The 288,358-nt window shown below is 39.4% G+C and overlaps 10 protein-coding genes and 1 long non-coding RNA gene across 30 annotated transcripts; 7 read left to right on the top strand and 4 right to left on the bottom strand.

Moving 5' to 3' along the window:
- The first annotated feature begins 9,161 nt into the window (after nt 1–9,161).
- Nucleotides 9,162–106,324, top strand: LOC124139326 (tyrosine-protein kinase Abl-like). 6 transcript variants are annotated; one of them, XM_046506322.2, is made up of 13 exons: nt 9,162–9,483; nt 44,461–44,502; nt 90,561–90,731; nt 92,995–93,296; nt 94,894–95,089; nt 95,441–95,517; nt 95,891–95,975; nt 96,929–97,106; nt 97,688–97,872; nt 99,138–99,290; nt 99,818–99,907; nt 100,687–100,806; nt 101,392–106,324. In XM_046506322.2, the coding sequence occupies exons 1-13, from the start codon at nt 9,378–9,380 to the stop codon at nt 103,662–103,664; spliced, it is 3,978 nt and encodes a 1,325-aa protein (XP_046362278.1). In that variant the 5' UTR covers nt 9,162–9,377; the 3' UTR covers nt 103,665–106,324. The 6 variants fall into 6 exon arrangements, with proteins under 6 accessions (XP_046362278.1, XP_046362277.1, XP_046362279.1 ...); XM_046506321.2 differs by having other exon boundaries at nt 44,461–44,526; XM_046506325.2 differs by lacking the exon at nt 9,162–9,483 and adding an exon at nt 35,913–35,946.
- An 8,100-nt stretch (nt 106,325–114,424) lies between these two features.
- Nucleotides 114,425–127,920, top strand: LOC124139329 (palmitoyltransferase ZDHHC12-A-like). 3 transcript variants are annotated; one of them, XM_046506331.2, is made up of 5 exons: nt 114,425–114,576; nt 120,311–120,444; nt 121,887–122,000; nt 124,106–124,272; nt 125,569–127,920. In XM_046506331.2, exons 2-5 carry the CDS (start codon nt 120,373–120,375, stop codon nt 125,897–125,899), a joined length of 684 nt encoding a protein of 227 aa, XP_046362287.1. In that variant the 5' UTR covers nt 114,425–114,576; nt 120,311–120,372; the 3' UTR covers nt 125,900–127,920. The 3 variants fall into 3 exon arrangements, with proteins under 3 accessions (XP_046362287.1, XP_046362286.1, XP_046362285.1); XM_046506330.2 differs by lacking the exon at nt 114,425–114,576 and adding an exon at nt 117,646–118,044 and having other exon boundaries at nt 121,890–122,000; XM_046506329.2 differs by lacking the exon at nt 114,425–114,576 and adding an exon at nt 117,646–118,044.
- Nucleotides 127,921–139,583: 11,663 nt separating this feature from the next.
- On the bottom strand, nt 139,584–153,347 carry LOC124139328. The gene is made up of 9 exons (XM_046506328.2): nt 153,204–153,347; nt 151,648–151,717; nt 150,328–150,429; nt 149,292–149,405; nt 147,683–147,724; nt 145,338–145,471; nt 143,942–144,002; nt 141,992–142,176; nt 139,584–141,015 (listed from the first exon to the last, which is right to left on the bottom strand). Exons 1-9 carry the CDS (start codon nt 153,267–153,269, stop codon nt 140,890–140,892), a joined length of 900 nt encoding a protein of 299 aa, XP_046362284.1. The 5' UTR covers nt 153,270–153,347; the 3' UTR covers nt 139,584–140,889.
- Nucleotides 153,348–153,576: 229 nt separating this feature from the next.
- On the top strand, nt 153,577–159,389 carry LOC124139330 (calcium load-activated calcium channel-like). The gene is made up of 7 exons (XM_046506332.2): nt 153,577–153,682; nt 154,573–154,650; nt 154,905–154,964; nt 155,957–156,003; nt 157,061–157,128; nt 157,884–158,028; nt 158,802–159,389. Exons 1-7 carry the CDS (start codon nt 153,622–153,624, stop codon nt 158,892–158,894), a joined length of 552 nt encoding a protein of 183 aa, XP_046362288.1. The 5' UTR covers nt 153,577–153,621; the 3' UTR covers nt 158,895–159,389.
- Nucleotides 159,390–162,809: 3,420 nt separating this feature from the next.
- Nucleotides 162,810–165,131, bottom strand: LOC124139331 (40S ribosomal protein S5). The gene is made up of 4 exons (XM_046506334.2): nt 164,976–165,131; nt 164,579–164,788; nt 163,500–163,727; nt 162,810–162,933 (listed from the first exon to the last, which is right to left on the bottom strand). Exons 1-4 carry the CDS (start codon nt 165,108–165,110, stop codon nt 162,865–162,867), a joined length of 642 nt encoding a protein of 213 aa, XP_046362290.1. The 5' UTR covers nt 165,111–165,131; the 3' UTR covers nt 162,810–162,864.
- An 11,152-nt stretch (nt 165,132–176,283) lies between these two features.
- LOC124139332 (glycoprotein-N-acetylgalactosamine 3-beta-galactosyltransferase 1-like) lies at nt 176,284–185,459 on the bottom strand. 5 transcript variants are annotated; one of them, XM_048389314.1, is made up of 4 exons: nt 185,407–185,459; nt 179,936–180,105; nt 177,727–178,376; nt 176,284–177,079 (listed from the first exon to the last, which is right to left on the bottom strand). In XM_048389314.1, the coding sequence occupies exons 2-4, from the start codon at nt 180,072–180,074 to the stop codon at nt 176,954–176,956; spliced, it is 915 nt and encodes a 304-aa protein (XP_048245271.1). In that variant the 5' UTR covers nt 180,075–180,105; nt 185,407–185,459; the 3' UTR covers nt 176,284–176,953. The 5 variants fall into 5 exon arrangements, with proteins under 5 accessions (XP_048245271.1, XP_046362292.2, XP_046362293.2 ...); XM_046506336.2 differs by lacking the exon at nt 185,407–185,459 and adding an exon at nt 182,632–182,974; XM_046506337.2 differs by lacking the exon at nt 185,407–185,459 and adding an exon at nt 181,164–181,213.
- A 2,220-nt stretch (nt 185,460–187,679) lies between these two features.
- Nucleotides 187,680–196,939, bottom strand: LOC124139334 (glycoprotein-N-acetylgalactosamine 3-beta-galactosyltransferase 1-like). 2 transcript variants are annotated; one of them, XM_046506339.2, is made up of 4 exons: nt 196,644–196,939; nt 190,506–190,687; nt 189,465–190,114; nt 187,680–188,975 (listed from the first exon to the last, which is right to left on the bottom strand). In XM_046506339.2, the coding sequence occupies exons 2-4, from the start codon at nt 190,660–190,662 to the stop codon at nt 188,850–188,852; spliced, it is 933 nt and encodes a 310-aa protein (XP_046362295.2). In that variant the 5' UTR covers nt 190,663–190,687; nt 196,644–196,939; the 3' UTR covers nt 187,680–188,849. The 2 variants fall into 2 exon arrangements, with proteins under 2 accessions (XP_046362295.2, XP_048245273.1); XM_048389316.1 differs by having other exon boundaries at nt 196,860–196,928.
- A 1,717-nt stretch (nt 196,940–198,656) lies between these two features.
- On the top strand, nt 198,657–254,701 carry LOC124142831. Of its 7 annotated transcripts, none has more exons than XM_048389182.1 (2): nt 198,657–198,761; nt 253,435–254,701. In XM_048389182.1, the coding sequence occupies exons 1-2, from the start codon at nt 198,726–198,728 to the stop codon at nt 254,308–254,310; spliced, it is 912 nt and encodes a 303-aa protein (XP_048245139.1). In that variant the 5' UTR covers nt 198,657–198,725; the 3' UTR covers nt 254,311–254,701. The 7 variants fall into 7 exon arrangements, with proteins under 7 accessions (XP_048245139.1, XP_046367479.2, XP_046367477.2 ...); XM_046511523.2 differs by lacking the exon at nt 198,657–198,761 and adding an exon at nt 243,938–244,185; XM_046511521.2 differs by lacking the exon at nt 198,657–198,761 and adding an exon at nt 245,386–245,633.
- On the top strand, nt 240,482–271,385 carry LOC124142833. Of its 2 annotated transcripts, none has more exons than XM_046511530.2 (2): nt 240,482–240,829; nt 270,122–271,385. In XM_046511530.2, the coding sequence occupies exon 2, from the start codon at nt 270,128–270,130 to the stop codon at nt 270,992–270,994; it is 867 nt and encodes a 288-aa protein (XP_046367486.1). In that variant the 5' UTR covers nt 240,482–240,829; nt 270,122–270,127; the 3' UTR covers nt 270,995–271,385. The 2 variants fall into 2 exon arrangements, with proteins under 2 accessions (XP_046367486.1, XP_046367485.1); XM_046511529.2 differs by lacking the exon at nt 240,482–240,829 and adding an exon at nt 259,852–260,177.
- Nucleotides 271,386–276,813: 5,428 nt separating this feature from the next.
- On the top strand, nt 276,814–279,432 carry LOC125376928. Its single transcript, XR_007219389.1, has 2 exons — nt 276,814–276,872; nt 279,199–279,432. It is a non-coding gene; the product is annotated as an uncharacterized LOC125376928 (long non-coding RNA).
- A 3,923-nt stretch (nt 279,433–283,355) lies between these two features.
- Nucleotides 283,356–284,230, top strand: LOC124142878. The gene has a single exon (XM_048389450.1). It carries the CDS (start codon nt 283,371–283,373, stop codon nt 284,112–284,114), a length of 744 nt encoding a protein of 247 aa, XP_048245407.1. The 5' UTR covers nt 283,356–283,370; the 3' UTR covers nt 284,115–284,230.
- The last annotated feature ends 4,128 nt before the right edge of the window (nt 284,231–288,358 follow it).

Genomic DNA, 288,358 nt, shown 5'->3' with positions numbered 1-288,358 from the left:
TGTAGATACTAATACCGTTATCAAACACATCTCTAACGGTGTTTGTATCTACATTGAAGCGTCGCAGTCATTGAAATAAAGAAGTTGTATATCCATAGATTTATGTCCCTTGTTCATCACACCAATTTCTAAATACCATATAAAGAAGTTATATGGCCAGAGTTCTTTTCAAATATATTGCAATTTGTTTTATGAGCTTGAATTGCTAATAGTTGATTGAATTTTGTTCGTGATGGATACATGTAATAGAAACTGTTGGATATACAATTGTCTATTTTCCATATACAATTGTCAAACTAAAAGGAAATGGTATTCGCCTTCAATTGCATTATGATTACTTTTATTGCATTTGAGAATATCAGTTCTGATTTCTTTATTACAATGAAACTGTTGAATATTCAGCTTATGACACCGACATAGGAATTTACGTAATATGCGGATGGGATTTGGACATAACTCCAAAATATACAAAGAACGAGTGTGATAAGGGTTATGCATAATTAAGGAAATGAGGAAATCATTATGAAAGTTATCAGCTGTGTTCATACATTTTGTTAATTTCATACAAATTGCATGTTTGGGGCTTAAAATTATCTCGTTAAAATCAGATCTTTCCTCCGATCATACGATATCGCGCCACGCGAAGAGAGGCACACCGTATGAAAATATTATCTGATGTGATTGAAATTGGGACATAAATCCATATTTGTGAAAAAGATTTTTCAGGAAGTGTTTATTCGTATTTAATCATAAAAAAAGTTTTTGACTCAAGTAATAGTGGTTGATGAAAACACTACAATCATATTCTAAATCTTCGGTCACGTAATTACCCTGTACGTTTGAAATATCACCTTTTTAACCCAGATTATAGAATAATGATGTACCAAACTGGATAATTGAGTGGAGTTGTTTCAGGTGATAACATATACTTAATGTAAAATTATGACAACAATCTAAGTCAGTCGTTTTGTCATATACAGTAAACTTCGGTTATAGCGAACTCAAAGGGACCACAAGTTCTAGTTCGCTATAACCGTAATTCGTTATAAGCATATATACAGCAAATGGCAGGGACCTAAAAACCAGTTCGTTATATCCGCCAGTTCGTTATAAGCGCGTTCGTTATAACCGTAGTTTACTGTAACTATATTCAGTTAACGCGACTATGAAATTAAACGAATTCGACAACCACTTGTCGATAACGTGTCATCACAAAATACACCCCCCCCCCCCCCCTTCCCAAAAGCTGAATATACTTGCACGTTTGCCACTTTTAGAACTCAATGCAGTAAGACACTGAAAACGCTGACGTCGACACAAACCCCATGTACCGGATCCCCTCACTGACACAAGGCCCTTGATTATCCACACTTGACGTGTCGATGATATACTGCATACACTCACGCCCTCGCTTGCCCTTTGTCCTGCGGGTATGTAATGGTCGTATGTTGTTACACTATCACAGTGGTGTCTTTGTGACTGGGCATGTACTAATTTGCATATCACGATCATGAACCATGAAGACTTTTAGCGCACCAAGGGCCCTAGGAATATATGAAACATGTTAACCTTTTTAACATATCACCACTAGCTGTGTCCTAGTACACGTAGTTTTGACCTGTCGGCCGTTTACCTGAATAGTGTAGCTGTACTACTTCCACGGATCACTGCGAATTGTTTGGGCGAATATAGAACTTGAACCTGGTTCGAATCCCATAAAAAATCACCGATTACATTGTTGTTTTTATACATTGTCACTGTAACCATTTTACCAGGAAGTATTACGACTACAGCGTTGCGATTGTTTGGCGTTTAACGCCGCACTCAGCAGTATTCATCTATAAGACGGCGGTCTGTAAATATTCGAGTATAGAGAGATAATCCAGTGATTGACATTATGAGCATTGATCTACGCAATTGGGATACGATGACATACATCAACGAAATCAGCGAGCCCGACCACCCGATCCCGTTAGTCGCCTTTTACGGCAAGCCTTGCTGAAGACCTATTCTCTCCCCGGATCTTTACGAGTTCAGTGAGTGAGTGAGTGAGTTGGGTTTAACGACGCTTTTTACAGTATTCCAGTTATATCACGGCGTGTCAGCTTAATGTGGGAGGAAAGCCCGAAGTGATGCACGTCTCAGAGGTTTATCACTTCGGTGAAACCCACGAGCACGGGTATGGTGCTGACAAAACTAGAAATATAATCGGGGCGAACCAGGATTCGAACCCACAATCATAGGTTTCTGGCGTGCCCAAGGGACGCGACTCTGCACAGCGAAACGCGGCGCCTTAGACGACTGGGCCACCCGTGCCCCCCTTTACGAGTTCAGAGTTACGAGCGAACGGTGTTACCACTAACCTACCCTACCGCCCAGAATAGAAACCATAAGATGATGATCTCATACTATTCTTTCAGCATTCTTTGTTTCTTTGTTTTTCTTGCTCGTCATACCGAAGGCCCGGGTTCGAATCTCCACATAGGAACATTCCATGAAGCCCATTTCTGTTGTCTCTCGATGTGATACTGCTGAAATATGGCTAAAGTGGCATAAAAACGTACTCACTCATTCACTCACTCTACAGGATCCGTTTTATTGAAAATGGTGATGAAATGAACGTCATTATTGCTGCCACAAGCGCAGCGCTATACTATAGAATACACTCATGTGGTTTGTCTGATCCATGTTCGATCACCTGACATAGTGCGTTATTATCCTTCATTAAGTCAATTTGTTCCTGTTGTCAGCGTTAACTCCCAGTACACCGAACGCGAAGTATTTACGGCCAGACGATGATATCTTGTGTGGGACTTCTCATCAACAGGTCTAAATCACGCAACACGGAAATATTACAACCAAATCCAATCTTGAAGATCTTAGATAGCTTCAATAGAGGCACTGATTGCTGGGATCCTCTCATCTCGATTGTCCGGGCTTCGAAGAGTGTGCTAGAAACTTACAAAGGCATGATCCCAAGAGTCCAGGCCCAACAAGCCACTATACACGCGATCCTCTATACCAACAATTGCATATTTGGGACACCTCTAGTACTATACGGCTGCAATTAATCATTAATACTATTTATACTTGTGACCAGTCTGGCGGCCTATTTAAAACCAGTCATCTGTAGGCTTAACATCGATCTAGGTTGGAGTCGACCGAACAGGCTTACTCCCGAAGCCATAGGTTCCATCTTTACTAGCCCGGATGTAGACCGGAAGCTGCCACGCTCCGCGCGCCGGGATGCATCGACGAGGCCACGATCTGGCAGAGGGCAATGGCTTTAGTGCTGTGTTGAGCGCTCAACGATAAAATGATCTCAAAATCACCACACAGTGTAGAGTTAGGAACTACCATTATCCATTGAGCGAGAGAACCTGCTTATCAAATTAGGGTTTTTTCCTCGCACCACGCGACCTAAAATAGTTTCGCACTTCATTCAAAACCACTCAACTCTTAAATAATCCTCGCTTACGGTTCTTCAACTTCAGCAAGAGACCACGTGACTGGTGACAGGGTCTAAGGGCAGCGCAACCTGCACGCAAGCTCTTTCTTTCTCGTTGATCTTGTCAGGAAGTGTACAGAAAACCTATATAGACGCCCTCATCTTACCGCCACCAATGTCTATCATTTGGCGTTTCAAACGTTTGGCACAATAAGTACACGCGAAGATAAAATCTCTCAAAATCTCAAATAGATTACCTGTTTTCCTGTGGCTGTGAAATCCTTTCAAATAATGCAGTTGCACAAAGAAGAAGAAGAATCACCTGTACGATTCATGAATCATGTATTCATATTTCACAAAGTATACAGTGCCGTGAATATACGATACAGCGTGCATTTGTAAGTACGGTATATACACTAGGCCAATAAGAGGTTTAAATCGGGGAATGAGTGCAAGTGTGAATTGGATTTTGTTATAAAGGCAAGCTGTTGAACTACAAATACAGATTATAGCGGGGTGGTCGGTGGTACGATCTCCGGCCGCATCAATCATATACCAAAATATTCTAAAAGATTGTACATGTTGTTATCCTTGGCTTGGTATCTCGATGGGCTAGCACTATAACTAGATCAATCTCTCTCTCTCTCTCTCTCTCTCTCTCTCTCTCTCTCTCTCTCTCTCTCTCTCTCTCTCTCTCTCTCTGGATGCTCATGATGTCAATCACTGGATTGTCTAACTCGATTATTTACTGCTGTCATATAGCTGGAATAGTGTTGAGTGCAATAACAAACGAAACAAAACAAAATAAATCAATAACGTCCCCTGATTTGATTTTATGAGTTAGGTTGAACTCATGCATGTACCATGTATGCAGTCATGCATATATCATTCATGCATCGCGTGTCATCTGTATGTGCAGGGAAAGTCCAAAGTAATACAAGCAGGTCATCGACCTTTACCAATTTATGAAAACCACGAGCACGGACAATGCTGCCATGGTCCACATTTATACAGGGAGAATCTAGGATTCGAACATTTCCGCGCCGTATGTACATATAACACGCTGAAACTGATACCTGGAACATTATTCGTATATATTACCGTGTATTAAATATGCTGAAATTTACACCCATAAAACATGCACACGTGACCCATGATGATTCGGGTTACACCTAGCTTTCAGCAGCTCATGCTTGTGATAGACGACTAACGGCGGGATCGGGTGATCAGGCTCGATGAGTTGGTTGATGCGTGTTATCGTATCCCAATTGCGTAGATAGATGTTCATGATGTCAATCACTGGATTGTCTGGTCCAGGCTCTATTATTTACAGACCGATGTCATATAGCTGGACCATTGCTGACTGTGGCGTAAAACAACAACGCAAACAACATGCACAAGTAACATGCACAAGTGACAACTGGATCTAAGTTAGGGACCGTATACTCCAATCGTTGTCCATTTTCCGCTTTTCGGACATTGAAGCTACATAGAATTTAAAAACTGAGTTTGTAAGCAATCATTTATTTAAGGAGTTATCGTGATTGAGACTACAAATATATAATAGTATGCACCTATTTCATTCGAGAGATTTAGCCGTTAATATCCACAGAAATATACAAAAGACAGTAATTACTAATCTCTATCACTATAGAAACGAGTTTGTTGTCGGGTGTCTGTTTGCGTTTATTTCGGGATGTCATGCCTTGTGTCCATTTCTCAACATGCATCTCTGATCAGGTAAGATGCTTGCTTTAGATCTGATGGGCACCGTCATCCGAATACACACGTGAAAGGTGGGAATAAACGCTGACCAGTGTGTTTCTTGTGCTTAGTCTTTGTCAGATTATCCAAGGGCTCCTAGAGGTGTAACCACTAATAATTACATCGGTAGCAACACAAGTGTAACACAAGTGACTGTTGCACAGTGTATCAGGCGAAGTGTTATACATTGTTGACTGCAACAATGGCGTAACAAAAGTGACTGTTGTACAGTATCATGCGAAGTGTTATACATTGTTGACAGCATAAAGGGCGTAGCACAAGTGACTGTTGCACAGTGTATCGGGCGTAGTGTTGTTCATTGTTGACTGCAACAAGGGTGTAACACAAGTGACTGTTGCACAGTGTATCGGGCGAAGTGTTATACATAGTTTACAGCAACAAGGGCGTAACACAAGTGACTGTTGTACAGTGTATCTGGTGAAGTGTTGTACATTGTTGACGGCAACATAACACAAGTGACTGTTGCACAGTGTATCAGGCGAAATGTTGTATATTGTTGACTGCAACAAGGGTGTAGCACAAGTGACTGTTGCACAGTGTATCGGGCGAAGTGTTATACATTGTTGACCGCAACAAGAATGTAACGCAAGTGACTGTTGCAGCGTGTATCAGATGAAGTGTTTTACATTGTTGACTACAACAAGGGCGTAACACAAGTGACTGTTGTACAGTGTATCAGGTGAAGTGTTAAACATTGTTGACTGCAACAAGGGTGTTACACAAGTGACTGTTGTACAGTGTATCAGGCGAAGTGTTATACATAGTTTACTGCAACAAGGGCGTAACACAAGTGACTTTTGTACAGTGTATCAGGCGAAGTGCTGTACATTGTTAACAGCAACAAGGACGTAACACAAGTGACTGCTGTACAGGGTATCAGGAGAAGTGTTGTACATTGTTAACAGCACCAAGAATGTAACGCAAATCACTGTTGCAACATGTATCAGGTGAAGTGTTATACATAGTTTACTGCAACAAGGGCGTAACACAAGTGACTGTTGCACAGTGTATCAGGCGAAGTGTCGTTCATTGTTGACTGCAATAAGGGTGTAACACAAGTGACTGTTGTACAGTGTATCAGGCGAAGTGTTATACATTGTTGACTGCAACAAGGGTTTAACACAAGTGACTGTTGCACAGTGTATCAGATGAAGTGTTATACATTGTTGACTGCAACAAGGCCGTAACACAAGTGACTGTTGCACGGTGTGTCAGGCGAAGTGTTATACATGACATTGTTGACTGCAATAAGGTAGTCACACAAGTGACTGTTGAACAGTGTATCAGGTGAAGTGTTATACATTGTTGACTGCAACAAGGGTTTAACACAAGTGACTGTTGCACAGTGTATCAGATGAAGTGTTATACATTGTTGACTGCAACAAGGCCGTAACACAAGTGACTGTTGCACGGTGTGTCAGGCGAAGTGTTATACATGACATTGTTGACTGCAATAAGGTAGTCACACAAGTGACTGTTGCGCAGTGTATCAGGTGAAGTGTTGTACATTGTTGACTGCAACAAGGGTTTAACACAAGTGACTGTTGTACAGTGTATCAGATGAAGTGTTATACATTGTTGACTGCAATAAGGGTGTCACACAAGTGACTGTTGAACAGTGTATCAGGTGAAGTGTTATACATTGTTGACTGCAATAAGGGTGTCACACAAGTGACTGTTGCGAAGTGTATCAGGTGAAGTGTTGTACATTGTTGACTGCAACAAGGGCGTAACACAAGTGACTGTTGCACAGTGTATCAGGCGAAGTGTTATACATTGTTGACTGCAATAAGGTAGTCACACAAGTGACTGTTGAACAGTGTATCAGGTGAAGTGTTATACATTGTTGACTGCAACAAGGGCGTAACACAAGTGACTGTTGCACAGTGTATCAGGCGAAGTGTTATACATTGTTGACTGCAATAAGGTAGTCACACAAGTGACTGTTGTACAGTGTATCAGATGAAGTGTTATACGTTGTTGACTGCAATAAGGGTGTCACACAAGTGACTGTTGCGACGTGTATCAGGTGAAGTGTTGTACATTGTTGACAGTACCACAATTAACTGTTGGACACGTTGCAGTGAGTGAGTATGGTTTTACGCCGGTTTAAGCAATATTCCAGCAACGTCACGGCGGGGGACACCAGAAATGGGCTTCACACATTGTACCCATGTCGGGAATCGAACCCGGGTCTTCGGCGTGACGAGCGAACGCTTTTACCACAAGGCTAACCGACCGCCCCTGCACACGTTGCAGATTGGTTGCCTGGGAAATAAAGGTTATCTGTTTACGCATCATATATGTACTGAACTTGAGCCTTGTAAGAAATACAAAACGCTTTTGATATTTACAATTAACATAAACGTTTACTTTGCGAAATATAATTTTACGGCCTCAGATGTGTCAAATGGTATATCATGTATATATCGATCAGTCAGTTTCGACATTGGTCAAGATCGACGTCAGCCCGTCATCCACACAATCTGACATTCGAACACAGTCTCCCGTGGATATTTTCTTTTTCAGATGTCACAACTGGGGTGTTTCCTCAAAAGGCATCAGGTGATCGTCCGCTTGCAGCTGGCTGTGTTGATGTTTCAAACACATATTTCCACCCGCTACTTCCATACCTCGTAAGTACCTTCTGCCGACCAATATCAGTTGAAATAAAACAATTATGTGTTGTAATAGGGGTGTTTCCATATGACCGCTATGAAACGAGTCTGAAAGAATGTACCTGCTTTTTAGTATTGTGTTAGATATGCAAAACGGAGACCCTGTTGGGATTCCTTGGTCAGACAAGGTCCCCAGCGACATATATGCCTGAGGTACAAGGCATTAAAATAGATCCAGTGGTCAGGCTTCTTAAAGTGAGCTTGGTTGATTAAGAATAATCGATCGCCCGATACGTTATTCATAATATCAACCACTGGTATGTCGGATCCAGACTCGAATATTTACAGGCGATTGAGGCCATCGTCATATATAACGAGACTATTGCTGACTACAGTAAAAAAAAATACAGCCTACACATGAACTAGGTTGGATAAAAAATCAGGGAAGGGATCAGAAAAGGTATTTAATTCCCGAAATAAAGTCATGTGTAAGGTTTCCTATAGGTTCACCATAAAATCACTAGGGTCGACGTGGGATTGGGATGAGAATGGAAAAGTGATCGAAATGGAATTGTTTGAAAAGATTGAGTGACTTTGCTTAACGTCAATTTTGAACAGTATCAAGGCGTGCCGGTTTAATGTGGGAGGAAAGCCCGGAGTAATGCGGGTCTTAGACGTTTACCACTCTGGGGAACCTACGAGCACGGGTAGAGTGCTGAGAAACGGGTAGGGTGCCAGAAACATAATCGGAGCAATCCGAGATTCGAGCACACAATCATAGCACAGCAAATTGCGGTGCCTCAGACGACCGGGCAACCCGTGCTCCCGTTGATAAGACAGACTTTCAGGGATATGTAAAGACAGGGTTACCCATATCTGCAATAAATTGTCAAATTTCAAGAATTGACCATGGAACATTTTTCTCCTCAACAAAACAATGTCGATCATTATATGTTAATAAGGTAGACAAAGTATTTTTAAATATATAGTTATGATTACAAAATTAATGATAACTGAAAATTGGAGCTTTTGTGACAATGAAAGTTCACCGATAAACAGTTTATTCCCTTCCCTGGTTTTATTGTTCGATTCCAGTTTGACAGAAAATGGTCCACTCGTCTTCCTCGTAAAAAATGTTATGAAAGCTATTTACATATTAATTATAGACATAAATGCTAAAAAGAAGCGTGGAATATGTTGCTAAGTTCTACAATGTTGAGGTTACCAAAATTGAAACTATTCTTGTCTGCGACGTTTCGCTGTGACAAGGGAGGTCAAAGTTCAGCTAGTGCCTGTCGGCCTCGCTTTCGTGTTCTAATTCGTCAAGATGGCGGCGACCGAATAAGGGAGGAAGTAAAGAGATATTCGCTGAAATTGTAGCACTATTACACTCAACCATGTGGATTGGAGTATACTGTATACATTGATTCGGGTTGAAATACATGGAGATGGTGTCAAATATGGATTAATGCCTGCTTCTGTGCCGCAAGGGCTTAATCTAGGAGCCTCGTCTGCTCTCGCCAATAATGGGAGCTCAGCAGGGGAAGGAACCTCGGGTCAGTTCCGGGAAAACTAAAGCTAAGACAAAAGAACCAAGGGTTTCGTCGGGAAATATTTTTGCTGAACATAATGGTAAGCTTAACTGTCATAGAACTTGATATTTTAGCCATTTACGATGCGAAATTATTTGCACAGGTCTGAGATTTTGCAACGTAAACACGGCCGCACGTTGTGTTGTCTAGCCATGCAGGCCTATGAGTAATGTGACAGGGATGATATGTTTTATCAGTGATTTCTCACCAGGAGAGAGATTTCATCTTCTTTTGATGCATTGCTTGTATATTTATTTTCTATGTTTGAATGCCTGTTTACTTGACACTCATAAGCTTTCATAAGTGACCTGTGTTGCAAAACATCAAATGTCATGTTACGGTTGTCAATGTCATTGTCTGAATGTCAGTTTGTCATACTCAGCTAGACATGGATCAGCCTAATCATCACAGACTGTCATAAGGTTAGAGAGGTGGTGCATTTCTCGGTTACACTGACGAAATGCATCCAATATAAAAAAAACCCCATTAAATTACCTATCATCTAATAGCATGCATGATCAGTGGTCTCATAAAATGTTGCTGAAAATACACCAATTCTCAGCTGGCATGTCTACAGGCCTAGTTGTGTATTTAATATATGTTTGAAGTCTCATCATTGATAAACATGGATTTATAATGTAGTAAGGTAGTGTGGTATAAAACCATTAAAACATTTTTATCAAAATATTTCAATGGACTGTTTTGTTTGAATTTCATTCATTTATGGAAATGTGTTCCTGTTGTTGAGAATTGGTGCTGTCATATGCAGCTGGTGTACTTATTGTTTGAACATGCTTAAATGTTTGTCTCTTAATGCGTGGCATAAGTCACACTGAATGTTACACATTGCAACATCTACTGACAGTGGAAGCTGGAAGCAATTATGGTAATGCAAGGCATTTCATCTTGCCAATCCTATAACTTGATATTGACATCAAGAAGGCCAATTATGACTAATGTCTGTTATGTATGTTAAAATGCAGCGTTAGAAAATGGCACTGATCCTGTAGTCCTTGCCAAACTGCCCAATAGTTAAGGTATCATAAGAACTAGTAGAAATTTGGCAGTTTTAATGGTTTTGCTATATGTTATCATTATAAGGACTAGTGGACTAAATATGTTAGTTTCTACCCCTGAAATGAATCACAGGATGTACGGTTCTTAAGCATCATTCGACACAGCCAGTAGCCTGCTAATCAACAACTACAGGGATAGTCAAGATGGATCATATCTAATTAGTAGTAGTAATACAGTTAGCAAATGTAGGGGAAAATGCTGCTTTGTGTTGCTTCAAAAATATTTGAATCTAGATTTTGTTTGTTGTTTAACACTGTACTAGGCAGTATTCTAGCTATATGACAGTGGTCTGTAAATAATCAAATATGGACCAGACAATCCAGTGATTGACATCATGAGCATCGTCTACAAAATTGGGATACAATCACCTGCATCAATCTAGTCAGTGAGCCAGACCACCAACTTCCGTTAGTCGATAACTATGAAGTATAAAGTATCATATTCTTGTGACATTAGACAAACTGACTTGAGCTAGTACCACTTGGCATCCCTGACTATGCTTATGCCTCAATATTTTGTCATTGATAGATATGTCTTTGTAGTAGTATACAAAGTGTATGTTAAATCAAAGTTGAATTTCAGAGACAAGTCTCCTTCCACGGCTGTTCAAAAGATAAAGTAACATGGCAAATAATGGGCCAGAAATTATTCTTTACTACTGATGCATTTATCAGGGTTAGAACAAAACTCAAAAGCTTTACTAACCCAGGTAAAGATGAAATGCCCTCGGAATGTTAAAACAATGGGGAAATTGGGTAATTTGACTAGCCTGCAGAAAATTGTACTGGCCCTAGGCTAGCAGGCTAGTGTGAAGTTCTAACCCAGAATAGGGAAAGCATTCACCTCTATAATAAATATTTTTTGTTTGTTTCAAGCTATATGACTGGTCTGTAAATAATAGAGTATGGACCAGACAATCCAGTAATTAATATCATGAACATCGATTCACACAATTGGGATGGATGACATGCATCAACCAATCCAGCGAGCTTGACCATCCCGATCCCGTTAGTCGCCTCTTACGACAAGCATAGTCGCCTTTTACGGCAAGCTTGGGTTGCTGAAGACTTATTCTACCCTGGATCTTCATGGGTTATTGTAAATAGTAAAAGTAACAAAGAATGTTTCCACCAATGAAGGTTGTGCTTCCCTCAAGCATGGTTAGCATTATCATGATTATGTAACATGTCGTAATATGTTAAATAATTCCCCTTTTGTGTGATATTTCATGCCATTTGTTGATGATGATTTATTGCAGATTAACTTACATTGCATTGTTAGAACAATCATACATGACAGTTTGAGTTGTACAGTGATTACAAAATCATACCAGCAAAGATCCTATTTGACAATACTGCCGGTAAACATGGTAAAGACACGACCATTAGTCAGTCATTCTGAGACGAGTGAACATTTACAGTGACTTGTTGTTTTCTCCCCAAATCTAGTTATGTTACATCATGTACATAAGCTACTAGTCTGAAATGATCTGCAGCCTAGATAGATATGACCAGCCGTATTTATCCCTTGGTATTGCATATTTTTCAGAGCTATAAAGTATCAGGGCACATGTTACTGTACCAGCGTTCATTGTAATGTCTACAAACTGCATGACTTCCCCCCCCACTTTAGCAGACATATTTCGACTGAACTACTGTTCAAAGCAGTGTTAATCTCAATTACTTACAAATTACACCCAGACAGAATGTGTTATCAAGTGATTGATATTCAGAGGGTTTGGGGGTTCCTTGAGCAATGTTGAGGTTTGCTGAGACCCTAAATCTTTCATTTTTAACATAATGGTTGCCACAAGGACCTTGTGAACTTCATTCTTTCGAACAGTGTATTATGTATTATGTTATAGTTACAGCTTTGTTCAGACTTTTTATGATTTTAACAATATGCTGTTAATTAAGTTTTGTCGTTAAAACATGACAGTAATTGAATAGGACTCTGGTTAAATCTTTATGAAAATATTCAATTGATGGTATGCATCATGCAAATTGTGCTCAGTATTTGTGTACAAAATTACAATCCTTTTGATTAAATAGAGAATATGAACAGGTTAGTTGAAAAGATATGTAGCTTGTTCTGGTTGTCAGTGTCAAGATGGTGTCAGAGGCGGTGGGGTAGCCTAGTGGTTAAGACTTTCGCTCGTCACGCCCAGGTTTGATTCCCTGCATGGGTACAATGTGTGAAGCCCATTTCTGGTGTTCCCCACCTTGATATTGCTGGGATATTGCTACTCACCCAAGATAGTTTCACCATCAATTCGAAAGGTACTTGGTTGTTGTTGTTTGTTGTGTTGTTTAATGCCACATGCAGCAATAGTCCAGCTATATGACGGCGGTCTGTAAATAATCGAGTCTGGACAAGACAGTTCAGTGATTGATGATATGAGCATCGATCTACGCAATTGGGATACAATGACATGCATCAACCAAGTCAGCGAGCCTGACCATCCCAATTCCATTAGTCGCCTCTTACGACAAGCATAGTCGCCTTTAACGGCAAGCATGGGTTGCTGAAAACCTCTTCTACCCTGGATCTTCAAGGTGCTTGGTAATACCAGTGTGATGCTAGTTAGCTGCAATATAAAATATTATGTGCATGGCAGTATTTGTTTAAGCACACTGACTGTTGTGCTTTATTTATTTCTCTGATTGTATTCCCCTTGTATTGAAAAGTGCAGATGCATAAAAGAGGCCAGTTCACAGAGGCGAAATCTTCGTCATGTTTGTCAAAGTCATTCAGTCTTCTATGTGTTAATTAACAAGGCATGTTTGAAATTACACAGTAATATACCAAATGTCATTGCTACAATGCCTTAATGTACAAATGCAAAACCTTGGCCAATACAGTCTTCAATGCTGTCTATTGTTAAGGTGTAGTTGTTTGAATTTGGATATGTACCAAAGAAAATATTGATTAAATTCAAGTCATTACCAAGCTAACGTGATGAGAGAATTCAAAGAAAATAACAAGCTCATCAGAAACTGATTTAGTTTCAGATATTTGGATTTGTCTCCTTGGAAAATTACTGTGGGAGCCAATGGACTCAAAATTATTCCAACTCTTAGGTTTAGATAATGGGGCATTTTAGAAAGGGTCCAAGCAGAAATGGGAAGCAGCCATTGTACTGACACAAGTTTCACTTTAATATTGCTGAATCAGCATTACCAGGTCAGGACATGATGCAGAGAAGGGTATGTTTGTTGTAAGATCATGTTGATTCCGAATAGGGAGTGAGTGAGTGAGTTAGAAATGTATATCTCATGATGACGTAGCAGCAATATTGCAGCCATGTAGCGATAGAAACATGTTATGGGTTATTTAAAACATGTAATTGTATGCTGAATAGAGATTATATGCTTGAAAGAAATGACTTCGAACCATTGCATATGGTTATGGAATGATCATCCTCATTTGTGATCTGATCCTCATCAAACAGTTTATTTGCCAGATCCATCATTCACTACTCTCACAAGTACAGCAAAGGGGGCCACTCACAGCATGTCTCCCCATGCTGTGATTATGACTTGTGTTCTATAAATACACACAGTGCAGGCTAAATACTGAGGATGCATGCTCATGATGCTGTCTCCTTAGACAGAGAGATCTATTGATGGAAATCAGCGAATAATGCCATTTGGCAGGCAGTGATTCAGAGGTGGTGATTCGTAACAGTAGAAGTGACGTTTTATCTTGAATTTAAGCCTGTAATTATTGGTAGTCAAGCTGCATGGTTTATGAAGTGGAACATACACTCTGGATGCTATCATCTGAAAAGTATTATGGGCATTTTATCAGACTTTTCAGGTAATAAAATAAACTAGATCTTGCCTGGTCTCTGACAGGGTGACTTTGTAATATCATGGCCTTGTTACATAACCTCAGAGTGTGCAAGGTTAGCCTGGTTAATGCATTTTTCAGAGAATATTGAAATTTTTTTAGGACTTGTTGTATTCCCCTCAGTTTTTGTTTGTTGTTTAATGCCGCAGTCAGCACTTTTCACATTTTATCAGTAATATGATAATATGATTGGATTGATCAGTAATATTATACTTATAGTGGCCTGTAGATAATAGTGTCTGAGCCAGACAAATAAGTCAGTAGTGTACAATGACCAGCAATTAACCGACTTAAGCCAAGTCACTGAGCCTGACCACATGATCCATTTACTGGATTTAGTCGCCTCTTACGACAATCAATGTTTGACCACAAACTCGCCAGGGGTGTTTTCCTCTTAGCATGTGTCAGTATAGTCCAAGTATACCTAATACATTGGATTTAACCATTTTTGACTGGCCCAACTGATCTCTTGACATGATTCTCAGTAGATTGTGTGATCATATCGGGACTATTAGCAGAGCTTACTGAACAAGATGATGTTTCACAAGAATGATTAAGGACTCAGGACTCAAAAGTTTCTTTTTAGTTCTAAGGAGGCATTGGTTCCAGTCATTTTGTTTCGGGTCGACAATATGAAACTTAAAGAGCTAGCTGAAAATTTAAGGCGCCAAAGTTCAAGATTATAGTCAGTAAAAATGTCTAATACTGTTAAAGCATGTCTAAGTCTCAGAACCACATAAGTCATGACTGAAGCCAGTGGAGGTTCAATGGACTGTTTGTTCAATATATGACTAAATGGTCAAAATATTGCAAGTATTTACTTGATCATATTTCATTTTACTTGCACTCATATCAGTTTAACCGCTGTCATTTTCTTAACGGAACAATCAGTACATCTGTTGTTCCAACTGTTGAGATAATTTTGTTTTTTTACAGGTGGAGTTTCAGTGAGAATGTTGATTGTACTTTCACGTACAACAGTTTGTTAGTGAAAATAGATAAATGCTTAGCCAGGACATTTTCATGCACGAGGGAAGTGATGTAGTGCGCATGCGAAATAACACCAACTTTCAGTAAGCTACAAACAACAGACCTTGACTGACAATAGGCATAACTGTAATGCATTCACACTTAAAGAAGTTCAAAGGTAATCTGAGAGCTACTATAATTTCAAACTTGAGGGGTATTCTGTTAATGACCATTATCATCTACATGGTCTAAACTTTAGACTTGTATACTTTTTAGGTGATACCTGTATGTTGTAAGCTAGTAAACATTAACAGGGTTTTACTGGTCACAAAATATTGCATCCTATATACATACACTAACAGACTGAATAGACACAAATAATTCACATTGCGCGCCTTGGAGGATGAGAACACATTTGGCTGTTTGAATCAATAAAAGAAATCGCATTGTAGACTGCATATTACGTAAACTGACATTTCTATTTTGGTAAGAAATACTCATAAGTTGTAGTGGCATTGAGTGTCACTGGTTGATTTTTCTACACTGTAACACTGAAATCTCCACATATTATTGATAGGCTAAAGGCTTCTGATCATGTGGAATGTAATAATTAATAAAGTTTGCCACATGTTGACAGCCTGGGACCCCCATGTTCATACCTTGGACCCCAAAATGTATCACTGAGAGTCTCCTGCACTAGAAAATAGAGGCCCAGGTAGATATCTGCCTAAGATTCTGTTTCATGGTTAATCTAGGTGCATGCTTTTAGCGTGGGCATGTAGGCATGTGCAGCTGTGTTTCTTCATGTCAGTTTCTATGGACATCATGTACATAGACCATTGACTTTGAGGCAAGTTAACCTTTGAACTTAGTTGTCAGTTTGGGTTATGTCATTTTGGTATATATTGTAGTGTTATTTGAGATACTTTAGCTTACATCATCCTAATGGCGTATCATACACACACTGAGCGTCATTGATACCCCTGCTGATAGGATTACAGGCCTTGTTATTAGGCACCTCTGATGTCTGGGGGGTGGGGAGGGGGGAGTAGGAGCTGTGCTGTACTAATTAGTGACCGGTCAGAATAGGCCATTGTGGAACAGCTAATTAGTTTGTTAAGTAAACAATGGTAAACTAATCAAGTTCTGTTTGTTAATTAGTGTTTGTTATTAAAGACAAATGTCATAGACAGGTTAAATCCTAATTTTTTTGTCTGCCTTGAGCATGTTGAACAGAGGTGTTTGTTTTTTGAGTTATTCCTGCACTTAACATTCTGTTGGATTATGATAAGGAAATCTCTGCAGTTGGATTCTAAATCTGGTTATCCAGGCTTTGCAAGCTTTGTAATGATATATTTGTAATAGTCAGAAGACAGTAGGCCTAGTTCTCTGCACATGCTGTATTGGCACTCGTCCCATATGGGATGCACATGTGTTATTATACTTTCAAATAGTTTGAACCTAAGTGGGCGGATACTCTTCGTTACACTTCATGCAACAAGCATAATTATTTTACTCTTTTTTTTACCGTCACCGAATGTAAAATCTAGAAACTTTGGGATATATTGTTGGTACATCCAAGAATCGAGACATAATTCCAGAATTATTTATAATACCACTAGGCATTAGTCCAAATTGAGGTCTTGTCATCATGTTTAGTACATGTTAGTGTTAACCTGTTGTATTGTATTAGCTGAGTTTATTTTACAAAACTCGAACTTCAGACTAGTGGCTAAAGTCACAGACTGCATTATGTATGGAAAATAATCAGTTTTCTTTATAAGAGTGAAAAGGAATACACTTTATCAAACAGGATTACCAATGTTGGACACAAGTTTTTCTGAACATGCTAAAACAATTTTTTCTTCATTTTGGCTCAAAATGTGCAAATGGGGTTGGGACACTCAGAAGATTTGGGAACAGGCTGCAATGTATGTATGACCCAGATGGTTGTGTCATTGATGCCTAAGGCATTGATCTTTGTGCATGCTATTAGTCACTATTTTGTCTTGTTTAGATTTGATAATATCCAGGCTTCAGTATTAAATATGTAAAGGTGTTGACGTTGTCTGCATCTTGCAACAGCATTTGTTCGCTCGCCTGTCCATCCAAACCCAGATCAACAATGCAAGGGTTCAGAAATACCCATTTTCTACAATAACGGGATCCTCAGTGAATCTCATTTCACCATTTTGAACATTGAGAAAAAACAACATGCATCCTCAGTTATCTGTAGTATGTCTACCTTGGGCCCATCGCCACTGAGTCCGGTTTGAATGACACAACACGTCCAGTCATTATACATTGTTCTTTCAAAAATCACAACTCAAATACAACTGGGAATGCAGGGTTAGAAATTGGAACTAGTCCTATAGTCCTTGCCAAACTGCCCAATAGTAACGGTATCCCAAGGACTAGTAGAATTTTGACATTTTTAAAGGTTTTGCTATATGCTATCATTATAAGGACTGGTGGACTGAAACTGTTAGTTTCTACCACTGGAATGTCTGGTAAGGACATTCCTCCACCTGTCTTATAGTAGTTATACTTTAGGTAGCATATTTTCAAGCTGTTGTATATATGTACATATGCTGAATTTTGTGCATTGAGCATGTCCCTCAGAGATGTGGATTTTGCCCTATGGCCCTATGCCCCTATTGAGATGGTCATGTCACTTTTGAAGTGAAGCTATGGTGGCAAGTGGGTCCAGGGTAGTTATAATAGAATGGAGATATAATACCCTGGATAATCGAAGATGCGCATCGTTATCAGAAATGTGGAAACGGAAAAATTGTTTATTCAATTTCTCATCATATGGAGTTTTTCAAAACATGTCACCTAATAATACATTATTATTGCTTATTCAGTTGCTATGCAAAAGACTTAAATAATTTAGATTCAACTGACAACCCTGTTACTTCAGTCGGTAAAACAGGATCAATAGTCATCATATTTCTGTGTCAGGGCTTGGGTTGCCCAGTTTATTTTGTGTTTGTTCACTGTGCAGAGTTACATCCCTTAGCAATGGCAGGATCTGATGAATATGGGTTTGAATACAAGATTTTACTTTTCCCGTGCTTGTTGGCTTCACCAAAGAGGTAAACATCTTCCACCTGCCCCTCTTGGGGCTTTCCTTCGAGCTTCTAGCAGACTTTTGCCATAATATTACGGAAGTACAGTTTAAAGCAGCCCTTATCCCAACTCACCAACTCACTTACCTTTATAACTCCTGCTTCTATGATGTGCATTCTATGGTTGATTGTAAATTTCTTAGTCCAGCATCAGCAGGTTTTGCTGTACGATCTTTACATGTTCATGTAATGAAAAGAGTGAGAGAAAATGTTGTGGTAGCGCATCAGCTGTTTGGCAGCCAGGAATATTGCAGAGAGCAGCGTGTGACTGCTTACTTTCATCTCATGAACTGTTTAACCATTGTGTCATTGCCTGATTATTGCTGACTTGAGTGTTTTGCCTCTTTGCTCATTCCAAGCACATGATTCTCCTGTCATTGATATGTCATTGATCCAGTGTAATATACCTTTGCCTGTGGCTAGTATAAGGGATAGTGGAATATTGGATGCCAGTAGCCTAGTTTCCAAGTAATCCTGTTTACCAGTAATGACTTAGCTAATGAATCTTAGCAGTAATGAAATGCAGTTATTTCTAATTAACCTCACCATTCAGTGAGGATTAGTTCTCACTACCAAGAACTGAAAACTGACGTGACCTTTTTACACTAATCCAAAAACTTAATTATCTGCTAGTTCATGTTTTGCTGGGACACTAAGTGTTTCTGACCATTCTGAGGTTAGCTATTTTAGAATCTGGGGTAGAAGAGGCCTTCAGCAACCTATGCCTGCTGTAAAAGACGACTATGTTTGTTGCAAGAGGCGACTAACAGGATCGGTTGGTCAGGCTCGCTGACTTTGTTGATGCATGTCATCCATCGTATACCAATTGCGTGGATTGATGCTCATGATGTCTGGTCCAAACTTGATTATTTAGTTAGCGCCATCATATAGCTGGAATATGCTGAGTGTGGCGTTAAACAGCCATCAACCAACAAACTATTTTAAGAAACTTAAGATTTGTCATTTGGAGATGGAGTATGGCATAGTCACGAATGATCCTGACCGGCAAAGTTTGGAACATAAATATTGTTGTTATGTCACAGAAAAGATATTGTTAACATAAGAAAGGCCTGTTTTTAATTCAGCTATGATGCATCCTTTTATGGCCAGACTTCCAAGGAGGGAAAATGAATTATTTATAACTGAAATAATAATAACCTGTAGGCATAACTAAAAATATATGAGAGAAAAACGAGAAATTTACGCTCTTATTGTACCGAAACATTGCTTCAAGACAGTGACTTTTAAAATAAGTGGATCCTTGTCATAGCCATAATGTTAAAAGTTAAGGATTTAGAGGGTCTTAATTCCAATACATGCACTATAGGGGCAAACCTCTTGGGCCCCTAATGTTGAACATTCAATCATGTCAATATTAAAGTGGTGACTGCATACATAATTTGGTAGATAGTTTGTATGTCCAAATAACTGTTTCTGTTGTGTAAGATAACACTTACAGTCTGCACGGTCAGTAAAAAACAGTGTTTGTAATAAAGGAGGGTCCTTGAGGTTTGTTGCTATTGTATTTAAATGTAGGAGACCCCCCTAAATCTTCAGTTGTTAGCAAGAGTGTCATGACAAGGACCCTTTGCTTTTCATGCTTAATTTCAAACACTGAATAAATGTTATGTTTTGTCTGATAAATGAAAAATGATATCCCCCTGGATTGTTGAAATTATGTTTGTGACATAGGAACTCTATTTTTAAAATAGCCTGTAACATTACGATTTCTTTTGTTGGCAGTGTTTGGTATTTATCTTCATGTGAGTCTTTGTTGTGTCCTTAACATTGAGAACAACTGATTCTAAGTTAGGGTCGGTTGGGTAATCAGAGCCACATCACAGTTTTAGGCCTTTTTCGGAAGGTATACTGATATGCTATAATTTACAGATCAGGAAATATGCTACTCAAGAACAGTGTGTAGGGATTTACCTGGATCTATCTATTGTCAGGTTTGGGGACTCTCAGTGTTAATGTTTTGAGGTCCAAGGCATAAACATGGGTTCCGAGGCTGGTGACATGTGGCTCGTTTCACTTGATTTGAAAAAAACTTTGGTCTCTTATAGCCGCGTTAGGAATTGGCACTAGTCCTGTAGTCCTTGCCAAACAGCCCAATAGTTACGGTATCATAAGGACTAGTAGAAATTTGCCATTTTTAAGGGTTTTGCTATATGTTATCATTATAAGGACTAGTGAACTGAAAATTTTCGTTTCTACCGTTGTAGATGGTGATTTCATTGTTAGATTGAAGAAATCAAGCACTGACTCTTACCCCTTTGAGTGTATTTCTGAATAGAAATTACCTGAATGGTATTGCCTAAATAGAACTATCAGTAATATGTAACAAGCTATCCACAAACATTATCAAATTAATGATTCAAACAACCATACCTATTTGCATCCTGAACAAATCGCAATGTAAAATATTTCTGTCAATTTCCAATTTGTAAGTGTGTGAGATGCAATATTTTGCGTTTGGTAAAAGCCTGAATGTGATTGTCTAGCTCATGAATATGATATTCAAGTAGTTTCAAGGTGAAAACGTCTTCTGTTTGCACTAATAAACTGAGAGGTCACTTGGGCTAGTAGACTTAAATGTTTTGGAACAGTCTGTCCCAATGAATAGAATGAACAACTCAAGGTCACACCTAAAGCTTTTCTTCTTTGTATGGTTGATCGGTGAAAGTGACATGAAAAAATGGACGTCACCTAACAATTAATAAAACCCATTAGATCATTTATGTTAGCAATGCTTTAAACATGTTAAATGTCGGGTGAATATAGAACATGTTCCTAATTTAACCTCCAATAAAGTACCATAGATCGAAGAAGCATTTGACAATCAAAATAATTGTTAGCCAGGAATGATTTTATTTCATGAAAATGTTGCTTTCATGTGGAGTAATGTACAAAGCCTGAGTAGGACTTCCTTAACTTGGTGTTCTCCTCCTGTCATTATTGATGGTTCATCATGGGTGTGACTGTCACTTAACCCTTGACCTCATTAGCTTTAGGATATAGAAATAGGTCACGTTTCTATGCTTGTGATCTTGTGCTAGTCATGCTTATATGTGTACATACAAAGAGTTTACAGTGGTCTCCCAATCATGCAAAAAAAAAGGAAACTTTGATTTACTTTCATCATGTTTTTCATGTTCATAATGATGGTAGGAAGTCCCTAAAACCTTTGTTTAGAGTCATGTATGTTTATTAACACTAGCTGTCTTCATAATCTTATTTTTTGTCAAGGATAAAACTGCAATATGTTTTGCAATTATGGACATGTGATATGTTTTCAGTCATTATATATTCTCATAGCTGACTCTTTTTAAATTGGAAAATAGGTTCTTTTTGACATCTTGAACAAGGTAACAGTAGATTAGATACTGTTTTAAGATCCACACAAAGAGTGATTCTGTGTAGTTTGCACCACTTTTGTATAGAAACTCTCCTTCCTAAACATTAATGTTGGCAGTGTGTGTATATTATTGAATGGAATTACTGACATGACAAGTTACCCAAGGTTCGTCATTTTGTAAAGGTGTTCATCTGGATGATTTAACTGAGAATGGTATGGTGCAGATAGACAGGACTTTATTATACCCCCAACCTTTTAGGTCGGGGGTATATAGTTATACCAAGGTTCCGTCTGTCCATCCGTCCGAAAACTTTGTCCGCGCGATTTCTCTTAAACTATTCAGTGGATTCATCTCAAACTTAGTACATATAATCTGTGTCATATGGAGGGGTGCAGTCAAAAGAAAAAACTTGTTTTTATTCATTTTCCATTTTTTTATGAATTTTTTAAACCCTAACCCTATCAATTATTTACTTTGAAACTACTGACACACTAGGCGGGTCGGGGGTATTAGTGAGCCACGCTCACTTTTGCCCTTGTTGCAGTTGTGATGTTTTGAAGAGAAAAGGCCCAAAGATTTTGTTGTTGTTGTTTACCACCGCACTCAGCAGTATTCCAGCTGTATGATGATGGTCTGTAAATAATGGACCAAACAATCTAGTGATTTGGATATGATAACATGCATTAACCAAGTCAGCGAGCCTGTCCACCTGAAGTTTATGAGACTCAAGGAGGTCATTTTCACCTAAAATTATGTTTATTGATGTAAAAACAGTAAAATATCGGATAAAGCAGTCTACAGAGACTGAGATTGAAGACTGAAGTCCAAGTCTGGTAAAATTCCGTTCCGTCAAGTAAGTTTAACTAATGATAGTGTTTGCAATTAAGCATGCATGTGAAGGGGTGCTTGTCATAACCCTAATGTTAAATGTCAAGCATTTGGGGGGGTGGGGGCCCAGATACAAATACTACTGGAGCAAAGATCAGGGAGCCAGTACTAGTTTTTATTTAAACACTGCCATGAGATAACACTAAATGGACTGAAAATAGTACCAGGATCCATGTACAAGCCAGTAGCCACAAACGTTATTTGGCACAGACTGTTTTCTGATTATCTGATTGATAGGAATGACATAGACATGTACAGGTATATGTGTTTATCATATAATGGGTTGGTTTCTCGGCAGGATAGAGCCAACGGATAAAAACGATATACGTTGGGGTCATATGCGGATAGAGATGCAAATATCAAAGGTCAAGTAGGGACTACTTTCAGTGTTTATAAACAAACATGGCGTCGCCCTTGTCATTCGGCAATCGAGTCAGAATTAACCATCAGGAATCTGGATAAACTACAGAGATGATTGCTATCATTATCAAAAGAACAGTCTAATATATTTAAAATCAGTGTCTAACTGTGACGTCGCTAAGGCATTTTATAAGTTTTAGCAACTTTGGAGATACATAAATTTCGAAACAATTTTGCGAGGGCACTAGGCCTAGCCAAGCAGGATCAGTAGCCATATCTGTGCTTGTAGACCTCTGGGGCTTGAAACCTTCGCCACAAATTAAAATAGTTGGATTTGGCCGAAATATGTTTGAATTGTTACCTTGTTACGTTTTGTTGCTGTGTGTACATCTGATTGCACTTCTTAACGTTTTGACAGGACAGGCCGACTGTCAACAGTGTCTGAATGTGGCCATGACGTCTCATAGACTAGGGTTAGAGTAGCTTCCCTTTGACAAAGGGCAGTTACGCTAGCGGACAGACTGATGGATTGCCGTGAAATGCAAGAAAAAACAATTGTTGTTTTGCGTATATGTTGCTTCGCCACTGTATAAGAAACAGATTTTAGTTGGAACTATATTGGCTACTGTCACTGTCCGACTGACACATCACTTACCCTGTGACGTAATAAATATTAATGCGCGCATTCCAGGAAAACTCGCAATGTTAAGGTAATGTTTGTGAGAGAGGGAAAGCGATTTTCAAGCACAGAATTAAAGAATGACATTATATGATAAAGAGGTTATCACGCATGTGTGTTTGGGGATGGTAAATATCCTGTATTTGGAATAAACACTATGTATTTAGCTCACCAAGGCTATCTTAATACAATGTTTATTCCTAATACAGGATATTTACCATCCCCAAACACACTCGCGTGATAACCTCTATATGTGTGTAATATCTATATTTATGTATGAGCTGCAAAGCAAGGGTGTGTGAAATGCATGTTTGATGGTGTGATGATGGAGACAGGTGTGGCTCACATGATTATAGCATGGCCTGAGGGCTGCTTGGGAAAGGGAAAGTGATCGGGAACTGTTGACTGGGATAGTGGCAGAGCTATTACCAACCTGGATCTCAACAGGAGCTAATGCGTTTACAGTATCTATGGGGAGGAGTGAGTACATGGCTTTCGTTTTAACCATGGCAGGCATCGTCTATTGTTTGGCAGAGATGGATTACTTTTATGATTGTTTTTACTTCAAGATTTGTGTGTTAACTGTTAATGATATTGGCTTGATTGAATTGTTTGGGTTTATATATTTTGTTAAAACCAAGTGTCATCTATCTTGTAAGTTGTGTATGTTATGCTTTCATGGTTGTATATGTGACCATTTGGCACTTGTTTTGTGTAACCTTGGCGAATGTGTTGGATATGGCAGTTGCATATAGGAATTTGTTGATGATCCAGTCATGGCTCCTACTGGAAATATGGCATGTAGGAATCAAATATCTGTGGAGAAGTCAGATATACCCTTTCTGATCATCCATTGATACAGGAGAAATTAACTTGCAGCTTATATGTTCAATTCTTACAAGTGATTGTATTAAGACTACCTTTTACCAAAAAACATGTTTTTATGACAATTACTCCAACACTGATGAAAATAACTGTTGAAATGCCAAACCTTTGTTTTATGAGAAAGAGTTTGAAAGGAAGGCCCAAACTTTCTTTGTTGATATCTGTGACCTCATGTCATAGCAACATGACAATGTGACAGCAATGAACTCTTACCCCTTTTACTGTTCGTACCCAGGAAGACTTTACATTCAACTACTAGTCTACTACTACTACTTTCTATTACTGTCCAGTTTTGACTGTGATTTATGCAAGGTTTGTGATATGTATTGTACTGCGACTTTTCTGTTCCTGATATTTATCGTATTGCAACTTCACTAACTTGATATGTATCATATTGCGACTACTATCTTGAAAAGTATCGTGTTGCGATTTTACTATCTTGATATGTATGATATTGTGACTTTACTATCTTGATATGTATGATATTGAAACTTTACTATCTTGATATGTATTATATTATGACTACTATCTTGATATGTATGATATTGAGACTTTACTATCTTGATATGTATCATATTCTGACTTTACTATCTTGATAAGTATCGTATTGCGACTACTATCTTGGTAAGTATCGTATTGTGACTACTATCTTGATATGTATCGTGTTGCAACTTCACTTTTTTGATATGTATTATATTGAGATTTCATTGATACAGCCTACATTGTGAATACTTCTGGAATAAGAGCTGCAGGCGTACTGGAATGTTAAGCTAGACCTATGAATGCATGCTCCATGCCTCGAGCTATATGTCATTATACTATCATAAGACACAAACCATCCATGTATACATTATATATGACCATCCCCATGATCCCTGTGTGTTTCTATGGGAATCAACCCATTGGCAGTTTCCAAGGGTTATTATATAAAGTGCTTAGTAATGAGCAATATTACATCAGGCTACTTAATAATCAACAACATTGACAATATTACATGTGACAACTTAATTATGAACAAGATTGACAATATTACACTTGACTGCTTTATCATGTTTATTATGTACAAGACGGACAAAGTTACATGTGATCTTGAGTTACTTACCAGGTCAGGCACATTTTGGTTAAAAGCAAAGTGATGATTTATTCTCAATTCAAAATGAATATACAATGGAACAGTATGATACACAGTGTGATTCTGGGTGGTTCAGTCATGTCATTGTGGTTAGGAAGTTCACCTTGTACATCTTGTTGAAATTTTGATGTTATATCATAATGTAGTTACCATGGTGTGCTGGCCGTGAAGACAGACCTTGGGAAGGATTCTTCATCAGCGACCCATGCTTGTCATAAGCAAGTGTCTATGGTTGAGGTGCCTATGCTTGTTGTAAGAGGCTACTGATAGGGTCTTATCTCTGATAGGGTCTAACCTGGTTGATTCATTTCATCATATCCCATTTGCGTAGATCAATGCTCATGATGTCAGTCACTGGATTGTCTGGTCCACACTAGATTATTCACAGACCATCATGTAGCTGGAATATTGCTGAGTGCGGCATTAAACATCAACTTTCCTGTAATTAGTGTAAACATTTCAAAGGGGTGTGATGTGTATGGCATGTTGGGTTGATGACAAACACATTGTGCAGATATTCTTGATTCTTCTAATAGAACTGAAATTGGAAATAAAAATAAAATGACATTTGACAATTTCTTTTGTTTTTGTCTCTGTTTTACAATTAGGTGTCATTCCAGGAATATGTAAGTGAAATAATTAATAGCTGTTTTGAGGACAATCCTGCTACCATTTACGAACTGGTGACTCCTGAAACAACTTTAACATTCAAAATCTGATCTGCACAATGTTTGATGTACTCCTACCCTTGACCTCGCTACAGTGTTGCTATTTTGGTGTGTTTACATAGTTAAAACTTCTTATTTTTTATTAATTTAAAAACTAACATTCAACAACCTACATAGATAATAAGATTAATGGGCCAAATATGTTGTTAACCAACTAATAAGAATGATTATCCACTACATTCTTTATTCTAATCATGCTCATAATACGACTGACAGATTTGCAGGGATCCTGAAAATCCATGGTATTATTGTGATCATGACATTAATTATGACCGTGGTGATGTTTCAATTCCAGATGTTAAACTTGAGCATGTTTAGTCTTTAACATCGATAGCTTTGACTCATACGGTACCTAACCTTTTAAGATGATGTGTCATGGAAAACAGAAAAATTAGGCAAATAAACTTGTATCTTTAGAAATTACATGCAAACATTTATTAACACAGCTCTTTAGTGGGCTTCAGCATTGTTTAGCCTCCATTTTGAAGTGTGAATCAAGTACAAAGGAATTCAAGTTGTTAACTTCACAGGCTAAATAATGACAGTTCTTATGTTTATCACAGCTCTGTTGAAAATGTTGTTACAAAAAGATTTAGGTCAGTAGACTTAACATATCTCAGCAAAAATGGTATTATATATCAAAGTATTAGAACCTAGACTATTCTCAAGTGTGGTGGATAGAGTAGACTAACATTTAGTCTCTGAAATCTTATATTACACAATATCCTTCTTGACTCCAAAAATAAAAACAAATTCCCTATGCTGGAATAGAGCTAGCTTGAGCTGGCTAGACTTGCTTTTGTATGCATTTCTAGATTATTATTTTTTCATAAAATAAATATATTCCACGGTCATGGTGCAGGACTATGGATAGAGTTGCAACTCTCCTTAGCCTTATGTCATGCAGTGTTCAAAATTAAGGGGCTCTGGTGTCCTTGTTTGCTCCTCTAGTGTTTGAATGCAGCGCCCCCCTTAACCTTCAACCTTTAACATTGAGCTTATGACAAGGACCTCAAGACTTGGATGCTTAATTTTGAACACTGAAGTCTGTGACTTTCACCTCTAGTAAGTCAAAACCCAAGTCTAGTAAAATTTTGTTTGATCTCCTAACCTCAGAATTATTAAACCAGAAATACAGGTCATTAACCTAGTAGTATGTAATAATTTTTAGCAAACGTATCATCATGTATCGATACAGATATCATGTATCGTAAGGTCGTTTAGGATACACTGATGTATGGTTTCACCCTAAAAAATAAACAAAAGCTCTGCTTCTGGCCCGAGAATATCCTGTTCTTGTGTGCATGCTCATGCGGATACTTGCAGGTGCTGACAGATGTCTTTCAGTTGACTGACAGTGGGACATGTGGTCCATGTAGCTATGCTCCTCCCATCCAGGGGTTGGATGTGTACTGTGACATCTGTGTATGTTAGTGTTTGAGTCCTGTGATCTCTGATTACCTGACCCTGCAGGTCAACACATGTTGTTCACACAAATTGCTGCAGGGGAAGAGCACATCCCACCCCTCATCAGCTGTGGATGAGACCCTTGCAGAACATTTTTAGCTTTCATAACTTATATTGGATTATTTGTTGATGGGATATTGCACACTTCTGCACCCATGTCACTGCTTCTATGCATATATAAGTGCTTACCACAAATCATCAATTTTAACAAACTTGACTTCTTCACATAAGGGGTAGCCTAGTGGTTGAAATCTCATGCGGAAGATGCACATGATGCAGGTTCAATTCCCCAGTGAGTACAATGTGTGCAGACCATATTGGCAACCCCCATGACATTGCTGAAATATTGTGAAAAGCGTTGTAAAACCATACTCACTCACTCTTCACATATAATCTGTCATAAGCATAAGTGATTAATTTGACAGAAACTTGACCCATGATAAAGATGAGTTGACTAGGGCAAATCCTTGTACAGTACAAAATTGAATTGGTGTGGCCATAGATGACTATTAAGTCAGCGACTTGGTTGATGCATGTCATTGTATCCCAATTGTGTGGATGATGTCAATCACTGGATTGTCTGGGCCAGACTCAATTATTTACAGACTGCCTTCACATACATGTAGCTGGAATATTGCCGAGTGTGGCGTTAAACAACAAACAACAACAACAACCAAGCAAACAAACAAGATGACTATTAAGGGCATTTTTTTTACCATTTAGGTAGCTTTCAAAATTACAGGGTGAGAAGAGGGCGGTCCTTGAAGTTTACTATTATAATAGTTGAATCTATGTACCCCTAAAGTTTGAACTTTTAACATAATAGTTGTGTCTAATGACACCTTGGATAACAATTGATCATTCTTATTTGTCATTGATGTATTGACATCGGGCCTTATACAATGGCAATTCATTGATTGGTGGGATCAATGGAAACACCGTAGTTGGCAGGGATAGCAGTATGCACAATGTACAGTCTTCAAGGAATATTCATACAAACAGCACAAAATATTGTTCATCTTTTATTTTTGTAATGTGATCTGTGTCAGTTTGATTGTGTGGAAGCAATTTGAATGATAGGGATATGAAATATTAATCTATACTCAATGGAAAAGTATGAACAAAAATGTACATTTGGCACTGTAGAACATAGCACCAAAGAATATTCTCATTGTATGAACAAGCCAATTTATAAAGAATTATTATTTTTTTATGATCATGAATGTCATCAGGTCATGAAACAATTCAGTGTATGAGCCTCACAAGCCAAATTGACCACTTGAACATCCCTCAGTACACCTGGGTACATCCCTTGTGGAAAATAAACAGAAGAACTACCAGACTTTCTGTGAATGAACGATCATAAATCTTCTTTACATTCCAGTCTTACATCTAACCTGAGAATCGATTAAGGGATTTGTGTTTTGGCACGGTCATTCCATTGTGAAATAGTCCAACACAAGGGGCCTGAGGGAGAATCTAGGGGGCTGTGCAAATAAACACAAGCACCTGCTACATGGTCAGTGAGCCATGTTCATAGGCAGCACAGGTCAAGACTATATTATGGTCAGTCACTTGGTAAACCTTGTGCAATTTAGACTTTGATTTGATGCCTGTGACAGAATGACCATGAGAAATAATGTTTTTCTTTTCTCAGATTGTGAGATTCTTATACCTTAATCTGATGCATGCTAATGGGTACCGGTACTTCCCAGTATTGGCCTGTGGGAAAGGCCATTGTAAATCCCTGTTGGTAATAGGGTGTAACTCCTGAGAGTTTGCAGGGCTTTGGTCTTGACCCACACTGTAGCACATGTATAATTCGACGAGTGGAACTTGGAACATCATAAATGGCCTTATTCTTTTTATCGTTAATGATGAAGGGATTGGCAATATGTGTACACAAGGTTTTGCCAGACAACGGTTTGAGGATCTATACCGAAACATTGCTATTACAGTATAATAAAGAAGTTATTATCCATAAATTTCTTCTTAGAAATGTCTTACAAACTAAAAAAAGTGGGTGTACACATGTCTGTTTAATGTCTCATCGTTCATTGAAAGTGTAGGGTTTAATTGATCTGTTGAATTAAGTTCTATACATAAATTGTTTCCTAAAAAAATACTTGCTATTCAAAGTATTGATTGTTTTACAATACAACAGTAGCAGAGAACTCTTTCAGAAGGATGAATCATCTTGTCTTTATGGAGATAGACAGGTATGAAGTACAGAGATAGGTTTAATTTCAAAGGATTCTCTTGATTTCTTATCTGTCTCCGTGTTTTATTTTTGCTATTTGATTGCCTAGGTCATACAGATACTCCAAGGTCATAACATGATATTTTGTATCTGTACTTTGTATTTTTATCCTGAGTTTTTATGTATTTGTTTATTTATCGTTTATAGAATATTGTTTCTACATGGAACGTTTGCGCATTAGATGTTTTGTGTCTAATTGGATCATACAACAGTTGTAACTGTAAGACTTATGACTGACAATATTGTCATTTAAGTATTGCATCTGTTCCATAATGGAATGTTTTCTGCAATCAATATCATCTTATCTTATCTCATCTTAAAGCTCATTTGTGGCTGTAAATTGATGTATTATGTTGACAATTTGTTTACAGGGGTATTGTAACACAATAGCGGCTAGTTTTAAGGTAATCAAATGTCATGGGTTAAACTCAGTGATGTATCTGATTTCAAGGTCATCAAACCATCTTAAACTTGGGAGCCTGCAGTGAACCCTGCTTGATGCACAAGTGATGGCAAGCACATGCTGGGGTTCAGTGAACTGTGTCTGTGTAGGACACTGGTCAGCCTAGTTCTGCTGTTAGCCATATGCTGTGATGGCCACCGCATTATACTGGAATGGTGTTCAGTTCCCATTAACAGCCAATAATATCACCCTTGAAGTCCAGTGGATGTATTTTCAAAGAGCTACTAAACCCCTTCTGAGACATGTGGCCATTAGCATGATTAAGGATGAAGATGTATTTAATAGCTTGTTATCCCAAGCACCTGTTAAATGGTCAGCAAAACATATCAGTATCCACATTTATGGGTTGATCTACAACCTCTCTGTCATCAAGATCACACAGACTTGTGATTGTTTGAACAGACACTTCATGTGTGACAGGCCATGATTCCTAACTAACACTATCCTAAAGGAACATTTGTATTTTACAGTCCTAAATGAATTCTGTGATTCTGCAATCATTGAAAGTTCTTCAGAATTTTCATTATTTTCAATATTTTCCATAGCATTTTGATGTTTAAACATTTAACATGTGATTCAAACATACAAGATATGAATGCTTCAATAAAACAAAATGTATAATAAATATTTTTCACTTTTAATCCTTTTAAACTATAAATAAATATCAGTGACACTATGCATAAGATTTTTAAAGAAATTTTTAGGAGGGAAATGGTTGTTTCTACTGCCGAAATTTGGTAATTTTACTGAAGAATTTTGATAATTTTATCTCAGTATTCATCAGGTACTGATTTGATACTTTCATCAGAGAAAATAGATTGATAACATTTTAAGGAATTTTCAGAAACTCCTTGACTAATGAAAAAGAGGATGTAAATGAGTTATTTGTAAGCACTGAATTGCTACACATTAATGTCACCATAATCAATGCATAATCAGTGTATAATTACACGTATACCCTGATTATTTTGAAGTTGAGCTACCTTGGCTACTTGGCATATAATTATTTGGAGGCCTCATCATGGTGATTTTGGATGTAACACTATGCAGGAAAACTATCAGTCTATGTTGTTTTTAACATGGTTAGGAACGGTAATTGGAGTCTAGTTTCCTGCTACATACACCTGAAAAATGTGACCTTGATTTTAAATGAGGCATTCCTTGTACCAGTCATTGCCCAATACAAACACCTACTTGATACTTGGGGATTGTGTTAGTCCTGCTGGCCTTGTAGTTGTTGACTGTGAAGGAAAATGTGGCTACTCTGTTGCAAGGATCTATATAACTTTATTGCAGACAAGGAATATCATAACTATTGCATTTTATCATTTTAATTAATACATATCATTAGTATATAGTAACCAATCCAGTCTAATCATATATAATATATAGTTACCAATCCAGTAATTCTACCACGACATTGAAGAATGCTTTATTCGTATTGATCAAAACAGGATTAAATTGAGATATCAAATTCCATTTGTCACCTACATCTACAGTCTGTGATTTTTGCCAACAGTCTGATGCCTGTAAAATTTCTTAGTGTCTAGTAAGATCGGCGTATCCTAATCTATATGGAAAGACTAAAAAAATCTTTAAAAATTGCCAAATACATGGTAGGTCTAGTTGACCTAAAAGTATTTGGCACAGACTGCCAATAAATCATGGATGGTGATTGATCATTGAACAGGTGTCGACCATGATGTGTGGAAGGCCATATGTTAGATGTGTCAGTGTAACACAACCAAATTGTGTCAAGAACCAACCTAGTTATTTTAGAATTTTCCAATGGTTGTAAGTGCAGACTGGGTGGTCAGGCCCTGTGACTGACCACTGTGTCATTGTGCACTGATGTTGTGGATCATTGCTCCTGCTATCAGTCACTGGTTTGTCTGGCCAAGACTTAAATGCAGGCAATGTGATTGAAGCTTGAATCAAGCTGGAATATTGAGAGCACAACATTCACTAACTTGACATGACATGATCTTCCCATGGGGATTCAGGGTAAGAAATGATCCCCAGCAACCTATGCTGGTCGAAAGAGGTGACAAAATGGATCAGGTGACTCGATGGCTTGGTTGATAGCGTGTCCTGTACCACGACAGCGTGGGACGTTACCCACAATATCAATCACTGGATTGTCTGTCCAGACTCGATTATTTACAGACTGCTGTCATTTCGCTGGAATATTACTCAGTACAGCATTAAACACCAAACAAGCAAACATAACATAATCAGTGTTGACAATTTGAATTTTGGGAGAAAATCATATATGATTAAAGTCAGGGATAAGCAGAATAATGGTTCTCCGTCATAAGGTCTGTTAGCAGTTTTAAATGTTACGCATGATAACTATTCTTGTCCAAATGAACATGTTCAAATGAAGAAAATTGATTTGTCAAGTTAAATATTAATGTATTTGCAACAATTTCTTGGAATAATGGATTTACTGTCATGAGTCCAAATGCAGAATAAAAAGGTGAACGACCTTCCTATTTAACCAACATTGTTTGAAATAATTGGTCATAAATTTATTGTTGTCACAATAGAATCCCCTAACTAACATCACAGAAGAAATGTTGCATCAATACAAGCTATTTTTATATTGGGAGTTGCAGCAATGTGATTGGGTCAAGTTTTTAAACAGTCTCACAGGGGTCTTTCAAGCGCAATTATGTTACAATCATTGATTGATGGAGCATTAGTTTCTGTGGAAACTGGGATAATCATGATAATCGTAACCTTAAAATGGATAAGAACTAATTGCTCATGCTGGGTTACTAATATAGCGTTATAATTATGGGATAATTTGTTAGAGGCAAGGTTGGAAATATTGGACACATTTGTCACACTTATGTCTAGACATTTTTTATATGTGAAACATTAAGTGTTTGATTGTTTGATGATGGTAAATGTTAAAATGAATGCTGAATGACTGCAAAATGATTGATGAACAAAGAAGTGGGTAAAAACCAAATGCTATGGTCCATATTTTGCTGCCTTGTAGATGCATGTCATCGTATCCCAACTGCGTCAATTGATACTCATGTTGTCAATCACTGGATTGTCTGGTCCATACTCGATTATTTACAGACCACCATCATATGGCTGGGATATTGCTGAATGCGGTGTTAAACAACAACAAAACAAGCAAACAAACAAAACAAAACTTGTGGAACATTGTTAAACTTTTATCATTACTCGTTAAAGAATCTAGCTATCTAATTGAGAATTTGCCGTTGTATAAATACTCAAACAAGTTGGCTGGTAAGCTTGTATGGGTGTCATGACGTCATGTCATAATGTTTGATGTGATGTCACTTGCTTACCACGTCATTATGCCTGAGTCTGAGCCTATAATCTGATGCTGGTCAAGCGGTAGATCTAAGTGTTTCACACATTTCTGAAACTTTTGAACAAGATAACAATAAAAGGCTTACAAGCTCATTCAGCTCCCATGCAGCCTGCTATTGACACATGTAACTCATGATATTGAGACCTGTGAAGATACGGGGCAGAATAGGTCTTCAGCAACCCATGCTTGCCGTAAAAGGCGACTAACAGGATCAGGTAGTCAGGCTCGCTGACTTGGTTGAAAGCATGTCATTGATCCCAATTGCGTAGATTGATGCTCATGGTATCAATCACTGGATTGTCTGGCCCAGACTTGATTATTTACAGACCGCCGTCATATAGCTGGAATATAGATGAATGCGGCATAAAACAACAAACCAACAACCAACCATGATCATGATGATATTGAATTTATTATAAAACACATTAGGCTTCACAAAATAAGTTATGTTTAAGTAGGTTTTTGAACAGGCTTGTTTATCCTACTGACAAAACGTATTGTCTTTGTCTTTGCAGCAGTCAGGGATACAAATTAACTTGAAACTATTACTGGCCTGATTATTGATGGCAAATTAGACATTCCTTCTACATGCACGAGCCTAGCCTTGCTCCAAGGCTGTACTGAATGATAATTATATGATAAATATATTGAATGATAAACCCATAGATGTATTGTATTTCTATCCTTATAATATTCAACTCTAGATAAGGACGCCAGTCTTATATAGGCAAAAGTTGTTCTTATTGTTTATATAACATAGAAATTATTATTTACACTCATAAATATTGCCTTTAGCATGTTTAGAGACTTGTGCAAGTCAAGCACTTGCCCTCAGGATACCTTAACATTAGACCAACTGAATGAGGCTTGTGGGCTAGTGATTTTTTATATATTCTTGTCGACTTCTATAGATATGTCAAAATAGCTTTAAGTTTAATTCAAAATTGAAATTTTGAGTCCAGGAAATGTGTCATGGTCATGAAGAAATTAAACAAGTTTTTTCTGTTATTTGCAAGGAACTGGAGATGCGGACAGAGGTGCACATGTCATTGTTGACCAAGACTTAGCTTGCTCAAAGTCTGTACTGAAAGATATGTCCATGGAATTACAGTCATTCTATCATTACTGTAGGCAAGTCTAGATAAGCCGACAAAGACTCCAGTCTTTTATAGGGACAGCTTGTTATAATTATTTATGTAATCTACAAGTTATGATTTTAACAAGTAACTTTTCTTTAGAGACTTGTGCAAGTCTAACCTTCTCTTAGCCGTTTCCTATGTCACCTGCCCCTGCATCATTTTAAATTTTGCCTTGCTGAATGTGACCCGTTTTTGAAGACCTGGGGTTCTATTATAATCAGGCAGTGAAACAAAAGACATTTCTCTATGACCTAGTTGTCTTTGGGCCTGAGGTCTCCTTCACAAGCTTTCCTTTCATAATCATAAATCAGGTTTCCTCAGTGATATCAACTTGAATACAGTGCACAGCTTGAAGTCATGAACTAAAAGTAACTTTTCCATAACACCAGAATTTCATATCGATATGAGTTAATGCGCCCATTTCCAATTTTGAATTAAAACCGCATTTATGCTCTTTGGGTCTAATGCTTCTTTGACATTAAATTTCCTCATTTCCCATCTATGTCCTGAACATGTGGTCCCCACCTTCCAGTATTTGCTTTATAATGAGGGCGTTATACTGAGGGATGCAAGGAATGTCAAGTGTGAAAATATCAAGGCATGAATTACAGACATATTATTTTGGTGTGGCACCACATCATGTGGGATTGACACAGTCTGATATTTCTGCTGGATTTAGTATCGGGGATATCATATGGTATAAACTCTGGATAACAACCTGTGGAGGATATACAGTTGGGATGTACCAGCACCCTAAAGGTAGTATTTTCATAGCTCCTGTTATTATTTGGATTCCATTTTATAGGGTTGCCAATGTTGACAGACCATTCCATATTGTGCAATATGTTCCACGCTTTGCATTCCATTCAGGGAGATCACGCACAATTATGTTGATAATCGTTCCATATTTGATATTTGGCCAAAAGGAAATTGGTTAGTGCACAATATGAGCAGCACCCAGTTTTGTGCAGGACACAAGAGTTTATATTCACTGGAATGGATATTGAATTGGGTCAAATCATGAAATTAATTTCAGGCGTCCTTCACTGTCCTTTATCAATTGATGTGTCTCAGTTTAAAGCTTATGTATTTTACATTTGTATTGGGAAATTTCTAAGGCAAAAGTAAGGCACAGAAAGACACAGAAAGTGGCCCTCCTTCTGCCTTGATGTAAAATGTCAATAACCTGTATATAAATAAGGGGTGAAATGATACAGCAAGGTCATGATACAATACGTATCATGATACATAGGTCATGATACAATACGTATCGTGATACACATATTTATGTCATATTGTGTGGAAATTTCTTGGCTATAAACAGTGGAAGACAGATAATCATAGCGGCTGTTTTAGTAGTGAATTTGAAACGCAAATTATAACTCTTTTTGCAATATTTGACCAAGAAAACACTGGGGGTCACTAAGGAAGTAGTAAGCAAGTGTATCCTCTTGTTTCGATGCAGTAAAAAATGTATCGTAATCGTATCATGGCATGAAAACTCACTATGCACGATCTCACCCCTAATGTAAATGCTAGGTTACTTGACCTTGTTGAGGGGTCTAGTCAATATACTTTCAGTATTGAAAAGATAAGTATAACTGTGAATGTCATGGTAGTACGTCTGATACTCACAAAAATGCTCTTAAATAGGCTGTTCCGTTTAAAATCAACACAATGTTTTTGCAACATTGTGCACGGTAATTTTTATTTATCACAATGATTGTTTTAGGAATTTAAGAAATTTCCTCATTTTTAAAATTTTGGCTTGGTACCCAGGGTAGAATGTGTCTCCAGCTTCCCATTGCTAGTCGTAAGAGGTGACTTATTGGATTGGTGGTCAGACTCAACTTAGTTGACGTGTCAAATGTACCCGGATGACATGGGTCGTAATATCAAGCACCCGATTATCTAGACCACACTTCATTGTTTATGGGCCACCATCATACAGATGGAATATTGATGAACCTTGGTATGTCAGCCGCTAGACTGAATCTGACTGAACTCAATCTTATGGTCAGTGGCCAAAATCCCAGTCTGTCAGAAGGGTAAACCTCTTAGAGCTGTATCGTTTTCTCTAACATTAAAACTGGGTGGATTCTGGGTAAGGGTTTTGGTCCGCAGCAACCTACATGGACTAAGAGGTGACAAAATGGATTGGGTGGTCAGGCTCTGTGGCTTAGTTGATTGCTTGTACAGGTAATTGTATCCCAATTGTTGAACAACAAACAAGCTCATTCTCTAACTGCCTTGCCTTCAATATGAATGCTGTTTAAACATGTTCAGTGACATTAGATTCAACGACCTCACTCAATTTCAAGACTTGTAAGTTTAGGGTTGAATAACATAATACCTAGTGGATATCTCAATATTTTGTGGGCCATTAGAAGTTGTTATCCAACAACCAAGGAAAATATTGTAAAGTGAATTTGGATAATTATTGAGGCAAAATAGTCAGTGCTCACTCTTAACAACAGCAACCTCATTGAGCAGTGTTGAGTGTGGCTAAGTGTTCCTTGCGACAATATTGCATGTTATGGTAACAACACTCAGCCTGAACAGCCCAACAGTTTTCTAGATCAATTTCTAATTCATTTTGCTATGTGTGTGTCACATTGTTTGCAGTGCTATGCTAAATAATTTGTTTCTGTCTGATTCAGCAAGTATTGTTGGTTTCAGCTGTAAACTGAAGAAATAGACATTTTTGTGTCATTACCATTGAACATACTGTCAATATGAGTATTATTTGCCAGAGATAGGCATTCTGTTGGGTATTCAGGATAATTTTGTTTGGAAATGTTGAACTACAGGCACAATGTGGAAAACCAGGTTCATTTCAGTTTAGGGCTTAAGTACTCTTAGCCACAGTTCGCTGAGCGAGTTGCTTCCCTTTACTGTGCGAGGATCCAATGGTTTTGGGGTCGACTCCCAAGGTTTGCCCTGATTATCATACTTAGTTTGTCAACACCATACTCAAGGTCCTAGATTTCTCCAAATTGGTAAATGTCATTCCTCCCACATTAAGCTGAGTTAAATAGTTAATAGATTTTAAACTATCACCTATTTGCCAGTTCATTTCAAAGACACATACTATTTGAAATGCAACAAATATCACCCAATAAGAGTTTTTACTCCAAAACATATGCTAAATACAGCCTCATTATACATATAAGCCATATCTTTTGTTGACGTTATGGGAAAGGAGGTCATAAGAAGAAAATTATGACAATCATTTCTGGTTGGCCTGTTTATGAAAAGCCTTAGCATAACTCACAGTGTGTGAAAGAAATCTATCAGTACAGGAAATCTGCTGAATTTGAATCTTTTCTGTATGATGGGTAAGTTCTCAGTGGCCACTGAAGGGGAAATAACTGTTGTGAGTGGTGATTACCCATTGTATAACACATATTCAGACAGGGGCATTAAGACTGTGCATAACACAAGCAGGCATTCAATCAGACTTAAGACAGATGGCTTTTTATTCACTGTCTCTGGGGATGTATTGTAGTGGGGAAAGAAAGGCTTCAGACTTTGAAATAAAGTCGTCATAGGTACCGGTCCAATTGATTAGATTAGATTAAAGATTAGATTCAGCAATTAGGAGGGGCATCATTTAATGCTTTCACTGGAATCACAATAACAGGTTTGAAATGTACTTCCATTACTAAAATTCCACTTTTGACATGTTCCTGACATTTAACTGTTGAACCTGTGAAACCTAATTGGATTCATAGTTTAAATTGGTGATTTGAATCTATGGTAATATTGTAATTTTCCATCTATTTGATATCCTTTTTCTATTTTTCAATTTTCATAAACAAGAGAGATTCAAAATCTTTCATTTGCAAGGTATTTGTGTAAATTCTAATAAGAATAGATATGACCAGTAGTCTGTGTGTGAGACCAGTGACAATCTAGATGGAGTAGTTTTCTTACTCTATTATTTGACATTATCGAAATCAGCTACTGAATAGTGGGATTTGATCAATAGTGTCTTCCCCTTCTCTAAGATGTCATGGTTAACATAGTATGGGTAGTTTGTCATATAGCAAATATATCCAAAACAGCCCATGCAAGTCAGTAATATAGGGCAAGTCTAGATTATACCAGTTTCTGAAAATGAAGAGAGTCTCTTGACACCTCTTTAATATAATATATTTCGATGATTGAACAACTGGTGTTTAACTGTTATATACATTCATTTCAAAGACTAATGTTACTCTGATGGAATAGGGTGCTGTCTGTGTCATGCAGCAATGTAGAAGGTCAAGGTCATGACATATACAAGGTCAAGGTGAACCACTCTCCTTATTTATTACCACTGTGAACCTGCAGCTTGCAAAGCCAGCAACCAGCTTTCAAATGTCCTTTCAAATACTTCTAGAAGCATGTCTTATTGATTTCTAATTCTCTTGATGAAGGCTTGACAAATACCAAATGGTTTGAACATGTTTTTTGTTTCCCATACGATAAACAATGACATGAAATGTATTTGTGTGATGTGATTCAATAACTTGTTGGACCCGTGAAGATCCGGAGTAGAATAGGTCTTCAGCAACCCATAAGGCGACTATGCTTGTCATAAGAGGCAACTAATGGGATCGGGTGGTGAGGCTCGCTGACTTGGTTGATGTATGTCATCAATCCCAATTGTGAGGATCGATGCTCATGATGTCAATCACTGGATTTTCTGGTCCAGACTCGATTGAATACAGACCGCCGTCATATAGCTGGACTATTACTGAGTGCAGCTTTAAACAACAAACAAACAAACAATAACTTGTTGACTACAGTCTGTGATGATTACTGTGTGATAATGATATGACTCAGTGTTTCGTCTAGTTATTATGCTGTCATTTTGTGTATTTCTGTTGTGTGAATGTATTTAAATGTCATCTTCTTTTTCAATGTCTAAACTGCTTTTGTTTTTATAGTTTCATAGAGTTTTGTGAGGCATGAATGGGTAGTCGTCTAAGGCGACACAGTTGACTTTGTGGAATGGGCTCCCTTTGATGTGCCAGGGATAATGATCATAGGTTCGAATCCCAGTTTCGCCCTGATTGTTTCAAAGTTAGTCAGCTCAATACCCTTGCTTGTTGGTTTCACCAAATCACTCATGGCTTCCCTCACATATCAAGCTGACATGCCCCTGATGTAATAAATGAAGTACTGTTCAAAGAGGAATTAAACCAAACTCCCTCACTCATAATTGTTTTATACGGCAAAGAAATTAATCTGCAGTGTTAGAAATTGGCACAAGTCCTTCACTGTCCTTTCCAAACTGCCCAATAGTGCAGGTATCAAAGAACTAGTAGAAATGTGCCATTTTAAGGGGTTTTGCTATATGTTATCATTGTATGGACTAGTGGACTAAAAATGTTAGTTTCTACCACTAATGTTTAGATAAATATAGTACTTGTACTATATTTTGTACTTTGCCTCATTTCATGAACAAGGTGATAGAACATCAGAGAAAGTGTTGTTCTGACATCAATATCAATATTCCATTATATTTGTGGCTGCAGACCTACCTGATGGGGCTGACTGATGGCTGTGAGAGGCAACTAGATTGGATCGGGGAATAGGCTGTGTGACTTGGGTGATTGGGTGCCAGCATGCCCCAGTGATGGGGATCACCAGTCGCTGGTTTGCCTGGTTCAAACACAGTTTTATACAGGCTGCCTTGTTGTATGAGATCAGGGTATCAGATTGCCTCATTTTCTTGGACATTGACTGATTGTCATAAATGTCCTAAAACTTACCGTATATGACCGCGGATAAGCCGACCCCGCAGATAAGCCGAGGTGTTAACTTGACCATTGAAATACGAAAGAAAATGATATGACCCGCAGATAAGCCGAACCAGGAATTGAAAAGCAAAAAACACAGAGATTCAAAAATATAAGATGAAAAAAATTATATTGAAAAAGTCATTATTATTTCTAAAAAAGGATTTAACAAACCAGTCATCCACTTTCATAATGTGGGAAGCTGTTTCTCTTGTCTTTTTTTAATCTCATAATGATCGTTATGTGTTGCCATCAACAACGAAGCGCCATTTTGTGAATCGGTGTATATAGAATTATGAACCCGTGAGAAAATATATCAGCTAGAGCGAAGACTCGCAGTTTTAATTCAGCATCGTAAGCATGGCGTTTTCGTTTCAAGCTCATAATGAGAATGTCAGTCAGTAAAAATATACCAACTTTTATAACCCCCTTTACACCACTATTGTATGTTAATCCAATTGAATTAAATAAACTATCATACTATGAACACATTAAATTACCATCACTTACTCACAGGCTTCTCCAGTTTATGAAACTAATCTCTCGAAAACAAAGGAATTAAGCCCCTACTCCCAACCCGATCGCTAAGCACCCACAACTTGAAAATGTTTGTGTAAACAACATGACAATACCAATCGGCCCGTTATAATCAGTGCTCATTTCCTTGTGTACCGTGTTGCTTTTTAAACAACAGAAGCAATCACGGTGGTCACCGTTTGTGACGTCACAGGAAACAGCTGATCACATGTTTTTGCAAATGGCGAACGGAATAACTCGCCGATACAGTTTTATATTTGCTCTCAATAAAGGTAGACACTTGTTCACTATCAATTTATGCACTTTGCAAAACGTACGTAATAGCTATTGGCGATTGCATCTGGGGATTATATATTATAGCTGTGAATTACATATATTGTTACATGTAAAGATTGTGGAGTTTATGAAGAACGATAAACTTTGAACATTCAATTGAAAACTTATTATCGGAAGTAGTAACATGCATAACATTTTTTTAATAATGACAACATTAGTGTATAATAATAACTTTATTGATAATTTATAACAATAATGATTCTAGTCGTGGCAACTTCCAAACTTTCGGGAAGTTGTAATCTATCGGACCGTCATTCAGGCGATGTTTCTGACAGATCACGATCTGAAAAATACTATCATCAAAGTGCATGCACATGTGTATGGCTGTTTGTACTAGTCAGGACTAAGATACCAACCCACTTAGATACCAAGCCACAGTTTAACATGGATACCCCACACGGATGCAGTATACTTCCTCCGAGCAAACCAGTCCTTGTTTTATCCCCTTAGGGCCAGGTAACAAGTACCATCTTTGAAAGTCTTTGGTTTGATGGTGGACAGGGGATAGAAGCACCTATGTACCGCTCTCCAAGCAGACATTCTATTCACTAGATCACGGAGGCTGTCTCCCCTGAAGATATTTTAGATTTTTGGTTATGGTAATAAGAATTGTCCTGTCAAAATTTGCAAGTGTCTTAAAATGTCCTGTTGACATTTGTATCCAGCAAAAACACTTTTGAAATAGATGGAATATATTCTTGACTGCACCGTAAAACGACATTCATTCACTCCCTCAGTCTCAGACTTGTGTAACGTTTATCCACATGCATAGTTCAGGCTTGGTGCTTCATTAATGATTTTGCTTGTTTGTTTGTTTGTTTGTTTGTTGTTTAACGCCACATTCGGCAATATTACAGCGATCTGTAAATAATCGAGTCTTGACCAGACCTTCCAGTGATTGACATCATGAGCATCGATTCACGCGATTCATACGATGACATGCATCAACCAAGTCAGGAAGTCTGACCACCCAATCCTGTTAATCGCCTCTTACGACAAGCATAGTCACCTTTTACAGCAAGCATGATTGCCTGAGACCTATTCTACCCTGCATCTTCACAGGTCCTACATTAATGAATAAGAGTTGAGACAGATAGCATTATCGCTGCTCATGTCATCAGTAAAAACATAGTTTTCTGTGTAATTGTAACAGAAACTGTTGCTCTTGAGAAAGACATGAATTAATGAAATATGTAGCCTGATGCAGATCCTAACCTGATATGTATTCATCCCACATTGTTGACACAGGCTGTTTGTCTACACTAGGAAAGTCTTAGTGCACCATTATTAGTGTTGCATGACTTATTTATTTGTATACATGATTTAGTTCACCTTTCATTACAGGTGTTCATTGTATGTCAGATTGTGAATACCGAGACAGGTATTTTTTGGATGTTGCACATTATGAATACGAGACAGGTATTTTTGGCTTGTGGAACATTGTGAATGCTGAGACACCATACCTGTCATTAACAGTGATTAATGACAGGTATTTATTAGATGTGACACAATGTTAATACCAAGACAGATAAGTATGTTGCAATGTGTATCATGTCATTCATTGACATAACATACCAATACCATTGTGATCAAGGTGTAGGTTTTATGCAGCAATGTGTGCATGTCATGATATGCATTTTTAGATTCTAATATAACCATGGCAGAAAGTTCATGAGTAATTTTCATGTCGAAACCTGTGTTAATCGTGCTTGGTTATACACCACTATGTATAAACAAACAATGAGTTTATTAGGTACACACATGTTAAAATACAAATTTATGCGTCCCACAATGTATATTAACCAAGACGTGGACATTGTGTTCCAAAATAGGCCCTGAGTATCATCTCATGCTTGTCGGGGCATGGGTTGTCCAGCCGTCTAAGCATGCTAAGGAGCCACATTTCACTGTGCATAGTTGCGTACCTATGATTGTGGGTTTGAATCCTGGTTTGCCCCGATTAGGTTTTTAGGTTTGTAAGCACCATACCTGTGCTCGTGGGTTTTGCCAGAGTGACCTGCATCACTTAGGGCTTAGCTGACACGCCGTGATATAACTAGAATACTGTCAAAGCATTGTTGAACCCACCTTAATCACTCATGCTTGTCATTATCCCACTATGGGAATTTGGTGGTTCCCTGACTAATTGTGTATAGTACCCTGACAAGGTGGAGTGTTGCTCCTGCTTTTGACCATTTGTTTTGCATGATCCAGGCTTGAAGACGATAAAGGCTTGCAGGTGATAAAACTCTTAATTTTGCTGTCTACAGTGTAATATTACATTTACTCCCTCGCTTTACCGAAGTTTTATATGCCACAGTGTACAAGTGTAACTAAATCATGTTTATGTACTACCTTGTAATTGCCATGACAGATGTTGTTACTATTGTGTTTTCGCATGCCACAGTTCATAAACCATAACATATTTGTATTTTGTACCACATTGTTATTGCCATGACAGATTTATCTTCAACGTATGTGCCACAGTGTCAATACCATGACACCTATTCCAGTAAATACCATAGTTATTTACCATGATATATATTGTGGTATGTTTAGTGTTTGTCCACTGACAGATACAATGTACATGTATGTCTCTGTCTGTCATCAGACCCGGCGCCACAGCAGCCTTTGAGCCCCAGCTCTCTCCCAGGTGATGATCCCAGTCTTCCAAAAAGTAATCATGTATTTCTAGTATTGCACAGTGCTATCTTCTCAGTCACTCCACCAGATAACCTGAACAGATAGAAACTACTGCTATGCACTGGATAGGCCGGCGTTCCATGTAGTGTTGTCTGTAATACTGAAAGCTGTAGTGCAGTTCATAAAGTGAATAGATAATCGTTAAAGTGAGTAACTTTTGTAATGGTAAAATGTTGTGGAATGGACATAGTATTTTCCTGTGTATGTATTAATACACTGATAAGTTTTTAACAAATTCCCTGCATGCTTTGTAATCAGCATAGTTTGTAACTTGAGTAATCTTTAAAGTAAGATAAACGTTGATTACAATTTTATCATAAATTGTTTTTAATTCCTTTGAAGTAAGTTTGAAGATCTTGACAAGTTTGTAGGACCCTGACGATGATAGTAATGTTTATATATTGAAAATATAACTCAAATTGTACTAAGCATGCTAAGAGGATGAAAGGTCAAGAGGCTAATGTCAACATTTCACAAACCCATAACCCAGATAATAGGTCTATATAGGTGACAGTCTGTCCTTGACCATGATATCATGATGATAGTCTTTAATTTCCAAATATGTAAATAATAACAGACATTATGCAGTTTCATCTCAAGAGTTTGTAGCCTGTCTGCCTTATTGTAGGGTTGGGGATTGCTTTCAGTAATCACTTCCTAATGAGAGCACTAGCTTGATACTGGCTTCAGCAGTTTGAAGCTTGGCTAAGTAGGGGAGTTTATCTGGAGTGACTGGAAGGTGGCATAGTGTATTGTTTGAGTTGTACAGCTTCAGCTTCTACCTATCATTCTGTACACATCTTTGGTTTATTTATTAACAAGCTTTTATTTGCAGTTTTACTAATAGTTGTGTGATACCAGGCTTCAAGATGCAATGGTTACCTTATTCAGTGACAATGTGTTAGAATGTTGTGAAGAACAGTGGGATTTGGAGCATTGATTGTTTTCATACTCGTTATCGTTTTTGAACAAAAGAGGATTTGATCCAACCTGAAGTTTATCGTTTGATTAATTGCAAATTGATTTTAGAATCTGAAGTCAGTCCCAAATGTTAGTGCCGACTAGCCAAACCTTAAAAAGGTCAATTTCAACTCATTTTGCTCTTTTTGAATCATTTACTAAGTAAGCCTGATAACAAAATCAATAGAATCCAGCAGGGCCTGATAAAATGTGCCAACTACTTTATACTACAAGTATACAAAATTGCTTTGGATGAAATGTTGGATAATTATTTCAGTGAAAATTTGCAGATTGACAGAATTTTATATATTGAGTGTTTGTAGCCTGGTATTAGAAAACTACAAGTTGCGTTCATGTCACCAATTGACTAATATGACATGTTTTTGCAGTGCTTTATGTATATCCGTGCTTGTATTGCCCGTATATCCTGGCTATATCTTCTGGCTGCCCTTCTCTACAGTATACTGCCTTCTACAGTGTGTACTGTTTTGTTATACTGAGGCATGATAATGAAAACTGCCATGTGGTATATCTATTATTCATGAAACTGGTTGTATTATATTGGATGGATGATTATATTATGTTATAAGTGTATGTCATAACATGGACTATTATCTTGCTTGTGTAATTGCATGAACTGTGTATAATGGAGTTCTATGGATATGAGTTTCCACCTCGGTGAAATTCAAACGGTCTTGTAACTCCATGACAGAGGATGTAGTTTTGATGTGATGCTGTCAAAAGATTTAATGTGTATTTTTTTCTTGGGCATGCACTGATTATTATATGTATCAGTGAAATGAAATGCTAACTTTGCTCACATATTTGATGCTGCAGTAGATGTTCAGGTAAATGAGCCATTGAGGTTTAATGCTTCTACCCTTTTGATCCTTGATTCTTCGGGTTGAAAACAGTATTTTTGCATATGTTTGGGGAAGTTGCGTCATTGATGAGAGGATTTTGCAAATTGTTCTGAGCGTTTTATGGACAAGGACATGGCAGACAAGGTAGTAAGTTCTGTTCTTTAGCTCAGTTATTCCACAGCAGTGTTCAAGGTGTTGTTGGAGCAGACAGTATTGTCTGGTTGTGATCAGACACTCCTGCTTCCAGACAGTCAGTCGGGTGAGTTGGTACTCAACAAAGTACATTCTTGATGTGTTCATGCTGAAGAGTTCACATCTCGGATTCACCAGGATTATCATCTTTGGTTGTTCAGGACCATACTTTTGATATCACCAAAGTGGTATCAATCTAATACATGCTCCACTTTTGACGTACCTGACTTTCTTTCAAGGTGGTGTTAAAACCAAACCTTCTCACTGATTTTTCATGATACTATGAGCACAAGAATCCAAATGAAGCATCACCTGCTGTCACATCTACACCGGGAACGATGGGAGAGTTATGAAAGCATCCTGGTGTGCCTACTTTGAAAAGATGTGGTGGTCGACCTGCATATACATTCTCTTTCCATTTCCAGACCAAAACGGTAAAGGGATTTGTTGGGCTTTTAACTTGTCACAATTTGCCTTTCACAGTCACTTAAAATACATAATTGAAGCTAATTTGGGTTAAGTAGACCCATTTCCCTGAATCAGTTTGCAACAACATGATGTCCAAATTCCTGGATAAATCTTGCTTTGATAAATTTCTCTTTTGACCTAAGACTATAGGTAAAAAGAACTCAATTTTTCAACTTTTGTGGATTTTAACTAATTGTTTGCATATTTTAAGTGATATTTATTAAGGGCATAGTCTCTGAAATGTGATCTATGAAAAATTCTACTATGACATTTAAGCATGCTTGATTCTGATTGGTCAAAACAGGATTAAATTGAGGTATCAAATTTGATTTGATACTTCTAGACTACAGTCTGTGACTTTTGCCTCTAGTCTGAAGCCTGAGTCTAGTAAAATTCAGTTTGGTCTGGTAAGCTCAGCTAATAATAATCAATATAATAACATTAAACTACACAAAAAATTATGCTAAGAGCCAATTCAGGCTAAACTCCAAAATTTTGGCACAGACTGTCTCTAAATAATTTTTTCACACTAAAAACGTGTAGGAAAACATCGATCTGTTGATAGCCTAGTCTGATTGTGGTCTATGAGTAAGTGGTTACTCAGTTTTCATTCATATCAAGGTTGAGAGGGAAAGAAACGAATTTGAAAGTCTGTGAAGGGCATTTCCCCTCATGGACATCAGAAATATCTGTCATTCATCAATCAAGCTAATCATGCCACAGTGTGAGATTCAGATGCTAAACCAACAGCCAAACACATAGATTCTCTTAATGGTAGTATCTAGATTAGTCATTATGAAACATCTAGTAAGGCTTTAGCCAACTGTAATTAGTATTAAATGAGTACTTGGTAAGTCTTCCTTAAGATGGCAATCTGCCTGTAAACATTTGTTGTTCTTTTGATATCAGTTCTATCAGTTTGGCTGTAAGAGTTTGATAAGAGCTCCAGTGGTGTAGTGTGCTGATCAAGGTTCTACTACACAAACACTTGTAGTTGATCAGTGATACTGGTTACAAGTGCTTCACAAGATTAGTACTGACTGACTGCTTCACCACTCATGCCTGGTGCCACCGCCATGTCTACATTTAATAATGGTCGTAACACATGGCCATTATGGAAGTTTCAAATCAATCTGTAGGAATGGTCGACATAAATTTTGCCATCCAATATCTTAATGCATGAATGCTCTTGTATGCCATGAAGGAAAACATTATTTTACAGTTTGTTATTAATTTGGTTGTCCTTTTTAACAGACAGGCAGAATTTGAAGTACCGGTAGTCTGTTACAATTTTAAGCCCTGTTAATGATGTTAGTATTTGTAGAGGCCAAAAAAATACTTATTAGTGTACAATGATAAGTCGAGGATGTGTCATAATCTCTTGTCAAGTGAATATCAGACTGAAAATTGACATAATAATAATAATAATAGGCCATTTTTATTGTGCATATTTCCACCCCATACGGGGCATGCTGAAAGCTCTGTTACCCCGGTCACTGGATCTGTGTGCACTCAACAATTTTCTCAGCTCCCTAGGGAGTATACAACCTAAACTGCCTGTTAGGCGCAAAATGGTTAACCACCACATTACCATCTCATCCTACCGAGTACCCATTCACTGCTGGGTGAACAGAGGCCCATTTTGAACAAAGACATCAGTAAAAGTAAAGTTATGGTGTTCAAATCTGAGTGTATCTAGGGAATTTGTTTGTTGCATGGCTAATCAGTTCTAAAGTACAGCAAGGTGTCCTTTCACTGTTGTAATCCACATTTGCACAATACATCTGACGTGATTATCAGAGCATTGAGAGCAATGGGGTAGATATAATACGTTTTCTCATGTGAGTTGATGTAGGATGTATTCACCAGACAACTGATTGTTTACATTAGTTGTACATCCTGGATTTATGATTCTCAGCGAGCAGGAAATAACCTGTGTTGCAGCCTCCAATTATACAAAAAAAGGGATGGATTCATAAACACATGTAATTACTGTTGTGCTGTGGAGTTGGGACAAACTGTAGGATGAAAAGAATGTGTTTGATCAGTTTTCAAGATATTACTATTAATAGCTTTACAAAGATACTGAGCTGTAATGTTCGGAATTAAGAAACAAAATAGTTATAACCTCAAAATATGTAATTATTGAACAAGTTGACTTTATTTATTTGTCTGTCAGATTATTATATTTTTATCTGGTACTACCGGGAAAATATGAATTTTCTACACTTTTTAAGATAAGATCCTAGACAGGGTTAGAAACTAACAGTTCTTGTCTACTAGTCCTTATAATGTTAACATATAGCAAAACTCTTAAAATGGGCCATTTTTTACTAGTCCTTAGGATACCTTTACTATTGGGCAGTTTGGTAAAGACTACAGGACTAGTGCCAATTTCTAACGCTGCTAGATTCGTAGAAGCAGAATATTTAACAGATTCGACCTTGTGTACATTTGCTACTGATTTTGCTCAGGCTCAAGTTGGATGTAGAAGGCTTTAATGCTGATACTGGGAAACACCACAAAATTCCAACATCTTAAAATTATGTACATATCGTAACATTAACAATATCAAAGATCTGAATCATTTCATCTCTATATTTCCTTCCTTGAAAGACATTCGAAAGCAATACATACCAAATAGATGTGTAATTTGACCTTCAGTTCCAACAATATCGTCTTATGCAACCACAAATTATAAAGGATTTAGAATCAGTTATGTTATGTTTCAAATATGCCTCCAAGGACAGAAATGTATTTAAATAAAACAAGTGAAGGTATTTGTAAAACGATCCTGTACTGTATTGTATACACTTCATGTATTTAGGTCTATGGCCTTTCATGCAATAAACATTGAATTGAATTAAGATTGTTCGAATTTCATACTCTCAAATAAAGAGAGTTCAAAATGTTTCATGTGGCCAGATGTTTAGTGGTGGTGAAGTAGTGTAGTACTTACTAAGTATGTTTGTGAAATTCAAGATGGAATGTTTACACGACAGTCAGGGAAATAAAGTTCCCTTTAAACAGACCAGATGAGACAAGCAGGCCCACTTGTTTGTTTGGAAAATGACCAACTGATAATAAATACTTACATCGAGACATGGCAGCGATAGTTGATGGGTTTTCATCATGCATTACCTTGGACAAGATACTTGTTAAGGCTGGAGTGTTTTCTCTTCTAGCTAGTGTCAGTGTTAGCTGGGACTAGGGTTGGTCTGTTGTTGTAGAACCTGTGTATCTTTACTTGGATGAGGTAAGAGTAAGGATCTCTATATGAGATATGGGTTATGGTAGGGAGATTTGTTTGTAGATAATTCACATTTGCACTTAAAGTCTTTGGAAACCACAAAATGTTTTGGCTGAATAGACAGCATCTAAATATGCAAATGGAAAATCATAGGGAAAATATTAAATAATTGACATTTGGGTTTTCTTGGTGACTACATGTGCTAAATATTCAAAATTTACTTTTTGATTACTGCTATTATTTGATGAACCAGTTCTCTTTGTTGTGCTGACAGTGTTTAATGTTGGTAACAAAAGCTTAAATAGTTCTTTTCATAAATGATGTTATAAAGTTAGAGTGTTGAAAGTTTAAAATACTGTAGCCAAAAATTTCATGGATATCTGGGCCTTCTTTAATTTATAAAATTACTGAGACAAATAGCCCATATTAACATGAGAACTCCTGCGATTCTAACTGTAAGTAATCACGTGACGCAGGACAAGTTGCCCAGCTAAATACTTCACAATCCATCTATGCACTGACTCCCATTCTCTGTCAGTAGGCAACTAGTAATCAGGGGGATTTAAACTTTGTATACTTATTGAGATGTCACTATGATATATGTAACTGTTGGTACAGATCATACGACTAAGAGTTTGACAGTAGACATTTTGTCCTAAACCAGGTCCTTTGTCATGTGATCAACGAACGGAATGAAAAATCCCATATTGACCCTGGTAAGACAACACCCAAGCACTGCTGGCTTTAAAAAACAATCACACACTACAGACTGGCCAGATTTTTCTGTGATCACACAGGAGCTAGGTGGAAGATAGGGACGCTCATGAAATACGTGTAAATTTGAAGACACAAAGTAATACTGTATTGTTGGCTTCATTTATATAGAAATTTCATGTTGTCAATCAGAATGTGTGAATATTGACTCAGTGTACAAAGTAAGATGTGGTGTTGGGTGGGGTGGGAGAAGGGGGTCTTCACGTGTGCTCTTATAGTATTTGAATCTCGGTATCCCCCTAATTTTTAACCTTTAACATTAGGCACATGACAAGGATCCCTATAATTGTGTGCTTAATTTCAAACACTGTTGACTATTTCTCAAACCCACAAATTTTTTCATGACTTTTTTAGAAGGGAGGTAGTGAAACAAAATTGATTTTATTGAGTGCGAAATCCACTGTAATTACTTTGGCTAATAGGACAGAAGAGAGTTGTGATTTACTGGAGTCAGTGCAAGTGTGGACCAAAATTGGAACATGTGATGCCTCTTGTGACTACTTCAGGAAGTTAATTAGTGACATAAAGCTAATTGGTAACCTCTGTTCCAGGCACGTGGAGCTTAGATCTACACTTCTCTTATAGATAGGCTCAACTCCTCGACATTTGCATAATTGTTATGAAATTTATCTTTACAAGGATCATGTTGACATGACTATGGAATGTATTTAGCTACTGCAACACTGTAAATAAGGACATATGGCTTACTCATCACATTCTACTTGTTAACGGTATAGCAAAGGGTCTTTAGTATTCTCAATGTCCTTGGTGACAGGTAGGCACAAAGGCCTTGATTTAAGCAATAGGCTGCTTCAGAAGAATTTATTTACTCACATGTGTTTATATTTAGCTGACCTTCACTGACAGAAACTGTATTTAAACAAAGATTCCCACCTCTCATGCATCACCATATAAATCATGATTACATATTCATTAAATTCAGAGTTAAGATCATTATGATGTTAATATGACTATTTTTAACCCTCTCATCATTCTTATTGAATATGTCACGCAAAACCACATTCCTGTGTCACTTCCTACATTTCTTTTGCCCTCTAACGCATACTCCCTATCTGAGGATGAATAGATGATAGACTACCACGACATTACACAATGACATTAAACAACTTGAGTTTGCCCTGGCTATCAGCTTCTGAAACCTGTGGCTCTTGTGGGCAAACAAGATGGTGAAAACTCAGCTAAGAGCCTGCACTTGCTGTAATTGTTCTCTTCCGAAACCAGAAGTAGTTCAGTAAGATTTCTCATTGAAACCAAGATGGATGTGGGGCGATAACAGTTGTGTAAATATTCAAAATACGAGTCATAATTTCCTGCCGCTTTGCAACTTTATCACATGTTGGAGTCGCGTGTTGTGGTAAAGAGCTGGTGTTTGTAGTTCATTTGGCTTCTGGAGGACGGCACTGTTAAGTAGAAATATGCTCAAGCTGTTTGGTCTTCACAAAAAACAGACAGGTAATGAATCATTTTATTCTTTACTTAGGGACTATTTACCTTGTTAACTTTGTTTATTGTTAATTATCTCCAGGATAGAAATTTGGGTGTAAATCGCATGTCTTTAGCTTGATTTGCCTTGTAAGAAAATCAATATTTGTGATACTGAAATATTTATATGAAACATTGAAATCAAGTTTTTTATTTTTACGTTTAGTCATTGATCTAGACTAACATATATTGATATAGTCCCTGAAATCAAGTTTTGTGGAAGGTTAAATATAAATAAGTCTGTAAGGGAACCCTCAAGTATTAAGGAACCTTTTTTTCTTGAGACGAAACAAATCTGAGCTGAGAACAGAATGGGAATGTAATGGGGTTGAATGTTGAATTCTTCTGGTTTGGGTGTTTCTAGACTGACATCTAGTCTCTGAACATATTTTACATAAAAAAGGCCAGCTGTTAAATTATCTGAGAAAGGTGGGGTAAAACCGAACTCACTCACTTACGCACTATTAAAGACTTGCATGTGCTGTGTTAGATATATTTGTTTCAGGGTCTGTATGACAGACTAAGGTATTCCTTCTCATTCTAAATACCTGTGTTCAGGTCATCACCTGGTTACAATGCTAAGAGTACATTCCTTGGATCTTCTGCTGTGACATTGATGGAATATTGTTATAAGAATGGGAGTAGGCCGTCTCCTTGGAGTAGTGTGGATAGAGAATCTTTCTGGAGAACAGATGTTTGGTGATTCAATCCCCTGCTGCGTCATAGCAAAAGATGATGTTTTTTGTTGCCCTGCCTGGCACTTGGCATTAAGGGGATAAAACAAAGACTGGTTGGCTTGGAGTGAGGATACTGTGTCTGTGTCTTTTTTTTTTGTAAATAACATTTCATGAAATTAATTAGGGATTTCAAAAGATATGTTAAATTTTCAGTATATACAGAAATACATTTACATTATCACTATTTGTTTATAAATCCTCCCAAGCTAGGCATAAACACAGGATCATATCTTTTGCAGCCCTATTTAGTAATGCTTTCTCCTCCTATGTGACTCAGGCCATGGTAATCATATAATTGTCATCGGGAAGTGATGACCAAGTCTGATATGTATCCTTGTGGTATGAGAAGCTCATTGGGAGTCGAGTCTGATAAGTTGCAGATTGAAGATGCGCTCTTATGACAGCTCGAAGAGCCCTCCCGATGGGTTCAGCCTTGTCTGATTGCCCTCCACTGGCAGATCCATTCTTTCCTCACTCGATATGGCGATAATGGAGTTCCAGTTGCTAATGACGTTTATTGATCTGTTAGGTACCCATACTAGCTATGTGATTACCTGTAAAGACTCCTAGAACTAAGGCAGACAGATTTTTGTCACACCAGCACATGTCTGATGTAATACAGCCCATGGTAGCTGTCTTTACTTGGGTCGAGTCGTAGGACTTGGGCACACAATTATAACAACCACACATGTCTGGTGACAGTCCCTGGTAGGATGCATGAGTATGCTTGTTAATTGTTAAAACAATGTTGGAGACCACTAGAAAGAGTTACTCTTAGTGGCTGGTATAGTATGAAATTGTACCCACAAAGTTGGATGAAGACTCATACTGTTGGCTTATAGTTATACTGACTCCAAGCAGATCAGTTCTTGTTTTGTCCTTTTAATGCCAAGAACCAGGCAGGTTGACATGAAGTACCATCTTTTAACATCTTTTTGTGTGACATGGCCAGGAATCAAACCATCAACCTTCCCTTTCTGGGCAGTGTTCTGTCCACTGACCTTCAGGCTGTGGATCAGTGTAGGAATGCGTGTTTCATGTGTTTCAGTTTAGGATGTAAGTTGAATGTCGGCAAGGATAGGCTTTAATATGTAGCCAAGGGGAGTTGCATCATGTCAAATGGATCCTCCAGGCTGATCGAAATCATGATTTGTAATAGGGAACCACTATTGAGGTCAGTAGTGGTTTTATTCTAGGCTCTTTCCTGCTCTGGTTACAGGCTCTTCCATGCACAATTTCAATGTTAGTGTGATACTTGTATAGTAAGGATAGTGTTGGGATATTAATTGTTTGGTGAATTACAGCAGGCATAAAGAGAAATATTGACTGTTCCAAGCCTTCAACACTCCACTCCTGATACATAGGCATGATAGGGAACTGACATAAAACTCCATTCATTTACTCCGTCAGTGGAGTAAGTTACCACAGTAATAACTCACTTCATTTGAAGTCTTGAGTGTGAGTTAATATTGCTTTACCTTACATCAACGTTTCCAGCTGCGAAAAAATTAGGGCTGTTATAATTCACCGATACCTGGGATATCATCAATACTTAGGTACACACAATACTTGAATCATCAGTTTGTGAGATCGAGATAGACTATAAATAGACCAGGAACTAATACAGTCACCTCCCGAAATAGCAGAAGTAGCATAGTGCCACCAGGTAAGAACCTGACGACGTGGTTTGCTGAAGAGGTGCCGACTAACTGTTACATTTAATAACCATCCCTTCATCTAAAACTGTTTTGTTCTTGTAGTTGTCTTTGTTGAAGTTTTTGAGATAATAATTAATAAATGTATGAAGAAAGAGGCGTTACTGCTGTTTTTCAGTTATTTCATCATTTCTTGATTTTTTGAAGCGGTTTATCGTGATACCAGTAGTATCACCAGTCCGTAGTGTGATATGAATCGTATCGCCAGATACCAGGCAATACTCTGCTCTGGAAAAAATGGCCACAAATGTACTTCATGTATGAAATAATAAAATATGACATAAGCTTTCTGTCTGATATCACAGAAGAGATATGTTTACTATTTAGCTAGATAAAGTTTTCAGGTTTGCAATAAAATGTCTGTAATGTTTTAATAACTAACTTGGAGATAATGAATATGTGGAATAAAATTAATAATTGGCCAATCATTCATGCATCACTTCATACAGAGTAATCAAGATACGAAGTAGGACAAATTAGAATCAATAATTCTGAAGAAAGATATCCATAAAAAACTATTTTCTCAATTTCCAGGTCAGTAATCACCATGCATCATCCAAATACCGCCATTAGTGATTGCATGAAAGTTGCTCATAACGACTTGCCGCTCACCAAGGTGTTAGATTTATGAGCGTGTTCGATAACTCGGTACAGATCACTGACAATTTCCCCTATAGACCATTCTGTATGTTGTCACAAGTGGGTGATTTTATGGAAGTTTGATGGGCAGTTTACTGTTGAAGTGTAATTTTCCCCCATGGCCAGCTGGAGTGGTATTGATCTGTAATCTGCTGCATGTCTTACTACATGTATCAGGGCTTTGTGGGAAACATGCCTTGATCTTTATGTATAGCTCTGTACAGTGTTTGTGTTATGAGACAACCATTTTACTTTGATCTACAATAAGTCCATATGTGTGTTTTTTAAATTTTTGTCTGTTCATGAATAGAGCTTTGAGAGTTATAAAGTTGATGGCTTGTATCAAGTAAAGCCTTGAGAGTTATGAAGTTGATGGCTGGAATCAATGAAGTTTCACTGAAGGAGGTAAAGGTGCCTGTGATGTTTCTATATTCTGAGATGTTTGTTTTGCAGATATATATGTGTTGACTCTTCTGAAAACGCAGATCTGAATTGGATGTATAACAAAAGTCCTGCTTGGTCTATTTCACATATCTCATGAACCGCAACTTGCATTGCAGAGTTGCAAACCAGAAACCTTTGAACGTCTGTTCAAATCCTGGTTCACCCCGATTGTGTTTCTAGGTTTGTCAGCACCATACCCGTGCTTGTGGATTTCACCAATGGTAAATGTCTGAGATCTGCATCACTTCAGGTCATCCATTGTTCAGCAACCACATTTTTCAACTCCTTAGGTGACAGTTGACTATTAGATTTGAAAATAGCTCTGATACTTTCATTACAAACGAATAGTTACCCTTAGGACATCATTCCAGTATTTCCTCATGGTTTCTACCTATTGACATTTGGCTAAGACTCAAGAACCAATGCTAATTCCCCTCTGTGTGTTTCATGTGTGTTTGCTAACATTAGTAGGTAGAGAGCTTGTGTGGCTACCCTTGGACATGACTTGGATGCCATAACAGGTGCTTGTTGTGGGGCGGTCATTTAGGAGGTATGTGGAGAATGGACCCTAGACATGTAGCAGTAATCTCTAGATTGACCATGACCTGATCACGCAGACTAAAGTAAATCTCTGGACCCTGTTTTGGTCTCAATGTATGAAACATTTGTGAAGTGGATGGTTGCGGGACATCTTAGATGATCAATTCCATCTTCAGTGACTGTCAGACTCAGAGTGTATTTAGATGGGTTAAATTTCTTTCACTGAAACGGGGTGGGAAATGGCATAGTTGTTAGTACTGTAGATACATGTCTTGGGCATGTGTCTACTAATAAACATCCTACTAAAAAAGGGTCAAGGACCGCCGATTCTTTCATATTACTATAAATAATCTTGTCATGGCATTTATATGAAAGAATCGGGTGGTCCTTAACCTTGTTGTTTTTTTATAATTCAACTAAACATCTTGGATCCTTCATGCCTGTATTTGAATCCAAGTATAATACCGTATTCGACATAATAAGCGCCCCCTCCTAATAAGCGCCCACAGCGATATTTGCTAATATATTGGCTTGTGAACAATCCAAATTAACATCCCTTCCAATTGATCAATGTACACAAGACTTATTTATTCGTGTATAATACGCAATCATGTGTTTACTGTGTTATATGCACCCTTAATTATGGGCAATTAAATTCTGGAAAATATATCTGTCGTGTATGGCTGTCAGCATAAACCACGGAATTTACGATCTTTCAACTCTCTTTTTTCTCTCACCAAAATTATATTCTAATAAGAGCCCCCCTATTTCTAATTTTGAGAGCGCCCTGGGCGCTTATTACGTTGAATACGGTATTTTAGATTCTTATGTTATGCATGTCTCTAGAGATGTTCCAAGGGACTAATCTAGACCTAACAGGCCGACTTTGGCCCAATGTCTGCAGCACATGTCATTAAAAATTGGTAAATTGAAAAAATAAATTTCCCAATTTATGTAATAATTAATACCTAATTTTCTAGCTTTGTGGAGGTAACCTGGCACTGATAACAGGACCAGTATAGGGGATAATACATTGAATCTCAAAATACTGGGTAAAAATATCCCTGAATTTATGAAAATAACAACTTATAAAAATCCAAATGTTGAACAAAGTAACAATTTTATCCCAAATTGCTTGCCAGGGGCACTTAGTTTAGAATCCTAGATAAATCCCAGTAGTTTATATGTATGCTTGTAAAATTGACTGAAAATACTTATGCCCTGAAATTCCTATGGAACCCATGCTGGTAGTATCTTATCAGACTGTGGTTTCGCTGTAGGTAATAGATAAGTGAAGAAGGCAAAACTATCATATTTCCCTAAACATCTGATGTGTCTTGTTTGTCCATATGGGAAACAGGGATAAATAATAGTATCTGTCATTTTTGAAGATAAATGTCTATGTTAAACTGTCACAAGTACAAGTTTTCGAGGTGTCTGGGTTTTGAGTTTTGGCACTGATTTTATTTTCACCTCTGTAATTGATGATTGATGGGTTCATTTGGTTTTAAACATTGCACTTGTTACGCACCTCTAAAAGAGACAGGCCATGAGGTAGTTCATTGGTTGGTATGCCAGGATTGATTTTCTGATTCAGTTTGTGAAGCCCATTCTTGGTGAACCTCTTCTTGTTTACTGCTTAAGTGTTGCAAAATCAGCACTAAACATGCTTAACTTGAAGACTGTGCTGAAACCTTTGTTGTTGGCATGGGAGGACCACATGTCTAACGAACTGCAAGTTGCTGTGCATAGTTTGATCGTGGTTTGAATATCAGTATGCTTCTAGGTTAGTCAGCAACATACCCATGCTCATGGGTTTCAACAAACTGGTAAAAGTCCGAGACATGCATCACTTCAGGCTGTCCACCCTCATTAAGCTTACACGCCGTGATATAACTGGAATACTTTTGAAAGTGGCGTTTAACGCAACTCACTCACACACTCTGAACTGTGACAAAACCTTTGTGTCAACCAGCTCAAACTTGTCTTGTGGCATTATGTTTAGTTGATGATACAAATATACTGATATGTGGACTATTATTTGCTGAACTTCCAAGACTAAAGAAGTTTCTATGGACTTTGAGCATTGGTCTAGTATTGTTGAGGGAGCAGACTGAATGTCACTTATTCATACTTTATTATTCATGGAGAAGATGGAACTAGTATCAACTTAGCTGGCCAAAGACCTTGGTTTGATCCTTGTGGTTGAAACAAAAAGCAAAGTCTAATATTAGTGTCTTTGGATGAAAAATAAAATTCTGATAAAACCTCATGAATTTCAGTAGAATTGAGTGAGTGAGTGAGTGGTTTTAAGCCGCTTTTAGCAATATTCCAGCAATGTCATGGCTGGGGACACCAGGAATGGGCTTCACATATTGTACTCATGTCTTCGTCGTGAAGAGCGAACGCTTTAACCACTAAGCTACCCGACTGCCCCCATCTTCAATAGAAGCAGGGCGGTCGGGTAGCCTAGTGGTTAAAGGGTTTGCTCATCACGCCGAAGACCCGGGTTCGATTCCCGACATGGGTACAATGTGTGAAGCCCATTCCCGGTGTCCCCCGCCGTGATATTGCTGGAATATTGCTAAAAGCAGCGTAAAACCATACTCACTCACTCAATAGAAGCATGCCAGCAGGTGTGGAAATGAGGAGCAGGCAGTTAGTAGAAGGTGTCTTGAAGGCCTATGGAAGTTCAGATGTGTTTGGATGGTTAATTATCACTGTTTGGATAAATAATATTTTTAAATTTCTTCCATTAATGTATATAATTGTTGCGAATACTCTACATCAGGGGTCCGGAAACCGTCATATGCGCCGGACATGTCCGATTGGGAATCTCAAATGTCCGGTTTAAAATATTGCTTACCGGACATTTAAATTTTTCTGTCCGGACATTTTAAAAAGTATTGTCCGGACATTCTTAAATTTTGACCGGACATGATCAACAGTTAGGACTGAGCAGTTTCTGTCTGCAGTTGTAACACATTGAAGATTATCTACACTGACAAGCTTTGTTTGTTTTGATTGCTGTAAATACATCGTACCTACAATGACAATCGGTCAATCACTGTAATAGGCAATAAACTGAGTTGACACTGATTAATTGAGGAATAAATAACTGAGAACATTTGGTTAATTTGAGTAATATGTGTTTACAACTGTACATAAATACCTTGCATCATCGATGTACCTCATTATCCTCACAATGCTAAGATACGTAACCTCAGACAAGAAGCCAAAGCGTGACGACAGCTAGTCGACCGATGCAGATCAGTCGAGCGGATCTGCCAAACCCTCAAAGTCTGAATGATCATTTTGTAAGTCGTGGCTAACGACTTTCCTTGGCTGACATACTATGAGGATTTGCAGATTTTATTGTTTTCAGTAGCTAGTCGTATATTGAATCTTGATTGACCGCCATTTTGCTTTCTGTGACGATTGATATCATTTTTTTTTTATGGTCAATAATTAAGTACAGATGAAAAAGTATTCAAATAACTATTGCTATCAACGATAGTTTAGGATTTAGGATTATATTATCTGTCTTGTTTTTAAATAATCTTTAGTTTAAAAAAAACACTTTTCCCGTGAGGTCACGTGATAACCAAATATGGGATAATAGTCTCGATCCAAATGTTACAACGCGTACACTTGAGCAGACTCATGAATATTAATTAGACCGTTCACAACGTTGACAGATCGTTATTATAACAGAAACAAACATATGTTTTCCATATATATCTAAAATGATATTATTTGTTATTAATTGTCCGGTGAATTAAACAATTTAAATTGAAACAATTCATAATTCATCATATTATGAATACGTAACAACTTGTAATTTGTGTGTAAAAAGTCGTACTAAAACACGCTGTTTGAAGGGGGCGTGGCATAAATGTAAATGTCCGGTTGGGATTTTAAATTTTCCGGACCCCTGCTCTACATCTATTACATCATCGCATATGAACATCAATCTTCTCATTCATCAATGTGGTCTCTCTGCTTCATTGAAAGATACAGCAGTCATGTCAATGCCCTCCTCCCACTATGCTAGCCAAATTGTGACATAACTCTGAAACAAGGAAACTGATGAATCTAGCATTCTGATACAGCCCTATCCTTATTATTAAAGGTCATATGAAGTCAGCTGATAGTCCAGTATAGCTACAGAACATTGTACATGTCCTGTCTCTTTCTCCCTCTCCCCCTCCCCCCCTGGACAACCAGCAAGTTTCCCACTAATGATAACAATGTTGAGCTAGATTGAGTCTGATGTCAGAAACGGACATGGTGCTTAAGAAAACAGGAAAACCACCCCAACATTCCTGGCCTGGTTGGGATTGTGGAGGCTTGTGGTATTACCAGTGATTGTTTCAATAGCAGACTGCAAGATGACCAGAGGAAGGGCTTAATGTGTAGGCTATTGTACATAGGCTCTAGCTGCATGCCTTGTAGACAGTACTGGCCTTTCATTCCCAGTTCCTCATTGGTACAATGTTGAAAGACGATGCCTGGTGTTTCCTGCTGTGATATTACTGTAATATTGCTGGAATATTGCTAAAAGAAGCATAAAACTCACTCACTCACTCAGAGGTCCAACATACTATTCATGTTTTAGTTATAAGACTCTTTGAATGTTCACCATGCTAGTCTCATTTGTTGGCTTGAATGAAGTCTGGTGAAACAAACACAAAAAGCAGTCCCTAATTTGATGTAGTGGTGACAAGTATGTGTGATTCATTAAACAGTCTTATTTCTGTTCATTTTTGGGACCATACAGCTGTCGATGTAAGAAAGTATTTTGGGGGGCATGAGATAATACAATTGGCTCTTGTAGTTAGCGAGTTGATTACTTAAATAAATGTTTAAGTTTGGTATTGCTCAATTCACCCATTTCGAGGCAAAATTGTTAAGCCTTTGCAGTTGTTGAATGTAGGATTTGTCTTAGTCAATATCAAACTTGACATTAATCCATTATGATTATATTCAAGTGAAGCCTGACTTGCAAAATGTTACAGGGTAATATTTTCTATATCATACAAGTGTAGTCACAATGGACAGCGCTCATGAAAAGTTGACAACATTGCCTGTGTAGTACGAGGGTGTCTGAGACTCCATAGGGCATGTCAATAATCCTCAGTTTTCTATCAACCTGCATTCCCACTGCTTTATGTTAGGTAAATATTATTGACTGGCCATTGCAAATAGGATAGGCTTAACTGTGTCTGGTTAAATAGAATCTTAGAGGATGTAATTAATGTATCCATGTTTGCTCCAAGAGGTGTAAAGTTGAGTAGAAAATTAGGAATGGGATCCAGCTATTGTGACCAGGAGTCGGATTCTGACTTGACAGAATTAATGCCATTGTGGCCTGTGCCTGTCTTGTTGGTGGCTGTGACAGTTGGAGATGAGACTTGCTCATAGACAATCTCCAGAAACAATATCCCAGAGGTACCAATTGCAGTGTGTGGCAGGTCTGCATTAAGGGATCCCAGTTTGGCCCAGGTTTGGGTTGATGTAAGCTTAAACAGTAGTTGATGTTATCATACACATTTAACTGTCCTGTTCGTTGCAAGTATGGGAGGCTGAAGGAAGTTGTTACACTTCAATACAGTAAAATTTAGTTTATGGCTGGCCCAGCAAAACCTAATTGCACACTGAAGACCTGGATGCCATTGTACAAAGCAATCTTAGCACTAATGTGATTGTAACTCTGATACCTTAACATAGACTTATGACAGTCATAGCGCTTAGGTTGTTTTGTTCAATGACACCCAGTCAGTCTTTAGTCCTCCAAGGGATCTTAGCGCTAGGGTGATCGTAACTCCCATACCTTGACAAAGACTTAGTTGTAGCATTTAGGTTCTTGTACAATGACAGTAGATTCTTAGACCACAAAGGGATCTTTGGATCTATGTAACTCCCATGCTTTAACATAGTGCAAGGTCTTAGATTGTTTTGTGGAACATACAATAGTCAGTGGCACTTTTCAAGGGTGTACGCTACTTTTGTTTTTGAACAAGGTCAATGTACAGGTTGTATTCTGGCGAGTCTAGTATTATGTAATCTCATCCACACTACCTGGTTCAGTTTACAGTCTTGTGAAGAATGTCAGGATCTTTCCTCTGCCCTTCCTTACATTTGGGAATATTTAAAGGTCTCCAGGCTGCTGGTAAACAAATACAGGGACATATTTTGCTCCATCAGAATTCAGGAACACATGGTGAGGAGACACAGTTTCCGTTGTCATTAGCTGAGGTCTCACAATAAAGTTTTGAGTCTGTTTTTTCTAACCTAGGTTGTATAATGTCTCACAAGTACTAGGTTCAAAAGTTTGATGAAAATATTATTTATGTTTATCTGATGTGATGGTTTAACTTTTTGTATGGAAGAATGATACTGTTACATATGACACTTGTAGTTTTCTAATGTAGTCAAATAAATGGGTGAAAAGATTAAATAATGTTTGAGCATATGACCTTGTGTTGATGATGCGATTTGATTGCAGAAACTATCTGAGAACAACTGATTAGTTTATTCACTGATGGCTGTCATCTCTTTGTGTGCAAATAGTGGATGCCATTGGCCAAACCAAAATCTGTGATGTCTAGTCTTATCCAATCAGTGATCCAGTGTAGATGATTGATTATGACAGTTATTGGTAGTGTCATGGTATCAACACAATAGTCAATCAGCACCAATGTCCTGCTAGCAACATCACAGATTTGATTGAGTCTCACATTTCAGAATATGGTATATGTTGGGTAAAAGTCTCTTTGGGGTGTGACACTGTCACTGTACGATATGAAAACTATGTTGGGAAGGGATGTGAGATGGTTGATGTAGGATATTAAAACTATATTTGGTTAAGGACATGAGACTGTCTATAAAGGACAGTGTTTGGCAAATGCTCCATGCAGAAACAGTGATAGTATTCTATAAACTACAAAGATACATAATATGTCAAGATTTAAGATATGAATGTTATTAGATATGACTGATGTTAAGGTAAAATCAGATTTCTGATGAACCTAATTTTCAGAGGTCATTTTCAGTAATTTTGATTTTCCTGCAATGATGATGGATGATATCACAGACTAGGGAATTTCCCACAGAATTAAAAATGGTGAATTATATTAGTGTGTGTGATGTAATTTTATTCAACTTGGAAGTGAGGGTTGAAGAGGAGGGACATATATGTCCCTGTGGCATCCAGGGGTAACACTCTTAACCATAACATTCAACATAGATGTAGGCGAACAATCGACTGAAGCACGAGTTATCTTTCAATGTCTTATGATCAGTAAAGTAGTCCGTCATAATCTGACCTCAAGTCATGACCCTGGAGTAGCCAATCATGGTCCTGGAATTCAATGTCACACATGTTTGATACCAGTTATATCAAATGGGTTTCTCACCCACAGGTGTGTAAGAAATGCATGTCTCTCATAAGGTTTTGTCACTGGGAGATGATAATGTTCTTCATGAGACTTTCATCTCGTTGATATTAAACATGCAATATTTGTATTCTATTGTGTATGTCAATGTTTTTAATTAGTCATGTTCATGTTTTGTACCCTGCCCCCTGTGGGTGATTATGTTCAATAAATCTTCTTCTACATCAATATTAGTATTGATGCCAATTTGGAACTGCTCAGTTCAGAATTTCGGGAACTGAATGACTAAAGGAAAGCATAGCTGGTCAACTTCAGGTCTGAAGACTTCAGAAGTATGTTCTCTTCAATCTCGGTGAAAGCCGATATCACGTGTGTGTTATGCTCTGTTGAGGACTGCATTAGATCACTGTTTGGAAGAGAGCCAACAGGAAGTCCTGGGATGTACATACTTGTCTACCGGAAGAATCTGATGGTGGAAATTAAATCATAAAGGTTCCAGTTTTTAAGTACTTCTTTGTTGTTGGTACTACCCTCAATTGCATAAAGAACCTTTTCAGAGCCCTGATATTTGATAATCTGTAAGCAGGTGCTTGCTTGTCTTCAGAGGGTGGCTATCTCAAAGACTGTCGTATTAACAGGAGGGAAGGCCTTGGCTTGGATATGTCATTGAATTCCAGTCTTCTATTTGTAATCAAGGATCTTTCATTATTTTATCAACAACCATGGAACTACTTTGACAGGTGGAATAAATGGTAGTTTTGACTCTGCTATGCAACGGTCAGTTACTTTGAGACATTTGATGGAATACTTCATGGCTTCATTCTGGGCTGGTCTTCTTCTAAGGCTGGGGTTCTCTCCATAGCATAGCATCAGTGTATGTATATTGACCTGGAATTGGATCAATTACATTCAGAGTTGAATCTTGCACAGGTTTCTGTCCCTCTGACTCCAAGAGGAAGTCTGCACTAGCTCTGCATGTCAACCTGGAGATCAGATTGGACACTTACACATCCCACACCAAGAGCCCAGTGGATAGTGTGTTGGATTGTCAATGAGTTAACATGGGTTCAATTAATTACATGGCCACATTGTTTGAACTATTCAACTAATTTATTTCTAATGTGCCCTAAATTGACTATTCAAAATGTGAAAATCTTTTCTTGAATAAAGATAGTGTAGGATAATATGTAGATATATTCTTTATATAGACAAACCAATCAGAGAGAAAGTGTCAATTGTATTTGTCAAGCAGTAGAGGTGTAACCATACGATGGGGTCTCGATATGATACATTCGTAACCCTTAATCATTTGTTAATAAATTTCAGAGATCAAAGATGGGACATAGTAGGGCAGAATCAAATTGGTAGAGGGCACTGTGAATGTTATATCCTACCATGAAACACTAGAGAATCTGCATGAGCTGCTGGTTGAAATTTTCTGTTTTTATTCACCAATATAACTTGTAATGAAATGTATCAAATGTATCGCAAAACAGTAGTCGTAAGTCAATGTATTGTATGAATGGCCTGTATTGCCATATTGTTACACCACCAGTAGATAGGATTAATCTTTGTGCAGACAAAGTGACACTTGTATCTGTCCAAGTCTGTACACCACACGACCGCCTCCGTGGTCCTGTGGTAGAGCGTCCGCCCGGAGAGCGGAAGGTCCGGGGTTCGATCCCCGGCCGCGTCATACCAAAAGACGTTAAAAGATGGTACTTGTTGTTACCCTGTCTGGCGCTCGGCATTAAGGGGCTAAAACAAGGTCTGGTCGGCTCGGAGTCAGTTTACTGTGTCTGAGTGGGGTATTCATGTTAAAACTGCGGCATGGTATCTCAGTGAGCTAGCACTATAAATCGGCATCAGTCCGGACTAGTACAAGCAGCCACACAAACACATACTCGTACATGCACGTCGCTATATAAGTGCAATAATCTTGGACGCGACGTTAAACCCCATTTCACCTCACCTGTACACCACACAGTAGATATTATTTTTCTTAACATAGACAGGTAGGGTTACACCACTAGTAGATAGGATTAATCTTTGTGCAGACAAAGTGACACTTGTGTCTGTCCAGGTCTGTACACCACACAGTAGATATTATTTTTATTTACATAGACAGGTAGCGTTACACCACTAGTAGATAGGATTAATCTTTGTGCAGACAAAGTGACACTTGTATCTGTCCGAGGTCTGTACACCACACAGTAGATATTATTTTTCTTTATATAGACACACCTTTCACTTACACAGTGTCACTTGTGTCTGTCCTAGACTGTAGTGTAACATACCCATGTCCCAGTAACACTGTATCTGTGTTGTAACCTAAAGATATAGACAGATAGTCCCCTCATTTCTCTTTCATCTCCTCCACAAGACTTGTCCAGCAGCTCTGTGTATTGTAATGGGGAGATAACGTCAGTTTTACTGCTCTATTTATTCTCCAGCCAGAACAGAGCTTATGGCTTGTCAGGCAGTTGTTTTCCATCTCCATTGAAAGGCACATGTCAGGACCTCTTTGAGGCCCCAGATGAATGGGAAAGATATTCTTACCAAATAATTAATTGCACATTGATCTCTTTCTGTTTAAAAGGATTTTTTTAAAGAGCTAATTAATATTTAGAAACTAAGCAAAACCCATTCAATAATGTTTGGTGTATTCATTGAATTGTGCATATTTTCCAATTGTCTATTTGCCTGAGTTTGGAGCCCCATGGTGTGCACTCATTGCTCCCAGTTCCCCAGACTTTGTGAGAGGCTTTCCATCTGGCTAAGGTTAAAGACCTGCACATGCTGTCATGACATTTTCAACAAATCAGTTTTTTCTAAATGGAGCAGAATCTTGCATAATTAAAATTTTCTTCTTCGTGTCTACAACTTATCACATGTGTTAAAGAAAATCACAAACAGCTGTGGCAAGAGTTGTAAAATGTAGGAAGAGAGTTTGGATTGGTGTAATGGATATGACTTAAGCCTCCAATTAATTGAGATGTCCAGTGTTAATGAACCCTGTACTCTGGGGCTTCCAGTATTCACACAAAGTGCTTTGAATCCATTTCAGCCCCAAGGAATGTATATAATCATCAATACTCTTTGCTTCTCTGGGTAGAGAAATACATTGGATGACAAATTACTGTAAAGCATTTGGTTTGTGACCCTGATGGCTCTTCCCACTTGTGGCCTGGCTGCATTAGTGTGATCTTGAACCCTAATGCTTGGATGATAGCTCCCACATCACTTACTTCAAATACTTGTTTGTTACCTTCAGACATGAGGGATGGACCAACTGGTTAAGGTGATTGGTTGTCACACCTAGAATGTTTCTGAGGCCCATTTTTAGAGTTGAGGATTTGAGACCTGCACCTGTTTTAGAAGACGTGCTGAAATTAAGATAAAATCATGTTTATTACTTTGAATACACTCTTGTATTTAATGTATTCAGGCATGGTGTGTGACCCCTGAAGATCCAGGTTAGATTAGGTTTTCAGTAACCCATTCTTGCTGTAAGAGGTGATCATGCTTGTCGTATTTGGTGACTGATGGGTTCATGTGGTCAAGCTCGCAAACTGCGTGGATCGATGCTCATGACATCAATCACTCGATTATTTACAGACTACAGTCATATTGCTGGAATATTTAGTGTGGCATTAAACAAGCCAAAAACACAACAAAAACAAAACAAACTTGTTACTGAATATGTCATCATGTCAGGTTAAAATCTGCCAAATCAGCACATTTTGTTAAATCTAGTTTACAGATACCTGTTTGGGGATGAGCATGTATTGCTATGATTATGCCACTTTCTGGTATGGATTAAGGATTGGTGTGCACTCCATGAATATATCCTGTTGTGGGGGTAAAATCTGCCAACTCGACACAATGTTGTGTGCCCTGTAGCCTGTGGCTTATGTAATGAGGCTCCAGACTGCACAGGGTCACATCAAGTTTGTAAATGAATTATTCTTTCATCATCAAATAATGGAAGCCAGACGGAAGTAAGGGCAAGACTAGAGATGATGCGACAGATTGGGGATGAATATTAATAGAAAAATTTCCCCTGCGATAGCATAAATACTGATGGTAATTTATTTATCTGGAACATAATCTCAGTCTAACATGAGGGTGTGTATGGTCTTGGGTCAGAGGCCTTCTGTAATGGTTGGGTGTAGAATGTAAGTCTTCAGATGGACCTGTTTGTGAATATAAGCATGGATGAGGTGGAGCAAGTTGAAAATACAATATCAAGTCCATGCTGTGCTGTCAGGATAGTGTCAAGCCCAGTAGATGATCAGATGGTGGCAAGCTGAATACATACATACACCCAAAACACAAGTGTCAAAACCTGTGATGTCCCCCTGGGACTTCGTTCAAATGTGCCTCTGTTCACCCAGCAGGGATATGTGAGGTGGATGTAAAAATCTTCTAGCACCCCTAGGCAGCTTGGGTTGTATACTCTCCAGGGAGTTGAGAATGATAACTGGAATGCAAACAGATCCACTGGTTGGAGAACAAATAAGACTGCTTTTTAGCAGATCTGGATACCTGCAAGATATAAATGTATGATATAATAATATTTCTTGTATATTGATAAAAGCTATGTAAAACATCTCTCTCTCTCTCTCTCTCTCTCTCTCTCTCTCTCTCTCTCTCTCTCTCTCTCTCTCTCTCTCACTCTCACTCTCACTTTCTCTCTCTCTCTCACTCGCTGAAAATACCTTGTATATCTGTAACATGCTTCATACAAGGTCTAGATACTGGCTGGAGATTTGAGTTTCACTCTAAACCAATAATGTTTTTCACTTACTGCCCTTCTCATTAGAGAAAATATTACAGCTAGAGCTACTGTGGGATGGTAGAAGTAAGCCATGAAGATTTATTTGCCTGAAGTAAAATGACACAGAGTAGTACTTTTGACATTAGACCATCTGTTTTGGCATACTGAACTAATCCTGAGTGATATTGCGTATATTTAATCAAGGCAGACAACCTGATGTTGCTCGTGTCAAATGACACATCATCATGATGTTGGGTTTCAGGTATATGCAGATGCTGAAAGAAAGTTCTTGAATGTCTGGCAAAAGGGGTTGCTCTTTGGACACCTCTCTGTACTATGTACTACTTGGAAGCTCTTTCTCTCCAGTTGGCCTTTTGTATGATAAGATGTCGTCCTGCTACTAGGATGTTTTGTGGGAAAAGACATCAAAGCGATGTTAATACTAAACACAGTGGCGTGTGTCTGTGTGTGATCACTGTAATAGATGACAAGTGTGATCCTGTGGTACATGCTATGTATGTCAACTGAGACAGAATCACTGCCAGAGTTGCTGAAGCAAGACTTTCTGACTTTCTAAAATAAATACATAAATAATGTTTGAAATTCTACTAGCCCTTAGGATTTCTTTAACATTAACAAAACTCATCCCGACTGGAGGGCTAGTGCTAATTTCTATCCCTGATTGATAATTGATAAATCATTGAATTGTTCCAGATTTGGTTTGATCACACAAATAGAGTCACCAATTCTATCCTCATGTGATGTTTTTTAAAGGAATTTTAGAATTGCCTATATCTCCAATTTCCTTAGCTTTGACCTGTGTATTAGTTGTGTTATAATTATATGAAGTGATTCAGAATAGCAATTCTACTAATAGTAATAGTCTATAATTTTTCACAAACCAGAAGGTTCAGTCCAATAAATTGATTTTGAGTGTTGTAATTTAACTTTTAGAATTGTATTAAGATTAATAGAGTACAGATGTTGGTAGACATGTCGGTGGACATGTAGGTAGGATGAACGGTGTTGGCCAAGACTGTATCATAGATTTGGTTCTGTACCATAGGCAACGGCCAGTTCTGTCCACTTGGTTCCTGAGTTGCACAATCATTGTTTCCTTATTCTGGTGGTCAGCGATAGAAACCAACTGTTTTAATCCACTGTTCCTTATAATGATGGCTTATAGCAAAAAAGCAGAAAAAGGGGGCAAATTTCTACAAGTACTTATGATACTAAACTATTGCGCAGTTTGGTAAGGACTTTAAGACTGGCACCAATTTCTATCACTGCTCTGGCCACATAATGTAAAAATCATGACATAATCAAGCTGCTGCTTGATAAATGTGTATGTTATATTGTCAGCAGGAATATCATATTGGTGATTGCCTGTAAGCGCTGGTTTCATATCCTATCGTATTTATTGGAAACTTGTGTTTTCCTGAACAAATGCCCAAATGAGATTCATATACATAACAAGCGTACCTCATTCTGAGATGTCCCTGAGGTTAGAATGTGTCTCCCAGCACCCCATTGCAAGAAGCCACTAAATTTGGAACCTTTGTGGATTCATTGTTGTTTCCACAGCAACCTGTGCGAGGTAAGAAATGACAAATTTGATCAGGTGGTCAGGCTCGGTTACTTGATGGTTGGCTTGTCATCGTACCCTGACGGCATGTATCATCGCTCATGTTATCAGTCGCTGGATTGTCTGGTCCAGATTAGATTATTTTGGCTGCGGACATAGAGCTGGAGTATTGCTTTGTTGTGTTGCATTGAAAAAGAGACATGCACTCACTAAAATGTTATTTAAATAGTGATCAGAGGCCACAATGGGTGCTGACTGTGGATTGTTCTGTGATATGTATGATCAACCACCTTGAAAAGTTCTACCCGAATGTGTGTCATGCAGTGATGGACTGATTTTCAGGCTGTCAACAGTGTTCGAAATTAAGAAGAGTCCTGGGGTCCTAAAGTATTTGAATGTAGCCTTTTAGGTGTTGAAGGGAAATGGGGTTTCACATTGCGTTCAAGATTGTTTTACTTATATGGCAACATGCATGTGTGTGTGTGTGGCTGCTTGTATACCATGGGTCATGTCCTGAAGAGAGTGTGTTTTTCTTCTGACATGTATGTAGTTTCCTATTTTTCATCATGTTTGGGTAAGCTGTTTGCTTCAGGGTCCTGTTGTTCTGCTAGCATTGTATGGGATTACCACACCTTTCTCATTGGCATGTATGAGTTATTTTGGAAATTGTATTTCCTGGACCCAAGGAGTGATATGGTTAGTTCCAGCCACATCAGTAGTATTCATGTACAAGTCTTGTACTCTGGTTGTAGATCAACACAGCCCAACCTATGATATCCCGTTACTGTCTCTTTGCGTTGTCATAATGGAATATGAATGTTCTTTGAAGAAGGGGATTGTAATATAATTTGCATTTCCCCTACAGCTTTTTGTCTTTGTTTATCATGTTTATTATTCATTCTGTTTTTATGAAAGAATGGGTTTGGGATTAGATATTTCTGAGGATCTTATTTGGAGATCAGGTATGTACTTCTGAAAGCTATGGGAACAAATCCTGCATTAACTTTTCAAAGTTAATCATAGAACCTGGATGCATTAAGCCTATTCATGAAGCTGTCTTAGCTCCAAGATTGTCATAAAGGTGTTTAGATCTTTGTTATATCTGTCCTCGATTCTGTCTTAGCACTAAGTTATCTTAAGTTTACGACGAATCTGACATGTCTGACCTGTCTGACCTGTCTTTGGAACTTATGCATTGACAAGGAAAGACCACACTGGTCATATATGACTAGTCCGCAGGTCATTTAGGACTAGTAGCTGTTGTAATATAACTAGATTTGGGGGAAAAACAACCTGTCCCCCAAAACTTTCACTGATCCCGGACTAAGGGACTAGTGGCCGTATCTATTCCTGATTAACATTTCAAAGTTGATCTTAGTACCTGGATATTGGGTGGTGGGCTAACCTGATATTGGGTGGTGGGCTAACCTGGCTAACTGTGTTACCTCATTGGTCAGAGATTCAAGGTTTGATAGTTCCCTGTGTGTAATGTGGTAAGCATATTCTAGCTGACCCCAACCATGATAACTTTGCAATACTGCTAAAACCTGACACACTCACTCATCCTGTGACTTTCAGTATCTTAAAATTTCACTACAGTGTGGAACTGATCATATAGAGTTTTTGAATGGCATTATGGAAGTGATGCACATAAGAAAGAGAATTTATGGATGTCAACTTCTTTATAATGCTCGTATGGGGTTTAGTAATATGTATACCTTAGTTTGATGTAAGATTCAAATTTTGGAATTGCATCTGTATCTGTGTGTTTCACGACTTCACAATCAAGTATGTAACACCACTGGTGACCTTTTGCCATGTCGTCAATCACCTGAATTTTTCATAACATTGTCATGTTAGATATTGAATTCCAGAGAGGAGAGCAAGGTAGACTATGACCTTTGAGTATTGACTCCACACACTGAACCCTGAGAAACTAGTCATTACACAAATTGTGGCAGAGAGTGACAGCCCAAGGCTGTCTGAGGTCGGATTATCCCGAAATACCCACATCTTCTTTTTGGCTGCATGGCTTGTTATGTCCCTGTGCCCTTGGTGCTGGACCATTCTTCGCAGAACTGGAGTTAATTTACCGTACCCCGTTTATCAAAGATGCATCTCCAGGCTGGATGCTTTCATTTACCAATTAAAGATGTTGTGGAAAATCTTGTGTATTTCTGGTGTTCGACTTGAGTCTATTACCAAGTGTCGATCGTAGCTGTCAGAATATTCAAGCATGTATTGTGCATCTGCACATTGAATCACAGGGTTTGTAGGACATGTGAAGGAATTTAACATGCATAACTATGTTGTAAGTGTCAGACAGGTGTCCTTGGTCAGAGAACCTCTTAGTGATATTTCAGTACCAAATTGTAGGTCAAAACAGTGAAGTAGATCTTAAACTTCTTTTTGAATCTCTCTCTCTGGCACCGAATTGGTTTTCCAGTACTCCATGCTTGTCTTTAGAGCTGACTAAAATTGATTGGTAGGACATTTTGCAGTCTGTGCCAAAAACTTTTGAGTCTACTAGCCAGAATGTGTTATAATATATATGGATTATTGTTAGCAGATATTACTAGTCCGAACAGAATTTTTCTAAACTATTGGCTGCTGAGTATTTCAAGTAAATGGATGGGTGGCTCCTTGCTCACAAATCATCCATTGGTTTTGTGGTCGAGAGCAGCAAATGGATGGACGGATGACTCTTTGCTCCCACTTTGGTCCATTATGGACCATTGATTTGATAAAGTGTAGTAAATGGATGGATGGCTTTTGATCACAGTCAACCATTGGTTTGTTTGCCTGGTCAACTAGTACATGGATTGGTGGCTCCTTGCCTCCATCAATACATATTGGTTTTATGGTCAAGGGTAGTAAAAATGGATTACTCTGTCTCAAAGTCCCTGAACCACATTATTATCCCTTTCCGCCCAGTCCTTTCTGTAATGCAAAAGCCCTAAATGAAGCAAGTCTAGGCTTTTTCCTCAGGTTCAGGAATTTCCCATCTCACTGGGGCTCCTTTTCAATTGAAATGGAATTATTTGTTTCTATCAAAATTATACATTTTCAGAGACATAAGCGTTAGTCTATAAATGGATGGATGAATGGCTCGTTGATCATGCTATCTAACATTATGCTGAGGTACTAGTGTAGTGCCGTTATAGTAAAACGTCTCGGAGACATTGCAGTATCCATGTTAAGGACTTCTTCCCCTATGGTATATTTGCCATAAGACTTGGTGTAAATAATAGTTGGGTTTTTTATCTGGGCACAGCATGAACCAGTGCAGTGTGGGTACATCCATATCACAGATAGCCGAAGGATAGGCAGCTGTGGCATAGTGGGAGAACAGTGAGGTAGCAGGTTTGATATTTGACAAAACAGATTGTTGATGTGATGGCGGCACATTCCTGATAGGTAGCAGCTGGAGAGGGAGCCGGCATGGACTGTTGTGGGAGAGGCTGCTGCAGACGGCCATGTAAATAACGATTCAGAAATATTATACATCAGTCTCTATGAGGGATAGACCTGCTTGTCTGTATATTGTAGTTGTATGGTTTGTTGGAATGTTGCTGGAATATTTATGAGGAAGGTAGATAATCTTGTCCGGATATCAAAAGGGCAATATTTGATGTATAGTTCCTTGTGTTCACCAATAGAGGGGATTGACGTGGCTTATGTAGGGTTTGTTGAAATAGTGCTGGAATACTCTTGCCAGGATATTTGATATATAGGATTTACACAGTTCATTTGGAAGTAGTTCTGCCTCAGGGTGGTTGGGTAACTTTTGCTTGGGTAACATTTAGTCCCAGAAATAATTAAAAAATTGGATAAAAGAGCAGCTAATCCTAGAACTAAAGCAGTTTTGACTTGAGTTGGATTCAATTTTAATATTTTCCCAAAGGTTTAGCCTTGTGGTTGACTTAGTTGGTTGTTACCAAGTCATCAAGAACTTGGTTTGCAGTTTACTGTACAATTTGCTGTACAATCTGTGGAGTCAGTTCTGGGCTTCTTCACTCATGATGTTGCTGCAACACTCCTGATAGTAAAGCAAACTCACCCACTTACAAGCTCTTCAGTCTGCTAGATAAATCTTGAAGTGTGTAAACTTGTGAACAGTGGTATGATTGCAGGAAATTTCCATTCAGTGTGGTTACAGCATGCGATTGAGTCTTGTAGTGAAACCTCCATCTTCAGAGAGGCTTCCATGGGTTGGGCTGAGCTGTTGATAACATTGTGTCTATCTCTACTGGGATTGTGATAGTAACAGATAGATGGGGATAGTCCCTTGTTACCACTATCATTTGTTGTGTCTACAAGGAGGTGTTCCTGCTCTGGAAGATAGCAACATGCCAGGGGAGATTCCAGTGCCATGGCAGTTGATGAATGACTGGGTATGCATGTCAGATGGGGAGGATCAAAGGATGCTGTTTTGCAATAGTTTGAAGTTTGGGTATAGTGTAGGATGCACTATTAGGCTCAGACCTGTCACACCTTGACCCTTGGTAATTGGGAGATGATGTACTTTGGGACATATCGGCCATACTGTTTTGTTTTTACTGATTTTACCAAGATGCATGCTCAGTAGTGATATTTGCTTTGTGATGCAGTTGTAATTCCTTCTTTTGACTTGTACAATGTTAAGATATGCTTTAAAAAAGGCAGCTCAGTAAGATAGTATTGAAATGTGTGTTATTAGACCAAACATATTCTATAGGTATGTTGTTACTAGGGCTGGGACGAGTCCAATTTCACTACCCGGTTACCCACACCCCTTTTACCTGACCCTACCCGGGTACCTGCTGTTGGTGTCAAGAGATAGGTACAAAATGTCCGATTGGGAATAGTTTGACAGTATAGCCCTAGCAGAATGTATTGAGATACATGTATAAAACGATGTGGTCATGCATACACTGAAGTTGACTGACATTTTAGCTTTGTTCAAACATATATAAGTCAGAAGGAACGTGTTCATAGTCATGAAGAAATGCGAACATTAGAGACTTAAAATTGTCGTGTAACCATGTAGTTATATTGTGAATTTTTGTCATGAAACAATATATCACGTGACTAACCACGGGCCCGGGTAGTCCTGTGGGTACCCAGGTCCTACTCAGTACCTACCCGACCCGAGTACCCGAGTACCCGAGTTACCCGTCCCAGCCCTAGTTGTTACATCCCTAGAATCGGTGTTAATTATGATTCCTGGAAAAAAGTATGAAATCAAGTATATTTGTTTCAAAACATGTTCATGTTTGACACAATATTTGCAGGTCTTATCTCATTATTAATGTTTTGTTTGAAATATATTGCAGTCGTTGACAGTGTCACGGAAGTTATACAAACCAGGGTCTAGAACCATAACATGGACTTATTTAAAAAGCAACAAACAGATTCTTACAGCTACAATAAAACCCTTTTTATGAGAAGCATGACAACATAACACATGGTTCTTCCTTTAACACATTTCCCCACTGGGGTAGGGTTCGCCAGAAAAGTGTGGATGTTGCTGTTTTTCCCCAGCAGAGGAGCTCCTCTGTCTGGCCAGTAAGACAGCCAGCCGTCCTGTTAGGGGGAATGTCATGGGGATTACACATTCTCTGTGCACAGGGATCAGTAAAGATTGCACAATTACAGCAATATACAACCACGTGGCTGGGATGCCCATATTTAGATCTGTGCTGCTATCAGTGCTGGCCTCCTTGTGTGGCTGACATCCTTAACTTCTCGGCCAATTCGTTTGAACAGGTTATCTTTAAATATTTGTCTGAAAGGAGGAATCCCATCCCATTGCTGTGATTCTTTACATTTGTTATTATTTGATGCTGGCATTTTGTTATGTGTGAAGAAAGAAATTAACAGTACATGGTAGGGTGGAGCGAAAGGATTGGGATTAGAGTGTGTTTTAATTTTTGTAAATAAGAAATTAGAATGCAGTGATAGAAACTAACAGTTTTAGTCCACTAGTCCTTATAATGATAACATATAGCAAAACCCTAAAAAATGGCAAATTTCTACTTGTCCTTATGACACCTTAACTGTTGTGCAGTTAGGCAAGGACTATAGGACTAGAGCCAATTTCTAACTGGAATGTAATAAATGTTTGAAACTTCTTGGTTAGATTTGCTTACTGGAGAGTTGGTGCCATTGACTGTAAAATACTTATAAAAATTGCTGTGGATTTTTATCAACTATAAATCTGGAATTATTTTTGAGATAGATATTTTATGTATCCCCTTGGGAAGAGGGGATTGTGAGCAGGGCTGAAGTGGAGAAAAGGCTGTAGAGGCTAGGTAGTGTAAGTTGGACACGAGTGACAGGAGTGGGTGGGGGTGTTTCTAAGAAGGGCCTGGGGGAGCACACGGATGAAATTACAGCCTGGGGTTGGTTGTGAACTTGTCAGGAGGAATGTGAGGTGACCCATAGACATTTCCGCAGACTTGATAAGAAACAATTGAGTAATTTGACTTGTGGTCCCATGTTTCCCCAACACTGAACAATGCAGGATATTAGGGGAAGTTGATTGGTCATATTTTCTGTTGATGGTGGTTGAGCGTGACATCAACAGTTGGTCAATGTTCACTTGTTTGTCTGTGGAAGTGTGATAAAGGTCTGGCTTCCCCCATTTAGGAAGATGCTGTCTGAATTATTATTAATGTGTGTAATAAATGCCTTATACAAAAACATACAGCACAAATCACAGCAAGTTTGTCGGGCAAGTTGAACTAGAGGCTAGGTCAGTGCTTTGTCAATGTAAGTGTGTCAGTGTCTCCACAATATATTATTCAAAACTTATTAACATTAATTTATGTCTTTTTTAGATATGAGATATTTATTGTGCAAACTTTCCATGCAGAAACACTGTCAATATTCAATAAGTCAAATAACAATACAAAATACTGATGCAAAATATTATGTTATAACCTGAAGTTGTATGTATGATGTCAGATTATTTCTGTGTTACCTGGTTCATTATTTGAAAAAAGTAAACTAACTTTTTCTGTGATGGTAAGGCTTTCAAAATGTTTATTTTTTTAGGAAAGAGAATTAAATAGGGAGTGCCTAACATTACTGCAAGACATGAAATAGTGTTCTTCATCTTCAAGGACTGAGCAGTGATCACATTTATAAGTGAATATTTTGTATCCATAATGTGAATGAGACTTATTATATAATATATAAATATATTTTAGGAATATATTAAGGAAGAGATGCAATGTACAACACAGCTACAATGTACATTTAAAAAAACACATCATAAATGAATTTAATGTGGATTGTTTCTGAACTATAAGGATACTGATGTTTCATTAGGGTGTGTCTCTAGTTCACTGTGGAACTTCAGCAATAATGAGTGTTGTTTATGATATATACATATATATGTATTTAATCTGACAGTGTTTTTTGTAATGTTTTCACTAATTCAGCCCCCTCTCTTGTGTTTCATCTATGTAGATGTTTTACTTACAGCAAACCCAGTACATGACCTCTGGTATTTACGATAAAGCATGAACTTCCTGTATTTAGGGAAAGCTGCATATATATGTTAAAAATATTTCAGCACATTTCCTCTAAACCCTGAAATACTTCACAGGGATTATCCATAAATATTTGAACAGTGTGTACCCTAATTTTCTCCCAGTTGATATCAGTTAACTCTGTGTACTTTGTAAATGAATTAGGAAGTTGCACAAGGAAAAATGTTTAACCACAGTGTGAGTCGTACATGCTGGGACAATTTCTGATATGTTGCAAATGTTAACAACAGTTGACAGGGATACTTGGCCGAGATGCAAATAAGTGGACTGTTTTAGTTGGTTGTTTTGCCATGGGTGTGTAAACACGACTGTGGCACTGCTGACCTGACTCCACGTGTGTTGTCATCTGGAGCCATGCCCACTCGAAACATGCGGCACGGGGTTGTCTACAGTAGGAGCATCTTCATTGCTATTGGTAAGGACGGAAAAACACAGGAAACTCACACATGTTTTTAGGTTTTATTGGAGTTTGGGGTTTGCTTAGTCCCTTCGACGAAGTCATTCCATCAGCGTTTATGAGAAGAGCAGCCTGTTACTGGATTGAGGATCAATATTATATGCTGGTTACAAGTCATGTTGATATCAGAGTCTTTGGGAAGGTGTGGCTATTGTGGGTGGTGGAGATGGTAGAGGGTGGGGATGCATTTGGATGCTGCTGTTAACTGTAGCAGGGATAGAAATTAGCACTAGCCCACTGTGTTACTAGTTCACTAATGTTAAGGGCATCCTAAGGGCTGGTAGAATTGTAAACATTTTGGTGATGTTTCTTTATGGCATCACAATTAGGGCTAGTAGACTTTCTACGTTAATTTCTATCTCTTTTGTTTTTGTGAATGTCTACAGGAATGTAAATTATTTATGTCTGTACATTTGTATATATGAATCATAATGTTTTGTCTTTTAAAATTGCATCTGTCCCGTAATGGATCGTTTTCTGCAATAAACATTATCTTATCTGCTGTAGTGTTTATCCGAGTCAGCATTATCAAGGATCTATGAAAGACCAGGCCATTTAATTATATCGTGTGTATCGTCATAAGTGGGTCGGTCCATAAAGTTGAATTTTTGCCTTTTTATACTGACATACACCAAGTTTTTACTGAAATGGATACATGAATATCCGTATCATTTTGTATTCCTTTTTGTGAGTTTCCACTCAAGTTGACATGATTGTGTCCTGGAGCAGTGAGGCCAAGTGTGAGAATTAACCAGCAATTTGTCACCCACGTACTTGTCAGCTGCATGATGGGATGTGCAATGAGTGATTCTTAATGACTTCTCGTTACCTGCGGCAGGTGAAAGCAGCTGGTCTACCTAACTTAGCTGTCACTCTCCCTCAACTGACCCACCATCTTGCCTCGGGGATAGTCTCACAAGCCAGTGTGCTATTTTTTAGTAGTTCGATTCATTTATGTGCACTGTGGCAGGATGGTGCTTGGAATGATTGGAAAAATATATGTTTCCTGTAAGTGTTGAACCCGAACACTGGAGTTGATTATACAACCCTTTCCTTTTCCTTTGTTGATGAGAGGGATAATGGAGCCATGAGCCTCATAAATGTAGCTTCAGGATGACTTAGATATAAGTTTCCTTTTCTTTTGTATTCTGGATCTAATCCGTGTCACACAGTAGACACTCAGAGCACCGGGCCTTATGAAGAGTTACTACTTTTGATAAGGGTGATATATGTAAAATTATGTCAAATGTTCTATGTAGTATGACTGGAGACAGGATGATTTTGAGCGGGTTTGGAGTTGAACTGAGTACAAAAGTATTTTGTTTCAGTATATCAGACCTATTCTGTCATAAGAAAGTGTACAACTTTATGGATGACAACATCTGGTGTATTGCATATACCGTATTCGACATAATAAGCGCCCACGGCAATATTTGCTAATATATTGGCTAGTGAACAATCCCAATTGGCACCCCTACCGATTGATCAATGTACACTTATTTATTCGTGTATAATACGCGCTTGTGTGTTATGTACATCCTTAATTATGGGCAATTAAATTCTGGAAAATATATCTGTCATGTATAATACGCACAGACTTTTCTTTTGTATCATTTCAGGCTGTCTGCATAAACCACGAAATTTACGATCTTTCAACTGTTTTTTTTCCAACAAAATTATATTCTAATAAGAGCCCCCTATTTCTAATTTTGCTTATTACGTCGAATACGGTAATGACATTTTGATGTAAATTCTTACACCTTTATCAAGCTGTTGTGACTTCAACCAATTGTCATAAAGTTGTTTGCTTTCTTATTTACACTCCAACTTCTAGATTACTTTCTTATTTACATTCAAACTTCTAGATTGCCAATCAAACAGCTATTCTGTCATGTCATTGGAGGTGTTGTTTGGATGATGGCGTAGATGTGGTAACATGGTTGGTTGTGGTATCGTGTGTTGGGTTGAGGTGTTTTTGTGTTTATGGGTGGGGGTGGGGGTGGGGGTGGTTTGAGGTGTCATTGTGTGGGGTTGAGGTGTCATTGTGGAGTTGGTTGAGGTGTCTTTGTGTGTGTGTGTGTGTGTGTAGGGGGGGCGAGGTTGAGGTGTCATTGTGTATGGGGTTGAGGTGTCATTGTTGGGATGGGTTTAGGTGTCTTTGTGGAGATGGTGATGGTTGAGGTGTCATTGTGGGGGTGGGTTGAGGTGCCATCTTGTTCACATGAACAAAAGCAGCGTGACATGTCTAACTTCACCATGATTGTTAGGAATTGTGTTTGTTCTGCATGCTTGTGGAATGTTTACAAACAGATTTAGAACATGCTGAAGATACTAGACATCGTGATGGTTTCGCTGTTGATGAAAGCCTTTCTTGGATTACAACTTTAAAATTTTATCAAACCTATGAACAGCTCTGAAGTTGGAGTTACAGAAATGAATATAGTTTCCAGATTTAAATTTGTATCATTTTCTTGTGAATCATAGCAGGGATATGGTATTGGAATAATGGAATAATACAGACACAATGCCATGACATTCTTTCATACAACTATCATTTTGATGATGCAAGGAAATGCATGACTCATTGTCATATTAACAACAGGCCATGTTTAAGAGAGTATATATGTTTATCGATAATAGTTATGCTGAAAACAAATACCATTCCAAAAGATATTGTGTTATTGATAGTGTGATGATGCTGGTAAAATGGTTGGTTCATTGTCATATTACGAACAGGCCATTCAGGGTTAGAAACTAACAGTTTTCGTCCACTAGTCCTTATAATGATAACATATAGCAAAACCCTTAAAAAGGACAAATTTCTACTAGTCCTTATGATACCTTTACCATTGGGCACTTTGGCAAGGACTATAGGACTAGTGCCACTTTCTAACGCTGCCGTTATGTTGAAGAGAGTATAGATATATGTATATATAATTACTGTATAGTGCTCAAATACCATCACATAAAATACAGTATTCTTGTCGAAAGTGTGCTGAGAAAGTAGTTGGCTCATTGTTCTATTACAAACAGGCCATAATGTAGCGTTTATAAATGAGGCCCATATACCATCCCATAAGAAAATACATTGCTTTTGTAATAAGTGTGATATAGATGCTGAGAAAGTAGTTGGCTCATTGTTCTATTACCAACCGGCGATGATGTAGAGTTTGTATATGAAGCCCATATACCATCCCATAAGAAAATACAGTGATTTTGTAATAAGTGTGATATAGATGCTGAGAAAGTAGTTGGCTCATTGTTCTATTACCAACCGGCGATGATGTAGAGTTTGTATATGAGGCCCACATACCATCCCATAAGAAACTACAGTGATTTTGTAATAAGTGTGATATAGATGCTGAGAAAGTAGTTGGCTCATTGTTCTATTACCAACCGGCCATGATGTAGAGTTTATATATGAGGCCCATATACCATCCCATAAGATGAAGTGTTTTTGCAGTATTTATGATGATGCAGAGAAAAAGGTTGCCTGCGACACACTTTGGTCTGTCAACAGAGTCTGTGGCTGTGTGATGTACGAGTAGGTTGGTAACAAAGTGTTATTGCAGTCTCGTTTGGTAAGTTAACCCCTGATAAGCGACACAAGACTGGAGGAGGATACGTAAGGTATCTGCTGATGCCAGTAAAGATAAGTCTATGCAAGTTGATGGAAAGAACAGAGTTCCAGGTCCAAACTGCTACAAGTAATGAGCGGTAATCTGCCTTACTTTGTCTGTAGCCTTGGGCATGTAATTATAGAAAAGGTGATGGAAAAGATGTTCTCAATATAGCGTCACAGCATCCATAGAATAATGGCGAAGTAAAATCAAAGTGCAATGTTGGCTCGAAATAGATTTTCTAACAGATTTGTTGAACTTCTGAACTGTTTTGTCAGGGTTGGAGGCAAATGGAGGCTGTTGGTTCATTACATGCAGGAAACTGGGATGGAGCTTATTTCATTTTTGTTTGATTTTTTTTCAAAAAGTAATATATTGCTGGCAGCTGTGTAACTGTGGCTGGGATGGGTAGAGAGACATCCATGTATATGGTAGTTGGATACATATTTCTCTTGTGTTGTCTTCAGAACAGGCTGATAGTGAAAACAACTTAATTGTGTGATTTGTATATCAAGTGTTAGAGTTGCAATAGTTCAACTTCAGCATGTTTAGTGATCACAGCCTGACATTACTCCTGTTGATAACTGAGTTATGAAGAGTTTGTACCTGCAGTGGCTCCCCTAATTAACAGACCGCATGAATCACTGTAAGACTGCTGCAACCTCAGTAATTGCAGCCTGCCTGACTCAGCATTCCCATGTGGAACACTGACTCAACCATGATTGAATTAGTCACCAAATTTATCAATGAATATCAGGATAAAGACTGGTATGATTGTACATGACAGGGATGTCAATGAACAGACAGTCAATGGGAGATGTGTAGGGTGTGTAACAGTAAACTCAGGGCACCACTGCACACCCACAGCGTGAGTAACACCAACATGGTGATGGCATCGGGATGGTATTGATCACTGGGTCGGTCACGCTGTCCACTCACTGAATAAAATATCAGCTCGTTTGTAGCATCTCTGGGTCATGTGACCTGGCCTAATGCTGGTGCCATGGAATCTTACACCAGTGTGTCTTACTTGATGTACAAACTGTTACCCATAAGCTTTGATTTCTCCAGTCCTTATGTTTATATTTTTATGTATTTTTTTATATGGAACTTGTAGCTCGCTGATGATTTGTGTTATGCAAGGTATATATTCCTGTTACGTTATTGCATTCATTTCATTGATTTTATACTTTTTTTAATCAAAAGTAAACATTTTCAGAAAATGCACAATATTCAATTCAGCCATTTATGATATTCTAGCTAATGACAAGTGGTCTTGAAGCAAACTGTCTGCCAGAAAAGTCCCACAGCATCTTTTCTATCTCATAATGGGGGAAGGGATATGTTCAGGTTGACCTAAGTCATTCCATTTACACCAGTAATGACAAGTTGTTCAACAAGCTGTGCCTGCCAAGTTCCAGCAAGGGCGATCAAATTACTGGCTTTTTAGCAATTACAGCTGAAGATAAACAGTTGCTGCCTTAAGATGACACTGTGAGGAGCTAGACTTGAGCCAGTCAACAGCACCAATAAACCCCCTCCATGTTATCTCCCATCACAAGAACCTGTTTACATTGCTGCCTCGGACCCTGTGGGGAGTTCTTGTAAAAACAGTTGCACATTTATGGTCAGCACTCAAATATCCATGTGATTAAAGTAAGGACAGACTTTGTCGAACATGTATTGATTGTATGCAGATTTCACAATTTAAGAATTACATCTACTTGCCTCTAAAAGGAGACAATTGCTGTTAACTTAAATTTTATCAGAAACAGAGGACTAATATTAGTGTGGTGCTGATTTTTTGTGCGATTAATAGCTGACTTATTCCTAGTAACAACCTTGATGGTATTAAGTCTACAATCACTACTTGTGATATTTCAGAAAACACTTTATATATCTGGACTAACATATAGTCTCTGAAATGACATTTTTTATAGCCAGAAAAAAAGAGAGAGAAAATTTCAGATTGTCTTAATTAGATAGTCTCTATGCTCCTTTATATTCTTTCTTCACTTTAAGAACTGAAACTGCAGTAATCTAGACTTGCCAAGTATTATAGATTTATATGGGCTGTATTGGATATTTTTGATTCAGGGTCTGTATGACAGACTATCATTTTTCAGGCACATTTTGTTACATTATCAACTGAATGTGATGATTCCACTTGCCTCATACAGAACTTATACCCCAGGGGTTCTGTCTGGGATTAGGCTGGTATTACACTGTCAGGAGCTGATGCCATATATCACATGTGTTGGATAATGGCACTTTGATTGCTGATTGGACAGTTCAAGAGGACTGATGGGGTTATGAGATGTCTGACCTACTTTACATCAGGTTTGATTGCTGTTTGGTGGAATATGAGTATGTTCTTAACATGAGGAATGTTGGTAAATTTTAATGTTGTATATTAAGACAAATAGATTCAATGAAAAAGCACAGGTTATGACAAGACGTGTGCTGGACACTAAACAGATTGGTCTTCTGTTAATGCGTATGTTCTTGGAAACAAGGTATTTGGTTGATAACATGTAACTCAACGTTTGTCTAGAAAAAGATGAATGATAAGCTAGGATCTCTTGGGTCAGGGGATGTGTGCAGTTTGTGTAGTGTAGAGATGTCAGGTCGCCGCACCTTGGAGTGAGTCAACCTCAGGTAGTGAGAGGATGCTATTTCCCTAAATCAGCCGATAAACTGAGGTGCTCACACTTGTCACTGCTTTGTGAACCCTCGAGAGTACTAGAAAGTTCCTCAGTTTTGTTTGTTTTGTTTTTTATTTAAAACCGCATTCAGCAATATGCCAGCTATATCATTGCAATCTGTAAACAATCGAGTCTGGACCAGACAATCCAGTGATTGGGATACGATCTACACAATTGAGATACAATGACATGTATCAAGCAAGTCGGTGAGTCTGAACACCCGATCCCATAAGTCTCCTCTTGCAAGCATGGATTGCTGAAGACCCGGATGTTCACGGGTCTGATTCTCAATATTATCACATTCAAGACTACTTATGTAGTTTCCTTCTCTGTATCAATTGTGCCTATCAACTATGATAGTGAAAGGGATAAGAGATAAAATGTGCTTTGGGTTGTCTACATGTACATGACTTAAGGACAAAGTGTAGCTACATATTCGTAGACAAGCATCAGTGTTATGTGATCAGAGCACGCTAGAAGCTTGTGAACTTGAGTTCCAATACATGATTCAACTTGGTTATAAATAATGCAACCCATGCCTGTTCTTGTGGTTTCATCAAAGGGATAAACACCACCAGCCAGAGTCACCCACTCTGTACCCCAAGGAATAAGATCACTAGCCAGAGTCACAAACTCTGTACCTCAAGGGATAAGGTCAGCAGCCGTATCACCCATTCTATACCCCTAGGGATAAGGTCACCAGCCAGTCACCCAGTCACCCAGTCACCCAGTCACCCAGTCACCCAGTCTATATGTATCAAGGAATAAGGTCACTAGCCAGTCACCCACTCTGTACCCCAAGGGATAAGGTCAGCAGCCAGAGTCGCCCGCTCTATACCCTAAGGGATAAGGTCAGCAGCCAGAGTCGCCCGCTTTGTACCCCAAAGGGATAAGGTCAGCAGCCAGAGTCACCCACTCTATACCCCAAAGGATAAGGTCAGCAGCCAGAGTCACCCACTCTATACCCCAAGAGATAATGTCAGCAGCCAGAGTCACCCACTCTATACCCCAAGGAATAAGGTCTCAGCCAGTCACCCACTCTGTACCCCAAGGGATCAGGTCAGCAGCCAGAGTCGCCCGCTCTGTACCCCAAGAGATAATGTCAGCAGCCAGAGTCACCCACTCTATACCCCGAGGAATAAGGTCTCAGACAGTCACCCACTCTGTACCCCAAGGGATAAGGTCAGCAGCCAGAGTCACCCACTCTGTACCCCAAGGAATAAAGATCACTAGCCAGAGTCACCCAGTCTATATGCATCAAGGAATAAGGTCACTAGCCAGTTACTAGCCAGTCACCCACTCTGTACCCCAAGGGATAAGGTCAGCAGCCAGAGTCGCCCTCTCTGTACCCCAAGAGATAATGTCAGCAGCCAGTCACCCAATCTATACCCCAAAGGATAAGGTCACCAGGTTAGCCCTGATAGGGGTAAGATATGGTGTTGTTGTGTACGTGAAGCCACTCATGAGAAGAGAATGGGTTATTTGGAGATCCTAGGTGAGGAGAATATGGCTAGAACTGTCACAGTGTGCATGCCATATCTCCAGATAGCGCTTTCCCAGGTTACTGTGCACCTATTCAGTCTGCTCTTAGAGATGATCATCAGCAAGTGAAACATTTAAGTGAGGCAGATAGCCTTCATGAAGAACTGCCCAGCCTGTTCATGTATGGTGTGTCCCGATAACATGTTGGTGCCGTGTACCTGTTGAATCATGGTCACCTGATACCTCCACTCCTCTCCCCGGCAGCACATCCTAAGTACAGTAAAGTCACTGACTGGTTATGTGATTTATTGATTTGAAATCCACTGTAAAGTGCTCTCGTTTCCACAGCGTCAAGTAGCTGCTGTGATGGTTGGTCGTGGGATATTTCGGATCCTGAAATGAGTATCTGGCAGTAATTGTCATTATGTAATCAATTGTGAATAATTTGTTGTATAGATGAAGCATCAAATTTGTTTTCAGTTGGTGTTTGATCGGTCTTTGTAAGGAATTGTCCAGACATGTAATCGTGTCTCTTAGTTCAGTATCAGCAGTGCATGGTACACAAATAATAGAATATTGCAGGTAATCAATGAATTTGTCTGTTATGTGGGTTTTTTTTATCAATTGTTAATGAAGCCTCTTTTGCTCTGTATTATATTTTGCAATACTCTTGATTTGATTGGCCCCAACACAGACTAAGAAACTCAAGGCAATTGAATACATTAAAAAAAAGAACCTCCATTGAGTTTTGGGTGATCCAGAACATGGGACCAAATAAATATTGAAAAAACCCATTAAATAATAATTATGTTTTGTTCATAACCATGATAAGTTCAAGTATGATAAGCAGAGCATTCTGTGGCATTATGTGATATATCTGTGTCCACTTCAGGCCCAAACTATAATAATTTCAGTTGGAGTTGACTCACTATTTACAGCTAGTTAATTTTGTGGTCACTGACTGGAAATTGTTGAACATTGATCAGACATTCATGGCAAGGATGAGAGGCTTCGCTCCTGTGATGAAAGTTGACAGCAAGTTCACACTGACTGATAAAGAATACATGCACATCACCTACCGACAGCACAGTTATTGATGTCCATTGTGTTGTTCAATACAGACTATCATTAGCGTCACAATAAGGCGTTGGTGTCTGACATCATGGGTGATAACTAGCAAACGGAATGGTTTGTTTCGAGACTGTTTCCTGTTTGTATTACCTGTATGATTAGACCCGTGAAGATTCTGGGGTAGAATAGGTCTTCAGCAACCCATACTTGCCGTAAAAGGTGACTATGCTTGTCGTAAAAGGCGACTAACGGGATCGAGTGGTCAGGCTCGCTGACTTGGTTGATACATGTCATCGATCCCAATTGCGTGGATCGATGCTCATGATGTCAATCACTGGATTGTCTGGTCCAGACTGGATTATTTACAGACTGCCGTCATATAGCTGGAATATTGCTGAGTGTGGCGTTAAACAACAAACAAACAAACAAACAAACCTGTATGATTAGACATTTTCCAGCTCAAGGAATAGTGAATTTCAAATATTGTTAATTGCGCTAATTTAGACAACAAAATGTGTTTTTGTTATTAACTGCCTCTTCAATAACATGCATCAGATAAAAGCATTTTGTTGCAGCTTGAGGACAGAATTCAGGACTTCCATGTAGCACACTTGTTTCTCTGTTTGTTTTTTAGATCTATAATTTGATTTCTGAACTTTTGGTCGATCTGTGGACCGTGAGGATTGCTTGGATCTGTCAATAGTGCTTGTACGCTCAGTGAACCTTTCTGACCAACATGATTGTCATATCAGTGAGAAATAGCCCAAGGTCCTTTTCGTTGTCGTCAATAATCATTGACGAGTTTCTTTGAGATGGCCCCTTGTCTGCCATTGTCTGAATGGAAAACTGCCAGCCCTAGTGATTGCATTGTCTTGTCATCACATGATGTCTTGGAGAGTGACACAGGAACAAGGGAAATACTGCTCCTATTGTTTGTGGCCTGCATTAATGTTACACACTGTGTCTTGTCAGCTGTGTGTATAACACTGTTCCAGGATGTAATGATTCAATTCCATCAGAGGTGGCTGATGTCCCTTGCATTAGCACTAGATAATGGGACAAGGGAACAACTTTTCACTGTAGGCTACAAGAAAAAATTGATAAAGGGCTAAATGTTACATTCTTTGAGGGTGGTGGTGGTGCTCTGTAGTTTTGATATATAAAATACTTGGAGGTATGGAGTTGGTATGTGAAAACTATGTTGATAATACATGTCTAAAGTTGGCATTTAAGAATGATTATTATGTACCGTATTCGACGTAAAAAGCTCCTTGCTCTAAATAATTCCACGGTGATATTTGCTAATATATTGGCAAGTGTCCAATGCCAATTAGCACCCCTTCCGATTGATTAATGTACACAAGACTTAATTATTTGTGTATAATAGAATAAATACGCACTCGTGTGTTATATGAATTAAATTATGGGAAATATATCTGTCGTGTATAATATGTGCTGACTTTTCTTTTGTATCATTTCAGGCTGTCAGCACAAACCATGAAACTTACAATCTTTTAACTCTAAAAAGTTAAATTTTAAAAAAAATTATATTCTAATAAGAGCCCCCTATTTCTTATTTTGAGAGCGCCCTGTCGCTTATTATGTCACATACGGTACCCCTCATTCGCTGTTGTAAACTCCTGGGTGTCAATTCTTTGACCAGTTGATAAATTTGAACAATGCTGGGGCTTTGACAGTTGTCTTTACAAAAGTTAAAATGTTTTTTTACATCAGAACTAAAGAGGACCCAGTTCTATGTTTACATGACATTTCCCCCTAATGTGCGATGCTCTTCAGCAGACTGGAATATCACAATTGCTCTGTTTATAATGTAGCTTCAGCCCAGCAAAGGTCACGAGTTACATTGTAACAAGCCGAGGCAGGCCACTTCAGCCTGATATTCATTTATGCAAAAAATAAACATTGGAATGTCAAGCTAGTCTGATATTAGGATCTACCAGCCTTAGGAATTACCACTCACCTCTGACCCATGTGCCTAGCCTTGCTCCAAGGCTGTACTGAATGATGATAGGCAAGCCTAGATAAACGAATGCCAGTCTCTTCAGAGACAACTTGTTCTTATTATTTAGATAATCTAGAAATTTTGATTTAGACCAATAACTTTTGCCTTATAGACTTGTGCAAGTCTACAATGTGCCTAATGTTTGAGGCACCCTATGGGAGAAAAGAAGGGTACCAAGCTGTATTTAGTGAGGGGTGGGGAGAGGGGTTGTAGTTACATGAAATAGATGTGTATGAATGTGTGCATGTGTGCGTGAGCGAGAGAGAGAGAGAGAGAGATATGTAATATGTAATAGAGGAAGAATTGGTGTAGAAAGGATGGTGTGGGTGTAGCTATTTTGTAATACATAGTTTGGGGGTAGCTATATGCAGTAAAGGTGAGAGGGTGTAGCCGTATGTTATACCAGTAGGCAATCAGATTACAATGGCTTTTGTCCCCGACACATGCATGTTGTGTATGGTACGGCAATGTTTATTTATAGAGAACATAATCTGAAGGTGCCTCCAGTTAATCACCAAGCTTACATTATTGATGATAGAAACCCAGCCTTAACACTACAGCACTATTATACCCTTGTGAAATATTTGTTTGGTTGGTTAGAAGACATTGTTTGTGTTTCTTCGTATTGATTTCCTTATAATCAGCCTTTTATCAGCACTTGCTCTGATGGAGGACAGGTGTAGAGAATTCTGGTGCAGTTTCAATCAAGGAGTTCTGATGATGTTTACAGATACATATCATTGATTCTATTGTTTGGTAATTCGGAGACAAAGGAACACTTAACCTCTAACATGGATTCAGATGCTGACCACATGTATGTGTCCATGGTGAATCAGGCTGGGTCGGGGATGTTTCAGTATGTTTTATCACAAGGTGCTGCTTGGTCAGGTGTTTTGTAGCTGTCATCAGAAGAGACTGATCCTCTGCATGTCAAATGAAGAGATTTCCTATTACTTTTCTGCTGACTTCTTCAGTCACTCAGCTCAATGGTTGTACCTGCTTGTCATGCTTTGAGCTTTTTAGGCAATAAGATGTCGAACTTAACCCTGAAAATTGAAATGCCCATTTTGTGGCACACAGAACAAAATTGAAAAAAAGACATTTCCTTTTCAGATACTTTTAGATTATGCCAGATTCTCTTAGGTTACCTGATGAGTGTTAGAAGTTCGGCATCTTCCCTTTCTTGTGTCCGCTGCTATCATATGCTGCACATTTTTCTGAACATATCAAAGCTGTATTCCCTAATTGTGATGCTTGTATTTCAGAAGCGCTGCTCCAAAACCGTCCCCTGCCTGATGCGCCCCTGGACGTGCTGGGCTCTAAATGGATGTCCAAGGAGAACCTGTTGGTGGGTCAGCAGGAGGAGGACCCCAATCTCTTTGTGGCCTTGTACGACTTCCAGGCTGGCGGTGACAACCAACTCAGCATAGTCAAAGGTAGGCGTCAAACATGCAGTTCATGACAAGAGGCCACAGATGTTAGGATCAATGTTACAATTCTAAGTGAATGCCCATTATACATTATTTTGTCCAATATTGGTATTACTTTTCTTGAACTTAAGAGATATTTCAACTTTTCAATAATGTAGTAATGTGCTACAAAAAATGGAAAGCTGTTTCCTTTAAGTGGTCTTATTTCAGTGAAATATGTCATATTTGCATAGGATACCCATGAGCTTATGTGGTACTTATGTATACTTATGAAACATTGCACCCTGACCCTTAAAAACAAACCCAAAACACTGGAACTAACCCTTAGCATTGGATGCCCAAGTTTTTTGACAGAAAAGATGGATTTAAAAATAATATTTAAAAAAAAATAACAACAAAAAACATGTGAGAAAAAGTGTGAGTCATTTAGACTTCAGGCAGCTGCTCTTGGTAAGTTAGACTTTGCTCTTGTTCGCTTGTCACGCTGAAGACCAGGGTTCGATTCCCCACATAGGCACAATGTGTGAAGCCCATTTCTGATTTCTCCCACCGCGATATTGCTGGAATATTGATAAAAGCAGTGTAAAACCATACTCACTCACTCACTTGGGAGAAATAGGTTCCCTGTACTTTGATAACACTCAGGGTTCACTTGAGTCCTTGTTGCTTCTGATTGGTGAACGCCATCAGTGGGTTTTAAACTCGTTAAGAACATTGGTTTGCCATGCATATGATTATGCAGTATGATTATTAAAGTTCACAATACCTTAATCATTTAGGCATGTAAGAACAGAATAAGAACTATTTATGCTTAATCATTAACGTCAAAGGCCTACATTGTATTCTAAAAACAAATAAGGACTTGATTCTGAAATGCCCTAAAACTGTGTCACTGATTGTCACTCTCAATGTAGCCCATGCTGCCGTAACAACAATGTGGAAATTATGAGATAACCAGTGACTAAAAAATCACCACCAGGGGTTTTACAAGTCAGAATTAGCAACAAACTGTGCAGTGTATCAGAGGAAAGATTTCAGACACTACAGGTTAAGGGAGAAAAAGTCAAAGATCAATTTATTCCTGGGTCTTTTGTCGCTGTCGGGAACACTTTAATGATCCTTGCTGTAGAATAAATGAATATTTTAACCATTTCTCAACACACTTCTCCAGGGCTACTTGGTACCCTATGATTAAAACTGTTCATTTACAAGAAAAATACCAGACCAATCATTGATTCAGTTGGCCAGTCGTGTATACATAGTATAGGGGTTATGCCAGGTCACAAACTGTGGATGTTCTTTCAACCTGGGGTGCATGGGTGGCCCAGTTGTCTAAGGCGCCGCGATTTGCTGTGCAGAGTTGCGTCCCTTGGGCACGCCCGAAACCTATGATTGTGGGTTCGAATCCCAGTTCGCCCCGATTATATTTCTAGGTTTGTCAGCACCATACCCGTGCTCGTGGGTTTCACCGAAGTGGTAAACGTCTGAGACCTGCATCACTTCGGGCTTTCCTCCCACATTAAGCTGACACACTGCGATATAACTGGAATACTGTTAAAAGCGGCGTTAAACCCAACTCACTCACTCACTCACTCACTCACTCACTCACTCACTCACTCACTCACTCATTCATTCACCTGTGAAAGTATTATAAAACAATTTCACAGGACTAAAAGGTGTTGACTATTAAGGATTATCTAGGATAGGCCTTGAAATTGAAATTACCTTCAAGATAACAAAGTAGACACAATTTATGGATAACAACTTTTTTATTACTGTAAGGCGGTGTTTCGGTATAGATCCTTATACCGTTGTCAGGCAAGTCTGTCTTGCTTGACAACGGTTTTAGGATAAATACTGAAACATAACCTTTACAGTATATGAGAAGGTGTTATCCATAAATTGTGTCTACTTTGTCATCCGTCAACTTCTAAGTAATGCCTATCAAACAATTCACTTTCAAGATAACTTGAATTTGTCGTAAAATAGCTTGAATTTGTTTAAGTGCTTCAGAAACAAAACTTTGTTCAAAGAAAATTGACATACATTTTGTCTTACAGAGTTATCGTATAGGTTATTACCATTCCTGTGCACGAAATGTGTGATGATTGTGATCCTCGGAGCATGTGCTTTTGACTGTTGTCATGAAAATGACAGGTAGCTCAAGTATTGTAGATAGGCCTTGATGATGCATTAACATGGCCTTGAATGGTCATAATCTAGTGAGTTGTATGAACCCTGAATTTGACCATTGGCTGTGTTTCAACAGGCGAGCAGATGACGATCCTCGGCTACAACAAAGGAGGAGAATGGTGTGAAGTTAAGAACAGAGCAGGAGATGTGGGCTGGGTGCCCAGCAACTACATTGCACCCGTCAACAGCTTGGACAAGTTCTCCTGGTACCACGGACAGATATCCCGCAATGCATCCGAGTATCTGCTCAGTAGTGGAATAAATGGCAGCTTCCTGGTCCGAGAGAGTGAAAGTAGTCCAGGCCAGAGGTCAATATCAGTCCGCTTTGAGGGTCGAGTGTACCACTACCGGATCAGTGAAGACACGGACACTGGCAAGGTGAGTTGATGAACCCAGTTCGGGCTTCAGGGAAGAATAAGCCTTTGTATCTCATACTTGTCATAAGTGGGGATTGGGGATTATGAGAATAACTAATGAGCTACAAGGAATTATGGTTTATCTTTCCCAAGAGAATTACCCGAGGGAAAGATAAACTGCTATTCTCAGTTTCGAGTTGGTTATTCTCTTTCTTACCCATAATCAAATTTATTGCAAACATCTCGGGAGGTCCCATCCCCAACCACCTTCAAAATTTCTCGTGGCTATAACTTAAAACAAATGTATCCCTACACAACAGTAAACAAGCAACCTTTTCACAACATATCGGATTGTTGGTCATTGTGCGGATAAAGAGTATACTTAGTAAGGCATGGCTGATAAACTTGCCATCTTTATATTATCGATAGCATTAAGGAGTGTGACTAAGATTGCTGAATAAACAAAATATGGGAAGCTTGTATTCATGGCCAAGTGAATCTGTACATTAAGATGTGATCATAGGCTCACAGTATCAGCATTACAAGTGTATTGACAGAAGAAATCTCATTTTGATGGCCAACTGCACACACTTTGCTTGAACATCTGTTAGTCTTCATATAAATAGATGTTTTATTAGAGCCTGCCCAAGCCATTAACGTAATGCTGGCAGCTTGTCAAATCTCATAAATTTAATTTAAGTGCTGTTTAAAACTTTGAAACTTTTAAAATAGAAGTTTCAAGTCGTTGCTCCAGGGATGGTGTTGATTAGGATGTGTGCAGTGGCTGGGCTTGGATGATCTGCGTGTTTATATGAAATTGATTACATTTTACAGTTTTGCGTCATTTGTACCCTATTTGTGATGGTGTAGAAAAAGTCATAGTTGAGTTATGCTTTATAACAAGGTTTGTACAGGCTTGAAAAGGCCTTGAATTTTAAGGTCCTTCTTGAAATGCTTCATTTTTAGTGCCAATCTTGAAAAGCCTTGAAAATCACTAAAGTGGCTTGAAAAGCCTTTAATTTGTACAAAATGACATATATTTGTAGTTCTCAAATATTTGGTACAAAATGGCCGATTGGGAATTGTTTTACTAGAGCCTGGCAAAAACTATTTGACAGAGAAAGAAATGCGAACATTAGTGACTTGTTGTATAACCATGGAGTTACAGTAAATTTGTGTCACATGACCTGGGTTGTCATGTGAGTTCCCGGAACCTACTCAGACCAATTATTGAGTTACCCGTCCCAGCTCTTGTTGTGATCGTTCAACTCGATCATCATCTTCTCATCATGGAGCTTCAGGGCTGAATTATAGTCCCATACTCACAAAGTGAGGCGACCGCCTCCCTTGTCTAGTTGTACACACGCAAACAAACACACATCACTCTATAAGTGCAATAATATTTTACGCGAAGTTAGATCCCATTTCACCTCACTTCACCAAAGTGGGGCCTGGGTGATCTTGTGTAGTATTGTACCCTCAGGTCCAGGTTGGACCCGCTGACTAAGTAAAGCACCATACCTCATTGTCCATGTTTGATGCTCACACAAAACCTGGTTAGTTTGTCGAAGCTAGTGAATATAGGAATCCAGTATCACTGATCAAATGTATTTTTTCAGGTATTTGTAACATCTGAGCACAGATTCAACACACTAGCAGAACTCGTCCACCACCATTCCATCCATGCTGACGGCCTCGTCACCACCCTCCTCTACCCAGCACCCAAGAGGAATAAGCCCACTGTGTTCGGTGTAAGCCCGGAGCCTGACAAGTGGGAGATAGAGAGAACAGAGATAGCCATGAAGCACAGGCTAGGTATTTATCGTTTATGTATTGGTGAATAAGCCCACTGTATTCTGCGAATGCTCAGTATCTGAAAGTAAATCACAATAACAGGTGCTAGGTATTTATTAACAGTAGATGCATTGGTGAATAAGCCCACTGTATTCTGTGAATGCTCAGTATCTGAAAGTAAATCACAAAAGTAAATCACAATAACAGGTGCTAGGTATTTATTTACATGTTGATGCATTGGTGAATAAGCCCACTGATTGTTCAGGGTATGATTAGTTAGGTAAGAAAAGATATTTTTATGAGAGATTTGAAGGTGTCCAAGACAGGTGTTCAGCATTGTTCTATCCTGACCCCCATGTCTGTCTATTCTAGGTGGAGGGCAGTACGGGGATGTGTACGAGGCGGTATGGAAAAGGTACAACAAAACCGTGGCTGTCAAGACTTTAAAGGTTTGTCACCCGATTTTCTTTATTGAACAAAACAAAGATCCAGTTACTGCTTCTGTTTTATGATATAATGTTGTTGATAGGTAATTATTACATCAATGATGTAAATTACCTATTTGTTCAGGGTTTATCCTATAATGTTATATGCATATTATTTTATGTACTTTCCTTCCCCCCCCCCCCCCCCCCCCCCCTTTTTCTTATTTCATAAGTACGGAAACTATATCTCTGTCAAGGGCACATTATGTGGAGTTTTCGTAACTGAGACAAGGCGTTTTCGTAACTGAGACAAGGATGCCCTTTGATGCACATATCTCTCTCAGTGGTTAGTTATATAGTGACTGTATATAATCCATGTCCAACTGGTGTTTTGCAGGAAGACACAATGGCTCTGAAAGATTTCCTGGAAGAAGCCACCATCATGAAAGAAATGAAACATCCCAACTTAGTGCAATTATTAGGTAAGATTTCACTCAATTGCATGAAATCTGAAATCTGGACTGGGATATTAATTGGAATAGGGATGGAGTGGTCCAGTGGTGTGCAGCAGCAGGGTAACAAGTTGTAATGATGTTGTCACTACCCCTAGTGTACGGTACATTCACCCTGTGCGCTCAAAAGAACCCTTTCATCCGAGGGTAGATGACCAGATGGTGGAAAAATGAATATATCGTACAAAGGTATCAAAATGTGTGGTGTCAATCTGGGCTAGTGACAAAGTTCAAATGTGCCTCTGTTCACCCAGCAGGGAATGGGTACCTGACATGTGAGGTGGATGTAAAAACCTTCTCTTGCCTGTGGGCAACATGGGTTGTATGCTCCACAAGAAGTTCAGATTGACAACTAGAATGCTTACAGATCCACCGATCGGGGAACAAATATGAAACATGCATTTGAGCTTTAACGTCTGCATAACATAACATAACATAACATAACATAACATAACATAACATAACATAACATAACATAACATAACATAACATAACAACATAATAACATAACATAACATAACATAACAACATAATAACATAACATAACATAACATAACATAATAACATAACATAATAACATAACATAACATAACATAACATAACATAACATAATAACACAACACAACACAACACAACATAACATAACATAATACCACACAAGTCTGCAACCTTATGTTGAATATATTCCATGCCCAAAGACATTCCTAATATTTTTACTCGTAAAAAAATGTGATGAAATTATTTATTCACCCCTATCTAGTAAACTAACCTTATGCCAGGCTATATGTTATATCTATTAAAAATGATGCTTAGATACTTGTCAGGAATAGAAGTCTTGTATATTCTGGACAAACTACAATGGAGTTAATTCGTTAATTGTTGACTGTTATGTTCTTCGTGATTTACTAAATGACATTCTCCAGGCGTGTGTACGAGGGAGCCGCCGTTCTACATCATCACCGAGTTCATGGTCCAGGGCAACCTGCTGGACTTCCTGAGGGGCAGCAACAAGGAGGAGCTGGGCCCCACTGTCCTCATGTACATGGCCACCATGATAGCCTCCGGCATGGCCTACCTGGAGGAGAGAATGTTCATCCACCGGTCAGTCACTGCTTTCTATCACTCCATTCATTGTGGGGTTTAGTAGTGTAAATTGGTATAAAATATTGCAAATGATTTCGTGGCAATTGATTTGATAACCAAGCATTTTTTTAATGTTGTTTCCATAAGCAGAAAAAAGGTTAGGCCACAACCGCTAACAAACTATTCTTTTCTGATTGGCTGATAATAGAATGGGTGGGGCCTGTGTTGCATCATTGCACTGAAGATGTCACAGTTTTTGTACTGTTGTCTACAGGTCCTTGTGCATTTATTATTAAATAAGCAGTCTGTAAGTCTGCTATGCAAATTTACACAGCTTGCACACTGGTTTTTACATCAAAGTCGATTCTTAATACTTTTGAAATGTTACACCAAAGTGGAGAACCAGCTCAGTCCGATTTGTTCATGAGAGCGTGATTTGACACCTTATTATGTCCTTTATGTGTAATGCACAGTAACAGTTATGTAACTTGTTACATTGTACAAGCATCTGGGGTCTATAGAATAGTTTGTAACTACATAACATGCTGTGTATAGTTAGTTCATTCTTGTTGTGACATTGGAAATGTTGTGTAATTTAGTGATCTGGCTGCTCGGAACTGTCTTGTGGGGGAGAACCACCTGGTGAAGGTGGCTGATTTCGGCCTGGCCCGTCTCATGAAGGACGACACCTACACAGCTCATGCAGGGGCCAAGTTCCCCATCAAGTGGACGGCGCCAGAGGGACTGGCATATAACAGGTTCTCTACTAGGTCCGATGTTTGGGGTAAGCTTCAGCAAAATATTTGAATTTGAAGCTTCATTTTTGTAAATACACATATTGGTTTCATCAAATAATAAGCTGTGTTTATTCAGATGTGAGCTTCAGCACATTGTGTTAATAGTGACCATCTTCCTGCCCCCAGTGTCTCTTGTATTAGCAGCTCTTTACAGTTGGTAATAATGGTAACTATCTTCCTGCCCCCATTGTCTCTTGTATTAGCAGCTCTTTACAGTGGGTAATCATGGTGACTATCTTCCTGTCCCCAATGTCTCTTGTATTAGCAGCTCTTTACAGTGGGTAATAATGGTGACTTTCATCATGCCCCATTGTCTCTTGTTTTAGCAGCTCTATACTGTGGGTAATCATGGTGACTATCTTCCTGTCCCCATTGTCTCTTGTATTAGCAGCTGTATACTGCGGGTAATAATGGTGACTATCATCCTGCCCCATCGTCTCTAGTACTAGCAGCTCTGTACAGTGGGTAATAATGATGACTATCTTCCTGCCCCCATTGTCTCTTGTATTAGCAGCTCTTTACAGTAGTTAATAATGGTGACTATTGTCCTGCCCCCATTGTCTCTTGTATTAGCACTCTTTACAGTGGGTAATAATGGTGACTATCTTCCTGCCCCCATTGTCTCTTGTATTAGCAGCTTTTTACAGTGGGTAATAATGGTGACTATCAGCCTGCCCCATTGTCTCTTATATTAGCAGCACTTGTGGGTAATCATGGTGACTATCTTCCTGTCCCCAATGTCTCTTGTATTAGCAGCTCTTTACAGTGGGTAATAATGGTGACTTTCATCATGCCCACATGTCTCTTGTATTAGCAGCTCTATACTGTGGGTAATCATGGTGACCATCTTCCTGCCCCCAATGTCTCTTGTATTAGCAGCTCTTTACAGTTGGTAATAATGGTAACTATCTTCCTGCCCCCATTGTCTCTTGCATTAGCAGCTGTATACTGCGGGTAATAATGGTAACTATCTTCCTGCCCCCATTGTCTCTTGTATTAGCAGCTCTTTACAGTAGTTAATAATGGTGACTATTGTCCTGCCCCAATTGTCTCTTTTATTAGCACTCTTTACAGTGGGTAATAATGGAGACTATCTTCCTGACTCCATTGTCTCTTGTATTAGCAGCTCTTTACAGTGGGTAATAATGGTGACTATCTTCCTGCCCCCACTGTCTCTTGTACGACCAGCTCTATACTGTTCAGTGATAATGGTGACTATTTTCCTGCCCTCAATTGTGCCTGCTTGTTTCAGCGTTTGGTGTGCTACTGTGGGAGCTTGCTACCTATGGGATGTCCCCGTACCCCGGGGTGGACCTGACCGACGTCTACCACCTGCTGGAGAGGGGCTATCGCATGGAGAGGCCATCAGGCTGTCCAGCCAATGTCTACCAGCTGATGATCAGATGTAATCATCACAATTATACTTTCTGAGCAGATTGTAACCAAGTCTATGTATTTGTACTGTCTCCCAGCTTATGATCAGATGTATTCAGAATATTATACTTTCTGAGCAGATTATGACCAGTCACAATTTTGATACTGTTTACTAGCTGATGACCAGTTAAGGAAGAGAATTTGTCAATGTCAACTTCTTTATTACGAGGAACACAACATTTCGGAGTATGATGGAGTAAGCATATACTCCGAAACGTTGTGTTCCTCATAATAAAGAAGTTGACATCCTTAAATTCTCTTCCTTATGTGTATCACTTCTAAATGCCTTTCAAAGACCTGATGACCAGTTGTAAGAATAATAATAAATTTCCTTGTGAAATCAAGGAGTTTGATGTTACAACTTTTAAGACTTATTCACTCTCTTCATGAAAACATGTCTAGCTTTAATCAGATATTATATATTGACTTTATATTTAAGTTCATAACTCATTAATAATGTAAAGGTTTGTCTTGAGTTTCACCCAAAATGTGTTGTAGGCTGGCAGTGGGAGCCCAAAGATCGGCCAACATTCCGTGACATCCATTTTGCCCTTGAGAACATGTTTGACATGTCCAGTGTCAGTGAAGGTAGGACTGATGTTTTACAAATAGGTTATTGTATTCGACATAATATAATACGCGCTCTCAAAATTAGAAATAGGGAGCTCTTATTAGAATATAATTTTGGTGAAAGAGTTGAAAGATCCTAAATTTCGTGGTTTATGCTTACAGCCTGAAAGGATACAAAAGAAAAGTCTGTGTTGCTTATACACAACATATATATGTTTCCAGAATTTAATTGCCCATAATCAATGGTGTATATAACACATGAGTGCGTATTATACACAAATAAATAAGTCTTGTGTACATTGATCAATCAGAGGGGTGCTAATTGGGATCGTTCACAAGCCAATATATTAGCAAATATTGATGTGGGTGCTTATTAGAGCGGGGCGCTTATTACGTCGAATACGATATTAGATATCAGCATATTGCTTGGCTTGGCCTGACAGAACGACATTTCTTAATTGCTGTCAGCCACTAGTTGCAAAGAAACCTATGATTGTGGGTTCATAACCCAGTTCCCCCGATTATGTTACTAGGTTTGTCAGCACCATACCTATGCTCGTGTGTTCCACCAAAGTGGTAAACATCTTAGACCTGCATCACTAGTAGACCCACAGTAAGCTGACATGCTGTGATATAACTGGACTACTGTTCAAAGTAGGGTTAGACACTTGCTCACTCTAAAGACTTCAGTGTCATGTTATGAAGTATGTACATGTACAGTTGACGATCATCCTCATTAGAAAAAGGTTCCTTTCATGATACGATGAAACTCAATTGTTCTAACTTGTGTTTGACAGAGGTGGAAAAGGAACTGGAAAAGAGTGAGAAGAAAAAGGCCCCTGGCCTTCCGTCTAAGAAAGGCCGGACACAGAGTTTTGAGAGCCAAGAGCATCTGGGAGATGGCCGCAGTAGTGCAGGTAGATATTTATTGACTTCACTCGTCACTCTCAGGATATCTTAGGCAAGTTTACTTGTCCAATAGTACGACACCAGAACCACTTTGCAAGGCATCATTTTACCCCAGTTGTGTAGAGGAGTTTATAAGCATAATATTAATTAATCAAATTCTTACGACAGCATTTCGCCATGCAGACAAATCTAAGCATGTGAAATCAATTTGAAAACATGTTACTCACCAGCTCTTCTATTTGAAAAATAATTACATTTACTCAGCAGAACAAATGGAGACAAAAAATGTATGAAATAAAATGGAAAATTATTTTGAAGTTCAAATATATTTAGTATTTTTTGATTGACGCCATAAATCATATCCAACTATACCATAACTTATTTGGACTAGTGCTTTATGTAATATGACTTGATTTTGGAAGAAAATCACTAGTCCCTCGAGATTGTTTACTTGTCTCGGACTTGTCTCTATCCCTCAATCCTCCACAAAATAGGCTTCTTTTCATACTGTTTCCTGTTTAGCAGTAAATAAGTGTTTGAGAGAATGTTTTTCCCAACTGACTAGAAGTAACATCACTATTCTCTCTATCCAGGTCCAACGCCACCTGCTGGTAGACGAGTATTACCTCCCCTTGAGGACACAGACATTACGCTCAACAGAGTGTCTGAGATATTATCTCGGAAGTCCTCCAAGAAGAAGAGTGGCCCCGCCCCCACACCGCCACGGCGCACCACCTCCTGCAGAGATCCAACACCAGAGCAACTGCAACAGCAGCAGCCACAGCAGCCACAGCAGCCGGACCTAGACTCGGAACTCAAGTCTAGAATGAAGTTACAGAAAGCCAAAATCGAAAGTGCTGTGGTTCCTGAGGTGGAGGAAAATATGTACGAAGGACCCTGGGATAGTAAAATGTCCATCATGGAACAATCGGCTCGTGCCGGAATGTTTCCGCCACGTTCAAAACATGAGAGTGGGTCACCCAAATTCATGTCTCGGAATGAGGCACGTGAACCATCGACTGATGATAGTGGTGTAAGCAAAAGTGATTCCTTGAAACATGCCCATATAGACAAATCAAAATATCTGATATCAGAGGCAAATGCTCGTAGTTTTGAAAAAGGGACTGAGGAAAGGCGTAGTGGCAGAAAGAAAAGCTTACCTCATGGTGCTAGTCTAGATAAAAAGTTGGAGCGAGCAGCGCGATTTGAGAAGGAATCTTTGTTAGAAGAGATGGAGGGACAGCAATCATCTCATTTAGGGGGACAGTATCCCAAAAAGGCCCTGCCACTACCAGCACATCAACTTGGTGCTAGGAAGAAATTCTCGGATACAACTCGGCCTGGGGATGTGAAACAATCAACTTCAGGTCATGAGAGCGAGGACTCCAGTATCACTGTGGGGAAACTGGATGTGGCCAATGTTGCTAAGGCGATCAATAGGTATGGGACCATCCCCAAAGGTGTTCGTATTGGAGCATATCTCGCCTCTATGGAGCATGAGCAGAACAATCATAGTCGTGACTTGCCCACTGTGGAGGACCATGACTCCGGCACAGATACTGCCAGTGTGATATCTTGCCCTCCTCTCAATATAGAGCAGGGACCTACGGTTGTCTTCAATCCCCCGCCCACAGCTAAGGCAGAAGACAGTGATCCTGGCATCAAGCAGGAACCCAACGTGAAACCGTCTGCTGTAGTTAAGTCACAATCGACTCATGTTATAGTAGATAATCAACCTGCTACACAGGTCAAGTCTCAATATTCTGGCTTGCTTCAAAGGCACAAGTCAGATCTGACGTCGAGCAAGGGGAATGGTTTAGGGAGCAAGGGGGACCTGTCCACCTACAAGTCAGAAACGGATCTTACCAAAGGTGATGAATCTGTTCTCGGGAGTAAGGCTGATGTGTCTGTCAGTAAACCCAAACCGAGTCCGAGGTTTTCCAGAATATTTGCTGAAAATTCTGAGCAGAATTCCAACATGAAAGATGCTTCTTTGGCAGACGACACCCGCCCGGGACCACGAGTGCCTCTTCGACCGTTGCCTCACCAGCAGGGGTCCGACTCTGCCCATGAAGGAAATGCAGACCACAATTCTATGGAGAACAACACCAAACAGGCGCCACCTCGGCCTCCTTTCCCTTTTAAAGGGAGGTCCTCATCTTCAGAGGAAAGTCCGAAGCTTTCAGAAAATACTGATGCATCCGGTGATAAAAATAAGTTTGATTACAATTTTCATGGGTCACAAAAACCTGAGGATTCCACCAATAAGTTGTCCTCATTTAAGACATTTGGTAAAGCTAATGCTGTGAAGGAGACCAACTTAGATCATGTTAATGCTGACAATCTTGGAACAAATGATTCCTCCAACAAGTCTAAAGAGAAGGATGAAGGTATTTATAAGCCAGTATTCCCTGTGTTAAAACCGGTAGCTGGGAACAACGTACCCGTGCATCCCCTAAAGCAGACTGATCCCATGGAGAGGTCGCTGGTCGACCTGGGTCAGAGCAATGCCAACGAACCGCCGTCATCAGACTCTGAGACTTCATCGGTGTCCAAAGATTTGATCATGGATGCTTCCAACAAGCTGCGGTCTTGTATAGACAAACTGGCTCTGGCTGGGAATAAGTCCAGCACCAACTTCATGCTTCTTTCCGAGGAGGTCCAAGCATTCTATGCACTGTGTTGTCGATACATTGACTCCCTTCCCCCTCATGCAAAATTCCATGCTAAGGAGCTGTTGTCTAGGCTGCAGTCCCACAGTCAGAATTTGAAAACGTACACAAGCAGCACCCCATCTGGGGGTGGGAGGCTGCTCAACGATATACAGAGCACGAATAAAGAAATAATGGGGGTCATTGACAGATGAGGGAGGGGAGATAACTGCGGTCTTCTCCAGAGAGGATGGATACTTCTGTATATCTCCGGCCTTTTAGCCACTCGACCCTCCCTCGGGGGCAGACTGGGTGATAACGCCTAGAGGGAGGGACAGACATACATACAGACGGGAAATACTTTTTGAGAGTATTTTGAGAATCAAGAGTAGCGATATTAGGCTGATTGAATGTTTGTGACCTGTTGTGTGTGCTATAGTATTACCCTCGATGTGAGTTGCAGCGATGCTGTCAGCACTGTTAAGATGGCAGACAAGGTGTAACCCGTTTCTGCCTTTCGCTGGTGACCTCAGCAGCTGTGTGTGAACAACCAAGAACGTTTGGATCAGAGTGATGCTGTCACTCGGTGAATTTGTGGATGTCAGTATACGTATGTCCAAGAACATTTCTACCATGTGATTTAGTTTTCCTTGAACTGTAGGCAAGCTTCAATACATGTTCTGCCTCTGTAAAATAGAAATTGCTCATCACAGTTCACCCTTCCATTTGTACCACAGAATGTTGTATTGGAATCTAGTTGCTCATAAAGAAAATGGAGGCAAGCATGCCCGGACTGCATTAGTTTTTAAGCCCTTCCTCCCTGCTGTCGGTCATTGTAATATAGATATGTTGATATTGGCTGAATCTTTGCTCCCTTCCTCTTCTACCTTCTCTCTTTCTCTAATTCCTCCACTATCTCTCTATCCTTGGTGATGAAGATATCCGCCCACTTTCACTCCATATGTTCATCCATTTTCTGTTCCGCATATTGGTGTTCCTCTAACCAAGATTCCTATAGGACATATATTCCCAGGAACCAGCTCAACCAACGAGCAATGGTTGTAAAAGGATTAAAACTGCTTCAAACACGACTACATTACCAAACCACACTACATTTGTCAAAAAATATATATTTATGTTGCCATGATTACCAAATGTTTGTAATGTAGGGGAAACTGGTTCTGAGTTTTATTTTGTTCATGTTTGTATTTTTTTCCAACAAATAATGGATATTTTGGTGTCAAGGCTTTTCATGCTATGACTGTAATCACATTATAAGAACGTCTCACCTGTGGGGATAATGTGTCTCTGTTACTTGCTCAGATTATGGAAGTAATACACTTAGTGAAGTTGCCTCTTTCAAAGCCATATTGTAATGAACTCAATGTCGGGTGTATTGTTGACAATAGTTGCTCAGATCATGACCATATACTATTCACTGGATTGGAATCACATCATCGCTGTGCATATGCATTTGCTGTCATTAAACAGATTTGATAATCACCACGTTTACAAACCAAGGGAACTAACTCTGCCTTGATCTTATTCGTAGGAACAATTCCCAGTAAGCTTGTTGAGCTGTGTCTGGAAGAGATTGAATTTATCAGGTATGATCAGAATATGTTCCATGACGTATTGACAGCCTTAGGTCTCTGTCAGTGGCATGGTGTTTGTTTTATCTCTCTTTGATTTTAAGTGTGTTAAAGCTGTTTTACGATGTTATTAAGTTTGATTAAAATCTTTCCTGACGATGTCAACGTGTCTCACTAAACAGTCAGCATGGCCACTCTCTGCCTGTTCGGAAATTGAAGCGAGTTTGTGAAGTACATCTTCATTTGAGTAGCTTGTTAGGTTTTGACTTACAAAATGGTGGGGAACTGCAATAAATGTTGAAAAAACATGGTAGACTGTTTCCTTCAGCTTTAAGTATTTATTTACACTGTTACAATGATATTTTCCACACCTATCCTGGCTGCAAGATATCGTTCTTATTTTCTGTTTGTACTGGACATGTATACCTGTGTTCATTAGACAAAAACACTGGATAATTATATCCTGCTCAAAATAAGTTACAGAACACCCAATTTGTTCATGTGATTTAGTTAATCTGTCGTAGCTGGTGGGTATTGCAACACCGCCTTTCAATTGAGGGGGTGCGGTCGGGTTGCCCAGTGGTTAACACATTCGCTCGTCAAGCCAAAGACCAGGGTTCGATTCCCGACATGGGTACAATGTGTGAAGCCCATTTCTGGCGTCCCCCGCCGTGATATTGCTGGAATATTGCTAAAAACGGCGTAAAACCATACTCCCTCACTCACTCCAATTGAGGGTATTCTTAAACTTGTTTTGAGTAGTACACTATATAACTTTTAATGAGTGCAATTCTAACGAATATGTTCTATGTACAGATATTAAGCTCTTGAGGCTTTTGTTTCAAGTGGCATATGCAATGTGTATTTTGTGTACTCTATCAGTACATAACAATACATACCAAAATCCGTTCATATGTTTTTGCCGACATCTGTGACAGAGAAATTAGCAGTCACAAGTATATCATATCCCATTCCCTCCATGGCTGGCCAATCCACTGTTGATGAGTATGTTGTAAGCATTATTTTGTAACTTTCTATATATTCATGAACATGGTGCCTATGTCACTTGAAACAAAACCTACTTTCATGGCTTCTCGCTAGCAGATATGTCTGTAGTCTTGATGACTGTGCCATTTGTGATCTAAGTCTTTATAAAAAAATTATTTAATTTGCTGCATAATTAGCATTATGTCAGATGTAACTTATGTTGTGTCAAAATGGCATCGACCTTATTGTAAAGCTATTATTGAAATTTGTAAATAAAATGTAAAAATAACTGCTAAGTTTGCTTTGAAAGACTTTTTTTTCAAACTTTCTTTCAGACAGTATGACATTCTGTACAGGACATACACCATTAACAACCAATAGTGCAGACAGTATGACATTCTATACAGGACACCCACACCATGAACAACCAATAGCGCCGACAGTATGACATTCTATACAAGACACCCACACCATGAACAACCAAAAGCGCCGACAGTATGACATTATACACAGGGAACACACACCATGAACCAATAGTGCCGACAGTATGACATTATACACAGGGAACACACACACCATGAACAACCAATAGTGCTGACAGTATGACATACACAGGGAAAACACACCCCATGAACAACCAATAGCGCCGACAGTATGACATTCTATACAGGACACCCACACCATGAACAACCAATAGCGCCGACAGTATGACATTCTATACAAGACACCCACACCATGAACAACCAAAAGCGCCGACAGTATGACATTTATACACAGGGAACACACACCATGAACCAATAGTGCCGACAGTATGACATTATACACAGGGAACACACACACCATGAACAACCAATAGTGCCGACAGTATGACATTATACACAGGGAACACACACACCATGAACAACCAATAGCGCCGACAGTATGACATTCTATACAGGAAAACACCCACACCATGAACAACCAATAGCGCTGACAGTATGACATTCTATACAAGACACCCACACCATGAACAACCAAAAGCGCCGACAGTATGACATTATACACAGGGAACACACACCATGAACCAATAGTGCCGACAGTATGACATTATACACAGGGAACACACACACCATGAACAACCAATAGTGCTGACAGTATGACATACACAGGGAACACACACCCCATGAACAACCAATAGCGCCGACAGTATGACATTCTATACAGGACACCCACACCATGAACAACCAATAGCGCCGACAGTATGACATTCTATACAAGACACCCACACCATGAACAACCAAAAGCGCCGACAGTATGACATTTATACACAAGGAACACACACCATGAACCAATAGTGCCGACAGTATGACATTATACACAGGGAACACACACACCATGAACAACCAATAGTGCCGACAGTATGACATTATACACAGGGAACACACACACCATGAACAACCAATAGCGCCGACAGTATGACATTCTATACAGGAAAACACACACACCATGAACAACCAATAGCGCTGACAGTATGACATTCTAAACAAGACACCCACACCATGAACAACCAATAGTGCCGACAGTATGACATTCTATACAAGACACCCACACCATGAACAACCAAAAGCGCCGACAGTATGACATTATACACAGGGAACACACACCATGAACCAATAGTGCCGACAGTATGACATTATACACAGGGAACACACACACCATGAACAACCAATAGTGCTGACAGTATGACATACACAGGGAACACACCCCCCATGAACAACCAATAGCGCCGACAGTGTGACATTCTATACAGGACACCCACACCATGAACAACCAATAGCCCCGACAGTATGACATTCTATACAAGACACCCACACCATGAACAACCAAAAGCGCCGACAGTATGACATTTATACACAGGGAACACACACCATGAACCAATAGTGCCGACAGTATGACATTATACACAGGGAACACACACACCATGAACAACCAATAGTGCCGACAGTATGACATTATACACAGGGAACACACACACCATGAACAACCAATAGCGCCGACAGTATGACATTCTATACAGGAAAACACACACACCATGAACAACCAATAGTGCTGACAGTATGACATTATACACAGGGAACACACACACCATGAACAACCAATAGTGCTGACAGTATGACATACACAGGGAACACACACCCCATGAACAACCAATAGTGCCGACAGTATTACATTATACACAGCGAACACACACACCATGAACAACCACTAGTGCTGACAGTATGACATTATACACAGGGAACACACCATGAACAACCAATAGTGCCGACAGTATTACATTATACACAGGGAACACACACACCATGAACAACCAATAGTGCCGACAGTTTGACATACACAGGGAACACACACCATGAACAACCAATAGTGCTGACAGTATGACATTATACACAGGAAAACACACACACCATGAACAACCAATAGCGCCGACAGTATGACATTCTATACAGGAAAACACACACACCATGAACAACCAATAGTGCTGACAGTATGACATTATACACAGGGAACACACACACAATGAACAACCAATAGTGCCGACAGTTTGACATACACAGGGAACACACACACCATGAACAACCAATAGTGCTGACAGTATGACATTATACACAGGGAACACACACACCATGAACAACCAATAGTGCTGACAGTATGACATTATACACAGGAAAACACACACACCATGAACAACCAATAGTGCCGACAGTATGACATTATACACAGGGAACACACACACCATGAACAACCAATAGTGCTGACAGTATGACATACACAGGGAACACACACCATGAACAACCAATAGCGCTGACAGTATGACATTATACACAGGGAACACGCCATGAACAACCAATAGTGCTGACAGTATGACATTATACACAGGGAACACACCATGAACAACCAATAGTGCTGACAGTATGACATTATACACAGGGAACACACACACCATGAACAACCACTAGTGCTGACAGTATGACATTATACACAGGGAACACACACACCATGAACAACCAATAGTACTGACAGTATGACATTCTATACAGGACACACACCATGAACAACCAATAGTGCAGACAGTATGACATTATAGATGGGGAACACACCATGAACAACCAATAGTGCCGACAGTATGACATTATACACAGGGAACACACACACCATGAACAACCAATAGTACTGACAGTATGACATTCTATACAGGACACACACCATGAACAACCAATAGTGCAGACAGTATGACATTATAGATGGGGAACACACCATGAACAACCAATAGTGCCGACAGTATGACATTCTATACAGGACACACACCATGAACAACCAATAGTGCCGACAGTATGACATTCTATACAGGACACCCACACCATGAAGAACCAATAGTGCAGACAGTATGACATTATAGATGGGGAACACACCATGAACAATCAGTAGTGCTGACAGACGGATGAGCAAAGATTGTAAGATTCTGCACAGGTTGAAAGAACCTGACATGAAAAATCTGTTGACACTGGTTCAATGAATTCACACAAAGTTAGTCAGTTCTTATAATTTGGTATATCACTACTCTTTATTTGACGGATTTATACACTTTCATTCTGTACATGTGAATATTGGCAACAAGTTAACAACGACCGACCATGTTTACAAAGCATGTAAAACAATAACATCAGCCCTGGATGGCCAATTCGTTTTAACTTCATGGTGCCCGTACGTCAGTCAGCCTGCATACCGCTCTGTGCTGCACCGTGATGACGTCGCGATTTCAAAAACATATACATTGTATCAAAAGTGATACAACGTTCTTATTTCTTCACACAGTGTTACCAAATTGTATAACATGCACTATACGGGTGTGAAAAGTGACCGACCATATATGGTCCTGTGGCACCAAGAGGGTTAAAGAACGACCCTAGTCAGTTTGCCGATTTGACAGTGCGTCGTAATGCATTGACTTCCAGTACAAGACTCGATCTACGGTTTGGGAGAATGTGTGCGCATAAGTGAGAATTAGTCATCGCTGAATTGGCCGGTCCTGTAAATGCATTTTTGACGATGTGTTGACAAGGCACCGAAGTAAATTCAAAGATAGCTGTAGAGTGGTGTTGATCAGATACATGAGCTGGGTGTAATTCAAAACCACTGTTTTTCATCATGTTATCGTCAAGTATTCGACACTGCTTGTCAGCATTCATGAACCCCGTTGAGGGTAGATCTACTGGTTACAAATAGGGTCCCCAGCAACAACAATCAAACATGCTAGACTAATAGGTAACTCTAACGTGTGTCCCTGGCTATTCCGCTGCAAACAGCAACTAACTGGTCCCCATTCAAATGTCTACACTTTTTCGGTTTCTAGGCACCCGTCAATAAACCAGCTGGCTGGGATGATACCGGGGAAGGAACTTGTGTTGTAACGGTCAAAGGGAGACAACTCAATCAACGGTTTCATGCACTCATCTCGGTGTTTGGTATAGTTATATGCTCAATATATACAAAGAGGACACGGTAGTGGTTTCATGTGCCGCACACTTAAGGTTTCTGTTTCATTCCGGTGCACATTGGGCGCATTCCCTTACCTACATACTACATTGATACGACTCACTGGATTTGACGAACCTTGTCGTTGATGGTCAAAGGGAAGTCACTGTTAACACTGTTTACCATTTGCTAAACAGACTTACCTCCCTTTGGGACAAGGGGCATTACTCTTGTTTTGTTGTACGCGGTTAGCTCCCTTTGACACCAGCGGGCACACGCTGTGTGTGAAGTATCAAGAAAGACACTGTGCGGAGTTCAGATAAGGGAGTTAACTCATGTACAAACACGATTACCTCCCTTTGACCATAAACAAAACAACTCCCGCCAAACGCGTATTCGTCTGCGATCTGGTTTTTTTTTAATGCCAATTCCAGTTTGATTTTTTGGTAGGTTGGTTGTTTAACGCCACATTCAGCAATATTCCAGCTATATGAAAGCGGTCTGTAAATAATCCCGTCTGGACCAGACAATCCAGTGAATAATATGAACATCAACTAAGCCAGCGAGCCTGACCACCCGATCCCGTTAGTCGCCTTTTACGACAAGCATAGTCGCCTTTTAACGGCAAGCATGGGTCTAAATCTGAGAGAAAGTTAATCGTATCTTTATAGTTCCAAAAGGGAGACAACGCAACCAGTGGTTTCGTGAACTCATCTCAGTGTTTGGTAGATTAGTTTGCGAAATATATGCTGAGTGACATGGTGTGTCGTTGGTGGTCAAAGGGAAGTAACTGTTAACACTATTAACCATTTGCTAAACAGACTTACCTCCCTTTGGGACAAGGGACATAACTCTTGATTTGTTGTACGCGGTTAGCTCCCTTTGATACCAGCGGGCACACGCCGTGTGTGAAGTATCAAGAAAGACACTGTGCGGAGTTCAGATAAGGGAGTTAACTCATGTACAAACACGATTACCTCCCTTTGACCATAAACACAACAACTCCCGCCAAACGCGTATTCCTCTGCGATCTGTTTTTTTTAAATGCCAAATCCAGTTTGATTTGTTGGTAGGTTGGTTGTTTAACGCCACACTCAGCAATATTCCAGCTATATGAAAGCGGTCTGTAAATAATCCCGTCTGGACCAGACAATCCAGTGATTAATATGAACATCAACCAAGCCAGCGAGCCTGACCACCCGATCCCGTTAGTCGCCTTTTACCACAAGCATAGTCGCCTTTTAACGGCAAGCATGGGTCTAAATCTGAGAGAAAGTTAATCGTATCTTTATAGTTCCAAAAGGGAGACAACGCAACCAGAGGTTTCGTGAACTCATCTCAGTGTTTGGTAGATTAGTTTGCGAAATATATGCTGAGTGACATGGTGTGTCGTTGGTGGTCAAAGGGAAGTAACTGTTAACACTATTAACCATTTGCTAAACAGACTTACCTCCCTTTGGGACAAGGGACATAACTCTTGATTTGTTGTACGCGGTTAGCTCCCTTTGACACCAGCGGGCACACGCCGTGTGTGAAGTATCAAGAAAGACACTGTGCGGAGTTTAGGTAAGGGAGTTAACTCACGTACAAACACGATTACCTCCCTTTGACCATAAACAAAACTACTACCGCCAAACGCGTTCCGATCTGGGTATTTTTCTATGCCAAATCCAGTTTGTGAGAAAATTAATCGTATCTTTATAGAAACCAGGATTACCTCCCTGTGACCATAAACAAAAAACACCCCTGCCTGGTAGCGCCTACCTTCAAGGTAAATCCATTTTAAGACGAAAAAGAATCATACAAAAGAGGAAGAATGTTCAAACGTGTAATTATGTATTAAATCAGGCGTTTATTTAAAATAATATTGCACGAATGCACGGATCAACGAAGGTGTCGCGCTGGGAAGGAGCTTGGGAATCAACCATTACGCGGTTATCTCTCTTAGACCGTCATCCGCATTGGCTGCCGGATTATCTCCACGATGACGTTTTCCGTTCTATCTGCATTTCTGTTCCTTTATATGCTCGGAGACTTTAGAAAATGCAGCAATAATGACACAAAATATCCACAAGGTATTATACATATTCCATTTGTATGACTACCAACCCCTTTTGGTAAGCGGGATTCGGAGGTCGATCGGAACGCAAATAAAATCGTATTTGGTACGCAGATCCAACATTATAAAACATGTATATCAAAATAAAGTTATCGCCATTTCTGTCATGTTATTTCTGACATATTCCGAGCACAAAGTTGACTGTAACAACAACTTGTGAAACTATGAGGAGCAAATGCGCTTATTTCTGTCCGTGGAATAAGATTCAGTTGATTTCTGTTATAACGCTACGGTTGGGAATCAAAACAGTGGAAATAGAACTTTCCCGTCGATTAACTGAACCAGTTATCGCCATCGTCTTAACAGCACGTGCCACGTGACCACGCGCACCGCTTCAGTTATACAAATTACATTTCTTAGTATCTCGGGTATCGCACTCAGTTTTTTTATTCATCAAAATGAATAAGAAATGCTATTATCAATTTGTCGTCTGCAAACTGACAAAAAAACATTATTCCCAAAATTAGATCTACTCATGCTTATCCTTAACACTACCACTTAGCACTTAGCACTAGGTATGTACTATGGATTTCTCGATATATATACGCCTGATGAAATCTCTTCTGATGAGCATCGATCCACGCAATTGTATATATATACAGTTTATGCATTTTTAGAAATATAGCTCAAATAGGTTTTTAGAACTGTATTTTGGGGAAGAAATGACAGACACATCGAAAGAAATGACAGAACTGAAAGTGCATCATCGGGTTGTTTGATTATTTTTTTGCGTGAATTAGTCACTTTCTTTCACGCGTGTCTTTTCTAAAGTTGTATTTGAGCAAGGTGATTAAGGTGGGTTTTTAAAAAAAAAATAAAAAATGAGCAAAAGTAAAATGAGATGCGATCACGTGCGAGGTATAACGGGGAGTTGGCGATAATTGGTCTTCGGCGATAACTGGTTGCTGTACTGTACGTAAATATTTTCTATATATATTATACTTTTTTATATTTAAAAGAAATTTAACTTAAAATCGTTCCCTTTTGTCCATGCTTTTGAGATTTGTGTTAAGTAGTATTAGAGTGAGTGAGTGAGTTTGGTTTTACGCCGCTTTTAGCAATATTCCAGCAATATCACGGCGGGGGACACCAGAATTGGGCAAGTAGTATTAGATGGTATTCGGGACGTGTGTGTGTGTGTGTTCGGGATTCAGGGGAGTGTGTGTGTGCGTGCGTGCGTGTGTTCGGGATTCAGGGTGTGTGCGTGAATACACTGTCAGTTTCTTATCTTTAGTGCAGCAGCAGCAGCAGCCTTCTCTAGGAGTAGTGCTTCATTTTTTTACGTCTGATTTCACTGCCAGTTTCTAACCTTTATGATATGTCATTTGGTAAAATTGATAATGTCTTTGTTGGAATTATCAAAACGCAACAACGTCCAAATGTTTCACAACTGTTCAACTGCGAAGTCATGACACAATTGGGTCACGTTGCTTTGGTCCAGTGCTAACCAGCCTTGTCAATTGCTGCGCTATACAAGACTGTTGTGGCACAGCATTGACAATCGCTTCTTTATACAACACCTGCTGTGGCACAACAGTGACCATCGCTGCCCTATACAACACCCTGCTGTCATATGAGTGAGTGAGTGAGTGAGTTGGGTTTAACGCCACTTTTAACATTCCAGTTATATCACGGCGTGTCAGCTTAATGTGGGAGGAAAGCCCGAAGTGATGCAGGTCTCAGACGTTTACAACTTCGGTGAAACACACGAGCACGGGTATGGTGCTGACAAACCTAGAAACAGGGAGCGCCGCCTGGTGGCAAGGTTATAGAACACACAGACAAACAGCTCCGACTTGTTTGAATAAAAACAAAGTAAATATCTACCTGCCAGGGCCATACCTTGGACAAGGACAAGAGTAAGCATCAAGGGGTGTGACCTAACAACATATAGAAGCAACATCGGATGCTTTACAGGTACTTTTGTCGCATTAATGTATGGTAGAGTGAAGCGGGTGACATCCATGCGTGTCGCCATGCTGCACGTGCCGAACGGGGCAGGTGGGCTCATGAGAGCGACCGTACTTGTCAGTGTATAAAGAAATTTGTGTAACAAAATCACAGTATTACAGATCAGTTTTGGTGGAAAAACTGTTGTCTTCTTTAGAAATAAGTAATAATAAGATAGTTTGGTCTTTAGTCTCAAAAAGGACTTGTGCCCCCTTTAAGAATATATCTGTTAATCACTGGATTAAACATTTCGAGTCAGTGTTTCTAGGTAGCCGAGAAAGTGCAGATTTTGTTGAGTTTTATAAATTTGTAGATGACTTTGTCAACTCCATTGGTGATGAGTTGATAGAAGATACCGACAATATCTTTATTGTAAATACTTTATTAGATAAATATATCTGTCTCTAAAAAGCGGCAGGATGGATGGTGCCTTTATAGATTTGAAAGGAGCGTTCGACTCTGTGTAGGAATGGCTTACTCTTCAAATTGTGGAAAGGAGGTATTAATGGTCGAATGTTTAGATTAATTTGTAATATATATAGATCTGTAAAGTCCTGCATTTCTCTAGAAGGTGGCTATACACAGTTCTTCGAGTGCTACTCTGGTGTTAGACAGGGATGCCAACTGTCGCCTTTTTTGTTTTCATGCTTCATCAATGATATTGTGAAATGTTTGAATTGTGAGGGAGCTCATGGTGTAACTTTAAGTCCTTTGGAATTATTTATTCTATTGTTTGCAGATGACATAATCTTGTTAGATGTAACAGCTAATGGCCTACAGAAACGTCTTGACCAACTTTCTTTATATTGTAATAAATGGAAATTGACTATTAATACTAAAAAAAGCAAAGTGATTGTGTTCAGGAATGGCGGCAAACTTAGATCTTATGAAAAGTTTAGGATTGGAGATTCCGTCATTGACATAGTCCCTAGTTATAAATGTCTAGGTGTGCAGTTATCGTCCTCTGGTTCTTGGTATCTTACTCAAAAGACTTTGGCACAACAGGCATGGAAAGTAGTTCGAATACTACAATCAACACTGGGAAAATTCTCGACAATCCCAGCTCGTGTCTGTTTTCATATTTTTGATATAAAAGTATTGCCAATTTTAAATTATGGAGCAGAGATTTGGGGATTTCATCCTTCACCCGATATTGAAAATGTACACGATCGTTTCTGTAAACTTGTTCTGAGCTTGAATAGAAACACCCCTAACATAACTGCGAGAGGTATTGTGAATAGAACATCAAACAAGGTTTTGCATTACATAAAAATTATAAAATTCTGGTTAAGGTCATTGTCACAACAGGTTAATGTTATCATGAAAGGTTCTTATGATTTTCAGTATGGAAGGGCAGAAAGTGGTAAAGCTTGTTGGGCTACTAATGTTAAATACTAATGTTATATACATATAGTTTTGGGGAAGTCTGGTTACAGCAAGGTGTTGGAAATAAAAATGCATTTCTATTGTGTTTTAAGCAAAGATGTAAAGATATCTGCCAACAAACATGGAATAATAATTTAGAATGTTATTCTAAGCTGGAATATTTTTGCTCTGTCAAGGAACATTTTAATTATGAACATCTGACTAATTGTATTGATATAGCCATCTATCAAACAACACTTGTTATGTTTAGCTGTTCTAGTCATAATCTATTGGTAGAGGCAGGTATGCATTATAAAATACCAAGGCCAGAACGTCTTTGTCCGTTTTGTATTGTGCCATATATAGAAACTGAATTCCACTTTTGTCTCGAGTGTCTACTTCCTAAATATTATTGCATAAGTCCAACTCTGGATAAACTAAAACAATTATATAGCTTCAACCTCTATGTTATAAGAAGATTTGCAAAGTATGTATTTCTCGCTCTCAAGAAAAGGAACACTCTTCTTAAAGATGTGCCTGTTATGTAGCACTATGCCATTGTAACAATGTGAGACTGGTTGTTGCCAGTGTGTGTAACATGTGTTGGGACCCGATCCACGGGGTGTTCGTGTGTTATGACCGGCCTCAGTAACCTTATGTGCATCCTTCTCAGCACTCCGATGAGTGTTGACCGCTTGCTCGTGGCTCGCGGGCGCTTTTGTGAATCGGTTCCCTGATGTAATAATCAGCGCTCCCTGTACATGTGAACTGACTTATCCAATGTACCTTGTAAAATGGGCCGGTGGCCCCTTTACGGAATAAACTCATTCATTCATTCAACCTAGAAACATAATCGGGGCAAACCGGGATTCGAACCCACAATCATAGGTTTCTGGCGAGGGACGCAACTCTGCACAGCGAATCGCGGCGCCTTAGACGACTGGGCCACCCGTGCCCACCACAATCATATGAAGGATGCTTAGTTTTCTTGAGTGAATCAGGTGTCAGTTTTCTGAAACATCTCGGCGTTATTTCTTAAATACTACCTCCAAACGGAAAGTTCGAACAAAAGAAAAAAACCTGCACAGAACACAAACATACCCTCGATGGCAAATATCCACAATATAATATATAATAATAAGGCTTTTTATAAAGCGCAAAATCCACATAACTGTGGGACATGCTCAATGCGAAAAATATAATACATATTTTTACTATTTTGCATTCGGAACTGCCCATGTATGTTCGATTTCGAGAAACGGAGATCAGATATGTTGCTCTGAATGCTTCGCTAATTCGTACAGAGGATCCGGAAATTCATCTGACGCACCCATCCACGGATCTGACCTCTTCAGACTTAGATTGTATATCTTCTGCAAACCTGTGCCCTAAGAAAAAGTATCATGTCTGATATAATATACAGTCTCATCAAAAGTCTCATCGTTTTTAGCTCTCGCTATTTTATCGAGATAGCTGCTCGATAATCTTTTTAATAGCCCTTTTATAGAAAATTGGTTTGAAAGATTTGGTTATATAGAGAGTTACAGCTTCAAATTTAAAGACGTGAATCTGTTGTGTTTTCCCTCGTATTTTGTGCTGATCCGTTTTCGACACAAGTCTATTTTCCGTTTCAGTGAATCACATTTCGAATTATTGTAAAACCTGCCTAAGGTCAAGGTCGCAATTATGGCTTCCTGAATGTCGAGAAAATGTTAATCACATTTATAATTTGTTGCATTTCTGAGTGATTGTTCAAGAATATAATTTGAATCAGTACACCAAAACGACAGACTGGTGTAACACATGTGTTTTTGAAATATTTCACATGTAATTTAAGGCATCGGACCATTTTGGATCGTTGTATTTTCTGATGGTTTGGGACGAATCTTTCTGTCTAGATTTGGCAGATCGCCTTGGGTCAAATATTGTTTGAGTGATCAAGATACAGTGTAAATACATTCGCAATGATGTTCTGTTGGAACTGTAGATGTGGCGCGAATATTCTTGTGAGGACCATCCACACGGCACTCTGCGTTGGAGTGCCAGTCACTCTCCTTGTCAAAGATACAAGTTAGTATGTTAAATGACGTTTGATCACCGTAGTAAATACTATGTCATATCGAGCAAGGGTTAGTTTGTATCCAGGTGTCCTGTAGATTCTAAATAAAATATAAAACAATTTTGGCATTTAACCAAGTGAATCAAGGTAGCCCTTGTTCGAGTTATCCATCATACCATGCTTGTGATTGTTTAATCCACTTACTTGTGATTCCTCCCCCAGACCATGCAGACATTCAGTTACTGCCGCACCATAGTCATGAAGTATCCTCGTGTTTTCGGACAATGAAGAAACATTCATAGTTTTCTCGCTGATCACATGTAAAACTGTAAAACTGTAAAACATCTCATTGAGACAACCTAATTTTAAAAACAAGCCATCATCTGAGTATTTAATTACACTGTCTGTGTGACTCCACCCTACTCGTTACAGCAAAGAGTAATAGGGATTAATTTGTCTGTCCAAATTCTATGATCCAATGATAGTATTTGTGCATGGCTGATAAAAACAACAGTGATACTAATAGCATTTAAAAGTAATGCATCTGAATGAGAATGACCAAATGACACCTTTACTTATATGAAAGTAATTTCAATCTGATATGTTTATCAAGTTTATTGTATATTTATAAATCTCAGTCTCAAGCTACCCATCCTTGACCTGTATGGTGGCATTTCAAGGGACAGTATGTCAAAGGTTCTGTGTTTTTAAATCATGCATGAAATTTCTGAGTGTGATGTCACATGCCTGATTCATCTCTCAAACCAAAACAATAGAGCTCTGCAAAGTGAGGCTGACAACGCCAGCTCTGCACAGAATAAACTGGCTTCAGTCTTGTTTTTGTAATAGAGGTAAATTGGAGCAAAAGCTTGTGGGTTTTTCTTACAGCTGAGTTACAAAAATACTAATTACCAGCTTGATTAGATAAGAACCCAGTGTTTATCAGTTCCTAGTAAGTATACAATATAAATATGCCTTGGTCGTATGAAGTCAATCACTCTTCTACCAAGGGTCCTTGCGGCCAGCCGAGTACCTCTGTCACATGGTCACATATATTCTTACACAGTCCATTCTTGTGTTCTACATCTGTTTCATTTTGGATGAGTCTACACATTTAGATAAACATGGTAAACATAAGTCATGAAATGTTTAACCTTCATTGAGATCATATTCCTAAAACGTGAAAAACTATTTCCATTTGCAAACTTATCCTACATGTCCTGTCATCAAAGCCTTCAGAGAGCTGACATACAGGTTCCTCCTTAGGAACACATCTTATCTTGTTAAAACCAATGTGCTGTTGTAAGGTATTTATTACAAAAATTCAAATTTGAAGTCTTGCTCTGAAGAACGTCTTGGTAAAGGGCTTTTACTTTGTGTGAATGTAAAGACCATATGATCAAAGTTTGTTCAACATGTTCAAGGCTTCACTATTTGTACTGAACATTGTCCTCCAAAACGACATTTTTGCAAGAATACTTTTCCTTTTCCCCAGATTCTTTTTGCACCAATTTTTCTTTAATGCACAATATAGATATTTGTATGAGAATCGAGTTGAAGTGTAACAAACTCACCACCAAAAGAAATGCGAACCATGAAAACATATAGAGAAGTATGTACATTAGAAGAGATGTTTCCAATGTGTACCAGTACCCATTAATGACAAAACTAACAATCAGTCAAGTGTTACCATGGTTACCACAGTGTCTTTATTCCTGTCAGGATATGCTGCATGTGATTTCCAAATCTTACACGCTAATCCTGCATGAGACAAATGGTGCATCTCGAGCCATGGATCTATGATGTCACATGTGATGCGTTCATGAGCGTTGGTTTACACAACGTACCTGTATGTTCATTTGTGCATCAAACCAATCTAAAATCTCCGGAATATGAGGTATTCTTCATATATTAACCACCCGCTTCTGTGGTCTAGTGGTAGAGCGTCGGCCCAGAGAGCAGAAGGTCCAGCGTATGATACCCGGCTGCATCATACCAAAAGACGTTAAAAGATGGTACTTGTTCAGTATACTGTGTCTGAGTGGGGTATTCATGTCAAACTGTGGCATGGTATCTTAGAGAGCTGGCGCGAGCGCACGCACGCATGCATGCAAGCACACACACACACACACACACATTTCGCTATATAAGTGCAATAATCTTGGACGCCACATTAAACCCAATTTCACCTCACCTCCCCTCACCACATATATTACCCAACATATATATCATGTGGCTACAGAGCCTTGTGGCTTTATTTTTCACATTTTGTTTCAGTTTTGAGTCGGGCTGTGGTACAGACACAGGACTTGCTCTATGGTATTTGTTATCTCCTCTTGATGTCACTCTCCATCGTCTTCTATTACCTTGCCTGCTTCATCGACCCAGGATATCTGCCTCTCAAAAAGAAGGTACCCCGTCATTATTAGTGGTGTTATGATATGATATGACCGTATTGTATCCTCAATACGAGGCCCATAATACATTGATTTACAACCCCTGTATCACGATACATACAATGCATTACATTACATATTATTTTGGCATTAAACATGTTAAACACATGAATAATAAAAGACTGTCAACAACCAGCTTATGCATATTTTCTAGTATTTCCTGGTTGGCTATGAATAGCATAACATTCACAGTGCCCTCTGGCCTATATTTTTCTGCCCTACAATATCCCATCCTCGATCTCTGAAATTAAAAGATATTAATCAGGGTTGTGATTTCCCTCCAAGAAGAAAGAATATCAACATGATCAACTTATGAAATAAAAGTAGTGTATCATGATACATATTGTACTATGACCCCACTGTATTGTTACCCCTCTAGTCATTTTCATGCATGACAGTCATGAGCCCCATGGGGATTCTTGGCTAGAATTGATCACCAGAGAGTGACTTTGAAGATCAGGTGGTCAGTCTCGGTGATTTGGGTGATTGTGTGTCATCGTAGCCAATACAAGGTGGACATGATGGATTGTTGATCATAAAATCAATCACTGGATTGTCTGGTCCAGCTGCTGTTATAAAGCTGGAACATTGTTGCAATAAAGCAACAACCAAGCAAAAGGACAGTCATGGCAGCACCAAAGAGTTTCTTGAGGAGAATAGTTGCCCCGTTCTCAGTGCTTGTTGTAAAAGAGATGACTGAAATGAAAATAGTCGTCACTATCTTGATATGTTGTTGCTTCTGTGTCATCATTGTACAAGGATGATGGGGCAGTGGGGTAGCCAAGTGGTTGAAGCGTTCACTCATCATGCCTGGGTTTGATTCCCCAAATGGGTACAATGTGTGATTCCCATTTCTGGTGTCCCCTGCCGTGATATTGCTGGAATATTGCTAAAAGTGGCATGAAACCATACTCACTCACTCACTTGTACAAGGATGACGTGGATTGTTGCTCATGCTATCAAATGTTGGTGCAAGACCAAATTACGAACCTGTTAATAATTTTGTGCAAAGGTGTAATATTCAGACACAAAACATTCAGAAGAATCACTAGAATTTGATACCATTCAGAAGAAGCTTGCAAGCTAATACTTATGTCAAAGTACACAGCAAATATGTACAGGTATAAGAATCAAGTCAAGTTTTTGTCAAATGTAAAATTGTGTAAAATGAAAAACATGAATAATGATAATAATTCTTTAAACAAATCTACATACATGTATTCTTTTTGGGAAAAAACTGTTTTTGTGGCCGAGGCTGGGTTGTTTACTTGCCACCATGATGTTGTGTCAATATTGTTCATTGTGGCATTAATGTTAGAAATTCAATCATTCTCACATTTATGAATTGTAAACAATGCAATGCAAGTGTAATCTAGGCAACATTTTCTTGTTTTCAGAAGACATCAGTTAATAACAATTCTGAAGATGAAGGTTCTGATGAAGACAGCAGCATGTTGAAGAATGGTGATAAAGATGTCAAATACCGCATGTGTGACTACTGTGAGATACAGGTGAGCTAAGTTGATCATGTGTGACTACTGTGAAATACAGGTGAGCTAAGTGGAGCATGTGTGTTTCCTGTGAAATAAAGGTGAGCTAAGTGAAGCAAGTGGGACTACTGTGAGATACAGGTGAGCTAAGTGAAGCATGTGTGACTACTGTGAAATACAGGTGAGCTAAGTGGAGCTAGTGTGACTACTGTGAAACACAGGTGAGCTAAGTGGAGCAAGTGTGACTACTGTGAAATACAGGTGAGCTAGGTGGACGGTCAAATCATACATCATTGTTTTTATGTAATTATATGGTCATTCTGTGCAGAAATGTTTCAGCCCATATGTATGAAAATGATGTAAGGGAGATAACTCTCATTACCGGAAGTAATTATTCTCTTTACATGTAATTCAGATAAATGTTATTATCCCCCGCCGCGCGAAAGAGCGAAGCGGGGGATATAGTATTCACGACTGTCCGTACGTCCGTCCGTCCGTCCGTACGTCCCACCTGTTTGTTGCCGCGATATCTCAAGAACTAAACACTGGATTGTCTTCATATTTGGAACTATGGTGTATATACAGACTCCGCAGACACCAGTCGGTTTTGGTGACCTTGATCCCATTTTCAAGGTCACAGCAGACAAATCTGCTTTTAGAGTTGGAAAACGGTGTTGCCGCGATATCTCAAGAACTAAACACTGGATTGTCTTCATATTTGGAACTATGGTGTATATACAGACTCCGCAGACACCAGTAGGTTTTGGTGACCTTGATCCCATTTTCAAGGTCACAGCAGACAAATCTGCTTTTAGAGTTGGAAAACGGTGTTGCCGCGATATCTCAAGAACTAAACACTGGATTGTCTTCATATTTGGAACTAAGGTGTATATACAGACACCGCAGACACCAGTCGGTTTTGGTGACCTTGACCCCATTTTCAAGGTCACAGCAGGCAAATCTGCTTTTGGAGTTGGAAAACGGTGTTGCCGCGATATCTCAAGAACTAAACACTGGATTGTCTTCATATTTGGAACTATAGTGTATATACAGACTCCGCAGACACCAGTCGCTTTTGGTGACCTTGATCCCATTTTCAAGGTCACAGCAGGCAAATCTGCTTTTAGAGTTGGAAAACGGTGTTGCCGCGATATCTCAAGAACTAATCGCTGGATTGTCTTCATATTTGGAACTATAGTGTATATACAGACACCGCATACACCTGTCAGATTTGGTGACCTTGACCCCATTTTCAAGGTCACAGCAGGCAAATCTGTTTTTGGAGTTGGAAAACGGTGTTGCCACAATATCTCAAGAACTAATCGCTGGATTGTCTTCATATTTGGTACTATGGTGTATATGGCGGGGGATATTTCGTCACTCTGTGACAAATACTTGTTGTCAGTTGTGTGTGTGGTATTGCTATGTGTGGTAGCTATTTGTTGCTATGGTAATGGGTGAATTGATAATATTGATGTGGGTCAGTTATAAGAATGGATGCTAACGAATAACGATGTTTACTTGAAATAGCGAATTCGGCGGCTTTAGTAGGTTATTCTATAAATTACTGATTGACAGTTTAAGAGAGAAAAAGCGTATGAAATGCCAATCAGACAGAGTCAGTTGTCAAATGATCATGAAGATATAAGATGTTCTTAAAGGCTGCACAGAAAACTAAACAAGCATTTGGAAATAGAGGTGTGCGGTATACCAGTATACCACAATTTGAAAGTACTAATGATTACGTATTACAATATGTTTGGAAAATACCAGGATATTGCATTTTTCAAACCATGCATATTTTCATCTTCTTGTCAAAATTTATGTTTGTGACAAGTCAAATTGAAATTAGGAATTCAGAAATTTGCAACTGATTCCTGTGATCGAAAAAAGCAAAACTAATTGCAACCAGCTTCCTGTATATATAGTGCCTATTATGCATGTATTGTGAATGTATTGTGACCATAGCAACATCAGGCAAAATGGCGGAAGTTGGCCTACTACCCATCACTATTAAGAAACATACCCAAAGTGTTAGTTTTTCACAGAACTATGAAGAATATGTTACACCAATATTTACTGTGGATACTTTGGAAGAAGCTAACCTTGACCTTGCATCCATGCAGCAACCAATGAGAGCCAAGCACTGTGAGGACTGCAAGCGTTGTGTGAGGAAGTATGACCACCATTGTCCGTGGCTGGAGGCGTGTGTCGGGGAACGCAACCACAAGTTCTTCCTGTTGTTCCTGCTCTCCACGGCTATGCTAGTGATGTGGACTTTCTTCATTGCCTGGTGAGCATGTCATGTTACATATTTCACCTATACTGTGATACCAACCATTAGGATTTTAGGGTCGTCATTAGGGGTCACTATTGCGATAACTATTGATATTGAAAGAAACTACTGCAATAACTATTGATATTGAAAGAAACTATTGCGATAACTATTGATATTCAAAGACACTATTGCGATAGCTATTGATATTGCAAGCAACTATTGCGATAACTATTGATACTGAAAGAAATTATTGCGATAACTATAGATATAGCAAGCAACTATTGCGATAAATATCGATAGTTTTCAGTGTATCATTTTAGATGGATTTTAGAGTTGAATTGCACCTTGGAACTGAAGTTCCCTTTGAATTTGATAACCATAACAGCAAATTAAAGTTTGAAATATGACTGATTTGTTTTTTTCGTACCCTAATAATTTAAGAAAAAGAAACTTCCACATTACCATGTGTAAATGACTACCACTCATGATACCTCACAGTTGATTGATATTCCTAACTGAAATCAATATTATTTATCGGAAACTGATTTAACAATCGATTTATTGACTTTAAGTGCTTACCAATAGATATATATCGATATTTCGATTTGTCGTGACACCCCTAGCAGTCATTACACTATTTTGAACCCAAATATTCAAACATGAGTAGGTACAATATGTTACAAGAATTTTGTAAGATAAAACCCAGACTAGTTTTACACTGAGAGACATTGTAAAATTCTAACCGGATGTCTAATCATGTTAATTCGACACCAGTCTAGTCATGGAGAGAGGACATGTTTGAAAATTGAGAGAATATAGGTATTGTTGAGCAGCATGCCTATGTCTGATCAAAATAACAATGTCTCAGTGTATGGTAGATAATCAGTACTGTTGCCATTGTTACACAACTTTCTCTTTATCAAAGTTTATGAAACCCAATTCACAATATCTTGAAGTGAACTGTGTCACAGCAGCTATTTTGAAAAAATCCTTTTTGGGCCATTTCTGTGCACAATGCAATGTAAACTTGGTATTTGTTTAGTTAGGTGTGTTCCATTTTTTGCAATATTTACAATTTTGACCTTGTATTGACCATACTCTTTAAAACTCTCAAAATGGATATTTGGGCCTGCAAACCTCTCCTCTGAAATTGCCAGATCGAGGGAGCCAAACTTTGGCATGTATGTTCTCCCTGTGGTGAGATCATATTTTCTTCAAATCATTACAAATCCAGGTGAGCTACAGTGGCACTATTTTCATAAGAGCTATATTTTGAGGACTATCTGTCTTATGTCCCCCATCCCTTCCCAGGAATGCCATAGTGTTCCGTCTTGACTGGTCGGTGTGGTTCAAGGCCAACTTCCTCTTCTTCATCGACATCATCATCCTGATCTTCGGAGGGTTCGTCGTCGTGGGTCTCCTGTGCTTCCACTCCTACCTGATGGTCAAGGGGATGACCACATGGGAGGCAGCTTCCCGGGAGAGGATCACATATCTGAAATATCTTGACGAGGACTATAATCCATTTGATGAGGGTGTGTGCAAAAATATGTACTACTTCCTGTGCGTGTGCAAGGTGCGGAAGTGGGAGAGTGTGTATTCCAAGAAAGCTGATGTCAATGGGAATGGAGGTATTGTGTGAATGTAGAGATGCCTAAAGATGTTGAAATATGACATCACTTTTAGCTTAAATAATTCCAGATAAGCCTATCACAGTGTTCCATATTAGGGGAATCCAAGTTTGTCCTGATGGAATTCAAATCTTTGGGACCCCCTAAATTTTTAACTTTTGACATTAGGGTTATGACAAGGACCCCTTATTTTCATGCTTAATTTGGAACACTGCTATCTTATGACATGGTGGTTCTGCAGATCCTCTGACTCAACTGACATGGTTGCGTTTGATAGACTGACACATACCCCAAGCTTTACATATCTCACAGACACTTCAGCAAATGTAGCGAAACCCCAGTCTTGAAAAGTGTCTTCCACTATTATAAGCCCAGCTAAAATTAATCCACATATCAACTCTATCAAAAAGTTTACCCAAAAATTCCAAGAGAAGATCGAGCTAGTAGACTCAATATTTTGGAACAATATTTCTATACTACTTACAGATTCACATCTAGCAACATTTGTATTGTGCTAGCAGAGATCTATAAATAGCTCAACACCCAACATATCTAAATGGGCTCAACATACAAAATACATCCAAAATTGTTGTCATCGTTGTCTCCATACAGATGTAATCAACATGTCATTTTGTAACAGGTCCCATGGGAGGGTGTCAAGAATGTGTAAAAACAATGCTTCAAGCAATGAATTAGTAAATGTTTGTATGGATATTTTCTTGTGTTTGTTGGCATTGAAAATTGAATATATATTTTTCTTTGTTATTATTCTGTTTATACGATCATATCACAGCATAATAAACGATGATTATTTTAATATTATACCATAACAGATGGTTTTGTCCTTGAGATTACTGATGTTTCATGACTGAAATATGTACCACAAGATTTATGTCACATATATCAGTTCGATGAAATCTGAGAATTAAACATTTCTGGAAAATATTTAAGAATTTATTTCCATTTGTCTGCAATAATGTTTATTGGTGAGAAGGTACAGATGTATATATACTGAACAAAAAAAGTTAGGGTTCATGAATATTTTTTTGGATATTTTTATGAAAATTGTGTGTTCCGTCGTCACTGCAAAAACATATGCACCAAAATATTCCTGATCCCTAACTTTTTTGTTCAGTATATATTATTTAATGCGAGTGGCTATTGTGTGGTAAATGCTGCCAGTGTCAATATTGTACATGTTGGATGTATCCCATGTTGCCAAAGTTAGTTGCAATGTTGTAGAGAAACTGTTGACAAGCTATTAATGTTGATTTCACAAATTACGTGATGTAGATTTTATTTTACTAAGTTCTAAGTGTGAAGTATTTTTAGTATATTCTGTAGGATATCTTTCCTAATCACTTCTTTTTGTGAACAGAACATACCCATACAACCATATCATTGAAGACTTATTTTCTTCTGTTTAGACAGATAATCCCATTCCAGTTTTATCTCCATTAAGTAATCTTACTTTTTATTTTCACATTTATGTAAAACGGGAATGTTAACAGTGTCAGTACACAAACGTTGTTGCCAATCAATCAATATTTATTTCTTCATAAAAACCACCAACAGTGGGGGAGGGCCATTCAGCTTGTCTGGTAACAGGTATATATACAATTCTATGTATGTGATTTTGTTTTTATGTTGTTTTTGAGGATATTACAATATTGTGTTTGTCTTTTTGTATTTCTGAATTATGTCACAATCTGATTTATTTCAACATTGTGAGTAGAAAACTGCCTTATAATATCTGAAGGGGAGTCACCCTTTGTCTTTTCCTTAAAACCCCCCCACTTCCTTTCATATTTTAATGACTTGATTTGGTATTGAAGAATTTGCACCAACTGGGTCATTTATTTTAGAACATTTTTGCACTATTTGGGTCAAATATGGTGGAACATTTTATTCTTCAGCAATAGCTCTAATTGGGTCAAACATGTCAGTGATGTCATATTTGTTTGTTTGTTTGTTGTTTAATGCTGCACTCGGAAATATACCAACTTTATGACAGTAGTATGTAAATAGTCAAGTCAGGACTAGACAATCCAGTGATTGACATCATGAGCAACAATCCAGTGATTGACATCATGAGCAACAATCCACGTAATTGGGATACAATGACATGCCATTCGTCACCACTCACCCCTTTCCGTAACCTGCAAGAAGACTCGTCCCCCTATCGATGAATGTTATTTGCGAAAATATGTCTAAACCAATCAGAATGCGCGTATGATTTCAAGTTCTTCGTCAAAGAATCCCTCAGAAATAGTTTTTGATTTTACATATGTCTTGCATTTAAAAATATACCCAAGACACAGTTAAATGGGTTCAATCATACTGTATAATTCCGCATGTACAAATGTGCTTTAAATAGCTTCTATAATATATATAATATATGGGGAAATATATGTGAACCATCACGCAACGAGTTGACAATTGTTTTAGGTATGCCTGTTTGCGCTAAGACAGAACCCGGTCGCAAAAATGGCCATGAGATGGGCACGAGTCACTATTCGGCTTGTCCTGGCATAACACGAGTTGGTCACGAGTGAATGACATGCATCAACCAAGTCAGCGAGCCTGACCACCCGATCCTGCTAGTCATCTCTAAAGACAAGCATAGTCACCTGTTATGGCAAGCATGGGTTGCTGGGATTTCTAGCCTGTATCATGGGTTGCTGGGTTGCTGGGTTGCAGGGATTTCTAGCCTGTATTATGGGTTGTGTTCATAAAACTGCTGTTAGACACGCCCGTAGAACAAAAGCAAGAGGAGCAAACACTATGTTTATCACTTTAATGATAACTTTTATCGGCCTTGGCTGTTTGTTCACAGGGTTGGTCTCATATACTAGTGATTGATCCTATGTTCAGAGAATATTTTTCCAGATAGTGTTGTTAATAAGAGGTGAAAGGAACTCAACATACTACAAGTAAGTAATTATTTACATATTTATGTTATGAGTTGGTAATGGTACCCTTCAGAGTGAAATTGTCCTGATTAACCCTCAGTAACGAATCATTGGTGTGGACTATGGCGTCATGAAGTCTTTGATAAGCATTTAGAAGTTGGAAGAACATGAATATATGACAACTTCTTTTTATTCTTTGTCATGCTCCATCAAGTAAATACTGAATAAGCGCATAGAGTTTATATATATATATATATATATATATATATATATATTGTGTGTGTACATGGTGATATGTACAAAGATAACAATATAATGACAAAACCAATGAGATTTAGTGTTCACCTGATGGAGCAAGAAGTAGCTCTGAAACATTGTTACAAAGAATAAAAGAAGTTGTTATTCATAAAACGTGTCATGTATTTATGGAGTCATGTCTTAAAAGGTCGCATTCCCACCAGTATTTGCCTGGAAAGTGGCTTTCTGGACTAGTGAGTTTTCACTGAATTTAATGTTTGTGTATTTTTTAAAAAGGTGGACATACTTGTGAATGCTTTCTTTTGGGGCTTTCAGTATCTACCATACGTGTTGACTTCAAAGATGGTCATCCTGGACCTCGTTCATTTCAGGCATCCCTCCGACATTAACTGGATTTAACTCGCTCACTCTGTCCTGATTAGTGAGACACCGAATAATGGCTCGCCAATGTGACACTGAGCAATTTGAGATTTGTGTTTGCTGTTGATAGTGTTGGAGAATTGTCATAGATGACCATCTTTGAATTTTCTCAAGGCATCCTTGGTAGCATGTATACAGTGTCCGACATGGTCATCGAGTGGGACTATGGACTGTGTGATATTGACATGGTATTGTGTAGTGTCTGGAAGAAAGATGGTACTTGTGTGTCAGTAATTTATTGGTATGTTAATTGTATGTTCATTGTCTGTTGCTATATGTGAGAATTGTCTGTATGACTGGTTTGTAGTTTTGTATAATGTGTTGATGTGATATGATACCACAAATGTTTCTCATGATTTTACCCAATACTTCAGATTTTATTTTTATATATGATTTTGACAAGCAGATTTTTGGGAAACAGCACACAAAATATCATGGGTACAAAATCATTAGCAATTTAATCTTGCCAGGTTTTTGAGATTACCTTCTAGAGTGGTAGACGTAGGATGTGTCAATGTCAAATGATTAGAGACCATGCTAAACACCATGATGTTCCATTGATGAGTCACGGCATTCACAGAACTATCACAATTTTATTATGTGCTGAAAAATACCTAATAGAATCATTGCTTCCACTGACTGTGCTAAAGCTATCCCACCAGAGTTATCTCCCTTCTTTCAAGGAGAACTATCGGTATCTATTCACTGGTGTCACTGTTGTTTCCACATTGTTGCGGTATTTGGCATTGTAAGTCATTGTAATACATGCACTAGTGGAATAAAGACATGTTGACCACTGGTCAACTGCAATGGCATCAATTGGTTGTTGTACCAGAAATGGGCTTCATACATTGTACCAGTGTCGGGAATTTGGCGTGACAAGCGAACACTTTAACCACTAGGCTACCTGACCGCCCCTTGCAGAGATGGGAAACGATCTGCCTTCAACAGATGGAAAAATGAGGACCTTTTTTCCTACAAAGTTGGTTCATTCAACACTAAAATACCACATAAGACAGTGTCAGACTAATGTTGGCAAGTGACATGGGTCAAGGATGTTTAAAACTTCAACCATGGGTATGGTGCTGAAAAACAGAAATTGGACAGACCACATTTAATTGAACCTATCCCTTGCATTATGGTTGACACTCTTGGGCAAGTGTACAGTGAGTCAGTTCAAGCACATCCATTCCACTTTCAGAGAGGGAGTACAGTTTTACACTGCTTTAAGGAATATCACTGTGGGATACACCAGAAATTGGTCATACAGTTGTACATACACATACAGGGAATCAAACCTGGGTATTTGTTGTGATGAATAATTGCTTTAACCACCATCCACTTCCATTGTGATATGATCCTCAGGGCAGCTTCATCCACAATCTCTTTACAATGATGAGGAAAGTCAGTTATACTCCAAAAGATATGTATTCAAAACAAGATTACAGTGGTGGTTACAGGAAGATCATTGTTTAAAAATGTTTGAAACAAAACTACATGAAATATAAAACAATTTTTAAAACTGAGGAAAGGAACCTGGGACCTGGATATGGAGTGGACAGATAACTGGTTGGTTTGTTTGTTGTTTAACGCCGCACTCAGCAATATTCCAGCTATATGACGGCGGTGTGTAAATAATCGAGTCAGGACCAGACAATCCAGTGATTGACATCATGAGCATCAATCCACGCAATTGGGATCGATGACACCATCAACCAAGTCAGCGAGGCTGACCACCCAATCCAATTAGTGCCTTTTACGACAAGCATTGTCACCTTTTACGGCAAGCATGGGTTGCTGAAGACCTATTCTTCCCAGGAACAGATAACATGTGACCACTCAGGTAGTTGATGAGTACCTGAACAAACTTTTTGTTAAATGCTCCATCAGCTCATAAGGGGATATAATAAGAGTGGTCGGCTCGGAGTCAGCATACCCCAACGTGGGGTATTCTTGCTTTGTTTGTTTGTTGTTAAACGCACCACTGAGCAATATTCCAGCTATATGACAGTCGTTTGTAAATAATCAAGTCTGGACCAGACGATTCAGTGACTGACATCATGAGCATCGATCCATGCAATTGGGACACGATGACATGCATCAACCAAGTCAGCGAGCCTGACCACCTGATCCCATTAGTCGCCTCTTACAACAAGCATAGTCACATTTTATTGCAAGTATTGGTTGCCGAAGACCTATTTTAACCCAAATCTTCACTGGTCAGTGGGGTATTCATGCTAAAACTGTGACATGCGATTTCGAACACGACGTTAAACCCCACCTGAACAGTAGAGTAGACTCTCTAGCGAAGCCTTTGCTGACGAGAACAGACCCATGGTCAGAAGACCTTATGAGCTGATTGTTGCAATCATAATGAAATTGATATACGGTACTTATTTTTACATACAGGCCTTAAGATCAAATATTAATTGATCTTATTTTGTGTACATGTTTTGATTCTGACTTTTGCTGAGGAACCTCTATCCAATCGTTAACTTTTTTTATTTTGTTTTGGACGGGTTTGGAGGATTGCCATTTGGAAAGTGCTATGTACCCCCTGGTGTGTAAGCTGACAGCATAGGTAGACAAAACAAAAATGCTACAGGTACATACTGACAGACTTAGGATCAGAACTTGAGATTCAAACCTACCACCAGACTATCTGTCAACTCAAATTTCTAACAATTAGTTATTGAAGTTTGTTTCTTATTTAAAGCCGCACTCAGCAATGTTCCAGCTATATGACGTAAATATAACTGTAAATAATTGAGTCTGGACCAGACAATCCAGTGATTGACTTCATAAGCATCAATCCATGCAATTGGGATACGAAGACACGCATCAACCAAGTCAGCAAGCCTGACCACCCTGATCCCATTAGTCGCCCTTATGACAAGCATGTGAAGACCTATTCTACCCTGAGCTTCAAGTCAGGTATCCATGCAAGTATGATCGAGTTGTGCAAGTACCCAGGTAATAAAATCACATCAGTCCCAGCCCTCAATACTTATGAGTAACGACAACACTAAAATATTTGTTCCTGTTTGTCAACATAGCAAGGCCATAGTTAACTTTTTTTGACAGGGGGGCAAATATTTGTACAAGTATCACTTGTCCCCAACTTGATTCAAATAAAACTGTTTTCTATAAAAAATCCAGGGAGGCAGCTGCCCCCACGGCTGGCTACTGCACTGAACATAGAATATCAACTGTACATAACATATAAACATCAATTTGATTTAAAATAAAAATCAATTATGCACTATTGTAGTTATTAACATAAACATAAACTATACTCAACTGTAAAGGTCATCCATGATGCTTGGGATGTAGAAAACAATAAAATCATGCAACAATTGAACATAAAACATAGAATACTGAATCATGTGCAAGAAAGGTACATTTAGCTGCCCCATCGATTATCGTAATTCTGAAAGTTCCAATATGACATAAAAGACATATCTCACTTATGAGTGAGTGAGTGAGTGAGTTGGGTTTAACGCCGCTTTTAACAGTATTCCAGTTATATCACGGCGTGTCAGCTTAATGTTGGAGGAAAGCCCGAAGTGATGCAGGTCTCAGATGTTAACCACTTCAGTGAAACCAACAAGCACGGGTATGGTGCTGACAAACGTAGAAACATAATCGGGGCGAACCGGGATTCGAACCCACTATCATAGGTTTCTGGCGTGCCCAAGGGACGAAACTCTGCACAGCGAATCGCGGCGCCTTAGACGACTGGGCCACCCGTGCCCCCTATCTCACTTATGACATTAATCTCACTGTCTGCATTGAATACTGGTGCGCTAAATTGATTTTGTTACCTACAAAATTGCACTAAAAAAGAAGGATGGGACATTGTTCCTTTTTCAACAGTAGTCGCCATGGCAACACAATACATGATGGTAGCACACAAATGGCAGGCAATAGGCATGATGAGGTCAGGGTATCCATTCCAACAGGTTGCTAGTAATTTCAACAAACCATCTTATTTCAAGGTTATGAAATGGAACATTCAAATGCAAATCAGTGATGTGAAATTTGATATGGATGTGGTAGAATATAAAAATGAAAGACTGCGAAGACCTTTCGATGTGTGCATGCTGTTTGACGCCACAATATTCCAGCTATACGATGGCGGTACGTAATTCTAGCCAGATGAGTAGTAGAAACTCACTTGACCTTTCTAGCCAGATGAGTGGTAGGAACCCATTTGACCTTTCTAGCCAGATGAGTAGTAGAAACTCACTTGACCTTTCTAGCCAGATGAGTTGTAGAAACTCACTTGACCTTTCTAGCCAGATGAGTAGTAGAAACCCACTTGACCTTTCTAGCCAGATGAGTTGTAGAAACTCACTTGACCTTTCTAGCCAGATGATTTGTAGAAACTCACTTGACCTTTCTAGCCAGATGAGTAGTAGAAACCCACTTGACCTTTCTAGCCAGATGACTTGTAGGAACTCACTTGACCTTTCTAGCCAGATGAGTGGTAGGAACCCATTTGACCTTTCTAGCCAGATGAGTAGTAGAAACTCACTTGACCTTTCTAGCCAGGTGAGTGGTAGAAACTCACTTGACCTTTCTAGCCAGATGAGTGGTAGAGACCCACTTGACCTTTCTAGCCAGATGAGTAGTAGAAACTCACTTGACCTTTCTAGCCAGATGAGTAGAAACCCACTTGACCTTTCTAGCCAGATGAGTAGTAGAAACTCACTTGACCTTTCTAGCCAGATGAGTAGTAGAAACTCACTTGACCTTTCTAGCCAGATGAGTAGAAACCCACTTGACCTTTCCAGCCAGATGAGTGGTAGAAACTCACCTGACCTTTCTAGCCAGATGAGTAGAAACCCACTTGACCTTTCTAGCCAGATGAGTAGTAGAAACTCACTTGACCTTTCTAGCCAGATGAGTGGTAGAAACTCACTTGACCTTTCTAGCCAGATGAGTAGAAACCCACTTGACCTTTCCAGCCAGATGAGTGGTAGAAACCCACTTGACCTTTCTAGCCAGATGAGTAGAAACCAACTTGACCTTTCTAGCCAGATGAGTAGTAGAAACTCACTTGACCTTTCTAGCCAGATGAGTAGTAGAAACCCACTTGACCTTTCTAGCCAGATGAGTAGAAACCCACTTGACCTTTCTAGCCAGATGAGTGGTAGAGACCCACTTGACCTTTTTAGCCAGATGAGTGGTAGAAACTCGCTTGACCTTTCTAGCCAGATGAGTAGTAGAAACCCACTTGACCTTTCTAGCCAGATGAGTAGTAGAAACCCACTTGACCTTTCTAGCCAGATGAGTAGTAGAAACCCACTTGACCTTTCTTGCCAGATGAGTAGTAACCCACTTGACCTTTCTAGCCAGATGAGTAGAAACCCACTTGACCTTTCTAGCCAGATGAGTAGAAACCCACTTGACCTTTCTTGCCAGATGAGTAGAAACCCACTTGACCTTTCTTGCCAGATGAGTAGAAACCCACTTGACCTTTCTAGCCAGATGAGTAGAAACCCACTTGACCTTTCTTGCCAGATGAGTAGTAACCCACTTGACCTTTCTTGCCAGATGAGTAGAAACCCACTTGACCTTTCTAGCCAGATGAGTAGAAACCCACTTGACCTTTCTAGCCAGATTAGTAGTAGAAACCCACTTGACCTTTCTAGCCAGATGAGTGGTAGAAACCAACTTGACCTTTCTAGCCAGATGAGTAGTAGAAACCCACTTGACCTTTCTAGCCAGATGAGTAGTAGAAACCCACTTGACCTTTCTAGCCAGATGAGTGGTAGAAACCAACTTGACCTTTCTTGCCAGATGAATGGTAGGAACCCATTTGACCTTTCTAGCCAGATGAGTGGTAGAAACTCACTTGACCTTTCTAGCCAGATGAGTAGTAGAAACCCACTTGACCTTTCTAGCCAGATGAGTAGTAGAAACTCACTTGACCTTTCTAGCCAGATGAGTAGTAGAAACTCACTTGACCTTTCTAGCCAGATGAGTAGTAGAAACTCACTTGACCTTTCTAGCCAGATGAGTGGTAGAAACTCACTTGACCTTTCTAGCCAGATGAGTAGAAGAAACTCACTTGACCTTTCTAGCCAGATGAGTGGTAGAAACCCACTTGACCTTTCTAGCCAGATGAGTGGTAGGAACCCACTTGACCTTTCGAGCCAGATGAGTGGTAGAAACTCACTTGACCTTTCTAGCCAGATGAGTGGTAGGAACCCACTTGACCTTTCTAGCCAGATGAGTTGTAGAAACTCACTTGACCTTTCTAGCCAGATGAGTGGTAGAAACTCACTTGACCTTTCTAGCCAGATGAGTTGTAGAAACCCACTTGACCTTTCTAGCCAGATGAGTGGTAGGAACCCACTTGACCTTTCCAGCCAGATGAGTAGTAGAAACTCACTTGACCTTTCCAGCCAGATGAGTAGAAGAAACTCACTTGACCTTTCTAGCCAGATGAGTGGTAGAAACCCACTTGACCTTTCTAGCCAGATGAGTGGTAGGAACCCACTTGACCTTTCTAGCCAGATGAGTAGTAGAAACTCACTTGACCTTTCCAGCCAGATGAGTAGTAGAAACTCACTTGACCTTTCTAGCCAGATGAGTTGTAGAAACTCACTTGACCTTTCCAGCCAGATGAGTAGTAGAAACTCACTTGACCTTTCTAGCCAGATGAGTGGTAGAAACTCACTTGACCTTTCTAGCCAGATGAGTGGTAGGAACCCACTTGACCTTTCTAGCCAGATGAGTAGTAGAAACTCACTTGACCTTTCCAGCCAGATGAGTAGTAGAAACTCACTTGACCTTTCCAGCCAGATGAGTAGTAGAAACTCACTTGACCTTTCTAGCCAGATGAGTGGTAGGAACCAACTTGACCTTTCTAGCCAGATGAGTAGTAGAAACTCACTTGACCTTTCCAGCCAGATGAGTAGTAGAAACTCACTTGACCTTTCTAGCCAGATGAGTAGTAGAAACTCACTTGACCTTTCTAGCCAGATGAGTGGTAGAAACTCACTTGACCTTTCTAGCCAGATGAGTGGTAGAAACCCACTTGACCTTTCCAGCCAGATGAGTGGTAGAAACTCACCTGGCCTTTCTAGCCAGATGAGTAGAAACCCACTTGACCTTTCTAGCCAGATGAGTAGTAGAAACCCACTTGACCTTTCTAGCCAGATGAGTGGTAGAAACTCACTTGACCTTTCTAGTCAGATGAGTAGAAACCCACTTGACCTATCTAGCCAGATGAGTGGTAGAAAGTCACTTAACCTTTCTAGCCAGATGAGTGGTAGAAAGAAGCTTCACCTAATTAATTCCCAGTAAGTATGCTTGTTGTAAGGTGAAGATCATTGGTAAAGCCATCAACTGGTTTGACGCCACAATATTCCAGCTATATTATGGCGGTACGTAATTCTAGCCAGATGAGTAGTAGAAACTCACTTGACCTTTCTAGCCAGATGAGTAGAAGAAACTCACTTGACCTTTCTAGCCAGATGAGTGGTAGAAACCCACTTGACCTTTCTAGCCAGATGAGTGGTAGGAACCCACTTGACCTTTCTAGCCAGATGAGTTGTAGAAACTCACTTGACCTTTCTAGCCAGATGAGTGGTAGAAACTCACTTGACCTTTCTAGCCAGATGAGTGGTAGGAACCCACTTGACCTTTCTAGCCAGATGAGTTGTAGAAACTCACTTGACCTTTCTAGCCAGATGAGTGGTAGAAACTCACTTGACCTTTCTAGCCAGATGAGTAGTAGAAACCCACTTGACCTTTCTAGCCAGATGAGTGGTAGGAACCCACTTGACCTTTCCAGCCAGATGAGTAGTAGAAACTCACTTGACCTTTCCAGCCAGATGAGTAGTAGAAACTCACTTGACCTTTCCAGCCAGATGAGTAGTAGAAACTCACTTGACCTTTCTAGCCAGATGAGTTGTAGAAACCCACTTGACCTTTCTAGCCAGATGAGTTGTAGAAACCCACTTGACCTTTCGAGCCAGATGAGTAGTAGAAACCCACTTGACCTTTCCAGCCAGATGAGTAGTAGAAACTCACTTGACCTTTCCAGCCAGATGAGTAGTAGAAACTCACTTGACCTTTCTAGCCAGATGAGTTGTAGAAACCCACTTGACCTTTCTAGCCAGATGAGTTGTAGAAACCCACTTGACCTTTCTAGCCAGATGAGTAGTAGAAACCCACTTGACCTTTCCAGCCAGATGAGTAGTAGAAACTCACTTGACCTTTCCAGCCAGATGAGTAGTAGAAACTCACTTGACCTTTCTAGCCAGATGAGTAGTAGAAACTCACTTGACCTTTCCAGCCAGATGAGTAGTAGAAACTCACTTGACCTTTCTAGCCAGATGAGTAGTAGAAACTCACTTGACCTTTCTAGCCAGATGAGTAGTAGAAACTCACTTGACCTTTCTAGCCAGATTAGTGGTAGAAACCCACTTGACCTTTCTAGCCAGATGAGTGGTAGAAACTCACTTGACCTTTCTAGTCAGATGAGTAGAAACCCACTTGACCTATCTAGCCAGATGAGTGGTAGAAAGTCACTTAACCTTTCTAGCCAGATGAGTGGTAGAAAGAAGCTTCACCTAATTAATTCCCAGTAAGTATGCTTGTTGTAAGGTGAAGATCATTGGTAAAGCCATCAACTGGTTTCACTAACACATTGCCGCCATTACATACCTGGAAATATATATTGTGAAATCACACACACACACACACACACACACACAATCTCCTGCAGCCTGGTCATCATGATGCAAATAATGACTTGCTTCAGATAAACAAGATTCGCCTAATTCAGGACTAAATGTTTTAAACTTTAATTGACAAGTGCTTCACATCGACATTTATTACCTTGCATATTTATGACCACATTGATAAAGAAACAGTATGAAATCTCTCAGTACCTTTAACAATAATTGAGTAGCACACTCCTAGAGCATCAGTGGATCACCCCGCTCACCAACCAATATCGTCACTGCATAGATAACATGAATGCTCATTCAACTGGTTCTTGATTTTGACATTAATGATGGTAACATTAAAAAATATATGATAACGATAAAAGCTGCGTTAGAAATAAATGGGGGTCCTGAGGTGCTTGGGGTTAGCTGCTGCGGTTTTGAATCCAGGGACCCCTAAATCTTTCGACTTATAAAATCGTTAGTTATGACAAGGATCCCTAGACTTTCATAGTATTCATGGAATACTTATAGCAAATAAACACAGGGACTACAGCATTATGGAACACATGATAGGGGACATAAACCTTGCAGAATTATGCTATTGAACAGATCCTTAATCATGACAATAAAGAAATGGTAAAACATTTGAATCTTGCCACAAAATGGCAGTACAAGTATACGTAAAGTGTAAAAACCTGGACTTATACAACACATTGAATTTGATTTCTAAAACAAGAGCGTACTTAGTACTTTTACATTGGATTGCTCACAACACGCTGCACATGAATATATATATATATATATATATATATATATATATATATATATACGTATAATATATCAAACTTATGACCATGGAAACCAGTTGGGCACTGAGTCACACCCAGAGCAAGCAAACCAGTGGTTGACATTATGACCACCGACACATTTAGGGTCAAATTATAGACAGATTCAGCTGAAGCCATGATTTTTAAAGGGGACCTACATCAATAGACCATCCACACTAGTTTTCCATTGTGGCCATCCAATCAACAACATCCACTCACTGATACATGAGCAGCTAAATAGGAATGAACTTGAAACAAACATTCTGAGACTAATACTGTGAACTATTGCACAAGGTGAAGTATAAAATGATAGTGTGGTTCTAATCGCTCTGATCATCGTTTGTCTAGTCAACCAACAGGGAGACATTGCTGACTTTCCTCTTAAAACTCATCATCCGGAGACAATGGTACAGAAGCTCACCTTCATGACATCTGCACACAAAGAAGGCATCAGGCTAAAATGTTGCCTGCATCATACAAGAATTTATCTTGGATTCTAAACTAAGTGCCCCTGGCAGGCACATTAGAGGGAAAATCATTACTTTTGTTGAAAATTGAGATTTTTTAAAAGTTCTTTTTTTCTTATACATGTATTCAGAGATATTTTAACACTGTAATTTGAGATTGTATTTAATTCCATAATATAAAACAAAGGGTTAAAACATATTCCTATTGAATGTAGGTTACCACTACAAAAGCCAAAAAATTAGTTATTAGTAATGAATATATTTACATGAATTGGGAAATGTTTAATTTGGATTTGAGAATTTTTCATGACATTTGCTGCGGACTTTGGGCCGAATATGAGCCTCTGAGCAGGCCTAGATCAAGTCTTAAATTCATAAATGAGATATGGATGAACTTTGACCTCAGAAAATAATCAGCTGAAAGTTGACGAAATGGGGTATCCAACACACAAGATAAAGTTTGTACAGAAAAAGTTTCATTACTTTGATAACCATATTTACGGAAAAGAGTGAGATAATCATAATGAGATAAACACAGTTATGGTATAGAGTGAGATAACCAGCTGTGAGATAATCATAGTCATGGCATAGAGTGAGATAACCATAGTTATGGTATTGTGTGAGATAATCATAGTTACAGTTTAGAATGAAGAAAACCTATTAAAATTCTTATGAAACTTTAAAGTGTTCATATGACTGAACTCTTAGTGTAAAGTAAGACACTAAATCTTTAACATGTGCATGTCTTTGACAGACTTTCCTAAAGAGGTTTACCGATATAAAACATCAAAACTTGCAACTTACTTCAGCCCCAGGATTACATAAATGAAAAATGAAACTTTTTCCTGCTCTGTACTGCTTCAAGTATGCTACAGAAATTTAAGTCTACCTAGAGGGATAAACTATGCCTACACTGGTAAGTTATTCCTTCACCAGTTATTTCATACCTACACAGGACATAAATAGAATGATCTACACAGGAAATACAAGAAATCCTGCGCTCACCATTGGTAACCAGCAATATCTCAACTTCCCCAAACAGTTTTGCATCTTATTGATATAAGCATGTTTGATATTGAAGTGGTCACAAAGGGAATATCAGGTGACCATTATTTTGAGATAAACACAGTCATGTAAAAAAAAATAATTAAAGATGCTTTGATGTAACAAACTCACAAGTTGATTTTTTTTTATGATATACATGTACCGGTATGTGTTTGACTTGATACAAATTGACAGTATTCTATAGTAGATCCTAGGAAATTCTGGGACAGGTTCTTCACAAAACAACATTTCCTTTCCCTAAATCTTCCTGGTCTATCTTCCTGAATAATGTATTTGATAAAAAATAATTCATTCAAAAATCATCAGCACGCATTAAAAAATATCACAGGAAAAACATGAAAGACAAAGCTGTTGAATGGCGTTGGCTAAATCAGGTGCTTGCTATCTGCTGCTTTCGCTGGTTCAAACAGGCAGTTGTTCCACTGTTTGCTGCCGTCGGCCAGCATGCTGATCATGGAGGCATGGAAGGTTGGAGAATCGTCGTCGTCAACCTGGAGCAATATTTCATAAAGTTGGTGATAAAGGGTGACAGGGTGATAAATATTTAGATATTCAACTCTCAATTTGGCACCCATTTAGTCGATATTGAGTTCAGATTTTACAAACCCTTGGTAAAATGTCTTTTTGTCTACAATCGGTTTGACCTATCTTTACTTATGATTAAGGAAAGGTGAGCTGAAAGGGGTTTTATGTCGCTTTCAAGATTATAGCAATTATATTGTGACATGCATGCATGCATGTGTTTATATTGTTAGTCCGATGAAATACCATGCCTCAGTTTATCGTGAATACCCCACAGTATACTGACTCCAAGTCGACCAGTCTTTGTTTTATCACCATAATGCCCAGTGCCAGGCAGGGTAACAACAAGTACAATCTTTTAACGTCTCTTTTTATGACCGACAGACTTGGCCAGGGATTGAACCACCAACCCTACACTTTCCTTGACACTCTATCCACTAGACAACAGAGCCAGTCTACGTAAGATTAGGTGAGTGAGTGAGTGACTGAGATGTAGAGCTGATCTGAACACCAGTGTAGTCATATCATTCTGTGTCAGCTTAGACAATTACCACTTGTTAAACAAACAAGCACGGTTTAGCAGCTGATCATACCTACCATTATAGGATCCTGCCACGCTAAGGGTTGCAATTCTGCACAAGAAGTTACGGGGCTTTAGATGTTTGTCCCTCCCAGGCCCTTATATGAGTGGAACATTATGCTGAAGGCATTACATTGACTTTTCCAGTTATGAATAGGGCTCCTTTTGAAATTGCTGAAATCTCCTGAAATATTGCTTTGGCTACTGGGTGGCTCCTCCTACCAAAATGTACTTTTGACAAATGATAGATGTAGCGAACGGAAAAATGAAATTTTGCATCAGTATCATTATATATCATAAAAGGTGCACATGGTGAAAAGCTTATTGACAAACATACTAAAAAGAAGTTAGATTCAGGAACTGACCATGAGAGTAGAGACTCCTTCCATTGTTGCTGACAGAAGATATTCTGCTTGGATGGACATCAGTCTCAGCTCAATAAGGGGAGAACACTCTCGTACCTGCATGGTGTATGTTAGAGTTCTCTCCCCTTCATGCCACACCCACTGCACAACTTCATACCAAGAAATGACTAGCTCTTCACTATTGTCTGCAACAGGCATGCAGATGGTCAGTCATGGTAAACATTTAAAGCTAGAACATCCAACAACATTGGTAATGATGCCTTGTTTTTTTGTATGTTGTTTAACGCTGCACCCAGCAATATCCCAGCTACATGACAGCGGTCTGTAAATAATTGAGTCTCGACCAGACAAATCAGTGATTGACATCATAAGCATCGATCCACGCAATTGGGATACAATGACATGCATCAACCAAGTCAGAGAGCCTGACTATCTGATCCTGTTAGTTGCCTCTTACGACAAGCATAGTCATCTCCTACAGCAAGCATGGGTTGCTGAACATGAAATAATTCTGACAGTTGGGAACTAAAACGATAATGTATGAGCTCTATACAACATCACTACCATCGTCAATACTTCAGGGATTTGTATACACTACGTTCCTCATTCACCACTGAATACAGAGACACGTGGCAGTGTGGTTTCAAGCAATGAATCAAGCAATGGCCTGGTTCCAGCAAAAGGAGAGTGAGTGAGTATGGTTTTAAACTGATGTTAGCAATATTCCAGCAATATCACAGTGGGGGACACCAGAAATGGGCTTCACACATTGTACCCATGTCAGGAATCGAACCCGGGTCTTTGGCGTGACAAGCGAACGCTTTAACCACTAGGCTACCCGACCGCCCCCACCAGCGATTGGGAAAACAGAGAGTGCTCAGACCAATGAGTGATCAGTTCACATCAGACAGACAGATTTGTTTCTGGCAACGTGTGACAACGTGCTGCAACCTTGTGGGCCTCTGCTGTCTTTAATGTCAGGCAAATGGTTGGGTTTGCTCAAAGTCCATGTAAAGAGTAGGGCTCATTATACTCTCATAAGCTTACTAAATAAGAAGGACTGCATAGTATTACCGGTATACTCGTGATCCTCGATATGAATAAGTGGCAGTGAATCAGTATAAGATATAAATTTGTTGACAAATACCACTTAATCGCTTTTCAAACGATACATATTGCATTAATATTATTTGTGTTCCGATATATTTGGTAAGAGAATATAACAAGTGTCATTTCTTATTTGTAGTATTTAACCTAAAATCTAGACAGAAATTTATTCACAAATGATGTTTCCCTTTGAATTGATTGACAAAACATCAGAAATGTGGAAGTGATTTCTCTCTCACTTTGTTATCTCCCCTGTATCCATGACTACAAAATGGCAGCAACTGACCAACTGAGTCATTAATATTTCCTTTAGTATGTAGAAAATAGATGGGCAAGTACAATCAGTGTCAAACACTTCAGCTCCCAACATATCACAATACAGATACCTGTATCACAATTAGTAGTGGGAAGATACATTGATGCATCGATGGATTGCATTTTCATGTGATAATGAGTAACGGTAGTGAAAACATATAGATTTTCATCCATAGCACCATGCTTGACACTGTCAACAGTAAATCGTTAGTGTGCCAGGTATTTGGCCATCCTATCTAGGAAAAAGATAGCTTATGTACCACAGATAACAGCACATGCAAGTATCGTGAGCAAGGCATCGTGATACATATCGGATCGCATATTTGGTGTATCGTCCCAGCCCTAATCACAAAATATTGAAATACCATTTTTTCACAATACACAGCCCTGTAGGTTAGACAGGCATGACCACTACACCACAGAAGGGCCAGGTGTATTAACAGGTGATGGCGTAATGTAGTGTATACAAACCTGTGAAGTACTGACGGTGCATCACAACATTAGCAAAGAAAATGGTAAGCAAACTACCTGATACAACTTTCAAACCATGCTTGGAAACAAAAACAGACAACAAACTGTTTCTCGGCCACTGGAAAGATACAACATACAATGAGGAACAAGGGAGGGTCAGACTGTGAGTACTTCTACTCATGGCTGCCAACAATAGAAGCAGATGAAAATATCTGATCTAACTATTCAGTGATAAGGGACTGATCATTTAGGGGGCCTGGGATTTTTGTACAGATGGAATATTTTCTCTCCTTCAAATAATACAATTTTCTTCTTGACAGGAGAAATCAAACTAAATCAAACTAATTCAAATTTTCACATTTTTTCAGGACATCCAACAAGCCTGGGAACAATTATTGTGTGTATTTATACCTCAGCCAAAATTATGTTTTTCAGCAGTTTCTGGCACAAATTATTTTATTATTTTAAATCTCAGAAGCCAAACAAAGAAAATCAAATGGTAAGTCCCTTAAACATTGTTAAAAGGCCAGACAAATATATTTTCTTGTTTTACCATGTTTACAGGTGAGGCTAAGCTTATTTATATTTGTGTTAGCATTGTTAATTTAAGATATTTTGGGGTATAAACCTGAAATCAACTTTTATAAATTTTTTTGAATAATTTACCTCTTGACCAAGATAACCTGTAAACCAAGACAACAAATTGGTCTGGCCTCTGCTACTTCTGTCATATAAAGCATTCGAACCCAGAATCATAAGTTTCTGTCATGCCTAAATACAGCAGGACTGGGCCCCCTTCATTCCAGCTGTTCATTCAAGATCAGTATCAGTCTGGAGCTCTGTTTTCACTTGTCTCATAGAGTCTGGATTCAGAAATAGCATCTTCCCGAGGCAAGGGAGTTAACTGACTATAAAAGCCCAGTTTCCACCCTTGCCGAACTAGCATGGAATTTCTGGGCTTGATCGTAGCGCAGCCAGTGGATATTACGAGTTATGTCCCTCCTATTGACCAATCAGATTCCACCTCTCATATCACTTGCATTTGCTTCAAACAAACTGCACCAAGACGATCTGATCAATGATTAAGATCTATATTGTAATGAAACGGATCTAACCTCACAAAGTGCATCAAATCATATGATCACCTTCATCAAAAACATGAAAAGATTTGGTAAATATGTGTCGACACCCAGTTGACGGTACACATCCTTTGTAAAACCTGCAGTCGACTGAAATCTGCACGACGAAATCCATGTTGTTTATGAAACAGATTTCTATTTTGTTACGAGATTTTGATTGGACCGTGCATGGACTTGTTAGTCCAGCCAAAACATAACTCCATACTTCCAGCCTTGATGGGTTGAAATTGGACTTTTAGTCAGTTTACTTCTTGCCTCAGGAAGATGCAGAAATAGCTGTCATCCCTGTTCCACCATACACAAGGCATACTCACAGCAGTGGTACAAGCAGGTACTTGTAGTGCGTGGCACAGTTGGCAGTTGCGGACACACACACTGAAGTAGTTGGGCAGTTTCTGACACTGTGTGACATACTGTTCCTCCATCACAAAGGTGGGTTCAAGGCATTCTGGGTAATCAGGAAAATCTATTAAGTTAAATTGTCTGACAAATTGTTTGTTGTTTAACACTGCATTCAGCAATATAACAGCAATATGACAGTTGTCTGTAAATAATTGAGTCTTGACCAGATAAACCAGTGATTGATATTATGATTTGACGTAAATATGAGTAACGTGATACATTTCGTATCCTGACCTATGTATCGTATCGTGACCTTGCTGTATCGTTTCACCCCTACTTTTCAGTGGTATTCACGCCATTCACTGCCAGGGAAACCAAAACTGGGCTTCAAACATTGTACCATTTGGGGAACAAACATTGTACCATGTGGGGAATCAAACATTGTACCATGTGGGGAATCAAACCCAGGCCTTTGACATGATGACACAAAGTTGTCACCCTCAGACTACTCCACTGCCCCACATCACAGTTGAAAAGAAATTGGTGTTAGAACTGAATGCTAAAATGGAAGCAGAACTATCACACCTTTCCTTCTCTTACCACAAACACATAAATCCCGAAGAAAAACCTTTTATCATGTTTATAGCTTTTAATTTTTCTTACAACGAATAATGTTCTGCGTTAAAATGAGACCAGCTGGATGCCCCCATACAAAGGTTTATCTAGGTTTTCCAACAGTGCTCAAGGCATGCGAATTGATGAAAAACAATATTTTGCCCAAAATATGTTTTGGTTGTAATAATTTAACAAGTCTTTCTTTCTTTCTTTGTCCAGCTATCAGTGAAATATAAATCATCTTCAATGTGCAATTGATAAAGTGGAATAATTTCTTTAATTACCGTATTTTCTTGAGTATAGTGCGCACCCATGTATAATGCGCACCCCCCTCTAGCGGGTTCAATATTTTGGAAAAAAAGAAATTTGAATATTATGCGCAGAAATTTTTTACACCGTACCCTTTCAGCGAAGTCCGGCAAACGAACGGGTGCTGAGAAACTTCGTCAGTACAAATTCGAAATTTGAGATAAAAAATCACCAGACATGTTTATTTACCATTTAAATAGTATTTATTGTTCTGCTAGGCATTGTTTTAAATTTAGGGATTAAGATTACCTTGCGTATTTTCTCGTAAACTAAGCTGGAAACAGCAATCAGCTGTACACACGTTTTCTTGGAATCGACCGGTGATTCGGTCAAGACACACCCAATGATATAACTTTATAAGATTTTCTAATGCAAGGATCGGCAACAATTGTATCTGAAACTATTTTATTTATCAGGAATAATATATTCCATTATTTTCTTAATTATATGCAACCTTTAATAAACATATTTAAAATAATAATAACCCTAAGCGAAGCAGCTGATCGCTATTCCCGGGTATTATTTTTTACATGGAACATGTCTGACCAGTCACCGTCAAGGCTCACACGCACGTGATCACGTGATCGCGAGAATTTCATGTTGACATAGAATCGTCAAACAAAAACAAATATGACTTTTAACGAGTCAAAGTATGTCATTTATGATATATGTATCCATTCTCTGTCAACTAAAGTTTGTTTCAAGGCGTCAATAGCGGTATTCTGACCATGGTTGCTGTTAATAACGGTGAGTTGTGCGGTCTTCCGATCGCTTCACACACGATTTTGCCGAAATTAATAAAAACAATATTATAAGGAATTTTGAATAAAATCAATGAAATAAGTTACAAACATAAGTCCAGATATACAAAGAACACTTTTTATAGCCAGACAGTGTAATTACATGATTATTTTGCGTACTTCAGTATGGATTTGTTGACATGGTATTTCCGGTGTTACGCGCTCACGGTAGTGTCTTTCCATGGGGGAAAAAAACATCAAACTCATAATTTGTGTATGATGCGCACCCCCTTCTACACAGCTGTGTTTTTTCGAAAAAAAGTGTGCACTATACTCAAGAAAATACGGTAAAAAATATTTTCAAATACCATGTAATGGTAAAAACAGTTTGTTTGAGTAACTTGTAAATACAGAAAAGACAAAAACTTATCTGGACCTGGTCCAAGTGGCAGGTAAGCATGAGACATGAAGCATGGATGTCCCTGCTCTGGAAACTTGATTCAATGATTGACGATAAAATCAAAACCGATTTCCAATACTACTGTGGGCCCTAACAGGCTTATGTGGCTGAACTGGCAGTAACACCAGTTGTTTCAAAAACAATAATTGTATAATTTTACCCTCTTCGAACCTTGTCGAGATAATAACCCTACCTTCAAGTTTCAGTTTCTCCGCTTCTGTTGGTTGTAATTTACCTGTACAGAAAGAGAAGGAACATGTTGATGTCAACCAAAAAGTCTGCCATGTCATACAAATGTTGAGAGCTCTTAGTTTCAATTTGCTACACAGCATGCAAGGACAATATCATACTGTGACTTCTTTAAGAGGCATTTAGAAGTTTGAGTACTAAGTAAGGATAAGATATATGGATGAACAAATTCTTTGTTACAATTAGGAGCAACGTTTCGGTGTAGCTTCTAACACCGTCATCACTTGCTTGATAGCGGTGTTAGAACCTACACTGAAACGTTGCTTCTAATTGTAATAAAGAAGTCTTATACTTACTTAATATGATAGTGGTTTGATGTTGATTACAGAAATATTACAGCAATATCATGAAGTAGAGTTTTGTTCCAACCACAAAGCTACCACACCTCCCATGTTTGTGCACAGAAGAAAAGTAGAAGAGAGGCAGGAAAGTGATCTTCAGCCTAAATTTACATAAAAATGAGCCGACTAGTTCTATAGTTTTGAATGGATTTGGTTGATCACAGCCAAATACCACAATGAAGAAAATGCTATGCATAAGACATGGGGAACTATATCTGCTTAGTGTCCCAAGTGGCAGGTAAGCATGACACACATGGACCTATCTGGACCTGGCGTCCCAAGTGGCAGGTAAGCATGACACACATGGACCTATCTGGACATGGCGTCCCAAGTGCCAGGTAAGCATGACACACATGGACCTATCTGGACCTGGTGTCCCAAGTGGCAGGTAAGCATGACACACATGGACCTTTCTGGACCTGGCTTCCCAAGTGGCAGGTAAGCATGACACACATGGACCAATCTGGACATGGCATCCCAAGTGGCAGGTAAGCATGATACACATGGACCTATCTGGACCTGGCGTCCCAAGTGGCAGGTAAGCATGACACACATGGACCTATCTGGACCTGGCGTCCCAAGTGGCAGGTAAGCATGACACACATGGACCTATCTGGACATGGCGTCCCAAGTGGCAGGTAAGCATGACACACATGGACCTATCTGGACCTGGCGTCCCAAGTGGCAGGTAAGCATGACACACATGGACCTATCTGGACCTAGTGTCCCAAGTGGCAGGTAAGCATGACACACATGGACCTATCTGGACCTGGCATCCCAAGTGGCAGGTAAGCATGACACACATGGACCTATCTGGACATGGCGTCCCAAGTGGCAGGTAAGCATGACACACATTGACCTATCTGGACCTGGCGTCCCAAGTGGCAGGTAAGCATGACACACATGGACCTTTCTGGACCTGGCGTCCCAAGTGGCAGGTAAGCATGACACACATGGACCTTTCTGGACCTGGCGTCCCAAGTGGCAGGTAAGCATGACACAAATGGACCTATCTGGACATGGCGTCCCAAGTGCCAGGTAAGCATGACACACAAGGACCTATCTGGACCTGGCGTCCCAAGTGCCAGGTAAGCATGACACACATGGACCTATCTGGACATGGCGTCCCAAGTGGCAGGTAAGCATGACACACATGGACCTATCTGGACCTCACATGGAGCAAGGAATTCTCTGTTATGGAGAAGCACTCACCGACACTCAGGTGGTGCTGCGCCTGTAGACTGAGAAGGTGGACAGCTTGACTGTCAGTCTTCAGCAATCTTCTCTCCTCTGCGGGGTTGAAGCACCATTTCTGCAAACTCAGATCTGGAAGAAATCATTATGTATATTGAAAAGATGGACACAAGACCAAATCATATATCATATTATCAAGGCAAAACATAACATCAGCCAAACAAATGTTCACATCAAACATATTTTGACCTTTCAAGGTTCAGTAAAGAGATAAATATATTTTATTTGCTTAATCAGGGCATGTTATAGAGGGGGCATACTTTTTAGTGCTTCTACTGAGGAGTTGACAGCAGGGTTCAAAGGTAAGTACAGTAGACAGATCAGTAAAAGTCAGGAAACTTGTGACATTTTATTGTCGACTACCACTTTTGCAATGTACTTTGAGGGAGATTGCAACTGTGTGGCAAATCATTTTGCAGACTTGTGATATATAAGTTAATTTTTAACCCAGCACCAGATTACAACAAACTCAAAGGGACCACTCATTTTAGTTTGTTATATCCATAGTTTGTTATAAGCATTTCGACTGCCTGACAACTTGGATCAAGTCATGTGACCACATCATGTTACTTGATAAATAACCAAAGCATGCACGGTACATGTTACCACTTTGAACAGCTGTGCATTGCCGCAGATGTTTTGATGGGCAGATTGGTGACACGTGAGCAGCTCAGGTCAGGGATTAATAGTTTGTTATGCACTTAAACATTGCCGTTGATCAGACAAGAGTACACCCGGGACCACAAAGAGAGTTCGCTATATCTGTTATTTCCTAATAAGCGTGTTTGTTATATCCATCAACTTTATATGAGAAAATATACAGCAAATGGCCAGGACCAGACAAACAGTTTGTTATATCCATCAATTTTTTATATAAGTGTTTGTTATAAACGTAGTTTACTGTACATGTTTATCTGTTGATAGAACTTCCTAATTCAGTTTGAAATCTATCAAGAAAATCCTACACAATGAATAATTTCCAATTCTTTCTCACCTTTCACAGGCACCAGAAGCATCTCAGAAGCTTTGTATCTTTTCACAGGTTTGTCTAAACCTTGACATAAGCAAAAGTATTTCCAGCTACTCTTCTTCAAACCTGGAATTATCCACAATTCTTTTTGTTAACACAGTTAATTACAGAAGAATAGCAAGCAAATGTGTGTAGGAAAAACAAGATCAAGTAGCAGAGCAGTTATTTTAACACAGGAAAATTTTGTAACTGTAAGCTCAGTTTTGCATTATCACATATTATTTCTTTTAAAATAAAATTAATGCGAAGGCTAAAAAAAATAATAGTCTTGGTTCTCAGGCACCGTCTGCATCATCATAAAGTTCGCCTCATGTTTCATTTTTATTTCCTTTCTTAAAAAAAACTAAAAAATCCTTAAATATTCCAAGTCCAGCGATAGGCAAATACAGTATTCCAGTATTTTACTCACCAAGGAATGCATTTATGTAGGGAGGCCCTTTCCAAGGTTGATTGTACACAATTAATTATCAGTTACATACTAGTTTGAACAAACAAAAAATAAAAAAAGACACATCCTGCCCGCATTGCCTGAGAACCAATTCCTTTAACATGTTTAATTTGTTAAGCCTAAGTAGCATTAGTAATCATGATTATATCTTACAGGATAAACTACCTTTATATAAAGAATAGGAGTGACATGATTCACTGATGTATCAAGAACTTCCACCTGATGATATGCCCTGTGAAGTTCCGGGTCAGCAACCCATGCTTGCCTTACGAGACGACTAACGTGACCACCTGATCCTGTTAGTCCCCTCTTACAGATGTATATATGTATGTCTGTGGTTGAATTGTACTTCACTTTGAACATGTTGAACAAGACTTGTTGAAAAAATAGATTTTTTACATGTTGAACAAGACTTGTTGAAAAAATAGGTTTTTTTACATGTTGAACAAGACTTGTTGAAAAAATAGTGGTTTTTTTACACGTTTAACACTTAGAATTTTATTATTGCACAGAATGCAACAATAAAATACCTCTGAATTTTAGTAAATAAAGGCTTAAAAAATCTTTGACATAATAAAGCTTTTTAGCCACAAGCATTTAGTTGAAGATTCTCAATAAATTCCTGATAGGGAAACATTACATAACTTTATCTACTTTATCAAGGCTACATAAGTATCCACCAAAGAAATACTATCACCATGATCACCTGATTATTGTTTAAAAGTTCATAATGCATAACCAATAACAGCTGACAATTATAGTTGCGTCTTAGACTCCAACTGAAGAGCCGTTCTAAACTTGGGAAAAGCAGCCAATGAATACAGCAATACACATACCTAAGTGTTCACAGACTTTAGACTGAAGTGTGTGGACAGATACCTCATCCTCCTGGGAAGGGACTGACAGCTGGAAGATAACGGTGTTTGAAAATAACATGACGAATAAAGGAAAAGAATATCACAGATCATAAGTATAATAGTAACAAGAAATCCTTTCAGCATGTTCTGCGTTTGTGTCAATGTTATTTAGGTTAGTGAGTGTTGTCTTACTCACGGGTTCATCTAGACCTGCTCAGAGGCTGATATTCAGCCCCATGTTTGTAGCAAATGTCAGTAAAAACTCATGTTATTAAAGTCATAACTAATAACTTGGCTGTGCAGGGGTAACATGTAGTTCACTGACAGAAGGACCAATAAAGAGGGAGAGGCGTTAATGTTAAGTTTTCTATTGTTGCAATGAACATGACGAATGAAATGTTGAAATATGAACTATCAACATGAAGAATAAAATATTGCTATTTCGAACAAAATAATAAAATAAATCCCAATTTGCCTGCCAAAGGCATTTAGTTTGGAATCTAGAGCAATACCTGCCCATCAGTAGCAATATTCTGGGACATCAGAGTAACATCCTGATTGAACTTATCTTCTACAATACACCATTTATTTAAGAAAAAATTAAGGTTCAACAAAGTCCACACCCAAGTGTGATGTCAGCTCATATTAGCTTATGCTACAAGGCAGTATCTGTACTATCCACAGGATAGCAAGGAATGTGTCATGGCCATCACATTCAAAATCTGCTCCTCCAGAAGCTCTCATGAAACCTCCAACAACATCATCACTTCTCTCTTATTCACATAACACTTAGTATTAAGGTGAGGTGAAATTGGGTTTAACGCTGCGTTCAAGATTACACTTGATGCGTGCGTGTGCGCGAGGAAGTCACTTAGTAGTGAAAGGTCACCTGTAATTTACTGCTATCGAGTGCTAACTATACTTTGGATTTTGCAAAGAATGCATGCAGATTCATACAGGATGCGTTGGGAGATACTTGAGATTTTGACACCTTAAACCCTAAACAATGCATGGAAATAGTTGGATAAAGCAGTACATGAAATGAGAGCTAAGTGTAGCTGAAGCACCATGTGACCTCTTTTGGCTTTGCGCCCCTGTGAGGGGCGGGGCCCGAGGCTCTAGGCCATAGTGACCACGGCTATGCTATAATAAGGGTAGATGACTCACATCACTCAGGTAATGGGTGTTTCAGTCTTCAGTCAGAGACTGTTTACAGATCTGATATATCTGTACATGGCCTGTGCATATTGTGATATGGATGAAATCAGCTGTCACCTAAAATCACTACAGCTATTACAAGTTTATGAGATACTTCGTTGCATTATGACATAATTCCTCTGTTGTCATGACAGCATGTGGGATGATGAAGCATGTTGTCTAATTAAACCAAAGGTGCTGTCATTATATCATAGTCATCACAACGAGCTTCTGGATAGGTGGCAACAGCCTTACAGTAAACACTGGTAAAGAGGAAACCAGTTTTTAACTAGACTTGAAAAAAATAAAAAATGACATGACGGATATCGTATGCTTACCTTTACTAAGTTTGCGTTTGGATCAAATGTTTGAATTTGTACAGTTACAAAGCTTTGCAACTCCATGTTGTCGGTTGTCAATTGCCAATGATATTATTACAAAAGTTGGCACACTGTCACTACAGTAAAGCTGACATGCACGTTCCCATATGTACTATTTTCAAACCAACTTTTAACATACGGTCATAGATTTCTTGCACCCTACTTACCGCAATGTTAGGTTCAGCACCATAATTATACAGAATGATAGGTTCAAAACTATATTAAATTACCAAAGATCATAATGAATATAATGCATATCTCATTCAGTTTACTTGTTAATAATATATTTGAATAAAGGATAGTTTTTGTATAACTATTATTCATGGGACAGACATTTCCGCTTCCGGTCGGTGCCTGATCCTGATCATTCGTGAAGATGTTGGGCGATTGTGTTCTTATTGTGTTCATTTCAATATGTACAGCTTTACTTGGAGAAGGTAAATAACATTTTCACTAAATACCAGTGATACCTAAACACTGTATAAACAGTTCAGTTCGCATGAAACAGATACATCGAATGATATCGTACATCAGAATAAGGTGGTCCAGTTTTCGATCAGCATGGTCGATGAAGAGGGATTACCACAATGTTCATTCATTTGAAAGAGAAGAAGCCTAATTCACATGGACAAGAATGCATTTTATCTAGCGCAGCAATATAGTGCCGAGAAACGCCATCCTCGACAAGCTTCACTTATCTTTATGTTTAGTTAAGTTATCCATTTTTCGATCAAGCAAACATTTATGATAATTAGGCAATGGTTGGACACCCCATTCTGTTCAAATACCCCGTTATCATGATTATGATCCTAAGGGTTTATCTATGTTCTTATCAGATGGTTATGTTGGCTATTTATCCTAGCCTAGCTTGAAGCTGGCAAAACGAGTTTAGTCCTCTGCAACTCCTGCAACACAAATTCAATTCCGATACAGGGTGCAGATTAGGGAACAATCACACTATGTGATCAACAGATGGCCCAGTCTCCTAAGGCACCTCAATTTCGAGTTGCATCCCATGGGCATGCCAGAAACCTATCACAGTCGGTTCGAATCCTGGTTTGTCAGCACGATACCTGTTATCGTGGGTTCACCGAAGTGGTAAACGTCTAAGACCTTCCTCCGACAGTGACTGGAATACTGTTTAAAGCAGTGTTAATCCCAACTCGCTCAATTTCTAGTTTATTTACAGTAGAGTAAAGTAAATTATTGGTTATGTGTTCTAGAGAAAATAACATTCCCTTATATACCAAATTTTAACTTTCTAGTAATCCTTTCTGTCATTAACAGACTAAGGATATTCCACACTAAACATTGTTTTGTTTTGCAGGTTTAACATGGTTACTAGTTTACAGGACTGAGAAATACAAGAAATTGAAAGCCGAAGTAGAAAAGCAAAGCAAAAAGTGTATGTATAAACATCCTAAATTAAAGTATTCTAAATATCAAATTTTTTGTACATGTATGTTGCAATATTAATAGGAACTGCATGATAATATGATACATGCATTATGGCATAAGGTGAATTGCTATCATGTTGTATTGATGCATGATCTGGTATATGGAGTAAATTGGTCAGTAATATACTTGTAAATATTAGTTAAAAACTTGGGTAATAATTAACATGTAACCACGGTAACACAAGTATTTTCCAATTTCCAGTGGAAAAGCAGCGAGAGGCCGGCGGAGAAGCAGCTGATCGTGGTCAGAAGAAGAAATTAGGTATGATACACTGACATGTTGACATTAGTATTTGAAGTCGTGGATATGAAGCGTGAGTGGGAAGGTGTTCACACTTACATTGCTAATTTACATGATTTATGCTTGAAATGTGAAATAGATTTAGAAAAGGGTGCATATTATTACTTCAGTTTACTCTGAGATTAATATGAATATGTTAGAGAGAACTGTACGTGACTCTGTTGATGACTGGACTGTTCAAGGCCCTGTTTGTGAATGGACTGTCAAAGGCCCTGTTTATGACTAGACTGTAATAGGCACTGTTTGAGAAAACTGTACAAGGCCCTGTTTATGTATGGACAGTACAGGGCCCTGTTTATGAGCAGACTGTAATAGGCCCTGATTATGAATAAACTTCACAAAGCCATGTTTGTGATTGGACTTTACAAGGCTCTGTTTATGAACAGATTGTACAAGGCTCTGTTTATGAATGAACTGTCAAAGGCCATGTTCATAAATGGACTGTACAGGGCCCTGTTTATGAGCAGACTCGAATAGCACCCGTTGGGGAATGAGCTTTGCAAGGCCCTGTTCATGATTGGACTTTGCAAGGCCCTTTTTATGAATTGACTTTGCAAGGCACTGTTTATCATGTTTATGAGCGGACTGTAATAGGACCGTTTGGGAATAAACTTTGCAAGGCCCTGTTTATGAGTGGACAAGGCCCTGTTTTGAATGAACTGTCAAAGGTGTTTGTAATAGGCCCCGTTTACAAGGTCCTGTTCATGTTTGGACTTTACAAAAACCAAGTTTATGATATTTTTGCGAGGTCCTGTTAATGATTAAACTTTACAAGACCCTGTTTATAAATGGTTTTGCAAGGCCCTGTTTATGAATGGATGTTACATGGCCATTTATAAGCAGTGTGTAATAGGCACTGCTTATGACAGGACTGCACAAGGCACTGTTTATTGTTAGATTTTGTAAGGCTTTGTTTATTGTTTCCACAATCTGCAATGATTTCCTGTTTCCAGAACGCCAGGAAGAGAAGTTGAAAAACAACAGCCGGGATTTGTCGTTTGTAAGTTTTGTTATCTTAAAACCATTTATTCAACTTCAAATTTAATGTAGTGACAGCTTTTGTCCCAATCTCCCAGCATCATTGATTATCTAGGGTAGATTATCTCCATGCTTTTATCATGCATTGGACCCATTCGCCTCATTTCGGAAGTGAAAAAGTGATCTCCAGTTCTCGTATCAATAACTTAGAATGGATTTCTCTCATCCATGAGCTTGAAATCAACAACCAATTAAACCCTAAATATGTTCTATAAAAAGAAGACATGTTACCAAAAAACCTTTAGTTGGAGTGAGTGTTGTGATGGGTGAGGGAAGACATTATGCTGTGAGATGTTCCCAGTTGTATTTGAGATAAACTGAACAAGGCATGTCATGTACTGGTGATATCACTGTTTGTTCTGATTATGAAAGAACTACAGTACGTAATTTGACTGGACGTCAAGTTTTAGCGTTGTGTCATTTAAACTGGTGTCAATATTATGATTGTTTGTTTGTTGTTTAACGTCGCACTCAGCAATATTCCAGTCATGATGGTGGTCTGTAAATAATCAAGTCTGGACCAGACAATCCAGTGATTAACATCATGAGCATCAATCTATGCTATTGGGGTATGTCAGCAGGCCTGACCAGCTGTTAGTTCACAAGCATGGGTTACAGAAGCCCAATTCTAACCTGGTTTTAAAAGGGGAGGGGTGTGTGTGTGTTTGTTTCAATATGAATCTATGGTGGTGAATGGGTCGAGGGGAACCATCAAATTATAAAAAGGAGATATAATACACTGGATAGATGAGAAGCTACACAATCATAAGAATATTGTCAGTGAGGTGAATAATGAAGAAAAGGAAAAGTTGGTCTTTATTAACCAAATTTGAACTTTTTTCATTTGTTAACATAGTAGATATGGGTACGAAGATGGACTTTGTTCCACAGTCTGGTCTTGACTTAATTAACAAAAGGTCACCTTGGTATAGCTGGAATGTTGCTGACTTAGGCATATGCATAACATTCACTCACTCATTCACTGGGAAATGTTTGTAATGTCTTCTTTTATTTTTCAGGTGAAAATGAAATCCATGTTTGCGATTGGTTTTGCATTTACTGCCCTTCTCAGTATGTTCAATTCAATGTAAGTTGATGTTTGCTCTTTGAAGATGTTGAAACAATTAGAAGATTTGGTACTTGGATTTCTTCACACATGAATTCCATCATTTATTTACTTTTGAGACCGCCTCCGTGGGCTAGTGGTAGAGCGTCTGTCCGGAGAGCAGAAACTCCGGGGTTCGATCCTCGGCCGCGTCATACCAACAGACGTTCAAAGATGGTACTTTTTGTTACCCTGTCTGGAGCTAGGCATAAAGGGGCTAAAACAAGGACTGGTCGGCTTGAAGTCAGTATGTTGTGTCTTAGTGGGGTATTCATGTTCAACTGCGGCATGGTATCTCAGTGAGCTAGCACTATAAATCAACATCAATCCGGACTAGTACTAGCAGCCACACACACACACATGCATGCACGTCGCTATATAAGTGCAATAATCTTCGATGCAACGTTAAACCCCATTGACCTCACCTCACCTCTAAGTTTTGAACATTTTATAGAATAAAATATCATTGGTAACAATGTATTTAATTGCGGAAAGTCTGCAAATGTTTGTTTCACTTGTATCAAAGTCAAATCATTTGAAAATGAACACAATATGGGCCCCATATGTGGAATTAATAAATAATATATGTAATCACTCGTAATAAGAACAATATAATATATTAAACAATGATGCTATGAACTGTTAATTTCCCTCGTATCTCAAGATGATGCTATCGTAGATGAAATAATCAGTTTAGATATCATTTGTTTGTTTATATTTTTGTTTCTTCCTTTCAGATTTGATGGTCGGGTTGTAGCCAAGCTGCCGTTTATGCCCATCTCACTGATGCAAGGGATCTCACATCGGAACTTGCCAGGAGAAGATTATTTTGACTGTTCCTTCATCTTCCTGTACATCCTCTGTACCATGTCCATCAGACAGGTGTGTTGCTATGGTGATACACTGTTCATTCGTTGCCATTGTGACCAAGTGTTATTTGGCTCAAATGGTGATAACATGTCATTTTGTGCCTAAATTCACGGTAGAGTTGCTTCCTTAGTGACAAGCTCCTCACAGTGATAGCCCATTCGCGGAGCTCTTCATACTATTGCTGCCACCAGTCACAGCTCCCCAGGAGGCACGGATGGCCCACTCGTCTAAGACGCCGTGATTCGCTATGGAGAGTTGCGTCCCTTGGGCACGCCAGAAACCTATGACTGTGGGTGTGAATCCTGATTTGCCCAATTATATTTCTAAGTTTGTCAGCACCATGCCCGTGCTCGTGGGTTTCACCGAAGTGGTAAACGTCCGAGACCTGCATCACTACAGGCTTTCCTCCCATATTAAGCTGACAAGATATAACTGGAATACTGTTACAAGCGGCGTTAGACCCAACTCACTCCCCACTAGGTGGCCTGCAACCATGTATGGAGTTAAACTCACAACTTTTCACTATAATTGCATTCACAAAAGACATACACAAAAACAGAAAGGTTTTTTGGTTAGATGGAAATTGTTCAAGATTCTTGTAATGGCCGCTTGCACACTGGTAGCAGCAATGATACCAGGGGGATGACAAAGGTGTCATGCGCTAGGAAGGAGCTTGCCAAAGTAAGTTCTACAAAGTGTCAAATGTCTATTACCTGCAACAGCTTAGGATGTCCTGCCACATTCACCATGTTATACTGTTTATACTCACTCCCCTCATGTTTCAGAACATTCAGAAAATGCTTGGTCTTGCTCCGTCCCGGGCCGCCAGCAAACAGGGCACCGGCTTCTTCACCCCACCAAGCCAGCTCACAAAATAATGTCCACGCCAAATATACTACACCATTGAGCATAGTGTCTTCACTACCGGGATGCAAGTTATCATGATGAATAAAGGCTGAGTAATGATGACCGGCCACAGAGAATAGGAGGGAAGAAGAGTTGCTGTTGAGAGCTTTGTCCCATTATTTCATCTGATCATATAATAAAATAATTGATATAATAAAATGCTCATTGGACATCTAAAAGTAATATGGTTAAGTCTTTTATTTTTTCACTTTTTTTGTTTTTATTCATACAACCTTCAATGAAATATTGTATTATATGTAGATTGTACTGTATGGTATCCTACAATGGGACAGTAAATAGACAGAACGCCTACCTCAATTGTTGAGATAGTACCTATCTTATCCCTTCAGGCGTGGGGTATTCCTTGTATCATATTTTCATAATTCTATCACTTCAATGTTGTGTCCATGTCTATGAAATAATTGTTTACGGATATACCTATTCAGAAATAAACATTTTATATATAATCCTGTTAGTGTTGTTCTGTAGAGAGGAAGATCTGCATTGAGTATTTGGGTTTTTTTCTTGGGAGACCTTATGAGGTGTGACCATCTTGTTGTGTAGTGGCTGGAGTGTCTAACTGGAATGCAGGTCGTCGGGGTTCGATCCCCTGGTTACATCATGGACAAATCAGTTTGAACTTGTTACCTTTCCTGGAGCTCGACATTAAGGTCATTGTACCCAATTGCTCAGATTGATGCTCATGATATCAACCACTGGATTGTCCCGTCCAGATTTCATATACTCTTCAAAAAAAGAAACTTGACACTGACTTTCAAAATGTAATATAATGCGATTGTTTCAAACTAGGACACAGAAACCACAATTGAAACACTGTTTGAAAATCAATGTACACAATGTTCTAAACATTAATCGTGTCACCTAGACAGACACACGTACAAGATACAGATAATGTCACCGGGGTACAGAAAATGTCAGTATCGGTTGTGCCCACCACGTGCATCAATCATTGCTTGACACCGACAACCCATAGATGCAATCAAGTTGTCAATAACACGCTGTTGGATGTGCTGCCATTCATGCTGAAGTGCATCAAGAAGCGCCGGAAGTGTTTGGGGCAGTGGATTCGCTCTGCGAACGCGTCTATCCAAATCGTCCCACAGATGCTCAATCGGGGACAAATCTGGTGACCGGGCTGACCAAGGTAATGTCTGGATGTTGTTGTGCTGTAAGAAGTCCTGACAAACATGTGCAATATGCGGTCGAGCGTTGTCCTGCTGGAACTGTCCGCCGTAAGGCTGTAGGATCAAGTCTCTGTAACGCACACCTGTCAATGCACCTGCCACATGCACGAGAGGCGTCCTACCACTGTGATGAATTCCGGCCCATACCATGACACTCCCGCTGCCAAATGGGACAACCTGCTGCACACAGTTGGGGGCGTATCGTTCACCCCGACGTCTGTAGACACGTGCGCGCCCATCAGCACGTGTGAGTAGGAAACGGGACTCGTCAGTAAACAGTACATTTCTCCACCTTGCACGTGCCCATCTTTCCCTTTGTTTGCACCAAAGCAGACGGTCCACCAGATGACGTGGTGTCAATACATGAAGTCGAACAGGTGCAAAAAGTCCAGTCTCCCTCAGTCTGTTGCGTATCGTTTGATCTGTGTGGTTGTAGACGTGGCTGTGGTAGTGCGGTCTCGGAGGTGTCGCAGCCGGATGTATCGATCTTGAGCTTGGGTTGTCATCCTTGGTCTGTCGTCAACTCTGTTGGTGTTGTTGTGTCGTGTCCACAGTGCGGAGATTGTCTGTCTGGATACGCCAAAGTGCCTGGCCACTTCTTGCTGAGTTGCTCCAGCTTGTAATCTCCCAATGGCGTTGTTCCGTTGAGCTGCATTCAGTCTTGGCATTCTGACACCTCCTCTACTGCCGTTATAAGGACTGTATGAACAGCCATTGATGTGGATTTTTATACCCATTCAGCAGGGGGGCCTGCATGCCTAAATGCAGGATCCTGTGCTGCACGTTTTTTACAGGCGGTTGCGTTTGGATGAAGCTGTAAAATTAATCCCCAAACTCTACGTTTATGTGCTTTGCATGTGTTTTCACGAATTATAGACACATTATCTTTCTGTTTGACTTATTTGGTTCTCATTTAATGTAATTATTTTAGATATATGGCAAAAAGTGGTTTTACATCTATGTCAAGTTTCTTTTTTTTAAGAGTATATTTACCGACTTCTGTCATATAACAGGAATATTGAAGAGTGCGATGTTTAAGAATTATTTTTTGCTCTACCCCCATATATAGTGTAAAAAGTATAGCTTTGCCCTGGACTACATGTATTATAGTTAAAGCACAAGTACACAACATAACACCTCTTAAATGAGTTGTTTATTACTTACAAAGGCCACATTTCATTAGCCGTTATGTGTGTGGTTATCCATTAACTCATGCAACAAAAAGACCTTTTAAATTTAAAGTTTTTATATTAATCTGCTTCAATTTTATCATGTGACTCGAAACATTTCACAAGAGCATTGTGTGACTGAGCCAACATGTAAACATTGCCTAAGTTCAGCGTTGTCCTTTGTAACTTGCAACTAGTTTCTGCCACTAATGTTAGCAGACTGCAGCTACTGCAAGCCATGAAAGAGTGTTTACTGAGCTGGTTGCTCTACATGATACCATAACCCTTAAACCGATGTGATTTGACGGACTGAGCCGTAATATGGTGTGGCCATTGGACGAACATGGCAGAGGAAGAGCAACTATGGCCGTTTTGTGTTTGACTGCTGCATATTGTTACTTAAATGCTGTACGCTGAGCAACCGGTGTACATGTGGTTATGAAACTTTCAAGGATTGCTCATTCCTTTCTCCTGAGAGACATACATAATTCGTAGGGCATGAACAATACGGACAATATTGTAGTGAGTGAGTGAGTTTGATTTTACGCCGCTTTTAGCAATATTCCAGCAATATCGCGACCGGGGGACACCAGAAATGGGCTTCACACATTGTACCCATGACAATTTTGTAACTGCTGGGGCATGGACAGAATGGTTTGAGAGATGGTAGATATAATCTTGCCATATTTATTCCCAAGTTTTGTTTGTTTGTTTGTTGTTTAACGCCGCACTCAGCATAATTCCAGCTATATGACGGCGGTCTGTAAAATAATCGAGTCTGGACCAGACAATACAGTGATTGACACCATGAGCATCGATCCACGCAATTGGGATCGATGACATGTATCAACCAAGTCAGCGAGCCTGACACCCAATCCCGTTAGTCGCCTTTCATGACAAGCATAGCAGCATTTTACGGCAAGTATTCTACCCTGGAATCTTCACGGGTCTTATTCCCAAGTAATAATATTCAAATATAAGTTTATAGAAGCTCATTCACTGCATGTGGATGCGCCATCTTGCTTGACAGTAACATGAGAACGATGTTACCACGGATACATTAGATCACAGTGAGCAAATTTTAACATAATGACGCAACTCAGAAGTGTACTTTATTGCCTCTGATCTTTTAGCGATTATGTTATAATGACAAGTTAACATCTACATCATGGCAGCTTCTATGTACAGTATGGCCAGATGAGTAAGAGTTGAGTTTGGTTTTAATGCATGTTTTGAACAGCCTTTGGGGCATATTATGACCTGTCACCTTGGTGGAGGAGGAAAGTCACTTTTGGACATTTATCACTTTTGGTGAAACCTGGGAGCATTGATATGAGGCTGAAAAAACAAGCCACAAATGATATCAATATTCCATAATTTAGGCTCATGCACTCAAACCTCTTGTCTATAAATGTGGGATTTAAGCCTGCCATCACTGATTTCCAACATACCTAAGAGATGCAACTTTTCACCGCCAAATTTCACACGCAGGAACAACAAGGCAAACAGCAAATTTACAAGTACTTTTTTTTAATTTCCCCAGGAACATACAGGCATATTGGACAGTCTTAACGGTTGGACTTGGCTACACGTTCCAGTTCATCCTTCTTCTTGATGGCATGGGAGTTGGAGGACCCCTGAAACACACACAAAGTAGAGTTGAGGAAGTGCTGATGAACCCTTATGTACATTGACACAAAATGTAGAAACATGTAATATACAGTTTACAGTTACCATGGTGTTGGTCTTCACAATATTGCAATTATTGGAACTAATTTACACCCTGGCAGTTTATATTGTTTACACTTGCTAAGAGTTTAGTTATGTGGATAAAGTTTTCTGTTAAAAAGGTTCCATTTCATTTCTAAGAAGTACATAATCTGAAGAAATCAAGAGTTTGTTTTACCAAGTACTCTCTTACTGAAACATATGCAACAAAAAGTCAACTGGTCACAATTTCCTTTAAACATACCATCTGTAGCACATTTAACAGGACATGTACACCATGTTAAATCATAACCACCTATTGCACAAAAAACTTTAGCAATGTTTATCATCCCCAAAAATTACACGAGATATCTTAGAAAGAATAAACTTAGAAAGAAGTTATAGCAGCACTGTATTCTAAGGGCAGGAACGTGAAGAAAGCATTCAAACTTTCTAAATCATTTACCAGACAGAACCATAACAGAAAAATATTTACCTTAGCTGCATTGATGAGCTCATCGGCCAGACACTCGGCAATGGTCTTGATGTTCCTGAAGGCAGCATCCCGGGATCCGGTACAGAGCAGCCAGATGGCCTGGTTGACGCGACGCAGTGGGGACACATCAACGGCCTGTCTCCTCACGGTACCAGCACGTCCAATACGTGTGGAGTCCTCCCTTGGGCCACTGTTGATGATGGCGTTCACCAACACCTGCAGGGGGTTCTGATGGCAGAAACGAATCCTTTAGTAAAGATTTTCATGTTGGCAATTATCTTTTTCACAAAACAAGTCATGTATTTCACGGTAAAAATAATTGCATAATGAACTTGGAAAGATCTGTAGTTTTGTTTGTTGTTTAATGACGCACTCAGCAATATTACAGCTGTATGACAGCGGTCTGTACACAATCAAGTCTTGACCGGATAACAGTGATTGAGTGAGTGAGTTGGGTTTAACACCGCTTTTAACAGTATTCCAGTGATATCACAGCGTGTCAGCTTAATGTGGGAGGAAAGCCCGAAGTGATGCAGGTCTCAGACATTCACCACTTAGGTGAAACCCACAAGCACGGGTATGGTGCTGACAAACCTAGAAACCATTAACGGGGTGAACCGGGATTCGAACCCACAGTCATAGGTTTCTGGCATGCCCAAGGGACGCAACTCTGCACAGTGAATCGCGGCGCCTTGGATGAAGGAACACTCATGCACCCCCAAACAGTGATTGAAATCATGAGCATCGATCAACGTAATTGGGATATGATGACATGCATCAGCCAAGTCAGCGAGCCTGACCACCTGATCCCATTAGTCGCCTCGTATGACAAGCATAGTCGCTTTTTATGGCAAGCATGGGTTGCCGAAGCCCTATTCTACCATGGATCTTCACGGGTCAGATCTGTAGTAAAACTCTATTGTTGTTGGGATATAACAACACACTTGTATGACAAACAGGTTGCAGGAGACTAATTCCAACCTGGATCCCCATGAGTAAGTGGTATTGTTGATAAGTGTATTGCTGGTTGGAAGGCTGAAGGCATTTTTGGTACCAACTACAAAGTTTAACTGACTCACCTCCCCTGTTAGTAGATGGATGATGTCAAAGGCGTGCTTCACGATCCTCATGGCCAATAGCTTCTTGCCGTTGTTACGACCATGCATCATGAGGGAGCACACAAGTCTCTCCACAATGGGGCATTGTGCCTTGCGGAATCTCTTCACCTGGTATCTGCCTGCGGAGTGAGCCAAGTATTTGGCATACTTCTCTTTCACAGCAATATAATCCTTAAAATCAGTGAGAAACAAAACATCAATACATGGGTTTTTTCATAAAGCATTTTTATGTCTAGTTATGATGTGTGGAGCAGCTTCAGAAATAAATGGGAGGCCTTCAGGTTTGAACTGTCCTCAGTAATTCATTGTAGTCTCCATTGATTTTATGCAACTAATGTGTGGCAACATTTGCACTTACAGTCAAACTGATGTCGCTGACTTGAACGTCATCTGAGGACCATTTGCCGAATAGTTTCACTTCTGGAATTTCAGGGACAGCTGCTGCTGTTGATTCATCCCAGTTCTCCGCCATCTTGGCTGAAAGGTGGAGCATACACTTATGATTAGGATAACTCTCCTTGAATTCATGAGTGTTCATACAAGCCAGTTTATAATCCTTTGCACAAAATCGTTACAAGATCCACTATGGTAGTTGTACATACAATAAAAGTCACATGGCAATCTCATGTGTCCTCAGATGTTCATGCAGAGAGGTATAATATGAAGTAAAAAATCTGATTTTAATGAGTTTGGTCCCTTGATAGTGTTGATGACAAAATGTCTGTTAGATGATGTCATGCCTTAAAGAAAATAGTTTTAATTAAATGTTTGTCACCTTATGTGTATTTCACTGGCACAAGTGAAGGTTTTGTTTGTTGTTTAACGCTGCACTCAGCAATATTTCAGCTATATGATGGTGGTCTGTAAATAATCGAGTCTGGACCAGACAATCCAGTGATTAACATCATGAGCATTGATCCACGCAATTTGGATTGATGACCGTGCATCATTGTGTTAGTCACCTTTTACAACAAGCATTGTTGCCTTTTACAGCAAGCATGGGTTACTGAAGACCTATTCTACCCCGGATCTTCGCTCTAGTGAAGGTTGATGAAAAACCAGTAAGAGGAAATTGTAGCTGGGTACCGGTGTGCAATAAATTATGGACAGTTTATACTGTAAAGAGGTCATGGATAACTAGGGATGTCATCGTATATCCCGATATCAATGTAACTTATTTTTTAAAGTTGATGCTGTATCAATGCAAATTTATGAATATCAATACTAAATTATTACTTCATTCCCACAGAAATATTTACATTTATAGTCAGATACTTCAATTTCAAACATTTCAAGGATCAGCCCAGTTCATACTGAACATTAGATTGAATAATTGCAATGTCTATTACATCACATTGTTATCTATACACACACAATTGATTTTATCAATCAATATACTGTGATACTCTGGAGTTGATGTATTGCTAAATACATAATAACTGGAGAATGGGAAACAGTATGGTCTGTAATATTCAATGATTTCAAATCTCCTAGTATTTCAGTTGTGCTTCTATTCATTTGCCATGATAACAATAATTTTTGTTTCCTCAACATGTTAAATACTGAGATATGTATCCTCTCACATGGAAATAAAGTATCCTTAAGACCAACTCACAACATTTATCACATGAAGCGTATTAAAACAAGTGCCTAGTTTCTGTAGTTGGGGACTTCTCTCGCGGTCAAGACGTGCATGGAAATCTGTACTGACTTTTGTAACTGAGTTTAATCTGTCATAATATTGATGAAAATCGTTTTCAAGGAACGATGCATCTATGGAAAGCGTGTACCATGGGGGCAGCCATGTTGGAAGCAAGGGACATCATTATTGAGGTTCTTGTTATTTTAAAGTTTGTTGAGTCAGAAATGTGACATGCTATTGTCATGAATACTTCTTTACAAATTAAACTATACATATATAATTGATGTCGTGCGGTATGAATCATGACAACGATCATTATCATTAAGAATTTTCACATTAAAACGCATGTGTGTCTGATACATCCACGCACCTGGTAGTATGTTTCTAAAAGGGAGAAATTGGGGTTTACACACTTCCGGCGCGGTGTTCCGTGGGAAGGGACATAACTCTTAATGACTATATGGACATTACCACTAGTAATATTTCTCCCTACGCGCACACTTGGTAAAACATGATCAACATACAACACTAGACAGCCTCACTACTATTAGTTTTTAACATTTGTGATCCACCTGGAGAAAAGAGACCTCATGGGTGCTAGGATATAATCGTGGTGTGACGTCATTAAGAAAGACGCCATGTGTGCGGACAGACCACACATATCTTATTTTTCTCTCGATAGTAAAAAACATTATTTTATAACATTTCAGCATAAATGTCTACTTTCAATTAATCTAAAATTATATCTAAAAACTGCAATTATTACATAAACAGTTGTAAGTCTGAAAATGGGACTTTGTAGAAAGTGAGTCCAAATGTTTGATGCCATGTATTTCTGTAATAAATATGCTTTGAAGCTTATGAACTGTATTTTGTGGTCCTAAGATACTGTCGTTTTAAAATATAATACGAAGTCAAAATGTGATTTTTCACACATAAGGCCCCTTATCTCATGGTGGACCACATTTCTTGAATACTCTGTGCTATTAGCAGATTATTGGGTTCTGGCTTAAACTGTCCCATATTTCGATGGACAAAACTGACCAATTTTGGCAAAAATGGCTGCGTAAAATAAAAATGATGAAAGATTTATCTGAAAATGAAGATTTTCTGCTCAGTCATGATGCCATTTATAGTATGTTAGATACACGCTTTAAAATGTTCAGAAGAGGGAAGATAGGAAACGGAACATCAAGTCGTCTAATAAGGTACCGGAATTCGCAGTGCAGATTCCAAATGCAGTTTGTGCAGTCACCTAGCCGTAGATCCGCAGTCATACTATTTTCTCTAGAGTAAACAGATCAGTAAATGTACAGAGTAGTATTTGAACACGGGAAAGGATTTAACAAACACATAAGTGTCCTCCGTGATTTAGACAGACAGACAGATTTATTTGTATAAAGGCCAATTGACCCATTGAACAAAATACATTTACATCATATTTATCTAAGAGTTACCTAATTGATACTGTATTTTGTTGAGAATACGTACATTAGAAATTTTGCAAAATGTATCACTGTATCAATGTTGGATAATTGACAGAGTCTTTCTAAACAAAAATAATGATTATTAACTGTCTTTGGGAAATACCTTTCCCGCCGACTTGCATCAAGAGGACAATTGTATGTAACATGAAGTTCATCCTTAATTACATGACGGTCTTTACATAAGACGGCATCATCCTCAATATTAGCAACACCCCTACGAACAAGTTGAATACCAAAAGTATTTTGTCCACATCTAAATTTGGTTATTAGCCTTCTATATTCACAATGCTTATTATTTGATACATAATTTTCGCAAACGATATAATATTTATGCAGTTTATAGAATGAGAGGGTCTTGCTGCCTAGAGATGAATGCAGGATATGCATTTATCGGACATGAAAATAATATTGCGAAAACCATCTTGTGATTCTTTAAACATACCGCGAGCATCTTACAAAATATATGGGTAAATTTACAATTTGGAACCAAACGGTGTCGCCAAGTAAACCATATCCAGTACAAGCAACTGAATACACACGCCAAGTATTAGAAGAAAGACAGTTTGGAGAATAATACGATTTTTTTTTCTGAAAATGATTTAAAATCAGTTAGAATTTTAATCGTTTGTATTTTCAATTTTATCATATCATAAACGTAACCGTTTTCGCCAAACCTGGACCATTTTCACTTTGACCTTTCGTCCCATTATCTTCATAGCATCAAAGGCAAATGAAAATCATCAGCGCGGCCTGAAATAGAGAATGGTATGTGTACTAAAGAATGGTTTTGAGCCCGATAGATCATGTCGACATAGGATCGGACTATGTTGTTATCTGTACAGGATTACGTTTTATTTTTGTTTGTTTGTTGTTTAACGCCGCACTCAGCAATAGTCCAGCTATATGACGGCGGTCTGTAAATAATCGAGTCTGGGTCAGACAACGCTAAGTGTAGAAAAGGATGATGTGGTGAGATGAATTGGGGTTTAACGTCGCGTTTCAGATTATTGTACTTATATAGCGGTGTGTGTGTGTGTGTGTGTGTGTGTGTGTGTGTGTGTCGGTTTGTACTAGCCCGGAGTAATGCCGGTTGTTTTGTGCTTGCCCGCTGAGATACCGTGCATACTAACGCCAAGCTACCTAGTCCTCGTTCAGTCTCCTTTATGTCGAGTGCCGGGCCGGGAGAAACAAGTACCATTTTTGAATCACTTTGTAGACGCGTCCGGGGATCAAACCACCGACCTTCCGCTCTCAGGGCATACGCTCTGTCCACAAAGGAAGAGTCAGGAAAAGATGGACATGGGGTCTAATAGTGTATTTGCAGGAGAACAAACCTAGACTGACCTAGTCTGTCTTACAGACCCTGATACAAATATATCAAATACAGCCCATGCAAGTCTAGATTATTGCAGTAACTGAAAATTAAGAGTCTCTGGGGATCCCTTTTATTATATTTTTATTAAGATAATTGAACAACTGGTTTTTTTCTGTACGATATGTTCATTTCAGAGACTAGATGTTAGTCTAGGACTTACCCTATTTGTCACGTTAAGTGTTTTAATCCATTAAGCGCCCCCATCCCCCGACTAGTCCAAACTTCTAGCTCAACCTGTGAGTATTCTTTATAACCTCAAAGATCTCAAATTTACATGACAGTCCGTATTTTCTTGTGAATTTTACAGCTTTTTTAAATCACATAAACTAGCAGTGAAAAAGGTGTGTTTTTTTATTGCCATGTAACTTTTTACACTTTTAAACCAAATAAGTTCACAACGGCTCGATCTTTGAAAACAGACTTAACTCTTTCAGTTTGTATATTGTTTTAAAAAGCGAATTCATTTATCAAATTTCTCAGCGAAAGTTAAACGGTACGGTAGGAGTAATACTTATATTGTCGATATGTTCAAAGTGTATTTTGTGTATAGACGGAATAAAAAAAAAATGTCAATTAAATTTTTACGTCTTTTCTACGAGACATTGATTTCTCTACAGTTGAGAGGAGTCTTCCAGCTAGTTTTGCAAGAAAATTCCTGATGGTATTGTACCTACACTTCGATGACAATTGAAGAAACAATGAAAAGTCAACTTTCCTGAAATGTTTTGCAACATTCCCATGACATTAAAAAATACTTTGTTTTTAGTAGTGTGATTATATATATATCTATATCTATATATATCATTATATTTAACAGTGACAATATTATGTATCGTTTGTGCTGTACGTACAGTGCGACACGTTAACATTTGTTTAACTCTCTCGTTCTCCTGAGTTCACCTGATTTTGCGACCTACATGGCGTTTTGGCACCTTGTTGATATATCGCATCAAGGTTTTCCTGCTTTGTTTTTACCATCAATGCAGCATGCGGGACTCCCTAAAAGTCCTAAAAAATGTGTCGCGCTGGAATTTATTTCGAAAAGTCAATCGACTCGGCGTTTATTCGAGGCAATCGTTGTGAAAACTTTTGATACACATCAGCCAAGTGTTGAATTTGTGCCGTTTGCTATGTAATTTTAACTTTATTTTTTAGTTTCCAAGGCATGTTGGACTGATGTTGAAATGAGTGTAATATTCATTTCTGTGTCATAATTCATAAGATGTTCACCATTAATAACGTATACACATCAGAGAAGAGCCGGACTACTGAAATCTGTTATTCATGATACTGTAAATCTTTAGATCTCGCGTGAAATCAAAATAAATGGAAATCGTATAAATTTGGGGAGGGTTCGTTTCTGGAACAATATTCATAAACGGATTATTCATATTAACTCCGGAAATTGATTGACAAAGATCCACATGGAGATTGCGTCCAGATTCGATTATTTAGGTGAGATGAGTGAAATGGGGTTTAACGTCGCATCCAAGTTTATTGCACCTATTTAACGACGTGCATGCACGTGCGTGTTTGTGTGGCTGCTTAAACTAGTCCGGACTAACGCCAATTTTTTAGTGCTAGCCCACACAGTGCTATCCAAGTTTAACATGAATACCCTACTCAGACACAGTGTACGGACTCCGAGCCGACCAGTCCTTGTTTTAGCCCCTTAATGTCGAGCGCCATGCAGGCGGGGTAAGAACATGTACCATCTTTTAACGTCTTTTGGTAAGACGTAGCCGGGGATAGAACCCCGAACCTTTTGCTCTCCTGGCTGACGCTCTATCAACTAGATCACTGAGAAAGCCCTATTATCTAAGTCAGCTTTGATATAGCTGTAATTCATGAAGGACATTCACTCATTTGTGCATATTCAAAGAGAGACTTTAGTATTTGTCACCCTGTTGATATGGCCGGAATATTGCTAAAAGCGTGGGGATACTTGGAGGCAGCTCCAGGTTAATTGTGTGTAGACAGTGTCCATGTTTGTATTCATAGGTTTGTTTGTTTGTCTGTTGTTTAACGCCGCACTCAGCAATAGCCAAACTATATAACGACTGTCTGTAAATAATGGTGTCTGGACCAGACAATCCAGTGACTGACATCATGAGCATCAATCCACGCAATAGGGATACGATGACATGGGTACACTGTATGAAGCCCATTTCTGGTGTCCTCCGCCGAAATACTGCTAAACGCAGCGTAAAAAAAATACTCATTCACTCATAGATATGACATTGGACATTGGACTAGCTACTCTGGCATTCATATAAATTATGCAAGGGGCACGGATGTCCAAGGGATCGTGGTTTCAATACTAGTATTAGATTCGCCTTGGTTATTACACCCTCGTTATTTCAGCAACAAACCCTGCTCGAGGGCTTCAAACCTATCTCACTCACTCGGTTATACATGACAAGGCTCCAAGAAATGCACAAATTGATCTCTGCGCTACAAGTATTGAAGTCTATGTTAAGGGATACATGATTGCTCTGTGCGGGTGAACCTTACTCTGTATCAAAGATGTTGAAACGGGTGCAAAGAAATGTGATAAAATCCTTATCCTTATCCACCAAGTAGATGATGATATAAAACGGTATATGTCATTTCTACACATAGAAAGGGTTGCTTGGTTGTTTTTCATTCTATCTGATGAACAAATGTTTTGTTTTATATAACAAAAAGAAAGAAAAAACCAAGACAATCTTCAAAAGTTAATACTGATTGTTAATCAGTTTAATCAAGGAAAAGCAAAAGCTAAATCTTGTCCAAAAGGGCCAAAATGTGTTTCTCAAAATATACGTTTTTAAACCTTATAATAAAAATGGAATCCATTTATGAAAAAAACCCGAAAGCAAAATGTTCCGAAAGGTTCGAAGAGTATAAAAACGTCCAAAAGGTCAACAATAATGTCACAATTTTTTATAAGATTTAAGGTAATTAATTATTATATGACACAACTTCCACAAGCGTAGCAAGATGTCACTCTAAGCGTCCATCTTGACACGGAACACTCTCCTCAAGAACCCAGAAACACGTGACAGGAAGACTCGAACCCGGGCCTGGGTCGGGCTGTCGTCATCATCGAGGCTGATATCGACGAAGTAAGGGGCATCACGGAGGACCGGGGTAGGGTCAGGGATAGAGGTGGGAGGGACGGGCAGTTCTGACAGGGGTTCAAGGATGGTCATGTATCTCCCAGTGGGATGCTGACAGAAAAGGTGAGAAGGACATAAAGAGAGTGACAGAGGATGATAGTAAACAGAGAAAGAGTTGTTGGAAATAAATCGATTTAGCAAAACTAATGAGGTTAGGAGAACGTTAATGTTTAACATATGTGATTATTACTACACATATATACTAGTGTAAATGTGTCTAAATCAATTGTGCACTGTTTATGTTTGTATGGCGTTGTGTCAGTAACAGATTAAATGGTTAAATCGATGACACTCGTGAAATACAAAACACAATTTCAGTTTTACAACAACTCTGATTGTAAATTACTGATTCCCTAAGACACCCACTTGGCGAGGAGGGGCCCAGATGTCAAAGTTCAAGGGGAACCTGATCACAAGGTCAACAGCTGTGGGTAAGAAGGGATGAAAGTCTTAAATAAGGATGAACTAGACTCCCAGGCAGTATATAAAAGCTTAAAGTTATCATGTTGATCCACTGCCATTCGATTCAAATAATACATGACAAATTAATAAGTTAAGGGTGATGATCACATCACTGAATCAAATCTTGTCACCCCATAGACACATGAATATTCTAGGATAATTCTAGTCAGGGCCTTTGGGATTTTGGCCCATAAATCTAAAGAAGGTCCACATTTTCCAAACCATCGGGACTTTATAACATTGTATTATGTAGGCATAACATAGAAATTGTTTCAAATTTCTCCTAACAGGGGTAAATGGGCCCACATCAGAAAATTCCTGGAATGATCCCTGAAAGTTACACCTACCTTTGGTAGATACTATACACTCATTATCTTTGGAGTATTAGAGTTGCTAAGCATTTTTAAAGATAATGTAAATATGTGAAGGAATTGCTTACTAAAGGTTGGACTCAAAGTAGAACTATATACATGTATTGTATTGGGTGTAGACTGAACATGAAGTACTACCACGTTTATACCAATCAGTGCTATAAATATAATTATATTTAATTGACACAAAGAAAATACAGTGTTTGTATAGCAGCGTTAGAAACTAACAGTTTCAGTCCACTAGTCCTTGTAATGATAAGGTATGGCAAAACACTTAAAAATGGCAATTTTCTACTAGTCCCTTTGATATCTTAAACATTGGGCAGTTTGGCAGGGACTATAGGACTAGTATAGATGTATAGAACAAAGAAAGGAAACCCAATTACATGTAGTGTTTGTGTGCACCACTGTCAGTGAGCAGGGAAAATATCTGCCACTTGCCCAAACCATTGTTCTATTTCCCAATGTTACAGGATACAGGATACAGGATACAGGAAGTAGGAAGATTTAGTAATTAAAGGGTTAAGTGAAAATAAAATTGAATGTTGTCAATGTTGGGATTAAAGCTTAGACAAAAAAAATATTTGTTTTTCGCTCGATCTTAATGTGTATGGTCTAATAATAAGACTGTTGAAACATGTTAACATTGTCAGTCTATTTGAAACGTTTATAGGTAGCGAAGCACTCGTAAACGCATCACGATAGATAGCGCTCACTGGTCAAACTGGAGGCGGGTGTTCACATCTGTACCAGCTGGTTAGAAAGGTTCCACGTCTATTATACAATATAGTCACTTTCTCAATAAGATTCAGTGAAAAAAGGCAGCATTTTCTTCAGATCTATTTCTCATAAGATACAAATTTATATCAAACCAGAAGACAATACCCCTTGAAGATAACACTGATAGATATGAAACTCAACCTAGAAATTGGATATCCAATAAGTATCAATTGTGTGTTAAATTCCTTATTCTGGAAAGAATTACCCATTACAACTGTGGGAAACAGTATTGGTGTAGGTGTGGGTTAGAACCATAGTTAGTTAAATTTGGTTAAGTCTCATGGAATCCCCCCCCCCACACACACACACAATAAGTATAAATTTATGTGTATAAACTACTTATTCTAAAAGTTATTTATCATTTACTAAGTGACTGTTTGAAATGGAATTGATGTAGGAGTGGGTTGGGACCCTAAGTTTAGTGAATTTTGGTTCAGACCATAAGAAGATGTTACCTTTATACTATTTCTCTTCCTTGGAAGTATTTAAAGCTTCATGATTTGGGTAACTTGAAGATAACATATATTTGATAACTCTCCCATTACTGTGTGTATGTACCGAACATAAACAAAACCCCATAAACTAACTCACTAGTAGACTCAGGTTTGGAAACTAACTCTACAAATGGTATGTAAATATATCTACTTGCTACTCAACTAATGGTCTACCACTAAGTCTAGTCTGACATACAATCACGGAAAACTCACTTTTACAATCTGAGCTTATAAAAGGGTCCAGTAAAAACTGTTAGGCCTAAATATTCTACATTTTGGACAGGCAAACGAATCACTAGAGTTTAGGGACTGACCCGTTTTTCTTTCCTAATGTTTAACTAAATCATTCTGCAGAGTTAATTAGTGAATCCAAAATGTAAATTACGCCCGCTGGATCACTCACCTCCGGAAAAAATATTAGTTTTAGACAACCAGTTCTGACACAACTGAAGTAGACAGTGTACATTGTAATTAAATTTAAGGACAATCCGAACCCCCCCCCCCCCCCCCCACTAAAATATGATTGTAATGTTTATTAATAGACTGAAAAGGTTGAGAAGGACTCTGATGACGTGAAAAAGATCTTCTTCACACAGGACAAATAATCCTGGTAATCCTGGGAGTAAGTTCTGGGAGTTTCTCTTTTCGTTACTTTAGATTGAATTAAGTTAATAAAAGAAATAAAAAAAATAAAAAAATAACTACTTTAGAAATAAAGAAATACCTTGAGAGTATGAACTCATAGTGTTCATAAACGTAGATGAACAAAACACGAGCAAACAGCAGCAGAAATGTAGCAATGAGAGCAGTACGATAGTAATAATGGCGTTATCAGTAGTGAAACTGTCGTCATGGCGACGTCATAAATCTCGCGAGACTGTCGTAATCGGCTGGACTGTTTTTCTTCCTTCTCTACGCAAGTCAGGATCCCAGTCATGTTTCCAGCGGTCATGTGCGAGTTGTGTAAAGAAGAAAAGCTCGACATAGCATCAAAATACAGCCGCAGGTTAACTGTGATGATAAAAATATTTGGAACACAGGAAAAACACAACCGAAACAATGATTTTGCGCTGCATTGTATAGTGTACAAGACATTAAGTCTCGATCTTCATATAAAGGCTGTCTTTCCGGTGAAAAGTGAAGGTGAAATGAATAGGTAAAACAAATGCCCAAGTAGTAACAGGAACCTTCCGAAGTAAATGCCAAAAAAAAACCCCAAAAAACCCAAAACAGGCCAAGGCTAAAAAAAAAATCGACAGCGTTCAAAAGTTAATTTTGTGCTACTCTGGCAGACATTTCAACGGAGGTAGGGTTTATGTCTTGTGCCAAACTTATAAACTTTTCAGTATTATCTAAGAAATGTAAGATCAATTATTTATATACCTTGACAATGTGAGATCTGAGCAGAACTTAAACATAAATAGCTTTGGGGAACGGGTGGCCCAGTCGTCTATGGCGCCGCAATTCGCAGTGCCGAACTGGTCGAGCCGGAGTCAATCTAATGCCTGTTACTGTTTGGGTAATTTTAACCAATTCACTTCCCCATCACTTTCCACGGATGTAGCCTCTTACATAAAGGCCGAGTGTTATTAACCAACTTAAGAAGAGTACAGTGTAGTCCTTAATGAAGGGACTGTGTCGAATTTTTTGTTTTGTTTTTGTATTTACGACCGGATTTTGATGCTCAGCATCCATATTTTCTTGCATCTCCATTTTCGTATGATAAAGACCCAGGACCAGTTCGCCTCTATATCTTCGGCTGTGACGTCACCATTTCTATCTTCCTCATCACCAACTTGGCACAGAATTTACTCGAAACGGAACCAGTAAAAAAACCCATCTGAGCAAGAGTTCGACATAGATCTATATAAAAAATCGATGTCAAATACGAGCGAGCCTTCGATATTTTTTAATCTAATCTGAAAGCTTTTAGAACATTTAGCTGGAAAAGGCGGTTTCCTGAGTTCAAAATGCCCTCTTACAAAAATAAAATAAATGGAAATATACACTGGATAAATGAGGGTGATCAAATTCTATTCAATGTTGCAACACACGTGTCATAAAAGTTTATAACACCTGTTCACTGTTCACGTGGGCGGCGTATATTATCCAGGAAAACAATAACCTCAGCAGTCGTTTATTGGATGTCATATCCGGTGATGGTGCGTTCTCTTACATAAATATATGGTAGAAACAATAATAAACAAATTCTCTTCATTAAAGGTTGCTCAGACTTTCACAGGGATATAGTTATCATCCATTGTAATGACAATATAACAAACTTTAATCATAGTAAGGCCTCTCCATTCCTCAGTATCTCTATCAAACGGTGATGAGTAGATGTTCCATGTATTCCCTTGCATCAAAGATAAGCTGGTTCCTGGTTTTCTGCGCGATGTAAAAAATAACCGGACCAAGGACAAGTCCTCGATAATCTAGGGTATGGGTCCAGGGACATCCTCGATAATTTAGGGTATGGGTCCAGGTATAAAATGAAATAAAATACCGTTGACAATAGAGGATGATCTCACAGATGACAGAAAGGAAACCGAGAGATCGTTGTATTAAGTTAAGACTGTCCCGCCATCTCCAACATGGCGTACATGATATAGGTAGAACTCCACAGCCTTCATGTTCCGACCTTGTATGTAGTGAAATGTCAGGGGCAGATCACTAATGTTCATCGCTCCCTGCAACAGACAAGACATGATTGAGCTAATGTTGTTTAACGCCGCAGTCGGCAAAAGGTCATCAATATCACGCCTTGAACCGAGTTTGGACCAGGCAAAACAGTGACTGAAAGCACAAGTAACGATTCACGACTCATCTTAAATAGTAGTGTCTTCCCAATAATGCCACCCCACCGAACCGAATAAACAGACAGACAAAATAAAATAAATTCCAACGTTTTCAAAAACAAAATATAAATTATCGTTGGGCAATTGGACATGCGAGATGTTCTCAAATATATTGCGTTGTAAATTAAAAAAATGTACGTTGTTAAGCCCTCACTGAAAAACAGATTCCGGATTAGTACAGGTACCCACTGATTATGTTGGTAAAAGGCGACAAATGGATCGGGTGGTCGGGCTCGGTAACTTGGTCGATGGCGTGTCATCGTACCCCAACGGCGTGGATCGCTGCTCACAATATCAATCACTGGATTGTCTTTTCCAGACTCGAGTGTATACAAGTCGTCGTCATATAACTGGAATTTTGCTGAGTGTGGCGTTATACAACAAACAATAAACTAATATTGGTGTCCCCTACCGTATAAGCGTTGGGATATCGCTAAGCCTGGCTTCAACACTTACTCCCTCTCTCACTCTATACTCACAGTTCTGTAGCCATACGCTGACACAGAGTTGAGGTATTTGTCTCCAGCTTCCATGTGGGTGAGGGGGTGGTAGGCGTGGAACCGGGTCCTATTCTTCTTATCCAGCGTGTTGACAAGCTTGACCCCCAGGTTGTACATGCAGTGACCCACGGCTGCGTCCTCGATGCCACCCTTATATGGACACGCAGTCTTATTACTTCCACGCTCACCAAATCTTTTCAAAGCCTCTTTACTCAGCACATAACCGGCACCTCCGCTGTTGTAACCTTGGGGTGTGAATCTCGAAAAGGTAGCTCCGAAATATAGTCCCTGATTCTTATCAAACTTGGACAGGTAGAACTTGAGATTGTCTACGATTACATAAGTGTCATCGTCAGCCTTTAGAAACCAATCAGCCTGGTTGAAATAATGTTTATACACGTAGCGGAATGCGTGGTAAGTTTTGTCAGTGAGATGGCTTCGTCCTTCCGAAACGTTGAGACCAATGACAGACAGGGCTTTATTTTCTACCGAGCTGAAGAAGAGGAGTACGTCACATCTCTTTCCCCACGTCTCTCTGACGTATCTAGCCTTTTTCTGTAGGTTGCTGGGCATCGTCATTACCCAACAGAGAAGACGGACGCTGCGCAGTGTCTCTGCCATAGACCTACCTGAAGAACATGAGGTCAAATACTTATTGCAGTGTCATACCTCAAGTAGATTTACAGTTCTGTTTTGTTTGTTGTTTAACGCCGCACTCGGCAATATTCCAGCTGTATGACGGTGGTCTGTAAATAATCCAGTGTTTAAAATCATGGGCATCGATCTACGCAATTGGGATACGATGACTTCCATCAACCAAATCCGCGAGCCTGACCACCCGATCCCGTTTGTCACCTCTAACAACAAAGATGGGTTGTTGAAGACCAAATTTGAACCGGATCTTCACGGGATACAGCTCTGTCATTAACTTGAAGAACAAATCCAAAATAATAGTGCCAGGGCAATGTCGATCTCCTCGTGAATGAATGCTGTTTAACGCCTCGGTTAGCAATATAAAAGCCCTATCATGGCGGCATATTCATAATCGAGTCTTGACCAGACAAACCAGTGGTTGTCACCACGATCAACGTCCCACGCCGTCGGGGTATGGTAATCCAATACAGTCGCCTCTTTGGACAAGCAACGTGGTGCTATGTTTACCTTAGATATCTGGTGTATTGATGACTGCGGCATAAACAACAAACAAAACTCAGTTTATAACCATCTCATTAAAATAAGATCTTTACTCCGATGAAACACCTATCTATGAAATCTTAATGGAGCAACTTTGGTAGCATACTTATATATTTTTTAAATCGAAATTTCTCGTTATTTTAATTATTTTCTCGAAATTTCAAGTATTTTCTCGTTATTTCAAGTTTATTGAAAAAACTCGAAATTTCGATTTTTATTTTCGCTGTTTCGATTTTTTTCTTTGCTACAAATATTTTTCGTTATTTCCATTATTTTCTCATTACTTCAAGTATATCCAAAAGAAATCGAGACAATTGTATACAACTTCCTATTAACTGTAAAATAGTTTACAACCGCCCGTCATTTTGTAGGAAATGTATACGGAGTGAGCGACCAGTATCCATGCCGTTGACAGTGAAATCATATCTAATATCACATTGTTGCCCGAGCCATTACGTAGCAAACGGAATAAACCAAGTTAACTCGAACGATCCGATCGCCCAATGGCAATAAACGTAGGATTTTGCCACCAGTGTGTATAATGTCTCATACATCACGTGTCTGTATATCATTTCTCAAGTGATCACTTCGGGCTTTCCTCCCACATCAAACTGACACGCCGTGATATAACTGGAATACTGTTAAAAGCGGCGTTAAACCCAATTCACTCACTACCTTATTTCACAAATGTATTAGTGCCTCAAAGGTCACCTGTCTGTATACCATTTCTCAAGTGGGTAATATATTAGTGCCTCACAGGTCATGTGTCTGTATATCATTTTCACACACACATTGTATGTTTTATGCTTGTGTGTACGAGGCTATTTACGTTATATTGTCTATTTTATTGTATAAATGGCCGGATACAATATAAATTGTTCACTTACCGGTATATTTGGTATATATATATAACACGTGACTCTCCGTCTCTCTCTGTGTCTGCCTCTCTTTGTCTAACCCACCCCTCCCCGTCTCTCTCTCTCTCTCATATTACCTCGTAGGCCGGCCTGAATGCTCTTCCCAAAGCTTGCAAGTGCCGTGTTTGTTTGGAGGGGACTAGTCAATAATACAGCCAGTGACGTCACAATAACCACGAGGCAGATCACCACGCCCTGCATCCATTTCAACGCCATGTTGTACACAGGGGAACGGTACACCCTGAAACTGAAACATGTCAACGTGGATTCTGGGGTTTTGTCGAAAAATATGTTCCCAAACATTATTTAAAAAGAATTATGCTTCATTAAAAAATTGTTGTATATTTAATGGAGTGAGAAGACTGTTTTAGGTTTCTTGAATATCAAGACAGGGTCGTTATGTTACCGGAAGTTCCGAGTTGTATTCGAGGCCGGCGTTATATACCACTCCAAAGAAGTTAAAGATCACCTGATTTTGTCATATGACTGTAGATAACCATCATAGATGGTGGTTCTTTCAAAACACAGCCATCCGATTGTGGATGCTCTTTAACCCATTTTGAGAAGTACCCGTGAATATCTAGGTTAGAATAGGTCTTCAGCAACCCATCTGTGTCGTAAGAGGCGACTAGGCTTGTTGTAAGAGGTGACTAACGGGATCGGGTGGCCAGGCTCGCTGACTTGGTTGATGCATGTCATCGTATCCCAGTTGCGTTGATAGACGCTCTTGATACCAAATCACTGGATTGTCTGGCCCAGACTCAATTATTTACAGACCGCCGTCATACAGCTATATTGCTGAGTGCGGCGTTAAACAACAAACAATCAACATTTTGAGTCGCATATAGGTGGAAGTTTTCTAATTGACATGTTAAATACCATTTAATCCATAACAAGTTATAATTGAACAACATGTGGCAGATGAGAAAAGCACTGAAAATGTATTTTTAAAATCGTCCACTGCGCAGATATTAATAGGATAAACATTTCTTGTTTAGGCTTTAACAGGACGAGTAACAAATCGTAACTGGATTGAACAGCCCAAGGATACCGTGGAAAGGTACGTCGCATGACTAGCACGTGCTCTTCGTGGAAATCATGTCCCATATTTGGACATGTGATTGTTGACGTTGGGCACCGAGGAGAATATTTTCAGCATCGTCTTACGAGTCTTTGAAAATGTGTTCCATTTATGGAAGCGCTTTTTATTCATGAAAAATGTGAGGCTAATTATGACGAAACACCCGTGCTGCGGGTCCCTTTGTTGCCTAGGTACGCCTGCAAATGACGTTCACATGTACTCACCGAAGTGCCGCTTAGACCGTGTGTTTTGACTAAATGTGCGTTATCCGCCCTTTGCATTTGCGCAGAAAGCATATGGCATTGGCAAATGAGAAGAACCAACGCTTGGAAATAAAAAAAAGCAAAATTCCTGGTACATTCAGCCAAACGCGTATTCCTGAAAATATACAGTGTTCATTGATGGCCGTATTTCTGTTGTTAAAGAGTGAGAGTTACGATAGTCGTAGCGCTAAAATACATGTACTAAAGAGATATATTACGAATCTTGATAGTGATGTCTCAGATATGGACCAATGTCCCGCGTCACAAAGTGATCGTGGCGCTATGACTACTGTACATAGTACAGTAGTAAGATATATCATATTTTGGTCACATGTCCAGAGTGTTACATCTTTGTCTTTGCTACCCGACCGCCCCTTTACACACAGATGCTGTATGAGGTACATTTAACAATGCCCTTTTACGAATAATGTTGACTCAAAAGTTGTAAAAATTTACACATTGCTCTAACTAATCGTTTTTCTCTGAGTACAGTTATATATAATTCGGGTTGCAGAAGAGATTTTGTTTTAGCATAATGCATAAAAAAAGTAGACGACTCCAAACTGTGGTACCATGTTTGGAAATAAATATCTCTTGAGCGACTTCTAAATGCAGACAAAACATGTTCTTATCACCAACATCTTGGAATAACCACACATACGCAAAACCACTATTAAATAACATTTGTCTCACATAGGATGCCCAATTTACTTTGCCATTCTCATCTAATACCGTAAGCATAACATAACTGTGGCGGGGGTATCGACTTGATATCGACTTAATATAAATGTCAATGCAATAGAATAACCATCCAAGAATTTCTGCCGAAACAGATTCCACTTGGCTTAAAGGGCAAATAGCTGTGGAAATTATATGAATGGACCACTGAAAATCTGTGATGACACCAGGTTCTCGCGAATAGGGTGAGCATGTCCGTCCTACTGGTAGTACCCGCATTCATACAATTTGCATAAAAAGAAAGTATTTATTTATTTATTTAATTAAGCTCTAAACAAAGATAATCACAAACTGACAAGTAAACGGTAGGGTCTGCACAATCGATGCAGTCAATAGCGAAGGTTTAATTTGCACGTGGGCGGTAAGTTGTGTGCTGACTTGTCCTCGATCAACCGTACCAACATGAACTCCACGTGCAGCGTCTCACACTACGCTCAACCACAGTCCCCTGTTCTATCGGAATGGATTCTTCGGTTGCACGCGGTATGACCTTTTACCCCAGTATGCTACTCCACCCAAGAACATCGACCCAGTTCGAACCATGTCGGAAGCAAAGTTAGCCGCGTTCTGGATGCATCTTGAAACCAATATGTAAATTCCTACACCAACATTATTTTAAAACTAAGGCAATTCAAAACATTGACTTTTAGACCTTATCGATAAGTATTCCAGCCATATCAGATGAAATTACCTGTTTGAAAACTGTTCAACTCCGCCCTTTTCCGCCCCAAACCTGTCACTGTGTCGAGGTATCCGTTCACGACAACAATAACACACACATGTAATGATCCCCGAGAATCGTCAAGTCCATGCGAGGACTGTGAAGTTGTAGGTGCATGTTTCTTGGGTTATGGCTTCAAATTAAGGGATCACATTAATACAGTTTTGACCTCCGTCGCAATTTCTCAATACTGCAGCACTGAGAAAGGTGTCAAGGGACTGGAGCGGGTTCAATGAATACCGCTGTTACTGTGTTCAGGGCAGTGGTCACGTGACCAGTTATCATACTTCACACAATGGAGAGCTGCATATCCACCAAAATGTATCTCGGGTGAGCATGTCCTGTCCTACCGGTAGTACCCGCCATTCATACAATTTGCATAAAAAAGAAAGTATTTATTTATTTATTTATTTATTTATTTATTTATTGTAGCGCCCGAAAGCGTTACGTAAATGTTGAAAAGTGTGTGCTGTGGCTATGACTCTTTTTATGTTCTTTTAACTTGGAATTATTAATTTGTTATTTGGTCCTAAATCTAAGTGATATAGTGAATGTACAGGTTTGTTTTGTGAGTTGTTTTGTTAAGAGGGAAACTGGCATAAATGCTTCTAAAAAAAGCCAAAATAAAGCCCCCCAAAACCGGGAGGTCAAATTTCGCTGGGTAGAGTTGCGTATCTTAGTCGTTCCAGGGTCTGTTGATAGCGGGTTCGAACCCTTTTTTTAATCACTTTCTTTCTATTTTTGTTTGCTTGTTTGTTTGCTGTTCAACACCGCACTCAGCAATATTCCAGCTACATTACGACGGTCTGTAAATAATTGAGTCAGGACCATAAAATCCAGAAATTGATATCATGAGCATCGATCCAGGCACTTGGGATACGATGACATGCATTAATCAAGTCAGCGAGCTTGATCACCCGATCCCGTTAGTCGCCTCTTACGACAAGCATAGTCGCCTTTTACAGCAAGCATGGGTTGCTGAAGACCTATTCTACCCCGGATCTTTTTTTTTCTTTTTGAGAGTACAGACACACTCTATATTGGTATTGACACATTTATAAGAGAAAAATCGATGACACTATAATTACGTTACGTACATCATATCATTTAGTGCTGTGTAAACACTGGGCATTGGATAAATCCAAGCTATGTGAACGGGTTGTGGCGGATATCTCCCATTAGTTACACGTCCCATTTGTCACACACCTCTATATTCCCAGTTGTTACACAGTCTGGGAGGAGGCAAGGAGGTGATTACCTCCTGAGTATTGGACTAGTCCTAATTGGAGTACATAGGATTACCACAGAGACCAAGGTTTACATACTGATTGCCAAGCTGGAGTTTTAGCACAAATGTTATTGTGAAATATGACATGAGGACAAGAAGGTCATAAACTTTCCATATTTACATTCTGAATAGGCCATGAACGTGTTGTTAACATAGTCTTGAGACCATTCAATTTTGGTAAGCGAATCGTACATTCGTTTTTGCAGATGTATGACTTACAGTCCGTTTGGCTCTGAACGAGAACGATGAATTCCAAAATAACTTAAAATCGGGAATAGTCTTTTAAATGTCAGTACGGTACACGGCAATACTGAATTGCTTGTGTCACTGGTGATCGCCACAACTAAGTGATAAACGCTTACTCTGGGTCTCCTAAAAATGTCTGATTAAAATAGTAAATGAAAAATTGTCCTTAAGATTTACCTAAAAACATGTTGTTCGATGGACCTTAGGTATATCTATTGGGACCGCCTCCGTGTTCTGTTGGAAGAGCGTCCGCCCGGAGACCGGAAGGTCACGGGGTTCGATCCCGGGCCGCGTCACACCAAAAGACGTTAAAAGATTATACTTGTTGTTACCCTATCCGGCGCTCGGCATCAAGGAGCTAAAACAAGGACTGGTCTACTCGGAGTCAGTATACTGTGTCTGAATGGGATATCCATGATAAACTGCGACATGGTATCTCAGTGAGCTTGCACTATAAATCGGCATCAATAATCTTGGTCGCGACGTTAAACCCCAGTTCACATCACTGTTTTTATGAAAATAATGTTTGGGTTCGTCCCCACTTTTCCGAGTAATATATAGTGTTTTGAAGTAGTGGCAGAACATATCCTGTCTCTTACAAAAACAACAGCAACGCAGCCTCCCAAACTCCCAAACTCCCAAAGTCCCCCCACCCCCAATCGAAGTACAATAGGTCACTGGGTCCGTACACTCAGAGCACGTGTTTGCCTAAAACATACACACGTCTGGAGAGGGGGCACCAACCGGGATATATACAAATGCCCCACCCATGGCTCTGCAAGATAGGTATTCAGGCTGCCGAAGGCCGGCAATGCGAGTAACAGCACTGTCGTGTCTCAGTATTGACTGACGGGGACATGGTCTGTGTGAGTCTCCTGCGAACTATATTGTTTCGGTCACGGACCGGGATATGAAACTCCGGGGACATGTTTACACAGAATGAAATGGAGGAATACAAGAGGGCCTTCTGGATATAGTTTTCATCTACAAGAAAAAGACGGAGGAAAGGTATTTTTATCATGATTATTGGCATAAAAAAACGCCACATAAAAGGTGTTCTAGTTCTATGCTAGTGGACCAAAGTAACTGTATGTGTGCCCGTATTTATCTTCCTAGGCCGATCCAGCGTGGGTGGAAGGGAAGTACGTACATGCACGCACACACACGCACGCGTACGGGCACACACACACACGTTAGGTACTTCTACTTACCACGACTACAGCACTAAAGATGAACTACACTGACATCAAACAAAATGGCCCAACTGGTTGAGCTGCAGCATGCAATTCCTTAACGACACCTGACTAGGCTGACAGTATTATATTATAACTATCATATGTCTCAATATCGACACAGTTGTTAAAAACATATGTTGCAAAGAGGATGCAGAGGATGTTACATACTGTCAAAATGTCCTGAAACGGAACAGCTTCTGACACGCAGTTTAATCTATGATTCACAACACACTATTTTCATGTCAGCCAGTGTGTCCAGCTAATAATTTAGAATAAGGGTGTTTTTTTCTGAACAAATCCCAACCTGACACCCCCTCCCCCCAACTCACACACACACTCTCTCTCTCTCTCTCTCTCTCTCTCTCTCTCTCTCTCTCTCTCTCACACACACACACACACACCCACACACGCAGTGTTCAGTATAATGGAACCATTTATGTGTATAAACTTCTTATTCTGAAAACAATTTACTATTTACTATAGAACTGCGGGAAACGGAATTAATGTAGGAGTGAGTTGGAACCGTATGTTAGTTATTTTTGGTTGAGAACATTTCAAGGAGTGTTCCTGGTTGTGTTTAAAACCTATTTTAAAGTTGATATAGGTCCATTATTGTTATGTATGATCATTGATTGTTTAATTATTATGTATTGAACAATTATTAAAACATAGTAGAAACCAACATCCAAAATAATAGAAAGAGTTTGAAACTAGTTCACTGACATTTTGTTATATATCTATCGCGTCTAAATATATCTAAGAAATGCTGGCTGACGGGCAACCACAGAAAATTCGCTTTTACAATCTGAGCATAAACTGTAGTATTGAAAATAAAATAATATTGTAAATTAACCATTTATAAAAATTAATGTATTTTAGGTTTGTTTGTTGTTTGACGCCCCACTCAGCAATATTCTAGCTACATGACGTCGGTTTGTAAATAATCGAGTCTGGTCCAGACAATCAGTTAAAATCAGTTGTTTTTATGCTTTCACGGTTTGAAAACTGGGTACGAGTAGGTTTTGTTTCAAGAGTATAGCTCTAAATAACTTTCAGTATTGGTTTAGTAGTATTTGCATAGATATCCAGCTTTGTACACTTCCTTTTGCGGAAACATCAAACAAGCAGGCGCCTATAACTGTTTGGGTAATTTCAACCAATTCTCAACACCTTCACTTTCCACCAATCAACACTGCCTCTTTTTGAAGGTCGAGGGTTGTTAATCAATCGAAGAACAGTACATTGTAGTCCAAAATGAAGGGATGGTTACACTATTGGCTGTTTTTGTATTTACGACTTCATTTTGATGCTCTGCAACAATACTCTTTTGCATCTCTATTTTTTATGCTATCCTTCCTTAAATATCCTGGACCAATTCGCCACCAAGGCTTAGGTTGTAACGTCAACATGTCACCATCTCCCTCAGCCCAGAATTTCCTCGAAATCAGAACCCAGTAAACCTGACCCCTCTAAGCTAGAGTTCGCCATAGATCTACATTCAAAATGTATGTCAAATACGAGCGTTCCCTCGATATGTTTTAATTGAATCGATCAGCTTCACCTGGAATGGATGTTTTCCTGAGGTATCTTTAAAACGTTCTCTCATGAGTGAGTGAGTGGGTATGGTTTTACTCCGCTTTTAGCAATATTCCAGCAATATCACAGCGGGGGACACCAGAAATGGGCTTCACACATTGTACCCATAATGGGAATCGAACCCGGGTCTTCGGTGTGACGAGCGCACGCTTACCAACTATGCTACCCAACCGCTACTCGTAATAAAATAAACACAATGGAAATATACACTGAATAATCGAGGATCCATTCAGTGTTGGAACTCACGCGTTTCAGAAGAGTTTGTCATACCTGTTTACAAGGACCGCCTTTGCGTACTGTGAAGATCCGGGGTAGAATAGCTCTTCAGCAACCCATGCTTGCCGGAAAAGGTGACTATGCTTGTCGTAAGAGGCGACTAACGGGATCGGGTAGTCAGGCTCGCTGACTTGGTTGATGCATGTCATCGATCCCAATTGCGTGGATCAATGCTCATGTTGTCAATCACTGGATTATCTGGTCCAGACTCGATTATTTACAGACCGTATTTACGAGTGCGGCGTTAAACAACAAACAAACCTTTGCGTAATGCGTTATATATGAATACCAGGCAACAAGAAACAGAAGGTTTGTTACCTCACATCAGGTGTTTGCATTCTGTAACGAATTAATTAAGGTAAGGACATCAATTAACAATTCTCTCCATATTTATTGCTCAACCTTTCACAGGGATATAGTTATCATCCATTGTAATGACAATATAACAAACTGTAATTATAGTATGGAGTCCCAGTAAGGCCTCCATTCCTCAGTATCTCTATCAAACGGCGATGAGAAGATGTCCCTTGTATTCCCTTGTATCAAAGATGAACTGGTTCCTGGTTCCGTGGTTTGGTGAAGCACGGACCAAGCTTAAATCACAGCATCCTCGATAATGCAGGGTATATTATCTCCATTCTATTATCATATATACCCATGACGCGGCAACCTTCATCGCCCTTATCCCGTATTCTCACACAATTTCTCTCGCGAGCAACTTGATTTGGCGTTGTGTCTATAGAATTGGGTTCAAAACGAAACTATGGTGGCGTATGGGTCCAGGACAGCAGTTGTTTATCTGACGATAATCCTCGATAATCTAGGGTATGAATCCAGGGACAGCATCCTCGATAATCTAGGGTATGTATCCAGGGACATCATCCTCGATAATCTAGGGTATGAATCCAGGGACAACATCCTCGATAATCTAAGGTATGAATCCGGGGACAGCATCCTCGATAATCTAGGGTATGAATCCAGGGACAGCATACTCGATAATCTAGGGTATGAATCCGGGGACAGCATACTCGATAATCTAGGGTATGAATCCGGGGACAGCATACTCGATAATCTAGGGTATCAATCCAGGGACAGCATACTCGATGATCTAGGGTATGAACACAGGGAACACAGTGTACGCATGATCTGGTCGTTTGATACATGTATCTGAATAGCTTTGGCCAGGGCTGTGGTAAAACAATTCCCAATCAGACATTTTGTTCCCAACTCTTGAGACCTGCAGTGGGTACCCGGGTAGCGTCGGGTAATAGGGGGTCGGGTACCCGGGTAGAAAATTTTGACTCTACCCAGCCCTAAGGGGTACGGCGACAACATCCACGATAATGTAGGGTATTGGTCCAGGGACGTCATTGATAATCTTGCGTATGGGTACAGGGATAGCATACTCGATAACCTAGGGTATGAATCCATGGAAAACATCCTCGATAGTCTCGGGTATGGGTCCAGGGTATATAATGAAATATAATACCGTGGACAATAGAGGATGACCTCACAGATGACAAAAAGGAAACCGAGAGATCGCTGTATTAAGTTAAGACTGTCCCGCCATCTCCAACATGGCGGACATGATATAGGTAGAACTCCATAGCCTTCATGTTCCGACCTTGTATGTAGTGAAACGTCAGGGGCAGATCACTAATGTTCATCGCTCCCTGCAACAGACAAGACATGAGTGAGTTAATGTTGTTTAATGCCTCAGTCAGCAAAAGGTCATCAATATCACGGGGGCGGTCGGGTAGCCTAGTGGTTAAAGCGTTGGCTCGTCACGCCGAAGACCCGGGATCGATTCCCGACATGGGTACAATGTGTGAAGCCCATTTCTGGTGTCCCCCGCCGTGATATTGCTGGAATATTGCTAAAAGCGGCGTAAAACCATACTCACTCACTCACTCATCAATATCACGGCGGCCGCTAAATAATCGAGTTTGGATGAAGCAAACCAGTGACGGGGAGCACCAGCAATGATTCACGATCCACGTTAGATAAAAATGTGTTTCTAAAATTAAAATAAAATACATGCTTTATTTATGTGTGTGTGTGTGTGTGTGTGTGTGTAATATTGGTGTCCCCCCACCATACAAGCGTGGGAATACCGCTAAGCCTGGCTTCAACACTTATTCCCTCTCTCACTCTATACTCACAGTTCTGTAGCCATACGCTGAAAAAGAGTTGAGGTATTTGTCCCCAGCTTCCATGTGGGTGAGGGGGTTGTAGGCGTGGAACCGGGTCTTATTCTTCTTATCCAGCGTGTTGACAAGCTTGACCCCCAGGTTGAACATGCAGAGACCCATTGCCACGTCCTCGACGCCCCGCTCAAATGGACACGCCGTATTATTACTTCCACGCTCACCAAATTTTTTCAAAGCCTCTTTACTCAGCACATAACCGGCACCTCCGCTGTTGTAACCTTGGGGTGTGACTCTCGAAAAGGTAGCTCCGAAATATAGTCCCTGATTCTTATCAAACTTGGACAGGTAGAACTTGAGATTGTCTACGATTACATAAGTGTCATCGTCAGCCTTTAGAAACCAATCAGCCTGGTTGAAATAATGTTTATACACGTAGCGGAATGCGTGGTAAGTTTTGTCAGTGAGATGGCTTCGTCCTTCCGAAACGTTGAGACCAATGACAGACAGGGCTTTATTTTCTACCGAGCTGAAGAAGAGGAGTACGTCACATCTCTTTCCCCACGTCTCTCTGACGTATCTAGCCTTTTTCTTGAAGTTGCTTGGCATCGTCATTACCCAGCAGAGAAGACGGACGCTGCGCAGTGTCTCTGCCATAGACCTACCTGAAGAACATGAGGTCAAATACAGACGGTATTGTGATACCTCAGGTAGATTTACAGTTCTGTTTTGTTTGTTGTTTAACGCCGCACTCGGCAACTTTCCAGCTATATGACGGCAGTCTGTAAATAATCGAATTTGGACCAGACAATCCAGTGATTACAATCATGAACATCGATCTAAACCATTGGGATACGAAGACATGCATCAACCAGATCAGCGAGCCTGACCAACCGATCCCGTTAGTCGCCCCTTACGACAAGCCTGAGTTACTGAAGACGAAATCTAACCCGGATCTTCACGGGTCTTTACCATGTGCCTATACATCAGTTTGATAAGAATGCATTACATTTAACATGTTATATTAATTGTTTTAATAAAACACGTGACTCTCACTCTGTCTCTCATAACCTCGCACACTTGCCAGAACGCCGCTCCGTCCAAAGCTTGCTCGTGACGTCAGGGTTGTTTGGAGGATCCTGGACAATAATACAGCCAGTGACGTCACAGTCACCATGAGGCATATCCCAAAGACCTTACATTTAAACGCCATGTTGTTTTCACGGTACACCCTGAGACTGAAACATAAACGTGGATTGCTGCAGCTATTCACAGGGCACAGGGCACGAGTGACTTAGTCACCTAAGGCGCTGAATTAGGCTTTACGGATAGCGGAGTTATGTGTTACATGATAACATTAATATTGGAATATTGCATAAAGCGGCGTAAAATCATGTTCACCCCCATATTCGGGGGCACAGTTGGCCCAGGCGTATAAGTCGCCGTAACTTGCTTTTGCATCCCTTATGTCCCCCTTTCACTACGACCACGAATATCACGAATCACCCCGAATCGGAAACTTTCGAAATTCGTGATGATTCTGCCAAGAATGCAAACTTTCGTGGCTAATCGGGTTGAAAAAAAATGAAGAATGCCAGGATTGGGTTAAGAAACGTACGAATTACAAGATTCATGTACGGATCATGCACGAATTGTAAGAATCACGTACGACTAAGTTAAGAATATGTCAAATTTTGTTCTTACTTAATTCTTACATGATTCGTAGTTGACTCGAGACATTCGTAGCTGTTTCGGAATGTTTTCGGGTTGAGGACAAGAATTTTTGGGAGCCACGAGTGCAAAAGAATCGATTACGAAGCTGTTACGGAACATAGGAGTTAATTACGAATGGATTACGATTCAGCCACGAAATTGCAATTCGGGGACCCTTCCACGAAAGCTTTTGACAAACAAAACCTTTTTCGCCGAATCGACGAACTCCCGCGAACTGTACGAATGTTTGGGAATCAAATAAGATTCATTTAAGAACTTCCAAGAAATGATTTAGATTTATATACGAACATGAAAAAAATCCTATTCGGGGGGATTCGGGATATTCGTGATCGTAGTGAAATGGGGGCATTAAGCAAGCCAGAATTTGATGACTGTGGGTTCGAAGCCAAGGTTCGCCCTGATTATGGATAAAGGTTTGCCAGCATAAAACTCGAGCTGGCTGGTTTCACTGAATTGCTAAACGTCTAAGATCTGCATCACTTTAAACTTTACTCCAACATCAAGCTGACACACCATGACGTTAAACCCAACTCACTCTTTCATTCCCCATTGTCTCAAATACGCGATTCGCTGTGCAGAGTTGCGTCCCTTGGGCACGCCAGAAACCTATGATTGTTGGTTCGAATCCCGGTTCGCCCCGATTATGTTTCTAGGTTTGTCAGCACAATGCCTGTGCTCGTGTTTTTCACCGAAGTGGTAAACGTCTTAGACCTGCATCACTTCGGACTTTCCTCTCACATTAAGCTGACACGCCGCGACATAACTGGAATACTATTAAAAGCGGCGTTAAACCAAAATCACTCAAATAATCACCGCAAAGGTCTTCACTGAATAATGTTTTAAAACACCTGAACGTATGTAATAGGGTTTTGCTGACCATCTCCGCAGTCAGGTCATCATTGATGATACAGTCTCCAAAATGTCTTTTAAACCTTTATCTGCCAGTGTTGATATACTCAGATACAAAAAACATAATGGCGAGATTATTTTTATCATCTCAACTTATTCTTCAAACGTTTTCAGTTTGTAAACAGAAATCATCAGTGTAATGGTTAAAATGTTTATTTTTATTCCCTTTCAGTTAGGATAGGTCACTTGGTCAAGGGCGTATAAAATCTGGTTTTTAATATCTCCACCACTTGTCTATTGCATATTGCAACAGTATCATACAATCTTAAATAATTGTAATGCTTAAAATGTTTATTTCTATTTCACGGTTTTGATAGTTATGTTTCATTTTTGCTCAAGTCCCAATTTTATGTCAACCTTAATAAGAAGGGGGATAAATGATGGGTTTGATCAAATCACCATCTGGTATGGACGTCTTGTGAGGTCCAAAGTAATGGAAAGGCAAATTGTTCACCTACTTTACGATTCATGTACAGGAGAGGGCACGGGTGGCCCAGTGCTGTGCAGAGTTGCGTCCCTTGGGCACGCCAGAAACCTATGGTTATGAGTTCGAATCCCGGTTCACCCCGATTATGTTTCTAGGTTTGTCAGCACCATACCCGTGCTCGAGGTAAACGTCTGAGACATGCATCACTTCGGGCTTCCTCCGACATTAAGCTGAAACACAACTCACTCACTCACACACATATATAGGGCGAGTGAGTTCGGTGTTACGCCGCTTTTGGCAATATTCCAGGAATATCACGGCAGGGGACACCAAAAATGGGCTTCACACATTGTATTTATTGTATTCACAACTTCTTTTTTATGAGGAACACGTTTCGGAGTATATGCTTACACCTTCATCCTCATAATAAATGGGGCGGTCGGGTAGCCTGGTGGTTAAAGCGTTCGCTCGTCACGCCGAAGACCCGGGTTCGATTCCCGACATGGGTACAATGTGTGAAGCCCATTTCTGGTGTTCCCCCGCCGTGATATTGCTGGAATATTGCTAAAAGCGGCGTAAAACCATACTCACTCACTCACTCATAATAAATAAGTTGACACCATAAATTCTCTTCCTTACGTGTATCACTTCTAAATGCCTTAAAGACTTGATAAATATCAGTTTTATATTATAATAATTACATGTTAATCGCCAACACAACTACGTTTAGGAAAGTGACGTCACCATCTAACTCCCTATCACTAACGTAGCACATTCATGTGGCATCGCAAGTCAGTATCTCGTGTGTCCGCCATGTGCATTGATGACTGCCGTGCAACGTCGATACATGGAATGGATACGGCGGTGGATGAAGGCCATTGGCGCTTGAGCCCACACTCTGAGGAACGCCTGACGCAGTTCAGCTGCAGTTATCGACCTTGGTCAGACGTCATTCAGCCGTCTTTGAATCTCGTCCCGCAGGTGCTCAGTGGGATTTAAATCGGGACTGAGGGCAGGCCACTGAATGGTTCTGATGCCATTCTGCTGTAGGAAGTCTCTTGTATCTCTCGCAGTGTGGGCACGGGTGTTATCATGCTGAAACTCGTGGTTGCGGCGACGTGCCAAATGAGGTATGACGTGTGGTCTCAAGACTTGATCAATGTACCGAGCAGCTGTGACACCATTGCCTTTCCCTGGACCGATGTTCTGGAAGACCACAGGGCCGATCCTCTGTGCAAGACCAATTCCACCCCAAACCATGATGCTCGGACCACCCAACGAGTCACTCTCAACAACACAAGCATCCGTGTAACGTTCCCCACGGCGTCGCCAGACTCTCTCCCTCTGTCATCTGCTGTTGATATACAGTAAGGGCTCTCGTCTGAGAAGAGGACTCTTCCCCACTGATGTTGGCGCCAATGCTGGTGCTGTGTTGCCCACTGAAGACGGTCCCGATGATGACGTGGTCACGGTGTCCGCACTAATGTGTCGCTGGTGTCCCCATGGACTGTCGAGCAGTTTCCGCAGCAGTAACAAAGCGATCTTGAAGATGCTGTCGCACAATCTAACGATCTTGACGTCAGGTGGTGACCCTTAGTCTTCCACTGCGTGGTCGGTCATCTGTAGTGTTGCTGGTCTGGTACCGTTGCTGGAGCCTGTATATGGTCCTCACGTGGACTTGAAATGCATTGGCTACTTGCCGGGCGGTTTCAATCGTCCAAGGGATTGGTGTCGCCGATTTCTTGTCAATCTTTGCATGTGGTAGTAATTCAATAACGAATGAATGTTATCCGATCTGGGTGGATTTTTATAAGGCAAGAAATGGGGGAACGCATAAGCATTTCAATTTGCACGGAACTCACGTGCATCGGGTTACCATGGCCGTTGCCGTGATGCGTTTGGGCGATCGGTTTTATTGTCATCTGCTTTGTTTTTTTTATCATCAATTTCATTTTTCCGGACAAGGTAATGTTAAATCTTAGAAACTTTGACAAAAATTACCCAGATATTAAATGACAACTTTTCATGCAATGTTACTTGGGGTGACGTTTCTTTTGCAGTTCAGTATATATACGTAACGCTGGAGAGGCGGATGTGCGGTGACGAAGAGGAGTGACGTGTCTGAAGTGTACTTCTATTTGTCTCTGTAACCCTGTGATGGCTCCGTGCCAGAATGAGTGAGTGAAGGAGTTAAGCTTTTATGTCACATCGGCATTATTGCAACCAGACAATGGCGGGACTAATAACAAACGAGGGGAACGTTATGTGCCTGACAATATCTAGGTTGTTGTCATGCTTACGTGTGACATATTGACTTGTGTTTGTTGAGTGATTTCTCACAACATGGGCGGCCTCAGTCCATTGATTTGCTGATAATTGACCCCGACTCTGACGTATATCCTAGGTATATCCTGTATCCTAAGCATTGAAATTGTCAAAACTGTAGACCATAATGTTAGCTTAGAGGGTCAGTGACCAAAGAATATTGACGAACCGGTACATAATGATGATGGGAGGTGCGCCGTTAGATGTCGCAATGACACGTTCGGGGAAGAAACTTCAGCGTTGGAAAGAGGCCATTATATACAAGTGGAATAATGTTGATTGTAATGTTAAAAACCGTTCACTCTAATAACAAATTAAAACAGGGTGCAGTAGATGACAGAAACACTTAACTTGTATGTTTAACTACAAAATGAAATGGCCCAATTTATGGGCAACGCACGTATTTCCAAGAAACATTTCTTGTTTCACAGGACCAAAACCGGATTTTAATCCATTGAACCAAAGGCAAATACAGTAGGAAATGCGTGCTATGACCAGATTTGCGTTTGTTTCCCGATATGAACTAACTTCGGGTGTGTGTTTCATAAGAAGCTACACCTACATATATGATTGTCGTATGCACAAGCACCGTTGTCTGGAATGGTGTTTAGACCTGAACATAACAGTAAATCGAAGCTGGAGTAATCGTCTGAAAGATAGCGAGGAAAACGTACGTCGTATGGTTATCACGTGCTCTCCGTGGAAATCACGTCCCATATTTCCTGTGCGATCACTGAGGTTGAGCATGTGTTCACCAAGGAGAAGGATATTTTCAGCCTTGTCTGAGGCCATTCTTTGAAAAATGTGTTCCATCTTTGAAAGCGTTTACAGAGTTTCATATAAATGAAAACTGTGTAGCAATCTCGACGAAACACATTTTTCTGGTCCCTTGGCTACCTACATGCATCTACAAATTAGGTTCATATGTACTTACCGATGTGTAGTTCAGGCCGTATGTTTTGACCTTTTTTAGGTTTGATGTTTTAACTAAACGGGTAGTACTCGTCCTTTGAATTTGGCAATTAAGGCAAAAGAGATGGCAAGTAAGCAGAAGATCCACCTCTTGGAAATTTGAAATGATTTTTCGTGGTATATTGAACACAAAAGTATATTCCTGTAAAAATACCGTTTTCAATTAATGCCCACAAAAATGATTTACGTTTGTTTTTTGTTTAACCCCGCACTCAGCAATATTCAAGAAATATGACGGTCTATAAATAATCGAGTCTATTTACTCGATTATTTATAGACCGCTGTTATACAGCTTAAATATTGCTCAGTGCGGCGTTATACAACAAACAAACAAACAAACAAACGTAACACTAAGATAGCATTGTGTAATGGAGCCCTGACCAGAAGGACAAGCTCTTACTAAACCGGCAGATCTGCATGATCCGTGCAGTCTGTATAACACGAGCAGGCAATGTGTTCACGGGCCAGTAAGTTGTCTGACACACATAACTCCAATGAAGGCCATGCAAGTCTCTAACATTTGGCAAGTCTAGATTAATGCAGTTTCTGAAAATGGAGAAAGTCTCTTTGCTCCTTTTTATTATATTTTTATAACTATAATTTAACAACTCTTTTTCCTGTAAAAAATGGTCATTTCAGAGACTAGATGTTAGTCTAGGCAGTAAGTTGTGTGCTGGCTGTAACGTCCTATACCAACATTATGTTGTAACTAAGGTAATTCAAATTTGCTTCAAGACATTATCGATAAGCATTCCAGTCAAGGTCACGAATGAGAGAGGCTGTGTATTTCCTGCTCCAGTTTCCAAGACCCTATCAGATGAAATTACCTGTTTGAAAACTGTTCAACTCCGCCCTTTTCCGCCCCAAACCTGTCACTGTGTCGAGGTATCCGTTCACAACAACAATAACACACACATGTAATGATCCACGAGAATCGTCAAGTCCATGCAAGGACTGTGAAGTTGGAGATGCATGTTTCTTGGGTTATGGCTTCGCATTAAGGGATCACATTAATAGAAATTTAAAATTTTAAACTTTCTCACATGTGGAGGCGTTGAGTCGGATACTAAGTACAAAGGCACTGGAGCGGGAACAATATCTGTGTGTATGGCAGATGTCACGTGACATTACACAATGTCACGAATGAGAGAGACTTTGTATTTCCTGCTCCAGAGAAATGTGATCTTTTGTGCGAGAAACACACCTCTATATTATACACTTACGTGACCTAGTTTTATGATCGTTGATTCTTGGCTTGGCATCGATCCGAGAAGAATGTGCGATCGCTATAGACTTTACAACAGTGGATTACTATGGATACCGTGCAATCGCAAGATAATATGCTGATATGTGTATTGTGAATATGGACGCAAGGGTGTGAATGATTTTACACATGTAACCACAAGGGGACTTCTGTGTATGTAATTATGAATCGTTAGATAGTATTACACATTTTCGGGTTATTCGTCCTAAGGCTCTGGTAGAGGAGGCAGGACTTCGGGTGCTATTGTATGGTGGCCGAGAAGGGACATCGCTTTCTCGTGGAAAGAGATCCATGGGGTGGACCTAGCGTCATGATATGGGCAGGGATTGGACTTAACGCGAGACTTGGACCCACGTGCTTTCTGAATGTTGGTCAAGGTCGGGACATGGCGTCACTTCTCAGCGGTATATCGACCAAGTGATCAGACCCCACGTTGTTCCATTTTTTTGCACAACATCAACAACACATTTTCCAGCAGGACAACGCTCGTCCCCATGTTGCCAGAGCTACCATGGCCTTTCTGCAACAACACAACATCCGTGTTCTACCGTAGCCAGCCCTCAGCCCTGATCTGAACCCCATCGAACACTTGTGGGATGAGGTTCAAAGGCGTCTGCACAATGTGCGCCCAGTCCCTACAACTGCCGATGAGCTACGCACAGCTGTTCTGGATGTGTGCAGGAGGATCCCTAGGGCCTTTACAAATCGTCTGATCCACTCAATGTACAGGAGATGTGTGGCAGTGATCAATGCTAATTATGGTCACACCAGGTATTGACTGACATTTTGGGTATTGACCCGAAACTGTGTAGGCCCTTAACATTTGAAAAAGACAATTATGTCATCTGCCTTTTTAATCCATTAAACTGTCTTCAGTCAATTTTTTGTCAGTATTGCCCTATTAGTATTTCTTGTCTTTACTGTTGAAAATAAATAACATGTATACTGCATACTCGACTTGCGTTTCTTTTGCGTGTGAGTATAAAAATATTAAAAGTGAACTGAAAATTTGTTAACAAATACAGTCGAGTGAGTGAGTATGGTTTTACGCCGCTTTTACCAATATTACGGCGGGGAATCGAACCTGGGTCTTCGGCGTGACGAGCGAATGCTTTAACCACTGGGTTACCCCACCGCCCTCAAATGCAGTCAAAGATGAGTACCACTTTCTCCTTGTATGTCCAGCGTGTACAATGTTAAGAAATAGAAACATTAAACACAATGATTATGTCTATCAACATGTAAATATTTTTCCATCTTTGTCAAACATTACAAACCATGATATACTGCAAAATCTATCCATGTATATTTCTTTTGCAATGTTTCACAGAAAGAAATATCACATTCAACTGGATAACTGTCATTATGTTAGTAATGTAGCGTAGGCCTCTTGAGTACCGAAAATAAGGACTGAAAATGTATGACGATTAGATTTGTCAGTTTTCACTTGAAATAAAAACAAAACCCCGAAAAGTTCTTTTTTAACGGATGACATTTGTTATGACTTGATACATGCACGCATTTCTCGAGTGTTACTCGACGCGATATATGCACGCATTTGTCGGGACTTACGTTGGCCGACTGCACGCAATTGTCATTGTGATGGGGACATGTGGCCACCTTGCGCTCATTTTTGGATTTACTGATGTTGACGATGGATAAATTTGAGAGTCCAAACAAGGTAAGAATTGTATTGAGATAAGAGGGGAAAAGCTAGATAATTGTTATGCGAAGTGATAACATAAGCTCCACCCATTGTACACTTCAGCATTGGACTTCAGCATCCCATGCAAACAAACAAGACGTTAAAGGTAAATACAGTAGAACCTGGTAAGCCCGAAACCCCACCGCTCATGGTCAAGCAATCACTACGAAATAGTGATTCGATTGATCCGAACTTATTCCGGACGTTTGAGGTGATTACCCGTGATGTATAGGTCTTCAGCATCCCATGCAAACAAACAAGACGTTAGAGGTAAATACAGTAGAACCTGGTAAGCCCGAAACCCCACCGCTCATGGTCAAGCAATCACTACGAAATAGTGATTCGATTGATCCGAACTTATTCCGGACGTTTGAGGTGATTACCCGTGATGTATAGGTCTTCAGCATCCCATGCAAACAAACAAGACGTTAGAGGTAAATACAGTAGAACCTGGTAAGCCCGAAACCCCACCGCTCATGGTCAAGCAATCACTACGAAATAGTGATTCGATTGATCCGAACTTATTCCGGACGTTTGAGGTGATTACCCGTGATGTATAGGTCTTCAGCATCCCATGCAAACAAACAAGACGTTAGAGGTAAATACAGTAGAACCTGGTAAGCCCGAAACCCCACCGCTCATGGTCAAGCAATCACTACGAAATAGTGATTCGATTGATCCGAACTTATTCCGGACGTTTGAGGTGATTACCCGTGATGTATAGGTCTTCAGCATCCCATGCAAACAAACAAGACGTTAGAGGTAAATACAGTAGAACCTGGTAAGCCCGAAACCCCACCGCTCATGTTCAAGCAATCACTACGAAATAGTGATTCGATTGATCCGATCTTTGTTATTCCGGACAAAGTACCTGGGAACCATCCAGACTAACTGTACATCCCATTGCCCTGAGAGCGGATGGTCGGTGGTTCGATACCCTGGCCACATAATTCCAAAAGACTTTAAAATATGGTACTCGTTGGTACCCTGCCTGATATTAACGACACACAACGAAGTCTGATCGGCTTGGGGTTAATATACTGTGTCGGAATGGGGCATCCTGTCTAAACTGCGGCATGGTATCTAAGCGGGCTAGAAGTATAAATTCGGACGAGTACAACCACATTCTGAACACATTCGGCCATTTCCACTGAAAACATACCTCTGAGGTGACTCGAAGCCATTGTAAGACGGAACTATTTTTATCTGTCGACCGCGCGGTAAGACTTCCGCCCGTATCCCCCTCAAAATATATATTATTATAATGGTAACGCTATTTGTCAGGGCATTGTCATTTGCAGAAGCCCAAGATATTCCATTAACTGCCCGACGATATGACGTCAACTAACAACAAGCGTGATAATGGCCCGTGGTCAAACAATATGAGGGCATTATCAAGTTACAGTGGCCCGCTCATTTCTAATAACATCCGGGCGGTTTAATTATAGTTCTATCCATTTTATCTATAATAAAAGGATGGAACCACAATAATGCATACATATATAACTGTTTGAGGGGGGATACGGGCGGAAGTCTTTGCGACCTCGCTAGCACAAGACCGTCACGCGATGTAAACATCCGAGCTTGAAGCTATTAACCCTTGTCAGACGGTTATTTGACAAAAGCGGCAATTTAAAGGAAATGTAGTTCAATACCAGCCATGTCCACGCTCGTGAGAACACTGCACGACACTGGGCATTTCGGCGACCACACCCACAACGCAGATTTTCGAACGCAGCTTTCCAAATCATGCATTGTTGAAAACGTGCAAAACGTGATTTTGAGACATTGGTCCAAATGCACGTGCGTGATTGTGGAATAAATACCGACGTTGGACAGAGCAGGCATTCAGTAAGCAAAAAAACCCACCAAGAATATGCCCAGACTTACACAAGCGCAACGAGACAGAGCATTCGGTATGGCAAATATGGGGTCTACTCAACGTCAGATAGCCAGAACCTTCAACTACTCCCAGGCCACCATCAGCAAGTTGATACTCCGCTACCAACAGACAGGACAGACTCAAGTGAGTGAGTGAGTGAGTGAGTGAGTATGGTTTTACGCCGCTTTTAGCAATATTCCAGCAATATCACGGCGGGGGACACAGGAAATGGGCTTCACACATTGTACCCATGTCGGGAATCGAACCGGGGTCTTCGGCGTGACGAGCGAACGCTTTAACCACTAGGCTACCCGACCGCCCCCGGACAGACTCATGACCGGCCAAGATCGGGAAGACCGAGAGTGACAACACCGACCGAAGACTGCTACATCCGGCAGATTCACCTCCGAAACAGATGTGTGACGGCGACGTCAACGGCGGCAACAGCACTGGGGCATGCCATCAGCAGACGAACAGTCCTTCGACGACTTCGTACGGCTGGTATACGAGCCTACCGACCCTTCCGTGGAATGGCCTTGAGTCCTTGACCCGTCTACACCGTCAACGCAGGCTGCAATGGGCACGAACTGTACGTCGGTGGCAGTGACGTGACTGTGCGAGGGTGCTCTTTAAAAATGAAAGTCGGTTCTGTCTGTTCAGGAACGATGGCAGAGTTCGAGTTTTTCGACGAAGGGGAGAGCGACTGGCGCCAAACTGCATTAGAGAAGTTCAACCGTTTGGAGGTGGAGGCGTCATGGTATGGGGTGGCATTTGTGGCCAGATTACAACACGGCTGGTTATCATCCGAGGAAACCTGAATGCTCAGCGATACAGGGATGAAGTGTTGAGACCTGTTGCGGTGCCCTTTATTCAACATCAGCCAAGAGGATTAATTTTGCAACAAGACAACGCAAGGCCTCACACCGCCCGAATTGTTTAAGACTACCTGAACAATGTTAACGTCAACGTACTTCCCTGGCCACCTTGTTCTCCCGACATGAACCCCATTGAACATCTCTGGGATCATCTTGATGAGACAACATGTACCGCCTCCAGCGAACCGACAGGAAGTTGAACAGACTCTATTGAACTTATAGAACAGGATTCCTGTTGACGTTATCCGCCGACTGACGACGTCAATGAGGAGGCGTGTGTTGGCGTGCATGGATGCCCAGGGTGGTCACACTCGCTATTGATGACGTGTTACCTGACTACTGTCATATTAATGGACTCTTCGTGCACTTTTTCAATGAACTCTGATTTGTGTAATTTTTAATTTGGACCCCTTGACTCTTTCTTTGTGTATTGCGGAGAATGCAATATCGGCATTACAATGCATTTTCATTCTCATTCATGGAAAATGATTTCTGTTTATAAATTAATCATCATAAATCTCACATATGCCTTTTATTTTGGTGTTTGGTCAAGTGAAGTCGGTGAAAACTTTCTTTTGCCAGGTAGTTTATTTATGGTGTGATTTTGATCTTGTGCTGACTTCCTTCTGGTGTGAATGAGCTCAACTTATTGGCTAAGGTGTTATGTATTATACCCCATTTTCTAGTGATCCGTGAATTACCAATATTCCTGGATTGCCTAGTTTAGGTCAAGTACCTATTTATTCTAGAAGTATGGAATTGCTCTGTTCAAACGACTATAATCGAAGTTTTTAATTAGGCATGTTCGTCTTATCTTAATTGTCCAAGAGACATTTTAGGGATAGGAAGAAAAGGACGCTGAGGGCCTATCTAAACAAACCAAGGTTATTCGCTCAAGAGAGAGTTAAGTTAATTAACTCCCAGGTGTTAATTGGTCACATCCGGCTTAATTGGCTGTCTATGCGTCTTGTCGGTTTCAAAGTGTTTTTTCAGCTATCTATTTAATAACTCTTTTACCGTTGCTCAGCTAATCAGCTTGTATATTTCTTCTAGTTTATTGATCAGTGATTATTGTCAGCGTCAGCTGGGGTCTTGATCCTTTAGATTGCCCCTCTTTAGTTACGTTTAGGGGAAGTAATAAAACGGTGAACTTTTACCACATTTCCTGTTATTGCTTTATTATTTAATGACACCCTGATCTCAGGAGCACATGGCCAGCTCGGTGACATAACCAACCTATTGTTTTATTAATCATGACAACTGTAACGCGTGACACATTGATAAACTCTCTCTTACCACAACGTAGAGTTAATATTTCAGTTCGCAGGTGGTAAACAATGGTGTGGTGTGTGGTGTGTGGTGTGTGGTGTGGTGTGGTGAGTGTGTGTGTGTCACAAAACACGTCAGAGGGTTTTTATGAGATTAAAAACCCGAATCCAAGGGATAAAACCGAGATGTTTTAAATCGCTTAAAACACGAAGGGAAGTGTTTTATCTAACTTATAAACCGAAAAGGAAACGAAAAATACAACACATTGTTATGTTTTAAACCTACCTTCCATGAACCTTAGGAAACGGGCGTAAAATATCTGTTGCTGGCGTACAGTACTTGAAAAAGACATTCTTTAAGGGAGTGTGAATTATCAGCGCGTCTGTAGCCTAGTGGACAATTCACCAAACTATCAAAATTTGTGAAAATATTCTCACACGAAAAAGAAACGCAAGTGGTTTTAAGCAAATAGGTAACAAACACGGAACCATACACTGATACGAGTTTTAGCATGTAGTGAAGCCTGGTGGTGTTATCAATATTTTTGGTTGCATTTTGGAAGCCCCGAGTAAAAACGCAACATAAAAAACGAATCGCCAAAATGCACCATTTCAATGAATATGTGGGTATCATGCACCCATTTCTCGCGAAATCGAAAATGCACGAACTGTCATGAACTGTAATGGGTAAAAAACTGTGGCCGATTCTTGGACCTACCACTCCTTGGTCAACAATGCCACGCCTAACTCAAATTCAGAGAAACCAGGCTATCGGACGTTTGGAAGCTGGAGAGTCTGTCCAAGATGTTGCCCGTCATTTCAACGTTAACATAACCACAATTTACCGTCTCCTGCATCGATACAATGCTACACAGACCACAGATGACCTTCCTCGGAGCTGTCGTCCTAGGGGGTGGTGGATCTAGCGTCATGATATGGGCAGGGATTGGACTTAATGCGAGACTTGGACCCATGTGCTTTCTGAATGTTGGTCAAGGTCGGGGATACAGCGTCACTGCTCAGCGGCATATCGACCAAGTGATCAGACCCCACGTTGTTCCATTTTTTTGCACAACATCAACAACACATTTTCCAGCAGGACAACACTCGTCCCCATGTTGCCAGAGCTACCATGGCCTTTCTGCAACAACACAACATCCGTGTTCTACCGTGGCCAGCCCTCAGCCCTGATCTGAACCCCATCGAACACTTGTGGGATGAGGTTCAAAGGCGTCCACTCAATGTACTGGAGATGTATGGCAGTGATCAATGTTAATGGTGGTCACATCAGGTGTTGACTGACATTTTGGGTATTGACCCGAAACTGTAAGCCCTTAACATTTGGAAAAAAAACAATCATGTCATCTGCCTTTTAATCCATTAAACTGTCTTCAGTCAAATTTTTGTCAATCTTGCCCTATTAGTATTTCTTGTCTTTACTGTTGAAAATAAATAACATGTATACTGCATACTCGACTTGCGTTTCTTTTGCTTGTGAGTATAATACTCTCTGTACTAAAGTAAACCCCTGTTGCCATTTGATCACATTTTTTGTATGTATTTATGTTGTATATGTTGCTCATATACCACCGGCTGGTGGTTTGAGTTAATAAAGAAATTGAATTGATTTGAATTTTTTTATATTACCTGTGCAATAACTCCCGATAAAACATCAAGGCGTGGAGCTGAGATTTTGTGCCAAGGGGCGTGTCTGCACATCTCAGAGTGACAGACTGTCACGTGATGAACGAAAGGGACACAGAAACTGCTAGATCCGTGAATTTACCAGTCACCTGGTACGAATATTCAAATATTGCTTCCGACGGATAGAGACCGCACCTTAAATTGGACCACAAACAAACAGAATACGGAGAATTGTTTACAGTGACGTACAAATTTTGTGAGTCTAGGTTTATTTATTCAACGGCCAAAATGAGAAATATTTCAGAAACCTCACAAATTACAGTTTTTACTATTGTAATATGGACGATCCTGTGATACTATTGTGACCACAATGTCATGTAGAAACACATCCCTTAAAAAAACATTGGATAATATTTCGTATATATCTAAATATAATATCCATGAAAAAGAGGAGGTGAAATTGGGTTTAACGTCGCGTCCAAGATTATTGCACTTATATAGCGACGTGCATGCACGTGTGTGTGTCTGCTTGTACTAGTTCGGACTGAGACCGATTTATAGTGCTAGCACACTGAGATACCATGCCGCAGTTTAACATGAATACTCCACTCAGACACAGTATACTGACTCTGAGCCGACCAGTCCTTGTTTTAGCCCCTTAATGCCGAGCGCCAGACAGGGTAACAACAAGTACCAACTTTTAACGTCTTTTGGTATGACGCAGCCGGGGATCGAACCCCGGACCTTCTGCTCTCCGGGCGGACGCTCTACCACTAGACAACGGAGGCGGTCCCATGTAAAAGAAACTCTTACAGAAACGGTAATATTTGCGGATGAATGTGAATTGCCGCACACAAAGGCGTTTGAATATTTTACAAGTACAAAATTTATAACAAGCCCTCAAGATGTTTCCAATTTATAATGAAGAATGTGGCTGATTTATTCGGAATGGAACATGGAAATATATAAAGGATCGTATTCAGTATCGTTCCCCAGAATAATATAAACTAAATCACATTCCGCATATATACTGAACAACAAAAGTTCCTGTGACATTGAATAAGATTTAATGCAAATGTATGTTTTTTACCAAATTTGAAACAATTTCGGTTTGCAACAGATAAGACTCCAGTAAGTGTTCAAATGGTTTAATTTGCCATACTGACTTCAGAAAATGCGTGATTTCATAAAAAAACAAACAATGAACATGCCAAAATGTCAATTTACAAATCAATAGCGTGTGTGTCCACCTCTGGTTGCGATGCAAGCAACACATCTTCGTCTCATGGAATGGACCAGGCGTCGAACAAAGTCCTGTGGGATATCTGTCCATATCTGCTGGAGCATGTTTCGAAGTTCCTGGAGTGTCTGTGGAACACGTGTTTGACATCTCATCCCACATGTGCTCGATTGGTGAGAGATCAGGGGAGCGAGCCCACCAGGGGATGACATTCACGTTGTTTTGTTGATGAGAATCCTGAACAAGTCGAGCAATATAAGGCCGGGCGTTGTCATGTTGAAAGGTAATGCCTGGGCCATGACGACGCAAAAAACGGTAGAACAACAGGGTCGATGATCTCGTCGCGGTAGCGCTTTCCATTGAGATTTCCCTCTACCACTATCAAACGGGTCCTCTGTCTTGCTGTGATCCCATCCCATACCATAACGCTGTCGCCCCCGAACCGATCTTGTTCCATGACACAATGATTGACGTAACGTTCACCTCGACGTCGGTACACTCGAATCCGTCCATCGCTGTGGCTGAGGTGAAAACGAGACTCGTCAGTGAATAGAACTTGTCCCCACTGCATGGTCGTCTGCACCACTGTAGGCGTGCTTGACTGTGGTTTCCTGTCAAAATTGGACGTCTGGTGGGTCTTCTGGCGACAATCCCTGCACATCTGAGGCGACGACGTACGGTTTGTGAAGATATTCGTCGAAGGCCAGGGATATTCTTGCAGTCACTGTTGCTGGCTGGAATCGATTTCGTAGATGTTTTGTTCGAATACAGTTGTCTTGTCGATTATTGGTTACGCGTGGCCTGCCACTCCGAGGATGGTCTCTGACTGCATTCGTCTGTTGCCAACGTTGCCATAAACACCAAATGGCGTTTCTGTGGACGTTAAATTGTCTTGCAACATCACGTTGACTCGATCCTGCTTCATGCATACCAATGGCTCGCAGGCGCTCATTTTCGGACAGGCGTGGCATTTCGTAGTGTTGAATAATTGCGTAATTTTGTTGTTTTTCTGGGTGGTTGTTGTCAGCACGATGCTAAGCAATGCATATGGAATTCCGTTAACGCACATGTTTTTATACCCATTCTTGGGTAGTGAAATGCATGGGGCTTGCATAAAAGTCAACTTGTGCTTTTCTATAGCAGTTGCGTTTTTCTGACTTGATTCCATACATGTACTACAATACTGAAAACCAAACTTTACTTGTTTGAAAAATACACTAAAATATTGGTGTCACAGAAACTTATGTTGTTGAGTATATATTCTATTTGGAATTTCAACACTAAAACTGCTGTATATATCCCGCTACCGTTCGTATTAGAATACAGAAAACACCATGGGCTTGTTCAAGCTCAAATCAAGGTCAAATATAAATTGAAACAGTCCGCTTTAAGGGGCCGTTTATGCCTAGAATTATTGCGGGGAATTAACTCCGGGATCTCCACGCCTACAAAAACAGACAGAGAGGTTCTCAGGCGAAATGCAGGAATGTTTATTATATATGACATCAAGAGGCAACAAACATACATTTAACAGCATCTCATTATTCCATTTCATAGTTAAGACATCATAATGAGCAATTAACATGATTAACTAGTGAAGCATTTATATATTGAAATTAATAGTTAAGAAATGATAATGAGTTATTTTACAGGGAACTGATTAAGGTACCATAGTATACGCGCCATGGTCACTAACAACATTGTGCTCAGTGAATGTCAATCCTGTTCATAGCGTACATCATTCATAAATTCAGTTAAAATATGGACATAAGGATGATCTTACAATACTCTTCTTGTACAATGAGTTCATCATTACAGTATAGTAAAATACTTTCACTTAATAATTCATTCCGAATATTCTTAAACTTAATTACTTCAGAATTTAATTTAATTGATAAATAAGTAAAGTACATTACTGGTGCCTTGTTGGAAATATAACAATGATTACATAGTTGTTGTAACCAGGGTAACTGCGTTACAGATACCTGGGGCTTAAGCCGGCGTCACGGTACGTGCACCACGTGAACAATGGCTGACGGCCGAGCGTGCGTCGAACAGTAGCCTTTACTCTAACGAGGTAACTGCCGATACTTACTTCAAGATAATGATGATTGAACATTTTAACACTAATAAAAAAATTCTGACGTTTACCAGTTATAAGTAAAAATCTTCTAACATGAGAAACAGTTTATAAAAGAAATGCTGGATATCGTATTTTAACTCTTATATACGAGACTGCCACTGAATTGCCTGTATCTTTATAGACTATTCTACGATATGAAACACAAAATCTACCGGCGCTTCACGATAGTGCCCGATTAAAATTTCTCGTTGGTTGGTTGGTTTGTTGTTTAACGCCGCACTCAGCAATATTCCAGCTATTTGACGGAGTTCTGTAAATAATCGAGTCTGGACCAGACAATCCAGTGATTAATATCATGATCATCGCTCCACACACTTGGGATCGATGACATTCATCAACCAAATCTGCGAACCAGACCACCCGATCCCGTTAGTCGCCTTTTACGGCAAGCATGGATTGCTGAAGACCTATTCTACCCTGGATCTGCACGGGTCTAAAATTACTGGCATTCTCATTAGTGGAAATATGTCTAATTTCTCCTTCACTGAGAAGTAATTTCTGAGATGTTTGCTGACACTGATATATGGGTGCGTGCATGTGTCAAAGGTCAAATCAAGGTCAAATATTAAAATACATCAAATATTGACATGTCGGTTATAGCGTACCCAGTGCTACTACCCATGGTGGCCATATGCCATTATAGTGCCAGTACTATCCTGGAATTTATGTACATGGAGTCCCATCAACTGCATGATACGTGGACTGAATTACACGTCAATCATGTGTCGACAAGTCTATGGCAGGCCGACAGAAGTGTGTAAGGCTGCATTCAGTCGATTAGCCATTAAAAATTATGACACGTACAGTATAAATTATTATTGATTCTCTGTCCCCAGCTCAGCCCAAGCAAGGCTTGAAAAAATACTCGAGCACTCGTTTAGCAGTCCGCGAGGAGGCAGATGTCGAGGTCGCAAATCTGCCCAGTAATGTTTAATTTAGATATCATTAATTTCAAATTCAAAACACGTAACGCGTACACACCGATTAATCAAACATGCGAAACGCGTATTGATAACAGCGCTGAAGGGAAAATCAAACGCTTTGTGAATAATATAACCAACGTCGCATAGCAAGAATACTTCTGGGTGCAAAGATGTGTGAATGGTGGGTGCTACCGGTAGGACAGGACATGCTTACGTTTTTCACGAGCACCTTGTATCACTCGTATTTTTTATTACATTCATATAATTGTCACCGCTATTTTACGTGCAATGGAATCTGCTGACGCTGACGTTATGTATTATATTGCAGTGGGTTTTTATGAGGTAGTTCAAATGAACCCCCAAAGTCATGCAAATGAAACACTATTATACTGTATGATATGTCGACTTAAATGATGATATATATGGACCCAGCACCCTATGGTTTTCGTAAGCGACACCTAGAGTGAGTGAGCGGGGTTTAACGCCGCTTTGAACAGTATTTCAGTTATATCACGGCCTGTCAGTTTAATGCGGGATGTGGTGCAGGTCTTAGAAGTATACAATGTTGGTGAAACCCACGGATATGAAACTTGGAAACATAATCATTTCTGGCAAGGGACGCAACTCTGCACAACGAATTGCGGTGTCTTAGATAACTGGGCCACCCCTGTATATATTTTTTGTCCCGCTGATGCCGAGCGCCAGACATGATAACAAATATCGTATTTTAGAGTCTTTTGGTATGGTAGGATATTGTTGTTAACGCCGCACTCAGCAATGTTTTAGCTATATGATGACAATCCGTAAATAATCGAGTCTTGACCAGACACTCAAGTGATTGACATCATGAGCATCGATCTACATGGGTTCATGGGTCCTTTTGGTATGAGGCGGCCGGGGATCGAACTATCGACCTTCCACTCTCCGGGTCTCTCCACTTGAACCCATATATATAAATTCGGTGTATAAAGTCGGTGGAAGACTTTCATACAGGGTGTTGTGTCCTTGTCTTTCTGGGTTGATATATAGGTCTTCAGCAACCCATGCTTGCCGGAAAAGGTGACTATGCTTGTCGTAAGAGGCGACTAACGGGATCGGTTGGTCAGGGTCGCTGACATGGTTGATACATGTCATCGTATCCCAATAACGTGGATTGATGCACATGATATCAATCACTGGATTGTCTGGTCCAGACTCGATTATTTACAGACCGCCGTCATATAACTGGAACATTGCTGAGTGCGGCGTTAAACAAACAAACAAACAAAAAAACATATAAAATTGATTGATATAACGAACAAGCAAATAACGGATAAAGAGAACTAACTCACTTTGTGGTCTCGTGTATACTCTGTCAACGACAATGTGTAAATTTAAAACGAACTATTAATCTCTGAGCTGGTCAAGTGTCACCAATCAACCTATCAAGACACCCACGGCCACGCGCGGCAATAAACAAGTGACTTACTGGATTAAGTACTGACACCTTGTCCTCAAATTACACCCTTAATTAAGAACAGAAACATCATCATTTATTTCTCAAAAAGAACCCCCACGATGGTGCGGGAGAATAAGTTTCTTAACACGATAATGATTAATATTTAACAAGAAGACGGTTATACTGTACAAATACTCTTTGTAGGTCAATAAATACACAAGACAGACCACAGTAAATAAGTGCTTGCCTCACCTTTCTTATCCAGGCATTTTGTTCATTGGTTGACGCAGTTTTCGTCTTGGTCCGGGTTTACAAGTGTTATGCCCAAAACTAACAACCCGTTTCGCTGCATAAATCGATAAAGACACTTGTTCTCAATAAACCATAAAATTTGGCGTCGCGTTTCTAAAACAACAGGCTAGTTTAAGGAATTTTAAATGTGTCTTTTCAATCATGTTCATATTTTCGTATGCCCAAATTTCACAGCCATATAATAATATTGGTAATATCATTACATCAAAAGCCTTATGTAAACAATCCAAAGGAATATTATGATTTCTTGATTCTTTCAGAAGACAGAACAATTCTTTAGATGCACTGTCCCGTTAAAATTCTATTGCTGGTTTGAAATTTCTGTTTCTACTAAATAGAACACCTAAGTACGTATAACTGTCTACGATCTCAATTCTCCAAATAAAAAGATAGCCTCCTGTTTTTGGACGGCCCGCTTTCAAAGATCAAAACTTAAGTTATTTAAGCTTTACTAATTTCCAGATATTGCACAAACTTTTAAAAGAATTTTATGTATTCTGGAGTTCAGTTGCAGAATCAGCCACGAGGACAGTGTCATCAGTATACAGAAGGGTTAAGAAACAGATACATAAATGTACATGAAAGTCGTTCACATCGCCAATTTCCACACTCATGCATCCGTCTTTCATGAGGATTTTTTTCCAGGATCATTTATAAAGAGACAAAATAGCCGAGGTGATAAATTTACTCCTTGCCACACGCCCGAGTAACATGGGAAATACTCTGATACAACACCATTTACAGACACACATGATCTTATATTTGCATACATGTTTTGAACTAACCGGAAGAATTTACTCTTAATACCATATGTTGGAACTTTATTCCATCACCCACTCTCCACACATTATCGAAGGCTTTTGAAAAAACAATAAAAGCGCAGTATAATTTTCTCTAACTTTGTTTTCGAATTTGAATGACCATATCCAATACAAAGATATTATTATTTGTACAGTTACCCTTTCTAAATCCGGATTGCTCTGAGGTTAAGACATTTTTATCTCCAGGATATTATGTAATCTGTTTTTGAAAACAGTGGTGAAAAGTTTACCAAAGCAGCTAAGTATTGTAATGGGTAGGCGTTCGGGTCTGATTGGGCACTTACCCCCTTGCAGACAGGTCGTATAGAGCCAGAGAGCCATGTCTCAGGTAATATTCCCGAAGATAATATCAAATTAAAATACCCCACGAATAAATTTCCAAAACTCCCAAAGAGTCAATAAGGTAGGCATTCTTAATCTGATTAGTCCCCGGGGCTTTGTTACGGATTTTTTCCACTTTCATCAACTCGTGTTGATATATTTGATATCAAAAGACACTAGGGTGAGATTTTATTTATCATTCAACATCATTCTTCCAACTTTTTTTAATTTGTAGACAGTAATTAGCATTGTCTTCAGTGTAAAAAGTACTGCTAACAGCTTCAGTAGCAGAGCCATTAGTGATGTCATTTGATTGTGACGTCATGGTAACCAGTGACGTCACAATGGTCTGCAAAGCATTGTGATGTAATTTCATTGCAGCGATATCTACAGTGTAGATATCGCTTGATCTAACCCAAGCGGTATCTCCCGTTAGTGGGAGCCAGTTTTGGAGGATAAATAGAGGTTATCACGCGAGTGTGTTTGGGGATGGTAAATATCCTGTATTAGGAATAAACATTGTATTTAGCGAGCCTTGGCGAGCTAAATACATAGTGTTTATTCCTACTACAGGATATTTACCATCCACAAACACACAAGCGTGATAACCTCTTTATCATATAATGTCATTCTTTAATTTTGTGCTTGAAAATCTCTTTCCCTCCCTCACAAACATTACCTAAACATTGCGAGTTTTTCTGGAATGCGCGCATTAATATTTATTACGTCACAGGGTAAGTGATGTGTCAGTCGGACAGTGACAGTAGCCAATATAGTTCCAACTGAAATCTGTTTCTTTTACAGTGGCGAAGCAAAATATACGCATAACCCCCCCAAAAATTACTTGCAATTCGCGGCAATGCATCGGTCTGTCCGCTGGAGTAACTGCCCTTTGTCAAAGGGAAGCTGCTCTAACCCTAGTCTATGAAACGTCATGGCCACGATCAGACGTTGTTGACAGTCGGCCTGTCCTGTCAAAACGTTAGAAGTGCAATCAGATGTACACAGAACGACAAAACGAAATAAGGTAACAATTGAAACATATTTCGGCCAAATCCAACTATTTTAATTTGTGGAAAAGGTTTCAAGCCGCAGAGGTCGACAAGCACAGATATGGCTACTGATCCCGCTTGGCTGTGGCTAGTGCCCTCGCAAAATTGTTTAAAATGCCTTAAGTACATCACAGTTAGACACTGATTTCCAGTATATTAGACTGTTCTTTTGATAATTCTCATGATCGCAGCAGCGCATTAATACATAACACCACTGTCATAAGTGACGTCATCCTATGTATTGCTTACTACCCATAAATAATGTGACTCTACACACACAAAAATCCGCCGTATTTGTGGATTATCAAGGCGATGACAAAACAAAGAACACTCTGGATGCCGAGTTGAAAGTTCACACCTCAAAGAAATTACCAAATATGTACATATGTCAACAATGTTTACTTCCGTATGACATCACTACCGGTGACCGACTTTTACAAAATGGCGTGTTCACTGACAACAGTACGCGGGATTTCCAGATTAGGGTTTTCGTTGATTGAGGGATCGTGTGTACATAAATCTGTCACGTAAGTAATCAGAAACATTCTGACAATCTGTGTACTGTTATTGGTTTACCATGTTTTCCAATGTAACAAAGAGAATTAGTCAGAAATGCAGATAACTACCGTCGTCGTTGTGCGTGATTTAGCGTCAGTCATGGCGTCACACAGGACAGAATTTACCACATCATTGTAATGCATATATTTGAAATTCCATAATTAGTGCAACGATACTCTTCCCATGAATATTCTCAAACGCGTGATCTAGCCAATGTATGCAACAATTAGACGAAAGTACCTCTAAAAATGCTCACAGTGTAAAATCTGAATTTGGCTTGTTTACATTTCAGCAAGTACAGTTTTCCGAGCACAGTGTTTGTTTCCACACCTAATTTATTTCGAATGATTTCATCTAGATAATTTGCACTGGTGACATTTGTTTCTAAAATGTATGAGGAATTCAGGGATGCATGTAGAGCAGCTGAGTTTGAAATATACCTGATCGAATAGGCGTCTCATAACCGGCATTTTGTAAACACAATCCAACTTTTTCGGAACGTACACTTCGGCGTTCGTGTATGCGAATTTTCCAAAACATTCCTATCGATTCTAGGCTATCAGCGACGTTTCAAAATTATCATTACTTATTTGATACCCGACATCACTAATATGCTTTTTTTCTACATTAATTTTTCGAGTAAATATCCGATATTTAGATTTCTAAACACACAGTATGTACTCTCTGTTAAATAACGCTGTGATTTGTGATTTGGCGAGCTTTACGATATGTACCTAATTTCCAGAAGTCAATTTCAGTAAATTTGCTTTGCCTAAAATGACAGTAAATGATAAACAGAAGGGGGAATACAAAACTGTGATGTGTATTAGTTTGCGTGATGTGTTTTGAATTTTATTCGACTTCGAAGTGAGTGTTGAAGAGGAATTACATTACACTCTAAAAAACGATAACGTTGACATAACAACAGATAATGTAACTGATAATAATAACAAACAAACTCGCAGACGAGTTTGTTTGTTGTTTGTTTATTATTATTATCATTATTATTATTATTATTATTAATTACACGATCCTGTGGTTCAATGCGGACGTAAATGATCATTCGACTGAAGCACGAGAAACTTATGAATGACTTATACTCAGGAAAGTAGTCCGTCATCATGTGACCTCAGGTTATCACCCGAACTCCGGCGCAGTGGTGACTCAGCATAACACCACTGCCACAGGCTAATTTGCATATCACGTGACCGGACTTTTCTCTTGTTTGTAAACAAACGCGCTTTTTCAGAAATCAATGTAGAACGGACTAATGCAAGTATTTGGGGTCGCTTAATATATTGTTTTGCATAATTATATAGATATGCTACTACAACTGCGACAGTGTGTTGCATGACAATATACATTTATGCATCAAAAAGACCGTATCGCCAGCTCAGCGTTGGGCTTCGATGACAGCACGTGGAGCCTTACAACCAATGTAAACAAAGAATAACTACGCAAAAACAAATAGATTTTCACGTATTAGGATACTTTCTTAATGAACCGTAACCATTCTTTGACGTTTGTTTATGAAAATGTGTTGGCTTGTCATACATGAAACGGATGAAAAGCATATTCAATATCTTGAATGGACTGTGAAAGATGTGACGAATCGTCACATGGCGCTGGCCTGTGGCAGAGGTACTATGCTGGCTGGCTGCCGGCCGCATGGAACTCTGGGTAGGAGAGTGGTTATCACCATGGATTAGCCAATCACGGGCCTGGAATTCGATCTCACATATGTTTGATACCAGTTATCTCAAATGGGTTTCTCACCCACAGGTGTGTAAGAAAGACTCTTAATGGACTGTGATATTTCATTAAGGGTTATATCATTATTCAAAACATTGTCATCATAATCTAAAACTTCATTTTCTTCATTTATTTCTACATCACCCATATGGTGTTCACAATTAATGTTCTTAAAATGTTAAAAAAATTCAGTGATATCGGGTGTTTCCGAATTTTGGTTTCCATTTCTCTTATTGAGGATTTTCCAGAATTCTTTAATTGAATATTCAGCTTTTTCTCTTATCACTGTACTAAATTCAGTTTAGTATTTATAAATATGTTTATTAAGGCACTTCTTATACTCTTTTGAACATTGTCGATAATAAATTTTATTATTTTTTTATTTATGCTTAAAGTATCGGCGTTTTGATTAATAAAATGTTTTACGTTTATTTCGACATTCTGTCCCAAACTGGGGTTTGTTATTTTGACATTTTCTCAGGCCGCGGCGAACTGGACGCCTTTCCTCAAACGTTGCACGTGCTGCATCAGTGAGCAGACGCGCGACCTCCTCAGCAAATTCATTAACAGCACGTGCTGGGTCGTCATGACCTTTTGTTGATTTCAATAAATGGTCAGTTTGGGGACAGCTTCTGTGTTGATATTATTTACAAATGCATTTGTTTCATCCTTTTCATAACGTTTTGGTTTTGCATCGTGATCTTTTAAGTGGATGTTTGAAATTTTTTTTTGCTAACTTGCAGTACAGACCAAGCACCACAAGTCAGTCTGACCTTGGTGAAATAATGCGTAAATTAAGCTCCAAGATATGGCCTGGTCCTGCCCGACAGCGGAATCCGAGGTTATCATAATCAGCGAATGTCATTTCTCATGCTGCAGAACTCCGAATGCATCGCCTGCAGCCAGGCAACATGTGTTGGGTCTCTGATTCGAAAGGTGGACGTTTTGTCACAGTTGAGAGAACTTGTAAACACATTTTCGTTGACAATAGGAAACATAAAAGTTCAGCACTGAACCATTTCATTTCCACATCACGCAAACATGCAACACGGGAGTTGGTTTTAAGATCGCTTTAGAAAGTAGGTCAGTCATATCGCCATAACACCACAAACATTAACTAAGTAGTAATGACAGCAACCCATGCTTGCTGTAAAAGGCGACTATGCTTGTAGTAAGAGGCGACTAACGTGATCGGGTGGTCAGGCTCGCTGACTTGGTTGATGCATGTCATCGATCCCAATTGCCTGGATCGATGCTCATGATATCAATCACTGGATTGTCTGGTCCAGACTCGATTATTTACAGACCGCCGTCATATAGCTGGAATATTGCTGAGGCAAACAAACCAAGTAGTAATGACCACACCATTTGATATTGGGAGTGAGGGTACAACAATTTCGTTTTCAGGAAAAGTATTGTTTCAAATGTCAGTAACCAGCGAGCAGCCTACCACAAAGAAACTCGTTCCTAACTTGGAATAACCTCCTCCGTGGTCTAGTGGTAGAGGGTCTTCCCGGAGAGTGAAACGTCCAGGGTTCGATCCCCAGCCGTTTATACCAAAAGACGTTAAAATGTGGTACTTGTTGATACCCTGTCTGGCGCTCGGCATTAAGGGTTAAGGGTTAGACTGATCGGCTCGGACTTGCTGTGTCTGAGTGGGGCATTCATGTTAAACTGCGGTATGGCTAGCAATATAAACACGTTTTAATACCTCTACAGTAATTGTCGTGGCCCTATGGGTTGGTCAATGTCCATAATACTGATGAATGTATTTCCTGTCAATCCTGAATAACACTTATTAATGTATTCCAGCTACGTGATATCTATGGATATATTTAACTGTGTTAGCCTCTTAAGCTATGCCTCGTTGTCTACCATTGGAATAAAAACGAGACAAAGTCATTTTTACTTTGGATAGGAGGAAATTGATAATTTTATGTTATTGTAAAATATTGCATATAATGATAGAGCACAATAAAGCAGTGTATTGCAATATTGAATTTTGTAAACGTGCGTACTTGCCCGATCACAGTGTGGAACGTATGTCAGAATGTCACAGCACAGAACATATGTCACGGCGCAGAGCGTGTGTCACGGCACACGTGGTTAGATGTGCATGGGTGGGTTGGTGACGTTGTAAGATTTGCAAGGGTGGGTTGGTGACGTGGTAAGATTTGCAAGGGTGGGTTGGTGACAGGGTAAGATTTGCATGGGTTGGGTGGTGATGTAGTAAGATTTGCATGGGTTGGGTGGTGACGTGGTAAGATTTACATAGGTTAGGTGGTGGGGCAGTGAGGTGGTAAGATATGCATGGGTTGGTTGGTGACGTGGTAAGATTTGCATGAGTTGGTTGGTGACGTGGTAAGATTTGCATGGGTTCAGTGATGACGTGGTAAGACGTGCTTGGGTTGGTTGGTGATGTGGTAAGATTTGCATGGGTTGGGTGGTGATGTGGTAAGATTTGCAAGGGTTGGTTGGTGACGTGGTAAGATTTGCATGTGTTGGGTGGTGACGTGGTAAGATTTGCATTGGTTCGGTGATGACGTGGTAAGACGTGTTTGGGTTTTGTGGTGATGTGGTAAGATTTGCATCGGTTGGGTGGTGATGTGGTAAGATTTGCATGGGTTGGGTGGTGATGTGGTAAGATTTGCATGGGTTGGTTGGTGACGTGGTAAGATTTGCATGGGTTGGGTGGTGACGTGGTAAGATTTACATAGGTTAGGTGGTGGGGCAGTGAGGTGGTAAGATATGCATGGGTTGGTTGGTGACGTGGTAAGATTTGCATGGGTTGGGTGATGACGTGGTAAGATTTGCATGTGTTGGTTGGTGACGTGGTAAGATTTGCATGGGTTGGTTGGTGACGTGGTAAGATTTGCATGGGTTGGGTGGTGATGTGGTAAGATTTGCATGGGTTGGTTGGTGATGTGGTAAGATTTGCATAGGTTAGGTGGTGGGGCAGTGAGGTGGTAAGATATGCATGGGTTGGTTGGTGACGTGGTAAGATTTGCATGGGCTGGGTGATGACGTGGTAAAATTTGCATGTGTTGGGTGGTGAGGTGGTAAGATTTGCATGGGTTGGTTGGTGACGTGGTAAGATTTGCATGGGTTGGTTGGTGATGTGGTAAGATTTGCGTGGGTTGGGTGGTGATGTGGTAAGATTTGCATGGGTTGGGTGGTGATGTGGTAAGATTTCCATGTGTTGGGTGGTGACGTGGTAAGATTTGCATGTGTTGGGTGGTGACGTGGTAAGATTTGCATGTGTTGGGTGGTGACGTGGTAAGATTTGCATGGGTTGGGTGATGACGTGGTAAGATTTGCATGTGTTGGGTGGTGACGTGGTAAGATTTGCATGTGTTGGGTGGTGACGTGGTAAGATTTGCATGGGTTGGGTGATGACTTGGTAAGACGTGCTTGGGTTGGTTGGTGATGTGGTAAGATTAGCATGGGTTGGGCGGTGAGGTGGTATGATTTGCATGAGTTCAGTGATGACGTGGTAAGACGTGCTTGGGTTGGTTGGTGATGTGGTAAGATTTGCATGGGTTGGGTGGTGATGTGGTAAGATTTGCATGGCTTGGTTGGTGACGTGGTAAGATTTGCATGGGTTCGGTGATGACGTGGTAAGACGTGTTTGGGTTTTGTGGTGATGTGGTAAGATTTGCATTGGTTGGGTGGTGATGTGGTAAGATTTGCATGGGTTGGTTGGTGACGTGGTAAGATTTGCATGTGTTGGGCGGTGACATGGTAAGATTTGCATGTGTTGGGGCGGTGACGTGGTAAGATTTGCATGTGTTGGGTGGTGACGTGGTAAGATTTGCATGGGTTCGGTGATGACGTGGTAAGACGTGTTTGGGTTTTGTGGTGATGTGGTAAGATTTGCATTGGTTGGGTGGTGATGTGGTAAGATTTGCATGGGTTGGTTGGTGACGTGGTAAGATTTGCATGTGTTGGGCGGTGACATGGTAAGATTTGCATGTGTTGGGGCGGTGACGTGGTAAGATTTGCATGTGTTGGGTGGTGCTGTGGTAAGATTTGCATGGGTTGGGTGATGACGTGGTAAGATTTGCATGTGTTGGGTGGTGACGTGGTAAGATTTGCATGTGTTGGGTGGTGGGGTGGTGACGTGGTAAGATTTGCATGGGTTGGGTGATGACGTGGTAAGACGTGCTTGGGTGGGTTGGTGATGTGGTAAGATTTGCATGGGTTGGGCGGTGAGGTGGTACGATTTGCATGGGTTCAGTGATGACGTGGTAAGACGTGCTTGGGTTGGTTGGTGATGTGGTAAGATTTGCATGGGTTGGTTGGTGACGTGGTAAGATTTGCATGTGTTGGGTGGTGACGTGGTAAGATTTGGATGGGTTCGGTGATGAAGTGTTAAGACGTGTTTGGGTTTTGTGGTGATGTGGTAAGATTTGCATTTGTTGGGTGGTGATGTGGTAAGATTTGCATGGGTTGGTTGGTGACGTGGTAAGATTTGCATGTGTTGGGCGGTGAGGTGGTAAGATTTAAATAGGTTGGGTGGTGGGGCGGTTAGGTGGTAAGATTTGCATGGGTTGGTTGGTGATGTGGTAAGATTTGCATGTGTTGGGTGGTGACGTGGTAAGATTTGCATGGGTTCGGTGATGACGTGGTAAGACGTGTTTGGGTTTTGTGGTGATGAGGTAAGATTTGCATGGGTTGGGTGGTGATGTGGTAAGATTTGCATGGGTTGGGTGGTGATGTGGTAAGATTTGCATGGGTTGGTTGGTGAGGTGGTAAGATTTGCATGGGTTGGGTGTTGACGTGGTAAGATTTGCATTGGTTCGGTGATGGTTTGGTAAGAAGTGTTTGGGTTTTGTGGTGATGTGGTAAGATTTGCATGTGTTGGTTGGTGACGTGGTAAGATTTGCATGGGTGGGTTGGTGACGTGGTAAGATTTGCATGTGTTGGGCGGTGAGGTGGTAAGATTTGCATGGGTTGGGTGATGACGTGGTAAGAAGTGTTTGGGTTTTGTAGCGATGTTGTAAGATTTGCATGTGTTGGTTGGTGACGTGGTAAGATTTGCTTGGGTGGGTTGGTGATGTGGTAAGATTTGGATGGGTGGGTTGGTGACGTGGTAAGATTTGCAAGGGATGTTGGGTGAGGTGGTAAGATTTGCATGGGTGGGGCGGTGACGTGGTAAGATTTACATAGGTTGGGTGGTGGGGCGGTGAGGTGGTAAGATTTGCATGGGTTGGTTGGTGACTTGGTAAGTTTTGCATGGGTTGGGTGATGACGTGGTAAGACGTGCTCGGATTGGTTGGTGATGTGGTAAGATTTGCATGTGTTGGGCGGTGAGGTGGTAAGATTTGCATGGGTTGGTTGGTGATGTGGTAAGATTTGCATGGGTGGGGCTTTGACGTGGTAAGATTTGCAAGGGTTGGTTGGTGACTTGGTAAGTTTTGCATGGGTTGGGTGATGACGTGGTAAGACGTGCTCGGATTGGTTGGTGATGTGGTAAGATTTGCATGTGTTGGGCGGTGAGGTGGTAAGATTTGCATGTGTTGGGCGGTGAGGTGGTAAGATTTAAATAGGTTGGGTGGTGGGGCGTTGCATTGGTTCGGTGATGGTTTGGTAGGAAGTGTTTGGGTTTTGTGGTGATGTGGTAAGATTTGCATGTGTTGGTTGGTGACGTGGTAAGATTTGCATGGGTGGGTTGGTGATGTGGTAAGATTTGGATGGGTGGGTTGGTGACGTGGTAAGATTTGCAAGGGATGTTGGGTGAGGTGGTAAGATTTGCATGGGTGTGGCGGTGACGTGGTAAGATTTACATAGGTTGGGTGGTGGGGCGGTGAGGTGGTAAGATTTGCATGGGTTGGTTGGTGACTTGGTAAGTTTTGCATGGGTTGGGTGATGACGTGGTAAGACGTGCTCGGATTGGTTGGTGATGTGGTAAGATTTGCATGTGTTGGGCGGTGAGGTGGTAAGGTTTGCATGGGTTGGTTGGTGACGTGGTAAGATTTGCATGGGTGGGGCTTTGACGTGGTAAGATTTGCAAGGGTTGGTTGGTGACTTGGTAAGTTTTGCATGGGTTGGGTGATGACGTGGTAAGACGTGCTCGGATTGGTTGGTGATGTGGTAAGATTTGCATGTGTTGGGCGGTGAGGTGGTAAGATTTGCATGTGTTGGGCGGTGAGGTGGTAAGATTTAAATAGGTTGGGTGGTGGGGCGTTGCATTGGTTCGGTGATGGTTTGGTAAGAAGTGTTTGGGTTTTGTGGTGATGTGGTAAGATTTGCATGTGTTGGTTGGTGACGTGGTAAGATTTGCATGGGTTGGGTGGTGATGTGGTAAGATTTGCATGGGTTGGTTGGTGAGGTGGTAAGATTTACATGGGTTGGGTGGTGACGTGGTAAGATTTGCATTGGTTCGGTGATGGTTTGGTAAGAAGTGTTTGGGTTTTGTGGTGATGTGGTAAGATTTGCATGTGTTGGTTGGTGACGTGGTAAGATTTGCATGGGTGGGTTGGTGACGTGGTAAGATTTGCATGTGTTGGGCGGTGAGGTGGTAAGATTTGCATGGGTTGGGTGATGACGTGGTAACAAGTGTTTGGGTTTTGTAGTGATGTTGTAAGATTTGCATGTGTTGGTTGGTGACGTGGTAAGATTTGCATGGGTGGGTTGGTGATGTGGTAAGATTTGGATGGGTGGGTTGGTGACGTGGTAAGATTTGCAAGGGATGTTGGGTGAGGTGGTAAGATTTGCATGGGTGGGGCGGTGACGTGGTAAGAGTGACATAGGTTGGGTGGTGGGGCGGTGAGGTGGTAAGATTTGCATGGGTTGGTTGGTGACTTGGTAAGTTTTGCATGGGTTGGGTGATGACGTGGTAAGACGTGCTCGGATTGGTTGGTGATGTGGTAAGATTTGCATGTGTTGGGCGGTGAGGTGGTAAGATTTGCATGGGTTCAGTGATGACGTGGTAAGACGTGCTTGGGTTGGTTGGTGATGTGGTAAGATTTGCATGGGTTGGGTGGTGATGTGGTAAGATTTGCATGGGTTGGTTGGTGACGTGGTAAGATTTGCATGGGTGGGGCTTTGACGTGGTAAGATTTGCAAGGGTGGGGCGGTGACGTGGTAGGATTTGCGTGGGTGGGGCGGTGACGTGTTAACATTTGCATGGGTGGGGCGTTGACGTAAGATTTGCAAGGGTGGGGCGGTGACGTGGTAAGATTTGCGTGGGTGGGGCGGTGACGTAAGATTTGCTAGGGTGGGGCGGTGACGTGGTAAGATTTGCATGGGTAGGGCGGTGATGTGGTAAGATTTGCATGGGTGGGGCGTTGACGTGGTAAGATTTGCAAGGGTGGGGCGATGACGTGGTAAGATTTGCGTGGGTGGGGCGGTGACGTGGTAAGATTTGCATGTGTTGGTTGTTGACGTGGTAAGATTTGCATGGATGGGTTGGTGATGTGGTAAGATTTGGATGGGTGGGTTGGTGACGTGGTAAGATTTGCAAGGGATGTTGGGTGAGGTGGTAAGATTTGCATGGGTGGGGCGGTGACGTGGTAAGATTTACATAGGTTGGGTGGTGGGGCGGTGAGGTGGTAAGATTTGCATGGGTTGGTTGGTGACTTGGTAAGTTTTGCATGGGTTGGGTGATGACGTGGTAAGACGTGCTCGGATTGGTTGGTGATGTGGTAAGACTTGCATGTGTTGGGCGGTGATGTGGTAAGATTTGCATGGGTTCAGTGATGACGTGGTAAGACGTGCTTGGGTTGGTTGGTGATGTGGTAAGATTTGCATGGGTTGGGTGGTGATGTGGTAAGATTTGCATGGGTTGGTTGGTGACGTGGTAAGATTTGCATGGGTGGGGCTTTGACGTGGTAAGATTTGCAAGGGTGGGGCGGTGACGTGGTAGGATTTGCGTGGGTGGGGCGGTGACGTGTTAACATTTGCATGGGTGGGGCGTTGACGTAAGATTTGCAAGGGTGGGGCGGTGACGTGGTAAGATTTGCGTGGGTGGGGCGGTGACGTAAGATTTGCAAGGGTGGGGCGGTGACGTGGTAAGATTTGCATGGGTAGGGCGGTGATGTGGTAAGATTTGCATGGGTGGGGCGTTGACGTGGTAAGATTTGCAAGGGTGGGGCGATGACGTGGTAAGATTTGCGTGGGTGGGGCGGTGACGTGGTAAGATTTGCATGTGTTGGTTGTTGACGTGGTAAGATTTGCATGGATGGGTTGGTGATGTGGTAAGATTTGGATGGGTGGGTTGGTGACGTGGTAAGATTTGCAAGGGATGTTGGGTGAGGTGGTAAGATTTGCATGGGTGGGGCGGTGACGTGGTAAGATTTACATAGGTTGGGTGGTGGGGCGGTGAGGTGGTAAGATTTGCATGGGTTGGTTGGTGACTTGGTAAGTTTTGCATGGGTTGGGTGATGACGTGGTAAGACGTGCTCGGATTGGTTGGTGATGTGGTAAGATTTGCATGTGTTGGGCGGTGATGTGGTAAGATTTGCATGGGTTCAGTGATGACGTGGTAAGACGTGCTTGGGTTGGTTGGTGATGTGGTAAGATTTGCATGGGTTGGGTGGTGATGTGGTAAGATTTGCATGGGTTGGTTGGTGACGTGGTAAGATTTGCATGGGTGGGGCTTTGACGTAAGATTTGCAAGGGTGGGGCGGTGTTGTGGTAGGATTTGCGTGGGTGGGGCGGTGACGTGTTAACATTTGCATGGGTGGGGCGTTGACGTGGTAAGATTTGCAAGGGTGGGGCGGTGACGTGGTAAGATTTGCGTGGGTGGGGCGGTAACGTAAGATTTGCAAGGGTGGGGCGGTGACGTGGTAAGATTTGCATGGGTGGGGCGGTGATGTGGTAAGATTTGCATGGGTGGGTTGGTTGCGTGGTAAGATTTGCAAGGGTGGGTTGGTGGCGTGGCAAGGTTTGCATTGGTGGGGCGGTGACGTGGTAGGATTTGCATGGGTGGGGCGGTGACGTGGTAAGATTGGCATGGGTGGGGTGGTGACGTGGTAAGATTTACATAGGTTGGGTGCTGGGGTGGTGAGGTTGTAAGATTTGCATGGGTTGGTTGGTGACTTGGTAAGATTTGCATGGATGGGTTGGTGACGTGGTAAGATTTGCATGGGTGGGTTGGTGACGTGGTAAGATTTGCAAGGGTGGGTATGTGACGTAAGATTTGCAAGGGTTGGTTGGTGACGTGGTAAGATTTGCATGGGTAGGGCGGAGACGTGGTAATATTTACATAGGTTGGGTGGTCGGGCGATGACGTGGTAAGATTTGCATGGGTTGGGCGTTGACTTGGTAAGAGTTGCAAGGGTGGGGCGGTGACGTGGTAAGATTTGCGTGGGTGGGGCGGTGACATGGTAAGATTTGCATGGGTGGGGCGTTGACGTGGTAAGATTTGCAAGGGTGGGGCGATGACGTGGTAAGATTTGCGTGGGTGGGGCGGTGACGTGGTAAGATTTGCAAGGGTGGGGCGGTGACGTGGTAAGATTTGCGTGGGTGGGGCGGTGACGTGGTAAGATTTGAAATGGTGGGGCGGTGACGTGGTAAGATTTGCATGGGTGGGGCGGTGACGTGGTAAGATTTGCATGGGTGGGGCGGTGATGTGGTAAGATTTGAATGGGTGGGTTGGTGGCGTGGTAAGATTTGCAAGGATGGGTTGGTGGCGTGGCAAGATTTGCATGGGTGGGTTGGTGACGTGGTAAGATTTGCATGGGTGGGTTGTTGGCGTGGTAAGAATTGCAAGGGTGGGTTGGTGGCGTGGTAAGATTTGCAAGGGTGGGTTGGTGGCGTGGTAAGATCTGGAAGGGCGGGTTGGTGAAGTGGTAAGATTTGCATAGGTTGACTGGTGACGTAGTAAGGTTTGCATGGGTGGGTTGGTGACGTGGTGAGATTTCACACACACGCACTAGCACGCACGCACGCACGCACGCACGCACGCACGCACACACACATACACACACACACATACACACACAAACACACCAGCTATCATATGTCTCAATATCGACACAGTTGTTAAAAACATATGTTGCAAATGTGTTGAGGCTGTTAGATACTGTCAAACTGTCCTGAAACGGAACAGCTTCTGACACGCAGTTTAATCTATGATTCACAACACACTAATTTCATGTTAGCCAGTGTGTCCAGCTAACAATTTCGAATAAGGGTGTTTTTCTGAACAAATCTCAACCTGACCCCCCCCCCCCCCCCCCCCCCAAAAAAAAAATAATAATATGGAAAAACAGACTCCATGTCCCTTATGGGCCACCGTACCTTTCTTATTTATTACCTTTCTGTTTATTATTTTGTCTTTTTCTGTTACCGTATTTTATATACCTTAAAACAGTGCTAAAACCGTTATAATTTTCGTCCAAGTTTTATCAAATTCAAATATATTCTACTACTTAAAGTTTCACATTCCCAAGCCAGAAATATTCGGAATGAATTATTAAGTGAAAGTATTTTACCATACTGTAATGATGAATTCATTGTACAAGAAGAGTATTGTAAGATCATCGTTTATGTCCATATTTTAACTGAATTTATGAATGATGTAAGTTATGATTATGATTGACATTCACATTCACGGAGCGCAATGTGTAGGTGACCATGGTGCTTATAATATGGTATCTTAATGAGTCCACTCTCATATAACTCATCATTTCTGGACTATTAATTTCAATATCTAAATACTTTACTAGTTAATTGCTCATTGCGATGTCTTAACTATGAAATGGAATAGTAGATGCTGTTTGACTGTATGTTGTTGCCTCTGATATCATGTATAATAAATGTTCCTGCATTTCGCCTAAGAACCTCTCTGTCTGTTTTTGTAGGCGTGGACATCCGGAGTAAATTCCCCGCAACAATTCTAGGCATAAACGGTCCTTAAGACGGACTGTTTCACTTATATAAGTGGATTTTTGATTATGTCACCTGTATCATACAAAACGTAATATCCCTTACTGTCTCGGGGGCACGGGTGGCCCAGTCGTCTAAGGCGCCGTTATTCGATGTGCAGAGTTGCGTCCCTTGGCCACTCCAGAAACCTATGATTGTGGGTTCGAACCAAGGTTCGCCCCGATTATGTTTCTAGGTTTGTCAGCACCATACCCGGGCTCGTTGGTTTCACCGAAGTGGTAAAACGTCTGAGACCTGCATCACTTCGGGCTTTCCTCCCACATTAAGCTGACACGCCGCGATATAACTGGAATACTGTTAAAAGCGGCGTTAAACCCAACTCACTCACTCACCCTTACTGTCTCGAAAGACTATTTATACCATTGCTTCCGGGAATGATGTTAAAACTACCCGTCTTGCTGAATTTAAGAGTTTCTTAATGCATTAAAATCATCCCGCAAAGCTAACTGAAGATAGCATACGCAAGGCGCTTAGTATTGAGCAGCCAAAACTGAGAGAAAAGTCTGAAGAAAACGACGTGGGGAATGACTTAACTCTAGTATCTACCTTCAATCCTAATCATGAAAATACATTGTCAATGGTTCAATGATACCTGTCATTTTTAATCAAGTACTAAAATGGAGAAGATATTGAGCAAAACAATTATCAACAACTAAAAACAACCAACAGATTTTGACAAGTTCTAAATTTGATTCTGTTGTCATCACTCCACAGTGCGGTGATAAACGTTGCCTTACTTGCAGCAATATTTGAAGGCTATTCAGTCCAAATTACAAAGGACATTAAATTTACTGTAAAACAAAGTATGACTTGAGATACTAGAAATGTTATTTACTTGATTGTATGTAGTGGGTGCAAAGAAAAGTATATCGGAAAGACAGAACTTAAATTAAAAAGAAGAATGAATTTTGACCGTTCACAAATAAAGCAGCAACACAACCGCACGATTCCACTCAGTGAACATTTAGATACATGTGGAAGCAGCAACTTTTTGGTTTTCCCGCTATATAAGCTACATTTTGATCATGAACCTACATTATTTCAAAAGGACCTGATCCAACACTTCCATAGATCTAGAACCATGTCCGGTAAAAGGCGCAAAAATGGGTGAAAATACTTTAAATAATGCACCAAGGTTTCATCAGCTCCCACCTAGCTTTGAGAAGTTTCTAACTGTTGCCTAAAATGTTGAATGACCACCCCTTCTTACAGTTACGTCGTTTCTGTGTCTTATAGTGCTAGGTTGTTCAGATGTTGCTGGCCAGAACATCATGCTCAACCAGGTCATCTCATCTAATGGTCCCATCATCTAATGGTCCCATGTTCTCTTTCGCTTCTCTGTGGTTCATCATGGAGTCTGATTATCCTGTGGCTACTCTCGTTTATCGTCCCTTCTGTCCTCGCTTCCGGTCCAGTTCAACGTCTTAACTATGGGGTTGTGTTTCAACTATCATCTCAAATCAATTTTGCATGCACAAATTACTGGATACACACATACGAGGTGAAGCTTCCACATGTGCCAGGCATCCCAACCATGAGTGGATGTCTTCACAGGAACAGAACCTGTGCCCTACTTCACCAAATTCAAATGCATTTAAATGTAATTAAAACTAGATGCGTTGCCCAGCGAAATTAAACTAGACACATTATTAAGCTAATTCCACAATCAAAAATACCTTCATCATCTAGATCTAAACGTGCTATTCTTAGTTTTGTCGGGTATCTCTCTAAAACATTGTTTGGTACTGCTACTACCAGTGATGTGAACCTTCTTGTCAAACATATTAATGCTCTTACAAGACATGATATACACTTTGCAAACACCATCCAACAACACTCTACCCATCTCTCCTCATTCATGAAGCTTGTCGACTCTAGATTTAAGAATGCAATTACGAGGGTGTCCAAGCTTATCATGATGCAATTACATTTACAGCTATTGCTATGGAAAACAATGTCAAAACAATCCAGTCTACATTTACTGCTCTTACCGGCCTTTTGATTGATCAAATCCAGTATGCTTACATTATAGAACACCAGTTGGAAGTATTAAAGTTAGGAATCTTAGACTTAGCCAAAAATAAGTTATCACCATTGCTGGTAGCACCTGAAATTTTAGAACAAACAATTCATCACCTGTCCACAGTTTTATCTGATAAATATCCAAATTTTCAACTATTGCACACCACCCCTACATTTTGTTATTCCCATACTAAATTTATCTTTGCCCATACTAAGTCCCATATCTATATCTAAGTTAAATTTCCACTCTCTTCATTGGCTAAACCCCTTCAAATGTATAAAGTTATCTCTTTACCTTGCCAATCAATAGCACCTCACCACATTCTACCCAACTGTTAGACACTTCACTTATTTTGCGTTGTCTGCTGATTCCCAACACCATATCAATATTGATAGCTCAATGCTTGTCTCATGTACAGATGATGAATTTCATTTGCTATGTCCAGTTAGGCTTTCTCTCAATTCCATTACTAAATAAACAGCAAGTTAAGGCACTATGTAACTTCCGCTATGTGACCAGATCTCAACCACCTACACTCATCTCTGTTGGTTCTTCAAATGTTTTTGTCTACAGAGTTCCATTCCTGACCCTTACTTGTCCTGGCACTGACCGTATGATTCCTGGTTGTCAATTTTATCTTACTGCAACTTCCTGCTATTGCTCTCTCTCAACTGAAGATGTATTTTACCCAGCCTCCTTCAGTTCTTGTCGAAATTCCACCTCTCATGATCACATCACCAATCACCATCCTGTCAATATAGCCTTACTACAGCATTTCTTTGATGACTCTGCCCTCTCCAGTAAAGCTGGGGATACCAATTTTAGGAAATCAATTAATTTCACAATTCCAAAATTGAATATATTGTCCCATGCCATTTCCAATGTTTTGGCTAACGACAGTCAAGCCCACCTCAGTTTAAAACGTGTTACAGAGGGTGCTAAAAAGGGTCAAACAATCTTTCAAACAATTGCTGAGCCACTGCTTGATGGTCAAATCAGTCTTCCTCTAAGTTCCTGGCTTGATACGAATGCTATTCTAGCCTTAAGCACCTCAATTGCATCAGCTGTGTCTATAATGTTGGTTGTTTGGGTGTTTTTCAAAATTCGAACTCTATCTGCAGCACTCATGTTAGTCACTCGCGTTGTCCCAACTAAAGCAGTGCAACCACCAGCTCTTAATTATAAGGATCATGCCACTGCTAGTACTCCACCCACGGACTTTGTCATCACAGATCTTGCTGACTACCATGTCTCAGTTCTTCTCGGTCTTATCACACTTTTAATTGCCTACCTCTTGCTTACACTCATCTTTCAGCGCCGTTCAGGACTTCAAAATGGCCTTGTTTTAGAACTTACTACAGGTCCTGAATGTGTCACTGTACCTATTTTGTCTTTGACCCTATGCCCTGCCTTCTGGGACATCCAGGCCCCATATACAGTAGACAACCTTGTGTTTCAGGATACATTTTTTTCCACTCTGTCAGTTGATTGAACAGACTTTATGGTAGCAAATAAACTTACTAGCACATCCCTTACCGTTCCCTCCAACATTCAAATATCATTCTTTACAGCTCAAAAGCTGCAGCGACTCTTTAAACAGCCATTCACTGCCTATGTCCTGCTAGTTCATAATGGATATTATAAGGTAGTGGACCCAACATCACTTCTACCTCAATTTTAATTGTTGCAATGTGTATTTCTATACTTATTGAATGTACATATTAGATTTGGGCATACAGAATTGTACGTATCATTGTTGTCATGTTCTTAGATGTGATCATATCTTATGATTTAATTACCATTATTTTACCTGATGTAACTTCAAGCTTTTGAGGTCAAAAGCTCCACGACGCCCAGGGATATTGTAACAGTGCTAAAATTGCTATATTTTATTCAACTTTTTTGGTGAAATTCGCCTTCAAATCATAAGTTTTTGGTTAATCATAATGATTTAAGAGCTGTCGGTACATACTAGCGATAGGAAATTGTATAACAACACCTGGCACTTTAGATTTACGCCGCCACAAACAGGTCGGGGGCCGAAACTGTAATTACATGTTGAATAACAACTGGTAGTGGTCAGCGCGTGTAAGTGTAATGAACTTCTAGGCAGTAGTGTATTTCTCGGGTGCAAGCACAGGGCCACGGATAGCCATACTATACTGACTGTACTGATTACATTAAAAAAATGTAATCAGTACAGTCAGTATAGTATGGCTATCCGTGGCCCTGTGGGTGCAAGCGAAGTTTAAAATTCCCTCTATGAGCTGTACCTGCCTTCAAGGGCTGATCTCCAATTTTGATAAATACAATATCCATGGCACGTTTCTTTAATTTAAATGAAATATACGGGATTTCCAACAGTCTGTGATATCCAAAGTTAAGAGTTACCCGCTCCTGTAAACAAGACTTGGTTCCGTGTGTATAAAAGTTCCGGTGGAACTTTTACTACCAATGTGTGTTCCTTTGGGGGTGCATAACGCTACACGTTTTGGTTCCTGTCACACTGAAATTGGTTCCGGTCATACAGAAACTTTCACACACATATGTTTTACTTTGTGAAACTGTCAAGTGTCTAAATGAGGGATTTTTTATGGGGCTATGCTTTGTTATTGGGGGTGTGGGGTGTGGATAGAAAGGAATCATGTATTATAACCATGGAAGACATACTTTCAATATATTTGTTAAGGTCAGAACAAATGCTCAATATGTGAAAATTCCTATTTAACATTTAAATTGTTTTTTAAAACCAACAAATTCTGTAAACAAACGGTTTAAAAAAAATTATATCTCTGATTTTCATGTTGCACATCAACAATATACAGGAACATTGCTCATAAACACGCCAAAACATTTGTTCCTGTCATCTGGAACTTTTCACTGCGTGGTCGGAACATTTTCACTGCAATGTTATGTATTTAATCCTGGTATTTTTCCAACCCATGCTTGCTGTAAATGGCGACAATGCTTGTCGTAAGAGGCGACTGACGGGATCGGGTGGTCAGGCTCGCTGACTTGGTTGATGCATGTCAACGTATCCCAGTTGCGTGGATCCATGCTCATGATGTCAATCACTGGATAGTATTTCCGGGCATGATTATTTACAAACCGCCGTCACATACCTGGAATATTGCTGAGTGCGGCGTTAAACAACAAACAAACACATATAGTATTTCGCAACCTCGTCTTGGGATATCTGGGTACCCCTACTCGTATAATATATATATATATATATACACACACACACACACACACACACACACACACACACACACACACACAAAAAAAAAAATGAGGTAAATGTTCACTCGGTGTACATGTAATATATAATAAAATAATAAAGTCCACGTTAGTCCATCTTCTTTATATGAGTTTCAGACATAGTACTTTTGCTGTCTCATGACAGCTCTTCAGTCATGTATTTCTGAAACTGATATAAAGTAGATGATGGACTAACGTGGACTTTATTATTATTATTATTATTATTATTATTATTATTATTATATATATATATATAGTAATAATTAAATAAGTGGAGTAAGATTGAACACAGTTTTAATAGGCTAGCGCTTTAAACTCGTACGAGTCTCATCAGGCCATAACTGAATACGAGTGTGTGTGTGTGTGTGTGTGTGTGTGTGTGTGTGTATATATATATATATAAATGGCGGGTTGGTTTATATGGAGGATTTTACAGTTTCAAAATGACATTACAGAATGTACAGGATGTATTTTGTACAGTTAAAATGTTCTTTGGATTTAAACAAAGCGCTACACAAGGACAAATGTTTACCTCTCCAAATACATGTAGACACAAGATTAATGCTTTCCTCGGGAATAGTCAAGTAAACTGACAGTATTAATCGGTCAGGTGCTCTTTTGCCCCGCTTATCCTTTCATGGCTGAGGTTTGGCTCCGGTTGTACTCGTTAGCCCCGTCAAATAGCGTGGGAATCGTTGCTGCAGAACAGGACTGAAGTCAGTTGAAATGTGTGCTGATACAATCCAAGCTACACATCATTAGAGTGAACAAACACAGGTACCCCTCTTGTCTTTCTAGTTTATTTCTTCTGTTCGCACAAAACGATATTGATTTCAGTCTACTTTCAAAAACAATAATTGTTTATTCATATACTGGTATAATTGTATTTAATGTTGTTTAACAGAAAAATGTCAATATTTGGCATCAAACCACAATGACGAAATAAACAAAATATACTCAAAAAGTATGTATTTATTCATGGTGTAACAAATCAGTATGACGGCGCGGAGTAAATAACCGAGTCTGGACCAGATAATCCAGTGTTTGATATCATGAGCATCTATCAACGCAGTTGGGATACGATGACATGCATCAACCAAGTCAGTGAGCCTGACCACCCAATCACACAACCGGGCAGAAAATCTATTCAACAAACCTATTTTAGATCACTCGTGACAGGTCATACAAGCATTGCGTCGTCGTGCAATTACACAGACCGTTTATGTATACTTCGGGTGTTATGATGTGTTGTTAATGGTTTAAACCTAACTTATAAAAAGCTTGAAACGAGATGTAATTGGACATTTTTAAAACTTGAATTTGAAAGCTCAAGAAGCGTAGAGTGGGCTATGACTATAGTAAACATACATCCTGGTCTCAGATTGCATTTCGCAATGTGATGACCTAAGTGAGTGGAACTCTTGTCTTGACCCCAGCAGTGACAATTCACGGGATGTAATTAGTGTTTGAATGACATTGTTTATATACTTGTTACAAGTGCTGCTCAATAAACAGTGATGTTGAATACATAGTTGTTTGTTTTCAGCGTATGTCTAAGTTGGTATTTCTGCTATATCCAAAATGTCTTATTGTTGAATATATAATTGCGATGTTTAATAATGCGAGCAAAGATCACTCGCATTTTTCGCATCTAATTCACGCTCGCGTTAATTTCAAGATTTACAGCATGCCACTTGCAGTAAGATCCATATACATAAGACATGCAATAATCAATATTGACATATTGAGCACGCGCAAAACGCACACACACACTTACACCTCGCCATTGGGTGCGAGTGTGCGTGCAGGCGTATGTTTGGAGAGAGGAGGACTTAAGTTGTGTAGGTCTCATAAATTTACCACTTAGGTGAAACCCACGAGCACGTGTATGGTGCTGACAGACCTAGAAACATAATCAGGGCGAACCACGATTCAAACGCACGATCAAAGGTTTCTGGCGTGCCCAAGGGACGCAACACTGCGCAGCGAATTGCGGCGCTTCAGACGACTGGGCCACCCGTGCCCACTCATACTTTTGGAAATTACTATTGGGAATTATGTAATCAGTAAAACAAGGGATAATATCAATACAAAGTTAGGTCATCAAAATCAACACAAATATCTACACATTTGAGCAAGTTCACAATAGCAATAGCAATTTCGATATGTTTTAAAATATCACTTCGCTTTTAAGTATATTCGACTAATGTGACAGATATTATTTTGAGGAAAGGATTTTCTTGTTTCATATGTTTCGTGACTGAAGTGCTTGCTTTGTGTTCTCCGACAGGTTTTATTATTTCGGTTACTAGCTTATATCGTAAACATTTTAAAACACCGATTAACACAAAATGACCACTATCAAAAGTATCGTGTTTTAAGCTATGTTATGCTTCCTTAATCATGAATAATTTAAAGTTTATCCGGGTCAGGATGAGACTGAATATTCTAATCAGGTATATTTTATAATTAATTTCGGAATAATCAGATTAGCCTGTGCAGTACTATGCGGTTTGAATACCCAAATTAATCGCGGTATAACGAGGTCTCTTCAGCTTCTACTTTGCGGGACCGCATACTTGTTTCGTTAGCCGAGTAATTAATTTTGTGAGGGTTCATGCTGTTCTCGCTCAGATCATTAATCTTTCATGAAGCCTACTTTCTAACGCCAGTGTCTAATTAGAAAACCTTTGACGTCGTCAGATATATCCTTACACGGACACAACACCGAAGGGGCCATTAACGATGATTTTGTGCAGTGAGGGCGCTTTGAACAGTATTCCGGTTATATCACCGCGTATCAGCTTAATGTTTAAAGCCCGAAGTAATGCATGTCTCAAACGCTTCCCATTTTGGTGAAAAAAACAAGAACGGGTATGGTGCTTACAAACCCAGAAAAACAATCGAGGCGAACCGGGATTCGAACCCACAATCATAGGTTGCTGGCGTGCCCAAGGGACGCAACTCTGTACAGACAACTGCGGCGTCTCATACGACTGGGTTGAACCAACAGATAAAATTGATCATATTACTCCAGAGTTTAGTGTTAAATGTATATCCCGAGTGAGGATACGTTCTGGATTAACACATTTTGGTTGATATAAGCACGGCTAATAATCTGTATGCCTTTAACATTGAATCGATACGATTCGTAAATCACGGAATCGTAAATGTTTTTCGAAAGACCGCGTCATTCACAGCACTAAAGTTGTTTTATACAAGGAAAGACTGTGATGATAAGCGAGGCCTCCCTATTTTTTCAAATATTTTTTTACTTTAATTATTTAATTATTGCGAATTTTTATGGTTCACATGCTAATTTTCTAATTAATGTGAAATTGATGTATTCTTCATCGTCGACGTAGTAGGTGTATCCTTACACCCTGGTTTAATGTTAATCGGGGTTTCAAACAAGGATGTTTACTCTCGCCAATTGTTTTTATTAATGATTTGCTTGACAAGCTGAATGAAACCGGTATTGGTATTTGTGTTAATGATATTACTATTGCAGCCTTAACGTATGCTGATGATCTTATTTAACTTTTACTTTATTTTGTGAGCGTTGCAGAACAACAGCTGTTTTTAATATTGGAAACTCTGTTTAAGATATTGATGTAGCTTGTTATTGTGGGGACCGTTTTGCCTTGTCTGGGCTAGGTCCCGTTTGCTACGTCACAATGACCAAGATAGTTGGGGAATTAACTTGGTAGAGTAATTACTCAGCTATCACCTTAAAACAGGACCCGTGAAGATTCCGGGATAGAATAGGTCTTCAGCAACCCATGCTTGCCGTAAAAGGTGACTCTGCTTGTCGTAAAAGGCGACTAACGGGATCGGGTGGTCAGGCTCGCTGACTTGGTTGATGCATGCCATCGATCCCAATTGCGTGGATCGATGCTCATGATATCAAACACTGGATTATCTGGTCCAGACTCGATTATTTACTCCGCGCCGTCATACTGATTTGTTACACCATGAATAAATACATACTTTTTGAGTATATTTTGTTTATTTCGTCATTGTGGTTTGATGCCAAATATTGACAGTTTTCTGTTATACAACATTAAATACAATTATACCAGTATATGAATAAACAATTATTGTTTTTGAAAGTAGACTGAAATCAATATCGTTTTGTGCGAACAGAAGAAATAAAGTGTTTGTTCACTCTAATGATGTGTAGCTTGGATTGTATCAGCACACATTTCAACTGACTTCAGTCCAGACTCGATTATTTACAGACCGCCGTCATATAGCTGAGTGCGGCGTTAAACAACAAACCAACCAACCAACCTTAAAACAGAGAGAAGGCTGCTGGGTCCCTCGAAGTCTATATTGCATTACAAGGTCAATGACTTATCACATTAAATATGACATTAGGAATCATACATGAATTGATATACTACTTCAGGATTTCTTGCTGTGTACATTGACAACAGAGCAATATTACTTCTAAATAACCAATAGATAATAATAATATTACCATTACTTCAAGTACGATTTCTTAGTCCCTCTTATGTGAAACCGATATCGTGATATGGCTGAATATTACTGAACGTGGTTTGTTTGTTTGTTTGTTGTTTAACGCCACACTCTGCGATATTCCCGATATATGAAAGCGGTCTGTAAATAATCGAGTCTGGACCTGACAATCCAGTGATTGACATCGTGAACATCGATACACGCAAACGGGATCGATGACATGTATCAACCCGATCCCGTTGGTCTCCTCTTAGGACAAGAAAAGGCGCCTTTTACGGCAAGCATGGGTTGCTGAAGACCTATTCTACCCCGGATCTTCACGGGTCAAACGTGGTATGAACCAGATTCCCCCACACACGTATTACATTCTCTGTTTGCACGATCTACAACAATCTACGACAGTTTAAATTAAAAGGTATCCCTCTATTCCCTAGATGTCCATAAGTATCCGTGATAAATGAATGAATGTCTATATTTCCTCCAGATAGATCCGAAGATTCTCAAAATATCAAACTTATGTCATTAAATAATTAAATTATTATAACAAAATAATATATCTATATCTATAATGTCCCGCATATTTTGGCTATAAACTGTGAGAAATATTGGTAATATTACCACACGTTGTTAAGGCTATTTTTAATTTGATATTAATACTTTGAGAATTCTATAATAGTGAAATGCCACGTTATTTCATCAATGTCGTTGTTATCTGCATCAAGAAAGAATGCTGACATATCATGGTCTTCCATCATCTCTATTTTAACATACATTTCAACATCAAGATTATCAATCAGAGTGGAAAAGAATACATCTCTCTCTGAAAGTAAACAGTTTAAGATAACATGATGATAATAATCATTTGCATATGTCCATAAATATCCTTGATATGTCCAAATAAATATAATGAAACTTCGGCACTCTTCCTTTAGGGTAAAAGCTCAGTACTTCCTCTATTTTAATGTCAACACTGATGCATTGAATGTGCCACAGACCGGATGCCTTTAAGTATTATGAATGAATACATCTAGCCATCTTCCCGAGGCAAGAGAGTAACTGACTATTAATGTCCAGTTTCCACCCTTGCCGAACTAGGCTGGTATTACCTAGTACATTTTGGCTGGACAAACGAGTCTATGTCTAGTCCAATCAAAATCGCGCAACGACATCGAAATCCAGTTCGTAAACTGTCATGCAGATTTCGGTCGATTGCAGGATTTGCAAGGCATGTGCACCGTCAACTCGTTGTCAACATATATTTTCCAAATCGATTCCTGTTTTTAATCAAGTTGCTCACGTGATTTGATGCACTTCGAGTTTTATCACAATATAGATCTTGATTATCGAACAGATCGTCTTGACTGGGCGCCGCCATTTTGTTTGAAGCAAATGCAAGTGATACGAAGGGTGGAATCTGATTGGTCCATAGGAGAGGCCTAGAAGGGACTTAACTCGTAATAGTCTTCAGACGTCTAGCTGACACAAGATCTTTATAATTTTCGGAAAATTGTTCTCAAACAACTTTTCTGAGCAAAATTATGATGCATTGTCCATTACAATGTGCTGAAATTTATAAACCAGTATGGGATGGGTCTATAAATAGTTTTTATGCAATTAGCAGGGTCCTTATTTATTTTAAGAAATGCTCAACTTCGAGTAGTTATCAAATTACGAATCAGTAATTATAGCTGTTGAACATACAAAATAAGTGTGTGATTAACCCCACCTTGTTTAAATATATATTGAAAGAAAACATGGGCGGTAAGAATTTATGTCATTATCTTAAATTAGTTTGATAACACAGCAGGAAAGCATAGCTGCACGGATCTTGTTAACCCAGCAGTTTTTAAATACGAGCAGCATGTACATCAAGAGTATTGGTTTGATGCGTGTCTTATCACGCATTACTTCCAGAAAGTCTGCATATTTATCGGGTGACTAGTATGGTTAATGTCATCCCACTTTATGGTAAGGGGAAAATGTATGTAATTATATTGACTTATGATTTCGGCGAGTGCGACTCTTGCTCGGGGTTGTTTGGTAGGGTTTACATCATCCGGTGCCTTGGTGGGGCTTTCAAAAGGCTTTGTGTGTGGGCGACGGTATCAACCCGCTTGAGTAGCTATTACACAATTCAGGAATAGTCAGGAATGAGTGACTTTGCTAGTTAGACGATAAAATTGGAATACTGGTTTAATCATTTTAAGGGATTGTTTGACGATAGATCAGAAGAAAATGGCTCAGATGTTAATGATTTTCATAATTATTTCGAGTCAGTTTTGGAAAATACTGTTGAGAATGATATTACAAGGGATATCTTGGATTCACCAATTTCAGAAGATGAGATAAGAGTAAGCATTCGGCATCTTAAAAATAATAAATCTGCAGGAATAGATAACCTTATCCCGGAGTGTTTCAAATATTCTGAAGATTTATTAACGCCATACCTACTGGTAATTTTAAATTTAATGCTTGAAAAATCTTACTTTCCTAAATGTTGGGATGTTGGTATCATCATACCCCTATTCAAAAATGGTGACCCAAATATGACTGACAATTATCGAGGTATTACACTTCTTAGCATATTTAGTAAAGTTTTCTTGTATATCATCAATAAAAGACTAGTTTTTTGGTTCAACGCTACAGATATAATCAGCGAGGCACAAGCAGGATTTAGGGAAGGATACTCAACCACGGACAATATTTTTATTTTGTATAGTCTCATTCAGCGCTATATATCAAGCAAAGGGGGTAAATTTTACGTTTTATTTGTTGATTTCTCTAAAGCTTTTGATTCTGTGGATAGAAGTAAATTATGGATGTTATTTACCAAGCATGGCCTGAGCAGTAAAACTATTATGTAACATATATAAAAAATGTAAAAGCATGTGTAAGAAAGAATGGTGTAATGTCCACCGCTTTTGACTGCAGCACTGGTGTACGCCAGGGATGTATACTTAGCCCTTTTTTGTTTGTCTTCTTTATTAATGAACTAGCTGCAGCCGTTCATCAGAACTGTACAGATGGTATACAACTTCATCCAGACATTGTCAAACTTTTTCTTCTGTTATTTGCTGATGACATTATCATGTTTTCTAGTACGGTGAAAGGATTGCAGAAACAAATAGCAGAATTAGAAGGTCATTGTGCTAAGTTTAATTTGAAAATTAATACAAATAAGACAAAAATCGTTGTTTTCAAAAAAGGTGGCAAATTATCAAGGTCTGAAAAGTGGTTATTTAAAGGTCAGTGTTTAGAAGTAGTTAGGGGTTATAAATATTTAGGTGTGTATTTTTCCAATACGTTGGCATGGAATAAACATAATTAATAATGCTGCTGTACAGGGAAAGAATATGTTCAGTAGTTTAAAAAATGTTGGGGCTGTAAACTATAAAATATATTTCAAAATATTTGACACGAAAATTAAATCCATTCTTTTATATGGGGCAGAAATTTGGGGATTTACACAAATGGATGCTTTGGAAAAAGTTCATTTATATGCTTGTAAGAAATATTTAGGAGTTAAAATGAATACCACAAACGTGATGGTTTATGGTGAATGTGGACGAGTCCCTTTGTGTATAGAAGCACGTCTGAAAATAATAAAATATTGGATAAGACAACTAAATATGCCCTCATCAAGATTCCCTAAGAAATGTTACAGTGTGATGTGTTTGTATGATAGCAATGGCAAAACAAATTGGGTTACCGACTTAAGGAACCTGCTGAATAATTGTGGTTCTGGTTACATTTTTAAATTAGAACATATTGCTTATCCGAAGTTGTTCATAAATGCTATAACACAAAGATTATAAGATTTATATTTTCAGTCATTGAATGCAATTCTAACGCGTTCACCAAAGTCCCTGTTATATAGCAGTTTCAAGTCATATATCATTGCAGAGCAATGCCTTTTCAGTGTTAGTCTTAGAACATTTAGTGTAGCACTTGCAAGATTCCGATGTTTATCAAACGATCTTTAAATTGAAAAAGGTAGATATCAAAATATTCCGAGAGAAAATAGACTCTGTCCACTATGTGACCTAGGATTAATTGAGGACGAGTATCACTTTTTACTAGTATGCCCGCATTATGATGAACTAAGAAAAGTATATTTACCAAAATATTTCATGTAAACCATTGTACATTTAAGTTTAAACTATTAATGACCATTAGCAACATTGAAACCATAAGAAATCTTTCTATGTACATATATCATGCTTTTATACAAAGAAAATCAAGTTTGGAAATTATATGATTGTACCAATTGCTCCTGTAATCATGATTGTACTATAGGCCTCCTCAGTACGTTGAATAAAGAAATTGAATTGAATTGATATATGCTTATAATGCTTATAACGAACTTCGGTTATAACGAACTAAAATTAGTGGTAAAAATTTACAGGACTTAGTGTTAGTAATTTCGATTGGTCTCCCCCCCCCCCCCCCCCGAATATATCCAATACAGCCCCTGCATGTGACCAATACATTGATGAATTTTCCGAAGAAATACAACTGTAATTGAGAAAGAATATTATCATACGTCGGGGAAATATTATCAAACCTAATTACCTTGAAAGAAGGAAGTTAGGGGGAAAAGTCACATATTTATGATCACGAGAAAATATAATGTTCACTCCTATAACGTCATGTTGAAATTGATAAAAAATATACTCTGATTAGACTACTCTACACATAGAAAAGTACATATGAAAAATGCCATTACATAAATTCATCTCTTTCCTGAAAAGTCAAGTTGATCTTCCGTGTCTCTACTGAGATAGGTTTAATCAGCACAACTGGAAAACACGTGTGATCATCCGATAAGGAAATCATGTCATTGCTATTAACTTCCTTTGTACTCCGATGGTTACACATCCTCACATATCGATAACGGTTTCAAATGGGTGTTGTGACAGGAGAGAGAGCTGTGATTGTTTGTTTCATTCTGGCGCCCCTTCTCTCTGTGTCTCACTGAGCCTCGCACACATAGCCCGTGAACAGTGTGCTGCGTGACCGAGCCGGCGCACAGTTCCCAAATCGTAATAGAATTCAAAATGGCGACGAGAAGCAGACGATAGGGAAGAATCGTCAAAACACTGGCAGTACGGATTGTTCTAATTGCAGCTTTGATGTGATATTCATCTTCTGAAAAGGTTAGCTAGAATTCTTATTAGTTACTTTACACATGTTATACATAAAGCGACCCAAGCTGTATAATAATGCCAGACAAAATATTTTGTTCCCGTTTGACACCGAGAGCACTGTTAGGAAAGAAGTTCCAACCCTGGAGTACTGGGTGAAAGTCGAACACGTCGAATGCTCCTCAACACTCCAGGGTTACATTAGTGATTCTTTTAGCAGAGGAGTCATTAACAATTACATTTTCAGCGTACGAGTTCTGTCGCATACATTTAATCAATCACACATGACAGTTATGATTATCGTTTATAACGTTAATTGTCAAAATTCTTTAAACATCATACTGGCACATACTGTCAATTTATTAATTTATTCGTACTGGATCCGTGTCAAACATATACGCGACTTTCATCACCATTATAGAAATGCTTGTTCCGTGGTACACCAGACGCGGTATCCTGAGCCATGCCTGTCGCCGCTGCGCTTTTGTTTCATTATAACGCGCTTGTTACTCAGCCGCATCCTCTGCCCCTCTCCCTTCGAAAGTCATTTTCATTGCCATGTGAACGTGTTCTTGAATCAATAATATCCGACTTAAATAATCTCTCTTCTCTCCCCTCCCTTCATGTTCTTTCAATGATAACGTTAACAGCAGCAACCATGACCCCTGTGTCTAAATCGTCTAACAAAGGCCGAGCCCGGTTACATTAAAGGACACAGACAATTCATTCTGCAATTTTGAACCAAATGCAATCGAAATAAATCCATTTTGGCACTCGTTTCTTAAATCAGTGTAACGCATTATTGGTACCCCAATGTAATGAATGTTAGAATTTAGCATTGTGTCCCCATCACGCAAATTTCGTTTGGATTTTAGATAAAGCAGTGTTACCTTCATGTAGGTTTACATGATATATCTTCGAATTGCGATATGCTGGAACGAAATGTAAGATGTTTAAAAGGGATGTTCATTTTTCTTTGTCACGTCTGAGCAAGTCAACTAGTCATCATTCAAATGAATTATTCACTTAATCATTATGGAAATCTTAGTGTCACTTGATTACTGCACTGTACCATCTACATGTTATTGTCTGGCCCAGGCTCGACTGTTTACAGATTGCCGTCACATAGCTGGAATAAAGCTGAGTGTGGCGTTAAATAACAAACAAACAATCTACATGTACCCACCAAACGAGCTGAAACAATGGAAAGTGATGAAAAAAATATTTAGTTCAGACATTTTTACATCCTATTTGTTCGTTATTTATTGAAAAATTGGCAGGAAATTAAAGCATGCTTATGGAAGTTAAGTGAGGGAGCAAAATGAAAGTATGCCCAGAAAGAAGTGTTGTTAAATGTGTTTAGGTCTCATGTCTCCAACAGTTTGTAAAAAAGGTAATCGGTGGCCGGGGAGTCTTTGTGTAAATATGAATTGGTTCAGTTTAGATTGGGGGTGACCCGTCATGTTTGAGGTGTACGTTTGTACCGAAATATAAGCAAATGTATTGAGCTTGCAAAGATAAGTTTCTCTAGATACCCACCAGCAGTTGTGAATTATGAGTTGTTGTTTTTTCATTTTTAAAAGTTTAAAATCAAATTATGTTAAGAAAATAAAACCATGTTCTTTGAATGCTTACTATGCTGTACAGTCCATTTTTGTATGTTATTTCGCGAACTTAAGATATTCTCAATTGGAAATAAAATATATGATAAAAGCAACTGTTATGTATAGTTTCCTTTGCTCCTCAGTTTATAATGTATGTGGAACAAAAACAATAGGCTGTATGAAATTAGGTTTATGTTTGTTGTCCGAGGTTGAAGGCTTCGTTGAAGGTTGCGTGTCCAGTGTTGAAGGCCGAGTGTCCAGTGTTGAAGGCCACGTGTCCAGTGTTGAAGGTTATGTGTCCAGTGTTGAAGGTCACGTGTCCAGTGTTGAAGGTCACGTGTCCAGTGTTCAAGGTCACGTGTCCAGTGTTGAAGGCCACGTGTCCAGTGTTGAGGGTTACGTGTCCAGTGTTGAAGGGCACGCGTCCAGTGTTGAAGGTCCAGCGTTGAGGGTTACGTGTCCAGTGTTGAAGGTCACGTGTCCAGCGTTGAGGGTTACGTGTTCAGTGTTGAAGGTCACTTTTCCAGTGTTGAAGGTCACGTGTCCAGTGTTGAAGGTCACTTTTCCAATGTTGAAGGTCACGTGTCCAGTGTTGAGGGTTACGTGTCCAGTGTTGAAGGGCACGTGTCCAGTGTTGAAGGTTACGTGTCTAGTGTTGAAGGTGACTTGTCCAGTGTTGAACGTAACTCTGCATTTTCGATGCATTGATGCATTTATAATACATTGTGGAAATTTGTTTTCAACCCAAGGTTTGATTATGCTTTTGCAGATTTCTTTTCACAAACACCTAGTGTCATCACCGATTTTCAGTGATCCATTCTTATAATTTTCACCGTTATTTTGCCTTTTACGCCCAATGAAATTTGTTTCGTCCGATAACCAATAACTGGTTAGTCTTTGGCGTTGATGTTTTACATGTATGAGATCGGGAAGGGTTTTGTCTTTTTTATTTACCTTATAAAAAATAAATACCATCGTACCATGCAGTTGCATTTAAGATAAGAAATCAAAATATTTTTCAATAAATTGTTTACCTCCTATATAAATGATTACACTATACACTCTTCATAGTTACAATTGCTAATAGATCCAGGCTGAATAGCAGCGAGGGGAAGGAGTGTAGAGCGACTGTCTAGCGACCGGTGTGTTGACACAGATACCTTACATTGTTTCAGTACACCCTGTCTCGCCCGGTATATGGAGGAGAGGCTCAACATGGCCAAGGGTTCACGTCCATTATTTAACTACGTTTACAACAACAACTACTACTACCACATTTCCAACCTCAACCAGCAAGAGCACTAAATTAAATTAGAAAAAAATGTCATAAAATTGTTATTCACTTATTTTGGTAACTCTTAATACCAGTCTTTAAATATATATTTTACGTAGATCGAATCGATTAGCTTCGGAACGAATTTTTAATAAACATTGTTGCTCAAGGTGACCTGTTTTATGAATAGGCAATAGTGGTAGTGTTTTGTTTATCACATCGTGACATAGTTTACCATAGCCGTGGGGAAAATTGAGATACAAAAACCTTTTTATTATTTCACGCCGGATTGAAAATTCACGGCGGTCATGAGATGGGAAACTCTGAACAAAATGTGAACAGCCTTATGACTATTTCCTATGATGATTATTGCTTCAATACACATACTTCATGAATCAGAGACTGCTAATTACTTCCAATCACCCCTATATGTATTTCTAGATGAAGTTGAATACGGAGTTGGAGGAGTCAATATTAGGAAAATACAACAGGTATTCATTCTCGTATTCCTTTGATTTATTCATGAATTCATCCGTTTCAAGTTACTCGTGTCATTAAATGTCATTCAGCAAGTGAAGAACATGTTTATGTGTATGAGTAAACTTGAGAATAGAGGAATACACATGTTTTGGTGAGAAGAGATACTTTTCAAATGATGAAGTTTCTTTAATTCACAACAAGAGGCAAGTTCATATTTCGTGCTTTCTTTAATGATGCAAACATAGTGTTTGTCGTATTTTGCACTAACATTTGTATCATCATGTTTTTTGGTAAGGCATTCTCTGTGATTTGTTTGTGTAAATAAAGAATATAAGGACAGATAACGCATAGAAAAGAACAACATCCCTCATACGACATGTTCATGTATTTGGGCAGAATACAGATGGCGACTTGAGTTTGTTTTTTTGTTTAACGCCGCACTCAGCAATATTCCTGCTATATGACGGCGGTCTGTAAATAATCGAGTCTGGACAAGACAATCCAGTGAGCATCGATCCACGCAACTGGGACACGATGACATGCATCAACCAAGTCAGCGAGCCTGACCCCCCGATCCCGTTAGTCGCCTCTTACGACAAGCATTAGCAAGCATGGAGTAGTCCATTATTCTGTAGGTAGGCTCATTTTACCCCCATTAATTTTTAGTAGTCCTAATGGGAGTGAACACGGTGAAGATTCAGGGTTAGAATTGGTCTTCAGCAACCTATGCTTGTCGAAAGAGTCGACTAGCGGGATCGGGGGGTCAGGCTCCAATTAGGCATATCTTGGTTCATACATGTCATCATATTCCAATTGCCTCGATCGATGCTCATGGTTTCCATCACTGGATTATCAGGTCCAGACTTGGATTATTTTACAGGCCGCCGTGATAAAGCTGGAATATTGATGAGTGTTTTCAAAAATTAGGCGAAGTGGGTTGATACCGGTCAAATTAACATACAAACGTCATTGTTAGATGTTAAGTCAATAATTTCCTATGCTTCGTTGTTTATGGTATGTTTATTTACTGGCGGTTACTGACCATGTCATTTGAAACAGTCCCCTTTTCTCCCGGACATATTTGTTCCGGCTCGCAACAGTTTGACTGTTGCAGTTCTTCTCGCCTCTTGCCTTGATTGACAGGTCCTATGAACTTTGTTTGACCCTACTCTCCATTGATTGGCGGCTACTGATTTTGTGGGAGTGTGAAAAACATTTAATTCTGTACCGATGGCGTCATTTCGAGTACCGCCCCTCGAGGGTTCAGTTGGTATGGGCAACTTAGGTCAACATGAAGAGTATGACGTATATCCGTTTACATGCGCTAACATTGGTCTCCCAAGGGTCAACACGGCTCCATCTGACTCGTCCCGGGTTTTCAAGTGGAACGCAAGCACTATCAGTGGTCAGTCAGACAAGTAAACCTCTACTGTTAGATTTGCTGGTAAATATACTGCAGGTACTGAAAACTTTATAAATATTTTAATCCAAATAAATAATTAGTTAATATATAATTATATCAGAGACTCTGATATTTATATAAACTGTTAGAACAATAGTGGGTATATTTTATTGGATTTTTGTTGTTTTGTTTGGGGGAGGGGTGTTTCAATAGGTTTCGGTGGTACAGGCGTGGCATGGTACATTCAAGGTTAATATAGATAGGATATATTTTCGTTACACATAACTATTAATATAATAGGATACAGACAATTGTTACGCGTCGATTCCCAAATTGAAATACAGTAAACTACGGTTATAACGAACTCAAATGGACCATTAGTTTTAGTTCGTGATAACCGCAGTTCGATATAAGCATATATACAACATCTATACAGCAAATGACCGGGACCAAAAATTAAGTTCGTAATATTCGTCAGTTCGTTATAAGCGTGTTCGTTATAAACGTATTTTACTGTACCCAGAAATTTGTACGTGAAAGAAATTAGTGTGAAACCATCAACATGTGGTATGTAATCATCAGATGTAGTTCAAATTTCACTACGTTTACAAATCAATACAAATTACTGCACAGTAATTACAATGGCAGTACACAAAAACTTTTCACAAAGTGTGTGTCCAACTCATTAGTGTGGCCATTAGACTAACATCTAGTCTCTAAAATGAACATATTTTACAGAAAACAACAGTTGTTAAATTATCTTAATATAATGTAATGAAAAGGAAGCCCAGAGACTATTCCTGAAACTGCAGTAATCTAGACTTGCCAAATATTATAGACTTGCATGGGCTGTATTGGATATATTTGTTTCTGGGTATGTAATCATATGTATATGCGTTTGGAACATGCATGTTTTTATGGTATGCATTATGAAAAGGATTAAAAAAGATGTTACTGATTGAGAAGTGTATTATACATAGTTGACCAGAAGAAGTAGAAAAGATTAGGTTTCCACATAGAAAAATAGACATATTTTGTAATATTATAATATATTACAGGACCCGTGAAGATCCTGGGTAGGATAGGTCTTCAGCAACCCATGCTTGCTGTAAAAGGCGACTATGCTAGTGCAAAGAGGCGACTAACGGGATCGGGTGGTCAGGCTCGCTGACTTGGTTGATGCATGTCATCGTATCCCAATTGCGTGGATCGATGCTCATGATGTCAACTACGGGATTGTCTGGTTCAGACGCGGATTATTTACAGACCGCCGTCACAGAGCTGGAATATTGCTGAGTGCGGCGTTAAACAACAAACAAACAAAAATATCTAACATATTTTTAGATTTGCTCAGTGTATGCAAAACCTCTTGTTTTTGCTACATCTACATATTGTTTGCTTTACTTGTGACATTTTGGCACTGGCAGCATTTTTGCGTTAGCTTTTTATTCCCAATTGTACACTGTATTTTGTTTTGATGGGGTCAAAGGAATATCTAATGATTTAACTTTCAATGTGTCTATCATCACATTCCAAGAAGAGACGTTATAGTTTCAATTGAGTGTTTACAGAAACTCCATATAGGCGTGTCAGTATTTAAAATTTTGTAACATCAATACCTTGTTAGCAATATATTGTGCAGAAATTGAGTTAACGCAGTTGTATATTCAGGGTTACTACCGACAGCCTCGACTTAGTCAAACATAACTGTAACTTGTATGTGGTGTGAAGACGACTGCAATTGTTATTATACTATACTAGCAACATCAGGTAAATAGAAGAAGAGACCCGTGAAGATTCCGGTGTAGAATAGGTCTTCAGCAACCCATGCTTGCCGTAAAAGCTGACTATGCTTGTCGTAAAAGGCGACTAACGGGATCGGGTGGTCAGGCTCGCTGACTTGGTTAATGCATGTCATCGATCCCAATTGCGTGGATTGATGCTCATGATATCAATCACTGGATTGTCTGGTCCATACTCGATTATTTACAGACCGCCGTCATATAGCTGGAATATTGCTGAGTGCGGCGTTAAACAACAAACCAACCAACCAACCAACCAATAGAACAAGAGCATGCAACAGCTGCTTTCATATTACCGGAGTAGATAAAACAGGTAAGCCCTTGACAGGTGATTCCTCATAGCTCAGCGCCCAAGGCAGATGTGTCTACTGGTGATATACCGCCATGCAACATTCGTTGTTATGACATCGAAAAACCACTATTTGGGCGTATCCATTGCGTATAAAAAACGAGTACATCGTATATGTAACGCATGATTAACGTATTAGTAGCGTATCACTGACTTAAACATAACTTATGACAGCGTATAAAAGCGTATTGCCCGCGTGTGTCTGACGTGTTCATCGTATGCCCAGCGTATGAGTAACGTGTTACTAGCGCGCTCAGCGTGGGGGAAAGGTGCCTTAAACGGGCCCCGCGGTAGTATAACTAGTAGTCTACACCCATTCATCAAATTACCACGAAAAGCGAGAGCAGTCTAGATATGTAAAAGGTTCATACGTTCCCATACGCCGAAAATTTTGTGCATGCACAAAAATGTTTTAAAGCCTCGGCGTACTACAACGTATACCAACGTGCTTTTAAAATATACAACTTAAACCTAACTTATCCATAGCGTGTTTCAGCGTAGCCTGCGTTTTGGCAAACATTCTCACACGTCGCCATACGTTACTGCTATACGTTGTAGTGTGACAGGGCCATTACGAGTGACCGACATGTTTTAATATGACACTGTAAAAGAATTAAAAAACAAATTCAAAACTGATAGAAAACAGCTGTACAATTGAGCTGAGGTTAAAGTGTGTCATGTCAAGTGACTTTTGCTTCCAAGTGTTTATTGGATTTAAAATGGTTCGTTGTTCGCCCCGGCTTCTGATACACAAAAGTCGACGTGACCTGCGTTGTGGCGGCAATGTAAATGAATAGCAGTCCGAGCGTTTGTAGATGGAAGTGTGATACTGCAAGCTTAACAGTATCTAACACGTGACAGTGAGTGGTGAATACTGCGCACAACAGCATATACAACAGCATATACAACAATGAGATCATCCCGCTGGTGCCTATCGCCCTCTTGTCTCTGCGAACCTTCAGCACAACTGGCTCTACCAGTATAAATAGGTTAGTAAACTTAGACGCATTTTTTAAAAATCTCCCTCACACCCTCTCCATCTCTCTCCGTGCGAGTGCGCGTAACTGTGTGTATTCCGTCAGCTCGCTACCTAGTGTCAACATGTCAGCTCGCTACCGTAGAAACGTGAAGTGACCAGGTTTCCGGACGCCAATTACCTATAAAATAAAATATGACTAGTACGTGAAAGATAGGGAAATTATCTGGGAGTACAGCGACATTACCTACCTTTTGAGCCATAAACCTACGGGACATATTTTTCTGAAATCTCAGGAAAATACGAGGGTAATCGGTCACCACAGTCTGAATATGATCAACGAATGTGGTGTTCTCGGCCCTCATGTATGGTCAGGTCGCGGCTCTCGGCTACTACATTTTATACTCGAATGTACATTATTTCTCATTTTACTTTAATCAAGGTTTTTAAATTGATGAATTATTTGTGGTATGAGTGACAAATTAACTATCGCTTGCAATTTCGCTTCTTACATTTATAAAGAACAGTAAGAGATTTGTGATTAAATAAGATTATAATAGTTATATTTATCGTTGCTAAATTTATTTATTTTGAAAACAACTGGTGTCTGGCTTGAAGAGCAGTATCATGTTAAACATCAAATGTGTTAAACATATATGTTTTGTTTTTATATAATTGTTACAGTCAATGTGTAAAATGACTGAAATTTTCACTTGTACAATTCACAAAACGCCTAAAAAATTCAATTACTTTTCAAATATGTCTTATTTAGTTTAATATGATAACGAGTTCTTGACATTGTGATGTTTAATTTTTTCACGCTAACAACGCGCTGGTGTGAGGATTAATGTTACATTTTGCATACTCGTATATGCAAGGGGTCGTCATATGGTTCTAAGGAGGAAGTGACAACTTGGAGACGATGGCTTGCTTGCGGGTATATACATGATGATTAGTTAAGTGTGATGCTTTAAAACCTTTTGGAACTTCTCAATATTTTTAAGTCAATTTGTTCCATAAACAGACAGATTTGCCAGTCGTTTTGTAAATTTACTGAAATATTTAGGCATTATATTAATTGCCTAAGTGAATTTTACACACTGACTGATTTCACACATTGACTGTAACATATAAGTTTAGTTACCTGTTCACCAATCGTCTTCATGTAACTGATTTTTCATGAACTAAATATTGCTTTTATCGTGCATTCTCTTCAGCGAGCCCGTTAACCCGATTACATAGCTGTAATAGTATTTTGTTTATCAAAGTGTCACACGCACTTGAGCATATCTTATGTTTATTTCACATGTACATGGTGTCCAGTGCGTTCAACCATTAATTGGCCCCATAAGACAGTAACAGTTGCATAGGTCTTTTAACATGTTAAAAAGTGTTGAAGCTAAAAGGCTTTGAGGTTGGTTATTATCCATAAGAAATACACACTTGTGTTCATCATTAAAATCATAAAATATAGGTTTTGAACAAAAGCTGCTTTAAAAAGATTAAAACGCAAGTTATCATAAAAGTTACTTTTTCTGCCACAATATGTGTTATGTGTATTGCTGGATGCTCCCGGAAAGTGGCTTGAGGGCTTGGCATGTCTGCCGGTTAGATGTGCAAAGGTGAAATACCATATCAACATTGAGCTAAAATACAGCGATGGTCTATGCATAACATTTTTAACGTGTTTGAACAGTGTTACTTCATATTTTTCTTTTATTTTCCCGTTACCATTCCACACAGAGAAGCGACAATTATCTACATTATTAAGTAACAGACAGATTGTATTTGACACAGGCCATGTTGGCCGCTAGTCTCGCATCATATTACAACATGTATGGAGTGGCGAGAATAAATATTTTCTGCTCACACTAGTTGAACGAACTTATATATTTATTATTATCCCCCGCCGCGCGAAAGCGCGAAGCGGGGGATATAGTATTCACGACCGTCCGTACGTCCGTCCGTACGTCCCACCTGTTTGTTGCCGCGATATCTCAAGAACTAAACACTGGATTGTCTTCATGTTTGGAACTATGGTGTATATACAGACACCGCAGACACCAGTCGGTTTTGGTGACCTTGACCCCATTTTCAAGGTCACAGCAGGCAAATCTGCTTTTTGAGTTTGAAAACGGTGTTGCCGCGATATCTCAAGAAGTAATCGCTGGATTGTCTTCATATTTGGAACTATGGTGTATATACAGACACCGCAGACACCAGTCGGTTTTGGTGACCTTGACCCCATTTTCAAGGTCACAGCAGGCAAATCTGCTTTTGGAGTTGGAAAACGGTGTTGCCGCGATATCTCAAGAAGTAATCGCTGGATTGTTTTCATATTTGGAACTATGGTGTATATACAGACACCGCAGACACCAGTCGGTTTTGGTGACCTTGACCCCATTTTCAAGGTCACAGCAGGCAAATCTGCTTTTTGAGTTTGAAAACGGTGTTGCCGCGATATCTCAAGAACTAAACACTGGATTGTTTTCATATTTGGAACTATGGTGTATATACAGACTCCGCAGACACCAGTCGGTTTTGGTGACCTTGACCCCATTTTCAAGGTCACAGCAGGTAAATCTGCTTTTGGAGTTGGAAAACGGTGTTGCCGCGATATCTCAAGAAGTAATCGCTGGATTGTCTTCATATTTGGTACTATGGTGTATATACAGGCGGGGGACATTTCGTCTCTTCTGTGACAAATACTTGTTATAATCATATTTTATAATGTAGCGTGATCTGGTCGTATAATCGACATTTAATTACAAACGAAACTCAACTTCTAAATCATTGTCCTTACAATTCGTGCATAGTCATGCCTCTCGCGGAATCTTATTGCCACCGTGTCTACCAGTCTCAATACAAAACGCAGCAGATGGTTGTCTTCATCTCGTGAGAGCATCTCAATGATTATGATTTTATTATTTATATGGTTTTCGAAACCAAATACTTCTTTAAATTGCTTATATAACATGAAAGTGGACGAATCTCCAAGTTCATGATATCACAATGTAATATACTGATACCGCAAACGTTGTTTTAATTGCGACATAAAGGAAATGTACCTATTCAATAACCCCCTTAACACTATCGACACAACAGTTAGCTCCCCAATCATAACACAACATAAATTCGCAACTGTACTGTGTTTGTTTGTTTGTTGTTTAACGCCGTACTGAGCAATATGGCGGCGGTCTGTTTATAATCGAGTCTGGACCAGACAATTCAGTGGTTGACATCATGAGCATCGATCCACGCAATTGGGATACAATGACATACATCAACCAAGTCAGCGAGCCTGAACTGTACTGTGATAACAAGCTAAATACCCTTCACTCTAAAGGATTTTGTTTACTTTTAGACCATATTTTAATTGTATTTAGGATACGGTTCGGTCTCGCGAATTTAGTGAGGTATTGTTTTGTCAGATCACTCATGTAGGACTTGCTGCAGGAATCAGATGATTTGTCCTTTCGAGTGGTTGAGGGGGGCAGGGGCATGTGACATCTTCTGATGACCAAGTCTGGTATTGTACTTCTTTTTCAGGGGCGTTTGGGTAGCCTAGTGGTTAAAACGTTCGCTCGTCACCCCGAAGACCCGGGTTCGTTTCCCGACAAGGGTACAATGTGTGAAGCCCATTTCTGGTGTGCCCCGCCGTGATATTGCTTAAAGCGGCGTAAAACTATACTCACTCACTCACTAACTACACCTTCTGATGGCAAACAAAGTCACCGTGGCTGCCCCCAGCTACGGATGTTGCGTTCTATGTAAAATACAAAGTCACTCTGCCTGCCCCCAGCTACGTTCATTGTTTTCTGGTCAACACGGAAGCAAATTAGTTAGGCAATCAAAATCCAGACAGGGGACAACACTATACAAATAATTACTTGACGAGGTCAATATGCGAAAACAAGGACCGGAGGACATGAGGTGGCCTAACCAGAACGAGGCCGCAGGCCGAGATCTGCTCAGCCCGCGGAAGGACTCGAGTCGGAGTATTAGAAGTGTACTTTACTCTCTCATTGAGGACGCTAAAACCAGGACACGTTTGTAGTGCGTGTGTCATGGTGAGCCAGTAAGCAGGGAAACATGTTTTTTTGCAGTTTCATACTAATCTGTAAGTAAGAACCTTTTAAGTAAGAAGTATTTAACGTAGAACTTGTTGCGGAAAACGCCGCACCCAATATGCCAGGTATATGACGTCGGTCTGTAAGTAATTGAGTCTGGATCTGACAATCCAGTGATTGACATCTTGAGCATTGATACAACTGGGATACGATGACATGCATCAACCAAGTCAGCGAGCCTGACCACCCGATCACCTCTTACGACAAGTATGGGTTGCTGAAGACCTATGCTATAAGTCAGATCTTACGAAGTGGGATAGTTAAGGGGTATATCCCAGCGCTCTTGATTGTCAAACCTTATTTTGGTGCCCCTCACCTCAGTATGAAATAGTGCTGAAATTAGGCGTAAAACCCAACTTACTCATTGTCTACATGATGTTTTTTCACATATGTTCAGGGGCGATGGGGGATTCCTTGTGGTTAAACCCTTTGCTCCTCACACCGAAAACACGGGTTCGATTCCCTAACATGGGTATAATGTTAGAACCCCCGCCGTGATATTGCTGGAACATTGCTAAAAGCGGCGTCAAACGATACTCACGAGTTCCAAATATGTTTATACAACGAATTATGTATGAATGACATTTGTTTTCATTTGTAGAAGAATATGACGTCCCCGATGGTATGGCGGAGACTTGGTCTTGTCCTCCTGGGTATTGTTGTTGGTCTGACATTGGCCGTCTGGCATGGAGTCTTCGTATCCCCCGTCAATTTCCTGCATTCAGCAGAGCAAGGCAGTCATGCCCCCCTTCGAACTTTTTCGGGCAGATGTGGCGCCAACCTTTCACATACCAAAGAAGAGGAAATTAGGACTTCAACATGCGTGACCAGCTTTGCCAGTTTCAGGGCCAAATATGGGTCCGTAGATCGCCCCAAGATGGAGATTGATCGTGTCGACAGTCATTCCTATCTAACAGCTGACAGTCGAGTGTTAGAAGTCGGAGGATATACTGGTGTAGATGCGGCTAAGCTAATCAAGAAATACAACCCCCATTATTTGGCTCTCGAACCTGTACCCCGTTATTACACTATTTTGGAACAGCGGTATAACAATAATCCCAAATACAAACTTTTCAAATTTGGTCTCGGCAAGGAGAACAAGACCTTACTTCTGAATATAGATAACGATGCCACGTCACTATTTCGGGCGAAACATGCGTCGAACAAAACCAAGGAGGAGGTTGCTTATATTCATGAAATTAAGGGCTTCTTTAAAAGTGTTGATGTGTATACAAACCCCATAGATCTGATCACAATCAACTGTGAGGGGTGTGAATATGAGTTGCTTGAACTGCTGATATCATCCGAAATAGTGACGTATCTGAAAAACATCCAGTTTCAGTTTCACCTTGACCTTCCAGGAATAGCCAATCAGGAGTGTCGTTACTGCCAGATCATGACATTGTTGTCCAGGACACACAGACCTACTTTTCAGTATTCCTACATATGGCAGAGCTGGAGGCTGAAGAATATTTGATTTTATGTTGTTTAAATTTATTTAGGTTGAGTTTTTTAAGTTTTCATTCCTTGGTGCTGATGGATTTAAGGTAATGAATCAGTAATTCTGTGATTGAATGTATGTTAAGTTCGAATATTGAAAACAACACAAGAACACAGAATATTTGCATAACACATTAATGCCATAGTATAACATTTCATTCATTACTGTTTGTTTTGGATATGTATATACACGAATTTCATTAGTTATGTACTTGCATAATTATTTCTGCGCCGTGGGCCTCTTGATTATTAGTGTATATAACTATGCTCACATGTTTTATGGGGCACGCAGGCATGAGGGGCACGATTCTATAAATGTGAGGTTATATTTGTTGGTATTTCCACAAAATAAACAGAAATGAACTGCGTTTGCAATAGTTAGTGTCTTTACTGTAGCTTCAATGTTTCATTGAAAGGCTGAATACTTCCGTCTCTGATATTATATTTTTGAATGACATTAAATGTAGCTTTCGACGTTCAGTATGTATTATGCATCATAGCTATTATGTAACAGGTAACGTGCGTATTTAAGACTGGAATTTGACGAAACTTAGATTTCTCGTTCGCATCAAGTTTTGGTGACCTCCATATCAAGGTCAAGTTCACCAGGGTTCACATGACTTCAAATTCATGGACTTCACGGAAGTTATTAATTCATGAACAGTTAAAATGTTTACAATCAGTTAACACAACTCTACCTAACATTACAATCACCATATGTCATGATTGTGTTTGGGGCACGGTCCAGTCATCATGTTATGTTTAACGCTGCACTATGCGTTATTCCAACTGCATGATGGCGGCCGGTAAATAATCGAATCTGGGCCAGACAGCCAAGTCAGCGAGCCTCATCACCTGAACCCGTTAGTCGCCTCTTACGACAAGCTAAGTCGCCTTTCAAGGCAAGCATGGGTTGCTGAAGACCAGTCATCTAATTCGTTAGCACTTTAATCAGAAATTCACGAAACTTAATGTATATTGATCTTTAATTTGAGAAGATCCTCGATGACTTCCAATGGAGGCCAATATCTGCAGAGACGAACATGACTGGGTGAGTGAGTGAGTGAGTGAGACGGACCGACAGACAGACAGACGGACGGACGGACGGACGCACGCAAGCCGCGTTTGGCAATATGTCACCTCTAGTAATTGTCTAAACATGGAATAATTTTTATTTATTTTCATGTCAAACATTTATCAATGACACAAAAGCACTTCCTTTCGAAAAGTATAACTTAATTTTATGCCAGTCCTTGGCTGAGAATATAGGTCTAGGTATATATTTGGACATGGTTGATGTATGTCATCGTGTCCCAATTGCGTGGATCAAAGCTCATGATATTTAACAACATATTTAACAATACGGATTTCTCATATTTAAAAAAATACTGATTTCTCATATTTACCACACGGATTTCTCATATTGAAGAATACAATACGGATTTCTCATATTTAACAATACGATACGGATTTCTCATATTTAACAACACGGATTTCCCATAATTCACAATAAAATACGGATTTCTCATATTTAACAATACAATACGCCACCAAAATTGATATTTTGACTTGTGGATGTGCCAATCATGATAATACCAACTTTGTCAGATCACAAGATGAGACAAATACATAATATCATGGTTATTTGGCAAGGAAAACAAATTGTCTCTGTGTCTTGTATTGTATTGATGTGTTGATTGAATTATCAAATTATCAAAATGATCACACCGTTTGACTTGATTTAAAAAAACAAACAAGTTCTAGTGATTGTGATCAAAAGCTAAATCCTACATCATAATCATATCATTATTGCACACTGACACAGTTAGCACAACTATCATCTAATATAAATTAACATGATTTATCAATAACACATAACATGGTGTTCGCTTGCACAAACGAAATTATTTTGTTTTTAAAGTTTTAAAGCGGAAGGTCCGAGGCTCGATCCGCGGCCGCGTCATATCAAAAGACGTGCTACTTCTAGTTACCCTGCCTGGCGCTCGGCATTGAGGGGCTAAAACGAAGACTGGTCCGGGAGACACTGGAAAATGGATTTCCTTGATTGTACCCCTGTGGGAAATCGAACCCGGGTCTTCGGCGTAACGAGCGAACGCTTTACCCACTAGGCTACCCGACCGGGGCGCGCGCGCACGCACGCACGCACGCACGCACGCACACACGAAAAAGTAAAAATCATTTTGGTAAAATATTCTTTATAAAATTGCAGATCAAACTTTATTTCACTTTACAGGGCGCGCAATATTGCGACAAACTGGGACTATTTGGCTATTCCTATTTATCGTTAGTATTCAACAGCTCACATCCTTATCATTGACAAAATATTCCGCTGTCATCTGGTCTCTTTACTCTACTTTTCACTTTTCCACACCATCTAAGTAATAATTCAGTAGATATGATACCCCCACGCTATCTAATCTGTCAACATTTACAATTAAAATAACCACTGTTCACAATCAAAGCCAAAGTAGAGATCTAAAATTTTATTGGAATGTATTTGAGTGCATTACAATATATGTCATAACGAAACTCAAGCAAATTCTGAATTTTTTAAAGAATATAATTGTTTAATACGTTACAGTAAGATAAATAAAATCGACATATTAAATTTAGTTAAGTTCTGACATCTATCCAGATGTCGTCAAAGGTAGGGCTCCAAGGAGCACTCGATTACTCGGAGCCGGTCGGTTTCAGCAAAACTGGAGTCCCCAATTGACTACAAAAGTAACGTTCTCGCTAAGGGGAGGTAACTCTAATTCACGAACTAAATCCACACGTTGTATATAACAAGAAAACATTGATGCAGAGCATCAAAGTTCCCCGCCATATGTGATGCCTCACAAACGCATAATTATGATGTTACTGAAAGGCATGATGGAGCATAATTATATTAACCACAAATAACACAACGCTGTTGTGGAAAAAAATATTATTTATTTTGAGTATTGGGCAATACAGTTGATACATTTGCATAGGGTAGGTCTATTTAAAAATAGTTTCTTGTTTAACGCCGCACTCAGCATTATTCCAGCCATATGACGGAGGTCTGTAAATAATCCAGTCTGGACCAGATCATCCAGTGATTGACACCAAGAGCATCGAACTACGCAATTGGAATATGATGTTATGCATCGACCAAATCGGCGAGCCTGACTACCCAATCCTGTTCGTCGCCTCTTACGGCAAGCATAGGTTGCTGAAGACCTATTCTTACCTGGGTCTTTATTTAAAAAGTAGATCGAAGGAAATGGAAGCAATTTCTGGCACAAATGTAAACATGTGGAAATAGTATCAAAACTTACTCAAAAAATAGATCACATTCTTTTTACACTTAGCATTTGGTTATAATAATGTAAATGAAAATACTAAGGGCTCCATATGGCAAAAAAAGTCATACTAGATAAGGTCTTTTTGTCACAACCACAGATGCACATACTCAAAATATTATCACGTAGTTGGAGAACATTTCAATACCGGGGCTAATCAATAACGGAGATTCCTCGTCTCTTGTTTTACGTTTTTTGGTCAGTTTTTTTGTGTATTTCTTTCTTTCAAAGAATAGTAATTGTGATCATGATGAGTTGAGTTACTTGTTTTTTTTCTATATACTGTTTTTTATCCAGTGTCAGTAACTGTTGTGGAATGTGGTTTACTTGTAACAATGACTGGTTTGAGTTCATATGATGATGATTGATTGGTTTGTCGTTTAACGCCGCACTCAGCAATATCCCAGCTATATGACGGCGGTCTGTAAATAATCGAGTCTGGACCAGACAATCCAGTGCCTAATATCATGAGCATCGATCCAAGCAATTGGGATCGACGCCTCTTACGACAAGCATAGTAGCCTGATATATATATACTGTTAAGATGTCACATGACAATTCATCCATACTACTAAACAGAAGTAAAACAGCTTGTCCATTCGGATCAATCTGACCAAGACCATTCCGCTGATGACAGCAAATAATGCATACGAATCGAAATCCGTAAAAATTGCAATGGAGACATCATTAAAAGTTACCAAAAGTGACGGGGATATCAATATTGCTTTTTGAAATGATTCTATGAAATTTGTTTTCCCTACTGTTTCAATATTTGGAGCACCTGTGACGGAGCCATAAAACTGATCTGTTATGTAGACAATCTCGCTTGAGGCAGTGGCTGCTGGGGACTGATTATGACCTAAATACACCTCATAGCCTTCGGTGTTAACTTTGTGGCTGTAGAGAGCTGTGCCTTCATCCCACAGATTATCGAGGTCAGTGGAACACGGTACAGACGCAAATAGATTTGAGCTATGGGACACAAAATATATGAATGACCAGAGCTACCTACGGCTGTACATTGAATTCCGTTAAACGGTTGAAAAATACTAGAGCCTTGATGCAAATTCGCTGACACACTACTCCGATTTTGCTTTGACTTTGCTACCAAACGTTTCACATGTGGTTATGTGCGGTGCACTGATTAAAAAACACACACGGGGGACTGGGTTAATTCAGAATACGGAATATAACTATTCCAAATATTTCCAGTGAACATGAGCATCCAAACAATCAAAAATGTGGTACGTAGAATATGGAATTCAGCCATATTACATTTAAATTGAGATGTCGTCGTTGTTCAGGAATAAGCATATTCAGAACATAATTTTTATTATGCTGTTATTTACGATCTCCGGAGCACAGTTCTTCTTTTGTATACACCGTGAAAATCAGAAAATTAGTCCTTGAGGAAAAAAGGACATCGGATTACACATGAATGGTTTAATAATGTCAGCTAATGACCAGAAACGGTCAGATGCATCAATTAACTACATAAAGACGATTTTGAAGTATCTCTTATTGCTGGAAAAGAATAGCATCAACATTCGACGCACATGATTTGTATGTTTTGTTTCCGTAAATGCGTGGCTTGAAATTTCAAATAAACCAACATGTCGACATACATGCCACAAATTTAACGTTTCCCGTATACTTCCCCGCCTTAAGGGCGGGGAAGAATGAAAGGAAGACATCTCTTTAATTTAGACAAACAACCTACGCTACAAGTGAGAGCTGGTGAAATCTGTAATTTCATTGAATGGTTTTAAGATATTTTAATGTACGTCAGTGTCATTGCCTTGTTCGATGTATATAAAGGTCAACATGACCAAGACAGTTACGATAGTGGATACCTGTGTTTTTTATGTTTGATTTAAGTTAAGTTATAGATTATTTGCTGCAAATGAACGCTAATGCCCTATGGACAACTATACAATCACAACACCGGCATCCTTAAGAACCCTGTACCCACTCGATCATCTTACAAACCAAAACAAAAGTCGCATTAAGCATAGTACTGTGTGTAATGGTTTGACCTACTTTCTAAGATACCCTTATTTCTCTCGACCACACACAACCCTATGTTGATTTTGTATATCTGGTTACAACTGAATTATATATATCAGGGTTGTTAAAAATGATACCTTGCGACATTTGTTTAAAAAAAGTTGTATTTTGGTCGTACTTTGATATATATCGAAGGTCCATTACTGCATGTTTGTTTGAACTGACCTTGAAAGGGATTTCAGCAAGCACCCGTAAAATGGTTTCCAGGTAGCTAGTTACACCGTAGTTATCTTTTCCTGTCGATATTGAGAGCTCTTTGAAAAAATCACTGCGATTGGTGTAAAATGCCCGCCGTATTTCAGTTTTGAATTAGACCACCCAGTCCACATCCAGTTAATATACATTTAGACGAGCCTCGTTTGGGATCCAGCACATGCGGCAAAGACAGGCGAGCGGACGAGAGAAATATTATCTGCTTTCAAAACATTTGGTTAGTTCATTTTTATCACATTTCAGTATATAAATTTACATAACATATCAAGGTCCAACTGGATATATGCAAAGCTTTATTTACTGACTTTTGCGAAGAAATATGACAAGTGTAAATGTTGAGTCGAATGTGGGTTATACCATTGTGACAAGGCGTAGGTGACGAAGGTTTAGATAGGGGCGATAACTCTCATTTGTTTACATAATTGTATAAATCAAAGTTATTTGCTGGGCGAAAATAGGCCTCCTTGACAGTCTCTGTGGCCCGTGCTGAGCCTAAATCCAATACACGAATCGATATAGTCGTAATCGTGACTTGTCTATGGTAAACTAATGTTGTTCTCAAACACTTTTCTAACTCAAAACAACAAATATAGCCCCATTTCAATTTGCCATGTTAACAGTGGATAATCTGAACATCAGTAGTGTTAACATATATATATTGATGGTTTTCAGTACATTAATTATACTTCAGGAAGTGTTAAACATTTGTTGTGAAATAGCATTTGGTAGATCTATCTATCTTATATCAACAACAACTGCTGAAAAACACTTAAAGTAGACAGGATAATGTTAAAATCATAATACACACACAAAAAAGGACCGATATCTTGAAATGCTTTTTATCTCAATTCTCTACAAACCCTTTCTCGCAAAGACCAAAGTGACATGTTTTTACCTACCACTTTGTTGAATCATATTTTATATTGTTCTCATAAATAGTAGAGCCAAAACTCCCAATATGAAAAACATAAGTAAAATTCAAGTTATTCCCATTTTTTAAATGAATTTGAAGTTCAAACTGTTTTCAAATCGTTTATATTGTAATGGTTTCACTTTGTCAGCCAGAATGCCTCCAACGTTGAGGGAGAAACAGAACCTTGATTACCTGAGACTCAACACTGGGCCGTCATTTAGGCTGCCGAACCCATGTACACCAAAGGAGAAAGGCTGGAGAAGTTCTCAGCTTTTTGATGTAAAGATTGTCGATTCTAAAACTGATGCAGATGGAACTGATTTGGTAAAGGTCCACTACATTGGGTTTTCCACAAAGTATGACCAGTGGGTGAAGGCATCTGCCACTGTAACAAGGTCATCCCTTATCAGCAGTGACCCAAAAGATGTTTTTCTTTTTAATGTCTTGTCCTTGGTGAAGGACAATCTCACTGTTTCCAGAGGGGTGGATTCAAAGGTTGTTATACGGTTTCCAATAGCATCTCCAGATGTGACCACCCCACTCACTGATATTGCCCGAAATGTTTCACCAAAGTCCAGTTATGTAAGACATGAGTTCAGGTTCAATGATGTCCATGGACCAGACATCTTATTTGGAAACGATTGGTGGTACAGAATTGTTAACAAAGCAAATGATTTTGCTTATGTCAATAGGGAAACAGTTTTGTTTGGTTACTATGAGCGAAAGATGCGTGAAGAGTACACCCTGAACAATGAGCTCAAGCTTGCTCATAGAGGTTTTATGTTTTTCCTCAGATTTGTCAAGGAAAAGGGTAACAGAAATGATCTGTGTCTCTTACGGTGCATACTGAACAACTGAATGAACATGTGTCGATTTCCCTGCCCTGAAGCTGGTTGTGAATCCTAACTCAAGAAAGCATTTTTATCTACTCGCTTACATTTCACAACAGCTCGTTGAAATCTGCCCACATTTAACAAAATACATGTTTTGGACATTAACTTACTTGAGACAGATTTTAGGAACAAACATTTGATAATGTTGTAAAATAAGTTTGAAATCTTGAATTGCTATAATTTGCCTTTGAAGGAAGATTGTTTTTACTGCACAGTGTTTCAAGAAATCTTTGAATGTATCTGTATTATATAGCTTAGGTATGAATTGGCCACCCATTGTGTCTCTGTTCTATTGTGTTACATACTGCTCAATCATGCCACTTAACAACATGACTAGGAGATCAGGAATGACTGGCATATCAGATGTATTTAATGTAAGTGTATCAAAACTGACACTTTTTCAAGAATTTAAGAGATTAACACCGGTGAAAAACACATTTTCACCAGATATATGCAATGAAATAATAACTTTTGTTTGCAGACAAAATAAGATTGACTGCAGTACTCTTCACTATGGCAAAATGTCATCTACAATGGCTTCATATTTGAAAAAGCTTGTTTCAAAACATGATACAACCAGACGGAAGGGTGGGAAGCAGTATAAGACTCTGTTGGGGGCATGGGAGAAGGAACAATATTCCTTCAAAGTATTTGTGTCTGAACACAACATAAAAACATTAAAATCAAAATTGTTAAAAAGCATGTCTTATCTTCACAAGTACAAATCTTCTGTTAGGAAGGCCAAATCCTTACTTTTACAAAATGTAAATCTAAGGAAAAAGGTTCAATTGCTATCCACAAAATTGTTAAATGTACAACAAGGAAACTTGCTTTCAAGTGTGTCCAATAGACGCTCATTGAAATTGCATTTTCCTAATGGGGAGGTGTCCAGGTCCCAACAGTATAAAAGGAAACATATGATTGTGAGAGACTGTAAACAATCTTTAGCATTTTTAGACAGATATGAGCTTGAACCTATTTCAGTACAAACTCTGGACAGTGAAGGAAGGCAAATCCAGATATCTATGAAGGAGAACATGGTCAAAGAAACCGTTCCTCCTGAGGTGGAATTGAACAAAGTTGTTTATGTGAAAGATTCAGAAGGTATTTCAAACAAGGCTTACCATGAACTATCAATGATAGTGCCTACCCTTCCAAGATCACACAAGGTTCTTAAAAAAATCAAGGAATGCAACGAAAATGTTTTACTTCATGACACACCATATCCAAGCTTTGGGGTTCAGCAGTCTTTGAAAGAAAGACTCATTAGCTGTGTTTCACAAATTCTTGAAATGAAACATGACACCACAAACATTTTACAAACAAAACTTATTCGTGTGAAACTTACAGGTGATGGAACACAGTTTGGGAGAAGGAGAACTTTTATCAATTTTGGGTTCACAATACTAGATGATATGCTGTGTACTTCAGTAAAGGGAAACCATCTGTTAGCAGTATTTTCTGCCAAGGAAACTTATGATTGTGTTTCAACTGCTCTTTCTCAAATTATTGAAGAAGCTAAGGACTTAGAATATATTCATCTTGATGGTGTATGCTTTCAAATCAAGTTTTATCTGGGAGGGGATTTGAAATTTCTCAATATGATCTCTGGAATTGCGTCCTGTTCATGTAAACACAGTTGTCTGTGGTGTAAATGTTCGGCTTCAGACAGACACGATACTACCTTGCAGTGGTCAGTGACTGATGTCAACCATGGGGCTAGAACAATAGAGGAGATCACTGAGTTGGCCAGAAAGAAATCACAAAATTTGAACTGTGTCCACACTCCCCTCTTTGATTTTATACCTCTCTGGAGGAGAGTACCTGACATGTTACACCTGTATCTTCGTATTTCTGATCAACTGGTGAAGCATTTGATATCAGAACTCCGGTTAATGGACAACATTGCCAGATGCACCAGTATTTACATCAGAGGCAAGTGCTCTAATGTATCAAAATTTGAAAATTTTGTTAAAGGATTGGGAGTTGATTTTCAATTCAGAAATGATAGGGAGTCTGGTAGGTTCACGTTTAGAGATTTTACTGGTCCTGAGCACAGGAAAATTGCAGATAACATAGTCTTTGCTGATTTCATTCCCCAACATTCCAAATTACAGTCGATATCTCTGTTGTGGAGTGAACTGAAACATATTTATCATCAGCTTCAAGAAGAAAGCTTTGAGGAGAGTGAAGTTTTAGCTCTTGATGAGAGATGTAAAAGGTGGGTGGCCACTTTTGGACTTGTTTACCAAAGCAAAGATGTGACGCCTTATATGCATATTTTGGCATACCACATCACAGATATGCTTAAGATACATGGTAATTTGGTGACATTCAGCCAACAAGGATTTGAAAAGTTAAATGACAATACAACTAAATGGTATTTTCGCTCTACTTCTCATAAGGGCAGGGAAGCTCTCAAACAAATCGGGCGGTCGGGTAGCCTAGTGGTTAAAGCGTTCGCTCGTCACGCCGAAGACCCGGGTTTGATTCCCGACATGGGTACAATGTGTGAAGCCCATTTCTGGTGTCCCCCGCCGTGATATTGCTGGAATATTGCTAAAAGCGGCGTAAAACCATACTCACTCACTCACTCAAACAAATCATTCTGAAACAGAATAGGCTTGAATCCCTTGAATGTTGTAAAAGAGTTGTACTGAAAGCAAAATGCTCAGTGTGTGACAAGTGTGGTCACAATAAACGGTCATGTGGCCTGAGTGACTGAGACATAATGTAGTGGGCCATTTGTAGGAGTATATCACTACAACAGGAACTGTTTAATGCAGTATGACAGCTTAGCACTAGTGCTTCCTTGAGTGTAGATGCACTTCCTCTTCTGTCTTGTTGAGGACATACTTTGTTAAAAAAAGAATGTTATATACATTTGTGATACTTTGTCATTGTTCATCTTGAAACAAGATGAGTGATAATATTTCTGATAGGTTTTATTGGTGCAACAAGTGTAGGTACACTTTGTGATTTATTTGACCAAACCTTAGTTTATCATATCTGATAAACCTTGTTCAGGGAACTAGTTTCAGTTTAAATATGTTTCAACAAGTTTTGCAACTGAGCTCCATATGTTTTGTTAAACCGATTTCACTTTTTTTAAAAACACATTTTACTTATGGGCAAAGACTGTTTGTATCATTGTTTTGCCAGATTTGGAAAGCCCTATTATTTTGTGTGTAACGCTTTGAAGGCATCATTCTGTGTCAAGGTTATTTGTAAAGCCTATTAATGATTATGACGTGCTTAAACCTTGATAGGGTGAACGAGTTGTAGTTCTTCAGACATGTTTTGGTATCGATTAATAGCCAAATATGGACGTCTTAGCAAGGTTGTATGCACGCCAAGCTTATGTCTGTACCAGAAGATAATGTAATTTTAAAGAGACAACTCCTCAGTTCAGATGTTTCACATTCTCATGGCACTTACAAGAAGGAATATATTTTGGGAATCATTTTGCTTTTAGTTGTATCAAAATTTACCCCAAAACGTAAACTTTGAGGTGTTAGTAAAACAGCTTTTTCAAATCCAGATTTGTTTGCACCTGCTGGATGAATAACTTCTGCTGTAGTTGTATGAATCAGAAGGAAATGTTATGTTGAAGTAGCCACTGACATTACACTCAGTCTATCAAACTGTTATTGATTTTATCATTGAACCTATGAGGAAGTGTTTGAGAAATAATTAGCTTGAAAGATGTATAGCCTAAATGACTAAAGATAAGGTCTTTATATGAAAAGGCATAGGGATATCAACCGGAATCAATACATTTTGCATCAACTCCATGTATGGTGGCATTCTTTTCACTGAAATAAATGTTTACCTTACATAATAGATAAAAACTTGTCTCTTTTTTACCTCACTATGGTACAGTAGACACCCACCCACCCGCTCACTCTCACTCACTCACTCACACAGCCACTCAGCCACACACACACACACCGCTGAAGATAACATTGTCTTCAAGACATAAACCTTACAACCCCCAGTGACCAAATGGAACACCCCACTTCACACGAGACTGTTTCAGGTGACATGTTTTCACTTGTCGTGATAGATTAAACAGGATGGATAACTAGTACACCAGCGTTGTATGGAGCGATCTCGGTGTTATCAGCCGATTAAGGTCTTTATATCCCCAAACACACAGCGGTAACTCTGACATTTTAGGCAGACATGCAGCTCTAGGTCTGTACACCAATCACTCTACTGCTTGTTGTATTCCCGAGGTGAGTCGGTCCGAGGGGCTTAATGTTTGGTTAGTTTGATTGAACGCAGCTTTGAACATTTATTATAACATCAGTGTATGAAATAGTTGCCAAAGTTAACTGGCTAAGAGGGCTTGTTAACATAACATGTTGCAAGCCCTTATAATATTTTACAAGCCCTACTTGATATATTTTGGTCAACCTAAATGTATTTTGTCTGAAACCATTACGTTGAAGTTGTCTGGGTTTTGTGGTGGTTCTTAGACTCGCACACGCATCGCATCATCTTCACGAGGCAAGAGAGTTAACTGACTTTAAAAGTCCAGTTTCCACCCTTGCCGATCTAGGCTGGAATTACTGGGCTCGATCGTAGCGCCACCAGTGGCTATTACCAGTTATGTCCCTTCTAAGCCTCTCCTATGGACCAATTAGATTCCACCTCTCGCATCACTTGCGTTTGCTTAACACAAAATGGTGGCGCCGAGTCAGGACGATCTGATCGATAATCAAGATCTATATTGTGATAAAACGGGACTTACATCGCGAAATGCATCAAATCACGTGAGCACCATGATTAAAAACATGAAAAGATGTGGAAAATATCTGCTGACAACGAGTTGGCGCTGCACATGCTTTGCAAATCCTGCAATCAACCGAAATCTGCACGACAGTTTACGAACCGGATTTCGATATCGGTGCGCGATTTTGATTGGACTATGCATAGACTCGTAAGTCCAGCCAAAATGTAACTCCATAATACCAGCTAGCCTAGTTCGGCAAGAGTGGAAACTGGACTTTTATAGTCAGTTAACTCTCTTGCCTCGGGAAGATGGCATCGCACGTACATGTATATCAGTCATAATCGGGGTACATGCCAATGACTTCCCAACAATTTGCAAAGTTAATCAAACTCACACCTTGACTAAAACAAATAAATAATAGCTTGGGTAATGGTATGTAAACAGTGAATTATTTATCACACATCGTCTGTAGAATTTGTATAAGGTCGGTGTTCAGCTACTATATACAGCACTGGGAGTTATCAGGTGGTCATGGATATTTAAATTTGAAATCACAACAGAACGGCCAGACTCACTTGCTAAATGATTTCAGTAAAGAGACCAGTGCGTCGGCAAAACATGACGTAATGCAGCTCCAGACCAAACAACAAGATATTATATTATAAGCATTTTCTAGAGAAATGGGTGGTAGGATAGTATGTTTGTGTGTTTGTTTGTTGAATAAGATTTCATAAAATTTGATACCTTTTTCGTTTGACGTCCTGGTTTCTTTTATGTCTTTCTCGAAGTCAGAGAAAGACGTCATTGTTATATTGATTATTATATATCTTACTCAGTTTTTTCGTTCATGGTATGAAAAAACTATTTGTAAAACAGAATTTGACGCTTTCTATATACAAAATAAAATGGCAATTCTTACCTGGACATACAGGGCTAGCCTATATGTCGCTCCTATTCAACCCTCATTTTGAAGTTGAGCAAAACTCAAAATACATCGAGACCACACATAAACTTCACAGTTCTGAATTTTGAAGGACATTCTCTGTTCTGCTAGTCATTTTAAGCAGCGCAAACTTACTAAAACAACCTCTGAAAATATTAGGCTCATCGTAAATATGCATGAATCAACATTCACGGCGCTATTTCGCATATTTTAAAAATCTAATAGATTACTCAGAAAATTCAATAACAAAAATAGTAATCTGTGATTTATGATACTACCAGCGATCTTTCTGAAATGTTGCCAATAACCCTAGAATTGTTTAGCCTAGCATGATTGAGTAAATACGCAAACACTCCAAAGTAAACATTCCGCCATATTGGATAGTGCTTCCAAAATTCCGTTTCGCGTATGCCGGTTACGAGACGCCTTCTGCTTCACATATATTTCACACTTAGCTGCAATGGTAAGAAGTGTTCATACACTTTAACATCAAACGACAAATTGTCTTTGTCACTAATACAAATGGTCTAGATGAAATATAGTGAATTATATCATTTGCTGCTCCAGGAAAAGGGTAGATCTACTGTAGGGCCTACTTGTTTTAAATGTAAACAAAGCAAAATTTAGATTTTACACTTTGTAGCATTTTCTCCTCTTTTGAGAGATCCATTGTCTATTCGTTGCATACAATGGCTATATATTTTTTTAAAGAATATTCATGGGAAGTGTATCGTATAGCAAGACTTAGGGAATATAAAATGCATACATTGCAATGATTTGGTTGTGCGTGACGGCAAACATAAAATGAAATAACAATGCGCAGATTTGTCAGGCTTGTTCCTAAATACTAACATGACAAATTTGTGTATGGGCAATCCCTGAATCCCGCCTACTGCTTTCAATGAACACGCCATTTTTAAAAGTCGGTCACTGATGGTGATGTCATACTTAAACATTGTTGTACATATTTAGATTTTTGTTTAGGTGGAGGTCTGTTGAATATAAATACACAGATTTTGCGCATCTTATACGTATTTTTTCACGCAATGAATTAAACTATTGATATGTACATGTGATATGTACATGTTTGATGTAGTCCCACCGTAGAGTAGATACCTCTTTATTTTAAATTTGAACCGAGCGCTTTAGAGATATCATATCATACGTGGATCTACACCACAAAAATGTTTAACCTTTGATAATCTTATGTATGTTTGAACATTATTTACAGCCGAAATCGACCGATTTAGTGTCGTATACTATATTTCTTATTTTTAGACAAATGTTAGAAGATGAAATTAACTGTAAAATGTACGTATTTCCTTTGGACTGTAATGTTCAATATTTGAATTCCAGTTATCATCTTACTAAAACTTCTTTTTTTTTATATACTTCAGTGTGTAAGAATAAGTTTTCTGAAGTTTAGAAAAGTGATATTTTCATTGCAGTGAACACGACACTTGATATTTACTGCAGTGATGTCATACAAGAGTTACCCCCCAGCCACCCACCCCTAAATTATCTCCCTTTATCGTCAGTGACAAGCCCTTACACAAGTTTTATGATCCCTGGCCTACATCCTGGCTACACAATGATGTATGACAAATCTATTAATGTTTTTCATGATACTTCCAACGTAACTTATATACCTGGACTGACCATGATGATAATATGCAGCGTTTGCACTTTAAGAAGATGTTTTATATATACTGGCGGAAAAAGGTAACGGGTCATATAAATTGAATATCACAACATGATATTTGGTCATTCGTCTGACATAAATGCATTGACGAAACCAATACCTGGTAACATGAGACAAGCGATAAGCCGTAAATGAGCGATGGTGTGACAAATCTATTACCAGTGCAAATATCGGCATTCGTCACCACTCGCCCCTTTCCGTAACCTGCAAGAAGACTCGTCCCCCTATCGTATGATTTCAAGTTCTTTGTCAAATAATCCCTCAGAAATAATACTTGATTTTACATATGTCTTGCATCTAAAAATATATACCCAAGGCACAGTTAAATGTGTTCAAACATACTGTATAATTCCGCATGTCCAGATGTGCTTTAAATTGCATCTTAAATATATTTAATATACGGGGAAATATGTGTGAACCATTACGCAACGAGTTGACCATTGGTTTAGGTATGCCCGTTGCGCTAAGACGGAACCAGGTCGCAAAAATCGCCACGAGAGGCATTCGTGAGCAACTCCGTGTTATTCCGGGACAAGCGTCTTCTTGCAGGTTACGGAAAGGGGCGAGTGGTGACGAATGCACGAGAGGGGCACGAGTCGCTATTCGGCTTGTCCCGGAATAACACGAGTTGGTCACGAATGCAAATATCGGGTGTAACCACCATTTGTGTTGGTACAGATCACAGGGTAGCCTAGCCCAGTGGTTATTGGTCACGATGCTCAAACATTTTTGGTGCCCCTCCCTGGTATGAAATATTGCTGAAAAGAGGCTACAACAAAGCTTACTCATTGCCTACGTGTTGTTTCCATATATGTTCAGGGGTGGTCGGGAATTCTTGTGGTGAAAACCTTTGAGAACCCCCGCCGTGATATTGCTGGAACATTGCTGAAAGCGGCGTAGAACGATACTCATGCGTTCCAAATGTGTCTACAAATTGAATTATGTATGAATGAGATTTGTTTTCACTTGTAGACGAATATGACGTCACCGGCTGTCCTGCAGAGACTTGGCCTTGTCCTCCTGTGTTCAGTTCTTGGTCTGACATTGGCCATCTGGCAAGGAGTCTTCGTACCACCCGTCATCTTCCAGCCAGCACAGCAGGGCAGCAACGAACCTCAAAGAACTTTTTCGGGCAGATGTGGCGTCAACATTTCACAAACCAAAGAAGAGGAAATTAGGACTTCAACATGCGTGACCAGCTTTGCCAGTTTCAGGGCCAAATATTGGTCCGTAGATCGCCCCAAGATGGAGATTGATCGTGTCGAAAGTCATTCCTATCTAACAGCTGACAGTCGAGTGTTAGAAGTCGGAGGATATACTGGTGTAGATGCGGCTAAGCTAATCAAGAAATACAACCCCCATTATTTGGCTCTCGAACCTGTACCCCGTTATTACACTATTTTGGAACAGCGGTATAACAATAATCCCAAATACAAACTTTTCAAATTTGGTCTCGGCAAGGAGAACAAGACCTTACTTCTGAATATAGATAACGATGCCACGTCACTATTTCGGGCGAAACATGCGTCGGGCAAAACCAAGGAGGAGGTTGCTTATATTCATGAAACTAAGGGCTTCTTTAAAAGTGTTGATGTGTATACAAACCCCATAGATCTGATCACAATCAACTGTGAGGGGTGTGAATATGAGTTGCTTGAACTGCTGATATCATCCGAAATAGTGAATTATCTGAAAAACATCCAGTTTCAGTTTCACCTTGACCTTCCAGGAATAGCCAATCAGGAGTGTCGTTACTGCCAGATCATGACATTGTTGTCCAGGACACACAGACCTACTTTTCAGTATTCCTACATATGGCAGAGCTGGAGGCTGAAGAATATTTGATTTTATGTTGTTTAAATGTATTTAAGTTGAGTTTTTTAAGTTTTCATTCCTTGGTGCTGATGGATTTAAGGTAATGAATCAGTAATTCTGTGATTGAATGTATGTTAAGTTCGAATATTGAAAACAACACAAGAACACAGAATATTTGCATAACACATTAATGCCATAGTATGACATTTCATTCATTATCGTTTGTTTTGGATATGTATATACACGCATTTCATTAGTTATGTACTTGCATAATTATTTCTGCGCCGTGGGCCTCTTAATTATTAGTGTATATAACTATGCTCACATGTTTTATGGGGCACGCAGGCATGAGGGGCACGATTCTATAAGTGTAAGGTTATATTTGTTGGTATTTCCACAAAATAAACAGAAATGAACTGCGTTTGTAATAGTTAGTGTCTTTACTGTAGCTTCAATGTTTCACTGGAAGCCTGAATACTTCCGTCTCTGATATTATATTTTTGAATGACATTAAATGTAGCTTTCGACGTTCAGTATGTATTATGCTTCAACGCTATCATGTACAAGGTAACGTGCGTATTTAAGACTGAAATTTGACGAAACTTAGATTTCTCGTTCGCATCAAGTTTTGGTGACCTCCATATCAAGGTCAAGTTCACCAGGGATCACATGACTTCAAATTCCAGGACTTCTCGGAAGTTATTACTTCATGAACAGTTAAAATGTTTACAATTAGTTAACAGAACTCTACCTAACATTACAATCACCATATGTCATGATTGTGTTTGGGGCACGGTCCAGTCATCATGTTATGTTTAACGCCGCACTATGCATTATTCCAACTGCATGATGGCGGCCGGTAAATAATCGAATCTCGGCCAGACAACCAAGTCAGCGAGCCTCATCACCTGAACCAGATAGTCGCCTCTTACGACAAGCTAAGTCGCCTTTCAAGGCAAGCATGGGTTGTTCAGAAATTCACGAAACTTTATGTTTATTGATCTTTAATTTTGAGAAGTTTCTCGATGACTCCCAATGGAGGCCAATATCGGCAGAGACGAACATGAGTGGGTGAGGTGGGTGAGTGAGTGAGTGAGTGAGACGGGCCGACAGACGGACGTACGGACGGACGCACGCAAGCCGCGTTTTGCAATATGCCACCTCTAGTAATTAATGAATTTTCATGTCAAACATTTTTCAATGACACAGAAGCACTTCCTTTCGAAAAGTATAACTTAGTTTTATGCCAGTCCATGTCTGAGAATAAAGGTCAAGGTATATACTTGGACTTGGCTGATGCATGTCATCGTGTGCCAATTGCGTGGATTAAAGCTCACGATATCAATCATTGGATTGTCTGGTCCAGACTCGATTATTTACAGACGGATTTCTCATATTGAAGAATACAATACGGATTTCTCATATTTAACAACACGGAATTCTCATATTTAACAATACGGATTTCTCATATTCAACAGTACTGATTTCTCATATTTAAGAATACGGATTTCTCATATTCAACAACATATTTAACAATATTGATTTCTCATATTTAAAAAATACTGATTTCTCATATTTTACCACACGGATTTCTCATATTGAACAATACAATACGGATTTCTCACACTTAACAACACGGATTTCTCACATTTAACAACATATTTAACAATCCTGATTTCTCATATTTAACAACACGGATTTCTCATATTCAACAATACAATACGGATTTCTCATACCTAACACGGATACTCACATTTAACAACATATATAACAATACTGATTTCTCATATTTAACAACACGGATTTCTCATATTTAACAATACAGTACGGATTTCTCATATTTAACAATACAATACGGATTTCTCATATTTAACAACACGGATTTCTCATATTTAACAATACAATACGGATTTCTCATATTTAACAATACAATACGGATTTCTCATACCTAACACGGATACTCACATTTAACAACATATATAACAATACTGATTTCTCATATTTAACAACACGGATTTCTCATATTTAACAATACAGTACGGATTTCTCATATTTAACAATACAATACGGATTTCTCATATTTAACAACACGGATTTCTCATATTTAACAATACAATACGGATTTCTCATATTTAACAATACAATACGGATTTCTCATATTTAACAACACGGATTTCTCATTCTTAACAACACGGATTTCTCACATTTAACAACATATTTAACAATACAATACGGATTTCTCATATTTAACAATACAATACGGATTTCTCATTTTTAACCATACGGATGTCGCATATTTAACAATACAATACGGAATTCTCAAATTTAGCAATACGGATTTCTCATATTTAACAATACGGATTTCTCATATTTAACAATACAATACGGATTTCTCATTTAACAACACGGATTTCTCATATTTAACAACACGGATTTCTCATATTTAACAATACAATACGGATTTCTCATATTCAACAATACTGATTTCTCATATTTAACAACACGGATTTCTCATATTTAACAACACGGATTTCTCATATTTAACAATACAATACGGATTTCTCATATTCAACAATACTGATTTCTCATATTTAACAACACGGATTTCTAATATTTAACAACACGGATTTCTCATATTTAACAATACAATACGGATTTCTCATGTTTAACAATACAATACGGATTTCTCATATTTAACAACACGGATTTCTCATTCTTAACAACACGGATTTCTCACATTTAACAACATATTTAACAATACAATACGGATTTCTCATATTTAACAATACAATACGGATTTCTCATTTTTAACCATACGGATGTCGCATATTTAACAATACAATACGGATTTCTCAAATTTAGCAATACAGATTTCTCATATTTAACAATACGGATTTCTCATATTTAACAATACAATACGGATTTCTCATTTTTAACCATACGGATGTCGCATATTTAACAATACAATACGGATTTCTCAAATTTAGCAATACGGATTTCTCATATTTAACAATACGGATTTCTCATATTTAACAATACAATACGGATTTCTCATTTAACAACACGGATTTCTCATATTTAACAACACGGATTTCTCATTTTTAACAATACAATAAGGATTTCTCATATTTAACAACACGGATTTCTCATATTTAACAATACAATACGGATTTCCCATAATTAACAATACTGATTTCTCATATTTAACAACACAGATTTCTCATATTTAACAATACAATACGGATTTCTCATATTCAACAATACAATACGGATTTCTTATATTTAACAACACGGATTTCTCATTCTGAACAACACGGATTTCTCACATTTAACAACATATTTAACAATACAATACGGATTTCTCATATTTAACAATACAATACGGATTTCTCATTTTTAACCATACGGATGTCGCATATTTAACAATACAATACGGATTTCCCAAATTTAGCAATACGGATTTCTCATATTTAACAATACGGATTTCTCATATTTAACAATACAATACGGATTTCTCATTTAACAACACGGATTTCTCATATTTAACAACACGGATTTCTCATATTTAACAACACGGATTTCTCATATTTAACAATACAATAAGGATTTCTAATATTTAACAACACGGATTTCTCATATTTAACAATACGATACGGATTTCCCATAATTAACAATACGGATTTCTCATATTTAACAATCCGGATTTCTCATATTTAACAATACAATACGGATTTCTCAAATTTAGCAATACGGATTTCTCATATTTAACAACATGGATTTCTCATACTTAACAATAAAATACGGATTTCTTAAAATTAGCAATACGGATTTCTCACATTTAACAACATGGATTTCTCATATTTAACAATACGGATTTCTCATATTTAACAATACAATACGTATTTCTCATTTAACAACACGGATTTCTCATATTTAACAACACGGATTTCTCATATTTAACAATACAATAAGGATTTCTAATATTTAACATCACGGATTTCTCATATTTAACAATACAATACGGATTTCTCATGTAACAACACGGATTTCTAATATTTAACAACACGGATTTCTCATATTTAACAATACAATACGGATTTCTCAAATTTAGCAATACGGATTTCTCATATATAACAACACGGATTTCTCATATTTAACAATACAATACGGATTTCTCATTTTTAACCATACGGATGTCGCATATTTAACAATACAATACGGATTTCTCAAAATTAGCAATACGGATTTCTCACATTTAACAACACGGATTTCTCATATTTAACAATACGGATTTCTCATATTTAACAATCCGGATTTCTCATATTTAACAATACGAATTTCTCATGGTTAACAACACGGATTTCTCATATTTAACAATACAATACGGATTTTTCATTTAACAACAAGGATTTCTCATATTTAACAACACGGATTTCTCATATTTAACAATACAATACGGATTTCTCATATTTAACAACACGGATTTCTCATATTTAACAATACAATACGGATTTCCCATATTTAACAATCCGGATTTCTCATATTTAGCAATACGGATTTCTCATATTTAACAACACGGATTTCTCACGCGTGCGTGCGTGCGTGCGTGCCGATTTATAGTGCTAGCTCAATGAGATACCATGCTGCAGTTTAACATGAATACCTCGCTCAGACACAGTATACTCACTCCGAGCCGACCAGTCCTTGCTTTAGACCCTTAATGCCGAGCGCCAGACAGGGTAACAACAAGTACCATCTTTTAACGTCTTTTGGTATGACGCGGCCGGGGATCGAACCCTGGGCCTTCCGCTCTCCGGGCGGACGCTCTACCACTAGACCACGGAGGCGGTCCAATATGCCAACAGACTATGCTTGTCGTAAGAGGCGACTAACGGGATCAGGTGGTCAGACTCGCTGACTTGGTTAATGCATGTAATCGTTTCCCCTATGCGTGGACCGATGCTCATGATATCAATCACTGGATTGTCTGGTTCAGACTCGATTATTTACAGACCGCCGTCATTTAGCTGGAATATTGCTGAGTGCAGCGTTAAACAATCAAACAAACAAACAATTGGGATACGATGACATGCATCAACCAATTCAGCGAGCCTGACCACCCGATCCCGTTAGTCGCCTCTTATGACAAGCACAGTCGCCTCTTTTGGCAAGTATGGGTTGCTATTTTCGCTTTATAAGTGCAATAATCTTAAACGCAACGTTAAACTCCATTTCACCTCACCCCAAAATGAGCAGGTATGAGTGTTGACAGGCTTTGATATTTGTATTTCATCGTGAAATACTTTGTTTAATCTGAACATGCTGAAAACTTACTTTCGCTGTAGTGAAGAAACATTATTAAAATCAGGTGAAATATATTTTACGTAAAAAGTACCGTCAGTCTGCCTCATTGACACTGTATGGCTTTCAGAATAAGATCACGAAGACCACAAACAAAATATAATATGAAAAAATTTGCTTTTTTTTTGTCATATAAAATGTCATCTCATCTTGTGGTTCGCTAAAGTTGATATTTTGACTTGTGGATGTGCCAATCATGATAATACCAAATATGTCAGATCACAAGATAAGATAAATACATCATATTATGGTTATTTGAATTTATTTTGTCTCTGTGTGTTGTATTGTATTTCTTGTGTTGATTGAATTATCAAATTATCAAAATGATCCCACCGTTTGACTTGATTTAAAAAAACAAACAAGTTCTAGTGTTTGTGATCAAAAGCTAAATCCTACATCGTAATTGCACACTGACACAGTTAGCACAACTATCATCTAATATAAATTAACATGATTTATCAATAACACATTACATGATGTTCGCCACTTCAACAAGGCACGCAATCGGGACAAACTGTGACAATTTAACCATCCCGGTACCTTTATCGTAAGTATTGAACATTATTCTTATTGACAAACTATTCTACTGTTATCTGGTCTCCTTATCGATATAAATTTGAATCTGGCCGTTCTGTTGTGATTTCAATTTAAAATATCCATGACCACCTGGTAACTCCCAGTGCAGTTTATGGTAGCTGAACAGACTTAATACAAATACTACTGAAATCTTGTAAAGAATAATTCATTGTTTACACACCTTTAAGCCAAACTATATATTGTGAGTTTAAATAACTTTGCGGGTTGTATTTGTCGAAATATTGACCTTTTGACCATATCTAGATATATGTCACGAACTAACTAAATTGATATGTTGATATAATGTATCAAATTGTAACCTACTGAGAATTTACAATCGTAACAAATCAAAAGTTTGCATCAGTTGCGTATTTGATGTAAATTGTAATGGACTCAAATGCATTCCAATAAAATATTAGACCTCTCGATCTACTTGTGCTGTTGTGATTGTGAACAGTTGTTATTTTGATTGTCAATGTTGACAGATTAGATAGCATGAGGTGTAATATTTCAACTGAATTATTACATAAAGGGTGTGTAAATATTTAAAGTAAAGTACAGTTTGATCTGCAATTTTGGTAACAATTAATATTTCTACCAAAATGATATTTACTTTACTGTACCAATTTAATCATGTCATGAAATGAACAAAAACCCAACTAATTAATGTCCAGTAAATGTTCAATCTACATTTGATCTTTATATAATTTACAGAAACAGATAACTCTTTAACAGTTTGTATTCAAATATTTCAAATGCATAAATTGATATTGACATTACTAAAAACTTAAAGTATAAAAAGAATTATTTTTAATTCCCATGCGTATTGCAATCATAACGCATTAATTCCCTTTGTTTAATTGTGAAACCCATCTGGTTTTATGTCTACAAACATGTTTTGAAACTTTTAAAACAAAAAGATTTCTTTTGTGGAAGCAATTGCCATGTATTATTGATTATTAATCATATCAATTTATATATAAGAATATAGTTGTGCTTACTGTGTCATTTTGCAATAATTATATTGTTATGATGTAATATTTTACTATTGTTAACAATCTTTAGAACTTTAGTTTATTTATAAAAATACATAGAAGAAATTTGTTTTCCTTGTCAAATAACGATGATAGCATGAATTTATCTCATGCTCCTTGTATGCATGCTCCTTGTGAAAATTCATTCCATTTCTTCTTCGAATGTACCTTATATGATGATTTTAGGGAGACATTACTGACAGCTATCGATAATCTTGGAGGACAAAAAACTCTACATAGTGTTCTTTTTGGTGATCCAAACTTAGATGTTTTCCTGAATACAAAAATATTCTTGTCTGTACACAAATTTATAGAAACGACTAACAGATTCAGTAGCTAGCATATTATTGTTTCCAAACTGTTATTCATTAATATTGTTAAATCTATATTCAACACTAAAATGTATAATATTAGGATATGTATGAGATGCACACCGTCTTCACTTTCCAGCACATTGTACATATCCTTCATATGAGCACTGTATATATATTGCGCACTATGTTTCCACAATGGGAAGCTTCAAATGTAAATTGTTCATTTTCATTATGCAATATCATGTATAACTGTATATAGGGAGAAGGCGAAAATAAGTGCTGCCCTTTGTCTTTTTTGACAATAAAATATGTTTAATAATATTTCATCTTGTGATCTGACAAAGTTAATATTTTCAAGTCAAGATATCAACTTTAGTAAACCACATGAAGGGATAAACATTGCATTTGACAAAATAAATTCAAGTCTTATATTTTCTTTGTGATCTTCATGACCTTACTCAGAAAACCATAGTGTCAATGAGGCAGACTGACTGTAGGTGTGACAAAACGTGATATTTCACCTGATTTTCACTCCAGCGAAAGTATGTTTTCAACATGGTTAGACTAAACAAAGTATTTCATGATTAAATACATACCGGTAATGCAAATATCAAAACGTGTTTCATTAAAACAAGAGTGAATTTCTGTGTGACATTGATATAAAGAGCTTTAGTACACTGTCATTAAATTGATGCATCTGTTCAGTTTACTATTTACAAAGAATATACTGTTTGAGTTTTCGACATATCAGAAGAATTGATGCCTTCAAGATTGTTCTTAAGTAGCATGTAATGTTACACACTGTGATTAAATTTCTTTAAACTTCTCTATTTCAGAAGAATGTTGTTTTCTAAATAAGCAATATTTTGAGAGGTGAATATGCATTGTTTATAAAAAATGTTATTGAAGTAGGAATATTATTACAATATTATTGAATTATTCATTTCAGGCCAGCGAGTCAACACAATGAAGTACTAGTATCCAGTGACGGATGTCTGGAGGAGCTTTCTGCTGACAGTAACACAATGGTTACAATGTGCGTCCTGTCAAAGGACGAGGAAGTGAAAAGCCATAATCATTTAATCAACAAATGTGCTTCCTGTCATATTTCACTTAAATAGGACGAGGAAGTGAAAAGCCTTATTCACTCACAAATCAACATGGCCAATATTTATCGGACACTGAAAAAGCACATTGTACCATTTGTTTACAAGCAAGAAAATTATTTTCTCCTGGAATTTAATTAGGTGCTTTTGACTGACAAAGACACCCAGTCCATGTTAAGTTTTGAAAACTTATATTGTGGGAAATAAAGATATGAAAATTTTGGTTTGTTTTCTTTGTTAAATATGAGAAATCCAGATTGTTCCATCAACATAATTTGTACCGATACATATATTTTATCTTGGCTTGATTACCAATTGCAGTTGATTCCTTTATATCTTTTGTTATTTTATCTGTACTCATATCTGATCAAGACATTTTCAAACTATTCAGGATAAATGTATTAGTAGCTTCCTTTTGATATACAATTACCTATCATCATACAGGATTCGGTGAGGGTGTTCAAGAAGTTGGTAGTTGTATCAATTCTTATATTTCTTCAATTTCATACATTATTTATATTTATCAATTTTTAGTTTCCCTTTAACTTATTTTAAACAGTTCACACATTATTACTTTTGTCGGCACGATGCAATCTCAATCGGCAATAATCAGTTAAGTAAGTGATGTTTGAAAGTATCATCTGTCATTGTACACACTGAATAGAGTTATCGCCCCTTCTGATTATTTATTTTGACACACGAATTATTTTCATAATTAACATTGTAATATGTTAAAATGAAAATCTTAGCAGAAAAAGTGTCTTTTGTCAACTGGACTTATGGCAAAACGAAAGTGCGTTGTTCAGCAAACACCACTATGAAACGTGAAATAAACATATCTCAATCTTGATCTAGAGTTCGCCAAGCCAAGCATTGACTGAGCAATTTTGCAAAAGGAAACTGACGTGTTTCATGTTATGCGGTTTATTTACGAAACAAAACTTCTGTCATTGAATGTACTGTCACACTGTCTCTATATGCCGACGAGGTTATGATAAAACAATCTATTTCTGAAATACGTATCTCGAAATGCACCTTTCGATTCACTTCCGGGATCCTGACAGCAAAATGCTAATTCCAGTGTATTACAGGCATATTTTAGTTGGACCTCATGATTTAATGTGAAATATCTTCTGTATTAGATACAGAGGATACCATTTTTTGTTTGTTTAAAATGTCCATCAGTGAAATGCACAAAATGCTGTCTGTTCCCTATGAGCTGATGCGACTCTCACTGCATGGAGCTATGCTCTCCAAGCCTCGTTTTCGATCCAAGATGGCGAAAGTGTGAAAAAGGTCAATATGTCGCTCCTATTCAACCCTCATTTTGAAGCTGAGCAAAACTCAAAATACATCGACACCACACATAAACTTCACAGTTCTGAATTTTGAAGGACATTCTCTGTTCTGTCGGTCATTTTAAGCAGCGCAAACTTACTAAAACAACCTCTGAAAATATTAGGCTCATCGTAAATATGCATGAATCAACATTCACGGCGCTATTTCGCATATTTTAAAAATCTAATAGAGAATGATTACTCAGAAAACAAAAATAGTAATCTGTGATTTATCATACTACCAGCGATCTTTCTGAAACAAACACTCCAAAGTAAACATTCCGCCATATTGGATAGTGCTTCCAAAATTCCGTTTCGCGTATGCCGGTTATGAGACGCCTTCTGCATCACATATATTTCACACTTAGCTGCAATGGTAAGAAGTGTTCATACACTTTAGCATCAAACGACAAATTGTCTTTGTCACTAATACAAATGGTCTAGATGAAATAAAGTGAATTATATCATTTGCTGCTCCAGGAAAAGGGTAGATCTACTGTAGGGCCTACTTGTTTTAAATGTAAACAAAGCAAAATTTAGATTTTACACTTTGTAGCATTTTCTCCTATTTTGAGAGATCCATTGTCTATTCGTTGCATACAATGGCTATTTTTTTTTTTAAAGAATATTCATGGGAAGTGTATCGTATAGCAAGACTTAGGGAATATAAAATGTATACATTGCAATGATTTGGTTGTGCGTGACGGCAAACATAAAATGAAATAACAATGCGCAGATTTGTCAGGGTTGTTTCTAAATACTAACATGACAAATTTGTGTATGGGCAATCCCTGAATCCCGCCTACTGCTTTCAATGAACACGCCATTTTTAAAAGTCGGTCACTGATGGTGATGTCATACTTAAACATTGTTGTACATATTTAGATTTTTGTTTAGGTGGAAGTCGGTTGAATAAAAATACACAGATTTTGCGCATCTTATACGTATTTTTTCACGCAATGAATTAAATTATTGATATGTACATGTTCAATTAGGAGATAAACCTACTGTGTTTTGAAATTTGATGTAGTCCCGCTGTAGAATAGATACCTCTTTATTTTAATTTTGAACCGAGCGCTTTAAGAGATATAATTTCATACGTTGATCTACACCACAAAAATGTTTAACCTTTGATAATCTTATGTATGTTTGAACATTATTTACAGCCGAAATCGACCGATTTAGTGTCGTAAGCTATATTTCTTATTTTAAGACAAATGTTAGAAGATGAAATTAACTGTAAAATGTACGTATTTCCTTTGGACTGTAATGTTCAATATTTGAATTCCAGTTATCATCTTACTAAAACTGATTTTTTTATATACTTCAGTGTGTAAGAATAAGTTTTCTGAAGTTTAGAAAAGTGATATTTTCATTGCAGTGAACACGACACTTGATATTTACTGCAGTGATGTCATACAAGAGTTACCCCCCAGCCACCCACCCCTAAATTATCTCCCTTTATCGTCAGTGACAAGCCCTTACACAAGTTTTATGATCCCTGGCCTACATCCTGGCTACACAATGATGTATGACAAATCTATTAATGTTTTTCATGATACTTCCAACGTAACTTATATACCTGGACTGACCATGATGATAATATGCAGCGTTTGCACTTTAAGAAGATGTTTTATATATACTGGCGGAAAAAGGTAACTGATCATATAAATTGGTGTAAATGTTACGTTATTGAAAATAACAACATGCTATTTGGTCATTCGTCTGACAATGTTTAACATAAATGCATTGACGAAACCAATACCTGGTAACATGAGACAAGCGACAAGCCGTAAATGAGCGATGGTGTAACAAATCTATTACCAGTGCAAATATCGGCATTCGTCACCACTCGCCCCTTTCCGTAACCTGCAAGAAGACTCGTCCCCCTATCGTATGATTTCAAGTTCTTTGTCAAAGAATCCCTCAGAAATAATACTTGATTTTACATATGTCTTGCATCTAAAAATATATACCCAAGGCACAGTTAAATGTGTTCAAACATACTGTATAATTCCGCATGTCCAGATGTGCTTTAAATTGCATCTGAAATATATTTAATATACGGGGAAATATGTGTGAACCATTACGCAACGAGTTGACAATTGGTTTAAGTATGCCCGTTTGCGCTAAGACGGAACCAGGTCGCAAAAATCGCCACGAGAGGCATACGTGAGCAACTCGTGTTATTCCGGGACAAGCGTCTTCTTGCAGGTTACGGAAAGGGGCGAGTGGTGACGAATGCACGAGAGGGGCACGAGTCGCTATTCGGCTTGTCCCGGAATAACACGAGTTGGTCACGAATGCAAATATCGGGTGTAACCACCATTTGCGTTGGTACAGATCACAGGGTAGCCTAGCCCAGTGGTTAATGGTCACGATGCTCAAACATTTTTGGTGCCCCTCCCTGGTATGAAATATTGCTGAAAAGAGGCGTACAACAAAGCTTACTCATTGCCTACGTGATGTTCCATATATGGTCAGGGGCGGTCGGGAATTCTTGTGGTGAAAAATTTGAAACCCGGGTTCGATCCCCCACGTGGGCATAATGTGAGAACCCCCGCCGTGATATTGCTGGAACATTGCTGAAAGCGGCGTAGAACGATACTCATGCGTTCCAAATGTGTCTACAAATTGAATTATGTATGAATGAGATTTGTTTTCACTTGTAGACGAATATGACGTCACCGGCTGTCCTGCAGAGACTTGGCCTTGTCCTCCTGTGTTCAGTTCTTGGTCTGACATTGGCCATCTGGCAAGGAGTCTTCGTACCACCCGTCATCTTCCAGCCAGCACAGCAGGGCAGCAACGAACCTCAAAGAACTTTTTCGGGCAGATGTGGCGTCAACATTTCACATACCAAAGAAGAGGAAATTAAGATGTCAACATGCGTGGCCAACTTTGCCAGTTTCAGGGCCAAATATGGGTCCGTAGATCGCCCCAAGATGGAGATTGATCGTGTCGACAGTCATTCCTATCTAACAGCTGACAGTCGAGTGTTAGAAGTCGGAGGATATACTGGTGTAGATGCGGCTAAGCTAATCAAGAAATACAACCCCCATTATTTGGCTCTCGAACCTGTACCCCGTTATTACACTATTTTGGAACAGCGGTATAACAATAATCCCAAATACAAACTTTTCAAATTTGGTCTCGGCAAGGAGAACAAGACCTTACTTCTGAATATAGATAACGATGCCACGTCACTATTTCGGGCGAAACATGCGTCGGGCAAAACCAAGGAGGAGGTTGCTTATATTCATGAAATTAAGGGCTTCTTTAAAAGTGTTGATGTGTATACAAACCCCATAGATCTTGTCACAATCAACTGTGAAGGGTGTGAATATGAGTTGCTTGAACTGCTGATATCATCCGAAATAGTGGAGTATCTGAAAAAACATCCAGTTTCAGTTTCACCTTGACCTTCCAGGAATAGCCAATCAGGAGTGTCGTTACTGCCAGATCATGACATTGTTGTCCAGGACACACAGACCTACTTTTCAGTATTCCTACACATGGCAAAGCTGGAGGCTGAAGAATATTTGATTTTATAGTTTCAAATTTATGTTAAGAGTTTTATAAGTTTTCTTTTCTTGGAGCAGATGCATTTAAAGGTAATGAATCAGTAATTCTGTGGTTGATGTGTGCGAGAAACACAGAATATGTGCATAACAAATCCATGCCACAGTCCAACATTTCATTCATCACAGTTTGTTTTAGATATGTACATGCATCTCATTATTCTACTAGCATAATTATTTCTGTGCCGTGGACCTTTTGATTATTAGTGTTTGTGTGTTCATGTGTTTTAACACAGGCATTAAGGGCACGGTTCTACAAATGTGATAGAGAAATGTACTGAACTGCGTTTGCAATTGTAATTAATTTTCTGTGGCTTCCATGTTTCATTGAATGGTTGCTCTCTAGTGCTGAAATAATTATACCCAACCCTCGATTCAGTGGGTATTAAGCAACCTACCTAATGTGTTTGATCAAATTTTTGTTCATTTGTGTATATCAATAATGCACTTATGTTGGAGATTCCATATTTGATGCGGATGGTGGTGGTGGAAATTTTACGAGCGCTTCAGATGGAACCGATTTCGCACTGAACTTCATAATCGGAAAACATCCATTATGCCGCAGAAGAATTTTTCTGACATATTGTTGGATGACATTGAAGGTCGCTTTAGTCGATCAGTATGTATCATGCATCAAAACGGTTTATGTACAAGATAACGTGAGTGTTTAAGTTTGATATTTGACAAAACTTTCTAGGGCGATGTCTCGAAAGCATCAACTTTTTGGTGACCTCCATATCACATGACCTCGAATTCCAAGAGTTTCTGGATTAATTCATGATCAGTTAACCATGTTTACAATCGGTTTAGAACATTCTGCATGTGTCATGATTGTGTTGGTGGGAACGGACGTCGTTTACAGCAACTCATAATGGTGACAAGGTCAAGCACACTTTGAAGGTCATTCGCCCTTGAAATTACTTGCGAGTAGTTTGATTAAAATAGTATTGTCAGTATGGTTTGGTGAACCCATTTGTAACACCACCTTGGTTAGCAATGTATAATGTTCTTGCATAAGCATACACAAGCAGACCCGTGAAGATCCGGGGTAGAATAGGTCTTCAACAACCCGTGCTTGCCGTAAAAGGCGACTCTGCTTGTCGTAAGAGGCGACTAACAGGAGGGTGGTCAGGCTCGCTGACTTGTTTGATGCATGTCAATTGCGTGGAGCGATGTTCATGACATCAATCACTGGATTGTCTGGTCCAAACTCGATTATTTACAGACCGCCGCCATTTTGCTGGAATATTGCTGAGTGCGGCGTCAAACAACAAACAAAGAAATCATACATAAGCAGCCATATGAATCCAATATGTATATAATTTTTCAATACTTAATTAAACATTAATATGTTTTCACTACTCCTGGGCAAATTCTCTTGCGATAATATCTGATTCAGTGTTATCGATTTATTATTAGAAATTGTTCGTTAAATATTTGTTTTCAAATGTTTATGTGCAATCATGTGTAAGTTTGGACATCGTGGCATTTACAATTCTCCATTATACATCTTATTTGTGGTGTGGGCATCCTGCAAACGCAGTGCTGTAAATAAGGTAAATTTTCTCATTCTGTTGCACTTTTAGTGTGTTGCAGTGTTGCAATAATGTAAATGTTATACCTATGAAATATTACTACGCATTTCCTCATCCCGTGAAGATCCGGGTTAGAATTTGTCTTCAGCAACGCATGCTTGTCGTAAGAGGCAACTAACCGGATCGTGTGTAGGGGCTCACTGACCTGGTTGATGCGTGTCATCGTATCACAATTGCGTTGATGGATGCTCATGGTGTCATTCACTGGATTGTCTAGATTCGACTATTTACAGACCGCCGTCATATAGCTGGAATATTGCTCTGTGTGATTTTAGACAGTGGGTGAGCGAGTATGGTTTGACGCCATATTCCAGCACATATCACGAAGAGGGTCACCAGAAATGAGCTTCGAACTTGGGTTTTCAGCGTGACGAGCAAACGCTTTAATTACTACGTTGGCTGGTGTCAGTTCTGTTTTCTCACAGGCAGTCACACAATCGCTCCAACGTTGACCTTCAAAATCTGAATCATTTCCCTTCGACGTAAATACATAATTATTTCCTTGGTGCAACAGTGACGAACCTTCTGAATCGAAATAATAACACAAAACAATGCATTGACAGTTTCCCCGAATTGAGAAATGCACGGTTAAATTTAAACAATGAACCGAATAAGAGTTCAAGGGCACACCTTGCTTCATAATGAGAGTGAGTGAGTTGGGTTTAACGCCGCTTTTAACAGTATTCCAGTTGTATCGCGGCTTCATAATGAGAGTATTGTGTTGGAGATAGGTGGATATATAAGTACTGACGCAATTCATAGTCTTATCATCTTTGACCAAACCGAACTTGAATATGTGCGTTAATATTTCGGATTATCTTGAAATTTTCCTCCAGTATCTTGTAATATCGAGGAACTGGTTACAGAGACATTGAGTGGGGATTGTATAAGACGACTTGCGTCAGTACCGATCTCCAACACTGTGCTCTCATTATGTAAATAGGTGTGGCCTAGAACCCTTATTCAGTTCATTTCTGACGGCGCATAATGTGGATGTTTGCGTGTTTGTTGGGAGCATGATACTTACACATGTGTTTTTTAAACGTGAACAGCACATACAAATTGTTTAGCTGTTAGGTGCTCATAATAACACTTTTGTTTAACCCCAAATGACGATTACGCAATGCCTCGGCCGAGACGATCATCGCTATATGGCTGAAACAATGCCGATGAGACGTTAAATGTTAACTCACTCACTCACTTTGGAGACGTTATCTACACCAGGGCAACACTCATGACTTGTCACGGGCTGATCGTTCACGAATGATGTCACGTCAACAAGACAGCCATATTCGGTTGGTGCAGCTACGGAATCGATACCAAACTGAAACATTACCAGCTCGGACAGAGGCCAAAGAGTGGCAGAACCGTATGAAACCGGTTGTGGGAGCACAACTTCCAGCCCGACATCCAGTGATACGCTCAATTTTGCTTCCACGTCAGTCAGGCACACCTAGCTTGGCATAGACAGCATCTGAGGTTCAGAAAACGTGACTGGGACAGTATACTGTTCACAGATGAGTCCAGGTTTCATCCAGGGTCTACGGAGAACGTTTTACGGCGTTTGCGTGACTTAACGTCGTCAGTTGGGGTGGAAGTGCAATGGTATGGGTGAGGTAATACAGTTCATGGGAGAACACGACTCGTGGTTGTTAATGACAATCTTAATGGCGTGCGCGTAACGTCATGTTGCAGCAGGTTAATGTCCATACACATGTTGCACCTGTTGTGACTGACATTTTCAGGCAGCATAACATTGCTGTACCGTCATGCCCGGCTGGCTATCCAGACCTCTTCCCAATAGAACATGTTTGGAATGAAACAAAAGACACCTACGACAGGACCAAAACCAGCCGCTAACGCTAGCTCAGCTGGGTCAATATTTGGTTGACATTTGGAAGAACATCCCCCAGGATGTTTTCAATCATCTGGTGTCTTCAATGCACTGCGGCTGCCTCACCTGTATCAATGAAAATGGTGGTCACCCCCAATATTGATACTGGTAATTGAGTTGTTACACTATCTGTTTTAGGGAGTGTCCCGTTACCTTGTATCAATGAATTTGTTATAACAAAATGATGGGACCAAATGTTACATTTACACCACTTTTTATATGAAGCACATTTACTTTTATCTGAGTATATATCACTGACTCTCCAATTAAGGTGAAGAGAGAGCAAAAATTGAAGCCAAATATCACTTTAGTTGAAACAAGCATGAACATGGTTTTGCAAACAAATGATCATTATAAGGGAGAATGTGGGAACAAAACTCAGGAGCCATGGATCCTTGCATTCCTGAGGGATGCAACTCTGCACAGCAATATTTTGCACCTTAGACAACTGTGTTTCCTCTGCTTAAATAATGGATTCAACAATTAAAAAGCCCTTGTATTGGAGGTGTTACAGTTTAATTCACACAAGCATATTTACAAGATAAGATTTCAAAATAAATACATTGGATGACAAACCAAGAAAAGATCTGCAAATT

The sequence above is a fragment of the Haliotis rufescens genome, unplaced genomic scaffold, assembly GCF_023055435.1.
Source record: "Haliotis rufescens isolate VD_foot unplaced genomic scaffold, xgHalRufe1.0.p SCAF_8, whole genome shotgun sequence".
Taxonomy (NCBI): domain Eukaryota; kingdom Metazoa; phylum Mollusca; class Gastropoda; order Lepetellida; family Haliotidae; genus Haliotis; species Haliotis rufescens.
Note: the sequence above shows the minus strand (reverse complement) of the source record. Positions and strands in the feature narration are given on the sequence as shown.

What these genes read in the sequence shown, in the direction of transcription:
- LOC124139326 (XM_046506321.2), top strand. Translation starts at nt 9,378, where the DNA reads ATGGGAGCTCAGCAGGGGAAGGAACCTCGGGTCAGTTCCGGGAAAACT. An exon ending in TGATCCCAGTCTTCCAAAAA is followed by an intron (nt 44,527 to 90,560) that starts GTAATCATGTAT and finishes CTTGTATTTCAG; the next exon opens with AAGCGCTGCTCCAAAACCGT. An exon ending in CATGTCCAGTGTCAGTGAAG is followed by an intron (nt 99,908 to 100,686) that starts GTAGGACTGATG and finishes TGTGTTTGACAG; the next exon opens with AGGTGGAAAAGGAACTGGAA.
- LOC124139329 (XM_046506329.2), top strand. Translation starts at nt 117,939, where the DNA reads ATGATGTTCTGTTGGAACTGTAGATGTGGCGCGAATATTCTTGTGAGG. An exon ending in GTGACTACTGTGAGATACAG is followed by an intron (nt 122,001 to 124,105) that starts GTGAGCTAAGTT and finishes GCATCCATGCAG; the next exon opens with CAACCAATGAGAGCCAAGCA. An exon ending in TGGACTTTCTTCATTGCCTG is followed by an intron (nt 124,273 to 125,568) that starts GTGAGCATGTCA and finishes ATCCCTTCCCAG; the next exon opens with GAATGCCATAGTGTTCCGTC.
- LOC124139328 (XM_046506328.2), bottom strand. Translation starts at nt 153,269, where the DNA reads ATGGAGTTGCAAAGCTTTGTAACTGTACAAATTCAAACATTTGATCCA. An exon ending in CAAACGCAAACTTAGTAAAG is followed by an intron (nt 151,718 to 153,203) that starts GTAAGCATACGA and finishes GTTATCTTCCAG; the next exon opens with CTGTCAGTCCCTTCCCAGGA. An exon ending in TGGTTTGAAAGTTGTATCAG is followed by an intron (nt 142,177 to 143,941) that starts GTAGTTTGCTTA and finishes TGCCTGTTGCAG; the next exon opens with ACAATAGTGAAGAGCTAGTC.
- LOC124139330 (XM_046506332.2), top strand. Translation starts at nt 153,622, where the DNA reads ATGTTGGGCGATTGTGTTCTTATTGTGTTCATTTCAATATGTACAGCT. An exon ending in TGGTCAGAAGAAGAAATTAG is followed by an intron (nt 154,965 to 155,956) that starts GTATGATACACT and finishes TCCTGTTTCCAG; the next exon opens with AACGCCAGGAAGAGAAGTTG. An exon ending in CTCAGTATGTTCAATTCAAT is followed by an intron (nt 157,129 to 157,883) that starts GTAAGTTGATGT and finishes TCTTCCTTTCAG; the next exon opens with ATTTGATGGTCGGGTTGTAG.
- LOC124139331 (XM_046506334.2), bottom strand. Translation starts at nt 165,110, where the DNA reads ATGCTCCACCTTTCAGCCAAGATGGCGGAGAACTGGGATGAATCAACA. An exon ending in TCAGCGACATCAGTTTGACT is followed by an intron (nt 164,789 to 164,975) that starts GTAAGTGCAAAT and finishes ACTGATTTTAAG; the next exon opens with GATTATATTGCTGTGAAAGA. An exon ending in AGCTCATCAATGCAGCTAAG is followed by an intron (nt 162,934 to 163,499) that starts GTAAATATTTTT and finishes TGTGTGTTTCAG; the next exon opens with GGGTCCTCCAACTCCCATGC.
- LOC124139332 (XM_046506335.2), bottom strand. Translation starts at nt 180,772, where the DNA reads ATGTTGTTCAATTATAACTTGTTATGGATTAAATG. An exon ending in AACTTGTTATGGATTAAATG is followed by an intron (nt 180,106 to 180,737) that starts GTATTTAACATG and finishes GACATGTTTCAG; the next exon opens with TTTCAGGGTGTACCGTTCCC. An exon ending in CAGCGTATGGCTACAGAACT is followed by an intron (nt 177,080 to 177,726) that starts GTGAGTATAGAG and finishes TGTCTGTTGCAG; the next exon opens with GGAGCGATGAACATTAGTGA.
- LOC124139334 (XM_046506339.2), bottom strand. Translation starts at nt 190,662, where the DNA reads ATGGCGTTTAAATGTAAGGTCTTTGGGATATGCCTCATGGTGACTGTG. An exon ending in GCGAGGTTATGAGAGACAGA is followed by an intron (nt 190,115 to 190,505) that starts GTGAGAGTCACG and finishes CATGTTCTTCAG; the next exon opens with GTAGGTCTATGGCAGAGACA. An exon ending in CAGCGTATGGCTACAGAACT is followed by an intron (nt 188,976 to 189,464) that starts GTGAGTATAGAG and finishes TGTCTGTTGCAG; the next exon opens with GGAGCGATGAACATTAGTGA.
- LOC124142831 (XM_046511521.2), top strand. Translation starts at nt 245,466, where the DNA reads ATGAAGAGTATGACGTATATCCGTTTACATGCGCTAACATTGGTCTCC. An exon ending in TGCTGGTAAATATACTGCAG is followed by an intron (nt 245,634 to 253,434) that starts GTACTGAAAACT and finishes TTTCATTTGTAG; the next exon opens with AAGAATATGACGTCCCCGAT.
- LOC124142833 (XM_046511529.2), top strand. Translation starts at nt 260,121, where the DNA reads ATGCGGCAAAGACAGGCGAGCGGACGAGAGAAATATTATCTGCTTTCA. An exon ending in ATCTGCTTTCAAAACATTTG is followed by an intron (nt 260,178 to 270,121) that starts GTTAGTTCATTT and finishes TTTCACTTGTAG; the next exon opens with ACGAATATGACGTCACCGGC.
- LOC124142878 (XM_048389450.1), top strand. Translation starts at nt 283,371, where the DNA reads ATGACGTCACCGGCTGTCCTGCAGAGACTTGGCCTTGTCCTCCTGTGT.